The sequence below is a fragment of the Chelonia mydas genome, chromosome 3 (genome assembly GCF_015237465.2).
Source record: "Chelonia mydas isolate rCheMyd1 chromosome 3, rCheMyd1.pri.v2, whole genome shotgun sequence".
Lineage (NCBI taxonomy): Eukaryota > Metazoa > Chordata > Testudines > Cheloniidae > Chelonia > Chelonia mydas.
This window is the reverse complement of record NC_057851.1, coordinates 179,693,853-179,943,314: the sequence shown is the minus strand read 5'-3', so window position 1 is coordinate 179,943,314 and position 249,462 is coordinate 179,693,853. Positions and strand designations below refer to the sequence as shown.

Genomic DNA, 249,462 nt, shown 5'->3' with positions numbered 1-249,462 from the left:
AGCTCTACAGATGGTTTGCTGCTGGTCAGGTTCACGCAGAATGAGCATGAATGCTGCTGGAGTGTATTCAAGAGATGAAACAAACCATTCACCACCTCTTGTCAGCCCTCCTTTATTTACCCCCATCCTGTGAGAAGTTAAATGATTTTAAAAACAATATTTCAAGTCCTTTCCGCTGTGCTCCCTCAGTGGGTGTTAGTCTGCTAGTCCCAATGTCCCAGTGAGTCTGCTCTGCCACAGATGGTGCTTTCTGTCAATCAGTCAAAGGAAGCACGGTATGTGGCAGAGAGCTGAATCAGTGACACAGCTGGACTCATGAAAGGGTCACACAGCTGTAGGAGCAGAGAACTTAAAAAAAAAAAAAAAAAAGTGGCTCTTCCCCTCCCATGACCCCTTCACACAGGCCTTGTCAGACATTAGCCAGCTAAGGGGGTAGGGAGTTTCATGGACCACATGGAATTTGAGAGAAGAGTCATAGGTTGGGGACTAGATTTTGGAATCCAGTAGATAGCAACACAATAAGTGGGACACGTCTGTGATAACAGGAACTCAGTAGGCATTCAACATGGGGTTGTGGCTTGATCTAGGACTGGGATTGCAGAAAGACAGCAGCAAGGGGTGAGGGATCAGAATAGATCTCCTAATCCAAGTACTGGGGCCAACTGAAGTCAATTAAATTATTTCTATTGACTACAGTGGTTTTTAGATTAAGTCGCAAATGGGAATTCCACATTTCTGCTGGCATTAAATGCCAGATCTGCTTGGACAGCTTCTGCAAATGACATGGGCTACTACCTCTAATAACGCCACTTCGAAGACAGAACTCCACACAGATGAATTAAGGATCTCTCTCTGTCTCATGGTGCTGCTGGTGCAGACTCAAGACTACTATGCATTTGATTTTATGATAAAGGCTGTGATAACAGGTAGAGGTCTAGAGTTGTGTTTTCTTTTAATGTAATTTAGATCCTGGGAAAAAAAACAGCAAAAAAGGCCAAAATTCAATCACATTCATATCTCTGTGCATATGGAAGATAAGCATCCCAAATAATGATTCATATAGTCAGATTGGAATCAAATGGTCCGCTTTCTTTCTGTTCATGTTTAATAGTTCTACTGAAAGGCATGTATCCATTTACACAAATCCCATTTCTTTAAAATGCAACCACCATTATAAATGATTACATTAAACATTCAGTTGAAAGATTTAAAAACAAAACCCACAACTTGTTACACACAGCCCATAGCATTAATACAGTATACTTTCTTCATTTGTCTCCTTGTTAACGAGCATAAGCTGAGTCTTAGTGTTACAAGATGCTTAGAAAATACAGGTATGAACACTTGTTGGGTTAATCACATCCAAACAGAAGATAGTAATTTCTTTAATTACAGTACAATTAATCAAACATAGAAAACTCAAGAAGAATTGGCTGGTTCCTATGGATTAGGCTGCAGGAGTCCCAACAAATTTTAGCAATTTAGCCTGTAATTTGCAGTAATGCATTTCAGCTTGAACTCCAGAACAAAAACCAAAGCTGTATAGCAGATGGTGAGGTTAATGTACTTTTATTTAATACAGCTGAAGTTTACTGGGAACAAAATATTAAACACTAAAGTAAACTTATCAAATGAAATCTTTTTATGAACTTACTATAATCCATTTAAACCTGCTGCAAAACCACACAGCTGTAAAGTCTCTTAAAAGCCCTGTGGTTTTGACTTTTATTCACCAAAGCAAGTTAGCTTGTGTAAACCATACTTTTTCTTCATTTTAGTTTTTTTAGGCATGGATCATTTTTGATTCTGGAATATTAATGCAATGACTAAGCAGTAATGTGCACTCTTTACAGAGCAACTGAGTTATGTTTCTTGATTTGTTTTTCATCATTTTTTAAATTAATTTGTGACTTGTCATTAACATTAAGGTAAAAGATTCATCCAATTGATTTTACTAGTTAGCTTTTGTAAAATGCATCAGATTTAAAGACATCTCTAAAAGAATTTTTAAAAAAATCCTATGGTGCCGATTGAATACTGAGATTTGCATGAAGGAGGAGGAGGAGAATAGAAGTTAGGCATGAATGGAAACCAAGTCTTTCTAATGAAGAAAGGATATTAAAATTTACCAATGACACATAGAATAATTATTAAGTTTGAGGGGCTTTGTAGTGGGAGTGTTAATATATCACAACAAATAAAAATAATATCCTTCCATTAATCTGACATATGGTCTGCTTAATTCTTCTGGTAGCTCTGTAATTTACATCCAGCACTTAAATAGAAGTGGAGACGACACTTACTGCTACCAGGCTGATGAAGGGAAACTGGACTCTAACCAAAATCTATACATACAGGAGTGAAAAAAAGTAAGAATTGAGGAAGTTTCTTCCTTCAAATAAGTAGTTGGTGGTGAGGTAAAAGAACTCCTTAGTCACAGCCTTAATCAGAAGGGAAGTGGCTGTTAGAGAGAAATACATTTAAGTACAAATCCTGTGGTATCCTATATTAGACAAGTACACTCAAATAGGGATTTACTTGTGGGTTCTCTGTTAAGCTATATTATAGAGTACTCTACCTTGACTTTCCATGGTGTCAGGTGTTCTCTTGACAAATCTCGGACACAGTCCAATGGCTGATTCTCACCTTGAATTTTCTAAGTACCTCCTGACCTTAGGTGCACTTTTCAGCTAATTCATTTATTTCTTGCTTTGAAGAGTGTTACAGAATAGAGAGAAGAAAAGAAAAATGGTTTATGCTATCCCTAGACACAAGAGTTGATGTATTTGCCTTATGCATTTCCTTGATGCTCTCTTCACAGGACCTTCCTGTTATGGAGGGAAAGTATCTCCACAGTCCAGAATGTGAGATTATTTGTATCATCATAGGTCCATGACTGGAATTTCCAAACATAGATCCTCATAATGCTTGGTGCTATACAAACACAGAACAAACAGAAGGTCCCTGCCCCAAGGAGCTTACCAAGCCTGTGCATTTCAATAATATAAAAGAGCTGTTGGTTTAAAGATGGAAACATACCGTTTTGACACTACCATTCAGCATGAGAAAGACAATAGTTGCACTGCAAGTTCCTTCAGTGTCTTATCCCAGCATATCTGTTCTGTCAGTGCCCTCACATGGTATACCAAGTCCACCACCATAGGCATCAAGACCCTGCCATCCTTCTTGGATCTCTGGTTCCATTGGTGGCATGACACCATATTCACCGTTTATATCTACAGATATTGAATCCTAGCCTTGCCTGGACATCAGCTGAGCACTGCCTACACACATGCCATGCTATCCACCATAGCAGCAGACAAGCCTTTGCCATCACATATGCATTGCTTTATCATATGCTAAATGCAACCGACTACTCCTGATAGAGAGATGTGGTGCATCATTCCAGAACTGAGTGATAGATCATTCTGGAAGGAAGATGAAAACTTACTGTATGTCTACACTGCAGGTGGCAGGGTTCTTCCCAGCATGGGTATACAAACATATACTAGCTCTGCTAGAGCTAACATGCTAAAAATAACAGCGTAGCTGGGGGGAGCATGGGCAGCAACTCAGGCTATCTGCCTGAGTACAATCCTGCCTGGAGCCCCTGCATAAATACTAGGGCAGCTAACCCTCCCGATGAAGTGAAGACATGCCCTTCCTGTTTGTGCTTTAGAGCTGTTCAGACAGATTCTGCAATTTATTCTCAATGGAGATGAGGAGACCAAGATGAGTAAATGGAAGTTATTCCCAATAGGAAAGGGATTAGGAAAATCGTCACCTGGTTTTTGAATTTGTCTCAATCTGAAGTTTAACAACACAGAACATTGTTCAAATAATCCGCACCAAAAATCCCAAACATAGACGGTTTCCCCACATCCAGTGCATATAGTCCTTACAACTCACTCTTCCTAGCTGGAACCCACACCTACCTATCTGCTGGGAGCCCTTCCACACTGCTCTCCAGTGTCTTCCACTACACTTAGGCTCTTTGTGAGCCATATTCTGGCCAGCCAGCCACAGTACAACTCCTCTGTTCCCATGGGGGAACCCCCACAGCCTCTGGTAGGAAATCATTCTTACCAAGGGAGCATTCCTCACTCCTGGGTCCAACTGTCTAGCTGGAAGAAGTGAGCAGGTAAATCTCAGCTGCTCCCCTACTTTCAGCCCTTAGCTCCATCTTAGGGACACCAAACAGCTCCTGCTCCTGCTCCTGCTCCTGCTCCTGCTCCTGCTCCTGCTCCTGCTCCTGCTCCTGCTCCTGCTCCTGCTCCTGCTCCTGCTCCTGCTCCTGCTCCTGCTCCTGCTCCTGCTCCTGCTCCCTGGCTCCAGGAAGCAACACAGCAAACCCCTCTTATTGCTTTCCTTGCCATCAGCCGTCTTCTTGGAAATCACCTGCTACTTCCTTCCACAGTCCCCAGACTCCTAATAGCTCTCACCTGCCCCTTCTGACTGTCCCACACTGCTCTGATTCACTCCCAGCCCCTAGGTGCTGCCCTGCTCTCTTCATTGGCTAAAATGAGAGCACCTGTTCTGACACAGGGCCTCCTTCATGCATTGGGCCCAGCTACACTGTAATCTGTGCATAGCAGTGTATTGGAATGGGAAAGGAGAACACAGACCTACTACTGCATGCTTTCCTTGCGTCTTATTCCAACGTGCTGTGATGTATGCATTGTCAGTGTTTTGTACAGCCTTGTTTTAGTCCAGTAATCAAATACTTTGTTTCTAACAATATATGCACTTCAGCAAGCTGGAATCTGTTAGTTACCGTGTTCCTATTGGCTAGAAGGGGCTAGCAACAGTAAAAGATGATACGTTGTTTTATTCAGGTTCCGATGTCATGCCTCTCATCATAACCAAGTGCATGGATATGTTACTGTTATAGACTGCACCTCTCTTCAATTAGTCTGGTTTTAGCTACTGATGAAAACATTCAGCTGACAGAAATGTGCTGGTTCCTAAGCTGGTGAGACTGGTCATTTGAGCTTTTATCACTATTTGGCAACCTTTCTTTGTTTAGAAAAAGGTGAAGGCCACTTTGTGCCTTGCTCTTGGGTGGGTGCTCCAGGGGAAAGAATAGTTTAAAGAGAGTGGGGAGAAGGCAGGGCCATGTCTATTCTCTACCCCCTGCACTTTGAAGAGCTAGTCAGCTGCAGAAAATACAGCATGCTATAGCAAAAACTCTCATCCTTAAATCGCCAACACTCTCCATCTTCCCCCTCCACCATCTCCCCACATCTAAGTTCCATCTCTAAACCTTCTGGCTCCCTCCAGGCCCTTTTGCATCTATTCTCCCTTTTCTGCTTACCCACTGGTGCTCCCTCTCCATCCAATTTTTAAAAGATTACATTTTCAATAGGTGCCTTGTGATACTAGCAGTATCTATGGTGTAAGCCCCACAACTTGAGTACTATTGTTCATGTAGGAGTCTCTTCCAGTGTACTAGCTTGAGATACTGCATAGCTTGCCAAGTGTGTTGTCTTCTTGCTCCCTCTTCCCCCAACCTCATATTCCTTAGGGCTAATCAGTATTGTGCATCATATTAGATTTTATAATGTTTCTTCACTCACCTGTGTTGTTGGTTATATGTTCATTTACATTCTGTTTTCATCTGTAAAATGTGTACTTCCTTTTATCAGTTTCCTTGCTGCACCATAAGTTTGACCACAGTCATCTTTTTGACTTTTCCCATCCATTTAGCAGTTATCATCCAGGTTACACAGTAAGTCTACTCAGTAGAAATGCTGGTATCTTGATGAATATCTGTTGGTTAAGCAAACCTCTACATGCTACTATTGGAGTCAGCTCATACCCACTGACTTTTTTATTTCAAACACCTCTATACATTTTCAGCACTGACTCCTGTAGTATAGCTTGTTGCAAACAAAGAAGAAAACAGTACCAGAGAATCAAACTTCAGCATTATGACATACAGTGTCGATGAAAAGAGTTATACTCTGGGTAAACAATTTAACACCATGCTGTTTCAATGAAAACCAACATCAGGAAAAATACCGTGCAACTTTTTACCCACTCTCTAGGAAGAAGCATTGATGACAGGAACAGAAAAAGCTAAAATTCCTTATGTGTTTGCTATCCTTGAAGAATCAGTAACAGCTATAGAAAAACTACAGAAGATGCTCTTTGTAGAAATGTTGTAGAGGGAAGGGGGAGGGCTGTGCATATGCACGTCCGTACACACACACGCACACAAATTTTCCTCATTATAGAATAATTCTCATAACCTTTTTAGAACAGCTCTACAGATGAAGCCAAGAGGAAAACTCAGAAAATGTATATTCAGTTCCTGGCTCTGCCACAGACTTCCTGTGGCCCTTAGACAAGGCAGTTAATCCTTCTGTACCCCAGTTCCCCATCAGTAAAATGGAAATAATGAAACTTTACCTCCCAGGCAGTACTGGAGTGGTCCTGGCACATTTGGGAATGGCATTCTGGGCCTTCTTGGGGAGCGGGGGAGAGGGGGGAGCTGGAACAGCATCCTGTACTTTTGACAGGGTCACAAAGAAAGGGGGATCTAGGCTCCCTCCTGCCCAGCTCTGAGCAGAGACCCAGCAGCCACAGCCTACCCCCCGGCCATGCCAAAGACAGCAACGCAGGGCGGCCCCGTGGCTAGAGACCACTGCCCCCACCAGAGGTAACACCCCTCCCTGAAGTGGGGAACCTTTACTAGAGTTCTGGCACTGTGGGATAGGAAAGGAGAGAAGGTGGCTTCAGGCCAGATGTTGAGGCTTTCTACACACAGCAGGGGCACTGGGCTCCAAGGCTTCCCCCTAAATTCTTCAGGCTCCTTCCTGCAGTGGCTTTGGGGACCTGGGTTCAGAATGTCCTAGTGCTTCCTTCTCTGCTGCAGGGGGAGATAGTTTCCAGACCTGCGAACCCCCAGCACCCCATTCCCTGTGGAAAGCCCCAGCATCCAGGCTGTAGCCCCCACCCCTTCACTGCTGCCCACACAGAGCATGGGGAAGTGCCAGGGTCACCCCTTACAGCCTGGCACTCTGGCAGGGACTCCCCCATTGGGCAGAGATGCAAGAGCCTGTTACCTCCTGTGTGGGTGGCAGATCCCTGCCTCCAGGGCCACTCTGTGCTGTTGTCTGGAACATGGCTGGGACGGAAGGCGGCAGCTGCTGAGTCTCTGCTCAGAGCTGACCAAGGGAGAGGCCTGGGACCTCTGCCCTCCGTTCGTTGTACCCCTGTCCCTTTCTCCCCTATGGTCAGTGCTGCTGTCACCCATTCTTGCCCCCCAGGTCGGCGGATGGGGAGGGATGTCCTTTACCACTGCACTGGGCGAAGGGTCCTGATAGAGGCCCCAGTGAGCATGATGTACAGGGGCCTCAAATTTCTCTCACCAGGCCTGCTGGCAGAGGTATAGTTCCACACACACTGGGTCCACTGGACCCATATCAACAAGGCTTCAGCAGAGAAGTGAGTTCCAGCACTTCTTTTTTAGGACTTGAGCACTGTTCCCAGGGGTGTTATGAGGATAAATCCATTATTGTCTTTGAGGCACTCAGATACTCTGGGAGCACTGGGGACTGAGAGTTGAAATCTGGCTTTTAAATAGTCCTCACTGGGGAGAACTGTTTTTGCTTGTTCTAGAGAAATCTGGTTTTTAGTTGACCAAGTTATGCTCCATGACATTGCATACAGCTTGTGCAGTAGATTTTTTTCACTAAGCAAGTAAGGCAAGGAGCTAAGGAAATATTTGCTGCAGGTGTATGCATGGCTAGCTTAGCTGTATACTGAAAAGTCTACTCATACATAATGCTCAAATAAATTTGTTAGTCTCTGAGGTGCCACAAGTACTCCTTTTCTTTTTACTCATACATAGTGAGAGTTCATAAGGCATTTGAAAGGTGCTCAATCTCACCTCTATGCTTTTATGACTCCATTTTGCTGAAGCTCCTGTCAAAGAAACTACAACAAAAGGGAGGAAGATGGGTTCTTGTGGCCCTTTTAAGGAGCTGAGGGGGGCATTCCTGCACACTTGCTAAATTGCACAGGCAGAGGTCCTGCTCTGATACAGCTTTGGAGCTGTACAGCAACTAATGTTTGCAAGAGAGTGGTTCTCTCCTGCTCACGTCCTAAAGTGCACAGAACAGGAGCTCTCTTCTCGTGAGCCAGGGCCTTGTGGTAATCTCTAGCTAAATAGTTTGAGATGATGGAATTTACATATGTGCTATTTTTTATTTGAAACATAGCATATGATCATGTAATTAAAGATTATATTAAAATGCATATGCACAGAGGATAGGAGCTGATGTACAACTCTGATGTTTTCAGTGTCATTTTGCTGTATGAAAGCAAGAGAATGAAGAATTAGTATAAAAAAAATCATCTCCCATTCTTTTAAATTACCAGGAATGCATCTGCATGCAGAATCTTTGGTTCTTAACCGTTCATCCAGCTGACCTTCCAATGTCATAAATAGAGAATTATAATATCATTATCATCTCCACTGCAACTAAATGACTTTACAAAAGGTGATGGCTTCAGGTCAAGAGTAAACCGTGGGAGCCGATGAACCCATCAGGAACAAACTTTCTATATACATGCAAATGCCTCTACTATTCAGAATATAAGACAACTACAGAAAAAATATTATTAGTTAGCCGAATTGTCCACAAACAGAATGTATCTTTAAAGTGTTTTCCACTTGGCACCAGTGCAGTTTTAGATATTTCAACAACAATAAAGGCGTCACCTGGAAAATATAAGGTCACACTCAGATTCATAGAAGCGCTCTTCTGGTTATTATATTGAAAACCAAATAAATATCATAGTATGATGAGACTCAAGCTGCAGACAGCTTTTCAAATTAAAAAACTTTAAACCCTGTCTCAAGGAATCTTCCTTTTCTCAGGAGCCTCTAAGCTCCCTCCCTGCTGTCATAGTTCCGCTGCATTTTTCTTTATACCATCTGATATTACAAGACACTTGCTTTCATCAAGGTGGCTACTTTATCAAGACTTGCTTGACCAGTGTGCCTGCTGAAGTGGGACATCTCTCAAGGAGCCAGTTTATTCTAATGATAGTGAACAGAAATTAATTCTGCTTAATCGGGGAAGAATACATTCTGCTTAATGGGGACACATCCAACCAGTGCCAAGTGGATAAGTGGCGCTTACCAAGGTGTGAAATTCTGAACTCCCATCTTTTCATACAAAAATTATCAAATAAAGATAGAGGAAAAAAAAAACAAAAATCAAATAAACATGATGGATTCATGCAATAGCATTAAGATCAGGATATTTTTTAATTTTAGTTTTGGGGGACTAATTTTTAAAAAGTGTCTTCTCTCAGAGTTGCCCTGGTTAAGTGGATTCTGTTATATTTATGTTGCTCTACACACTAGTTATTAACTGGATCCTTTTACTTTATTTGCTGTCAAACTGCCATCACAGTAGCACTCTTGTCTGTATGTGTGTTGCAGCAGTCTGTGCTATTCGCTACACATTAAATTGTAGCCGTACAAGCTGCCCTGAATAAGGGGTGGCATGTAGCTGTAACTGGTCCAGGAGTAACGATTTGTGTCCTGGTTTCCCCTTTCCTCCAAAGGTAACAGTGTTTTTCAGGGTGTAAGGAATCCTTGGCCAGCAGCAGTTTACTTCACCCCCCCATGCCAGCTCTGACCTATTAGCTGCCACTATTAAATGTAGGAAATGGAGTAAAGACTCCACCCATTCCTGCCCCTCTGGGGAGAGTGGGGAGTAGCAGCCCCATGGTGTTAACAGTGATGCAGGTATCCCACACAAGGGATTAAGGGAATGTCTTATCCCCCCTGCCCCCACCCGCAATATCCTAGTGCAGGTATGTAAGGCAAGTAAGGCCATGTCTACACTACAAAAATATGTCGACCTAACTTATGTCAGCATATGCCCATTACAGTTATTAAATCACTTGTGTGTATGCACACTTGGCTCCTTGTGTTGTGTTGTGTTGGTCCTCACTAGGAGCGCTTGCATCAATTGTATTGTCATTGTGGAATGTCTCCTGAAAGCCAGTAACAATCGATGTAAGCAAGCATGGTCGACACTGACACTGTCAACCTAACTACATCGATCGTGACTCTATGCCGCTTGGGGAGGTGGTGTTACTACATCAGCATAGAGAGGCACTAATGTCGGCAAGAACAAATGTAAATGAAGACACTTCCACAGCTAGTTTGATGCAAGGCAGCTTCATCGACCTAACCGTGTAGTGTAGACCAGATCTAACAATCATACTTGCTCTTTAAGCCATGAGTTCCCTAGTAGGTGCTGAATGAGTGGGATGTAGTTAGATGGAATTAATGGAATTGATGGAATGTAATTAGAATTTGCCTCTACTCTTTGGAGTTTACCGGGTGCTGTTGCTCTTCCTTGGTTTTATTGAATATAGAATCCTGAGCCTCTGGAACTTCACTTGAAGGAGAGAGGTTATGAGTGAAAACATAGTCTGTTCTTGTATGGGCAACTGGGCTGAGATGAGGTCAGACCAAATTTCTCCTCACCTAGCAGCAGAATGGACTCTTAAATCCAAACAAAAAGCTCATCCCTGAACAATCAATCCCTTTATGAAGGCTTGGGAAAACAGCTTTTACTTATTTTTTAATTCAGATCTTGGTTATGCATCCTATGAGTCTTAACACTGTTAGGATTAAGTTATTTGCCAGACCTATGGCTCTCTCAAATGGCATCCACTAGAAAGTCTATGATTAGCACAGAACAGGCCAGTTCCTGCCTGGTCATTTTCAATACTCTTTTAGACTATATTATTTCCAGATACATCTTTTAGGCAAAGAAGGAGAACCCTGTAAACAGAAGAGTTACTGAGAATGCTCATCTCACCTCTTCAAACTACAGTCCTACTCCTTTTATAATGCACTCTCCATCTTTCTGCTGGAGGGATCAGAATGGAAGGCAGTTCTTTCTCAGGGGATATAAAATTCCTTTGAATATCCAGCTACATGAGAATCAATTTTAAGCACTTAGCCTTTTTCCTATGGCAATATTCACAGCTTGTTATTTTTTGGGTAAAGCATACTTACCATTGCTTTAACGTACCCCACACATTCACTATTCTCTCTGCCAGCTCACAGGCAGTAGGATATGGCCTCTCTCTCTCTCTTTAAAAAAAAAAGAGGGCCTGGGTACAGTTTTCTTTTAGTGAGGACAAGGCTAAATGTAATTAGGTGGTTTTTCTCCTCTTCATTAAAAAAAGCCCCTTAAGGAAGTGTCTTCTCACTCTGAATCTGTCTCTGAGGAGACAGAGGGGAGAGGTCACATTTCTCCTAAGGAGAGTTGTGCTTTTATTTCATCGGTATACAAGAGAGTGCTGCTCTGTAGACCATTTATGTGGCCTCATGGGGAAAGAGGAACTTATCCCTTGGTTTAAGTGACAGACAGGCTCCTTTGAAGATATTCCTTTGGCCTCCAGGAGGGTTTTGTTAAAAGCTAATTTGGGGTTTCAGGTTTCTCATCAGTATTTACTTCCTTTCTCCCTGAAGACTTCCCTTTTTCAGATTTGCTGCTCACTGGTGGGCAGCCTGCCATTTTGGAAGCTGGAGAAGGTGCACCTTGATCTCTTGGTTTAAGCGACTCTTTACATTTCAGGTTGAGGAAGCCAAGTCAAAGTTCCTCTGACAGAGCTGACTGAAGGCCTAGAGGTAGTGCAGAAGAAACATTTCCTTTTTCGTCAGCCATTTTGTCACCAATCAACAGAAAACATAATTGCTCCTGGGGAGAGTGCTGGTGGTACATCCGCACAGAGAAGAGTCACAACTTACACTGGAGCTTTATGCGAAGATTGCAGCTGTGACACGACAAGTGGGAGAGTCTCTGCTTCTGATTGACCATCTAGCTCCAGTCCACACACCTGGAAAGGAGAAGCCCTTTAGTCCACATAGCGGAAGCACTAGGAGCAGAGGTTTACCAGCCCAGATACCGTAAGTTTTCAAGACTGCCCAGTTGAATCTGAACATTGTCCTTGATTGTTCATTTCAAAATAATTATGTCAAAAATTGCACATGCATTTATTGCAGATGAGAATCTTGTATTCATGAAGAGAACTGTACATGCAAATAGACACTTACACATGGCGTTGCATAATTTGAGCATGCAAATATGAGATTCACAGGTACAATAGAAGGGTGTACACATTTGGCAAAAATAGCTTAAGTACTCACATTTAGAAAAATTGTCCCTTGGTCAAAATTGGCTCTCAGATACACATGTATAACAATTCTTGAAAGTAGATTCTGGATTTACACCAATATTGTAGAATTGTAGGACTGGACAGGACCTTGAAAGGTCATCTAGTCTAGTCCCCTGCACTCGTGGCAGGACTAAGTATAACTGAGATCCGAATCTGGAACAAAGGAAATTGTTCTTATGTATATTCTGGAGACAGAACTGAGCCCTTAGTATCTTGTTTTCTCTGTTGACTTTAACAGAGTTTGTCTTTTTCAAGGCTTGTGAGTGGGAGTGGACAATGTCCAGAAACATTTAAAATATACAAACACATTTGCTGCCAGGTGTTTATCTGGACTGAAACCTGTTGAAATAAAAAGCTTCGCTCCTCAAACTAGCTGAAGCTCTGAAGTGCCACCAAATGTTGGCAAGACGCAAAGCATGTTTCGCACACAGGTTGCAGCCACTCATTTCTCATCCAGTAACTCTCACTGAAGTGGTTTGAAAGAGATATGACCAGATCAAACCTTGTGTTCCCAGAATGAATCAGGAACGCTTAGCTGCTACTTCTCATAATATATTTGTCTGTGTTTTCAACATGGATAACATACTCTGATCAAATATTGTACACTTCTTTGAAGGACAACATAACAGCCCTATACCAGAGCAACTGTAATGTCACTGTAAATATTGACCTGGTCACTCTGAGCATCTCAAATAAAGACTCCAAACAATTATGTTTGGTTAAATATTAGGAAACAATTTTATCCAACAAGTTAAAATTCTCAGCAGTAAATCGCACCCAGTGTTGTCCCATTTTCCTTCAACATAACAGCCTTCCAAGATCAAAATAAGGTCACTCCATGCTCCCTAGTCAAATACACTTCAGCTTCACCAGATGAAATTTCCAGCTAATCCCTTTTACTGTGGTAAGAAGTGGGCTCCAGTGAGAGGGTGCTTGAAATGTGTGTGTGAGATAGTAAAACTAGTCTTCATGTTTTAACACATACCACAAAACACTTACCGCCCATTCATGTTAGGGTAAAAGGCCAGCACAAAGCACTAAACCATAACTGGCTCCCACAATTATAACTGACTGCTCCATAAAGTGGAAATCAAGACAGCATGAAAACTATGGCTCAACAAATGTGAATGTCACAGAAGGCACTACCATAATATGTTATCACCTGAATACAATGCCATAAAAAAACCATACGACACCTACCACGTGCTCTAGGGAAAGTGAAAGACACAAACTGCATGGCCAGCCTGCTGTCAGGGAAAATTCCTAATTGATTGCAAAATGGACTGTCAGCAATAACTCTGGGTACACTGTAAAGTACTAATTCAACTATTTACAGCATTGCCCAGGGAACAGTTGTACCATCTCTTACCGTTACCAGCTGACTAATGAGCAGAAAAAGGAGACAGGGCAAGCTTGATTTTGCACCAACAGGGAGCAGGAATGTGCTGCCAAGGCCAACAGAAATGTATATTCAATATTGGCTATGCCTATATATGCAGCACATATGGGATAAAATCCATTCACCCAGGAGGGCCTACTCAATCTCTGGTGAATTGCAGAAGTAAACCTTTACCCTTCTGGAGAGTACAGTGGGAGAGGAGTGAAGCATTGTGCTAGCTCCAATGGAACATCCAAAAAGGCAACAGGCAGGCTACAAGCACAGAAATCCATGTAACTCCCATCCCTTCCCATATGCCTGTCTAAGCCAATCAGCAGCCCAGAGATAATTCATCTTTGGTGCTAATCTTCTAGGGATATGCCAAAGCATGATCAGCATTCAGGCAGTGATATATATTATAATGGTTCCATAGATGTTGCTGTGGATAGAAATTACCAGAGGATAGTTTATATTGTCAATGGAGTGTCTGAGATGATGTACATATGGGAGGGAAGCGAAGCATTGTGCTAGCTCCAAGCAGGCTATATGGTATTGGGTGAGGCTCAAGGGAGAGGCCAATGGAGCTGAGACTAAATAGAGCCAGTGGCCTAAAACTTGCCATTAGGGTATATCTGTGCAACAACCACTATAAAGCATATAGGTTACAGCAGTGGCTGCATTAGGGTTCCTTTCCTGAGGGCTGTTGCGTGAATTCCAGGGTTCACTTAATCCCCCCACAAAGCCCAGTCACTGAGGCTGTGTGGTGAGAGAGCTGAATTCCATGTATGGTGCACAGACCACAGTGAGCAAAGAGGTGTGTGTTTGCCTTCTTTGACCTGTTCTTAACTTGAGAGGAAAGCTTACCATTATTTTAGTACAATTACTGTAACCACGTTTCAGAAGTGATATTATGCTTACACTATTATTTTTTCCAATGGATTAAAAAACATCTCCAGCGACCAAAAGGAAGTAAAAGGATTGTTTATAAATAAAGAGAAATAGCCACTCAGCACATCCAGGGTAATGTAAAGAGTTTAGATGGTCTGTATTGAGCTTAATGACTTTTTCTGCCAACAATGTCCGATGACATGATTTGCGCTAAATATACCATTCCGCAAAATCCTATTTAGGCAAAAGTTCATCTTCCAATGAAAGCATGTATTCAAGAAAACTAGATGACAACCAATTTTTCATGTTTCATTGTCCTTGCCTTTGAACTTCTAGGTGATGTTTTTTATAGCATCACCTAACAAAAGAAACAGGTCAAAGACAATTCAAGAAGTTCAGGAACTAACAATAGTTGATCCACTAAGTAACAGCAATCACAGTGTAATTCAGTTCAACTTCCTCAGGGCAGGGAATATACCAAAAAAATAGCTACAAATTGCTTTGTTAAAGTCAAGAGAGGAAACAAAACTCTAAACTTTATAAATCTGAATTTAAAAAGGAAGCAGCAGCAGTTAGTAAAACAGGACATATAAATTCAAAAGTGAAGAAATTAAAATCCTAAGACTCAGCACAGAGGCTACTTAAGCACTTTGTGATACAGCCACTGAAGGTATGCATCCCCCTAAACAAAAAAGGAAATAGGAAGGAGGCAAGGGAAAATCTATTATGATTAAATGGTACAGTTAAATTGGTTATTCAAGCCCAACATCTTCAGAAAATGGAAATTCAATCCTACTCAAACGATTAGAAATAGGCATAGTTCATGGCAGGTGAAATTTAAGATGGAAATTAGGAAGTGGAAATTTGAAGAGCAAATAGCCAAAGATATGACAACAAATACATTCTCAGGTAAAATTGTAGCCCCACTGAAGTCAATGGGAGTTTGGCCATTGATTTAAATGGACCCAGGATTTCACCCTATAAGTATATCAGCAGTAGGAAAAAGAAAAGGAGTACTTGTGGCACCTTAGAGACTAACCAATTTATCTGAGCATAACCTTTCGTGAGCTACAGCTCACTTCATCGGATGCATACTGTGGAAAGTGTAGAAGATCTTTTTATATACACACAAAACATGAAAAAATACCTCCTCCCACCCCACTCTCCTGCTGCTAATAGCTTATCTAAAGTGATCACTCTCCTTACAATGTGTATGATAATCAAGTTGGGCCATTTCCAGCACAAATCCAGGTTTTCTCACACACACGCCCCCCCCCACACACACAAACCCACTCTCCTGCTGGTAATAGCTTATCTAAAGTGACCACTCTCCTTACAATGTGTATGATAATCAAGGTGGGCCATTTCCAGCACAAATCCACGGTTTAACAAGAACGTCTGAGGAGGGGGGGGGTAGGAAAAAACAAGGGGAAATAGGTTACCTTGCATAATGATTTAGCCACTCCCAGCCTCTATTCAATCCTAAATTAATTGTATCCAATTTGCAAATGAATTCCAATTCAACAGTTTCTCGCTGGAGTCTGGATTTGAAGTTTTTTTGTTGTAATATCACAACTTTCATGTCTGTAATCGCGTGACCAGAGAGATTGAAGTGTTCTCCGACTGGTTTATGAATGTTATAATTCTTGACATCTGATTTGTGTCCATTTATTCTTTTACGTAGAGACTGTCCAGTTTGACCAATGTACATGGCAGAGGGGCATTGCTGGCACATGATGGCATATATCACATTGGTGGATGTGCAGGTGAACGAGCCTCTGATAGTGTGGCTGATGTTATTAGGCCCTGTGATGGTGTCCCCTGAATAGATATGTGGGCACAGTTGGCAACGGGCTTTGTTGCAAGGATAAGTTCCTGGGTTAGTGGTTCTGTTGTGTGGTATGTGGTTGCTGGTGAGTATTTGCTTCAGGTTGGGGGGCTGTCTGTAGGCAAGGACCTGCCTGTCTCCCAAGATTTGTGAGAGTGTTGGGTCATCCTTCAGGATAGGTTGTAGATCCTTAATAATGCGTTGGAGGGGTTTTAGTTGGGGGCTGAAGGTGATGGCTAGTGGCGTTCTGCTATTTTCTTTGTTAGGCCTGTCCTGTAGTAGGAGACTTCTGGGAACTCTTCTGGCTCTATCAATCTGTTTCTTCACTTCCGCAGGTGGGTATTGTAGTTGTAAGTATGCTTGATAGAGCTCTTGTAGGTGTTTGTTTGCAGTAGGAAAGTTTGAGTAAATTGTTGGGTCTGGAAAACCATTATGGAGTAAAGGGAAAAATTAAAGAAGCTAAGGACATTTCAGATACGCTAAATTTATTTCTTTTCATCAGTTTTCACCATAGGGGATGTTGAGAAGATACCTGCTCTTTACAGGTAAAAATAATGAGGCTGTGTCACAGACAGTGGTGTCAAAAGAAGAAGTGCTGGAACACACTGATAAATTAAAAACCAAGAAGTCACTGGGCCTGGCACATATACTGACTATAGTTCTGAAGGGACTTAGAAATGAAAAGCGGAGTTGCTAACAAAAGTATACACTATTTCACGTGTCATGATTATTCAAAAAAACTGGAAGGTAATAAATTTTGTAGATCATTTTTAAAAAGGCACTGGCATGCTCCTGGGAATTACAGTCCAGTCAGCCTTACTTTTGTACATAGGCGCTGACTCTGTGGCTGTTCCTGGGCTGAAGCACCCACAGAAGCCAGCTCCCCCCCCACCCCCCCACCCCCCCCCAGCAGCTGCCATCCACTGCGATCAGCTGTTTTGCAATGTGCAGGAGGTGCTGGGAGGGGGATGGGTAGGGGAGGAGAGGGGATGGGATGGGACAAACTTGGGGGAGGGGTGGAACTGGGCAGGAAGAGGCGGGGCAGGGGTGGAGCGAAGGCAGGAAGAGGTGGAGTGTGATTGGGGGCTTGGGAGAAGGGGTGGGGTGGGGCCAGGGGCAGAGCAGGGGCAAGAAGAGGCGAGGCAGGGGTGGGGGTTTGGGGGAAGGGGTCAGGTGGGGGTGAGGCCAGGGGCAAAGCGGGGGTTGAGCACCCCCACGGCCCAGAGGAAGCCAGTGCCTGTGCTTTTGTACTTTGTAAACTCGTTGAAATTATTAAAAATAGAATTACATGATAGAGAGGTTGTGTAAAAGAAAAACATGCCTCTCAATTCCCAAATTCTTTGAGTGTGCTAGTATTAAAAACGTATCAAAGAAAACTGGTTGATATAAATTATTTGAATGTTCAAAAAGTCTTTGATAAAGACACAAACAAGAGGCTGTTAAGGAAATTAAGCAGTCCTGAAATGAGACTAAAAGGTGCTCTGTTTGGGCTGAAATTTTCCATCCTGAGTGTCTGACTCAGGTTGTACTCTTTTTTTTAATTTAAATAAGATTACAGGGAAAGACTGCAGGGAAAGGAAAACTGAAATTGGATGAGGCGCATGGTCGGGGGGGGGGTCTGGGACTAGTGGTGGGTGGGGAAGACTGTGTTTGGATGAAGAATCCAGGTTGGGAAGATGGGGATGACTGGACAAGGATACTGCAACTGGGATAAGGAATCCAGGTTTTCAGGGTGTGGAAAATATGGGACTGGTTGGGCAAGAAGGTTGATGAAGAGTGTCTCTGGGTGGAGACTGAGACTGACTAACCTAAAGAGATTGGGACCAGGCTTGGAACAAGGAGCTGGGAGTAGGGGAGGAATGGACAGGACTGGGACAGGTTGAGGGGAACAGGGTAGAACGGTGTGTGCCCAATAGAACACACTCCCCTCCAGAGCCTGGAATGGAACCTAAGAATCCTGAGTCTTCAATATTCCTCCGCTGTCACTGAATACCTAGGCAGCAGTGACCATGAGATGGTTGAGTTCGGGATCGTGAAAAAAGGAAGAAAGAATAGCAAAATACGGACCCTGGACTTCAGAAAAGCAGACTTAGACTCCCTTAGGGAACTGATGGGCAGGATCCCCTGGGAGGCTAATATGAGGGGGCAAGGAGTTCAGGAGAGCTGGCTGTATTTTAAAGAAGCTTTATTGAGGGCATAGGAACAAATCACCCTGAAGTGCAGAAAGTATAGCAAATATGGCAGGCAACCAGCTTGGCTTAACAGTGAAATCTTCGATGAGCTTAAACGCAAAAAGGAAGCTTTCAAGAAATGGAAATTTGGACAGATGACTAGGGAGGAGTATAAAAATATTGCTAGAGCACGCAGGGGTGTAATCAGGAAGGACAATACACAATTGGAGTTGCAGCTAGCAAGGGATGTGAAGGGTAACAAGAAGGGTTTCTACAGGTGTGTTAGCAACAAGAAAGTGATCAGGGAAAGTGTGGGACACTTACTAAATGGGGGAGGCAACATAGTGACAGATGATGTGAAAAAAGTTGAAGTACTCAATGCTTTTTTTAACCACGGTCTTCACAGACAAGGTCAGCTCCCAGACTGCTGCACTGGGCAACACAGCATGAGGAGTAGATGAGCAGCCCCAGTGGTGAAAGAACAGGTTAAGGACTATTTAGAAAAGCTGGACATGTACAAGTCCATGGGTCCAGATCACTGTTCCCTCTAAGCTGTGCACGTGTGTATGTGCACGCAGATCTTAAACCCCGCACACATGGGGAAACACCGTGCGCACTCCAGTTTCAGCAGCGGCTTTTTTTTTTTTTTGGTGCTTTGGCGGCGTCACAGAAGAAACTTTTTGCGCAGATGGCCTGTTAAAAATGAGAGGGAACATTGATCCAGATCTAATGCATCCAAGGGTGTTAAGGGAGTTAGCAGATGTGATTGCAGAGCCATTGGCCATTATCTTTGAAAATTCATGGTGATTGTGGGAGGTCCCGGACGACTGGAAAAAGGCAAAAAAAGTGCCCATATTTTAAAAAGGGAAAAAAGAGAACCTGGGGAACTACAGACTGGTCAGCTTCACTTCAGTCCCCAGCAAAATCATGGAGCAGGTCCTCAAGGAATCCATTTTGAAGAACTTGGAGGAGAGGAAGGTGATCAGGAACAGCCAACATGGATTCACCAAGGGCAAGTGTCATAAATATAAAGGGAAGAGTAAACATTTAAAATCCCTCCTGGCCAGAGGAAAAATCCTTTCACCTGTAAAGGGTTAAGAAGCTAAGATAACCTCGCTGGCACCTGACCAAAATGACCAATGAGGAGACAAGATACTTTCAAAAGCTGGGAGGAGGGAGAAAAACAAAGGGTCTGTGTCTGTCTGTGTGATGCTTTTGCCGGGGATAGAACAGGAATGGAGTCATAGAACTTAGTAAGTAATCTAGCTAGATATGCTTTAGATTATGATTTCTTTAAATGGCTGAGAAATTAAGCTGTGCTGAATAGAATGGATATTCCTGTCTGTGTGTCTTTTTGTAACTTAAGGTTTTGCCTAGAGGGATTCTCTATGTTTTGAATCTAATTACCCTGTAAGGTATTTACCATCCTGATTTTACAGAGGTGATTCTTTTTTACTTTTTACTTCGATTAAAATCCTTCTTTTCAGAAACTGAATGCTTTTTCATTGTTCTTAAGATCCAAGGGTTTGGGTCTGTGGTCACCCATGCAAATTGGTGAGGATTTTTACCAAACCTTCCCCAGGAAGTGGGATGCAAGGGTTGGGAGGATTTGGGGGGGAAAGATATTTCCCAACAACGCTTTCCTAATAAATAAATCCAGATAAACGTTTGGTGGTGGCAGTGGAAGTCCAAGGGCAAAGGGTAAAATAATTTGTACCTTGGGGAAGTTTTAACCTAAGCTGGTAAAAGTAAGCTTAGGAGGTTTTCATGCAGGTCCCCACATCTGTACCCTTGAGTTCAGAGTGGGGAAGGAACCTTGACAGCAATTCATGCCTGACCAATCTGATTGCCTTCTACATGAGATAACTGGCCCCGTGGATATGGGGAAAGCAGTGGATGTGACATATTTTGACTTTAGCAAAGCTTTTGATACAGTCTCCCACAGTATTCTTGCTAGCAAGTTAAAAACGTATGGATTGGATAAATGGACTATAAGGTGGATAGAAAGCTGGCTAGATTGTCAGGCTCAACACGTAGTGATCAACGGCTCAATGGTATCAAGCAGAGTGCCCCAGGGGTCAGGCCTGGGGCCGGTTTTGTTCAACATCTTTATTAATTATCTGGATGATGGGATTAATTGCACCCTCATCAAGTTCGCAGATGACACAAAGCTGGGGAGAGAGGTAGATATGCTGGAGGGTAGGGATAGGGTCCAGAGTGACCTAGACAAATTGGAGGATTGGGCCCAAAGAAATCTGATTAGGTTCAAAAAGGACAAGTGCAGAGTTCTGCACTTAGGAAGGAAGAATCCCATGGACCCCTACAGGCTGGAGACCAACTGGCTAAGAAGCATTTCTGCAGAAAAGGACCTGGGGATTACAGTGGACGAGAAGCTGGATATGAGTCAACAGTGTGCCCTTGTTGCCAAAAAGGCCAATGGCATATTGGGCTGTATTAGTAGGAGCATTGCCAGCAAGTCGAGGGACGTGATTATTCCCCTCTATTCGGCACTGGTGAGGCGACACCTGGAGTATTGTGTCCAGTTTTGGTCCCTCCACTACAGAAGGGATGTGGACAAATTGGAGAGAGTCCAGTGGAGGGCAACGAAAATTATTAGGGGACTGGGGCACATGACTTAGGAGGAGAGACTGAGGGAACTGGGCTTATTTAGTCTGCAGAAGAGAAGAGTGAGGGGGGATTTGATAGCAGCTTTCAACTACCTGACCGAGGGTTCCAAAGAAGATGGAGCTCAGCTGTTCTCAGTGGTGGCAGATGACAGAACAAGCAGCAATGGTCTCAAGTTGCAGTGGGGTGGGGGGCTCTAGATTGGATATTAGGAAACACTATTTCACTAGGAGAGTGGTGAAGCACTGGAATGGGTTACCTAGGGAGGTGGTGGAATCTCCATCCTTAGAGGTTTTTAAGGCCCGGTTTGACAAAGCCTTGGCTGGGATGATTTAGTTGGTGTTGGTCCTGCTTTGAGCAGGGGGTTGGACTAGATGACCTCCTGAGGTCTCTTCCAACCCTAATCTTCTATGATCTGTGAAACCCACTGGCAAAACATGTGTTTCATCTCCCTCTGCTGGCTGGCCCCCACAGAGGATTACAGCTATCATAGAGGATTTAAACATTTTATTAAAGTTAATGTTTAAAGTCAAGTTTACACAAATTAAGAGGGAAGGTACTGTACATCTGCAGTCAGGCTTGAGTTACAAGTATCGGTTATAAGGGTTACAGGCTACAAGTATCGGTTACAAGGTTCACAAGATACATACATAGCACATAACCAGCATAGACCAAGATTGGGGTGCAGAAGTTTTTAAAACATCAGTGGATAAGTGATCTCGGGTATGCCACCCATATAATGTATTTAGAGTCCAAGTCAGTATTGGTGTAGTGAATAAGTAGATGGATGGGGTGCATCCCTTGGTTCATCAGGGAAGGAAGGAAGTGGGTTATTTCCCTGACCGGCGTTCTCGATTACTCAACCTGGTACTGATGGTGTCTCATGATGTGCTCCGTGTGTATGTCTCTGGACCACCTGATGGTGTCAGACACCATGAGCTGTCTCATGAGCCAGGCGTAGCGCCGACTGACTCCGCACGTTCTCAGCACCAGCTCGCTGTGAGGATCCCATGTGCCCAAGGCTCCCACAATCAGGGCGTGGATCTGAACCTCGTAGTCCTGGGCTCTCAGCGTGTCGGCCAGTGGGGTGTATTTCAACATCTTACGAGCTCAGGCTTCATGGAAGGCCGGTGATCTGTTTTCAAATGGTACCGTGACGTCCACCATGAGGACCTTCTTTTCTGCGTCAGTCACGACGATGTCGGTCGCAGTTGGCTGTCTGTTCCGGGGATGGTGGAGTCGACAGTGATCTTCCCCAGGGACAGCAGGATGGCTTTCACCAGCCGATTCTGGATGGTGTTGTGGTGGTACCACCAGGCTCCAGAATGTTGCTGGCATCCACACAAGACGTGGGGCAGGGTCTCGTTTGAGTAGCTGCACTTCCTGCAGCGCTTGTCCCAGTTGTCATGGCGGATGGTTCCGTTGAGGGGAACGCAGTTGAGTTGGGCCCAGTGGATGAACCTCCAGTCGGTGAACCTGGTGAAGCTGCCCCCGGAGAGGAAGTGGTTGCTGACGTCCCATTTGCTGAACACCTTGAACACCTTGCCCTGGTCCGGCTTCCGCTTGAAGTTCTCGGCATAGTGGCAGTGGATGGCATCTTTCAGTGTCCTATCCAGCAGCATTCTGGTGGTTGGGGTGATGAAGTTGCGGTCTGAGGTCTTTATGTGCAGCACCAGTATTCCCAGCTCCTGGCGCTCCACACACCACTTCCAGCGGCAGCCGATCCTCTTTTCTAGGCGTCTCAAGGTGTTGCAGGCACAGGACCAGAGGGAGGACACGTCCGTCTCCCCACCGAACTCAGCTTCCAGAGAGCCACGGAGGTAAGTGGTGACGTCCTGTTTGGAGGGGGGCCCTGGCAATGCGTTTCCTGACCACATCTCGTACGGCTTCATCCGCGATGCTCCTTACTGTCGGGTCCTGGCATGTCAGGAGGAGGAAGGCGTGGGCCCCCCTCCAAGGCACCTTGGCGCCGCTCTGCCTGTATTTAGAGCAGGGTTTGAATTGTGTGCAGTAAATAAGACCTAGGGCCACACACTGAGCAATGAGGATAAAACAAAATACTGAATATCTGCTCATTCAGTGATCACTGTCCATCCAGTACTGAAGAAGGGAGGGAGTTCTGTGGGAAAAAATGTGGGCTCACATAATTAAAGAACTGTATCCTCATGCATACACATAATGGGGCTAAATTAAGGTCACACAGGTAACTTTATTTCTGGCATACCAAAACACTTCAGTGCTTGACTTTTGCAACCTTAACATTCTTATAATGTAGTTTTCTGTGTTTAATAAATATACTGATTAGATACACAAATGGTGTGATCATAGATTAGAAAACTGGCTAATACACAGAAAACAAAATGTAAAGATACACAGTAATTTTTCATCATCATAAATTGTTAACAATGGGATGTCCCAAGGCTCTGTGCTAGGACTAGTGTTTTTTAATTTATTTCATAATAAACTGGAAACTGAGTGAACAATGATGTGGGAAGACTTTCAAATAACACAGAATCACTTAGAACAGTCAAAACTAGAGAAAACTGTGAGGAAATTCAGAGGAACAGAACAGAGCTGAGCAAATGGGCAACATGATGACAACTGCACATTCACTTTGGAAGTGAATTAAGATGAACTGAATTACGACCAATTTAATTCTGAATGGGAGTGTCCACACAGGGGTTTAATGCAGTTTAATTAATCCACTTTACTCTCACACCTCCTTAGTGTCCCCATGTAGACAAGCCCTAATATATACCGAATGGAACAATTTGAAAAAGAGAGAGAGAGAGAGAAAGAGAGAGAGAGAGAGAGAGAGAGAGAGAGATTGCTAGATTTAACTCTAACCATTCAGGAAAAAGACTGGGTGTCGTGGTATGTTCATTGCACATCTCTCAATGCACAGTTTTGGTCAAAAAAAGCAAATGAAATGCACAGCTTAGCTCTAAATCACCTTTCTGCTTCTCTCCCTGTCCCACAATGGTGGAGCTGGTCTGGAACTAAACGAACCCTGCACATAAATTACTGCAGCCATGGGACTGCTCATGCCACCTGGAATGGTCCCCTAAGAACTGTTTACCAGCACATGTTCACCACCTCCAGTCCAAAACGCCAAGGGCCCACTCTGAAATGTCCCCTATGGAGGGTTGGGGGGAAGGGGAACATCTTTATGCCACTGGGACTCACCTACGTCAGTGGAAAATGAGGTAGATTTGGTTGTAGGTTTTTAACCACTGGATGAAACAGAAAACTTTTCCACTCTAGCTACCTGAAGGTAGGGCAATCACTTCCAACTCAGTCTCTGGTGAAATGGTTCATGTTATCAATCTAGTAAGTAAAATCTTTAGAGATGGTGCTTTAAAAATGATATGGGCCAGTGAGTAAGTATGAAGAGGGAAGATTCTAGCCATAAATAGCCAGCCGAAAATTTCCCTTATGGATGGGAGTCCTTGTGGCACCTTAGAGACTAATGAATTTATTTGGGTATAAGCTTTCGTGGGAAATAACCCACTTCATCAGATGCATGGAGTGGAAAATACAGTAAGCAGGAATAAATATACAGCACATGAAAAGATGGGAGTGGCCTTACCAAGTGGGGGGTCAATGCTAACGAGGCCAATTCAGTTAGGATGGATGTGGCCCATTCTCAACAGTTGACAAGAAGGGGTGAATATCAACAGAGGGAAAAATACTTTTTGTAGTGCTAATGAGACCAATTCAATCAATCAAAGTGGATGTGGCCCATTCCCAGCAGTTGACAAGAAGGTGTTCCTGCTTATTGTGTTTTCCACTCCATGCATCTGATGAAGTGGGTTATACCCCACAAAAGCTTATGCCCAAATAAATGTGTTCATCTCTAAGGTGCCACAAGGACTCCTCATTGCTTTTACTGATACAGAACAACACAACTACCCCTCTGAAACACAGGGCATGCGGGGAGAGGAAACAGGCAGAGCCCTGCTATGCCAATCTGCATAACGTATCAGGTAGTCCATATTCGGGGCATGACTGGTAGAGAATAAGTGAGATCTAGTAAGCTCCTTGATGCATTTCCCCTGCCTGAACTAAGAAGGACTTCAGTACAGAGAGGAATTGAGCTCAGTGCCTTTCTACCCATGGTTTAAGTCTTTGATTTTCCTATATGCACAAAAGGCCTTGATCCTGCATACCTTTTGCACATGGTTCATTTTACACTGAATGGAAGTAGTCACAAGCTATAAAGTTAAGTGTGTGCATAAATCTTTGCAGGGTTAGGGCTTTAGCAAATCATACCCAAAGCATCATAATAAAATGTTACAAAAACATACAAATAATAACATGTATGTTGCAAAGTCATAGAAATTAGAGATGAAAAAGACCAAGTCATCTTTTCCACTGCCCCACCAGTGCAGGATTGGTATTTTGTCCAGTCTACTTTTAAATTGCTGAAGTGATTATAGTTTCACCATTTCCCTTGAGAGACCAGTCCACACTATAATACATCTCATTATCAGGGAGTTTCCCTGTTATTCAGCCTAAATTTTCTCTGTCTCAATTTCATTTTATTATTCCTTGTTCTGCCCTCTTGTACCATCCTAAATAACTTCTTTTCCACCTCGGTATTTAACACTCTCCTGATATTTATAGATGGCTGTCAGTCAAACAACAAAATTTTGTAAAACTTACTATGACAAATTTTGAGCATTGACTACATACATGGAAAATAGAGTAAAATGATGATTTTGTGTATAAATAATCCAATTGTTTATAATTAGCTGTTTTGCATTCCTATATTAAAATATGGCTATATCTTTTAATCAATTGGATATAATCACTATATACAATGCTTGGAGGATGAAAAATATGCTTTTTAAAAAATACATTGTATAATTTATTCTCATCTACAGTTTCTTGAAGGCAAGACACATAAGTTGAAACAGTTAAATCCAACTGGCTGTATGATCCATACAGCTGTGATTTCCCTCAGCTCCTAAATAAAATATTAGGGTGTGTTTCTATTGTTTGTTAGCTGTCATCGGTCCATCTTTCAGCTGACTAAGGTTAAAGGGTATGTAGATTAATGGGCCAACTGTTTGGTAATTGTCACAGTCAGTTACTTGGTAACCCACAGAACAGCATTCTCTGGAGGTAGATTCTTGGTTGCTAAGCGATAAATTCAGGTGAAATAACCCTTTCCTACATTTTATTGTAACTATAGGCTCCAATTGTACAGCTCAAGGAAATTTTTTCATGTGGGGCTAGGAATTTATGATTTTTACAAAATAATTTATCTGGGATCTACACTGCTCTCACCTGCAAAATTCAGTACAGGTTAAATGAAGTAGCACTACGCGACACTCTTGCTCAAATTATTCAAAATCTGCAGTAGACCTCCTGCAGCATGTTTCAGTGTGCAGCTTGACTAATTTGCCTGGTATAGAAGAAGTAAATACACAAGTGGCTGGGGAAAGCAGAGAAAGGAAGGGGCCCTGCTACAAAAAAGACTCTGTGCTCTTATTTTCTTCTCTACCATTTTTTTTAAAGTCTAGAGAAAATTGGTCTAGATTAGAGCTGTCCCAGATGCCTGTGTGACTAATGCTTACTCAGCTAATCACTAAGAGCTTACTGACCTTGACAGCATTATAGGGGTCATACTTCCACAAATATGAACTGTTCTTGAGCAATTTTTCCAATATATTTGGCAAAAGAAGGAACTCCTGAAATATAACCTCATCTCCAATACCAACTCCTTCTGTGGCCTTGAACAAGTCATTTAATTTCTGTGCCTCAGTTTCTTCACCTATAAAATGGGGATACTAACACCACTTCTGTACACCACAGGCATGTCATGAGAATTAATTAACTCATATTTATACAGCTCTTTGAAGAGGAAAAACACTACATAAGTGTCAAGCGAAGGAGAATCACAACTACCTGATACCACACTACCTGCAATACAGTCATGCTTCTGGGGATTTCAAATCAAGGTGGGTGAGAAAGACAGCCGGAGGGCTTCTCCAAGACTGATGGAACTAGAGCTAAAATGCGTCAAACACTTTTGCTCTTATACCGTGCTGAGTCCTGTTAAGCTGGGAGCCCTAGTTAAGCTGGATGGCTGTCTATAATGGGGGGAAATGGACAAGCACACTTTGAAGTCTGCACTCAGGGGAGTCTGTTGGGCCAGCTCCTCCCAATCACTTGAACCTTCTGTTTCTCAAAGGTTTTGAGCTCCTTGGGATAATCAGGGTACTTAGCCTATATTATTAAGAAGCAGTTATGCCTCTCTGTTATTTCAATCTATTTGCTCAGCAAATGTGTCATTAGTGGTTATCACAGGAAAATCCCTTTCATCATCATAATTTATCATTCCCATTTCTATCATAAAGGGCAAAGCTTTACCCTCATCAAAGTGCAGGGCCAGATTAATGCAGGGCTTTAGGGGCTGCAGCCCAGGGCCTCAGACTATGGGGGGCCCCGCAAAAAGTGGTCACCAACCTGTCGATCATGATTGATGGGTCAGTCCTGGAGCATCTGCCAGTCGATCGTGATCTCTGGGCTGCTAAAAGTCCAGCAGCACAGCAGGGCTCAGGCAGGCTGCCTGCATGCCGTGGCCCCATGCCACTCCCGGAAGTGGCCAGCTGCTGGCATGTCTCTCCGTGCCCCTGGCAGTGTGGGGAGGAGGCTCTGTGCGCAACCCCACCCGCAGCACTGTCCTCGCAACCGGCCAATGGGAGCTGCAGGGGCAGTGCTTGTGGGAGCAGGCAGCGCACTGAGACATGCTGTCCTTCTCCCCCTAGAGGCGCACAGAGACATGCCAGCAGCCAGATGCTTCCGGGAGCAGCGGGGGGCCACAGCATGCAGGCTGCTTGAGCACTGCTGTGCCGCCAACCGGTAGCTGCCTGGGGTAAGAGCCTCCCAGCCAGAGCCTACACCTTGCACCCCATCCCATACCCCAATCCCCTGCAAAAGGCAAGTTTAGTAGAGCGTTAATAGTCTCACCACCCAAGTGATGTGATGCTTCTGCTGGCACACTAGCCAATTCCCCTTCCTAGCAATCTTTGGCTTGCTAGGGGAAAATCCTGTCATCTGTTTGTATCTGCCAATAAACCTGCATAGCAATGAGCAGGATTCCCCCTACAATACCTTAGTATAATGATGGCACATTGGCATATTCTGAACTCACATCTTCCACATTCCATTTTGGTAAAAGTAACTGGTAACACTACTGTAATTTTCCAACCTTAGTTCTATTGGGGAAGGATTGAGATTGCTCTGTAGTCATTTTGGTGTGAAGAAATCCAAGATGGTACCCAGTCCCATCCCACAAGTGGCCTCAACAACCCAAGAGACGGAAGCATCAAGCTGTCAAGGGCTTCTGACTTCCAATATAAGGAAGGATTTGTAGAGGCAGTTTTGCCATTATTTGCCACTTATGGTCTGTCTCTCTGTCGGTGATTATCAGTTAAAGTGAACTTAACATACTAGGACTTGCACTGTTCCTTGTTTGATGAAAAGGAGCATCCTTGTGCCCATACTGGAAAATCTTTCTCTCAGTACTTCATCCAGTGTTAGCAGGCAAAGTCCACCTGGGGACTGATGTGAGCTTTTTATGTGTGCTGGCTATATGTCATACTGACCACAGCATCTCCCAGTCCAACAGGAGATGTGCAGGAAACACTATGCATGATCTGAAGCATGAAAGCTAAAACAGAGTCTTTAAGTAGGTAACTGCTTTCACAAGGAGAAGGAAGGACAGCCCTAACTTGAGTTACTGCAAAAATTGTGGCCTAATTTAATGGGGTCTGACCTTTATGTATATAGTAAAATGCACTGGGAAAAGTTATTACATTCTTCAGCCAGTCGGTTGGCACATCATCATCTGTAATAACTTTCTGGTGAACCAAGAGAAACCTGTGACAGCTTAAATCTAATATGCATGCCTCCCTCATTCTTATTCCTTTTAAACTGTATATTTTACATACATCTAATTAAAACAGCTAAACAGGAGTGAGGAGGGAAACCAGCAAAGTAAAATACTGGCTTCTATGCAATCTGACTCTGATTCAACACCTACTGAAGTCAATAGACAACTTCCAATGGATTTCAGTGGGCTTTGGATCAGGCCCCCTCTGAGAAAAAAGCTTATGCCACGATAACCTGTAATATTAGATAGAACTCTTCATAATCAGATTTCATATATAATCTTGCCAGTCTCCAAAAGGGCTTTTTTGAGGAAGCAAGGTGCCATCTTTGCGAGCCATTTCGGTCAGTTTAGGATGTGGGGAGTGCGAACAGATTACAGAGAGTCATATCAATCATAGGTCAGCAAATCTGTTTCAAAATGCTACGAAGTCATGTCTCAACAATTAAGTGCAATGTTCTATTTTTATGTGATGCAGACAGGAAACAAATCTCTATTTTCCCACAGCACATTATCACACTGCGCCTGGGACTCTCTGTGCCCTTAAAATGTCATTCCCTCTCAATACATGTTTTTGGTCCATTTGTTAATGTTTTGGAAATAGTTCTGAGTTTAATTAAACCTTCTATCTGGAGTTAGCCGTGGCCAATTAAGTGGTGCCTTCCCCTGAACAATTAGGCTGTTTCTATGTGCATATTCTCCTGCTGTTTAGCCACTGAGCCCATCTAAAGCAGTAGTGACTAAACAAGCCATGACTTTTGGAGGTACAGGCAAATGCAGAGTAGCAACACAGAAGGGAGAGATTTTTAAGTGACAGAAACCTCAAAATTGCACCATCCTGCCTTGCCATTTTTGTACCTCAACAAGAACCCAGCAACAAATTTTGCATTTTCAGTCTCACAAAAACCATGGGTTCTCCAGCAATGAGGCAACAGAAAAAATCAATACTTGCCATGTACCATGTAACCAATAGAATAAGGGCAATGATTTATGGATGGATGGATGCAGACTGAATCAGCTGGGGCCTCAAACAGAGAGAGAGAGAGAGAGAGAGAGAGAGAGGTGTGGGGGTGAGCTGGACTGCAGTGATTATTCCTACAGTATGGCCAGATTTTTTTTTCTGCAGCAATAATCCCCTCTGTAGCACTGCAGGACATAGGGGAAAGACTAGCAATGTGTGGAATATATGATGGATCAGCTTTTCTCTCTTTGCCTCAGAATAATGATGCTATGTTACTATTAAGGTACAGTTAAAAAAAGAAGAATGATATATAGTCTGCAGTCCTTCAACCTTCCAGCTACCTCCACCCTAATAAAGACTAGTCCAGTGGGTAAACAAGAAATAGTTTAAAGAGAGTCAAATTATCAACAGGATAAAAATGTACCATCACTGCTTCATTACAAGAAAAAGCAGGAAGGGATCACTGAAGAGAACTACTGTATACAACAGGAGTTTCTGCTGAGAATATAGTTTTGTAAATTGGATTCCCAGGGATACAGCATTATAAGGTATTTAATGACTATGGTAACTTTTAGGATATCTAATATTATTGTTGATTTAAGAAACAAAATCATCCAAGATAAAGATTCACTAATATGTTGTTATGATCTAGGGCACAAATAAACAAACACTTATCCAAACTACATTCAGTGCTTTATTTGTGTGTTACTATTAAAGCATTTCTTCTATCTGGGATTTTAAACTGAGTAATTTGCTACACATTGGCATACTATTTTATAAAATGCCTTCCAGTGCCAAAATGCATTCTCTATACTTCGTGTAATCGGTAGAGTCTACCCTAAACATGTGTTTGTAATGTTATGGTATGGTATTCAGACTATCTAGATTTCTGAGAAATGAAAGCTCACGCAGTACTTTCGACATTGTAGTTTGCCATGAAGTAAGCTTGTGACATTAATATTTCTGCCACAACCATCACTGATAACCAAGTTATGTCTCTTTTGCCTGCATAACATCTACAGAACATTTAAATCCAGGTATTTTTAATCCTTTTTTAACCACAGGCACAATATTAGTATGATAAATACTAGAGAACAATAGGAGGCCACTATTTAAGTGCACCAGTAAGGCAATGTTTGATCAATCAAGCTTTTCATAATTGTAGTGTATTTTAGTTCTTCACATTTTTATATATGGCTAAGAATTTATCATGTCAAAATAGTACAGAAATTATAACCATTCTTAGTATCTACTATCTGTGTAATAACATACTAGTGATATTAATGATTAGCTGCTAAACTGTCATTTTTGCTGTTTTAAGGTGAAAATATCAATTAACTTATTGACAAAACCACTATTAAAATGTGATTTAAGAAAAAATATGTTTTAAACTTTAGAAGAATTTGGTTGGATCTTACAATTGAATTAAAACAAATCTGTTCCAGTATTTTGCTTTGTTTTTTGAGTTGATGTTACCTAACTTGCCTTTTCTGTACATATATATACCATGCCAGTGATATGGTTACTAGCTATATATTAAAATCATACCACAGTGCATAATTTATGTTTAATTTAATTAAGCTTAGTATGGGAGGCAGCAATGCACTTTAGAAAGTGAAAATAATTACATTTTAAAATAAAGTAAGAATACACAGATAATTAACGTCCCAATCCGAAAATGTTTAGCAGCATCCGATAATAAATAATATCAAACAATGGTTCTGATGAAGATCTGTTGACCATATATCTTTATAAACTCCCAAACTTTAAACTTTAATGCAATCAAATATTTTTATTACATAGACCTTAGAGTTATACTATGCTCAAGTGGGGGAAAAAATGTAACTTATACATATTAATTCAATAAAGCCAGAAACTCAGGCTATAGGTAAAGATGAAGACATTTAAAATCACCTTCTAATCTATAAAAAATGACGATGCATAGATTATTGCTCAGGCTCCTCAAAGATTACTACAGGTAATGAATAATCTTACCTTTGAGTAACAAATTGTAATAATTCCCCTCTGTTTTTGTCTCCTTTAATATACACAGCAACAGAAACTTCACAACTCATGCTGATAATCATTCTTCACTTTTGTTCTGAGCTCCAGCCAGACAGCTATGGACCTGAACCATTTGCAGATGGAAAGGGATTAACATGAAGGATTTGGCATTAACCCAGAGATAAAAAGTGAAAAGGCGGTTATGTCAAGTAAATGGAACAGGTAAAAGATTTCCCTAGCACCAAGAACAGGTAGGTTATACAAGCAAGCAATGATTTATAGCTACTGACATGAAAATTAATGTTGAAAATTAATGTGAGCACATTGCCTTGATTCTGGGCCTAAATTCTCCTTGTTTTTAAACAAAGTGCTGCTCAGAAAACAGGCCTCTATAGCAATACATAGTCCATCTTAAGTTTACTTTATAAAAACAAATGGCACTATGTGTAATCGGTAGGACAATGACTATAACTGAATAAAACCCAATGTGTGTTCAGAAGTTTTGAATGGCAATTAAATTTTGAAAACTTAACACAGTTGCAATTTAAAAAGGTTTAAATAAGGACACTGACTACATGGTCACATTTTACTATATATTAAATTAGTGAAATGTTCTGAGTGAGAATCCTTTTGGTTCACAAATAAAAGTTTGCTTCTATCGAGCACAGCATGCCTCCTTTTCATTTTAATGAATTACATCCATTACCATTTGCACATATTGTTAAGATGCAGGTTATTTTCAGGCTGGAAATCTACAGCTGTTGTATTTGGAGTTAAGACATATAAACGTTTACTGAAAGATTAGCAAAGTAAAAAGAATTCATGTAACAGAATTACAAAAGGAGTAAAAAAAGGCCTTCATTTGTTGCTTACTGTACTTCATATCCTCATATATTTTAAGCTCACAATGGAGAAAATATAAATGTAGGACCCAATCCTGTTGCCACTGATCTCAATGGCAATACTACCATTAATGTCAATGAAAATAGGATCATGTCATCAAAATCAGTTCAGTATTGAGCAGTTGACAGCTTTCCAGCATTTTTAGTAGTGTGTACTTTGGAAATGAAGAAAGGAAGGAAGAATAATGTTTATGCATGATTTTTTATATAAAACTAAATTGGTATTTTGGATTATTTTTGGTATCAGCAAGAATCTTACAAATATTATTGTTTATTAATTTATTTAATAATTTCTTAGCTGATCCATATTTATAACACAGTCACTAATTTCAGTTAAGAGTGATGGAATATGTTACAATTGTTCAGTTATACATACATATACAAACACAGAGATAATACTAAATATATTTTCTTACATTAAAAAACTAGGTTTAATACAAATATTAAAAATAATATATTATTAACATTAAAAACAACAACTAATACTAATTTTCTTTAAATGACATACATTCATTTAGTATCATACAGTATGAGGAATATTACAGAAAGCTAGAACTGTAGTTTTTATTTTAAACACCTACCATATTTTTAGCATTGTACAAATAGTTAAATAATCATCGTAATTTTTGTTTTAACAGAATGTCTGATTCAGGCAGGGCCTGATCCCAGAATGTGCTGAGCTGTTCCTGCGAGGTGCTCTGCACTGTCAGCTCCCATTGAATCTAATGGGAACTGGGGGAGCTGAGTAGCACAAGATCAGGCCCAAGACAAACATACGTAAACCAGTGCATTTAACAGAAGTGTATTTTATTTAATGTTACATATGAGTATTTAAAAAAAAAAGAAAAACAAAAGAAAGTATTTGTACTACCCAATGTTGAAAGTCCCAAATATACAAATATTACCTACATTTTCCAAATAATCCCAGTGTGCTCTGAGCAAAGACCACAGTGTGAACAATATTAAAAGATAAATGGCACTTCTAACTTGCCATATAACAAAAGCAAAATACATGTACACCATTATACTTCCTGGCCAATTGGATAGTCAGTGCCAATCATTCATAGTTACTGTAATTCTAGTTATTCTGTGTTTCCATTTTCCATGTTTAAATGGTGCAAGCTATAACTGATTCTTTTATTTTGCGCAAACCATCCCAGCTCTGTCAACAGCCCTCAAATGTTTAAAGAGGCAAACCCTCCCTCCTTCTTTTATTCCTGCTGAATTTTCTGACCCCAGATTTTATGATAGAACTGTTTAATCCATGAACGTTTCTCTATGGGAGTCACTCTATAAAACACTATTAATTGTAATAGATTTTTGTTTCTTCTTCCAACAATATTTCCATGGCAACATTTTCACATTCTATTGTTCGGGGTGTTCTTCATTCACAGAGCAGGTTAACCACAGGGCAGTAAGGGCAGACTGTTGGTCAGCCTTTATTTTCTCTGGTCCTTCAACAAAGGTTAGTTGAGGTCATCAGAAGCCAAAGGGTAATTACTTTTCCTCAACAGGGTTAAAGTCACACAGATTGCTATTGGGACAACTGTATGGATGACCTTCAGCTTTTTATGTTCAATCTTCTTTTCTTTTAGCAGAGCAAATGGTAATAAGCATCATGGATAGAGTAAAAGCCAGAAGATCTATATGCAATGTAGATAGCCAGCACACTTTTTAGTTATTCTACCATCTATTAGCTTAATCTACCAAAAAAAAAATCAATTGAGTGAACCCAATCCACAAAAGGTTGCATATCCCTTAAATAGAAAAGCCATCATCAGTTGCAGAAAATTGCATCTATTCTGTGGTTTCCCTATTAAATTAATCTGATATTCATAATTGCCCCAACTTCAATAATTTTCCTGAAGAGATTTTCATTAAAGCCAGAAAGTAAGTAGAGAGTCCCCAACCCCCATCCCCTTAACTTCTATACCTTGCTAGGACCAAATTAATCATTGATGTAATTCCACTAACTTCAAAGCAATGAATCTGGTTCAGTGTGTTTAATTAGGAGAAGTGTTTGGTACTTTAAACCTATCAGGTCCTGCAACCACTCTCAACTGCCCCTGGTCTAAATACAAGGCCTGGAGGTAAAGAAAGGTTTTGGGAGGAAGAAAAAGGATGGGTTGTGACTGAGGGAAAAGCCAGGAAGAAGATAAGTTAAATGACTGTGAACAGAAAGAATTTGGACTCTGATAGTGGAAGCTGAGGTGAGAAATAGGGGAAACACTTTTCTGATGTCACCAGGCTCCCTTGTGCCATATCTGACTCTCAATCCACATGCACAGATGGAAGGTAATAGATGGCATATGTATATAAAACAATCTGTAAAGAAAGTTCTCACTCATGAAAATTCCCACTGTCTAAGGCTTAATCCTGGGGAAGGAGCAAAAAGCCCATGTAAAAGGGCTTTTCTCTGTGAGGAAAATCTCTGGGGCAGCATGACAGCGACCCTAGTCACTATCAGCCAGACTGCCTGCCCAGTCACAATCCCACTTCCATCATCGGTGGTGCTGTGAAGATCTGTGTGTCACAGGGATGATATTAGGTTTGCCAATTTTGATTGGACGAAACCTCCAGGAATACATCACATGACATAACCTTTAATTAAAGATTAATCTTTAATTCCTGGAGACTCCAGGACAATCCTGGAAGGTTGGCAACCCTAGGTGATCGCCTTTGCTGCTGCTCCTTTGTGTAGCTGACTGATTCTGGTCCTCGCACAGGCGTGCAGAATGCCTCCAGTGTAGAGGGGATTCAACCCCTCCTGCTCAATAATTCAGCAGTCACTTTCAGTTGCTAAAGCAAATGACACTGGATTTTCCCTTCATAATGTACATTATTTTTCAAATAATAAAAGTGGGATGGAAAATAAATCATCTCCCTTATCTTAGGTTTGGCCTCAAATGTTCCAATTCCAGCTTGAAGATCAGTATTGGAAAAACAAATTAAATAATAATAAATAATACTATGACAAAGGTCAAATGATGGACATTAAAATATCAATTATAAATCAGGAAAGTGCAATTCAGCTACTTGACTGATGTGTTGCTTAGTACAACAAATCCCCAAACTCAGCAAAAATTATAAATACTTACAGTGCTGATAAACATACCATATCTTCCATTTGCCAATCAATTGAAATAGGGCTAAATTGAGGAATAATGTATCATTTATATTTGGATCTATAGTACAGTATGTAAATGGAGTACTCACTGTACTACTTTCACATCAAAGAGGTGGCAGACAAATAGCCAATCATAAAACAGAATTATCAGACTTTAACCTTGTATTACTGTTTACCCATCTGCTGTACACACATGATATTGGTAGTATTCCAATTGATACTTTTGTCTCTGTAGTTTTATTAGGAGCAGGTTTTTCTCTGTTCACCTGGACATCAGGAGACACAGATTCCCAGCTTAAAACTCCTTTTTGCAATGATTGTGCCAGCAGCCACTGCAGCTGATGGGACTAATATTAATTTCCAAATAAAAACTGTGTTAAAGTTGAGCTAAGGTTCAGTACAGATCAGTAAATTGAGGGTAAAAACTTGACAGGGATGTTGTAATTATTCCACAAACAAGCATTAAAGCCCATGAAAATTCAGAGTTTAGGTTACACAACAGAAGGCACAGTTAAGGCACTCAAGCAGCCTTAAATCTGCCATGTAGTGAGACCATGCAATAACCATATAACTATGATTAGTGCACAATAGTGTTTGTACTCTCAAAATAGATTAAACTGATGATTAAAGACACTAGACTTTTTTCATTTTTTTCCTCATCATGTCACTAGAAGACAGAGCACCCTTCAGCAGCAGACAGAGCATAATAGTTTCCACCAGCACCAGACTTCCACATTTCCTCCAATGGCCCCCCCATACACACGCAATTTTTTTCCTCAATCCTGTCCCTTACATTCCCCTCTGCAGACACTCCTGTTTCCTGCTATGCTTTCTGGGTCCACCATATTCATAGAGGACAGTTTGGTGAGGGACAATGGACTTTTCCTCTTCTTTGGCTCTCCTCTGGGTGGAAGTTACAGGCTGCCACTTCTTGCTATGTCCCTCCATTTTCGGGGACCTTTTCCCTCCATTAATATCCCAGTACCCCATTTTTCTCCCCATCTTCCCAAGTTCCCCATGTCTCTGTATCCCCAATTCCTCTATCACTCAAGTGAGTTGAGGCAGCTGTTACCTGTTCCTTGCATCCCTCTGGAGACTTCAGCACAGAATAGCTGAGGTAGGAAAATAGAGATGAGTAAGAAATATACAGGGGTCCTGGGCCACTCTCAACAGTGGACCCTAGTGACAGAAGGCCTTTTTATTCATTAAGAGTTTGGACATTGGCAAGGAAATAAAAACACCCATGACTGGATTTAAAAATCTAGGGCAGTCCCAGACAAATTCAGAGAGCTATGCTTGATTAATATATTTCCTTTAGATACTAAGGAAGAGAGCCATGCATTTTTGCCCATAGCAGTCCAGAGAGCCAATAACCATTCATTCATATTTTACCATTGATTTGCTAGTTTTACTCAGTGAACTTTCATATGAGCAAAGGCAGGTTTTTACACTTTATCCATAGAATAATCTCTAAACAATACCAAGTGCAATACTTGTGACACAAGGACCTTTCTTTGTTTAAAACATGAATTTCTGGTAATTAAAACTACAAAATTGAAGGATTTTTCCCATTTAAAATCTGCTATAAGATATTTTGCAAAATATAAATATCCACAATCACATTTTAATGACTATTTGGATAAATTTTCTGTGTAAGAAAAGTGAGGGCTAATAGTTCAGATTGGAGTCCGACATAATATAGGAACATTTGTTTTGCATCAAAATCCTCATCTATGTTTCTCAGCATTGTAATACGATGAATGAAGGGTCTGAAAGCAGCTTCTCTTATAATCTTCCAGTGTGCCAAAAATAATAGCATTCTCCAAAAAAAGTGCATTTCCCAACCCTACCTGTCATCCACATTTGTGTTACATATCTCCAAAATTAGGTGAGCTTTGGTAATAAATAGATAATAATAATTGGACTCCCCAAAATGCCAAAACTATTTCCTTGTGTTTTACCATCTTAACATGTTTTCAAGACGAATTGATTTGAGCTTCAGAATCAGAAATAATTTAAGGGTTCATGCTCCATCAGCTAACAGAGACCTCTCAAGCTGAAAAAGCTTTGCAAAAGTATGGAAATATTTTCCACAAAATTGATATCAAAAAGTCCTCCATTATGTTCTGGAGGAAGAAAGGAGATTCACTAGCAGGATGCCAGCCAGTGTGTATACACCTGTGGCACAAGAGCAATGAAAGTAGCAATGGTAGACAATACCTCCCAGTTTAGCTCTCACTCAGAATCCCTTCCCTATGTTATATATGCAGCCAAAGCATTACTGAATGTGACTTGTGCAGGCTACTCTCCGCACATAAAGTTACCAAATGAAAGCTTATTAAAATAATACTAGGCATGAGTGGCAATACATAGACCAGGGGTGGCCAGCCTGAGCCTGAGAGGGAGCCAAAATTTACCAATGTACTTTGCCAAAGAGCCACAGTAATAAGTCAGCAGCCCCCCATCAGCTCCCCCACCCCGCTCCCAGCGCCTCCCATCAACCAGCAGCCCTGCCGCAGCCCTTCCCCCTCCCTCCCGATCAGCTGTTTCGTGACATGCAGGAGACTCTGTTGGGGAGGAGTAAGGGCACTGCAGGCTCTGGGAGGGCATGGGAAGGGATGGAGTGGGGGCAGAGCCTGTGGCAGAGCCAGGAGTTGAGCAGTGAGCACCCCCTGGCACACTGGAAAGTTGGTGCCTGTAGCTCCAGCCCCAGAGTCAGTATATATATATATATATAATATACAGTATATAATATACAAGGAGCTACATATTAACTTCTGAAGAGCCATGTTATGCTATACAAAGCACATGGGATCTTTATAGGGAAGAAGGCCGCACGCCGCATTTATTGAGAATACAACAGTTAGCATATGCTTTTCAATCTCTCTCTCTCTCACACACACAGAGTCCTGCCAGTTGATGTTTATAGTTACCAGTCCAGAGTCTGGATCAATCTAGTGGCCAGCCAGATTGGTTGCAGAGGGGAGCAGGGCTCTGTCAGTTGTGATCCGATGCTCCTGGAGTGTGGCAAGACGAACCCAAAGTCCCATGGCCAAGCACCCTGTTCTTATAGTCTCTTTTCTCTGTTGAAGTCTATGGATTTTGCTGTGTCAGTCTGTGATCGATTACTCCTTAAGTGGTATATCTTTTGTCGTTAACATTCCAAAAAACACCTCTGAGAGGGTCATCCTGTCCTGGTTTCGATTTAATCAATTGTCTTTAGGGGTGCCAGCTTCCACCTCAGGGTTGTCAATCTGCCCTTCCTCAATCATGGATGCACGTTGATGGTTCTTTGGCATCAACAAATCTTGATAAGTGTCTTCGCTCCTCCTTTCTTGACCATCTGGTTAACGATCGCCGTCACACCTTATGTTTTCCTGATGCATACATTCCTCATTCACAAAAGCAGTCTTTTTACAGAGACCTTTGAGAATACAAACAGTGTCAGTTTATTTTGAATCTCCTGAACATAGACACAATACAAGATCCTGTTTTTTACCTACTAAACCTTAAAGCAAAGAAATAAAGAGGGCCCAATTTGTAATGCATATGGGAAAACAGAATCTCATCGTCCCAGAGGGTCATTTCTTTTTGATATTTAAAAAGGGTGGCTAGCAGGATGAAATTAAATCATGTATTAGTACCTTTATTCTTATAGTACAATTATAAAATCCTGCTCCTACAGCCGCATGTGGCTCCGGAGCCACAGGTTGGCCACCCCTGACATACACTAATCACTGGCTATTTGCTCTTCAGATTCCCGGTTGATATTCCTAATTTCCATTTTACCTGCCACAAACTATGGTCCTTTCTACTGGTTTCTCATGAGCTGGATATCCATTTTCTGAAGGATACTTTGTCTTGAATAACCTCTTGCCATTTAACTATACTGGCTTTTTATTGACTTCCTCTTTCTTTTTCTGTCTAACGGTATGGTTTCTTCAGTGTTGATATGCTTAAACTGTTTCCGTGTTACTTGTAAGGATTTTAAATTTAGTATCTTTCTTACTAGCTTCCCCATTTTTTGTTATTTTTTAAATCCTGCGTTCTAAAATTCAGTGTCACAGTGCTAATTTTTGGTATGATATGACCCCCAAGATATTAAACTTAATTATAATGTAGTCACTTGTTTACTTAGAGGCTGAGCTGTGGATATGTCTTGAACCAACTACTATGTTAGTGTTACTAAAGAGTAAATTGAGAAAAGCATTTTGTTTTACGTGCTCTAGAAGTGGCTTCTAAAACACTAAAAAGCAACCCTTTAAGGTGACAAGAGATTACTATTTTAAATTTAGTTCCAATATGACATTAGAGCAATAAATATGCAGGTGGTAGAAGTAATTTATTATTGTTTTATTAGCCTCAGTTGTTTCTTTGATCTCTCTCCACACTGTACACTCATTAGGCCAGGAATATTATAGATGGATAGATAGATAGATAGATAGATAGATAGATAGATAGATAGATAGATAGATAGATAGATAGATAGATAATGCTACAATAAATATATGTTAGCTGTATTGTATGACTGGGACATATTTAACTTGGGCCCTGAAGAGGCAAGATTAAGAGAATAGAAAGCAAAATAAAAATATTGTCTGGTTTTATTTCCTGGATTTTATTTATTTATAAATATATATAGTATACATAGCAATATCTGAAGATGGACCAACTTATTATATACTATCACATATATGATAGTATATAATAAGTTGTATAAGTATATGTATATACTAGTGGTGTGTGTGTGTGTATACACACACACACACAGACATTAGTATATACATAGGGCATGGAGGTATGCACCCGTAATCCCAGCTACTTGGGAGGCTGAGGCTCAGGGGTTCTGGGCTGCAGTGCTCTACGCCGATTGGGTGTCCAATGCCATTGACAATTTGGCCAGTGGGTGATTGAAGGACTGTCTATAACAACACAAATGACGTGTTGTGATCGGCACTCTCTCTGTGAAGGCTGATGGACCGATCGATCAAGGTCCATACATATAATACATATACTATTCACAGATACCCAGATATAGAAATAGCTAGAAAGTCTGTTTGAAACACCTCCAAAAAAAGTATCAGGAAGAGTTAGAGTTCCCCAAAGCAGAAATGGAAAAGTAAATGTGCTCTTTCAAGCTTACCAGGAGACTTCTCTGGGATATGCTTGTATGCAGAAAAATGCACAAGAAGTTGTGCTGTGAAGAAATTGGAAGGCAAAGAAAAGAAGCTGAAAATTTGACAATTGGGCTCGTTCTACCAGAAAAAACACACCACCCATATTAAACAATAGGTTTAGAACTAAGAAATCTGCCTAGTTAGCAAAATAAGCTGACAAGAGCGTGTTATACCAAAGCTTTCCCATCCTCACTAATTCTCCATCAAATACTGAGTCTAGTTCAAATCCTAATCTTCCAAGCCCTGTGTGACATTGGCTACTGCTATCCATTTGGAAGGCCTTTTTGTCTATTATTGAAAGGATGTAGAATACTGAATTTTCTGTGGGATAGGAAGAGAATGACTTTGCCTTGTCCTACCATTCATCTGACCAGAATGTAGCTCACAGAGGTCTAGAATACCTGTCTGATTTATACAGAAACATTAGCTACACTACTCATTTATCATTCCCAATTCATTCTTTCAAGGTCTATGCCATAAACATGAGACATATAATGTCATAGACATGATAACTTTCTCTTATAACATGTAATGAAAAAAGCCATCAGTGTTACCCTAATAAGTAGTCTTTGTTGATTAGCTCCTTAAGGGTGTATAATTATATGTACACTATAGAGGTATGTGTGAGTGTGTGTATCCTAATATTACAAAGTATGTAAAGGAGTGTAGTGTACCAGTACGTGGCCATCTGCTCACCCAGTTGCAATACATTCCTGCCTCACTCAGTCTGACCCTCAACATCATGATTTTCTGTCTGCTTTTTAAATCATGGCTAATTAGGGGATTCACTATCCCTTATGATATCTGACTTCCATGCAATTCCTAATTAGTGAATATGAAGTGTTCTATTAACTAAATGAATTGTTATATTTTGATTAATGTGTTAAATGGTAATATTAGATGCCAACATTTTTCCTTCAAATTATTTATTTTTCAGAAAAGCAATATTGTACCCAGGGTAGCATATTTTAATTGTGTCCTTTAACTTAATCCCAAACTCTTGTACTGCTTTAATTTTGTGTTGTCAGAGTCACTAATATGAAGAGATCAGTGTGGAAATTGAAGCAGGCTGGAAATTACATGCAGTGAATATTGTCCATAAATATTCCTCAGGATAAGACGCTTAACTTCAAAGATCTGTTCATAATGTTATAGACTTAGGTACTGCTGAAGATTATGATACAGATGTAGCCTGGTCAAATAATGAAACTATAAACTTTCCACATTTATGATGCTTACTGATAATCACACCACTGATAGTATTTAACAATTTACTACAGGTTCTTTCCCAAATTTGGTTACATAGAAGTTTCTTCTATGAATACTTCTTCTGAGGTTATCTTCTTGGGCCTCTGAACCTTTTAGATAAAATCCAACCTTTAGCATGACTACTTCCATAAGGCCTACAAGGCCTTGCACTAATAAAGGAGGCCTTTAATCATAGCAAAGCCAAATAACCTGATTTGTGTTCCCCAACTTGCCCTATTACATGTTTCAGCGTAATAAGCAACACACTTTTCAGTATCACTCTACTTATAACAAGCTAAAATAATACACAAGACAAGATCGTAGGTCAATACAGGCTTGGTACATCATAATCTACAACTCTAAAACTGCTAGCAAAGTTTTAACTTACATTGCAGTGTTTGAGAGGAAAATTCTCTCTTCAGTCTGCACAGCAGATCATTATTGCATATTCTGCACTGCAATGGGAGTTATACAAGCAGAACATACAACATAGATCATCACTAAAGATAAGAGATCTGCAGAGCAGGTGAGCTAGAGATAGGAGAATTTGCCCTGTTTAAGACTAACTTTTGAAAACAAGTCTATAATGGGGCAATCAACCCCTTATAGCTATGAATGTGGAGGCTGGTTTCCATTGCTCCAGGGGAAGCATGGTTTTGTATGGTTTCGACAGGTTCCCTCCCCCAGGGGCCACTTGGAACTGGGGTACCACTGAGCCAGCCTGACCCACCATTCTGGGTTCCCTTTACACTGTGCTGCTATGCATCCTGTCATGCCCTTCCCCAGGCTTCAGACTGCACTTTACGGGCACACATACAGGTAGGGACATACCCAGCTGCAGCTATACACACAGATGCTGAGATTAGCTCTGCACGGGAAGGCTCAGTTAAGGAACTGCCCAGTTAGTCAAGTGCACACCCCCCTCTGGAATGTAAACTCAAAATTATACAGTCTTGCGCTGCACAGAGAACTGTACAGAGTAAGCCTCATGAAATTCACCCCTCCCTCAATGTGGAAAGGAATATACACAACTTTCTGCCCCAAGTTATGATTTCCACACACACTGGTTTTAGACAAAATAAAAACAAGTTTATTAACTACAAAAGATAGACTTCAAGTAATAATAAGGGATAGCAAACAGAACAAATCAGATTACCTAGCAAATAAAACAAACTTGGACCAAATAAAAAAACATGCAATCTAAGTTTACTATAGTAAAGAAATTGGATATGTGTAACAAATTCTCACCCTAAATGTTGTTTTAGGCAGATTGCAGAGATTCTTGAAGGCAAGCTTCACTGGTTTTCAGCTTAAAACTCCAGGTATTCCTTTCACAGGCAAGACAATCCTCTAGCCTGGATTCAGCCCTTCTCCCCTAGTTCAGCCTTTTTGTTCTCAGGTGTTTCTAGCAGTCTTCTTTCCTGGGCGGGGAGTCAGTGAAGAACGAACCACAATGATGTCACTCCCCTGCCTTAAATAGTTTTTGCATATGGCGGGAATCCTTTGTCTCCCAGCTTGATTCCCATGCCCAGTCAGTGGAAAAACACTAGTATTATCAAGGAGTCCAGTACCAGGTGACTTGGTCATATGTCCCTGTAGGGCCACCCCAGCCATGACTCAGAGGCTGTTTGCAGCATTCCTAGGAAGGCTCCTTGGTGGGAGATTAGCATCTTTTTAAGATCTATTGTTCTCCCTAATGGCCCTTCCCAACCAGCCTGACTGCATTCTGTCTAGTGGGCATTCCCCAAGTGTAAACACATTTGTAATAGATGCATAGACAATATTTCTGACTTCAGATACAAAAATAATACATGCATACAAATAGGATAATCCTATTCAATAAATCATAACCTTTTCAATGATATGTCACGTGACCAATCTTGTGCAAAATACATCATAGTTATGCCATAATCATATTATAACAATGTCTCTATGAATATGGGGGCGTCGTGTCAAAATGGTCACACAAGGAACATGCACTCCTTGAGCGGCATGGATTCAGCATCCACCATGACCTGTACAACATCCAAATATCTATCTAAGACAAGCTATGAATCTCTAAAAGCTCAGACCTCTTCTGTGGAACTAGTCACGAATAATGTTGAAAATCTTACATCTTGTGATCTCATGATCACAGTCAGCACACTCACATTTGAGTGCTAGGTAGTGTAATCTGCAATGGAAATGGGTCAGTGTCTCACCTGGTTTCTTTGTGATTTGCCTGAAGACCAGTGCATCATAGACCAAATTCTTTTCTTAGAGATAAATGGTTATTAAGGACATTAACGGCTTATTCAAGGGGATCTTCATTTCTGCATGGTATTTTGTTGCGCTGTGAATCATAAATATCATTTACTTCCTGCTTTATCCAGCATAGAAGAAGTGCAATTCATTTTTGGACTTTCCATTTTGAATGCATCCAACAGATTTTTGAATATGTTTGTTCCCTTCTGCCATTATAAAACAACGGAAGCATCCTCCTGGAGATTCAATGCAGAGAATTCAAGAAATGAAAATGTTAGGCTGTTTTAAATTTTTTTATGTCTTTATATATTTTCTTTCCAGCTTTTAGCTCACATATTGCTACCTTCTTCCTGTGCAAATTCATATAACTTTATTACTGCACATTGTGTGAGCTGCACCCCTTGAACTGCTTCCAGTGTCTTCTACTGCTAGAATCTGTACACAGTTGCACATGATAAAGATGTCTGACAAAAATTTCCTGTTAGCTTCTTTTGTCCACAGTACTGCATTTCCAGCTCTACAGTTGCAGGCCTCAAGCAAACAATTTTCCTTCAGTTTTACAAGTGGAACTAAAACAGCTCTCACATTTCCTCCATGCAGGCTGAGGCATTGTTCGCTCTGTTATGACACTCTCTGACTGGAGATTTGTTGTGCCTCTTGGTGCTGGATTTTTTTTTTCCTCTATTTTCTCTTTTCTGATTTCTCCCCCCCCCCCCCCCCCCCCCCCCCCCCCCCCCCCCCCCGCAGTAAAGATGGAAGGTTCAGCCATATCATTGCCAGTTGTACTAGCTGGCATTAAATCCAAGAACACACACAGGTACAGGTTTAGTATTTTCTATTGGCCCAGCTGTAATAGCTAACAAATAGTGCAGTCTCACAGCTCATGCACGGAACTCCACTATCAGCAGTGATGGAGAGTTGGGGGACCTCAGATTACACTAGCACAGTGGCCAGACTGAGCAGGAATGTCTACAGTGCTATTTTTAGCCCCATAACACAAGCACCGTAAGCCCAAATCAGTTGACCCGGGCTCTAGGACCCGCTGCTGCGAGGTATATTTTGCAGTGTAGACGTACCCTTGTGGATATCTCTTCAGTGTTTCTGATCCATACAAGGGGGTTTAGTACTTGGAGACCTTATGCACCAATACTTCACTTTTATGTGAGAAACTAATTATAAGGAGCCCATAATTGCCCCTAGATTCTCAAGGACTATTGCAGAGGTACCATCAATAGACGAAGTCCAAGTAGCTTTAGTACACTAGAGGAAGCAGGGACTGCAGAAAGATAATCAGCAGCAGCACTAGGCTAAGCATTGACACATACTTGAAAAGGCGATGTTCTCTTTCTGGCCACCATCCTAGCAGGGCATTCTCGGTTACCTGTTGCATTCAAACTGCACTATTAAGATGATTGAAAATAACACATATGCTTTATTTGTGTAATTAGATTAACCCACACACTCCCAACTTTTTTTTAAAACCCCTCCTAAAATGTACTGGTGGCTTGGGCTACAGTTACTACTCTCCTTTCTGAACCTTCCCTCTCTCTTTCCAGTCCTGTTTTGTCTCTGTTCTGAATTTTCCTTTCGTGTCTTGTTTTTTTTTCTCTTCTGTGTGTTTCCAACCCCCAACCACCCACTGTTTGATTTTTTTATTCCCCTCACCTGATTTTGCCCTTTTTACTTTCCTCCATCCCCTCTCACTAGAAGTCTCACTATAAGGCTCAGAGTGAAGGACATCCACTGATGTCACCTTCTCTTCACACTAATCTATCCTTAAAACTTGTTTCTTCTGCAAAGTCTATCAGGGCTGGTACAAAAATCCCAAAGGACAGTGTATATGACTGTTATGCGTTGAGAGATTAACGACCCTTGTATCCCTGACCCAGGTCAGGTAACTGGAGTCAGGCAATACAGCTGAGTGGAATCAATATATTTAATATTAAAAAGTTCTTGATACTTTGTGCTTCAGGATTCAGCATTCCTGGTGTTAATAATTTACAATAAGAAGGAGTGGTCTGTACATCTGAGGCACAAATCAGGGCCTAAAATAAGTAACCAAGCATGGTTGAGAGCTAATCCTTAAGGTGATTTTGTGTGTCTGTGGTTTTACTGAGTATTTTAACTGGGTTTTTTAAAAAATTAATTTGCAGGTTCCTAGCCTATCGTGTAGTTGAGATAGGGTGTGGCTATAAAAGCAAAGGGGAAACTACTACATAGCAGGAAGGGCAGGACATTTCCCCTTCCATCTTGCTGGTGTGTGTTACCAGCCCTTTTAGTTGCTTTTTTTCCTGTTTTGAAATCTTCTGACTGTTTATGAAGAAGCCAGCCCTAAGGAAAGGGGACTGAACTGCACTTTGGGGCTTTATTTTATCTTCCCTGCCCCATGCTGCTTGGTGTTCCCTTCTCCCAACCTGTGAGAATGATGTCTCTTCTCTTCTCTCTCCCCCAGCTGAAAACTTCTTTCTAGTTCCTGAGGGGTGACAGGAAAGCTCATGCGCTACAAGACTATTGCCAGCCAGGATAAGATTTCACAGGTCTGCAAAGGACAGAGGGTCTGGACAAAAACATATAATCAGTATTGTAATGAACGTCCTCACTCATATTGGGTACTTGTCTGCCACTCCAGCAGAGTTATAGTCCAGTGGAAGGGACTATATTAATGTGTTCAACCTCCATCCTGTGGAGGGCTGCATAATGCCAGGTGATATGGAAAAGGAAATAACAGCCAGAAGTCAGAGGGGAGCAGGCTCAAGAGGGATCCAGCTAGATCATTAGCTGGGCAAGGCTGGGACTGCTAGGGGAGAGCTGGGAAGGGAAGCAGCCTGCTGCTAGCAGTTGTCGTAGCAGCAGGATACTGGGCAGCATCCTGAAAGCAGAAGGCATGGGATAACAGCACGTGGGTAGCAGGAGAGTACAGAGAGCCCCAATGAGACCTGGTTCCAGTTACAGCCCTGTACTGGGGGCTGGGCTAGGAACCATGGAGTGATTTTTTGTTGTTGTTACTGTTGACGTCCTTATGCTTTTGGTGTTCACACATTTTCCTTTTGCTAACCCTGTCAAAGTGATCACTCCATGCATAACCTCTCAGTCCTCGTCCTCAAAGGAAATGTGTACAACACCTTCAAAAGATGAGCCTGGGAACTTAAATTCATAACTCTGCAAGACACCAAAAATCATGGACTTAATAAAAATGCTGGATTTATAGCTCATTACAACAATCTGTAACTCACTAACCCTCCTTTGTTCTATAACTGTAGATGTGTTAAATGGCCACTTCACCAGGAATGGTCTCTTGCAACACGTGTTAACTCCTGCCACATGTGTTAACAAAATACTTTTGTATTTAGCTCTGATACTCCAAGTACCTTTCCCACACCTGAAGAAGAGCTCTGTGTAAATTAAAAGCTTGTCTCTTTCACCAACAGAAGTTGGTCCAATAACCCACCTTGTCTCTCTAATGTCCAAGGGCAAACACAGCTACAACAACACTGCAAAAAATAATCCCCCTTTTACTTATTTGAAATATGTGTTAACGGAGACCCAGCAAGAGCCTCTTGCTCAGAGCACCTGCAGCACTTGCCTCGGAGCTCATAATACACAGAGAATTTACCAGTCACCTAGATAGGAGAGGTGTGCACAGCACTCAGAGTGATTCCCTGCAGCAGAGGGGGTGGGTTACACGCTGTCCACTGACATTATTATTACTTATCTGTATTACGGTAATGCTTAGAGATCTCAACCAGGATTGAGACTCCACTGTGTGGGCTGCTATACACATAGTAAGAGACAATCCCTTCCCTGAAGAAGTTAATCAAGATACTAATAACTTAAAAATAATACAGGAATTTTTTAAAACAATCCTTATTTAGAATAAGAGTTTGTCAACATTTTTGCCAAAAAATCCCTTTTTTCTAAAATATTTTTGCAGAAAATTCAGTTTTTCAGAATTTTCAGAATTTTTGTTTTTCACTAATTCCCATTGACTGTCAATGGGAATTTGGCTCCAAAATGCTTAAACCCTTTTTGAAAATGAAACTTAGTCTCCTAAAACAGTTAGGAATTGCAATGCTGAGCACAGCAACACCTAAATACCTTTAAAAATCAGGGCCCTAATCTACAGTTTGAAATATAGAACAAAAAATTAATAATGCATACAAAGTCAAAGTATGACACACTAGAGTTACCCTGTCTCTCAGGCTATTAATCAAGCTCTTTTCAGAAACACTGAATCTACTTTTTTTTTTAAGCTGCAAATAAATACATTTGAAACACTAAATTGTAGAAGATGTTTCACTGCATACTTTAAACAACTCAGGACAGCATTCACTAAATCTTTTGACAGTCTATAGCCTCCAGACCCAAAAACAAAAGAAAGGATGTGGTTAACAGTTCCCCCAAAATCAGGGAGTTCCAGTACTAATGTTTCATTGTAAATCACTTAAATTGTTGGTCTTGTTGCAAAGTCTTACCTGTTTCATAACGGATGCTATGAAATTTCTCAGTTTTGTCCAAATTTTACATTGAATTATTTGATTCCCATTAACTCAAAACTCAGAATGGAACAGAGATGAACCAAACTCTCTGGAAAGATTTGCAGATATTCTTGTAAACCTAAACCAATTTATTTTGCATAATTCTCTTTATAAGATTATAATTGGACTCTAGAAATGAGATATGTTTCAATAAAATAGGGGAACTTATACTTTTGATCTTTTATTTTGATGACTTTCAGTATTTTTGTATTACTAGTAGCAGCATAAGCTATATTCTTATAAACACAGGACTAATATGCTTCAGTCGTTATCTACTGATTCAGTAACACTTAAATTGATCTCAGATTGTTTCAAGCAACCGTCCCACACCCAAAACACCACATGAACCACAGAACCTAGATCAATAGTTTTTCAAGTGAAATAATTGTTTGCCTTTGTAAGACCGTATTACTTCTAGAATGAAGAACTGTTTGATTGACCTCCAGGAAAGCAGCAGATGTGAATAAGCCAGTCACCTCAGGCCTTATCATTTAAAGAGAGGCCTTGAAAATTACAGAAAAGTACACCAAGCATGTGCTGGTTAGCTGTGGGAAACAAACAGCTGGAGAAGCTGCAAAGTGCTTTGATAAAACAGAACAACCTCCTAATTTGTGGTCAAAATAGATTCTTCCAATTAGCCACCCATCCACCAACATATTTTACTTTTTAAAAAATATTCAATTAATAAAGACAATAACGAAATGGTATTGCAGTGACTGCAGTTATTTTCAGATGACTAGTCTGATTTAGTTTGTTGCCTGATTTTGTGAAATCCCACACAGAAATATCACTGAAGATCATGAAATTACAGTTTTGAATCTGCCTTAAACATCTTTGTTCACATTATCTTTACTACTATGTAATTTTAACATTGTTTTGCATTATTTGTATATTTCTATACTCTTACATATTGGATAGGAGGTATAGGTAGATACTCAGCCAATATAAATTGGTGTAGCTCCATAAACTTCAATGGAAGTATGAAGAGTTACACCAGCTGAGGATCGGGCCCTATTTATCTAGCATGAGATTCTATGAGGTAGAGCCAAGAGGGAAGTAGAGTTGAGGTAGCTTTAAACCCTCCCAATCCTGGCTGTTCTGAGAGATGGACAAGCCCCCTGTGTAACTTAGCCCTAGGGGCCTGTGTAAGTTAAATCTTGCAGTCTTGCTCAAGCATTCTCTGGAATCTGCACAGTGCTGTGGCTCCACCCATCCTAACCCCAACCCTGCACCTGGCTTACCCCCTCACTGAAGTTTATGAAGGCATCCTCGTGAGGCAGCCTTATGACTGTTTTCTGCAGTTACTGCACCAGGGGAATCCTTCCCTGCCTAGCAAAAGACCATTTAAAGGGTATAAAGGGGCCAGAATGCCAAGGTCTTCAAGCATCCAAGAAACAGAATGACCAAAGGTTTTAAAGAGAAAATTAGAACGCTGTTCCCAATATTTTCACTTGTGGGGCTCCAGACAAAAGGTACTTATCATGGGGATATGTTGGAGGGGTTGGGCAGCTGAGCTTCTAACATTTTATGCTGTTGTGTTTTTTTGATTTGTTGGGGGGGGGTTTTGTTCAATTTTTCCCGCAAGGAGTCATAAAATAAGCAATGTAAATATATTCATTTGAACACAAATCCTGACACTATTGCCACCAATAATAGAACTCCTGTTGCCTTCCTTGTGACCAGTATATGACCATAATTTCCAAAAAGAAAAGAACAAGGTAAAATCACCTATGGGAACTTATTTGTGATTTTTTTCCCCTTTGTAGATTTTAAATATTGTAACTAAATTGTTGCCCTGTGAGTCAAAATATATCAAAACAAATCAGTGGGGCCTGATTTTTCACTTACCTCTGTGCAAAGCAAGTGCAAAGTGGATGTAGAACAACTCCATTCTGGTTTGGAAGCACACCCACTTTCACACAGTTGTAAATGACTACACAATAGAGACTCACACACATATTTAAAGATGAAAAAGATTTGTTTCGTTTTCTAGTCCATTTCCCTGCCAGTTAAAGACTTTTCCCCACATTTTTCCCTTCTTAACTTCATCACATCTAGTTATTCTGTATTAATCTCCCTCCCTAATGTTAAATATTGCTTTTTTTATATACCATTCCTTTAATTGTCTGAGAGGGCCATACCATGTTCCTCTCTAACATGCTTACAAGCACTGCAGTTAGATGCACATATTAAAGACATGCCCTTTTTATTGGGGTCAGGTTTATGCAAGATCTTCTTACAAAAGATAACCAAAAGAAGGGGACAGCTTATAGTGTCCTAAGTGTCAGGTGTGGAACACAGAAATTCCCTGGAACCATGAGCTCAAAATCCCAGCAGAATCAACTAAGCTGTTCCACTTATGGAGGTAAATAACTGTGTTTTGTGCGTTTTATTGTGCGGTAGTATTTCAATGAGACCACAGAAACCCTGCCTACTCTGAGGCCCTAATCCAGCAAAGCTCTTGACTACTTGCTGAACTTAAAGCAGGTCCTGGGGAGCCAATGTATTATTATTATTTATTTTTTGTATTGTGGTAGCACATAGGTGCCCCCGTCATGGATCAGGACCCCATTGAGTGAGGTGCTGTAAAAAAACAGAACAGACCTTCTTATATAAGCACATGCATAAGTGCTTTGCTGAATATACATCAGGAATCTCATAATACTTTTAGGACGAGTTACAAAGCAGATAGATTTGTCCCAGTATTAGCCAAATTTTCTCTTCTTCCAACTGTTACACAGGATGCTGTATTGGCATCTGGCTTCTGTACAAATATTGTTTAGGCAATGCAAGTACTGTATTTGGGTATCTCAAGGGTAGACTTGGGTACCAAGTAACAAAACATCCACTTATAAATTACACCTGTAAACCAATGCTTCTTTTAAAAAACTGGGGAAGTAGTGCATAGCCAGCACATTTCCTGTGGGGGAACAGGCCTAAATTTCTGTAGTTTTGTCACAAGATCTGCCCTCCCTTGTATGCCTGTTTTGTTTACTACATTGTAAATAACTAAAATGATCACATGGCATCTCTGTATGTTTTTGTAAGGAAGCCTTAGTTAGTTCTTCATGGGTATTAGACCTGACCTGAGGCTTTTGGTCTTTTATGTGTGCAATTAACTGCAAAAACCTTGTCATAAACATTTTAAAAGGTCAAAGCGATTGCAACAATTTTGCTAAAGAGCTAAATGGTCACATAAAACATTGAATTGTTAATTCCCAGGCGACAAAAAGCTGCATACATCTGATCAATAAGAAGACATGCAGAAAGAATTCTGGGATAAAGGGCGGGTCAACCTTGAAGTGTTAATAACTTGCTGATATTATTTTGTTCTGGCACATCACATGTTGTAGCAGGTAACAGAGCTGATAAGAGCAAATTAACATTCATAGTCTTATAGTAGTGAGACTGGACACCTAAAATAATTGAAACAACGTTTTAAATGATTTAGAGATATTAATAACAGCAAAAACAGTGAGTTTGAAACGGAAAGGTAAGAACAATATCTTACTGTTATTCCTGTTTGTATTAGCCACTTGCTGGAGATCTCTCTCTCTCTCTCTCTCTCATTTTGTTGTAGTTCCTATGTTTTTTCTTAAAATGCAACTGTTGAAAAAAATGCTTCTTCAGTCAGTTACAAGTATTTCAACTTTTAATTGCAATATGTGTCTACTTTACACACACATATTCAATTATTCACATACATGGGAACAGATCCTCAGCTGGTGTGAATTGTCATAGCTGTTATTATAGAGCTGTGACAACTTACACCAACTGAGGACCTGCCCCAGGAAGTAAATTTATATTTGTGGAAGGCGAACTATGTACATTTGCTAAACTTTAAAAAACTATTACAGCTTCATTGCCATTTATGCTTAGAATAAGAGGATCTCTGAACATTTTTTCAATCAAGTCTTGATTTAAGTAAATAATACTGAGAACACTGTTTTCAGCCTTTTAGACTAATGAAAAGAGTATTTTGTAAGTAGACCTGCTCTGTAAATTATTTCTCCTTTTTTATTAAGGAAATCATATTGTAATCTTATTCACTGTCCACTATAAATCAATGACGTACAAGAGAAAATAAATTGGGTCAGCTTCAGCATACCAGAGTTGAAACAGGGACTCATATCCTTAACAGATCTTGTTTAAATTTTTTTAATTCTAACTATCAAATGTAATACTGGACGGACTACATCCAAATGTTATAGACTTGCAAACTGGTCAGTGGAGACTTTTGTATGTAAAAATCCACTTATCCAATTCAAGACTTTTAAAACAATGAGACAGTTGAAATTTCTTTTCAAACTGTTGGAAATTCCACTTCCAACCAATTCATGAAGTTCCAGGGAGATAGTTGGTAAATGCCCACGTTACATGATTGAATGACTGGGTTCAGAAATCAGCCATTAGTTACTGATAAGTCCTAATGGGCTCTTCTTTTCAATTTCTTGAAAAAAAATATTAAATTGACCAGGTGGAAAGAGACCACCTGCAGAACTTTGGTCAGACAACAGCTTCTTTTGAAGATACCTCCAGAAAAGATTGGAAGGCAGTAAGATAAAGAGAATGAAAATTATTTTATTATTTAATTGAGAAGGCATCTGAGAAATAAATGGACTTTTCCCAAAGTGGAACACAGAATTTAAGAAAAAAATTAAAAGCCAGTCAGAAATCAATAAATACTGACATCCAATGAATAATATCTCCCAATATATATAGGGAGTACAGAAGTCTAAGGAACTCAAGCTGTTCCAAGTCATTGTGTAATCATACATTAATGAAATCAGTGGCATAAAATATAGACAATGATGTGTATATTGATTGCTATAGACACTTGAAATCAAATGAACATTTGAAAGGTCAGTAATCTTACTTTCACCAAATCGAATGCTAGTCATTTGCTGAAAGTCATATCTCAGTGTAAAGTACTCCAGTGATATGTAAATTTAACCATGCCATATCTCTATCAATAACTTTATGTCATCTGGTATGAAAAATGTAGAGAAATTGCATAATCCCATAAAACATGCTGAAATAAATGACGTTTTAAAAGTAACATGGAAAGATACCGCATAGCACAAGTCTATTTTGCAGGCTACATAAATGCCACAAAACTGCATTTTACTCTGGCAACAAATTTTTAAAGGTTCTGTAGCCACTCACTAAATGTGTTTACAAATTAAGATATGTTCTTTATTTCCAGGATACCCTGGAAGCATGTATTAAGATTTATGCAGACTGCGATCTAAAGGATTGTTCCATGTTTTTGTTTTTTCAAAAAACTAAAAATTTGATTTAAAAAGTCATCTTTGTAATAGACTTTTTAAATATTACAAATATAAAGATAACTTAGATTATCTTCCCTAGAGAAAAGGATATTTTTACTGTGTCTTTCAAAAATATTACACATAGTACACAATATAAGATGTCCATTTCACCTCATTGAATCAACAGGAACTTTGCCTTTGACTTTAATAGTTGCAGCATCATACCATACGGTAGATGAGCTTTCATATCCTTGGGTATTTAAGATTTAAAGATAATTCAAAGAGTCTTGAAACATTCTTATATAATGATAATAAATAATAATCAAAACAGCATAGGACTATACCCCACACCAGAAAGGAACTCCGGCTACAGTACAGTGATTCCAAATGAAATAATGTTTAAAATATAAAATAATAAAACTATGTAATAAAACTTCAAAAATGACAACTAGTAGGGTCAGAGTAAATACATTGTGGTGTATTTCTCTCTCCTTCTATTTGTTCAGTTCATATGTTCTATAGCTTACGTTATATTGTTTCAAAATGGTTGACCTTATTTCTTTTGGAAACAGAAGCAATGGATTTAAAATAGTTAAGGCTTATGGCGTCCAACTGCAGCTGCATGTTGCAAAACTCCAAATATCCTAATGTTGCAAGAGGAATTATTTTTTATTATAGTATTGTGTAAAATCACAGTTACATATGGAACAAATCGAAACATACCAAAAATATTTAAAAAATATATATTCTTTGAGCATTTAGGAATTAGAGGTTTTTAATCCTTTTTTCCACTTTTAAATTTTAATAAAAGTAGCAACTCTAATTTAATAATAACCTGTAGGTCTAAAGGACAACATGGGGGGAAAAGTCCATAGATTCTTTAGATCCAGTTTGCAAGTGTACATTATATTCCTAATGTTATCTCTGATGCCACTAAATGTAGGTGCTAAGGCATGTATTTTATCCTACTGTAGTTAAACCTACAGAATGAGCACAAGTAGTCAGAAAACTTTGCAGCTCTCAGTCCATGGATAATGGATTAATTTTCTCCTGAAAAGAAAAGTTCAGTAGCTATAGACAGTGAGCAAGTGGCATTGACATTCTACACATTTTGAATAGCAGGATGCAAAGGGAAATCTACTCTCAATCCCGCTAGTTTTTTGTGCATCTGTGCTGAGTCCCTGGTCCTCTACAGCTAGGGTGATCAGATAGCAAGTGTAAAAAAATCAGGACAGGGAGTGGGGTGTGATAGGTGCCTATATAAGAAAAAGCCCCAAATATCAGGACTGTCCCTATAAAGTCAGGAAATCTGGTCACCCTATCTACAGCACCAGTCTTCCCCTACAACATGGCTACAGGTTTCAGAGTAGCAGCCGTGTTAGTCTGTATCCGCAAAAAGAAAAGGAGTACTTGTGGCAACTTAGCGACGAACAAATTTATTTGAGCATAAGCTTTCGTGAGCTATGAAGTGAGCTGTAGCTCACGAAAGCTTATGCTCAAATAAATTTGTTAGTCTCTAAGGTGCCACAAGCACTCCTTTTCTTTTAACATGGCTACAGTAACCCTGTAGTCGTTAGCTCCCCTATTGCACAGCTCTCCCCATTACCATTATCTCCAGGCCTGTGCATTACCTCCACCCATTTCCTGAAGGTGACAAAATGTGAGGAGTAGAAGTTAACGCTACAAGGTGTCACATTAACATCTACTGGGATCTGTGCTGGTGGGGCACATGATGCCTAGAGTGCCTGCATCCTGATCCACCATGTGTTCCAGCTGTCTATGAAATGCAGCAGAACCCAAAACCATGTGGTGTTTCTGGGGGCTCATTGGGAGTGGAGAGAATGCCAAGTGGCCTCCACTTGCACCTTTCTGCAAATTCCTGTTCCTTTCCACCAGTGTTTCTTCTCCTTTGCTGTCCTCTGCACCACGGAGTGGAGGCATGTGTGTCCCTAGTTATCTCTGCTATCTTATTTCTGGTTTCAGAGTAGCAGCCATGTTAGTCTGTATCCGCAAAAAGAAAAGGAGGACTTGTGGCACCTTTTTGTTAGTCTCTAAGGTGCCACAAGTACTCCTTTTCTTTTTATCTTATTTCTGTTATTGCAGACGCTCCCAAATTCTGGTCCATGGACTTCTGGTAGCCTGCAGAGTTCTTGCTAGTGGGCCCACAGCAAACTGGCTAGTCACAAGATGCTAGAAATAAAAACAAGATCTAGCTCTAAACTGCATTAAAAGGCAGCTAAAATGATATTTGGTAAGCTCTCTGGGCTAGGGACTATCTTTTTCTTCTGTTTGTATAACGCCTAGCACAATGGAGTCTTGATGTGTGACTGGGGCTTCTGGGCACTCCTGCAATACAAATAATAAATGACAATAATATTGCATGCCTTTCCTAATATCACTTTTCATGCGAGCATTAGCTCTTGTCACAGAGATGTTAAGTGATTGTGGAGGGGAGAGAGTCTACATGACAATCTCTCAGTCAAGCTGTGTTTAACACTTGAAAAGAGTCCTCGGCCCTGTAGTATATTGGAAACTACACAGAACACTTACAGTTTGAAGACACATTGCATTTCACATATTATATACAAAAAATCTTTAAGAGTAGCAGCATATATAATGAACACAAAGAAAATGTAGTCTACGGCTAAATCCTGGCCTCCCATTCTAACTGCTTTGCAATGTTTGAGTTGCACAACCCAGTTGGAAAACAAGTTTAATCAGCTAATTGAGAAATTTCCAGCACAGGGTATCCCCAGGTTAAATAAAGAGGGCCAGGATAGGCCACATATAGACTGAGAGAGAAGGCATGTTGGAGGAGTACCTGGGGAAGAGGTTGCAGCCAGACCATTACTGTGCCCTGGCTGGTGAAACAGCCCTTTGAGGACTGTTATCATACAGTACAATTTACAGTAGCCCAAAAGCTGCTCTAAGGTGCACTTTGCAAAAGATTGGGGAGGAGGTGTAAAGCCATCTTTCCCCTCCCTCCCAGCTGCAGCTGAACTCCATTTAACCACAGCTGAGGATTTAGAATTACATGTCTGAGCTCTAATTTTGGGGTCTTAGTGATATTTTGTTGCATCACAACAAACACTTAGATGAGTAGGTTCTTCTCCATAACCTTCACAGAGTACATGAAAACCTGTAGCATTTTGATGTTGTTGCCCTTAAGTTTGCCATATGTTTATGCTGTTCCATAACATTATAGGTTTATTATGAATATTGTGCTCAAAACCACAAAAAACAAATTTACATTTTGGATTAATTAATTTTTCCAGTAAACAAAAACGGTGTTTGCACAATTTAAGAGTCTAGTTCTGCAATTCACTGAGCAGCCCGCCCCATCCCGCAACTGAGTTCACTGGGACTAGATAAGCCTCAGCACATCAGAGGTGTTCTGACCACACAGGATTGGGCCCTTTGGAACCAGCAAACAAGAACCTGAAAACATGTTCTATTTTAAAATCATGCTTCCCTGCACTTGGTTGGGTGTTTGACAAAAGACCGTGTTAAATCAGCAATATCAGCTGAGGTTCAGCATATAACATAGGTTTTCCATGTTTTAATGCCATTCTCATATATGTGCAACAGTTTTAAATTATTATTTTAATTTTAATTTAAAAATCTGTTTACTCCAAATCTCTCAAGGTAGGCAGAGGCCTTTGTAGGTTGCTTTCTCATGTGTGTCTCTTATTGAATGCTGAACACTTCTCCTTATCTTCATGAAAAGGAATTGTTGTTTTATTAAACTAAAAATAAGTAAATGAGGAACATATTTATTTTCATCAAATACATAGATAGCCAGGTCTGACAGTCCTACCATCTTAAGTTTTTCAGTGTATTTACACTGAAGTTTCTAAAAACTAAATATCAGCTACAAATATATTATAGTAGCTTAACTAGAAAATTTCTCCACATTCAGATAAGTGGGGGTTTTTTTTCTGATATAAATGGTATGCATGCTGCAGAAAAGTGTAATTAATTCCTACCTAACCACTTTTATTAATCATATAAAAAGAATCTGATTTTGACCTCATAATTGTGGCCATATTAAGAGCTGGAGAGACAACTGCTGTGAAAGTGAACATCTACATATTAGTTAAGCAACTCCCAGTCTTTCTTGTTCCATTACAAGGCTCCTGTAAGTCTCCTGGGGCCCCACTGGCAGCAGTTACAAACAACCCAACCCAGCAGGAATGTGCAAGGAACGGGTGCTCTGTGGCTGTATTGCATTCAGAGAAACGAGAATAAGCAGGTACTGCTGTTGCACATCATCTCTGAAATAGCCCCTACCTGAAGATGTTTAATTTCTCTCTTACAGATATGTTTTTAAAAGGTGGATGCTATTAGACGTCATAGCATGCAAACAGTTAATCTACTAGTTAAGTCTCTTTATCTTTCCATGAGAATTTTGGTATAAAGCATCTAAGCCCTACTTTTATAATTGAGTATGAAAAATGGTGTAGAATATATTGCATTAAATCAGAGATGTTCGTGGCACAAGGAAATACATAAAAGCAAGCCACTGAATAGTGTAATAATCCTCTTAATCAATGTGGCAGCACATAATAATATTATGGGAAGGGGGTAAGCATTCAGTCGAGTGCTAAAACTAAACTAGTACAGTATTTAATTACTGGGAAATTAGGGTTTTTCTATTACAAAGCTTCATAGAAAAATCCCAATTACTGGAAATAAAGCAACAACATATATACAATATTATAAAAATCCCTTACCCTCCTCTTCTCACCTAATCTGTCTCCCTCTCCCCCTTCCCTTCAATGTTCCGTCTCCATTCACTTTTCTTTCCATTTAGCCTATCCCCTCCTAACTAAACCATGGCTTCACCCTCATCCCCAAGAAAGAAAGAAATCTTGGAACTAACATGACGTTTGCCACCATTGCATGGTTTACTCTGCTTGTGTATGACATGCCTTCCTCCACCCTATGTCTCTCTTGTCTGTTTAGATTATAAACTGTTTGGGGTGGAGATTTGTCTTCTGCTCTGTATTTGTAAAGCCCCTAGCACAGTGGGGCCCTTCCTCAGTTGGTCCTTAGGCACTACCATAATAAACATGATTATTATGAATAGTAATAATAAGGAAGTTTTAAAAATACTGTTTGAAACACTATGATGGCATCCTCCTAACATCACCTAGGATGAGACAGGTAATGACATATTGCTACTCATTGTAGTTCAAGCCTTGTAGGTCCATGCACATACTGTGAAAATAATTATTTTGTTAGTAATGAACTGGGCTTACACAAATTTGGGACTTTTCAAATGACAATGGCTAGGTTGCACTAGTGCTTCTGAAAGGTAATATTTTCAGTGAATTTTCCATCAAGAAGAGACAAGGAGAAGAAGAATTACATTTGGATCCCTAGGTCCTGATTCTGATCTCACAAACACCAGTGTAAATCAGAACGAACGCCTCTCTAGTAAATGATGCTGCACAAGTTTAAAACTGGTGTGAGATCAGAATCAGAGAAACAGTGTGTGTTTTCCAGAGCAGAATATATGCTGTATTTTAAGATGGAGTTTGATAAATTTGTGAATGGGGATATAAAGTGGGGTTGCCTGCAATAGCAGAGGACTGAACTCAATGACCCAGGATGTCCCTTCCAGTCCTTGTGTATTGCACATAGCCAATGACATCACATTACTGGAATTTCAGACTGAAAATGCAAAACCGTTGTTACTGAAGAGAATGTAAAATTATAAAATGTAAAATTTTATCACTAGTTCACCTCCCAGTTACACAGGCACAAATCAGAAGCAACTCAACAGAAATAAGTGGAATTAAACCAATGCTAAACTGGGGACAGGTCTACACTACTGCTTAAGTTGATTTAACATACATTGCTTAGGGGTGTGAAACCCTCTTCCTCGCAAGCAACTCAAGTTTTGTGTGTCTCCCACCGACATAGCTTATGCTTCTTGCCGAGGTGGAGTAATTATGTCAATGGGAGAGCGCTTTCCTGTTGGCATAGCGCGTCTTCAGCAGATGCGCGACAGCACCAATGTAGCGCTGTAGTGTAGACTTGCCCTGGGATAATTGAGAAAAGAATTAGGCCCATTCATATCAGAAAAGATATTTAGACACCTATTTTCAAAACCCAGGACTGTAGACAAAAACATGTGCAATGATGCACCTACTTTCCATGCCCAATTATTGTGATTGCAGATATAAATTGAGAATGGCACATGCAAATGACCCGTTACACATAAGGGCCAGATTCTGAGCTGTGATACATCCCATTTGTGGAGACAGTAAGCAGCCAGAAAGCAGCTAGATCTCCCTAATTGGAATTCTTCTAGTGTAAGAGAGTCTTCAGCTGACATAGAGCCGAGATATCTGGATTTTATACCCTCCACCCCCTGTATATTTCTCTAAAATACAGCAGAGCTGGTACAGACCCAACTCCAAAATCAAGGCACTCAACCCTCCCCCCCACACACACACCCCGCTCTGGAAATCTGGCCTTGAAGTAGCAATTTGTGCATGCAACATGTATAAACTCTCATTTACCCATGCAACCATGTTGATTTCATATGCAAAGTAAATGGACATTATTACATGTGGTCCTAAGCACTAGGAAATCAGGAACTTAATATTTTGCTTCATTTACATAACTGCTTTAATGTGAAAATCTAATAATGTTTAGGGCTGTGAACAATTTCTGTAACTAAAACCCTAGCTCCCCTGGCTTGACGTACCATTACAACCCTGTTTGACCAAAATGGGCTGCAAACCGTTCAGTAAGCCAAATTTGGGCAAAACCTGTGCCAATTTAAGATGGTGAGTGGAAAAAAACTAATGAGATATAAAAATGTCTGTTTGGCAATGATTTAACAAGAGACCTGGGTGCCATTTCATCTCAGTTATTATTAAATCTTAATTTATTAAGATTATTAAACTCTTGTTAAATTTTAATCTGTAGGACATTCAGAATAAATTGCAAGTATGTTTCTTTGAAAAAGGGCTGAAATGCATATATTATTATGTACCATTTGCAAAACTGTGGATGCAAAACAGATTATATTATTGTAATTTAGCATCTCAAAATGAACTCTTTAGTTTTAGTTTCTGATTTTGACTTACAAAGAAATTGAAAAGTGTGGATTTTTTTTTTAATTCCCTAATTAAGGATCCACAGAATACAGTATCTTCCTGCCCAATGCCTTCAGAGTATGTTGAGAGTCATCAGATTGCTCTGGCAACATTTAATAGTGAATCTCTAACTTCAAATTTAAGTGTAGTAAAGAAACTTTCATTCAGTAACCCACTTAGTAGACTGAAGTTAAGGCATACATAGAAAAAACACACTAAAGCTTTGACAGATGGTACTCAGCGTTTGACTCCTGCTGAGCTCAGCAGGACCTATGGTTTAGAAGGTTAGGACTGTCAAAAAGACTCTGCTTATCAAGTGAATAACAAAGTATAAACTGCCAGTCTGTTTCCTATAGAAAACTTAGATTTTGCATGTCATTCTTAGCTATCATTCTGATGCTTCAAAAACTTCTAAGAATCAGGTTTTCACATCCAGCAGACATATGCTAACCATTTAAGAAACAAGCTGGGAACAGCAGTCACAGGAACAGAAGGAAATAACGGTAGGCCTGACTCTAGGAAGTTTTGCTCTCATGCTAGTGTTGGTGGCAAGATTTGGGGATTTCAGAAAGGAGTCAAATCCAAAGGGAAGAACTCTATTCTTTGCAATAACTAGAATTTAAGTCCTTTGTCTACATTAATTTACTGTTGGTTACAATATCTGGGTTTGGGGATTTCTTTGGCAAAATAAGCAGTAAGAGGGTGTGAGGAAGGTTTGATCATAAAGCAGCATTTACCATTTTTGTTTGCTTTTTAAGTAACTTTTGTATTAATATTACTTAGCATTTCTCCAAGTATAAGTACCTCCAGACATTAAAATTGTCACACTGAATAACCTGATGACAAGCAATACTGAGATCAGGAGCAATGCAGATTTTTTACAGCTCATGCCCAGGTTTACTGGTAAGTCTGAACCTCTAACTTTGTCTGTTTCTTGCTAGTAAATATAATATTACTGTACTGGTATACTAAGCTAGAGTGGGTCATTGATAGCATTGTAAATGTACATGGTACTTTATTGTAGAAAAACAGGTCAAACAATTTATTAACCTGATACATGGTTTTGATCATAGGGTAAGATGGAATTGAATTGCTACCAGCTGCTCTTCAACAGTTAGGGTTAATGATATAGTGTTATACAGTTATTATAAAATTGTATTAGTGTCATTAACACTCAAGCCTGTGCCTTTGACTTGTTTACAGATTATAATTAATTCAGTATGGATTCTTTACTAGGCCTTTGTCTCAGTGTTATATTATGAAAGACAATATAATTTATACCAAATATTTTAAAAAAAAATCTAATCCCAATTTACTATGAAGCAATGTCACAGACATCTGCTAGTTGGATTATATAATCATGGCTAATTCAGTTACTCTACTGCCTGACCATTAGACAGCAGGAAAAACAAAACAGTCAAAAATTCTCAGACTGGTGTTAATACTTTCCATGGGCATCATCATGGCTTATTAGGTGCCTATGATTCAGAGAATGACAATTACTGTGAATACTTGGATGGCTTTGCACCAAAATGATATTTCTGATTAATGTAGCATATCGTACCTTTGTCATTATGTTCTGGTGTTGTAGAGCATTTGATTCTGTTTGGCTTATTAAGCACACATTTAAAATATAAAAAGTACAAACTCCTCCCAAATGCAAAAATGTTTTCTATTTTTAATTTTAAAGGTGAAAATTATGGTTCAAAATGTTGCTAATTTTATTTAAAAGAAAGAACGTCTCAGAATTTGAGATGACTCTAGCTTTTCATCCTGTTGCTTTCCATCCTACTCTACCCAATTGCAGTTTGGTTTCTTTTTCTTTATTTCAAATACCTGCCTAATTCATTATTTAGAGTGGATAGGGGGAAAATGTGCCTGCCCAAATATTGTTCACAGCTTTGAAGAAACTTTAGAAACTTATGTCTGATGAGTCTGTGAAATATAGTTGTTTTTTCCCCCGAATGAGAAACAGCCCATGGGGGCTGTGTGATTTGTCCCTGCAGCTGGGAGTCCCATCCCATTATTCAGCAGGTACCTTAAGACCAACACAGATCTCAGGGAAAACCACAATAAGCAGGAGTACAGATGCTTTTTGCTCTGATCTGTCACCCAACCCTCAACTGGCACAGCTCCCGACAGGAAACATACCAGACTGCTCTGTGCTCCACGTGGATTGGGCAAGGGGACAAGAGTAGAGAGAGAAACCCAGAGACATCTAGTCAGCCCTCACACCCATCCAAATCTAGAGCTACTGTTGGGGGAAGTGGACATGTCAGAATGGAACATGGGGTCCTAATTCTTTTATTTGGCAACAGGCCACGAACATGAAAGAAGTTACTATGGTGTGCAAGATCTTTGAGCATATGTAAGTGTGCACTTATGAGTAGTACCTCAGCAATCCCTTTAACCTGGTGGATAATTATAGGGATTAGTGATGACTGATTCTCATCTTAACTCAGTCCTGAGCTTTCCACTATGAACCATGAGCATTCATAAATAGTGACCTAAATACAGCATATTATCTGTGGTAATTTTGTGATGTGGAATACTATTGAACAGGCACTAACAACTAAAACAAGCAAGGTCACTTTACACAAATAAATACATTAAACTTGTCAGGAAAGAACTTGGACATAGTAAGCATCGTATCACCACTATTATAATTTAGTGGCTAGCCCTTATTTTATTTGGTAGTGCAAGTATATGTGAATGCCTGGGTTTTTCTGAACACATCCCACACATCTTGAAAATCAGTGTTTTAACACTTGGTCAAAAACCAGCTGTCTGCCTTAGAAAATACATGGTCTTCAGAGTTGAATTCAATGAAATGATTTACAATTTTCAGAGATGCATGAATGTGCTCCATTCATTTTCTTCTGATTACATGATTCAGTCAACTATGGCTTTAACCATCCTTCATTATCATACATTTACTTAAAAATCTTTGAGACTGACTGGACCCAGATTTGCCAAAGTTCTGCTTGTATTCGATAACTAAATATCTAACTTAGATATTTCTAAGGCATGTGTCACCATGGAATCTAAGCTCCAAGTTAGGTATGTGGTTTCTGAAGAAGAGAAAACTGGCTGTAGGAGGAGTGTAGGAGCATCCATCAGTTCAGTATAAAACACTGTTTGTCAAAAAAAACTCACAAATGAGTTATTAATCATGCCACACCACTATTCTGAGGACTAACTGCTATTCGCCACATGAGGGTTAGTTCTATTAATCTCAGTGGAGTTATTTGTATTAGTTTGGCAAGCAGGATTTGGCCCTTTGTCTATAACACCCTAAATAGGATATGCTCTATGTTATTACTAATTAACGTTTTTGGAATAGATCATAAATCCGTCTCTCAGGAACACTGTGTTGAATTATTGCTTTGATATTAAGAGATGCAATCACATGTATGTGCTTGAGCCAAATATTCTGAAATTATGTCATCACAGGAAAAGATGGTGGTCAGATTCTTGCATTTTTCAGAGATATAACTACAGACCCCACATTCAGTACAAGATTTACTGTACCTCTGTAGTTTAATCAGCATTTAAGGTCTAGTATAATCAGAGTAAACATTCTAAAAGCTTTTGCAAGTTCTATGAAGCAGGCAGGAGAGGGAGCTGTCTCTTCATTCCATTATATTTTGAAACAATCTTCCTGAGCAGATTAAAATGCAACAAAACTCTTATTCTATGTCAAATGTCATTTTTTTATTCTTTTGTACTTGGATGGTTTTATCACTTAAAACTGGAGTTTGTGACATCAACACGTACATGTATACCACAGAATAGCTTTTGGTGAAAGCAACTAAAACACATTTTACAAAAGGCTTTCATTAGTGATATAGGAAACAGTATGCGGATGCAACTCACCCTTACAAAATTCTGGTTGCCCATTACTGATATAAATACAATGCATACATATACTTCCAGTTACAAAGTATATATCCATATACATGCACATGCGCGCACGCACACACACACACACACACACTTATTTGCTGAGTAATTTTTTTTCATCAATCATCATCATAGTAAAGGGTCGTTGAAGTAGATTTTTATGACTGCCTTAAAAAGATACAAGAATAAACTAGATAGGCTCGGGTAGTTAAATTTATTTTTAAGATCACCAAATCACTAATTAAAAGAAGACAGTGGGAGCAAGAACCTCAGCTGTAATAATTTTAAAACATTACAAAAGAAAGTAGTTGTAATTAGAGAGAAAAAATATCACATTTTCATCTATGTTCAGTTGAAATCTTCCCAATAGAATATGATCTTCATTCACATTCTGAAAACAAAAAACTCTGACTGCAGACATGATTGCATCAACATCTGGAGAGAATGCTAAAAATCAAACTGTGGGGTACATCTGTCTCCTAAATGATATATAATAAGATTTACTTAATCCGGTTGAAAGAAAAAAGATGTTTTTGTCCCTCAATTTGTAGCAACATCTGAAAGTTCATGAGGTTATGACCCCCCTTTAAGAAAGCATCTTCCACCACCTGCAAATACCCTAGGAAAGCAGTTTGAAACAATAAAACACGTGCTAGTTAACCGTTACCAGGGAAACAGTTATGGTTCACCAATAGGAGGTCTACAGCCCCACAGTGGCTTTGTCTAAAGGAGACATGTGCCAGCTGTTACTGAATAATCGCTGTTGTAGATCATCATGAAATAACTGACAAGCTAGCCCCTACGTAAGTTTATATTTTCTTCATCACAGCAGATAAATACAAGTAAAACAACATAAAATCAGGCATTTTAAAATGTAAACTGAAAGATAAGTAATAATAGTAAAAGTACTAATGTCTTGTTCTTAGATGCAAATACAGATCTGTAACTCTAGTCTGTTCTTTTTCCATTTAGGACCCATTAATTTGCCCATGGAACTAGGTAGTTAACCTCAAGTCACTCAGTGGTGAGTTGTCACTTGGTGCCTAGTTCTAAATATAGATTTCATTTGGCTATACTGTTTCTTATACAGAGAGATCAAATAAATAGATTTGAGGTGTTTTCATCTGTTTTTGCCTTTTTTTTTTTTTTATAAAACTGAGGCTGAATATATTCACTGAATAATTTCAGCCACTAATTTTTGGTCTATAGACTTTTCATGAGCAGTTCATTGTGAGTTTCTTAATAATGGAAATTCAAACTTTACCTGTGTTAGATGGTTTTGCTTGGACATATAGGTCAGATGGCATTCTTTCCAGTTCATAATTGTCTAAATTATGAACTAGAACCCTTAGACACAGGTTTCCAATGTGAGCTGAAAATTCACTTTCTATAAATATTCTCAAATACTTCCTTACAGTTCACCATTTCCATGAACATTGCTGTCAGTAATATCTTTCACAATGTTTGTGTGTGGAAACTGAGCACAGACGGGGCACAGACCCAGGCAAAACAAATGCAATTTTGTTCAGTTGAGCTAACTATGCATAAAAATAATATTGAGGCATTCACCCAGCCCCACTCTATCTCAAATTCCCAGTTCCCTTTTTATCTGATATAAGTGTTGTCTTGTGATTACTGTTTGGAATCAGCATACATTTCAAAAACTTTAAAATCCATGTGTAATCTCCTCTATGTTGTTACCATTGGCTATTATTTTTCAAACACCCACACTGTACAAGATGAGCTACAGACTCTGCCTCAAAGAATACACAATCTAAACTCAACAAAACACAAAAAAGTGAGGGTCATAAAACAGACAAGAACAGGAGAGGAAGGACAAGTGTAACAATAATAAGGATGATACTGTGATTCAATAAGGGCCTGATCCAAATCTCCTTGAAGTAAATGGAAAGATTCCCATTGAATTCAGTAGGCTTTGGTTTAAGACTTAAGACATGAGCACATCTTGATGCTTGCTTTTTTCTTTCTTTCACCTCTTCCCTTTACTTCTGAAAGGTTTTACAGCAGAAATTAAGTTTAGGAAGGATGCAATTATGGCACACTGGTGGCTTGATAAGCATGTTTTGAAAGGAATGTGTGGGGGAGGGGTGGGAGAAGGAAAGGGGAAAGTCAAAGATGATTTCCAGGTGATTGACCTAGGTGACAGGGAGGAAGATGTTGTCAACCATAGTAGAGAACAGAAGAAGCGTAGAGGGCTGGGAGGACAGATAATGATCTCAGTTTTAGCCATGTTGAAGTTGACATGAGATGAGACATCCAACATGAAATGTCTGAGAGACAGTGAGATTAAGCCACATAGATCAGAAATGCAGAAGTATATCTGATGTAAACAAACACTCTTTTTTTATTCAATATGGAAGTCTTGTCTTCCCTGTAGGATTCTAGAGAGTTACATTTGTTTTTGTGGCAACAGAACCTACTTCAAGATCCTGTTAAAAATCCAGTTTTGAAAACCAGAGAAATTATGAGGTGATCTATTAGAATGGAAGCATTTCTGTTGCATCTTCAGCCTGGATACAAGTCATAGACTGGGAAATCTCTGCACGCAAATGTGATGTACTAATAGCAATCTCACAATTACCTGTAGAGTTTCTGCAATCTGGCATCTTCATGCACAGTAACTATAAGCATTCAGTTCTTCATTTACTGCACCTCTGGTGAGTTGACCTGAACTCAAGCCAAATTGCCAAAATGGTAGCATACAGTTAACTGAGCAAACTTTTTGATAATACATTTTATTTTATGAGTCACAGATAGCCAATAGCTCTCCCATCAACTCCTGTACTCCACCTGAATGAGACGCACAAGGGGAGTTGACAGGAGAGCATCTCTAGTTGACATTGTGTAGCGTGTCCCCTGCGGTAAGTAGATCTAAATGAGTTGAATTCAGCTACATTATTCACATAGCTGAAGTTGCATAACTTAGATTAATCTCTTCCCCCCGCCATAGCGTAGACAAGGTCTAAGATACATGTGGAAACACAGGGACTTTTATTGTGTCAGATAGAAAAAGTTATGTGGATATAATCAATGAAGATTGAAAATGTATTTTTTATAGTTGTATAACAATGGGCAAAATTACTACAAGTTATATTTGAACTATGAGAACCTCATTAAGAAGCCACACCTATTGCTGGGTGAGTCTGATTACTAATTACTTCGTGCATCCCCTGGATGAGTTCATCTTTTTAAATATGATGATGATTCCAAGAGAAGATGTTTGGATTATGAGTCTTTTAAAATTCATCTAGAGGAAAGTGAGAGGGATAGTAATTTGCTTTGATAAAGAATGTTCTTTCCTAGGGCAGATTAGAAGATGAACTCACTGTTTATGAATGGAAAAATAACTTTGTTTACTCCTGACCTACATGACTATATATAGCTGTAGCTCATTTCCTTTACATGGTAGTCAGTAAATTCATGGTTGGTATCAAGTGTTTGTTATTTTAGAAGACTGAGGGAAGTGAGGACTTTTAAGTAGTAATGAGCAGCATTTTTGCTGGAATTTACTGGTACTTACCTCGCACACAGCTTTGAATACATCTTCAGGAAAGCCTGAAGTATGCATTACTGGCATACAAGGAATCCTGCAGGAGTGGCAGGAAACTATTTCCAGAAATTAAATTGTGCTGTTAGCAGTTTGTGGGGAATTTACATTTCAACATGCAGGTGAAATACCTCAGTGGTTATTTTTAATTGAGTTTATTTTCAAATTTATTGTAGATTAAAACAGATATTTGTTTTTATTTACTATCTTGGGGCCCAGGTTTAATGGCTATTGGGCCAGATTCACATGTTGTAGCAGAACCCAACAGCTGGGGATGCAATAGCACAAGCTACCTGCAATTCTCACTCAACTGACTGGGCGCAGCTAGAACTGGCTAGTACAGCTCCTAAAGCAGATGGGGCAAGTTCGAGATGTGGCCAAGCTGGTCTGGGTATGCAAAGATTCAGTTCCTGTCTTGGGCAGCCTCTGATGAAGGGGCTCCCTGGTTAGAATGTAAAGGTGTTTTCTCCTGACTGAAGCTCTGGGAGAGGGTAGAGGCAGTAGCAATGCAGCAAAAGTTGGAGTTGGGGGATACAGGGCACATCCTTGTACTCACAGATCAGGCCCATCATGTTTGTGCCAGTGTGATGGGATATACAAACCCCCACACTGAACAACAAGAGGTTAAGGGATCATTTTGGGCTCAGTCAGCCCCGCCTCGCCACATCTGCAGCAAATGCTCCATCTTCTGGAGGAACTAAAAGCCAGGGAATTAGCTCATTTGGGTGGCAGAGCTGGAGGCGAGCAGACCTGCAGTCCACAGCTCCAGCAGAGGAGAGTGAAACCAAACCAAATCGCTCTGACACTGCTGCCAAAGGGCCCTCCCTGAGGGAAGGGAGAACCCATCCCAGAGACAACCAGATAGGGAAGTATCCTGTGTCCTTGGACATTGGTAACTCCCTCATACTTCTTTTGGTTTGGGTTTCCCCACCAGGCAAAGGCCTTGGACTGAACTGACCCCAGGGGGGAGATGAGAGGAAGAAGCCCAGAGAGGACAGCCTTAAGCAGCCTTGGCTGACAAATTACTGGTAGCCCAAAGGGTCAGAGCCCGGTGTAGTGGGAGGGCCTGGGCTCCCATCCCCACAACTCCCTTGGCAGTCTGAGGCTGTAACCATGACCACGCTTCCCAACCAGACCCAGAGTGAGGACCATTACAGCCCATTATGTTCTTATAGAGGCTTTTCTAAAAAGTGACAAAAAGTGCAAAGCAATAAAGCCTGTGTTATTACTTTGTGTGGTTTCTAAAAAAAAGTGATCTCCCACCTCCCATATTTTAAATTCATCTTTAATTATTCAGTCATCCATACCTGGAGATATACCAATGTGGTGCCATACATTTCTGAAAATGTTTTTGATTAATATCTTTCAACCTATCTTCCCATCTAGCTTCATAAAGAAATGAATCAAACAAATCAAATCCTAAGGAAGAAATCAAAGTTTCATTCCCACTAAGAATTGATTGCAAAGCAATGCTAGAATCATTCTGGGTCAGTCTAGGATTTGACTGACTTGCTTTTTTTAAAAAATGAATTCCTTGCTTGTTACTTGTTAAGACAAGCCTTTGGATTAGCTCATATGTGTGAACTTTCTAAAGTATGATTCTGAATTTTTCTTTTACATGTTATTGTATTTCCAGGATTCACTAGACTGTTCCATTTTTATTATTTCAGAAAAGTTGTGTCATATTGGCTAAAATATTGTTTTAACAAAAATAGGTTTTTCTGAAGGTGTCATGATTTTGTCATAAAAAAAACTGGAATAAGTAGCCCAGCGATAAGCTCCTTTTAAACTGTATGGGTAAAATTCTGGCCCCACTGAAGTGAATGCAAGTTTTTCCATTGTCTTCAAAGGGGCCAGAATTTCACCCTATACCTTTTACATCCTCAGACTAATTGTTTACTCTCATCTCTTCCCTCTTTTACTCACCTGTATTTGCAAATAAAGCATAAGAATCTATCACCAAACATCACCTGGGTGTATAACACACAAGTGTGTGGTGCTGGCTTGTCCCCAGCCCATGCCACAACCAGTCGTGTGCCAGGCAGTTTGATTTTCTTAACACAGGCAAAAAACCACAAAAAACAGTTCAGCCCACCCTGGGCTGCAGCCCTCTGGGGATTTCTCGTCTTTCTCTCAGTCCCTCCTGTTTTGGGGATGATTGCAGCATTCTTCCTTGCTCTGTTAGCTCACCACCTCCTCCCAGGTCTTTCTTCCCCTAACAGATTCCCGCTACCGCCACCACCACCACCACCACCTTCCCTCAGGGGACTGTGACAACTTCTCCTAAGGAACTCCCTGCTGCTCTTTCCTTATTGACAGCTTCCTTACTGATGGGGAACACCTGTCTACTCCTCAGCTGCACTTATTTAATGAAGAGGACTGACTGGCATGAGGCCTCCGGCCCTTAAAGGACTAGACCAGCCAGTTACATCAAGCATATGGAACAGGAAAATATTCATATCAAGAAACTGTGAAAAGTTGAAAATTAAAGAATCCAAACTAATATGACCCTCTTTCTCCAAATAATAGTAATAATAAATAATCTGCTTCAACACAGAGCTTCCATTGCTAGTGGCACCACTGATAAGAACAAATTAAATTTTTACACAATTCTTTTGTTGCACTTGCTCTGACAGAGCACTGTAGCAACTGCTACCTGTTAATACAGATCATCTTTCCTTCACAGCTGCCAGTGTTTCAAATAGTGATCTAAGGGCATCCATTATTTAATTCATTTTTTAAATGTCAGGTTCTTCTCTTATTTTTAGCACCATGTAGACTGGGAGTGCGAGAGATTAAGCCAGATGAAAAAAAAAATCTCATTGTACTAGTAGCATTAGTCTTAATCTAAAACTTTTTACAGATGACTTAAGTGCTGTCTTTTGAAGGCAGAAGTATTCTACAGGTGATGCAAAGGGATCAAAATTTCTCCTGGGAGCCACTGGAGAGCATGTGCCAGAGCGGTTGCTCTGGCAGCCAGCTCTCCCACAAGATTAAGTCTGGCCTGAGATATTGTGGAGGTGGTTAAGGGGCCCCAAATTTTAGCTGAGCCTGGTTCCACATAGTATTAATCCAACTCTGAGTGTAAATAAAGGGTCATACTATAAAGGAACTTTTCATAAGCCATTTTCACTAGAGTTACAATACACACAAAAATCAAAGCTTGATCTCTCAACTAGAAATTCTAAACCCACTTTCACTCACCCTTATGCTCACAATGTAATCTTATTACACTCAAAAAAACAACATTAAGGTTGCAAAGTTAAGCACTGAAATATTAGTCAATATGAGAATTAAGGTTGTGCATGGGCAACCTTAATTCAGCCGCCTTGTGCATATGCATTATGGTACAATCTTTAACTGAATGGTCTCATACTTTACAGAAGATTAACATTCTTTTAAGGCAGGATTTAAGAGGTGGCTCAATTCAGTTTAGATACCTCTAAAACTTAAATCAGCATCTTGCTCAAACATCACCTAGAAGGGGCTTAGATTAGGGAACAGAGAAGATAACCAAGTTTAACTTTAGGAAGGCTTCTAACCCAGTGGTTCTCAAACTTTTGTACTGGTGACCCCTTTCACATAGCAAGCCTCTGAGTGCAACCCCCCTGATAAATATATAAAAAAGTGTTTTTATTTTAACACCATTATAAATGCTCGAGGCAAAGTGGGGTTTGGGGTGGAGGTTGACACCTTGTGACCCCTGAGGTAATAACCTCGCAACCCCTGAGGGGTCCCGACCCTGAGTTCGAGAACCCCTGTTCTAACCTAGTTATACACCTGCAATGTTGACCACTTTTATTTATGGAGACTGTGACTCAACATCCTTCTTGCACCATCTCATAGCCTTTGCCTAATAATCCTCTTATTTATAAATGGCCCTTTCTAAGCTTCCTGTTTCTCCTTTTGACCCCATCTTTGTAACAGAAGTCCTGTAAACACACACTTGATGGACAGTTTGAATCAAAATACCGGTAGTAATTAAAAGTCCATGTTCAGTGTGTCACCATCTGTGACTGTATTTTAAAGAGTACATCGAAAACATGTTTGTACGATACATATACACACAAATGAATGCTGGCAGGCCAGCTACACTCCATTGGTGGTCAAGTGATGAAAGCAAGATGACTGGTATTCAGGACACCTGGTTTTAACCCTCGTTTCACACTGGAAAAACATGTTCATATGATACAAAAGCTACACCTGGGACTCTCAAATCTTAGTCTACTACATTAATCACTAGCCTGGGGAATATATTTAGGACTCTGTACAAGCTGATGACTTCCTTTGTTGATGACTGCCACTGAAACCAAGTCTACACTACAAACTTACATTGGTATAAATATGTTGCTCAGGGGTGTGGAAAATCCACACCCCTGAGCAACACAATTATACTGACCTAACCCCCGGCGTTGACAGCACTATGCCAATGGCAGAGCTTCTCCCCCTAACATAGTTACTGCCTCTCAGACCAATTAATCCTTCACTGAAGCACTGTAGCAGCACAGCTGAACCATTACAGCTTTTTAAGTGTAGACCTGCCCTGAGTGCTGATGACCTATAACTGGCTACCCACCAAGCCTGCCTCTGCTTTGTTCTAGAGGACCTGATTTTCTGAGCTGCTCTCCTGCCAGCATGCTTCAAGTCTGCTCTATATTAGTTACAGCACACAAAACTGTGTGCAATATGCCTACCAGTTTTATTAGGCAAGGTAAGGAAAGCAGTTTAACCCTGCCAGAACATCTAATCCAAGGAGGTGTTCTGTTGTTGCCACTCACTGAAAGAGAGCTCACAAGCAGAGTTCCCTCTTGTGATGGGTTGGATCACAGAAACCCCCTGGGAGCTGCTACCTGATGTGCCAAGACTACTTCTGCTCCTGCTTTCCTGCCCAGTCAGATTAGGACTTCAGCGCCCTGCCTGGTTGAGCAAGACCCACTAGCCTGCTGCAAACCCAGACCCAGGTCTGAACCATGTCCCCTAACAGCTGTAGGTTTAGCTAAAAGCAATTTACAGAAGTGTTCCTGTCCTTGACACTCAGATGCCCAACTCCCAATGGGGTCCAAAGCCTGCATAAATCCATTTCACACTGTTTAAAGCTTATACAGGGTAAACTCATAAATTGTTCACCCTCTATAACACTGATAGAGTGATATGCATAGCTGTTCCCCCCCCCAGTATTAATACATACTCTGGGTTAAGTAAAAAGTGATTTTATTAAGTATAGAAAGTAGGATTTAAGTGGTTCCAAGTAGTAACGGACAGAACAAAGTGAATTACCAAGCAAAATAAAATAAAACCCATAAATCTATGTTTAATAAAACTGAATACAGACAAAAATTTACCAATCCCAATAAACTTCCTTTTTCACACTAATCTCCTTCTAGTCCAGGTCCAGCAATCACTCACACCTCCTATAGTTACTGTCTTTTGTTCCAGTTTCTTTCAGGTATCCTTAGGGGTGGAGAGGCAATCTCCTTAGCCAGCTGAAGACAAAATGGAGGGGGTCTCCTATGGGCTTAAATAGACTTTCTCTTGTGGGTGGAGACCCCCTCCTCTCTCCTATGCAAAGTCCAGCTCCTAGATGGAGTTCTGGAGTCACCTGGGCAAGTCACATGTCCATGCATGACTCACAGTTTTTACAGGCAGAAGCCATTGCCCACATGGTATCTTGAATATCTTGAAAGTCTCCAGGAAGACTTCTTATGTGGATTGGAGCATTCCAAGGTGTATTGTTCCTTAAGTGCTTCTTGATTAGGCACATACCTTTGCGAATTCCTTTCTCCAGAAACTGACCAAATGCTCTACTACATCCGATGAAGTGAGCTGTAGCTCACTAAAGCTGATGCTCAAATAAATTGGTTAGTCTCTAAGGTGCCACAAGTACTCCTTTTCTTTTTGCAAATACAGACTAACACGGCTGTTACTCTGAAACCTGCTCTACTAAGGTTATTTAGAAATCAAGCTAGTACATGGCCAATATTCATAACTTCAAATACAAAAATGATTCATGCATACAAATAGGATTAATAGATTCAGTAGGTCATAACCTTTACATAGTTATGTTACATGGCATATGTAGCATATAACATATTCCAGTTATGTCATATATATTCATAAGCATGTTTCCGATAAAGCCTTATGGGGGGCACCGTCACACCTCTAAGCTGTGTGGCTGCACAACATCCATCAAGCGCCACACACTTAATTATTACAGACGCGCACATCCTCAGCGAGGGTGACTTGCAGTGGCACTGGAACACTTTTAATAGTGGGGGTGCTGAAAGCCAGCATCCGTACCCTCCCCTCCACAGAGCAGGGGCTGGGAGCAGGGATGTGCCTCCAGGAGGGGGGACCCAGGCAGGGGTAAGCTGCCCGAGGCTGGGGCCACAGCTGAGGGTGGGCATGGGGCCAGGAGCGGAGTCCCAGGCATGTGGCCGGCAGTGGAGCCCCAGGCACAGGGCTAGCAGCAGAGTCCCGGGTGCAGCGGCAGCACCTGGGATCCCAGCTGCGGGGCTGGAAGCGGAGCCCCGGCGCGGGGCCCCGGCTGTGGGGCTGGCAGCCGAGACCCCGAGTGCAGGGCCAGGGGCAGAGCCCAGGTGCAGGGCTGGCAGCCGTTGGCCCTTCCACCTTCCTCTTTTGCCCCACCTGGACCCGCTGCCCCCCACCTTCCCTTCTGTACCTGCTGCCCCTACCTTCCCCCTACCTTCTATATCCACTGCCCCTACCTGTGCCCTCTGCCCCCCACCTTCCCCTCTGTAACCATTGCCCCCTCCTGGACCCTCTGCTCCCCTCCACTGTCCTCTCTGTAATCACTGCCCCTACTTGTAGCTTCCCTGCTGCCCCCCCTTCCTCACCATAACTGCTGCCTCCACCTGGACCCTCTGCTCCCCCTTCTCCTTTGCTTCCCCAATCTCCTTTTTATATGGACTGCCCTCCATACCTTCCTTTCTTCCCCCCACCTTCAGCTCTACACCCACTATCCCCATCTGTACTTTCCCCGCTGCCCCCCTCTACCTTCCTATCTATACTCACTGCTCCAACCTGTACCTTCCTCACTGTCCTCCTCCTTCCTCTCTGACTGCCCATACTTTTCTCTTTGTACCCTCTTCCCCCTCCACTCCTTCGGGCTCCCAGTGTCTTCCTTTCTGCCCCCACTTCATTCCCTTCTGTCCCCCCACCTGTTTCCTCCACTTGCTCCCCAATACCTTCCATTCTGCTCCTACTTGTCCCCCAAAGATTTCACCCTCTTTGACCATATCTTTTTCTCTCCCACCTGTCCGCCCAACTTTTCTCTCCATGTAATCTACTGTCGGCTCCTCTCCTTAGATGAATGTTTCCTCTAATTTTTTTCATACATGTGCAGAATAAATATTTTAATATTCTTTCTTCTTCTTCAATACCTCTGGTAACTTTTTAAAAATATATATTACATCTAGGTTTTTTGTTTCTACTGGTGGCGCACATCCGCACATTTCCTCGATATTTTGCTTCCGCCAACAGTATACAACAAAATGGCGGAATGCTGGTGAAACATGAAGTGATTCATCTTGCTTTAACATGATCTTGTACAAGTTTCAGCCAAAAGTAAGTCATCACTTCCAGAAAATATGCTCATATTTTACTTGTCCCTTCAGGTAACTTTTCTGTGGCCTTGATTCAGATGCCCATCTATCAACACACAATTTTTTTCTTATAACCAAAACAAACATCTCCAGTACATCTCCACCATATACCCATTTGTATATGCCTACATAATTCCCTTATTTTATTTCATAAAATATATATCTCTAACTACATTCTCCAGATTGGTTACTAGCTTTATAATGACCATCAAATACAAGTGCAGATTGAGCCTAGTTCTGCAGTCTGTCACGCTGCTCTTACCATGGTGTAAATCCACTGACTTCAACAGGGTGACACTAGCCTAAGGCTACTGTTATGCAGTGGAGAACCAGGGCAATGATTTCTAGTTTGCTTAAATAAATCTTTTCCACATCCAACAGTGTAATAGTTCCCTTGAATTTATATTTTATTGTATTCCTTATTACACATGAGAAACTAAATAAAGCACTAACTGAACCAGAAAGGCCAACTCTGAGTTACACTTTAACAGTTTTATATGTAGATCAGTGTGTGGCGAATCTCACTGAACTGGGTTTAAGTTCAGCAAAAGGGAGTTGCTTGATAACATTTTACTGAGAAAGGACACAGAGAAACCCTAAATGTTTTAATGACCGATCTTCACAATACCAGGTGTGGTATATGGATTGGTGCCATTTTTCCTATCTAAGGCATTTGGGGAAGGAACTTAGTTGCCATGATTCCATTTGCAGGCCTAACCTGGATGGCTGTGAATTGACTTAATCTCAGCTGGCAACTGTGAGCAATTTATAAATTCTCTCACAGTGGTATCTGGGATTATGCTAAACACAGCAATTTCTTTCCTCTGCTGGATCAATAGACCTGCGCTGCCACCTAATTTACAGCACCAAGAGTTTCTGTTGCATTAAAAAAAAAACACACACGCATACATAAGATTAGTGTTTAACCCTCTTGTCTCTTTCCTATCATGAAATACATACTCCGGACTCCAGACTCCTACTACTGATAACTATAAAGCAGGGAATGATGTGAGTTACAGCTTCATGGAAAGGCAAGACAAGCTATCAGTTAGTTATCGCTCTTCCTAAAGTACAATCAATTTTCCATATCATGAGAAAATAACAGATGGTAACAATGTCTCCTGGAAATGGCTGGTTTGGCATAAACACCAAACTTTATGTAGGAGAGCGCTGCTCTTGATCCCATTTCACCAGATGGTATAAGCCTCTATCCAGGATTTCATCACATTTCAGATCCCTGGATTGTCACAAGTGTCTAGTATACCATCATAAGCCACCATCTACCTTAAATGGTGCAAGTGGTAACTTCTGTGTTAACCTAAGCAATTGCAACCAGCTTTTGCAATGTAAACAAGGTGTGATTCTTGAACCCTGTTTTAAGTAGGGGAAGGCAAATCTTCACGAACTAGGATAAAATGCCAATAATCTCCCATTCCTAGAAACAAGGCTACCATAGCTATGTCCTCATTTATGGCACCAGCAGGTGATGTATTGCTTGGAAATTAGATGTGCAAGGTCTTGCCACTTGCCTTTATATACCACAAGTTAAACATCTCAAATAAACATCATGAGCAGCTCTTCTCTGGCTTTAAAATGACTGTGATGCTGGAGAAGCCATTAGAAAAATACAAAGTAAAATGACATCCTCAGTCTCAATACTGGTTCCATCAATAAAACGTCAGCAAGGTATGCTACAAACCCAAGCATCTTAGGCAGGATGGATGTCATAGTTCACTAGAAGTAGCTGGATATCAGATAATCAAGGGAGCAGCCTATTATGCTGCAGCACACCTTCACTGGACATTGGAGGGAGGGCTAGCTCAGTGGTTTGAGCGTTGGCCTGCTAAAGGGTTGTGAGTTCAACCCTTGAGGGGGCTATTTAGGGATCTGGGGCAAAAATTGGGAATTGGTCCTGCTTTGAGCAGGTGGTTGGACTAGATGACCTCCTAAGGTCCCTTCCAACCCTGATATTCTATGGTAAAACAAAGGTTCTCAACCTCTACCTGCTATACCCCCTCCAACATCTCTGTGTAGATAATTTTTTTTAAAAAAAAGAGCCATCAAACCAAAATGCCAATTCCTTAGCCATCACTGGCATTTTGTGATTTACAGCTTGCAGCATTAGTGTCTTAGAGCCTAGTCCAAAGCCCAACGAAGTCAATGGAAAGACTCCCATTGAAGTTAATGGCTTTTAGATCAGAACTATTCATACAAAAGTGATAAGAATATTATAAATACCCAGTACATATATGAGAGTTAGGTTCAAGTTCCAATATTCATCTGGGTTTTATGGATGTGGACTCCAAGTACAATATCAGTAGAGATGTTTTCCATACTTCATTTATTTGTCCAGAAGGGATTTACATTCTGCCAGAACCTAGTCATGTAGCATTCATGTATTATCCGCAACAGCAACTGGAAAAGGCACTATGACAAGGGTAGGCTGAGCTTGATGCTTAAAAGTTGGTGCTAAGTTGAGAATAAAGAATAGAAAGCCTTTTTAGCCTTATAAAATCTAAGAGGAAATCATTCCAAGATGAAAGTATGTTGCCTGAAACAGCCTTGGTTCTGTGATATTTATTCCCATCTAAATAATTACTGCAGAAGGATGATAAGAGAAGCACTTGTGTAGTGATGGCAAGTACAAAAACAGTACGTCCCTGGTATGTTTAGGGACTTGAATATATCCCTCACCAATCATCAGGTTCACTTGGAACAGTTTGTTTTTGCCTGGAAAATGTTGCATAAATCCCCTAATTATAAACACCTTCCTCCCATCCCTAGTATTCACAATAAAAAGAATTACTAAACCATCTTGGGATACACAAAGGCTGCAAAATACATTAACACCAAGACCTAACGAACTAATTGGCATTTGTGTCAGATAAGCTGTAGCAAAGTTTGAGTGAAGGTGAATACTGGATGTAGTTTTATATGTTGCTCAGACACTGACACCAGCCTTGCAAATGGTACCATGGGATTTCTAATGACCACAGTGGGCTCATAACTTCAGTTTTGTGTCCAGAGCTGGGCCTATAGATGGGTATTCCATGAATAGCTGGGATGAAAAGCTGTGGTCTGAACATTATTTCTCCAAGTTATTTGGCTAATACTTACAAATAATACATCTACTTGGGGAAATCAGGAAGAATACACACATGATTTGTAGCCCAAATCTTACACTGCATATGGTTTAACCAGCTCTATTTTCAACATGGTGTTCACCTGAAGACTTCAGTTGTAATTAAAAATGCTAGTGTTAAATATATTTCAGATCGGATTCATGGTGAGGATTGTTTCTTACTATCTGAGCTTTCTGAAGCCTGGGCTGGACATAATGGGGTTGGTGCCAGAGGAAGCAGTTAAGCACCAGCCACTCTTTAGAACTCCCGGGAGCTAGTAGGCCCCCAGCACAGGCTAGAACAGCCATAATTCACAGCTCCACTAAAGCCTCTATGGGTCCTTGCATTAGTGCAGAATAGCTAGGGCAGTAGTCTGCCCTGGCCAAACTCCAGTCTACTCCCTCCTTCTTCCAGTCTATCTTCCCGCAACCTAGAACGATCACTGCACCAGGGCTGCGGCAGAAGCAACACATTGCTGGCAGGCCCCCTGCACAAGGGGCTATTCCTCAGGGAGAATGCACTGCCTAGCTGGCACAAAGGGGCCAGAGGAAAGACTAGAGACCAATGGGTGCATACCACTGTCAAAATGCATCAGCCAGAACAGTTAGAGACCCTATACTGACACATTCTGAATAGTGGGCAATAAAAACTTTAACAGTAACATTGCCTGTCAATCCACAGCCCCTTGTCTTTCCTTGCTCGATTGATATTTTCTGTGGGATGGGAAATCCCTGAACCACTGGTGCTTTTTGCAATAAATTGCAGGACATAGCCCCAGAATAATTTGTTGGTTCACTACCAAAGCACAGCAACAGAGACACTGGCTTAAATAGTGTGTTATCTATATTCTGACACTTTCTGAATTATTTCATTCTAGATGTGTTCACTCAAAATAAGAGCACCTAATTCTTTAATTCAACTGCAAAGTGAAGTATTCCCTCGCTGCACTCTTTTGATCAGTGATGGATATGGAAGCAGCACTTGCTGAGGAACTGAAGGTGTAGGTCACAATGGCCACTCTCTGCTTATGCTGTACATGTTACTGGCCCCAGTATAGTGCACCAAGGCAACAGATGAATGCAGCATATTTTTATGCACTGGAAACCTATAGGTAGGCTATAGATTATTCATTTTAGATTATATAGATTACAGATTATAGATTATAGATTATTATAGATTATTCATTTTAGCAGTGGTGCTCTTGATAGATCCAAAAATGTGTGAGGAGCAGGCATGAGCAGGTAACACTAGGTCTACAGTTCTCATTGCCAAGATGCTGCATACAAAAAGTCCATACACACTGGCATGAGGTTACTATTTCTCATGGCTTTCACAATTTGAACACTCATTGAATTTGCAGACTTGCCCTGCTGAAAACCTACATCATTTCCTGCCTTATGGTTACAGCATTTTAAAGAAGCAGAACACTTGCCGACTAATATACATATCTTAAACTATTCTATCCACACACAATGGTCTGGAATAAAGCAAGCTTTGCAGTTGCATAAGACTTGCTGGGAATGCTCATTAGAGTGACTACTGGTAATTCTGCAATAATGCATCTGATGAAGTGAGCTGTAGCTCAATAAATTGGTTAGTCTCTAAGGTGCCACAAGTACTCCTTTTCTTTTTGGTAATTCTGAGATAACCCATCTATTCCGTCCAAAGAAAATGTGCCTTTTTCCTTAAAAATTGGAAGGTGCAGTAAGTAGTTTTCCAGGCTTATTAATGTATTGCTTTAGTGAGGGTGAGTGTTTAAAGTTTGAAAGTGAAAACAAAATGGTAACTGAGGACATTGTGTTTGAAAAATATAGGATACAACCAAAATCATTACAGAGTTTTTGATGTTGCAGATACTGCATCAGGAACTGATTGGATAATAATCAGCCACCATCAGTTCCTAATGCATTGCCTTCAGCATCTATACAAGCATCTGTGCATTTCCAACATTAGGAAAAAATAGCTATAATACTGTAACAACTGTTTGTTTTTCAGCTTTTTACCCATTTCATAACCTGACTGCTCTCCCCTAAGAATACAATATAACCTTTAAAGTGAATTCCGTAGGACTGAATGTTGTTTAGTGGGATGCCTGTCTGTCACTGCATTAGCACGATACTGGAAACAGTGGGAAATTGATGCTCTTTTGTTTGTCATCTTCATGCCCAAGGTGGATTCCTCAACAATAAATTCCTATTCACAAAAGATTTGTGAGAACAAAGAACCCTTGGACAGCAAAAACACATTATCCACAACTCTGGATATGAGTGGAAACCAGACTGCTCTGAACCTAATTACAATGTAATATAGTGATTTGACATTTCTTTGAGTCATTAGTATTATTCAATCCTGAAGATCAAAAACTGTAAATACTACTTCCTACAGTAGTTGTATTCCTATTAGTGCTCACTAATGTCCAGAGATAAGTCTGGCTGCAAAAACTGGATTGGGATGTGGATCATGAAGTCATACCCATCCCACAAAGTTCAGGGACCTTTGGATCCGGGGTTTCCACTCATTACATAGGTGGGGAATAGCCACAGAACTGGATCTAAATTCAGATTCTGAAACCAACCAAAATTTGAGGGTGATGGGATCCAGGGTTTTGGTTCAACTTCAGGCCAATCCCTTCTAATGGTCAAAATATACAATATTTATTCAGCAACACTGGCCAAGCAAAAAATGTTATAAACATGCAGCAATAATATGCACAGATACTGGCCAATTTCTGAGAGGAAATCCATGGAAAGGCAGTGGTTGTAAAAAAGCTGGTCTCTAAAGGATTTTCCCCTCGTGTGTTGGTGAGTATCCACATCCAAACTAAACAACAACAACAACACTCTGTTTGTAGCCTGATAACAGCGCGGCTCCTATCGATGTCATGCTGCCAGGAGGTAAGTCTGATCTGAGAAGCAATGTGGATGGTTGAACCCTCCCATGGGATTGGGGGTCCCCTTCTCTGCAGAACCCCAGATTCCTGGTGTTGAGAGGTTACATTCCCTGCCTCTCACATGCTGCTACTATTCCTGAGGGGACCTTTTGAAGGAACCTCATGTCATGGAGTTTCCTGGCTGGTCTATTCCGCTCACAGTGTATTTCCACCAAAATTTAGCACCAAGATATTAAAAACTTATTTTCACTTTGGGAAAATCTTTCAAAACTTTCCACATTTAAAACTTGTCACTTGTCTTGTTAATTTTTCCAACCCTATTTGCTGTTTTGAAAACATTTGTGTTAGAGTGGAAATCATTATTATTATTTTGTCATCTATTCAATGCCAAAAACGTGTTTTGGATTTTTTCCATCAGTGGAAGAAAGGAGCCTTTCCCTTTTATTTAATGAAATAATTTTTTATAAAAATTATGGGAAACTTTAATGGACTGTAGCGGGGTGGTCACCTGCTCTGGTCTTACACTGCAGTCCGCCCCAGTGTGCGGGGGCTCAATGGTGACTGGCAGAAGCCAAAGACTGAGGTGAGGTGGGGATAATGGGTGGGGGTTCCCCGGGGAGGGGAGACCCAGAGACTGTGGGGGTACTGCCAGGGGACAGCACCCTGGGTAAAAGGGGCACCAGGGTCCGGGAAGGACAAGGGGGGCCAGCGGCATGCGGGACACCGGCCTACAGAGGGCGCTCTGGAGTCTGGAAGAGCTAATTCCCTGAGAGACCAGCAGGAGGCGCCGCAAGGGTGAGTCGCCGCACCGTGACATTGTGGTGGAGAATGTGGGCATAGGCGCTCTGCCCCTATACAAGGGGCAAGGGCAAGGATGGTGGGACTATTGCCCAGAGAATGAGAGGGATGCCCAGGGGATGATGGATCCCGGTTATACGGGGGTCTTCTACGGGGAGACCCCAGGTGTTATCCCTGGGTGGTCCCTGGTGTCAGCACCCTGGTGGAAGGGGGCTGATGACCTGCAGGGGTGCCAGGAGACCCAGAAAGAAATATGGGAGGTTCATTGGGCCCTCCATGAACAGGTGGGCCAGCTGGCGAGGGAGCAGCGGGCCCTGGTGAGACTCCTCCAGAGGGAGTTTTGGAGGAGCTGCCGACAGCAGGACGAGAAGCGGAGCACCAAGGCCAGGAGGCCAGTGGAAGGGCGCAGGGATTGTTACGCCTGTGGACAGATGGGACATTTAATACAGGACTGTCCCCACAGGGGTGGGGGCGGGGTACCGCAGCCCCAGCAGGGACGAGGAGCGGTCCCAAGGACAGTCGGCCTGGTGAAGGAACCCCGGCAGCTGCTGACCTGTTGGGCCTGTGGACGATCAGGCCACGTGTGGTGGACATGCCCAGGCCCAACGCAGAAGGCCCATGTCAGTCCCGGCAACGGGACGGAACCCCAAATGGACCAGGAGAAGCCCCAGGCAGATGGAGGCAGGGTGACTGCTGGAGCTGCCGGGTGCTGGGTCATATTAGGAGGCTCTGTCCCCTCAGGGGAACTGAGCAGTGGCCAGAGGAGGTGCCTGTGGGCCCGGAAGGGCCGGAACTGGAGAAGGCGGTAGTGACTGGGACTCCAGGGACGCAGCAGGAGGCTGAGACCCAGACCGTCGTTAAGCCAGTCACTGAAGGGGAAACCCAGACTGGGTGGGGCCAGCAAGAGTCTGGGGCCCAGGTGGTCCAGGAACAAGCCACCAAGTGGACCCAGACCCTTCAAGGGGGGGGGGGGGGGGGTCCTGGGAGATGCCGACCTATGGGCGCGGCTGGAGGCCGCGGAGCTGGCCTGTCGGAAGGCAGAGGCCCAGTTCTGGGAGGTGGCCTGAAGCTGGGAGGCCACTGAGAGGAAATTTGCGAGCCTGGAGGGGTGACCCTGGAGGTCCAACTTTGGGGAGCCCAGGCCAAGAGGCCCCCCTCCCCCAACCTGTGGGTGTTTTGAGGGGGCGTGTAGTGGGGTGGTCACCCACTCCGGCCTTAAAGGGCTTAAAACAGCCCAGGAGAGGGCTGTGGCTGGGAGCAAGCAGTTCCCAGGCTGATTGGGGGAAGCAGGTTCAGCTGTGGCCATGCCCGAATCAGGGCTCAGCTGGCACTTATAAGAGGGCAGTGGGCCAGGAGCAGACAGTTTTCTTTAGCTGTGGAAGGAGATGGGCCTGGCTGCTGGGGAGTGTACCTGAGGTGAAGCAGGGCTGGGGGAAGACTTAGGGAGCTCTAGCCTGGAAACCCCCCAGGCTGCAGGCCTAATGTAAGGCCGGATAGGTACTGGAGTTGCAGGGGGCAGCCCATAGGTAGGCAGAGACAGCAGGTCTTAAATCCCCCTTGCCTGTGATGATTGGCTTATACACTGCAGTCTGCCCCAGTGTGTAGGGGCTCAATGGTGACTGGCAGTAGCCAAAGACTGAGGTGAGGTAGGGATAGTGGGTGGGGGTTCACAGGGGAGGGGAGACCCAGAGATGGGGGGGTACTGCCAGGGGGCAGCACCCTGGGTAAAAGGGGCACCTGGATCTGGGAGGGACATGGGGGTCTAGTGGCAAATGGGACACTGGCCTGCAGAGGGTGCTCCGGAGGCTGGAAAAGCTAATTCCCTGAGACCAGCAGGAGGTGTCGCAGGGGTGAGTTGCCACACTGTGACATGGACACTGAACTTAAGTCACAATTCTGCTTGAGGCCCTAAGTCCTGCAATTGCCTGTGCAGGTTCACCCCTGCATACACACCTAACAGAATGAGAGCTTAAATTTTTGATAGCAAAGCAATGAGAGAAAAATGTAACTTTTTACTGTTGATGTGTGCATGACAGCATTTTGTGTGTAGTCAGTTTCACTCTTTCCCCTGTATATTTAGCTAGTTTCCTCTGTTTTTTTGTGGGTCATTCATGCAATAACAAAGGAGAACTGATTAGATTCCAGATTTGAGCTTCCTTAAAATTCTGGCATGTTTGGATCAGCTTTGGCCGGTTACAGAGATGAGGTCATCTGAGCAGTTCAAATCTGGATATACTGTAAACTTCAGAGTTGGGAACTTCACCAGGAGTAAGACAGGGAGATCTGTGCTCTTGGTTTGGGCCCAATCAGCTGCCAAGGAAATGGCATGGTGTCATAGGTAAGTGTCATTTTTCCAAATGCCTTGCAGCTGAGACAGAAATACTGTGAGTAAGTGGGTGTAAAGACTGAAGGGAGTTGATATTGACCTCACATTTTAATATAATTCTAGATTGTTTCAGGGCCTCCCATCTAATGTTCTTCCTTTATGCCTGTTTCTAGGAAAAAAGAGCCCCCAACCTGCATATGATACTTTAGGGGAGGCAGCACTTGCTGCAGAAGAGAGAAGTCATGGTGACTGCTGCTGTCATGGCAAACAGTACCAGCCAAAGAATATCTTCAGCTGAAAGACATCAGCCTGTCTGAGTGGGGGGTGGGGGAAGCCCCCCTAACTTCTCTGTAAACATACAAGCTGGCTGTGGGAGGAAGGAAGGAGAGCACAGTTGAGGTGCTCAGTGGACTCAGTTAAAGTGAAACCAGCCCACTGAGCTCCTCAGTGAAGACCACACAATCTGATGGGTTTGGGTGGGTGTAAATCTGGGCCTTCTTTTGAATCAAAGCAGAACAGTATTTAAAGTGAAAGAACCAGTCTTTGAACATGGAGCTTCCCCTGAAAATGCAGGGCAGAAAGGGCACGAAGCTCTTGCCTCTGGTTTCTGTCCCCCTTAGGCAGCTAAGGGTTTGCTTGGCTCCTGTGCTTCCTCCCTGCTGAAAGCTTAGGCCAAATCCAGAGGTCCCCATTGAAGTCAATGGGGACTGTGCTCCGCTAAGGAGTGCGGAATGAGGTCCTTTATTTTTCCACTTTTGGTTTTCACTCTCTTGGTTCCACACCATAAAATTGACCAGGACAAGTTCTAGTCCATAGTGATCATTTATTTTTTGTAAGTGCCAACAGGAAGCCCTGCACTATGCAAGACACAATGAAGACCGCCCTTACAGCGGGGGTCAACATGTGAGCAAGGAATCCACCCATCCCTTCCTCTGCACTCTCTGGGCCAACCCCCACACCCAACATTTGCCTGAGAAGACACAAATACAGAAGACATCCTGCACAAATACAGGATGTAGATCTATTTGCCAGTAAGGAAGCCCTAGGTCAGTTTATAGCGAAGGGTTTGAGCTGAGAAGGAAAAATTACTGATTCATCCCTGATTAAATATCAGGGACTTAAATCCCCTACTCTGCTCCTACAGTCCTGGGTAGGCAAGAAACTGCAGTCTGTAATTTCCCAGGGCTTTACACACATGCAAAATATTTACTAACAAGGCACGTACTCCTTTACCAAAGGTTAGTGAAGCATCCTTTGTAGCCCAGATCCACTTGGTGTGAAAGAGTCCTTAAGAGGAAGGCTGTTGACATCACTGTGCATGGTCATACATAGCAAGTAAACAATCAGATGTGGCCCCTTAAGGTCCCCTCTGGACAGTTATGGCTGGGAAGAACAATTAACTCAACCATACAGTTTTTTTTCTTGCAATGAACCTTATTTTGACTCCCAAATACACTGCCAGGCCACCCACTCACCTTGTGTAGATCTATGTGAGGAAAAGACCCCCTACAGATAGGTCTCTTCTCCTCTGTACCAAAATGGGGCTCACAACTCTAGGACACTGTTCTTTACGTCACCTTTTCCTGGATCCTGTGTGAGGGAGGAAGGGAGACAGTCAGGGCAGCCAGGGGTTGAGAAGGAGAAAATGTGTATTGTCTCCCCTTCAGCTCCCTGGAAGTGACACAAAAAGGCTAATTCACATCCAGGTTGTAATAACTTTTCTGCCAAGCCCCCCACCCCCTCCAGGAGTGCTCAGAGTCACTGTGGTGTCACATAAACATCCTCCCAGCAGAGTTAGATAACATGGTGCTTATAACCCTGACTAGCTTAAGGAGCGCTGTCCATACTAGCTTTCCCACCATTGCTGCTACCAGTGAAGGTGAACCAGTGGTGGTGTTGTGTAGGATATTTTGATGCATTGTTGACACCTCCATAGAGCAGGCAAGAATGGATTCCCAGCCACACATCTCAAGCGGCATGTCATTTTCTGAGAGCAGGGAACAGCGAGTAGAAGCTCCAAAGCAAGAATAAAGAGTAAATATTTTAAAGCAAGCAACAGCAAAACATACATACACACAAGAAAAGAAACAGTAGTAGGGAAAGAGTCAGAAAAGAAGAAAATGGGACCGAATGAACAGAACAGGAGCAGGAAAATGAGACTGTCAGAGATGGTGCCAGGGACCAGTAGGGAAACAGACTATTCCAAAAGGGGATCCACCAAGCAAAGATGGCAATCCCTCATTTATTAACCCAAAGATGTCCCCTAGAGAATGTCACAAATCTGCTTTATTTCTGCCTCTGAGTATCTTAGCTAGTTGAAAGATATATTAAATCACAGGCAGCCTCCCCACTGACTGCATATCTGAGAATGTTTGCATGCAATGTTTATTCCATTGAGTGTATGAAATAAGTTACACCCAAGAAATTTGCTCCTGAGATGCCCATTTCAGACAGTTGGATATGAGTAACTAGCACGTAGGTCTACGACCTCCCCAGTTTTAGTCAATCCACCACCCACTTGGGCCATCTCCAAGCCCACAGACAGAGATGACCCACATAGCTGTCCTAACACCCTTTTGGATGACAGTACAATCCTGAGGGAGCAACAATTTGCTACATAGCCACAGTTAACCCCCACACAGAAAGATTAATGCACTTTTTGATGATTCACATGCACAGATCTAAAAGCAGACTCAAGCCCTTTGTTCATTATTTTGAAATGAAACATCAGCTAGCATTTTTATGTATGCCTGTCAAGGCAAAATCCTGGATGGAATTCTCTTGCTTATCTACAATTAATTTTAGCTATATCCTTTAAAGAGAATCAATTTATATTAAAAGAAATAAACAGAATACTATAATCCCAAACCTAGAACTTTCAGTCAGATTCCATGTCCTGAGCCCTCTGTTACATCTAGGTATTGTAGAAGTGGGGGTCTTCTAAATGACAAATGGTTTTAATGCCATAATCCCCAGTCACTCTAGCCAATTAAGGATGGATTTTTATAGCCTTAACTGCAGATCTGTTTGCTTTTGTGTGTTCTAGTTGAACCTTCAAGAACACATAGCTTTGAAGTTTAATTATCCCCCTAATCATTGCAACCATTATAGCTGAGAAATATACAAGATTCCTAATAAGCTTGTAAAGTAGGAGTTAACTTTAATCAAAAAAGTGAAAACATGGGGAAAGTTTTATTCATCAATAGCTTTGACAAAATTAACTTTAGTGTCAAGCACATCAAGTCCAATTTTCAATACACAAGAGATCAGCCCTCTCACTGCTTCCAGCAAATTCCATGCAATCTCTAATTGTGAAAGAGAGAGAGAAAGTTGCCAACCAGAAAAGAAGATTCACAACTGCCAACTGACTTTACTATTAATTTAATGGGAAAAACATGTGCAAAGTAGCCACCCAGGAGAAGACTGCCCACAGCATTTGGAGGAAAGAGTTACCTCAGAAAAGACAGCCACAGAAGACATAATTGGCACACAACTGAACTAATCTAATGGACACAGAAAGAGAGAGACTATTGACACAAAAAAATGCTCTGACAAAAAAGATATATTACAACATTCTCTGTACCAGAGAAAGAGAAAGATTAACACCCCATGTTAATTAACACCCTATGTCAGCCAATAGAGGACAGATCTTTTGTTGGAAAGCATTGCCAGGATTTTTCATATCCCTGATCATTTTCTTTGCCCTTCCCCACAATCCTCCTTACCCCCACAGCAACCTCCTTACCCCGACAGCAACACTATTGTTTGAAAAAGAACCCAGGGAATGAGAATGAACATACAGAACCAGCTGGTTAGCAGACAGTGACTAAGACCTTGTCTACACTACAGACTTTGATCAATGCAAGTTGTGTTGGCAGAAAGCCACCACAGTTAGTATGTCCCTGGTGCATACTTTCCTCCTTGCATCAGTGCTGCATGTACTCACATGCAGTGCTTATATCAAGGCACAGTGCGGTGCATCATGGATAGGTGTCCCAATGTGCAACCTGCCTCCATGCAGCACATTGTCTTTTGGGAAGTTTTGGCAATACATGGTGGGGCGGAAATGAATCATGAGGAGAGGAGTGGGAGCAAGAGGTCAACTTCTCAGTGTGCAACTGTCTCTATCCCATAATGTCATCTATATCCCATAATTTTCACATCTTTTTTTAAAAAATCCCACAAACTTGTGTATCCCTTCTCCCTGTGCACCATCTCTGACAGAAGCATAGAACCTGCACAGCTCTGAACTATTTTCATGAGCATTGCAAACTCAGGATGCACAATCCTCTGGTATTTGCAGAGCCACAAGAAGAACCAAATCAGTGGGGAACATGATGATTTTTTGGAGGACAGATTGCTGCAGGACATAGCGAGAACCAATTCAAGGTTGTTGGTGGCGTTCATGGAGCAGCTGCAGATGGTGAAGTGCCACTTGTGGGCCCAAGAAAAGAACACTGATTGGTGGAGTCACATCATAATGCAGGCTTGGGATGATAAGCAGCAGCTGCAGAACTTCCAGATGTGCAAGGCCACATTCCTGAATCTGTGTGCTGAGTTTGCTCCAGCTCTCCAGCACAGGAACACCAATGTGAGAGCTTCCCTGACAGTGGAGAAGTGAGCAGTGATCACACTGTGGAAACTTGCAATGCCAGATAGCTACTGGTCAGTGGAAAATCATTTTGGAGTTGGAAAAGCCACAGTGGAGGCCACTGCCTTGTAAGTATGCAGGGCCATTAATTGTTTCCTGCTACAGAGGACTGTGACTCTCTCTATTTGTGCTGGACATAGTGGATAGGTTTGCAGCAATGGGGTTCCTGCACCGTGGTGGAGCAATAGACAGCATGCATGTCTCCAATTTTGCACCAGACCACCTTGTCACAGAGTACATCAACAAGAAGAGCTACTTTTCTGGAGTTATGCAAACCTTGGTGGATCACCAGGACACTTCACCAACATCAGCATCAACTGGTCAGGGAAGGTGAATGACTCTCATATCTTTAAGAAAACAGGACTGTTCAGAAATTTACAAGCAGGGACTTTCTTTCCCAACCAGCAAATTGAAATGCCAATAGTGATCCTGGGGGACCCAGCCTACCCCTTGCTCCCCGGCTCATGAAGCCGTGTACCTCAACAGTACCAAGGAAAGATTCAACTACCAGGTCAGCAGGTGCAGAATGACAGTTGAATGTGCTTTTGGTAGGTTGAGGGGCACTGGCATTGTTTACTCACAAGATTGGACCTCAGTGAGAAAAATATCCCATTGGTTATAGCTACCTGCTGTGTCCTGTGTAATATCTGTGAAGCAAATGGGGAAAAGTTGCCACTAGGGTGGAGGTGGAGTGTCTGTCTGCTGAGTTTCAATAGACTGACACAAGCGCTATTAGAAGAGCTCAATGCGGAGGATACAGCTCAGGGAAGCTTTGAAAGAGCACTTTAACAGTGAGCCACAGTAATGCATTATGGTGTACTGAGGTCTACCTGGCCCTGGTGTTTTGAGGCCTGTTTAGAACTGTGTAGTGCTTGGTGTACATCTATGAATATAACATGGTCAATTCACCTATTAATTTTGCAGTGCATGCTGCACATTTATGATTACGCTGTGTTTGTTGCTGATCCTATGAGCTGTGTCATAGTGTAGAGTAACAAGTAAATAGGTGTTTTCAGAACTGCTAGGCACTCTGCAGCATATGTGGTAAACCAATAAAGAGGAATTATTTTCCAAATAGAATTTTATTCAGTAACAAAGCAAGTGCAAACAAAAATCTGTTCTCTTTATAAGCAAATCCATTAAAAACTTAATACATTAATGGAACAGAACTTATCAAGTGGAAAGAACATTCATTCCCTTTTACCTACAGGTGGCGTTCACAGGTCAGTGTATATGAAGTGGTGGTTGCCCTTAATGTCCACTGTGGACTAGTAGGGGTAGGCATGCAGCCCCTGATACCATGTGGAATGTTGGGGGTGGAATGTAGGGAGGTGCTGTAATGGAGTTCTCCATGGACTGCAAAAGGAGGTGAGCCCAGGATTGTTGAACCTGTAGGTCCACAAGAGTCTACAGCATCTGTGTTTGCTGCCAGAGAAGCCCCATTATGTCCTGGTACATCCCCATCTCCTTTTTCTGCTGGGACTTTCTTGTGCCCACTATTTTCTTTGCCAGCCTGTCTGCAATGTTCACCCTCCAGGGCTTTTGCTCACAGCCTGATGCAGCACTGGCTTGCAGGATTTTACGGAGCATGTCACCCTGAGTCCTCTTATTTCTCCTCCTTATTTGGCTCAGACATTTCACAGGTGTGGAGGTGAACTCCTCAAGGCCACAACAGCAGCAGCTGCAGATAAAACATACAGAGGCATTATTGTCAATATAGTCACAATGGAAAGCAAAAGTCAAGATGCTGAACTCCCTTCCCTGGTGCCCATAAAGTTTTCAACAAGACAGGATTATTGATACTTCTGCTTCAGAGTGCTTGAGCACAGTGCCATGAATAGGAGCAACCATGCGGAGCTGGCCCACCAGGGGTGAGGGAAATAAGGAGGGAATTGCTCAATTGCATGAAACTATGATCATATGGAAATGGCAATGAATACTGGCTCCATTTTCCACAGGCAGTGGTGATTTTAGCTGATCTCTCACTGCTGAGGGTAACAGAGACACAGCAGCTGCTGGCATCTTGAAGCTGCCTGGGCCCATGTGCTACTAGCCCAGTGGTTCTCAAACTTTTGTATTGGTAACCCCTTTGACAAACCAAGTGTGTCACCCCTTACAAATGAAAAAAAAAACATTTTTTTTATATTTAACACTATGTTGTAAATGCTGGAGGCAAAGCGGGGCTTGGGGGTGGAGGCTTACAGCTCACGACCACCCACGTAATAACCTCACAACCCCCTGAGGGGTCACAACCCCCAGTTTGAGAACCTAGACTATGTACTGCAACGGTGTCTGCCTACGTTATCGCTAACTGGCATGGGAAAGTGTCCTATCACTGAGGAAGAACTAAGACTGCTATGCCTAGAAACCTTCTCAAGAGTCATAGAATCAATCATAGAATATCAGGGTTGGAAGGGACCTCAGGAGGTCATCTAGTCCAACCCCCTGCGCAAAGCAGGACCAATCCCCAACTAAATCATCCCATCCAGGGCTTTGTCAAGCCTGACCTTAAAAATATCTAAGGAAGGAGAGACCACCTCCTCCCTAGGTAACGCATTCCAGTGTTTCACCACCCTCCTAGTGAAAAAGTTTTTTTCTAATATCCAACCTAAACCTCCCTCACTGCAACTTGAGACCATTACTCCTTGTTCTGTCATCAGCTACCACTGAGAACAGTCTAGATCCATCCTCTTTGGAACCCCCCTTCAGGTAGTTGAAAGCAGCTATCAAATCCCCCCTCATTCTTCTCTTCCACAAACTAAACAATCCCAGTTCCCTCAGCCTCTCCTCATAAGTCATGAGTTCCAGTCCCCTAATCATTTTTCTTGCCCTCCACTGGACTCTTTCCAATTTTTCCACATCCTTCTTGTAGTGTGGGGCCCAAAACTGAACATAGTACTCCAGATGAGGCCTCACCAAGGTCGAATAGAGGGGAATGATCGCGTCCCTCGATCTGCTGGCAATGCCCCCACATATACATCCCAAAATGCCATTGGCCTTCTTGGCAACAAGGGCACACTGTTGACTCATATCCAGCTTCTCGTCCACTGTAACCCCTAGGTCCTTTTCTGCAGAACTGCTGCCGAGGCATTCGGTCCCTAGTCTGTAGCGGTGCATGGGATTCTCCTGTCCTAAGTGCAGGACTCTGCACTTGTCCTTCTTGAACCTCATCAGATTTCTTTTGGAGCAATCCTCTAATTTGTCTAGGGCCCTCTGTATCCTATCCCTACCCTCCAGCGTATCTACCTCTCCTCCCAGTTTAGTGTCATCTGAAAACTTGCTGAGGGTGCAATCCACACCATCCTCCAGATCATTTATGAAGATATTGAACAAAACGGGCCCCAGGACCGACCCTTGGGGCACTCCACTTGATACCGCCTGCCAACTAGACTTGGAGCCATTGATCACTAACTAGACATGGAGCCATTGATCACTAGGGACCTCAAGGGACATCACTGTATACATAAACTATTCCACATGGCCCCCCTTGCCAAACTCTACAAGGGAATGAAAAGCAGGTGAGAATGCTACCTCTTTGTTGTAACACTATTTCTTCTAGTATGAGCAAATTAATGAAAACTCGATCGCTGTATTCTGTTAAATTGGGGCACTATCAGTACATCATTGTTATGGAAATACAATTTACATTTTTACCTGAGGTTCCTTCCCCTGCCTCGGGCTCGCCCATGCTTGACTGCTGGGATTGACTGGACTGCAGTGGAGTCTCAAACAGGTGCTGGCTCATGGCATAGGTGGACCCTCCCAAGTCACATGTCCCCCATCCACATCCTCTCTCTCTTCCACCTCCTCATTATTCATGTGAGGTGGCTTGGGCTTGGGCTTCTTGGAGGTATCCACGGTGGTTGTTGAGGTGACCATGGGTCTCCATCAAGCATGGCATGCAGCTCTTTGTAAAAGCAGCATGCCTGCGGCTCAGCGCCAGATTGACGATTGGCCTTTTTGGCCTTCTGATATGCCTGACTCAGTTCCTTCACTTTTACGTGGCACTGCTGCTAGTCCCTGTAATATCCCTCCTCCTGCATTCCACATGCAATCTGCTCGTAGATGTCCATGTTTCTACAGTTGGTCCATAGCTGTGCTTGCACAGCCTCTTCTCCCCACAGGCCCAGGAGATCCAATACCTCCTGTCTACTCCAACCCAGAGTACAGCTAGAGCATGTATCCAGCATGGTCAGCTGGGCAGTTGCACACAACAATGGAGAGCTGCTAGATGTACTTGCCAAGCTGGACAATCAGGAATAGTCATTTCAAAAATTCTCAGGGCTTTAAAGAGAAGAGTGGCCCTTTGGTCTCTGTGATCTCTGGGCAGTGGAGTTCACAATTGTGACCAGAGGGGTCAGTGTCAGACATTGTGGGACAGCTGCTGGAGGACTGTTAGGGTCAGCATAAGCAACACAATGGGTACACTTGCACTGCATTGACCACAGTATATCAACCATGGCTCTCTGCAAGTGGGGAGGTAGTGTTACTGCATCTGTGTAATGGGGCACTTACATCAGTGGGAGACAAATTTACGTATAGACAAATACACAACTAGGTCGATGGTAAGTGGTTTATGTTGACCTAACTTGGTAGTGTAGGCCAGACCTAAGTCAAAAGCTGAAGAAACAACATCTTTCTTCTCCTTGTGCTTCTAAGCAAGGCTGACAACATCATTCCCAACCTCTCTTTTTTAACCTCTGCTTTTTATCAGAGATAGTCACAATTTTATGTAATATTGTATTTGTATGTGTATACACCCATGAGTATATGTAACACAAACATGCACACACACAAGAACATAAATGTGTTACTGCAACATTTTCTAAAACAAAAAATACACTTTGTAGTATAACACAAAGCAACATATTTAGGCTCTTGTCCTGCAACTGGATTTCCACAAGTTGCCTCTTTTACCCGCACAGATTCAGATGCAAGATCAGAGCCTTAAGAAGCAAACAGGAGGAAAATGTTTATAGATAGATAGATAGATAGATGTATGTATATATTATACATACATGCACAGACACATAATGCAACTTAGTTACTGTTAGTTAAAGTTGCTGCTAAAAACAAATCTTTTGCATTTCCTGACTTTTTTTATTCTAATTGTGCGAGCCTTGTCAGCTTCAGTGGGGCTGTGCAAGGGGTGTAGTAATCTATCCACACACTATGGGTTGGAGGCTGGAGCCTTGATCTACATACCAACACAAGGGAGCAATGGGGAAATAATACCCCCCCTCACACCTCAGTGTTAGCTAATCCCCTCAAACCCAGAGCTAGGGAGATGCAAAGAGTGAATTTTATCTCTGAAGGGCATCTCATAGTCACAATACTTTGCAGGGATACTTCTGAGTCATGCAGCTTACGCGCCACCCCTTGCTCAAGGCTCTATCTGGTGGCAACAGGCTAGCCCACTGGTATTACCTATACACCATTCTGTACAGTATCTATACAGCTAGACCATTGTTTCCTGAACTGTGAAGCTAGCCTAAGTTAGTACATGATTACTGACACACACACGCAGAGCTCTCCAAGCTTTTGCTGATTTCTAAGTAGAAATGAGTCCACAAGAAGGGAAGATTTGTTTATTAAAAGCTTTATGTAAGTGGCCTGTAACTACATTTTTTTTTATTGTTCTCCTTACAACCCTCAGTAATAAATGGTGCACTTACAAATAAATATAGCTAAAATGGGACATAAATTTTCTTCAGGGAATAGCGGGGGAGAATAACTCATCCCCAGCATTTTAAAAGGTATATGCATCAGAGGAGGTCCTGAATGATTTTTGGAACTTCAGAAGACTGATGGCAAAAGGTTTGAGAAACCATGGCTGAGGCAAGTCTTTATCAGATATAAAACAGGATCCCTTTTTTAATTAATTTCCTTATTCTTCTTAGAACTATCTCCTACTCCTAAGTGCCTGTTCTTTTCATTCCTGTCATTTTCTGTGCTATTTTGGTAGATATACTGTAGTTAGACCTGCTATATATGCTCATTTTGTATTATGTATATTATATATGAACAGGAATACAAAGCTATATTAAAAGAATGCTAAGGTTGAGAAGTCAAGCTTTCAAAAGTCAGGAAATGTGTTAATTGAACTTGTATGCACTTCTGATAAAAAAGAATTTTTTTGTGTTTTGTTTCTTCTCTATTGTGCTCTCATGGGACATGGAGGGAAAAGAAGGCAGTGATAGGATTTCAGGAGCAGTTTCTGATCTCAGACCCCACTGTAACATTTAAACTAGGCTGCTCGTGGGAGAGGGTCAGTATCTTTTGCCACTCAGTTGCGTGGGATTCTTCAGTGTCAGGTGTGATAGTGAAACTGAGATTTATGTTCTTTTTTTAAATATCGCAAGTTATATGAGGGTGTTTCCTGAATTTCTAAGATCTGTAAGACAAAACACTAGGGTAAGACAGAGAGAAAGTTTCACTATATGTCCAATTTTTACCCACTTCTAACTTTCTAAAACTAAAATAAAATCTTTCCATCTGAAATCTGGCATATGTGGTCTCTTGGCAGAGGAGAGTTTAGTGGGGAAACCTGACAAGGCTTTTTGACATATATGAGTTTGCGGGGGAGGAGAAGAAGTTTCAGAACAGTTTTTCAGCATTCTTTGGAACATCATCTCTCAAACTTGTTCTAGAAACTCCAGTGACAGATAGTTCTTAGGATTTTATTTTATTGTTTTATTGAAGGATGGGTGGGTAATTTTGGAGTTATTCACTGTGAATATTCAAATCTTCGAGAACTTCATGAGATCCCTGTGGAGTTTATAAACTTCTTAACTGAACTTGTGGTGTTTATAAACTCTACAAACTCCACTATGCCTGCAAACTCCATTACCTAGAGATGTCCCCAAACTACAAAATTTGGATCCAGACCCCCAAAATTCAAGGGGTGTTGGGATTCAAACCTTAATTCCACCTGTCAGAGGGGGTGGGACAGTAATGAAATTTAAACATAGATCCATTTTTGGATTTTGCACCTTAACCCCTACAAAGCTTCTGTGTGTTTGAAATTGGGATATTGGTTTAAGCCCATTGCTACACAAATAGATTGGTTCAAAACTTGTAGAAGGTTTGCAGATACAACTAGCCAAGGTATGGGAGCCAAATAGCTTGGATTGAAATACTGTAGTAATTTACTGCAACAAAATATTCAAAATCCACATTCATTCCAGAGTTGATAAAGCATGTAAAATTAATCTGCCCTTTATGTAGTCTGCAAGATTACTACTACAGAGTTTACAAGGTCTATAGGTACAGCCTGTCCTAGAGAAACTTTGCAGGACCAGCCTGTGGGCTTTCTGAATTCTCTGCCTACTGACACAGAGTTTACAAAGTTTAGTCACATAATCCAGAAGCATTCCCTACAGAATTTAACAAACTGAATGCTGTAATCCTTTCTGACCACGACAGATTTCTCTTGACAGGGCTAAAACCTCAGGCCTTGCAATGCTCTGTCTGTGCCTGAAAGCCTTGAAAGAACCAGAAGGCAACACCTATAATGTAAGTTATAATACTACATTAGTCTTTTGTTTCACTACTCAGGTTTAGACATTCTTCAGGAAAGTAGAGGGAAATAATGATATTTGTGAGCAACTCCATTTAGGGCTCATGGAACTTCTTAGAATCACAGGCCAGCTGGCAGATTTGTCATCTAAATCCTTCTGTTCAGGACTCAGAGTTCACAATCCCCTCCAGTGGAGAGTTGGACTTCATAATTTCCAGTTTTCCTTCATTTCAGAATTTACAGGGTTTTCCAACTCCGCCAGCAAATGGGTTGAATTTATAATCTTCATTTATGATTAATTTCCATGAAATATACAAGAACTTTTAACAATGTAGCTGGATGCACATTATTCCTCAATTTCAGGGCTCACATAGTGTAGTATCTTCTCCAGTAAACCAACAAACTTTGCATTTGCTGAAAATATTTAATCTCGAGGCTCACACAGGTTACAAACTCTGCTGGAAAACCAGGACCATTTGTAATTCATGAGTCCTTGTGCTAGAAGATCTTGTAATTGTCACAAACCATAAGCTGTTTGTCTCAAAGTCTTTTATCAGCTTCACAGTTGGAGCTTGTAAATTCCATGAAGAAACAGCATGGGCTCATAGAACTCACAAACATCACTAGTTCAACTAGTGTAGCTGGGAGAGCTTTTAATTTTTGTGAATCCAATGTCTAGCATTCTTGGAACTTCTACTCTGCTGATAGAACAGTCACTTCTCATGACTTCCATGAAGCTAGGATCAAGGAACTTACAAGCTCCCCAGGGCAGGAACTTGTAAATTCAGTTAGACAAATACCTAGTGTTCATGGAAATTTGCCAAGTCCTTTGAAAAACTAATCACAGTTCATGACATTTAAAGCTTTTAACTGCTGGAACTATAGTGAGGTCCACTGCATAGTTTACAGTGCTGGGAATTTCATGCAAGTTGTATTCTTGGCTGGGTTTGTGAAGGAGAATATAAATTTCCCTAGAGATTTCAAACATTGCAATTTCTACCAGGTGTCTGAAGCATACTATAAACCCTGCTGGTGGATCTCATCCAAGTTAATCTCCACAAGTAGCCTGAAAATTATTGTAACCTACTCCAGGTATCTCACACAAGGTACAAAGGCACCAAGGCAGCCAGAACCTGATTAGGGTAGGGAATGGTTCCAGCCTCAGAGCAGCTCCCAAAGCTTTGATAAAAGGTAAACCTGATCCTTAGTTCAAGACCTTATTGCCCACAACAGACTGATTTGACCCTTCTCCCTGATTACCTCAATGAGAGATGCAGAACCCATCCTCTCCACCATTAACAGTAAAAGGGGCTGATGCCTTGGAGACTCTGGAACAAAGGGGAAAGAACAAACCAAAAGACATCCCCCTCCCAGAAGATATCTCAAGTCAAAGTGGGAGCTTGGCATCCAACATGGAGGGATGGGTTGGGGCCAGTTTTGGACAGAAGGTCCTGTCTGTTTGCCAGATCATAAAGAAGGCCCTGTATTAGTTCAAGCTCATCCCTTTCTTTGTCTATTGGTCTCTGGAAAACCCAACTTGGTCTCTGGAAAACCCAACCCAGTATAGGCAAAACACTCCTGGGGTGATACCTCTCTAGATTTGCTTAGGCTCATTGTTTCCCCTTAATTACCCACCACTGTTTTTAATTTTTGTGGGAGCTGTGGTAACCTCCCCCATGGAATAGAACACAGTCATCCCTAAACCATTTAATACACAGCATGGCCCCAAAGATTTTGCATGAGATTGCAATATCTGTCACAGTTACCATCTGATGGCTGTTCAGTGGCATTTGTGAAATAATCTGGCGATCTCATTCCAGTTGTGCATCCACATAAAAAAAAAAACACCATTCACTATTAACTGACACCTGGTTAGCAGTCTCAGGATTAGCCATGGATCACACAGCCATAGAAACTGAACACATAATATTGGGCCAGATTGTCCACTCCTGCATTAAAAGTCATGGGACAGGGATTTTGGGAAGGAAATCTCCATGAGAAAAGGTTTGCCCTTCTTGAGGAGAAGAGTGTGGAGATCCTTCGGAGGCCAGGGGCATTTGGGCAGAGGCCCATGACTCCACATAGGCCATGTCCCCCAGTGGTCTACCGCTGGCTCCCTGGCAGGGCAGCTCCACTACAGGCATGTTTCCCTTAGTCCTGGGAGTCCCTAAGACAGCCTTGAGCTTTATTGCCATTACTGTCTGGGTATGTATGGTTCACAAGGCATGGGGACGATGTGTGTCCCCACTTGTCCACCCACCTCTCCCACGGTCCACACAACTGCTTCCCCCTCCCTCAGTGTGGAACCCCAATTCCTAGAAGTACTTCTATAGGTTTTAGGGAGGGAAGTGGCAGAGGCCACCTGGAAGCCTGTATTTCTGCTCCATATGTTCAATGGGTAACAGGGGACTTCTGTATCCGGGGATGTTAGCCCTTTGTCTTCTGCAACCACTACATTCACTAAGAAAAAAAATGAGATGAGTGTAAAATATAAAAGAATGCTCTCAAAAGAGGGAATCACCCAGTAATTCTGTACAAAAGAAAACCTGATTAAATAAGTAGAATGAAGAGTGCTGATCAATTTACCTCACTAGATAGAGGTTTGCCCTTTTTATTTTAATATTTTGAGGATTTTACACAGGCAATAAAGAGTGATATTTATTGTGTTTTAATCTATATCCTTTATTTCCTGTTTTATTTTGCCCACAAGTTTTAAAATCAGCACTAATATTACAAGATAAAATATCTTGTAAAAATACATAATAGAAATGGAAAATATTTTTTCCAAAAGATTCTCCCCCTGCCTCCCTGCACACGCGCGCACACACACACACACACACACCTTGTCATAGTGCTGGAACTAGGGATTCTGGGGGTGTTGTCACACCCCCTGGCTTGAAGTGGTTTACATCATATACAGGGTTCACAGTTTGTTTCAATGGCCCTACTATACAAATTGTTCCAGCACCCCTGCACCTTGTCATCTCAAAAATACACTGAACAATTCAGCCACTCCCAAATTCCCTCCTGTGGTACCCTTAGTGATCCTGAAATATTTTTTTATTCCCAGAACCTGAACCTTAAGACAAATCTTTGGACTCAGGGCTCCTGGCACTGCCAAGTTGGGAAGGATTCAGATTTTTTTTCAGAATCATTCATCCTACCCAGTCTTCTGTTTAATCAAACTCTGCAACAAATATCACATTTAGCACAAGACATGCATGTAACGTAGCAGCTTCAGAAAATATCAAGCCAACCCAGGAAAACTCCAACTTTACCAAGTAGCCTCACCAGAGCTTTCCCTAACACTGTATGAAATGATAGTTTTCATTAGGATCATAGAAACTGAACATACATAAGTGAGCTGTAGCTCACAAAAGCTTATATTTGTTAGTCTCTAAGGTGCCACAAGTACTCCTTTTCTTTTTACGGATACAGACTAACACGGCTGCTACTCTGAAACCTGTAACATTATAGTGTTACCCTTTTTGATCTGACTAGTTAGTCAAAGTTCAGAGCCCGGGGGATGTCCCCGTTGCAAGTAGAAATTGACAATGGAGTCTGTTTTTTCTTTGATGCAGTTTTGTTTATTTACAAGGTGTCATAAATCTAAAGGGAAGGGTAAACACTTTTAAAATCCCTCCTGGCCAGAGAAAAAACCCTTTCACCTGTAAAGGGTTAAGAAGCTAGGATAACTTCACTGGCACCTGACCAAAATGACCAATGAGGAGACAAGATACTTTCAAATCTGGAGGGGGGAGAAACAAAGGTTCTCTCTGTCTGTGTGATGCTTTTGCCGGGGACAGAACAGGAATGGAGTCTTAGAACTTAGTAAGTAATCTAGCTAGATATGCATTAGCTTCTGTTTTGTTTAAATGGCTGAGAAAATAAACCGTGCTGAATGGAATGTATATTCCAGTTTTTGTGTCTTTTTGTAACTTAAGGTTTTGCCTAGAGGGATTCTCTATGTTTTGAATCTGATTACCTTGAAAGGTATTTACCATTCTGATTTTACAGAGGTGATTTTTTTACTTTTTCTTCAATTAAAATTCTTCTTTTAAGGACCTGATTGATTTTTCCTTGTTCTTAAGATCCAAGGGTTTGGGTCTGTGTTCAATGAGGATTTTTATCAAGCCTTCCCCAGGAAAGGGGGTGTAGGGTTTGGGGAGGATTTGAGGGGGAAAGACATTTCCAAGCGGGCTCTTTCCCTGTTATATATTTGTTAGACGCTTGGTGGTGGCGGCAGCAATAAAGTCCAAGGGCAAAAGGTAAAATAGTTTGTACCTTGGGGAAGTTTTAATTTAAGCTGGTAAAAATAAGCTTAGGGGGTTTTCATGCAGGTCCCCACATCTGTACCCTAGAGTTCAGAGTGGGGAAGGAACCTTGACACGAGGAATGTACAAAGTCCTGCTTTTCTGAACCCTGGAGGGACCAAAACCAAAAGGAGCAGTGTCTTAGCTAACAGGCCCATGCTTTGGTCAGCTAGCACCACCAACTCAGACCTCTCCCCAGGCTTCTCTAAGGTCACACCATCCTGACAGGCTGCTGCTTGGCTTTCTTGCTCTGGCGCTGAGTCTCTCTCTCATTCTGTGTGTCCTGCTTTCCCTCTATCTCTCTCTGACACACATGCATGCATCCTAACCCAAACAATACTCAGTCAAACCGTCTGCCCACTCAGTCCAAAACTCCTGGGTGGTTTTGAAACCCCTTTTTGTCTTAGGTGTGGGATTTGTGATTAACTTTTCCTGACAATTACATTAAATGAAGGGTGTGTTTACACCCAGTCTCAGAGAGTTTTGTGATCCATGCAGAAACCAGTACCTCTCAGCATAACAGGAGGATGAGTCAATGGCTTTGAAAAAGTAATGAATGAAACCTCACAAAGCAAGTTTCCTATAATGTTTTATATAGGGTAGCTAATTTATATCTCCCCAAATCATTGAGACTGATTCTCTTCTTATTTACACCAAGATTACACTGGTAAATTTACTTAAATGGTGTCATTGTTGATTTACATGAAGTGAGAGGAAAATGAGGCCCAATGTACGCATTATGTTATTCTAGGTATCCACTACCCATAAGATACAGTCTTCCTTTGTCCTTTCTAGTTGAACCCATCAGTTCTGGCTCATGTCATTCATGAATGTTTCTTTATCCATCACCTAGAATATTTTTTAGAGAATCACAAAAATGAGAGATGAAAAGGACCTAATAGTAATCTAGACAAGGAGTGCCCAACCTATGGCCCGTGGGCTGTAAAGAGCCCACCAGAGCATTTCATAAGGCTCACAGCCTGCTTCAACACAATATACTAATGGCTAATTCATTAGCATTTTGTCATGTTTACATCATTTTAGTTTACACAAGGGTATAAATAGACACTATTGTACATAGGTTGTTTCTATCTACATATGAAACAAGCTGAACTTAAAATATAAATCAATGCAGATGATCTTAAATCTTATTAAAATATGTAGAATCTGTTTGGCCCGCACAAGATTGTGTTTAGGTTTATGTGGCCCTCCTGTATAATAAGGTTGGGCACCACTGATCTAGACTATTTCTCTGTCAAGAAAGGCTTGCTCCATACAACATAGCAGAGGCCAAACTAAATAAAACAAAGCAGTCAATCTGAACATTTCCAAACTTCAAAGCTGGCCCCATGTCTAAAATGGACTGAACCAAAACCCCAGATCCAAACAGCTGCAAGTTTTGGAGCATTTTGAATCTGGATCCATAGATTCAAGCTTTGACCCAGCTTGGACAACCTCTAGCTAACAGTTCATAGTAAGGAAGGTGCCTTGGTATCCAGGTAAAACTTCGTTCCTTAATTTTATCCTGTTTTTTTCATTCTGGAGAGTGACTCATAGAAAATGTTCCTGTTAACCGTGCTTTGTTTCTAGTGAATGGCTGTAGAACTCTTCTGTTTATCATGTCATGAGAATTGTGTAATAAAACATCCCCCTAGAATAATTTGCCTGTGCTCTGTGTTTAATGTGTCCACTTTTGGATTGTCAGTTTGAGGTTTCAACTACTATTTAAGTCATCTTAAAGTTACTATACATTTTAATTGGCCTTACAGTAAATTTGCTACTTTCCAAACAGCATTCTGGGATACTAAGGCAGACAATACCTCCTTTTTGCCACTAGGAGGCGGCGGTCACATTTCTATATCCTTTTTGATAACTCAAAGCAGAATATTTGATGTAATCCCTAACTAATGGATCTGCAACGTACATTTTAAAGTCAGTATTCCAAAATGCCCTTCATTGTTTAATAGAAAACTGCAGTGGTTGCCACTAAAAGTCTATAGTTACTATGGCATGCTCTCTGGGACACTAGTAACGTCCCTATACAAAAAATTGGAAAGTAAGTATGGTGTGTTTTACTTTTTAATGGCAACCACTGAACAAGGAAAATCACTATTTTTCAAGGATTGTCTTTAGTTTTATTAATCATGCATCTTCCTGCTCTTCCTCATTCTTATGACATTTTTGCTGTTTGTTAAGGAAGATCTCTTAAATGACCTGATGACGACTTACCAAAGGCTTTTAAAAATCAGCATGCCTTAAATATGCACTTACATTTAAAACCATAGATCTATTTTAGCCAGTGTTCACAAGAAAGGAACTGGCTGGTTAAAACTTCTGCTGTTGCTGTTTTTGCTATCAAGTCCCATGACATTTGAGTATATCTTCTCCAGCATCGGACAATGCCCTCAATCAATATTTTCATTTAGGTTTGTTTGTTTGTGTATTTTCTTCTCTAAGGCTCTACCATGCTGAGCCAACTGATGATTGCTGTCAATCAGCTTGCAAGAACTCTCCCACACGTTGAGTGCAGTCCCACTGACATCATAGTCAGCTGCATTCTTTATATAAGCATAGGGGTATGGCAGGCTCCCCAGCAGTTTAGGGTGTTACAGCAAAGTCAGAGTTCCACTGGGCTCTGAGAATAGAACTTTGAGGACATAAATCAAAAGTACATCCTTCAAGGGAGCCACTTTAAGTAATCTCTGGAGGGGTTCTGTCTTCACATCAATAGATATTCTATTTTTTTTCACTGACCAGATAGATAACATACTGTATTAGTGCATCTGTAGTTCCCTTTGAGAAATTCCTCCTAAGTTTGATTCTTTAGTTCTTTGTTTTTTTTCTTAAAGAACAGTCTTTTTGTCAGAGACCAGAGTGATCATAGCAGTGATCCAAAGCACACTAACATCATTACAACTAACTCAGTGCTGTGCTAGAGGGGCCACTTCGAACTCCCAGGAGCCAGTCATTCATGTTATGCCACCAAACTGAAGGGAAGTTTGGGATGATTTCCCTGCCTCTTACAGAGACCCCAATTCCTCACCCCTGCTCCTCCATAGTGCACCCTCTGCCCCCTGGGTTTCTCAAAGAGAAAAGGAGAAAATCTTGTAGGAGAACCTTGTTAAAATATTATCAGCACATCAATGATAATAACACTATGCTGTACAAGTTCCTTCATCTGCTACAACCCCTTACAAGTCACACTGTTCATACTTTATCTGGATATCTTCCAGTGACTAATGGAAAAACACAATGACACAAAAGTTTATTTTAAAAGACATCAATCAGGTCACTTCCAGATTAGCCCAGATTGAATTTTCCTCATATTTTGTGAAGGTCTTCAGTGGATTCTGTGAAGCATTCCACCATTTGCTGCAAAAAAAGCAAAATCTACTGTATAGAGTTTGCATATGCAAAAGCCTGAATGCCTCATTGTAGAAAATACCAACGTACAATAACACATCTTTTTGCTATTCACAAGAGAACCACTGAGTATTGCAAAACTTGATAATTACTGATTCATGTCAGATTTAGGAAAAACATCATCTTAAGTAATCAGGTCAGGGCACTGCTGTTGACCACAGTGTTGGCAAGAGAAGCAGTTTCTTTCCTCATGTCTTTCATTAATGTTTAACATGTCGTAGAATTTAGCGTTTAGCACTTCATTGGTCCAGTCCAATAAACAATTGATAGCTTGAAACTTCCAAATTACCTGTGAGTAAACATCTATATTTGGTATTAGTGATAAATTTAATCACAACATTCAAAGACTCTTGAATTAGAATGATTGCAATGATTGAGGATATCTAATAGTTCTGGGATGAGCTGCTTTTAGAAAATTACTATTGGGAAATTTATAAAATTTGTAACCCTTCAAATGCTCTGTAACACAAGATGCACTGTGTCACATATTAACTAGCGATAAATATTTCGTTCAGGTTTTTAAGATGTTCATATGGCAAATAAAACTACATTCCAGTGAAGGAAATGTGTGTTTGATCTTCATTTTTTTCTGGAAAAGTCAGCAGCTTTCTTCTAGTGAAAGTTATTCCAAATAAATCCAGTTTATACTCTTCCATGTCCACATGATTTTCTTTGACTGCCTTACTGCCTTTGCATAACAATTTCTTAATGTCAATTAAAGAAGATTCTCCTGACTCTGAGATAAATCTTGTGGTATCTACCCAGCTAGAAGAGTCAGACACTAAGGCCTTGTCTACACTACGGGGGGGTAAATCGACCACAGTTATGCAACTCCAGCTATGTGAATAATGTACCTGGAGTCAACGTACCTTAGGTCAACTTACTGCCATGTCTACACCATGCTGGGTCGACGAGAGACACTCTCCCGCTGACTTACCTTACACTTCTCATTCCAGTAGAGTACCGGAGTTGACGGGAGAGCAATCTGCGGTCGATTTAGAGGGTGTGACCCGCTAAATCGACCCTCGGTGCATCGATTGCAGCAGCATTGATCCCCAGTAAATGTAGACATGCCCTAAGAATGATCTCCTGAAGTTGAAGTTGGGGCAGTTGTTGATTTGCCCCACATAATTAATTGTTGTTTTTACCAGGGAGGTAATAATGCACTAGTCGTAACCGTAATGTCTGCATTATTCTATTCAAATGTGTCTTATGCCACAAATAAAGTGTGTTTAATTAATTAAATTCAACCTTAGGGATAACTTTTAAGAACCACAAAACCACTATGCACTAGAACTAGAGCTGTACAAATAACTTGGGGGGGAGGTGTTGGTTTGTTTTTTATTTGCTGGCCAAACCAAAAACTTGGGGGGGAGGAATTAATTTTGGGTCAACCCAAGACATCAATTTTTTGAATAACCAAAAAAAGTTAAAAAAAAAAACAGTTTTGGGTCAAACGAAACCTTATGTTTCATTTTCAAGGGGGGATACCTTTTAAAAAAATAAAGCAAAATTCAAAACAAAAAGTTATGAATCAAAAATCCAATATGTTTCATTTCTAAAATGTTGAAACAAAACATTTTGATATTTTCACATTTTGTTTGTTTGTTTTGATTGGAACAAATTAACAAATGTGACATGAATTCATGAAATGCTTCAATTGACCCAAATCTGCATTTTTTGGAGAAAAAAGATTTGTCCATGGGCACTAACATTTACCTAAGCCAGGAGAAATAATATGTTCTTGTATGTAAAATGATATGATATTTACATACATAGGTTTTAACACAAATGCTATGGCACTGTGTTTATAATTTCCATCACTGTTAGCTCTATAGGAATATTTTAAAATTACTCAGCCCTTGTCAGAGGGTTCACTCACCATTAACAGCGCCTCCTCCTGGCCATCCTGTGTATTAGCTCTACCAAGCATTGTGCCCTCCAGTAACTGCAGCCTCCTTTTAGTGACTCGGCCCTCCAGCTTGGTCACCATATGCGTTTCCCCCTTCTGGGGTAGGTGTAACATAGTCTTTCCAGGACTCCCAGGCAGTCTGCTATCCTCCGCCTGGACTGTGCCACTTCCCCAGTGGCTGGTAGAGGAACCCGAGTCCACCCACTACTCCAGGTTCCAGCTTAAGATCCCTCTGGTCAGCAGCCAAGGCCTGAATTGGCCTACTTTCCTCTGAGGCTCCTCCTGGCTTCCTCTCCTCTCTGGGTTCACCAGCCTCCCAACTCCCTCCTCTCAGGGACTGACTGCAGCCTACTTCCCTCCAGCTCCTTCTGTTGCCAGCTTCCTGGCTTATAAAAGCCCTGAGTCTTCCTGCCCAGCTGAGCATCCTCTAATTAAATCCCTGCTCCCTGTCTCCTTCTCCAGGTGCAGCCTGGGTAGTTAATTTGTCATTTTAACCCTTCTAGGCCTTGTGTGGGTGGACACCCCATCACAGGTCCATTTCCCTCCCCTAAACTAAGGATTGCCAACTGTCTAATCACAGAAACCCAAACACCCTTGCCCCGCCCCTGCCCCAAGCCCCCATCCCACCCCTTCTCTGAGGCCCCTCCCCCTGCTCACTCCGTCCCCCTCTCTCCATCACTCATTCTCCCCTACTCTCACTCACTTTCACTGGTCTGAGATAGGGGATTGATGTGTGGGAGGGGTTGGGGAGTGGGTCTGAGAGGTTCGGAGTGTGGGAGGGGGCTCTGGGCTGGGGCGGGGGTTGGGGTGCTGGAGGGGGTGCAGACTCTGGGAAGGAGTTTGGGTGAAGGAGGGGGCTCAGGGCTGAGGTAGGGGTTTGGGGTGCAGGAGGGGGTGAGGAGTGTGGGCGGCACTTACCTCGGGCCGCTCCCGGAATCGACCGGCATGTCCCTCAGGCTTCTAGGCTCAGGTGCAGCCAGACAGCTCTGCATGCTGTCCCTGCCTGCAGGCACTGCCCCCACAGCTCCCATTGGCCATGGTTCCAGCATTCAAGGTGGAGCCAGCATATAGAGACCCCCCTGGCCACCCCTGTGCCTAGGAGCCAGAGGGACATGCCGGTTGCTTCCAGGAGCCGTGCAGAGCCAGGACAGGTAAAGAGCCTGCCTTAGCCCTGCTGTGCCATTGGACTTTTAGTGGCCTATTAAAATCTCCCAGGTTGTTTTCAATAGCCTCCGGGAGATCGAGGCCAATTCTGGGAGACTCCCAGCCAATCCAGGAGGGTTGGCAACCTTACCTAAACTGTAGTCTCAGAGGGATAGATTTATGTATTTTCTTGTTAAAATTTCTAATAGTTAAAGAAAAAGAAAACAAGATTTGTGGCTTCAATAGCCCAAACACAGGATGTGGTCTCACTGAGGTGAGCAGGGCTGTGTTTATATGTTAACAGACATGTTCAACCACACAGACCACTTCTCTAGTCTGCCTGCTGACCCAGGTTCTAACATAGGAATATGAGGTTCAGGAAGTGTAGTCCTTTGGTACCTGTGAGGGAATATATTGCCAGCTGAGTTGTTTTGAAGAGGAGTCCAATACCCATCAAGGTTGTGGCCATCATTCCAGGTAGAGGGATTGGATAAACCTTTGCTGTCAGGAAAACATTTCCCTTACAGGAGTGAGTGGTAAGCACATGCCAGAAGGCTGTTCCTGAGATGGAGGAATAAGACTCTGAAGTCCTGCACTCAACACCATCCCAAAGACAGCTTCTGCCAGGGGAGAGGCCTATGGAGCAACCCTGTTGAAAGGTACATGAGAAGGTTTAGGGGAGCTTATCTGGATACAGGAGGAAGAGAAACCCTGGGGAGAGAGAAAAAGAGATGAGTGGGCAAGAATGGGGAGAAACACAAGGAAAAAAGACAGAAAATAATAAACAGGTAATAGATTATAATAAAATGGAGTAAGAACTGTTTCCAGCATGAAAGAGAGATTGGAATGCCTACTATAGTAATGTGTCCCTGGGCAGTGTTTTGAAAGCTTTCTAGTGGTCTGTCTAATTACAGTACTGTTCACTGCAGGAGACACCTTCCGGATTACACTATCCAGAATCCTTCACAGGAAACTGGGCATGTCTGTGAAAAATAAAGCATATGGGATTGTTAGCAGCGAGCCTGCGTTTTTCCTTTCAATAAATACATAAAAACGGCTACACCCACAGATACTGAAAACAAAAGCAAGATATGCAAAGAGAAAAAGCAAGAAAGAAGTGCTGGAAATAGGGAAGGGAACGGAAAAATTAAGAATCAGGCAACTCTGGGGAAATAATTGTATTTATTTTTATTTATGTGCCCAAATGTTGCTATATATGATAACAGGGCCTCATGCTGTAACACCTATGTATCCCCATTCTTGCTGAAGAATTGGTCTATGTCTGGTCTAAGGAGGGCCAGAGAGGAATATCCATTTAGCTTTGGGCCAGCGTTAGGCTCTGAATCCATGTCTATGTGGCTGCAGTAGCCCTACTGCCCTGTGCAATCGATATGAAAGGGCTGCAACTTCTCTTGCTCTTCTATGCCAAAAGGCTCATGTTACAGTCATTATGGGGGCTATGCAGCAGACCCATACCCTGGCCCTAGATTGGGAAGGAGGTATTTTCACCTTCCCCACACAGAGTCCAGTCACTTGGGCTTTTTATGGGTGGAGCTGAATTTCACCCTGTTGGAACAAAACTGATGAGTTAAAGAACAAACTCTGTCTAAAGCAAGTGAGGATAATGCTGCATTTGGAAGGTGAATAGCAAGGCAAGATTCAAAAAAATTCTTTCCACAATAGGTTGTGGAAGAACTGAGAATGGAATATTTAAATACCTTCTAAAATGTTGCATGATGACTGATACCCCTTGGAAAAACCATTCAGGTATAGTCCTGTGTAGGGTGACCAGATGTCCCGATTTTATAGGGACAGTCCCGATTTTGGGGGCTTTTTGTTACATAGGCACCTATTACCCCCGACCCCATCCCAATTTTTCACATTTGCTATCTGGTCACCCAAGTCCTGTGATGTGATCCTGTGATAGTTATACAGCTCCTTAAGGGACAAATTCTGTAATTTTGACTCATATTTAGTAGTACCTCAATTGGTGACTAGTCACATTGATTTCACTAGAACTATTTGAGGCATAAGTACTACTCAACATATGTAAGAATAGCTGAAGCTGGCTCTAGATGAGGACTCAAATTTGAACATGAGCACATTTGCCCCTAATCAGCAGTCCATCCCTATTCAGCAAAGCCCATAGGGTTTGAGCACATAGAATCATAGAGTATCAGGGTTGGAAGGGACCTCAGGAGGTCATCTAGTCCAACCCCCTGCTCAAAGCAGGACCAATCTCCAGCTAAATCATCCCAGCCAGGGCTTTGTCAAGCCTGACCTTAAAAACTTCTAAGGAAGGAGATTCCACCACCTCCCTAGGTAATGCATTCCAGTATTTCACCACCCTCCTAGTGAAAAAGTTTTTCCTAATATCAAACCTAAATCTCCCCCACTGCAACTTGAGACCATTACTCCTTCTTCTGTCATCTGCTACCACTGACAACAGGCTAGATCCATCCTCTTTGGAACCCCCTTTCAGGTAGTTGAAAGCAGCTATCAAATCCCCCCTCATTCTTCTCTTCCGCAGACTAAACAATCCCAGTTCCCTCAGCCTCTCCTCATAAGTCATGTGTTTCCAGTCCCCTAATCATTTTTGTTGCCCTCCGCTGGACGTTTTCCAATTTTTCCACATCCTTCTTGTAGTGTGGGGCCCAAAACTGAACACAGTACTCCAGATGAGGCCTCACCAATGTCGAATAGAGGGGAATGATCACGTCCCTCGATCTGCTGGCAATGCCCCTACTTATACATCCCAAAATACCATTGGCCTTCTTGGCAACAAGGGCACACTGTTGACTCATATCCAGCTTCTCGTCCACTGTAACCCCTAGGTCCTTTTCTGCAGAACTGCTGCCGAGGCATTCAGTCCCTAGTCTGTAGTGGTGCATGGGATTCTTCCATCCTAAGTGCAGGACTCTGCACTTGTCCTTCTTGAACCTCATCAGATTTCTTTTGGAGCAATCCTCTAATTTGTCTAGGGCCCTCTGTATCCTATCCCTACCCTCCAGTGTATCTACCTCTCCTCCCAGTTTAGTGTCATCTGAAAACTTGCTGAGGGTGCAATTCACACCATCCTCCAGATCATTTATGAAGATATTGAACAAAACCGGCCCCAGGACCGACCCTTGGGGCACTCCACTTGATATCGGCTGCCAACTAGACATGGAGCCATTGATCACTACCCGTTGAGCCCGACAATCTAGCCAACTTTCTATCCACCTTATAGTCCATTCATCCAGCCCATACTTCTTTAACTTACTGGCAAGAATACTGTAGGAGACCGTGCCAAAAGCTTTGCTAAAGACAGGAACAACACGTCCACTGCTTTCCCCTTATCCACAGAGCCAGTTATCTCGTCATAGAAGGCAATTAGATTAGTCAGGCATGACTTGCCCTTGGTGAATCCATGCTGACTGTTCCTGATCACTTTCCTCTCCTCTAAGTGCTTCAGAATTGATTCCTTGAGGACCTGCTCCATGATTTTTCCAGGGACTGAGGTGAGGCTGACTGGCCTATAGTTCCCAGGATCCTCCTTCTTCCCTTTTTTAAAGATGGGCACTACATTAGCCTTTTTCCAGTCATCCGGGACTTCCCCCGATCACCATGAGTTTTCAAAGATAATGGCCAATGGCTCTGCAATCACATCCGCCAACTCCTTTAGCACTCTCAGATGCAGCGCATCCGGCCCCATGGACTTGTGCTCGTCCAGCTTTTCTAAATAGTCCCGAACCACTTCTTTCTCCACAGAGGGCTGATCACCTCCTCCCCATGCGGTGCTGCCCAGTGCAATAGTCTGGGAGCTGACCTTGTTTGTGAAGACAGAGGCAAAAAAAGCATTGAGTACATTAGCTTTTTCCACATCCTCTGTCACTAGGTTGCCTCCCTCATTCAGTAAGGGCCCCACACTTTCCTTGATTTTCTTCTTGTTGCCAACATACCTGAAGAAACCCTTCTTGTTACTCTTAACATCTCTTGCTAGCTGCAACTCCAGGTGTGATTTGGCCTTCCTGATTTCACTCCTGCATACTCGAGCAATATTTTTATACTCTTCCCTGGTCATTTGTCCAATCTTCCACTTCTTGTAAGCTTCTTTTTTGTGTTTAAGATCAGCAAGGATTTCACAGTTAAGCCAAGCTGGTCGCATGCTTAACTTTAAGCCTGTGTGTAAGTCCCATTGACTTCAGCACATGATTAAATGCTTTGCTGAATAGGGATTTAAGCTTAAATGTGCTTAAATGTTTTGATGAACTGGGGCCATAAACCTGAGTGTATGTTTCAGATATATGAATCCAGGTCCCCAGATTGTCTGGAATTAATAAAAACAAAATAATAAATTTGAGCTGACTTTTTTGAACAGCAAAAAAATAGTTTGTAATCTGTTAGGTTAGAGTCAGTGCAAAAGTTTGAGCCACTTCACACTGTAATCAAATGGGCTGTACCCCTAGCTCCACATTAGATTCAGACTCCTGTGCTTGATGACAGCTGTGGTTTTCTGGGGAAAGGAAGAATAATGGCTACATTTACTTCACAGCACCTTGCTGTCACCTAAGCCATACAACTGCATTGGTGCAAGTTTCACAAACTGGTGTTTTTCCTACCAACCAGCAGAAAAAAAGCTGAGACAGTGAAAGGATTGTCTGCAGCACAGCTCCATACCTCATGAGGTCACTAATCATTTTAATAACCTGAGATGGATCAGTCTCATGCTAGAAAGCTGCATACGTTTTTCTGTCTTTACAGTTTTGGTGATATCAATGTATAATGCAAGTTGGCAAAGAAAGAACTAAATGGATTTATATGCAGCAGAAGGATAAGTGGCATGATTTAAAGGTTATGCCTAGAAAATGCGCATCTGGAGTGTTTTGCGTCTTTTTATAACAACTGTTTGCATGCTTTATCCCTCTTAGAGAAACGTTTATTTCAAAACTCATCATTTTATGTAGTTCTGTTTCCTAATATTTAGGTATTGCCATCTCAAAACCACTGCTACAAGTGGCACTAATTGCCATCTTTGTTGGCCGTCTCAGTAGAGAGGCCAGATTGGTCATGGAGATTAAACTACCCTTTCACCTGTAGAAGAGTTCCTGAAGACTAGGGTTAGGATCAGGTAGGGTGACCAGATAGCAAGTGTGAAAAATCGGGACCCGGTGGGGGATAATAGGCGCCTATATAAGACAAAGCCCCAAATATCAGCACTATCCCTATAAAATCGGGACATCTGGTCACCCTAGTATCAGGACACATTAACAGGGCAGCAATGGGTACTTAACACCACCAATGTAGCTGCTTGGTAAAAAAATAGAGGACTTTTGTCTACAGATGTGGCTCTAAATTCTCTCTCTCACACACACGCATGTGCACACAAAACCTAGTATGTCGTATTTCCAGAGCGAATCAGGACAACATGAGAATAATCCTTGTCAAGGTCAGGAATCTTAGCACTTTCCTAAAAATATTATTTATAAATTATTCTACTAAATTATAGTATAACTCAACAGTCAGCTATTCACTTTGGGCAAATCCTCAGCACCAGTAATGCCACTGGGATATATGTCGGGGAAAGCAGGGGAAGAATCCTTCCCCAAAGGCAGCAGAGCTCTGACTCCAGACTGGAGAAGACTCTGGTCTCAGGACTGGAGTAACCTCTGTGGCCTTTGTGCCCTACTCTTTACTGTGCACAGGCTGGTGGATCATTCAGCAGCAGGTCCACCTGCCCTACCCTCAAAATCCACTATGTGTAAGGGGACTGTTGTCCCCTTAGTAAAACTCAGTGGGGGTGTTTTGGTTGGCTAGCTCCCAGGACCAAAAGAAAGGGGAACGATCGATGGGAAATCAGGACCCTAAGACTGACAGTCCCCAGGAACAATGGGGAGAGGCCAATGCTCCAGGTCAGCCTGATTGACAGGGCGGGCAGGCTAATCAGGGAGTCAGGAGGCCAGGGCGGTCCAGTCCTCTGTGTGACCTGGAATTGCCTGGGTCAGACAGAGTGGGGCCGAGCTAAGGAGAAAGCAGGGGCCCAAGCTGAGCTGGGGAGTAGAGCCGTGCCAGCCAGAGGGGCCAGAGAAGCAGCCCAGGAAGCAGGTCAGTGCTGGGAGCAGAGTCACAGAGCAGACCTGTCCTGGGAGGAGAGCAGCAGCCACAGAGCCAGAGGGGCCAGAGAATCAGCCGAGGGAGCTGGAGGCAGAGCAGCAGCAGCAGCCGTGCTGAGGCAGAGTGGAGCTGGAGCTGACGCAGAGTGGTGGAGCTGGAGCTGGAGCTGGAGCAGTCCAGAGCTGGGTGTGGTGAGCAGCTGTGGAGAGCAAGGGGCACCCTGGGCAGCGGGCCCAGCACAGGAAGATGCCCCCAGCCAAGATGCCTGGCAGGCCAGACTTGGAGGGGGATCGTAACCTCGACGGGGTGGGGGCGATGCTGGGAAGAAGGGTCCTGCCACCTAGAGCCTGAGAGTGTGTGGCCACCACCAGAGCAAGTGTCTGACCCGCAGCATCCCTGCAGCACAGAGAGGGCCTGAGAAAGAGGTCTGGGACTTGTGAGGAACAGACTGAACTTCTCTTACATTCCAGAGATGCTGGTTGTGATGTCCCCGTGCCACAGAGCGGGATTATGTGTTTTCCTTTAACCGTTCCTGTTTTTTCATTTTTTTTAATTGATTGCTGTTTAATAAATTGTATTTACTTTGAACTGTATGTAATGATCAGTGGGTCAGGGAAGCATCCAGTGCAGAGAGAGCACCCTGGAGTGGGGACATCCTAGCCCCTGCCCTAAGTAACCACGACAAGGTTGGGGGGTCGAGTCCCAAGGAATTCTGGGCCCAGCCTTGTTTGGGTTATGAGGACTTTGCCACACAGGAGAGTGGAAGGGGAGCCCTTGAGGTCAGGCAGGCCTCTGGGTAAAGGAAGTGGGAGCGAGGGCTCAGATCCTTTCACTAGCCCACTTCACCAGGGTAGTGTATAAGCCAGGAAAGTTCCCCACAATAGTGGGACCATTCCCCCACTTACATATGTACATTCACCCAGGAAGCTCTCAGACTCACGTAGCCCATTTTACACATTAGTGCCAATGTGTATGGGGTTCCCTGCACCTGGGGAGGACGCGGAGGAGAATTTGACCCTCAGTCCCATAGAAAGAAGAACCAAGGAAAACCATTATACTACCAAGCAATCTAGCAATTAACATTCTTAATTTCCAAGATGACGTGTTTCAAACTGAGTGCACACAGACTTCAGTCAAGAGCTCAAGTAATGAGCTCTTTCCCCCCAAAATTTCATAATTTCCTATCAGACAATTAATAACTGAGCCACTAGTTGCTGACAAAAAGTTGAGCTTTACATTTGAAGAGAGAACAGCCAATCCTAATCAGTAATGCCTCTCTGGCTCTCGTGTTCTCCTTCAGAGGTTGAATTTATATGATGAGGCGTATTCTTTCTTACAGATATGTCTTTAAACAATGATTGATTAATGCAACCCGAGATGGCCAGGGCCTCAAAATCTGACATGTCAGATTACTCCTTCTAGAGGTCAAATTTCCTGCTGAATATAGTTCACAAATTTAAAATGCCATAAAATAAGATACATTTTGGGAAATGGGGGGCAAAAAGGAGTTGGAAAAATAAATATTCTTTACACAAAAAAGGTTAAAAGGGTTCCTTAAGCAATAAAAAGTTGCAGAGCCGAGCGGAACAGTTGTAAATAAAACACATTCCTCCTTTTGGACCACAACATGCAATTCTTCCGAATGCCCTTTCTGACTTTCTGTTATTTCCTTATAAATCCGGAGAAAGGGGCATAGCTTTGGGATTTGGACTGCATGGAGGATTTGATGACCCATTTATAACCTGTTCTATCCAAAAGGGTTTATATTTTCAGAGGCAAATGACTCTCCTTTATTTATATGAATTGTGTTCATGTACACCAGACAAACTGTTCTACCAGCTTTATGGTGACTTAGAGGAGAAGAAGGCACAACTCCAGCATACAAAACACTCCCTGGCTGACATAAGAAATGGTGAATTTATCAGTGAGGGAAGAACTAACCCTCATGTTAAGTCCTCTTTGAGTATGCTCCGTATGGTCACCTGAAATCATTGGGATTTACCAGATTGCCTTACAAGCAGGGTGGAATCCCTAATGTGCTGTTCTGCAGCCACGAAAAAGGGACATTTTAATATTTTAATCTCCTGAACTGTATTTACGATCTGCAGCTGTGGGGCCAAAGAGGCCCACAGTCCAGCACACACTGAGTCTATTATTGGCAGAGCAGAGCTCTGGGTCTTTTGGAGTGACATCAGCAATTTAACTCAACTATGCTAGGCTGCTCATGGCTGGGGGTTGTTTGTGTTTCTTTGAAGCAATCGGTTTATTTTGGGCCTTTATCTTTTTTGGTATAGCAATAATTTTTTTAAAGTTTTAATGGACCTTAACATGTGCTAACTATTTTCTGGGGTGACCGAACAAGAACTGATCTCTGTATGGCTTCAGGCTTTCATGAAAAGAGCTATTAAATGTTTAAGAAGAATGCCTACATTGAACATAATGAAAAGTTCTAATTCAGCTATAAAAAAGGAATATATATTATACATCAAATGTTATTTACTATTAAAGTACATAGCTTGAAGCAAAGATACTCTACAGGTTTCCTTAGAGTTAAAACTTAGCAAAACATAAAGAATTTTTTGCCTTTTTAAAATTTTGTTCTGTCTTGCACATCACAGTTCTCCAGTGTCATCTTCTACATCAATGTATTTACTAGCATCTGGTAAAACTAAGGAGTACTAGAAAAACAGAACGTTTAGGTTCCTTATGCTAGCAACAGCATCTTATTTGGCAAAGCCTGTTTCAAAAATCAAATTTCTTCAATTTCAAGTATCAATACCATGGGTTTCTTCAAATTTTATCTTCTTATAAAGGAACATCCACTTATCTGATTTTTAAAATCAACCATTGTCTGTTTTATTATTATTTAATAAGGGTGTATTCTTAAAAGCACTCAATGTTGGCCTCTCTTTGCTTACCCTTGGCAACCAGAATTAGGCTAATGCTGAGTGCTTTTGAAGAGCTCATCCTAAATGTTTTTGGAAAGCAGAAGAGCACAATATAGAACATTGCATAAAAACATTAGCAAACAATGCAATAAATAAAACCAACAGACAAATAAATTAAAAAAGAAAGTTGGTTTTAACGATCCAAGTCTGAAAATGCTCAAATGAATCTGCAGTTTAATGATAGATTTCCACCATAAGGAAACAACATAGGAAAAGGCCTGGTATTCACAACTGGGAATATGGGGAAATGAGAGACACGTCAAAAAAAGGAAGGAGATTCCAAGCAAGTGTATAAACAGAAATTAAGTAATTTTAAATAAGGCAACACACCAGAATGGGCTTGATCCTGCTTTCACTGAAATCAATGGCAAAACTCCCATTGCAGTCTCTCTAGGTATTTTCATGGTTCCTATCCTCATAGACTGAGATTTTCAAATAAGCCAAACCATCCAAATTCCACTGATTTTGAATGGGACTTGGACATTTATCTCTGTGAGACACCTTTGAAAATCCCAGATATCTGAGCACTCCCAAATATTTATTAATTTATTCTCACCACACCCTTATGAAGCAGGGATGTATTAGCCGCCACATTTTACACATTGGGAATGCAGGCAGAGAGAGATTAAATGACTTGCCCAAGGTCACATGGGAAGTCAGTGTTAGAGCTGGGAATTGAATCCAAATCTCCTGCGTCCTTCTGGTATTTCTATTTCCTGGACAGAACCAGGCATTGCATAAGAACATAAGAAACATAATATTAAAACAAAACAATATAATAAATTCAAGTAGACTTTATTCAACATCCAAAAATAGTTTGTATTCTGTTAGGTTAGAGTTGTGTGTAAAAATTTGAGCCACTTCACACTGTAATCAAACAGGTTGTACCCTTAGCTCCGCATTAGATTCAAATTCCTGTGCTTGCTGACACCTGTGGTTTTCTGGGGGAAAGGACAGGAAGAATAATGGCTACATTTACTTCACAGTACCTTGCTGTCACCTAAGCCATACAACTGCATTGGTGCAGTTTTCACAAAGTGGTGTTTTTTTCTACCAGCTACCAAAAAGAAAGCTGAGACAGTGGAAGGAAAAAAGGAATGCAGTAGGCAGTGATAATAGAAAGACCTTCTCAGGAAAAGATAATGAATGAATGGACCAGAAATACCAATATAAATAAAAGTTTTTAAAATACAGAAAAACTGTGAGAATTACAGAGAGACTGATTAAGGAGAAAGAAATATCAGAACAAAAGCAATTTAATTTAGGGCCTGAGAACCTGCCAGTCCTTACTCCTATGTGTAGTCCCTACTAACATGACTGCTATGTGTACTCATATGAGTTAGGATTGTTTATGTGAGTAAGGGTGTGTAAGGTCAGGTCCCAAAGTTTTATCCTTTTCAAATGCTGAGAATGCATCTGTAACCCATATCCTCTCTTTCCTCAGAGGCATAAGTAAGCCTGGAATCAGCTTCTTGATATCAATCAGGACCAAGCTATGGTATGGAAAATACAAGCTATACAAGACACAGGCATAGGTGTACTGCACTGGCAGTGGGGGACGGAGGTGAGAAAAGGGAGGAAAGGTGGATATGTCCCATCTACTACCAAACCTTCATTTTGTATGCTGTTTACGTGCCCTCCCACCAGCTTTATGACTAATTCCTGCAAGCCCTCCAACACCGTAATTCTTTATGGTTGCACAAATGGACCCAGGCAGAAAGGAAGGCTTATACAGAGGACAGCTAATTTCTGAACTCTCTCTCTCACTCACACACACACACACTCCTGTTGATTGGAGGAGTTCTCCATGGGGGCCCAATCCTGCATTACCATAGCATTCAAAACTCCCACGGGAGCTTTGGGTGCACAAGGACCTTATCCTAAGTAACATTCACATAGAAGAACAAAACGCATGGCTGATGCATCACTTTTGACTTTTAAAGAAGGCCAACATCACTATACTTTATTAACTGGAAAGCATCACTAGTCTTTCACATGCTAAGGTAGCCAGAGGCAAAGCAGGTATCAGCCCAGTAAAATGGGATACCTCAACTCCCATTTAGTTCATATCTTTAGCAAACAGTTAAATTAAAAACCTGCATCTGGCCCGTGCCAGCTGACCGGGCTCATGCTAAGGGGCTGTTTAATTGTAATGTAGATGTTCAGGCTCGGACTGGAGGCCAGGCTTTAGTACTCTGCAAGAGATGGGAGGGTCCCAGAGTCTGGGCTTCAGCCCGAGCCTGAACTTCCACACCACAGTTAAACAGCCCCTTAGCCCGAGCCCCGTGATCCCAAGTCAGCTGGCACCGGCCAGCTGGCACCGGTTTTTAATTGCAGTGTAGACATACCCTGTGGGTAAAATCCTGGCCCCACTGAAGTCAATGGGAATTTTTCCTTTGTCTGTTTTGTCTAGTTAGATTGCAAGGTTCATCAGGCAAGGACTGTTTCTTACTGTGGGTTTGTGCAGTGCCTAGTACAGTGCCTGATTTTGACCTCTAGTAACTACTGTAACACAAATGAATAAATATCAACAACAGTAAAAATATGCAATGCATTTCAACGTGAGGCCAAAAGGAGAAAGAGAGAATATCTCTATGTTCCCCACTATCAACTTCCTGATCCTCACTGACTTATTTATAATCCTGGCATCAATGACCAGAAATTTTCTAGAAAAATTCTTCCATTTTACCATTCCCTGGCTTTCTACTGAAATCAAGAGTGATTTGCCATTAAAATTCTTCTTTTTTAAATTTGATTTACAATAAAGCAAGCAATCTGTAATCCTCACATTGTATGCAATACACTCACAATTCCTCTCTTCAAGAGAAACTTGTAATCTCTTACCTGAAATAAAAGTTCAACATTTGTCATGTTTAATCAGCAATAAATTCAGAAATGTAATTCCCCAGAATATATCCTTCATCAACATGCTGTAAATTCCAAGTAGAAATGTGGAAAATGTTTAATATTTCCATTTACTACTGCAAACAAGCAGCATGCCATCTTATCAAATAATTTATGTTCTAAAATTCCTGTGAATCCAACATGAAAATAAAACCTCCATTCCAGCACTTAGTATAGACAACTCTATTGTTACATGATACATGACCAGGAAAAGAAATCCTCCTAAATGGACTGCTAAGCCAGTGTGCTCTGCAGGCATGGATTCGAATCCTATACTCTTCAAAAGTTGTTTTGCAGGGGGAGGGATAGCTCAGTGGTTTGAGCATTGGCCTGCTAAACCCAGGGTTGTGAGTTCAATCCTTGAGGGGGCCATTTAGGGATCTGGGGCAAAAATTGGGGATTGGTCCTGCTTTGAGCAGTGGGTTGGACTAGGTGACCTCCTGAGGTCCTCTAACGCTGATATTCTATGACACTGAGAGCCCCCCTGAGCTAATAGTACCGATTACTTACATTCATTGTGTGCTTCATTTTTTGTTCAGATGACCTACATTTGGCTCAGAAAAGGGGAACAGGGAGTGGGAGACAGAGGAGATTAAAACACTATCCTGTTTTTCGTATTCTTGGACCAATCTCTCTAGGGTCAGTCTCAGGGCTACTCTACATTATGCCCGGCTGCCTATTGCCCCAAGGGGTAATTTCAGCAGCCAGGACTAGCTGTAGTACACATTCCTTCTTCAGCCATTCCCACCTCCTACCTGCCAGGCTTGTGAGGGAGGGTGGCATAGAGCTATTAGCAACATGTACATTGAAAAAAAAATAAATTACTCCTCCCCCTTCCCAAAACAAAATATCAAAACAAAATATGTACTGCACACACCATTCTCCCCCTGGGGACAGAATAAGAGAAAGAACTAACTATACACAATAAATGTTAGTCATGTTGCTTAATGCACTACTGGAAGGCATTCAAATAGTACAGCTGTGAGGGCAGTGTAAGCACCTATAGAGAACAGAACAGAATTATGCTAGTTCTACACCACCCATGGATCGCACCATGCCAGGGGAACTCTCCAGTGGCTAGATTCGCCTAATTTAATGCCCTTTGAATCAGGAGAGCAGCATAGAGGGGCCATATCACAATGGAGAATCAGGCTCCTTAGATCTATAAGTGACAGGCCTGAGCTTCAGAGTCCAGAATTGAGCCTCAAAGTTTGAGGGTTTGTTCAGATTCATCTCTGATATAATCCAGCATGATTCTGTTAGATGTCTGTATGCCTTTCACTCCCTTTGATTTAGTTCAATCCCACATGTTGTCAGTGAGATATAATCATAGAATAGAATCATAGAATATCAGGGTTGGAAGGGACCTCAGGAGGTCATCTAGTCCAACCCGCTGCTCAAAGCAGGACCAATCCCCAACTAAATCATCCCAGCCAGGGCTTTGTCAAGCCTGATCTTAAAAACCTCTAAGGAAGGAGATTCTACCACCTCCCTAGGTAACCCATTCCAGTGCTTCACCACCCTCCTAGTGAAAAAAATTTTCCTAATAGCCAACCTAAACCTCCTCCACTGCAACTTGAGACCATTACTCCTTCTTCTGTCATCTGCTACCACTGACAACAGGCTAGATCCATCCTCTTTGGAACCACCTTTCAGATAGTTGAAAGCAGCTATCAAATCCCCCCTCATTATTCTCTTCTGCAGACTAAATAATCCCAGTTCCCTCAGCCTCTCCTCATAAATCGTGTGCTCCAACCCCGTAATCATTTTTGTTGCCCTCTGCTGGACTCTTTCCAATTTTTCCACACCCTTCCTGTAGTGTGAAGCCCCAAACTGGACACAGTACTCCAGATGAGGCTTCACCAATGCTGAATAGAGAGGAACGATCACGTCCCTCGATCTGCTGGCGATGCTCCTAATTATACAGCCCAAAATGCCATTAGCCTTCTTGGCAACAAGAGCACACTGTGCTTCAAATCCAGCTTCTCATCCACCATAACCCTTGGTCCTTTTCTGCGGAACTGCTGCCTAGCCACTCAGTCCCTAGACTGTAGCGGTGCATGGGATTCTTCCATCCTAAGTGCAGGACTCTGCACTTGTCCTTCTTGAACCTCATCAGATTTCTTTTGGCCCAATCCTCTAATTTGTCTACGTTCCTCTGTATCCTATCCCTACCCTCCAGCGTATCTACCACTCCTCCCAGTTTAGTGTCATCTGCAAACTTGCTGAGAGTGCAGTCCACACCATCCTCCAGATCATTAATGAAGATATTGAACAAAACTGGCCCCAGGACCGACCCTTGGGGCACTCCACTTGATACCGGCTGCCAACTAGACATGGAGCGATTGATCACTACCCAAAAAGAAAAGGTGTACTTGTGGCACCTTAGAGACTAACCAATTTATTTGAGCATAAGCTTTCGTGAGCTACAGCTCACTTCATCGGATGCATACTGTGGAAAATACAGAAGATGTTTGTTTTTATACATACAAATCATGAAAAAATGGGTGTTTATCACTACAAAAGGCTTTCTCTCCCCCCACCCCACTCTCCTGCTGGTGATACCCGTTGAGCCCGATGATCTAGCCAGTTTTCTATCCACCTTATAGTCCATTCATCCAGCCCATACTTCTTTAACTTGCTGGCAAGAATACTGTGGGAGACCGTATCAAAAGCTTTGCTAAAGTCAAGGAATAACATGTCATAGAATCATAGAATCATAGGATATCAGGGTTGGAAGGGACCTCAGGAGGTCATCTAGTCCAACCCCTTGCTCAAAGCAGGGCCAATCACCAACTAAATCATCCCAGCCAGGGCATTGTCAAGCCTGACCTTAAAAATATCTAAGGAAGGAGATTCCACCACCTCCCTAGGTAACCCATTCCAGTGTTTCACCACCCTCCTAGTGAAAAAGTTTTTCCTAATAGCCAACCTAAACTTCCCTCACTGCAACTTGAGACCATTACTCCTTGTTCTGTCATCTGCTACCACTGACAACAGGCTAGATACATCCTCTTTGGAACCCCCTTTCAGGTAGTTGAAAGCAGCTATCAAATCCCCCCTCATTCTTCTCTTCCGCAGACTAAACAATCCCAGTTCCCTCAGCCTCTCCTCATAAGTCATGTGTTCCAGTCCCCTAATCATTTTTGTTGCCCTCCGCTGGACTCTTTCCAATCTTTCCACATCCTTCTTGTAGTGTGGGGCCCAAAATTGGACACAGTACTCCAGGTGAGGCCTCACCAATGTCAAATAGAGAGGAACGATCATGTCCCTCAATCTGCTGGCAATGCCCCAACATATACATCCCAAAATGCCATTGGCCTCATTGTGGATGAGGGCAAAATGTTCTGAAAAGGCTCATTGCCATTGTGAGAATGCTTGCTGCCCAAAACCTAGCACTGCGTGGCACTTCAGATCAGCTGTATGTGCCAAACAATGGAAACTTCCTTAGAATTGTGGAGCTGATGGCTGAGTTTGATGTTGTACTCCAGGAGCATCTAAGAAGAGTCACCACTCAAGAAATGCACATACACCACTACCTTGAAAAAACAATTCAAAATGAGATCATACAGTTACTGGCAACAAAAGTCAAACAGAAGATTGTGGCAGATCTGAAGTCAGCAAGATATTACTCTGTTATTCTGAACTGCACACCTTGACATCAGCCATACGGAACAAATTACTTTAACGGTGTGTTTTGTAACAACAGAACCTAGTGAAAATGTCCCTGCAATGGTGACTGTCAGAGAGCATTTTCTAAAATTTATTGACATTGATGGTACTGCGGGAGCTGGTATGACAAATGTGCTTCTTAAAAAGATGGAAGATACAGGAATTGTGATGGCTGACATGAGAGGTCAGGGATACAATAATGGTGCCATCATGAGAGGAAAGAACAGAGGAGTGCATACACGGATCCTAGAGTTAAACCCTCGAGCTTTTTTTGTCCCATGCGGTTCTCATTCATTGAACTTGGTGGTCAGTGATGCAGCATCAGCTTCTAGTGAGGCTGCTGAATTTTTTAATGTAATTCAAAGCATCTATGTATTTTTCTCTGCATCAACTCATTGATGGCAAATTTTGAAGCAACATCTAGGAATATCCTCTCTGACACTGAAACCACTGAGTGCCACACGATCGGAAAGTCGAGTGGAGGCGATAATGCCTATCAAACACCAAATTGGGAAGATAGGTGATGCCATAGTTGCCATTATGGAGGATAATGCTATGACAGGAACTGTTCGTGGGAGAACAGTGGCAGAGGGAAATGGAATCACCAGAAACATAGATAACTTCAAATTTCTGTGTGGCTTAGTGTTGTGGCATGACATACTCTTTGAAATAAATGTTGTAAGCAAGAGATATATCTGGAGCAATGGAATAACTGGACAAAGCAAAGTCATACCTACAGTCTTACCAGTCAGATGAGGGATTTCAAAACGTTCTGAAGAGTGCACAGAAGTTGGCAGAGAAACTACACACTGAAGCTATTTTCCCACCCATTCAAGAATACAAGAGTCACCGAAGAAGAAGACATTTTGATTACGAGGCATGGTATAATCCCATAAAAGACCCCAAACAACAATTCAAAGTTGAATTCTTTAACCAGGTGCTAGATTGGGCAATACAATCAATTGAAGAACGTTTCATGCAGCTCAAGGAACACAGCAGTATATTTGGGATGTTGTATGATATTCCAAAACTCCTCACTATACCTGAAGAAGACCTACACCAGCAATGCAGGGCACTAGAGACAGTGTTGACACATGATGACATGCACAATATTGATGCGAGTGATTTAGGTGTTGAACTGAAAACCTTTCAAGATACATTTCAGCAGGATCAACTCCAAAGGGTGTTCTGGAATACATGTGCGCAAATAAGATGACCACCCTCTTTCCAAATGCTTTTGTTGCTCTGCACATACTTCTAACACTTCCTGTAACAGTTGCCAGTGGAGAACGCAGCTTCTCCAAGCTGAAGTTTATAAAAACACATCTACGCTCCACAATGACACAGGAGAAGCTGATCGGCCTTGCAACCATCTCAATAGAGCATGAGCTGGCCCAGACTGTGGACCTTCAGGAAGCAGTTCAAATGTTTGCAACCAAGAAGGCACAGAAAGCACCATTTTGATTATTCAAACAGATAAAAATGCCAGAGTTTACTATGCAGACAAGAAAAGTTACATTTGCTGTTAAGGCATTTGAAAGTTAAGTGTTACTTAAAATTTTTGAACAAGGCATTTTAAGTTGTTTGTTCTCCTTTATTGGGGTAGGCAGCAGAGCAGTACCATGAGAGAAGTAGAACAGGAAGAAGGCAGAATTGAGACCTTTAAAAGTTTTGGCCCAAGCGAGAGGGTATGGGGGCGTCATTTGAGCTCCCCGCCTCAGGTACCAAAACGTTGTGGGCCGGCCCTGCCCATACAGGCCCTGATGAGGTGTGAACTGCCTCTCAGCTCTTGGAGAGTTTTTGCCTGAGCTTATTTTAAACCATGAGAATACATTTTCAGCCTCATAACTATATACTTGAAATTATAACCTATAACATTACTATAACAATTACTGTAACAATTACTATAACATCACTATAACAACAATGCTCAGTGCATCATGAGCCTTCCAAAGACACCCAACATGACAAACTTTGCATTGGATACCACACAATCATTTTATAAAGATGAACATGGGGGTGTAGGGTGTTCTCCCAAGGTACAGAGCGTCACACCAACACGCTTACTCAGCCCTCTCAAATACTTCTTCAAATTGTCAAGGGTCTGGATCCTGCTGTCCTTTAAAGCCCCACTAAAGTCAGTGGAAACCTCCAGACTACAGGACTATGGTATGGACCTATTATCTCTATTTTTAAAAGATATTATTGTTATTAATATAAAAGGGGAAATAATATTTCTTCGGATACTGTGGAGGTGTATTTCAGTGAATGTATAGCACTGTCTACAGGCTGGTACAGGGTACATACTCTGCCAGTGTTCCTCAATCCCACACTGCAATGTTTTTGTTGTTCTCTGTTCAGGCTTTTCCAGAGCAGGGACTATCTGAGATAGTTTTGTGATACAGATAACATTTTCATTAAGTGCTAGGTTAAGCCAAACTGTTTTTTTTTTCTTTTTGACTTAATCTAGGTTTGAATCCAGATCTCCTGAGATGAAAGACTTACACATTCAAAATTCATTGACCCCCTGCTTTTATCACATCCGTATCCTATATATTATTATTTTGCATCCATCGGATTACTGGGAAGACTTTTTTTGAGGCAAGGATGAAATTGTTTTCTCCTAATGTCTATGCTGCTGGATATAAGCACTGGCTAGTACATTTCCAAAGCACTGTGTAGGGTGTTAGCCACATGAATCCAATTGACATGAGTCCAATCCAGCAGTCATGCAGTTAAAACCTATGCAACACTTTGAACTTTTGTTTCTAGGAGCTTTATATATACTTTGAGGAAAAGAAACGGCTTTTATCAAATGATAGCTTGTTAAATTGCCAGTTTCATGACGATATGTGCCAAATGCCCTTAAAAACTTGATTTGAACATACTTTTCTTATACCACACTTTGTTGCTACTGCTATGCTGTAATTATCAATAAACTGTATGAACTGCAAATCCTGAATTTTTAGAAGGAGCCTCACTCACCTGTAATCATAGAAACTGCAGTGAAGAAAGAAACAAGACAATATACTGTGCTTCTAAAGCCACTTTGGAAGATGCTAACATGGCTCTTCCTAAAGCAAGTGAGAAGAGACTTAAATTTGGTTCACTGAATAAGAATGAGTGCAGTATATGGAGGTCAAACAAAGAGTTAATGTTTGGAATAGGCAAGGCATGTTTTAAAACAGGGGAGTTAGTAGATTACTTAAAGAGTCATGCTCTTGACCAGCTGCAGCAGAGTATTTGTTCCCTACCAGGCCGTGCAAATTTCTGAAGGCCTCTACAAGCTCACCTGGAAAGACCAGCCTACCACGGAAGGTCAAAAAATCCCAGCCTTCTCTGATCTGTGTTAGGGATTCATAAGATACTGCAGAGGAGATGAGAGCTCTTGTTAGTGAAGTGCATGCGTCCACAACTCCCTATGGACTCAGCGGTGGCTAGGGAGCCATGCAGAGCTGCACTACCCCAGCAGGAGGCTCAGGTGGCTTTATGCAACAGGCAGGCACAACCCCTGCAGGAGCACATCTGTTGAGCTATCCATTGGCCCGTACCATCCATATGTAGAGGGGAGTCCTTTTGCATGCGTATCTCCTCCTCCTACATCAACAGGATGCTCAACCACTTCCTCCACATTCCCCCACCCTCCAAGCTCCACAGAGAATTCTCACTGGCTGCATGAGGGGAGGAGGTGAAAAGCAGGACAGATGGGAGAAGAAATGTCTGAGACAGGGATGATGCCCATTGTTTCCACTTCTGCATTATGGGGATTCCCCCTAAACAATAATACAGCCCAGGACAGTATTATCTTTTCCATATATGTAGCCCCAAGCATAGGTGCTGGAATTAGGGTTTGGAGGGTGTGTTTCCATCATATACAGGGTTTACACTTTGGTTCAATGGCTCTCAGCACCCCCACCATACACATTGTTCCAGCATCCCTGCCTCTAAGGGCAGCCTGGAGGATCCCAGGGAGCAGAGCACCACTAGATTTGAATGGTCCTTGAGTTCAGAGAAGCAGTTGGATTACCAGTGTGCCAGCCCCTGCACAGAGATAAGGAGGAGGAGGAGAGAGAGAGATAAAAAGAGTGCACAGAATCCTGTGTGTTGAACCTATTCCTCTCTCCTCTCATGGGAACCACACAGCCTATGAGAGTTTCTATATATCTGCGGAGACCCCCTAAGAGACTTCCTACTGTCTAAAGGCAAAGCAGCAAGGCATTCATATGTACAGGTGCCCCATGCCTGAAGGCCTCTGAAGGCCTAACACCTCACACACCAGATATCATAAACTAATGATTCCTGAGCTTACCTGGGCACTAAAGGAGTCTTTTGAGCCTCCCCATTAATAGTCTTCTGTTGATACCAAAGAGAGAAAGGGCCTCCCTGTCTTAACTACTGTAACATCTTCCTCTCTGGCCTTGACCACTGCAACCTTGCTCCCCTCAAGTCTGTTCAAAGTGCTGCTGCTAAAATCATCTTCCGGGCTCATCACTTGGACTATACCATTCCCCTATTTGAGTCCTCCCACTGTCTCTCCCTTCAGCTCTGCATCAACCACAAGTTTTCTAGATAGGAGTTTCAAAAGCACCTCAGTGACTTTGGAGAACAAGTTCCATTGACTTTCAGAGGGACTTGTGCTCCTAAATTCTTTGGGCCCTTTTGATAATCCCCCCTTTACTTTACCTTTAAGGCCCTTTACAACTTAGCTCTGCTTTACTCATCTGATCTAGTAATGCATTGCAACATCAACCCCTGCCTTCATTCCAATGTTCCCGGCCTTTACCACCCACCAGTCAGCTTCATCCATAAACACCTCTGTGCTTTTTCCCATCTGCCTCTTATGAATGATAAAATCCATATAAACTTCTCCCTTATCCTCCTTCAAATCCCCCTGTAAGACTCACCTCTGTCGTGATGCCTTCTGATCATGGCTGGCAGGTGCTGAGCTGTGAGCATCCTTCTTCACTCTCCTTCCCTTTCTCACGTCCTAACTCTTACTGACTTCTCCATTTCTCACCCTACCAGTACCCCAATTAAACATATTAAAACACAAAACAAAACCACCAACAAAATGTCACTCTGCCAGTTCTTCACCATATACATTGACTTTGTAACATTATATCCCCAAACCCTGCGCTCTTCTGTTCTAAACAGGTTCTTTATGCTGAGCTCATCACCACATTATCTGAGCACCTTCCAGTTGTGCATTAAGCAATGTGATTATATATCTGTCCTATTTGTGCAGTGGAATGTTTTGTTTGGGAATTTTTATATTTATATATAAAAATACATCTACACACCTTCCTTTGGGTTTATGTTAGAGAAGGCAAGGTCAAAGAAAGGCACCTTGCACTTAAAGCTGAGAATGGTGAGGTGTGTGATGAACCTTAGTTCCTGTGGGAGTACATTCCACAGTCTTGGACTGGCCCCCAAGAAAGCCCCCTATCCTCCATCTCTTTTATCTTTGTACAGCAAAAGCCCTCACTGCACTTATATCTTTGTACAGCACTCTTCACAACTGGACTCCAGTCACAATTAGGGCCTTTGAGTCTTTATCATAATACAAACATTTACAACTACTACTAATAATAATCATGCTCTTCTGGCAGGCTATCCAGCTGGAGGTCTGATATGTTGTTTCACTTTCTTCTTGTTTACTGATTCATGATTGTTTTTTACCCAATTCACCCATGCTTTTTCAAATTCAAAATGGATTGGCTGTAAGAAAAACTACTCAATGGTTGAAGAGTCTTAAACTGGATTAAGTTTTCAAAAGTGAACTAATTTATTTTGTTTAAATATACTTTTGCTTGTTTCCAAATCATTTTCCAAAAAGAATTGCACAATGCCCCATGAAAACAAGGGATGGACATTGTAATAATTCTTAAACACATTTTACATTAGAAAAAGTCTCATGAGAAGATTTGAATACATCTGTCTTTTTAGGATTTTTTTTTAACACTCTAAAAGCTCGGCCCCAATCCTGCAAATACTTAAACTCGTGCTTAACTCTACACATGAGTAGTCCCAATGGGACACCTCAGGTGCATAAAGTTAAGTATATGTACAAGCACTTATCTACAAACAAAAGTTGTACCATTTTAACTACCCCAGTATATTGAAAGCAGTACAATCCCCTAGAGTTGAAAAAATTATACCAATGTAAGGGTTCTTTAGATTGGTGCACTATTCCTGTATTGGAAGGGGAATAAGCTGTACTGGGGAGTATAAGGCACTTTTATCCCAGTTTAACTGCATCCACACTAGGGACTGTATGAATATACATATTTGGTTTAAAAAATAATAATAATAGCCCTAACTAAAATAGTTATACCAGTATTAAACTGTGTTTGTGGGATAGAGGCCCTTGTCCCTATTTCAATTCTATAAAATATAATGTGATATAAAGCCCCATCCTGCAAGGCTCTGAACACCTCTTGTAATGTACTGAACACGCTCGAGCCCCATTAAATTCAGGCATAGTGCATATTAGTGTACATGTAGCCCCAGTGAGTTCACTGATGTAGCCCCAATGAGTCCAATGAGTTCACAGTAGTAAGCTCTATCCCTGGTATAAGAATCTGCAAAGTCAGGCCCTAGATTTCCTAGTTATATTTCATGACATTGAATGCCTGCACTGATGAAGCTGTGAATGCAGGGAAGGGTTTATTTTTTCTTATTTCTAAATGTTCCTGTTACTTGCTTTCATCTATACCAACTCCGTCATACATATATAGCAATGTCCACTGACACATAGAACCCTGCTTGTCACCATCCTGTGGTTTCACCTTAAGCTTAAGCATGAAACATGCAGTGTTAGGACTCAGATGTGTTGAGGGGCTACACCTTCTGTGATACCAAAAACTATTGTGATGGTTGCAAGGCATCTCATTCTCTCTCTCTCTCATCTCATCTCTATCAAGCATTCTTACAACTACAATACCCACCTGCGGAAGTGAAGAAACAGATTGATAGAGCCAGAAGAGTTCCCAGAAGTCACCTACTAAAGGACAGGCGTAACAAAGAAAATAACAGAACGCCACTAGCCGTCACCTTCAGCCCCCAACTAAAACCCCTCCAATGCATTATTAAGGATCTACAACCTATCCTGAAGGACGACCCAACACTCTCACAAATCTTGGGAGACAGGCCAGTCCTTGCCTACTGACAGCCCCCCAACCTGAAGCAAATACTCACCAGCAACCACATACCACACAACAGGACCACTAACCCAGGAACCTATCCTTGCAACAAAGCCCGTTGCCAACTGTGCCCACATATCTATTCAGGGGACACCATCACAGGGCCTAATAACATCAGCCACACTAATAGAGGCTCGTTCACCTGCACATCCACCAATGTGATATATGCCATCATGTGCCAGCAATGCCCCTCTGCCATGTACATTGGTCAAACTGGACAGTCTCTACATAAAAGAATAAATGGACACAAATCAGATGTCAAGAATTATAACATTCATAAACCAGTCGGAGAACACTTCAATCTCTCTGGTCACGCGATTATAGACATGAAAGTTGCGATATTACAACAAAAAAACTTCAGAACCAGACTCCAGCGAGAGACTGTTGAATTGGAATTCATTTGCAAATTGGATACAATTAACTTAGGCTTAAATAGAGACTGGGAGTGGCTAAGTCATTATGCAAGGTAACCTATTTCCCCTTGTTTTTTCCTACCCTTCCCCCCCCCCCTCCCCGACGTTCTTGTTAAACCCTGGATTTGTGCTGGAAATGGCCCAACTTGATTATCATACACATTGTAAGGAGAGTGATCACTTTAGATAAGCTATTACCAGCAGGAGAGTGGGGTGGGGGGAGAGAAAACCTTTTGTAGTGGTAAACACCCATTTTTTCATGCTTTGTGTGTATAAAAAGATCTTCTGTACTTTCCACAGTATGCATCCGATGAAGTGAGCTGTAGCTCACGAAAGCTTATGCTCAAATAAATTGGTTAGTCTCTAAGGTGCCACAAGTACTCCTTTTCTTTTTGCGAATACAGACTAAACGGCTGTTACTCTGAAACCTCTCATTCTAATGTTGTCTTCATTCACAGCTATCCAAAAAATCTCCTTTCCATGTCTGGCCTCAACCCAATGGTGTATTTTAAAAAACAAGGCTGAGGAAAATCTCTTCATCTCTTTTTTCTTATTTGTTCAGAAATGCAAATATAATTTTTCCATTAATTTGGACCCCAATGTTGCAGTGGGTTCAGCATGGATGGATCCTGGTGGTTGGGCAGTTCCCTTGAAGCCAGTTACAAAGATCCACCCATGCTGAACTCATGGCAGGATCAGGTCCAAGCCCAGAAAACCTCACATAGTAGTTCCATTGGCCTCAGTGGGTGGTTAAGGTATTCACACAGGAAACAAAAATTGCCATGATCCATCAAGTCCAATACCATGTCTCTGACAGTGGTCAACACCAGATGCTTCAAAGGAGAGTGCAAGCAACTTTAAACAAATGTAGTTTAATCTGCCCCCCACATTATGTCTCCTCCTAATCCCTAATAATTAGACTTTATCTTAAACCCTGAATTATAAGGTTTACTACATCTTCCAAAATGCACATTAGCATTCACTATAGCAATGCTGGTTGTTACTGTTAGCCATATCAATATCCAATCCGGTGTTAAATCTTGCTGAGTTTTTGACCTCAACAGCATCCTGTGGCAATGAGTTCCACAGTTCAATTACACATTGTGTGGAAAAAAAAGTATCTTGACTGGTTTGAATTTGTCACCTCTCAATTCATTAAACACCCTCTTGTTCTTGTGTTCTGAGACAGAGAGAATGGAAACTCTTGATCTACCTTCTCTAGATCATTCATAGTGATATATACTTTTATCATGTTCCCTTTGATTCATCTCCTTTCTAAAGTAAATAACCTTAAACTTTTCGGCCTTCATATGAGTTTTCCCAAGCCCTTCATCATTCTCATCACACTATTCTTCATTCCCTCTAATTCTGCATTTATTTCTGTTAACTAGGATAACCAGTACAGCACACCGTATTCCAGGTGAGGCTGCACCATTTATTTATATAATGGCATTATAATGTTTTCCATATTAATCTCCATCCTAGACACAATGCACCCTGTGTCCTTTTGACCACAGCAGCTAATGCAGATGTGCCTGACTTCCAGTGACAAACTCTCTGGGGCAAGGACCTGCCTTTTATAGCCCCCAACTCCGGGAAGCACTTACGTTTGTGAGGAACTTTACACCCAGTGGTCTGACTCCTGAAGGCACTCCGGCACATGCTCAACTTGAACAGCAAGAGCAGTCCCACTGCAACCAAATTGGCCCACTGAGTGCTGAAGTCTCTGGCTCTTCACATTTTGCCTGGAAGGGGACAGCCCGCCCCCCGGAGCTACCGAAATAACGACGCGTTCACATTATTCTCGCTTAGCCTCGGAACAGCCCCGTGCAGTCTGGTGCAAGGGGCGCAGGGGCAGCGGCTGGGGTTTCTTAACAAAGGTGACACGCTTCCCTGTGGATGGCACCGCTGGGCATGGGGAGACCGCTCCCTAACCCCCTGTCTGTCTCTCCTCCCCCGCAGCGTGCGCCCTAGCCGAAGGGGTTAACTCACTGAGCACGGGGCCGGGAGGGGGCGTTCAATAGACACCACCGGAGCGGGCCCTTGTCACTGAATGCCAGGCCGGCGGGGGGAGCAGGAGCGCCAGGCAGCCTTGCGAGCGCTACCCCGGCGGCGCGCGGAGAGGACGGGCTGGGAGCCGAGCGCGGGGCCAACCTGCTGCGGAAACTCGCTCTCCTCCCCGGCGGCGCTTGCCAGGCTAGCCCAGCTCCTAGGTGCCCTCAGAGGAGCCCTGCTCTGCGCTCAGGTAAGGCGCCGCCTGAGCAGCCCACGCGGGAGACGAGGAGCTGGGGGCGCACTGCGCACGGCTCGCCGGGGGCTGGTGGGGTGAGTGCGTGCGTGGGGCACAGTCCTGCGGGGGCTGCTGGTGAATTGCTCTGTGGGCGCCAGAGGCCGGGCAGACCGGGAGAGGGGATGGGATCTCAGGGCAGAACACGACTCTCGCGGGTTCGGGGCGCTGGGTTTCCCCGCTCCCCCTCTTCCGTGCGCAGGGGATGGGGGACTGCTTCAGTCTACCTGCTTTGCTTGGAAGCTGTCCGACGTTGGCAACGTTAATCAGAGCATGGGGGGAAGGTTGAGCAGAGAACTTTTCTGAGTTAATTGAAATACGAAGTAACCCGAACTGAAGTTGGCTAGATGGGTTTATTTTTAAAATCCTTCTGAGAATGGAATACATTGGAACTTCCCACGCTTAGTTTATAAACTGGTTCTGCCAGGGGCTTGGGGAAAAGTTGAATCCTGCCAGATTTTGGCCCCAGGCACATCATGGCACAACAGTGTCACCAACGCTGGATCTGGCACCTGGATCCTGCCGGATCTCCCATTTTTTGACCCAAATCTGAACACCCAGAGAACATGTTTAGCTGCTCCTAGCTACCTTAAAAACCCTGACCCTGTTGCATCCCAGTGCAGCAGCACCACAAAAGCATTTTTGTGGCCACAATATGTTGGTAAACATAAATGAATTCCTTGCAATGAAGGGTCAAATACAGTTGGGTGCTAATAGTGTGATTGGGAAGTTCATGGCCAAAACTCAGCCAGCTTTAGTCACTGGATACATGTTTTTGCAGCACTGTTGCACTATGATACATTGGGATCCGGATGATTGTGGTGGACTAAGAGAAACTGCATACATTTAGATGGTAAACTGGGGGGAGTAGGCAGCCAGCAGTTAGCCAGATCCAGCAGAGTACATATGCCAAATTAGAGTTGTTGGTAGCTTCCTTGTACCTGCGTGAGTGAAGGTCCAGATTGTTTTGGTAGAATAATGGAAGGTGGTACAGTTTCTGGGTTTGTGGAAAAATTGGGCAAGACCCAGCAGCATCCAGATTTCAGATCAGAGTTTTTGTGGGACTGTTGCATTCGGATACATCAGGTCTGGATTTTTAAGTTGCAGTCAGAACAGCTAAACCTGTTATCTGTTTAGATGATGCAGTTTGGGGGACTAGGGCCAAAAATTGTCAGGATGCAGGTGCTAGGTCTGTCATTTTGCAGTGCTGTTTCATCAGGGTCTGAGATTTTTTGGTGCGGTAGATAGGGCTACACTTAGTCTCTATTTTGATAATACAATATGGGGGTTGTTTACAAAAACTGGCAGGATCCAGGTAAATCCCATTTTTATCTTTTTTCCCTGGTTCTTTTACCTGTTAGATCTCTCTCACAGATATTTCTGGTGGGACATGAAGTCATTTGAAAATTAATTTTAAAACCAAATCAGATAATTGCAAGAATGTTGGTACTTGGGCTATGTTATTTTAGAGAACAGACGCTTGAGTGTGATGCAGTGTTAATTGTTACATTATTTTAATGTCTGTTACTTCAGCTGGGGAAAGATAAAACTGATTAAGACATTGCTAAATCTCAGCCACTTCCTCATAATCTAACAAGGGCTCCATCTTGCCTTCCTTATTCTTCAGTGGAAGTCTTACCCTAGTAAGGAGTGTGGGATATGGCCCCATAGCTGGTTATTCTTAGCTTTTTAACAGTAAAAGGTGCTAAACATTGGGTTTCTTTCTTTCTTTCTTTCAAGATTCATGATGTTGACAGTTATGTTCTTGGCTGCTTTCACTCTTACTACAATAAATTCACAGGAAACTGAAGAAACTATAACATACACGGTAAGGTTTAATAGACTTTGAGATATTTATTGCTTAGCAGGGATTCTTTTCTAAATAACCCTCAACAGAGAAACCATAGTTCTTTGCCAATATAGAATGTTCAGTTCAAAGTTCTTTGACTTTGTATTTTAATTTTAGACTAAGGTGCTTCTCAAGTGAAACCAAGTTTCAGACTTTGAACTTGTTGGTGATACCTTCTGTTTTGAAAGGTTTATTTAGGTACTGAATTAGAGGAACTGAACAAAATTATAAGATGAGGCTTTTTCCCTACCTTTCAGAAAGATTTGAACCCTCCGGAAGCATTTTTGTTTTGTTTTATGGATGCAAAAAATAGACTGGAAAATCATAAATGTACAAAGTAAATGTTATCCATAACAGAAAAGGGTATGACATATTGTTATATGCAATTCCAAGTTCTGTGAAGTAAGATGCCCAAGCATCTTCAAAATTACAGAAATACTGTATATGACTTATTTAAAACAAATGTATTAAATTAATTATAAATATATGAAACATCATATATGTCAGCTACTAGTCAAAATGTGTTGCTCCATTTCTTCTAGGAGATTTCAAGGTGTTTTAACAAAATATAAGTACTTTGTAACTGTAGTCTTAAAATTCAATGCTGTGTGTAAATTATGACATTTTCTAGCTGGTAAATCGTCAGTGTCAAGAATAGTTTTGAACAATTATTTGTGTGGCTATGACCAGCTGCTAATAAAATATTGGAAATATGTTCTACTCACACCCTAAAATGGATGTGATAAGAATAGAGGGGCAGGGCTGTCTCCTTTATGTAAGTTACTTTTTCATCTATGTTTGCTCATTTACTTTTGTAATGAATATCACTGGCAGAGTAATGTTTACATTGGCTTGGATCATGAAAAAAAAAAAATTTCATATTTGACCCCTATTACAAACACAGGCCCTGATCCTGAAACTTATTTTATGTAGGTGGACTGCTTTTCCTGCACCTAGCCCCACTGAAATCAGTGGGATTCCACACAAGCAAAGAAGGCTGTCCTTGTGGGACAAATTGTAGGATTTTGGCCAGAGGGCCTGATATGCAATTGTTGCTCACATAAGTAGTCTCACTGAAGTCAGGGGACTGCTCACTGGAGTAAGTGCTGCAGAATCGGTCTATATGTTATAATTACTTATGTTACAGCAAAAAGCAATTTATAAAATGTTTTAACATAGGGCCTTAAAAGTGAGATTATGCCTAGTACACAGGCTCATTTTCCATTTTTTATTATGTATTCCCTAAAAAAAAAAATCTAGCATTCTTCCAGTAACTTGCCTAGTTTCGTTTAGACCTACCATAAAATTTTCAAAAGCCTCTAAGTGATGTAGGCTGCTAAGTGCTATTTTCCAAAGTGGCTTTAGAACTTAGAAGCCCAAACCTCATAGAATGTCAGTGGAACTTAGGCTTTAAGTGCCTAACTCACTTTTAAAAACAGGATTTAGTTGCTTTTGAAAATTGTACCCCTATTACACTAATATTTTTGATACATGTACTATATGCATTTAGGGCCAAATCTTGGTTCCACTGAAGTAAATGGCAAAATTCCCATTGACTTTGATGGGAGCAGATTTGGCTCATTAGTATTAAGTGCACATTACTTCTGTTGTGCATTAGCAGGAATTGGGTGATTCAGTAAATACATGAATTTGCTTGTTTTCCTTTGGGCTTGGGTTTTCATAGCTACAGTAACTTTTGTGGTGTCAACTCAGCATGCAGTCATTCCTTTAGAGAGCTAGAATTATATTACAATTAGCTGTCCTCTTACCCCCTCCTAACACTAGAGGCTTTTCCCTCCAGCTCACTGCTACATTTGGCAGATCACTGATGTCACCTGTGAATAAACAAAATGTTGTTGTTTCTACTGCTGATTCAATCTCTATTAGTAACAAGTTTCTCAGAACAACTTCAGCATAATACATTGAGCAATATGGATATCAACACTCTGGGTCAAATTTATCCCTGATGTAGCTCCACTAAAGCCAAGGAGATACAGCAAGAACTAATTTGGCTCACTGTGACTAGCTGATTTATTGAGTCAACTCCTTTTCTGCAACACTATGAGAAATAATATATCAAGCAGGACAGACAACACGTACTATATCTTAGTTTATCTATTGATGTTTTACATCTGTATTCTTGTGCACTTCAACAGCACTATGGTGCTCAGTCAGTTTCCACTAATTGTCATTTGAGATGATAATTAAGCCTCTCAAAAATTAGATCTTGTGTTCTAGAAAATGAATACTTTGGGGCAGAGAGAAGGTGAAGATGCCCTTCTAAAAAGTCTTTCTCACTTTTGTAGTCCATACTGATGTGAATAGATACATGGATTTCATGTTTTGTCTCATTTGAACCCTGCAAAGTCTTACTCACATGAGTAGTCCCAGTGTTGCAACTCACAATTTTATCATGAGTCTCACAATACCTGCTGTTTTTCCTAAAGCCCAAGCTCCTGGATTCATATGATTATGTGAGAATCTCAACTTTCTTCTTTAAAAAAAGAAAGTAAGTTTCTAGCCCTCCTGGCTGTAGAGAAAAGCTTAAGAATGTAAACCTTAATGGCTTAAAATCAAGAAGGCAAATAAAAAAGAGCCCACAATTTATTATTTTTTAAAATCTCATGATTTGGGGCATGACTCATTATTTTTAAGATGGCAATACTCTAGTGACATTGACATCCACAGGACTACTCATGTGAATAAGGCTTGGCAGGATCAAGGTCTAGAACTGGAGTGTCATCTACACCAGTGCTTTTCAAGCTATCTGATGTGGGGAACCAGCAATTTTTGTTTCCAATGTGCGCGCAGACTGGCAGCCGATGGCTTGCAGACCAGCACCAGTCCACGGACCACCACTTTGAGTAGCGCTGATCTACACTTTATGAGTCAAAGAACTTAGGGTCTGGTCCTGCGAGATCTTGAGAGCCTTCTGCAATTATTGACTTCCCTGGGAACAGAGGATGCTCATCTCTCTGGAGGCACTGAGCGCCTTAAAAGATCAGGCCCTAAATTTGTCAATTTAGAATAGACATTAGGCCAACATTTAGGAAAGGATTATTCATTTCCTGTTATAAACTACTTCTTAGTTTTGTTACACAGTAGTATTGCACTGAGATCTATTTTCCTGATATTATGAAAAATATATAACCACCCTGGTTATTGTTTGTTCAGAACACAATTTTCTGTAGCAACAACAAATGCATGAAGTATTTAAAAATATTAATTCATCAGTCATTTTTCTGCATCTCTTTTCTACATAGCAATGTACAGATGGCTATGAATGGGATCCTGTCAGGCAACGGTGCAAAGGTATAGTAAATCTTTATAAGTGAAAGACTTATTAATGGTATTTTTAGTCCTTTCTCTTGAGTTATCTTCTACATCCATGTTTTGATGTTTTGGACAATACACGTGTACTTGCATGCCTTGTTACATTGCTTGTGTTAATGTCTGTTAAGGTCCCATTTTAAAACATGACTTGTGTTGTTGCTAACCACAGATATTGATGAATGTGAAATTGTCCCAGATGCATGCAAAGGTGGGATGAAATGTGTTAACCACTATGGAGGATACCTCTGTCTACCTAGAACAGCTCAAATTATTGTAAATAATGGACGAGAAGACACAGCTGCTGAATCCACTGGTGGACGAAACAATGTCATTCGACGGACCCCTGCTGATCCACATCGACCACCTCCAAATCCAACTCACCGAATACAGTGTGCAACTGGGTATGAGCAAAGCGAGCAAAATGTATGCCAAGGTAAGCAACTGCCTTCTGTTAAGCTTTTCAATCATGCTCAAAGTGAATGACAGAAAATCATACGTATGCAGAATGACAGCAGGGGAGTTTTGTCCTTGCCAGCAATTCCATTGCTGCATCCTAGTATAGTACACATATATAAATGACAAATTTTAAAGAACATCCTAAGGAAATATATTTCACTGTCATAGCTCAAGGTAACAATATTTGTGATTTCCTGCAGCTTTACCAACTCTGGTCCTGCTTCTGCTCCCACTGATGTGAATGAGCAGAATCAGTCCTACTGTTTATACATCTTCGTGTAAAACTTAGATAAGCAAATTCAGTTGTATTAAGCATTTGGGGTTACATTAAATGTGTCGGAGATACACTGCATTGAAGAAAGTAGGAAACATAGTACCTGAAAAGTAAGGGGTATTCGTCCAGTTTCAGAGATAACCTTAAACTATATATTTTCTCTAATTAAAATTTGAATGCATGAAAGATTAATTGCACTATGAACTTTACCTTAGACTCAAACTATGATATAGAATGTTTAGATCACATATATTTAGATCACATTTGCATACAGTCTCTATTTGAAAGACTAGGAAACAAAGAGCTGAACAACTTGTGCTCTGATTTTAGAGGAGTAGATCTGCTGAGAGTCTGCCAGCTTACTTCCAATATGAAGGTTATCTAGCCTGTGAAACTATGGCAATGAACAAAATCCATATGAGTGCACATACACCATGCACAGTGCCACAATTCTCAGAGTATTAGCAATGTTAATGTTAATTCAAGAGTCAGACTTGCAACACTATTCTAAACTGAGATGGCTTCTCATTTGTTATTTGTTTAAATAGTTTACTTGAACATCTGTTATTTTTAGAAAGTATACGTTACGTTTATGAAAGAAAAGATGTTGGGCTAAATTCTGCCCTTGATTCATAAGCATGGTTTTCAAGCAAGTCAATAGGAAACTTGTGGAGAACTCAAAGTGCCCACTGAAACTTGGCCTGTTCATTTTTTCCATCCTCTGGCTTCAAAATCAATGTAATCATATAAAATAGTAGTAAAGTGGCTATAATCAGGGCAAGCTGTGTTACACAGCTGTAGTTCCTTTCTTCTTAGTATTCATTTATACAGTACCAACATCATTTACTTACTAATAAGCAGAAGCGTAGTTATTGTAATGGAAACTGGTTTTAGTTAGTACCATAAATCAGTATTTCAACAATCATGCTTCATCTGCCTGACCAGTGTATTTTATGTCTTTAATTTCAGAATTATGGTACATGCCACTGAACTTAATGTGACATTTGTTAACATTCATTTTGTTGAATTTCAATAAGTTATTTCAATTTAATGGATTATTTAATATATTTTATATATTATAGTATTCATAAGTAACTCTAAAATGTTTTAAATAGAAGTGTGTTTCCTGCTACATTCTTTTTAGGTTTACAATTATTTAAGGTGCCAGTAGGGAAGTGCTTAATTTTATGTAGTATTAATGCCTTACTGTGTTCTGAATATTTTGAATTTTGAACTGAATTTATAAAATTCATGGTATAATGAAGGATTAATTTCCTAGGGTTGAACAAAACATTCTAATTTCTTATACCAGCATTTTTTGAGAGGAAGGGTGCTTGTGGTATTAAAGCTTCTTTGGCTTCCAGAAAGCTTTTCAATTAAAGATAAAATCAGTTTTGTAAAGGCTTTGGTTAACTATAACAATAATTAACTAACTGTGGCTAAAATCTTAACTTTGGCTAATCATGCTGGAGAAGCAGAATGTATGAACTAAGGATGAAATCTTAGCTCCATTAAAGTCAGTGGATGAATGAATGAATGAATCCCAGTTGCAAAATGGTTAATAGTCACTATGTTTGAAAGAAAGGTTAAGAGGTTTTGGAGGATTTAAAGTACACACACAACTTGGATACTTTCATGCATTGCAATGCTGAAAAGATCTTATAAATGATATTGTTGATCACCAGTGGCCCCACTGAAGATTTACTTGTTGTTAAAAATTCTTATTTCATATGACAATCACAGGAAGGGGAATCTGACTTCCGTACATACAGGGCTTGTCTACATGGCATAGAAAAGTGCTCTACGGGGCAGGACATTAACTTGAATGCAGTACCTTTTAGAGCACACCAGCAGGGTCTACATGGGGAAGTTAGAGAACAACCCATTAGAGCTTTCTACAAAAAGGACCCTTGTAGCGTGCTTTGCCACACTGTGTAGATAAGCCCACAGTCACACTTCAGGATGTTTTATTGTTTAATTAATAAAAAAAATAGTCCAACTCCTTCTAATTGTTTGCAGATGTATGACATTTTCCTTCCAGTCCAACAACAATAAATAATATTTTACAACCAATGTGAAAGTTTGGGGACCTCTGTTTAAAACAATAGCATGCTCTGAGGAGCTGTATTACTGACATCATGTTGGAGTAAGAAGGGCCTTCTGTTTTAATACAAATGTCCACTCCCTTTTTAAACATTGCATAGCTATGGTATGATCATCCAAATACATTCACTTTGGTCTATAAATTTGGAATAAATGAGTATCTAAAGATTAATCACATTTGCATTCAATTTACTTCAATTTTCAACAAATCTTAGTCAACGGGTAAAGTTTAAAGATACACAATGGGCCCAGATTCTGTTTCTACTGACATGAAAGGCAAAAGTTTCATTGACTTCAAGCTCTTCCTACAATAATGCTGCGACTAATGTGACTTGCAAAAAAGAGAAATTTAGCTATTCATCTGTAATATTTCAGCCATTTTTGTTATTTAAAAGAAAAGACATGAAAATTATTAAGATATTTCACTTTGATTAGTATCTACTGTCCATATATGGTATAGTAAGTACTTCTCAGGTGGTTTTTGCAACATACAATCTACCATATTTATCCAAAAACCAAATCTCTATTCATAATGCATCCTACATCAGATACATAATACAAAATTGAAAAATAGTATGAATATATACTTATATGATAGGAAAGATTAGTCTTTTGCCTTAAGTCATATATTGCAAAGCAAAGACCTTTATATAAAATGCATACAGTAAAATTAGGTGTCTGATTTAAATTCAAAAACTCAGAAAATTCAGTTTAAAAATAATCAATTAGGTTTAAAATATGCCCTTAATTTGCTCCATTTTATCTGATTCATATAGACAACTTCCACTGACAAAACTGAGTTCACATTACTTCTAAAACAGCTCTCCCTGTTGCATTCAAATTGTTACTGAATTCCTGAGCTAAGTAGACAAACCTTTATTTAGCATGCTGACTGGTTTCTAAACTGCTCAGCTCTTCTCACACTGGTAAATGTGAGGGTTAGTGGGAGAACATCACCCAAAGAGGGAAGAAGCAGCAAGATTACTGAACAGAAATAGCAGAGGAAATAAATTTTTAAATAAACTTTGAGTTAACTAACGGCCACCGACATTTATTTATGATACGGGGGGAGAAACACATTAAAGTTTTCCCATTGATGTCAATGGGAGTTTTGCCATTAACTTTAGTAGGGCCAGGATTTCACCTCTACTGTATACAAGGAGTATACATATTTTACTTTTACTATATTGTTCAGATCACTGAGGACCTAATCTCATTGAATTCAATGGCAAAACTCCCAATGACTTTGATGGTGCAGGATCTGGCCTATACATAACTACTAGTTTTGGCTGGAATAGCGTGATGATCAAAATGTACCTTCACGCACAAATACACTGCTATGTTTGAGAAGGAAAAAATACATTTTGTACCATCCTATCATGAAAGCTCCACAAGCAGCTCAGTAAACAAACTATTATTTTGCTCTCCAACCTGCCTGTAACCTTTGGTATTATGTACAAAATGTGTTTTTGTAGTAGTGTGGAACAAGCCCTGATTATATGAAAGAGTACCGTGTGTGTTCAAAATACTTATATTTCATCACTAAAAGTATCCTCTATAGCATGCAAGTATTTTATGTGTTCCATCATTATTTGCAGCCTAGTATACAATTGGTCTTGTAAAAGGTGCATTTGAGTTTGTGCATTTTGTTTTTTTCTAAACTGATACAGTTAGCTTCTATTTTCTGCATAGCCTCTTTTTGTGTTTTTTCTGGTAACAGCCTACATAATTATCTACCACATTCAATCCAGGATTTTACCTAGAGAAGTAGAATTAGTGCTAATTAATGTCACAATCCCTGGGCCAATTTGTTTGTTGTTTTTTCCACACAGAGATTAGTTTACATTATGGACATTAATTACACATTATGGTCTTGACTCAGCAAAGCACTTAACCAGTTGCTTAGCTTTGGCTTCAGTGGAACTTAAGCATGTGTTTACTGAATTAGGGCCGATGTTAAGACACCTTTGTGATGCTTTGGTGTTCAAGCCAGACCAGTAAGGGGTTGTGTCACTGCCTGTGCTACTGTGGCTTACAGCCCTAACACCAACAGCCAGCATATAAACATGCAGGTCACACCCTGGCTTCCACCCCCCAGTTACTCTTTGCAGGGTGACCCCAACGCCCACATAGTCCCAAATTTCCCCAAACCATCTGCCCTGTAGTGTCCAGCCCTCTTGCTGAACACTTACGGATGTTATTAGGTTCGCTGCTTCTTTAAAGAGACAGTGCCCAGCAGCTTATTACCTTAACTGGAGTTAACAAACACTCCATTTTAATCAAAGTATTGGATTGTTTTCTAGTAAAAGTAAAACAAGTTTATTAAACAAAAAGTCATTGGTTTAAGTGATACCAAGTATAAGGAATAAAGGTAGAAAGGGTTACAAGCAAACAAAAATAAAAATATGCTTCTAAGTCTCTAAAACCTAATTTAACAAACTAGAATCTCTTTTTTCAAAGTGTATCTCACCAAGTGTCTTCTCCAGAATCTCTGGTCAGGACCCTTCCCAGAGCTCAAAGTGGTCAGTCCCTTGTCTTCTCAGGTGAAGGGGTTCTGTCCCCCTCTCTCTATAGTGGTAAATTTTCAAAATGTATTCTTCTGAAGGGTATCGCCAGATAAAGTTCTGTTTCCCTCCTGGTTGTAGACACCATGTTGTCTGGTGTAGACGCTATGCTGGTTCCTCCCCTTCTGGTGCTTTTTCCAATGCAAATGATGTCTTCCTGCAACCTCCAATACAAATGAGTATCACATAGACTTTGGTCATACTTGGTTTGAGGTGTTGGCCTCTTTCTTCTGTCTGGGGAAAAACAGTTTATCAAAGTCCCTGACACTCCTGGTTTAAACACACACATTTTAGTCACATGTTTCCAACACCGCTATAAAGTTCTTTGTGGGTTTGCCATACATACGTGACACAAGAATATTAATGATCAGTGAGTTACTAGTTTTCTAATGGTATATTACATGCCACTTTTGAGGTAAATATCATGGCAACCGTGTGCCAGCTGGCAATGGGGTGGATCTAGGAGTCATAAACTTCTTGTTCCCCTTAGCCCATCCTCTGGGGTCGGGTCATCCTGCAAGCATCTTGCTATCTTTGTCTGTCCAAGGCAGACCTAAGGTCCATCCATTGCTTCCTAGGCTTTCTTCAGGGTCTCTTTCCTGCCAACATCTCCTTCCATACTGTCTTCACCAGGCCCTCTTCATTCATCCTCAGTATGTGTCTGAACCAGCGAAATCACACTTCCTGGATTTTGTCAGTCACGGAATAACTTTGACTTCTATCCTAATGCTTTCATTTCAAAACCTGTCTCTTTGTGTAACTTGCATTGTGAGAAGATATCTTGAACACCTGTAGGCCATCTCTCTACCAGCCATGCTTTTACACCATACAGCATGGTGGGGTGCACCATTGTATTATACGGTTGGGCTTTCAGTCTCAGTGTCATACACAACACCTGAGGTGTTATTCAGCACTATTCCAGCACTCCCCAGTCTGGACTGTCTCACATTCAAGCTCACTATCTTCCATAAACCAGCCACCAGAGTACTTGAACAGATCAGTTTGGTGTAGACATGCTCCATTAATCTCTACATCCAGTTTCCCTGTGGCACTTCTGCTGACCCACATTACCTCACTCTTAGTCATGTTCATCCCATGCCTGTTTAGCTGGCCATACCACTGGTATAATTTTTCCTATATTAAGAAGCCATTTATGAAATATTTTATTATTTATTAAAGGGGCACTATCAAGCAGTTAAAGATTAACATTTGACCACTGTTACATGAATAAAGCATTCATACTGACCTCTTAATTGGAAAAGTTGACAACCTTAACTGTAATGCTGTTGTTGTTCTAGTAAGAGTTATTACACTTTTCTGCTGACATCAGTAAAAGACTATACTTGCTCACTTACATGGTGAAAAGGTAATAAAAATTGTTGTAATACCCTTTTATTGACATCAGTGAACAGGAATGGCCTTTTAATGACAGTAGTGATTTAGCATTTCTAAAGCATGTTCAAAGCATCTTTGGAGAATCCTCCTCCCTTTGCTGTGAAATTAATATACCATCATGGTATAATCTTCTACCCTCCAGCAAGGAACTACAATAACTCCTTCATAGAGCCAAAACAAATATTTTTATTTGGTTCACTTCAAATGGTTCCTTTTTGCCTCCATTTCTATAAAAGCTCTACATGCGGAACTCCCAATTGACTAAAGTGAGTTCCAGCTGACGGAGGGCTTGCAGATTTAGACCACTGATTATTTTGAAATACTAAACAAATTATACTTTTTCATATTTATAGATACAGGGTAACATTTTCAAAAGTGCTTAAGATACTTAAGATACTAAATTCCATTTTCAGAAGTGACTTGAGTGCATGGAAGCCTAAGTCTCACTGGAAGCCAAAGCCATGTCAGTATGGGCCAATCTTCCAGCTGTAATTGGCCTGTCACAACAGCCTCTTGTAAGGATTACTTCTGCTAAGGGCAGGAATAATCTTGCAAGAAATGAGGTAACTTGAGAAATGGGGCCAAGAGGCCCATATTTTAAAAAGAACTGACTATGGTCAAGCTCAGTTCTAAAGTCCTTCCAACCAACAAAGACCTTTTTTGGTAAAGAAAAAAACTTCTTTTAGAAAAAAGGCCTGGTTATTGATTTTAGAGACACAGTACAAAGTAAAGTCCCTTCATAAATGCCTTCAGTTCCTCAAACTGCTTATTCAGTCAAATTCATGATTAAAAATAAGCAAAACAAAAGTACAGGAATTCGTAGCAATCCATTAGGGAGAGGAAAAGTAGTTTTCCCCTAGCAGCAGATTTCCTAAGAGGCTGTGTGCCTTCATTATATTTGACAGTTGAAAATCAGATGTATGGAAAACCTGCAAATCAGGAACTGTGCAGACCTGAGAGAATCCACAGAAGGGTGCAACATTTTTGCCCCACTTGGACACATCTTCCCCCTTCCCACCAAGTACACATACATGACATAGGTGGCCTGAATTTGGGGCAGCAATATACAGCCCACACATAGGATGAATAGTCATGAAGTTATTGTTGTCAAGAAGAGCTTAAGTGGCTGTCGTATAGTCACTCTGAGATCATCTATTATATATTTTCTTTCCCTATTAACCAGAAAATCATTGCTTTGGAAAGAAAACAAAGAAAAATATTTGCCATAATTTGGTAATAAATGTCAACCTGAGCAAACACCTTACATGCTTAAGAGTCATGCTGTACCTTTTAGTTTATATTTTAACCTAACTAAAAATACAGTAGGGATTTTCAAATTATGGAGTTAAAAAATAATTAAGTATACCTGTAGTTATTATAAAATAGCTTTTGTACTCATTCACAGTTTTGTGTTTTGTTGCCATGTTGTTGATCTCAACTCATGTTAAAGGTGGTTCTGTTGTAAGTATAGTGGGGAAGTGTTTAATTTTTGTTATGTATGATTATATGGTAAAATGTGTACATTTGAAGCTGAAAAAAGATACTAAAAAAATGTGTTACAGATTTATCTTGTAAAGTTATAGTGCCAACAAAAGAAAAGATTCTTGAGACATACAAGAGAATTAGGCCTTCCCTGGCATAATGCATTCCAAGGAGCTTTTAATTAAGCATTTTTTAGTACTAAAAGTTCACTAGAGCTGTTTTTATTGCTGTTTTGAATAAGTAACCTTACCCCATAGGAAATGTCATCATATTCAGCAAACTACCAGTACTTGGAAATATGGTCTGATAACTAAGTTTTGTGGCTGGAAATTAGCTGTTTGGCATTCTCTTCTTTTACATTTATTTTTCCTCATTTTCAAATCTATATAGGGTTTTTGGAAGGGACGTCCAGTATTTGTTTGCCCAAGTATGACAGTGTGGCCATAGACTGCCCTCAGTATACACCGAAAATTCTCATTAATAATGGGAATTAAATGTGGGAGTAAGAAAAGTGTGTGCCCCTTAGACAAGAAATGTTAAAACAGTTGCTTTGCATTTCAGGGCTTCCCAAAGTTATCTGTATTACAACAGAAGGCTCCCTGAATGAGTGAAATTCAGCCTGTACAGTGATACCATCTGAGCCTTTTGCACTACTTAAGACACATATAATGCAGGTCTCCAGTGCAAAGGACCTTGCAGGGGCCTTCTTTAGTAGGTGAATTTCATGTCTAATTCATGACGTGGTAATATATGATTTTAGCATGTCTGACACTACACTTGATGGTGTTATCCAGTGACTGAACAGATGCTGTTTGCAGTATCCTGAATACAGACTGAGCTTATTCAAGGTTTTTTGTGTGGGTGATGTGCATGCCTGGGTCAGAGGAGAATTCCTGTTAAAACTAGTTAACTGTTAATGTGTTCAGTCAAGTTTCAATGGATAGTAGCAGCAGTGAGGAGTATCTTGAAGTGAAGGTTGTAAGCTTGGATGATCTCAGGAATGTGCACTGTAGTCTGTAACCAAAGTCTTTAATCTGCGTTTTCAAAAGTAGTCAACAAGTGACCACCCATACATTTATTGAAGGCCACCTCCTCAAAAACAGGAACTGAACTGTTTATTATATTTGAATAAACAAATTAGTCCTTCATACACAGTGATACAATTCATTTTTTAAATTAATTAACATATTTCTTTTGCCTATCAGCAGCTATAAATCAGATTCATACAAAAAAGCTCAATAAGATTGATGGAAACACTATTGCAGAACAACTGGTGTTAATATAAAGAGCATTTTAGCCCCATTTGCAGGTTCCAGTCCAATAGTTCAAAACTAGAAGACTTACAGAAGTCTAAAAAAATTGGAGGGGAGAAATGGAAGGCACAATGCCAAAAAACCAAGCGGCAGAATGAATAGCTAATTGCTGCAGATTCCATACCACTAACAATTAACATGCAGTAGAGTCATTAGTGAGTCAATCTCATATTGGTCTATACTGACAGCAGTAGCATAACCTTAGAATGGAAAAGTTGATAGTTTTTTTTAAACTAATCTTTTTTTTTAGATGTTCTCAAATAAGCCAATATTTAATAAAGGACACATGGAGAGAAAAGAAGACAGAGTGAGTGGACGCTATTAAGTGGGGTTTTCAATTGAGATAAAATAGCTCAAGCAAGCTAACTTGATGGGAAAAGGCACTTTTTCCCTAGTCTAAACAAGTCTTTGGGGGCAATTTGAACCTCTGGATGCTAAGAAGAAGCAATCAGAATGGAATATATTGATAGAAAGTAAATTATAGTTCATACGCTAGATTTTTTTCTGCAACTCCTTTGATATGGTATCTTCCTGTGTTTAACTGCCTGAAAACAGTAAATAGGATGATAAAGCTACCATATCTTGGCACATTTTATCCTCCACATTTTTAAAAAATTGATAAGCATTTATTTTCACCAAGTGTCTTAAAATACAGTGTGGCAAATTGCCAGCACTACTATGATGGGTCTTGCGCTTTGTCTTCTTGTGGGGGGGTTCAGGGCACCGTTTCTTGCCCCTGAACTGGGGGGTATTAACTGCCCCACTAGTGTCCTGGAGGAGGGGAGTGGAGAGGGAGGGACCCGGGCCCGCCCTGTACTCCGGGTCCCAGCCCAGGGGCCCTAGGGATAGCAGTAAACTGCTTGAACTAGCGGTTCCTTCCCCTGGACTACTTCCCTCTCCTGCCCTTCAGCTTGCGGGGCTTCCTGCCCTCCCTCTGCACAAACCAGGTGTCCCTTTACCTAGGGTCTTGGTCTTCTTAGCCTACCGCAGCACTTATCCAAACTCTCCTCTGCTTCCCTCCAAACTGCTCTCTGCTCCAACACCAAACCACTCTGCTTCAACTCCTCCTCTTATCTGATTGAAGCAGGGGGGGTTTATCAGGTGACTGGCTTCAGGTGCTTTAATTAATCTATAGCAAACTTTCTTCCCTCTACAGGGAACAAGGCTCCCTTCTGACACTCTCCTGTTGCCCTCTGGCCATGCTGTATCACATATCTTCCCCCCATCGCCCCACCCCCGCTCAACACCATGGGGTTGGGCTACTTGGGACGAGAGGCAGTGCTGTCGTGATAGGTCATCAGCATTGCCATGTTGGCTTCCGGGCCTATGCTGTACCCGGAAATGGAAGAGCTGCAGGGATAGGAACCATCTAGTCATGCTTGTGTTCTTCTCCTTGTTTCTGTGCATCCACTGGAGAGGGGCGTGGTCTGTCACGAGGGTAAACCGCCTCCCCCTAGGTAGTTACAGAGAGTCTCCATAGCCCATTTTACTACCAGACATTCCTTTTCAACGACGGCGTACTTTTGTTCCCTGGGGAGGAGTTTCAGGCTGAGGTACGAGATTGGGTGTTCCTCCTCCCCTACCATCTGCGAAAGGATGGCTCCTAGCCCTACCTCCAAGGCATCTGTTTGTCGGACGAATTCCTTCTCGAAGTCTGGGGCTATGAGTACTGGATGGCAGCAAAGGGCTGTCCTTAAATCTGCAAATGCTCCTTCTGCCGCATCAGTCCACTTTATTATCTCGGGGCCTCGAGCCTTTATCAAATCCGTCAATGGCCCTGCTCTTGTGGCTAAATGAGGGATGAATCTCTGGTAGTATCCTGCTATCACTTGACATGCTCTGACCTGCTTTTTGCGGACTGGTCGAGGCCAACCTTGTATCGCCTCCACTTTGTTCCATTGGGGTTTCACCAAACCCCTCCCAACTACATACCCGAGGTATCTGGCCTCAGCTAGTCCTATCACGCACTTGAGAGGGTTGGCAGTGAGGATGGCCTTCCGCAGGGCATCTAGCACCGCTTCTACTTTTCCTAGGTGCATTTCCCAGTCAGGGCTATGGATGACTTATGTCATCTAGATAGGCGGCAGCATACTTGGCATGGGGTGGCAGCAATTTGTCCATAAGTCATTGGAATATTGCAGGGGGCCATGGAGTCCAAAAGGGAGGACAGTGTATTGGAACAGGCCATCGGATGTAGAGAAGGCAGTCTTTTCCTTGGCATTCTCGGCCAGGGGAATTTGCCAATATCCTTTGGTCAGGTCCAGAGTGGTTAGGTATCGGGCCTTGCCTAACTGATCAACTAGCTCGTCAATGCGTGGTATCAGATAGGCATCAAATTGGGATACTTCATTCAACTTCCGGAAGTCATTGCACAACCTCAGAGTGCTGTCAGGCTTGGGGACTCGGACGATAGGCCTGGACCACTGGCTGTGGGATTCTTAAATAACCCAAGTTCCAGCATCTTCTTCACTTCTGTCCTAATTTCTTCCCTTTTAGCTTCCAGTATTCGGTACGGTCTTATCATCACCCTTACTCCGGGACTGGTGACAATATGATGTTGGACCAGTGTCGTACGGCCCAGCTGTGTACAGAACACGTCCTGGTTCCATTGGATCATATCAATGACTTCTGTTCATTGTTCTGGAGTTAACTCAGGAGATATCTTCACCTGCCCCTGTGGGTCATCTGTCTGGGATGGAGCTCCCCGAATGACCAGGCACGTCTCTCGGTCACACCAGGGCTTCAGTAGGTTGATGTGGTAGATTTGCTCCGGCCTTCGGTGGTCTGGGGTTGTCTGACCTTATAGTCCACCTCCCCAATGGCTTCAACTATCTCATATGGTCCATGCCAGCTGGTTAGGAGTTTGCTTTCTGCTATCAGCACTAGCACCATTACCCATTCCCCCGGCTGAAATCTCCATACTTTCGCCCGACGGTTGTAATATGGGCCTCTTGTGCTTTTTCCAAATGTTCTCATACTATAGGGGTTACTCAAGTTATTCACTCTCTCATCTGTGTCACATGCTCAATGACATTCTTTCTTGGGTTGGGTTGTTCTTCCCAATCTTCCTTGGCAATATCTAACATTTCGCGCGGGTGGCATCCGTATAGTAGTTCAAAGGGAGAGAAACCAGTGGACACCTGCGGGACTTCCCATATAGCAAACGTTAGATATGGTAGAAGGGTATCCCAGTCTTTTCCGTCCTGTGCTACCACCTTCCGGATCATACTTTTAAGGGTACGGTTAAACCGCTCGACCAGTCCATCTGTTTGTGGATGGTAGACTGAGGTCCGTATGGGCCTGGGTCCCTCCCTCTCCACTCACCTCCTCTAGGACACTAGTGGGGCAGTTAATACCCCAGTTCAGGGGCAAGAAACAGTGCCCTGAACCCCCCACCCCCAAGAAGAGAAAGCACGAGACCCATCATAGTAGTGCCGGCAGTTTGCCACACATGGTGTCAGCGGTGGTATCTATGAGCTGAGACTTAAACCAGGGTTAGCCAAAACCCTCCCATCCCTAAGATGGACAACATGGTCAAGGCCCTAATACAAGCTACCGCAGCCCAGCAGGAGGCTACCCGGATCCAAGCAAGCACCCAACAGGAGGTGACTCGGATGCAGCAGGAGACTAATCGTCTGTTGATGAGTCAGGCTGCCCAGGACCGAGCCCTGCTGCAAGAGCTGGTGAACCAGATGAAGGCCCTTAGGGAGCTGAACCACAACTGCGATGGGACCCGGACCGTACAGGACAGCCACTGCCTACAGAAAATGACATGGGAGGATGATGTGGAGGCATACCTCCTGGCTTTTGAAAGAGCAGCCCTGAGGGAGGCTGGCCTTTAGACCAGTGGTTTGGTATCCTCGCCCCGTTCCTGTGTGGGGAGGCCCAGAAGGTCTATTACAATATGGCCGCGGAGACTGCAGCAAATTACCCACAGCTGAAGGCAGAGATCCTGGCCAGATCTGGAGTAACAACAGCATTGCAAGCCCACAGGTTCCATGAGTGACAGTACACAGAGGACAAGACACCCCGATCGCAATTGTTTGAACTGATCCACCTGACCCGGAAATGGCTGCACCCTGAGGCCCTCAGCTCTGAGAAGATGATGGAGCTCCTGGTACTGGACCGGTATATGAGGGGGCTACCAATAGGCCTCAGGGCTTGGGTTGGCCAGAATGACCCCTCCACCTAGGATGAGTTGGTCTCCCTTGTGGAAAGACAGCTGGCAGCCCGCGAACTGTTCCAGACCCCAGGGGGTGAGACACGGCAAACTAGGAAGCCAGTCCCAAACCCAAGGCCCCGGACTGTCGAGAACTCCAGGAGAACCATAACTGGGAGGAAAGACACCAAGGAATGGCCCGAGGCCAAGAAGGGACCTGGGGGTTTGGAAAGAGACGGCTGGGGGGGCTGGCCAAATAGCCCCAGGCAGAGGGCGGCAACCAGAATACGGGGAGGTGTTATGAGTGTGGGGAATTGGGGCATACATCAGCCCAGTGCCCCAACAGGGAAGAGCCTATACAATGTAATCTGTGGGATCACGAGGAGCAATGTAGCCTAATCAGCCTAGTAGGGGTCACAATGACCTCGCATGGGTATACAAGATCAGTAAAAATGAATGGTATTCAGATCATAGCATTAGTAGATTCTGGGAGTGCTGTCACGCTGGTCTCGGGGAAGTTGGTGGGGCAAGACCAACTAACCCAGGCCAAAAACACAGGGGTAACGTGCGTACATAGTACCATAAATTTCTACCCCACAATCCCGGTACAGATTGAGATCCAGGGGAATACTCCCAGGGTGACTGCAGGCAGGTCCCCAGGCTCCCCTACCCTGTCTTAATTGGTAGGGACGTCCCCAGGTTTAAGAGCTTACTCCCCGCAATAGAACCAGGGGAGGGTAGCAACCCCCGGGCTGAGATGGAGGCACCTACAGATAGCTTCACCGCAATGTTTGCCGAATTTGCCCCAGAGTTATTCTCATCCCCTGGAAAACCCCGAAAGTCTAGGTGGGAAAGGAGGGCAGATAAAAGATTAGGGACCAGAATTCTAGCAGAGAACCAGAAAACCTCCCTTGTTGGTAGGAGAACCTGTTCAGGAGGCCAGGAGATAATTCAGGCCAGTGAGGACTGGGAGGCGGTTCCTAGCCCAAATAGGGGCAACACAGGGGGCGGAGTAGAAACAGGCCCCCTGGAATTAGGTCAGATCGGTACTGCACATGAGAATTTCGGGCATGTCAAGGTTCCTTCCCCACTCTGAACTCTAGGGTACAGATGTGGGGACCTGCATGAAAGACCCTCTAAGCTTATTCTTACCAGCTTCGGTTAAAAACTTCCCCAAGGTACAAACTTTGCCTTATCCTTGAACCGTATGCTGCAACCACCAAGCGTTTTAAACAAAGAACAGGGAAAGAGACCACTTGGAGATGTCTTCCCCCAAAATATCCCTCCAAGCCCTACACCCCCTTTCCTGGGGAAGGCTTGATAATAATCCTCACCAATTGGTACAGGTGAACACAGACCCAAACCCTTAGCTCTTAAGAACAATGAAAAATCAATCAGGTTCTTAAAAGAAGAGTTTTAATTAAAGAAAAGGTAAAAGAATCACCTCTGTAAAATCAGGATGATAAATACCTTACAGGGTACTCAGATTCAAAACATAGAGAATCCCTCTAGGCAAAAACCTTAAGTTACAAAAAGACACAAAAACAGGAATATACATTCTATCCAGCACAGCTTATTTTACCAGCCATTAAACAAAAGGAAATCTAACGCATGTTCTAGCTAGATTACTTAGTATCTTAACAGGAGTTGTAAGGTTGCATTCCTGATCTGTTCCCAGCAAAAGCATCACACAGACAGACAGAGCCCTTTGTTCCCCTACCCATCCAGATTTGAAAGTATTTTGTCCCCTCGTTGGTCATTTTGGGTCAGGTGTCAGCAAGGTTACCTTAGCTTCTTAACCCTTTACAGGTGAAAGGGTTTTGCCTCTGGCCAGGAGGGATTTTATAGCACTGTATACAGAAAGGTGGTTACCCTTCCCTTTGTATTTATGACAGGGCAGGACCAAGCCAATGACCCGCTATATGTGAATGTGAGGGAGGAGGTAGTGGAAATAAATAGCGTACCTGTGGAAGGAAAGACCAAAGGCCCAAGGCCATATTATGTGCTCAAACGTGATCTGTTGTACAGGATAGCGCAAATATGAGGGGAAGAAGTAGAGCAACTCTTAGTCCCATGGAAACACACAAGGGAAGTACTAGAGTTAGCTCACAGTCATCTATTTAGGGGACATCTAGGAGTAGACAAGACGCTGGATAGAGTCCGAAGAAGGTTTTATTAGCCAGGAATATGTGCAGAGGTCCAGCGCTATTGTGCCTCCTGCCCTAAATACCAGTTGCATAGCCCCCGACCTCACTTGTGGGCCCATAAGTACCTTTGCCTATTATTGAAGTCCCTTTCGAGAGGATAGCCATGGACATAGTGAGCCCACTGGAAAGATCGGCACAGGGCCACCGAAACGTACTAGTCATCCTTGACTATGCCGTGCGGTATCCAGAAGCCATTCCTTTAAGAAACCCCACATCCAAGGCAATAGCAAAAGAACTACTCCAGGTTTTTGCCAGAGTGGGCATCCCTAAGGAGATCCTGACAGACCAAGGAACCCCTTTCATGTCAAAATTAATGAAAGACTTATGTACCTGTCATAAATATAAAGGGAAGGGTAAACACCTTTAAAATCCCTCCTGGCCAGAGGAAAAACCCTTTCACCTGTAAGGGGTTAAGAAGCTAGGATAACCTCGCTGGCACCTGACCAAAATGACCAATGAGGAGACAAGATACTTTCAAAAGCTGGGGGGAGGGAGAAACAAAGCCTCTCTCTCTCTGTCTGTGTGATGCCTTTGCCGGGGACAGAACAGGAATGGAATCTTAGAACTTAGTAAGTAATCTAGCTAGATATGCGCTAGATTCGGATTTCTTTAAATGGCTGAGAAAATAAGCTGTGCTGAACGGAATGGATATTCCTGTTTTTGTGTCTTTTTGTAACTTAAGGTTTTGCCTAGAGGGATTCTCTATGTTTGAATCTAATTACCCTGTAAGGTATTTACCATCCTGATTTTACAGAGGTGATTCTTTTTACTTTTTCTTCTATTAAAATTCTTCTTTTAAGAAACTGAATGTTTTTTTATTGTTCTTAAGATCCAAGGGTTTGGGTCTGGGGTCACCTATGTAAATTGGTGAGGATTTTTATCAAACCTTCCCCAGGAAAGGGGGTGTAAGATTTGGGAGGATTTTGGGGGGAAAGACATTTTCAAACAGACTCGTTCCCAGTGATCAGTGTTAGACGTTTGGTGGTGGCAGCGAAAGTCCAAGGGCAAAAGGTAAAATAGTTTGTACCTTGGGGAAGTTTTAACCTAAGCTGGTAAAAGTAAGCTTAGGAGGTTTTCAAGCAGGTCCCCACATCTGTACCCTAGAGTTCAGAGTGGGGAAGGAACCTTGACAGTACCCTACTCTGCATCCAAGCCAAACTGCTCTCTGCTCCAACACCAATCCACTCTGTTTCAACTCCTCCAAACTGCTCTTTGCTCCAACGCCAATCCACTCTGTTTCAACTCTTCCTCTTGTCTGATTGAAGCAGGGGGAGGTTATCAGGTGACTGGCTTCAGGTGCTCTAATTGGCTTCAGGTGCTTTAATTAATCTACAGCAAACTTTCTTCCCTCTACAGGGAATAAGGCTCCCTTCTAACACTCTCCTGTTGCTCTCTGGCCATGCTGTATCACAAAAGCAATCTATTGCAACTTACTTAATACACCACTGCTTTGAAACATTTGATTATTTAGGACCTGCATTGCTAGGTTTTTATTTGTACTTCCATTATATTTTACCCATATTTCTGGCTTCTTCCCAATACTGAAAAACTGGTCTGAGCAACTTTATCAAGTGCAAGTTCTCAGTGAGGATTTGTCAAAGGTATAGGTGAGCCACCTTAAATAACAAATAGGCTTAACCCTCTGCTGTGTTGTCACATTTGGAGGGTGTCAGAATTGCAAACAATGATCTTGCAATTGACCTTGTTGAGACCTGTATATAGTTACAAAAGGAAGAGACAAACAACAATGTAGATCATCCAGTGCTTCTGAAGATACCAGTTCTTGTATTCTTAATCTCTTCAGTAATTTTCTGGAGTAAAGAAAATCGAGAAGAGAAAATGTGTCACTGTCCCTTTTTCTCAAAGGGTGAAGAGCCCAAAGCATTGATTCACTTTTCTAAGGGGTCAAGGAGACCTCATTCCTATCTTTTCCCCTGAGATAAGGGCATATGTTTAGTGATACATTTAGTGATGTAGCCTACATAATTCTTGGGCCCAGATCTTGCCCAGCCCTCACTGGGTTGATTTGAAGACTCAGACACAGATTTTCTGCCCCACCTCATACCCTTTGCACCACTCATGCAGCACAAGTAGAGACTGACTGCAAAATCTCTGGTGAGGATCTCCCCAGTAGTTGTGGGGCCAGCTCCTACACCTCCCTCTCCAGAGCCCCTAGTGTGGAGGCCCTGGTGGGAGTGCGAAGGAAGAGTGGCCACAGCATGATGCACTCCAGCAATCCCATGCTGGCAGGTGGTCCCTTAGAGGCCATTGTCCACTGGTGTATGTTAGAACAGCCACCAGACTTCTCAGATCTACGCCTAGTATGGGGCAGCAAATTTGGAAGTTAGAAGCATCTCCCTGATGTCTCCCATCTCTTCTGCAAAGGCTAGATGCAGCAGTGAATCTGGTCCTCCATCTTCAAGAGTATTGTCTTCCAGTGCTTTAGCAATTCAGCTGCAATCCAAAGGATCCTGAAAAGGCGTTTATAAATTTGGTCCATGTACTGAACAGATTTTTTTTTAAATGTCAACTGTAACCATCAAATATCAGAAGTACAGTGAAAGCTATGTTATCTGGCACTTTACCAACTGGAAAGCTCTAGAAACTGGCATTTCTGATATCCATTAAAAGTCCAGTTGGCGCAGGGCTGGCAGGCTCCCTACCTGGGTCTGCGTGGCTTCCCAGAAGCAACGATGTGTCCGTGCTGCTCCTAAGCAGAGGAATGGCCACGGGGGCTCCGTGCACTGCCCCCGCCCCACCCCACACGCTGGCTCTGCAGCTCCGATTGGCCAGGAACCAGAGCCGCCTGGCCAGGTCTCCACCTAGGAGCAGCAGGGACACATCACCACTTGCGGGGAACTGCCCGAGGTGAGCACCACCCAGATCCAGCACCCATGCCCCAACCCTTTGCCCCAAGCCCCCTCCCGCACCCAAACTCCCTCCCATCATTAAGTATAAGTCTTACTTAACTGGAATTTTTGACTTACTGGTACCCCACATTCCCCCAACATGCCAGATAACAAAGCTTACACTGTACTAATGTTGTACATCAATTGAAGGCTACAAAACTGTGTGTCTAGCTTAATAGAAAACATCTTTATGGAAAGGTTGCTTCAGTCTATATTTCAGTATAACCATCCCCCAAATGGTATTCATTTGGAATTTCACTATTCACCAGTCAAAAGATTACTTTCCTTAATACATATTGATTTATTTAGATTAATAAGGCTCCAGGCACGTTTCTTTTAATTAAAAGGATAGGCCATGTAATATATAAAGCCAAAACCAGAAACTAACAAACCAGAGAAACCCCTCCAGTCACCACTTCCTTACCCTGCTTCTGCCTTCCGCACCCTTGTTGTCACTGCAAGGGAGTTTTTATAGCCCAGTTCAGGGAGAAGCAGGACCAGGATATGCTAAGACTGCTCCAGATGGAGATGCTAAGACTGCTCCAGTACACTTGCATAAGTTTCTCATCTGTTGAACAGCTCATCTGGAATACTATGTGCAGCACTGGTCACCCCATCTCAGAACAGATATTGCAGAATTAGAGACAGTTCAGAGAAGGGCAAAGAGAACGATCAAGAGCCTGAGACACTCTCAGATGAAGAGAGATTGAAAAGATTGGAATTGTCTACCTCAGACAGGAGATGAATAAGAGGGGATGTGTTAAAAGTATCTAAAATAATGAATACTCTAAAGAAAATAGATTGGGGACTTCTGTTCTCCTTGTCTCATAACACAAGAACAAGGGGACATTCAATTTTTAAAGTGCTTTTACATAAATGCTAGAAGTCTAAATAATAATAAGGGTGAATTAGAGTGCCTCATGTTAAAGGAGGATATTGATATAATATATATAAAGGAGGATATTGATATAATAGGCATATATAATAGGATATATAATAGGCATATATAATAGGATATTGATATAATAGGCTTACAGAAACCTGGTGGAGTGAGGACAATCAATGGGACACAATCATTCCGGGGTACAAAATATATCGGAAGGACAGAACAAGTCATGTGGGGGGAGGAGTGACACTATATGTGAAAGAAAATGTAGAATCAAATGAAATAAAAATCTTAAATTAATCCACATGTTCCATAGAATCTCTATGGATAGTAATTCCATGCTCTAATAAGAATATAACAGTAGAGATCTAGTATCGACCACCTGACCAGGACAGTGATAGTGACGATGAAATGCTAAGGAAGATTAGAGAGGCTATCAAAATAAAAAACTCAATAATAGTGGGGGGTTTCAATTATCCCCATATTGACTGGGTACGTCACCTCAGGATGAAATGCAGAGACAAAATTTCTCAATACTTTAAATGACTGCTTCTTGGAGCAGCTGGTACAGGAACCCAGAAGAGGAGACGCAACTCTCGATCTAGTCCTGAGTGGAGTGCAGGATCTGGTGCAAGAAGTAACTATAACAGGACCGCTTGGAAATAGTGACCATAATATAATAACATTTAACATTCCTGTAGTGGGAAGAACACCTCAGCAGCCCAACGCTGTGGCATTTAATTTCAGAAAGGGGACCTATGCAAAAATGAGGAGGTTAGTTAAACAGAAATTAAAAGGTACAGTGACTAGAATGAAATCCCTGCAAGCTGCATGGACACTTTTCAAAGACACCATAATAGAGGCTCAAGTTAAATGTATTAAATTAAATTAAAATTTAAATTAAAAAACACAGTAAAAGAACTAAAAGAGCGCCACCGTGGCTTAACAACCATGTAAAAGAAGCAGTGAGAGATAAAAAGGCATCTTTTAAAAAGTGGCAGTCAAATCCTAGTGAGGTAAATAGAAAGGAGCATAAACACTGCCAAATTAAATGTAAAAATGTAATAAAAAAAGCTAAAAAGGAGTTTGAAGAACAGCTAGCCAAAAACTCAAAAGGTAATAACAAAATGTTTTTTAAGTACATCAGAAGCAGTAAGCCTGCTAAACAACCAGTGGGGCCCCCGGACGATCAAGATACAAAAGGAGCACTTAAAGACGATAAAGTTATCGCAGAAAAACTAAATGAATACTTTGCTTCAGTCTTCACGGCTGAGGATGTTAGGGAGATTCCCAAACCTGAGCCGTCTTTTGTAGGTGACAAATCTGAGGAATTGTCACAGATTGAAGTGTCACTAGAGGAGGTTTTGGAATTAATTAAGAAACATAACAGTAACAAGTCACCGGGATCAGATGGCATTCACCCAAGAGTTCTGAAGGAACTCAAATGTGAAATTGCAGAACTATTAACTATAGTTTGTAACCTGTCCTTTAAATCAGCTATTGTACCCAGTGACTGGAAGATAGCTAATGTAACGCCAATATTTAAGAAGGGCTCTAGAGGTGATCCTGGCAATTACAGACTGGTAAGTCTAATGTCAGTACTGGCAAATTAGTTGAAACAATAGTAAAGAATAGAATTGTCAGACACATAGAACAACATAAAATTGTTGTGCAAAAGTCAACATGGTTTCTGTAAAGGGAGATCATGTCTTACTAATCCATTAGGGTTCTTTGAGGGGGTCAACAAACAGGTGGACAAGGGGGATCCAGTGGACATAGTGTACTTAGATTTCCAAAAAGCCTTTGACAAGGTCCCTCACCAAAGCCTCTTACGTAAATTAAGTTGTCATGGGATAAGAGGGAAGATCCTTTCACGGATTGAGAACTGGTTAAAAGAGAGGGAACAAAGGGTAGGAATAAATGGTAAATTTTCAGAATGGAGAGGGGTAACTAGTGGTGTTCCCCAAGGGTCAGTCCTAGGACCAATCCTATTCAACCTACTCATAAATGATCTGGAGAAAGGGGTAAACAGGCTGTGCTGCCCAGTGCAATAGTCTGGGAGCTGACCTTATTTGTGAAGACAGAGGCAAAAAAAGCATTGAGTACCTTAGCTTTTTCCACATCCTCTGTCACTAGGTTGCCTCCCTCATTCAGTAAGGGGCCCACACTTTCCTTGACTTTCTTCTTGTTGCTAACATACCTGAAGAAACCCTTCTTGTTACTCGTAACATCTCTTGCTAGCTGCAACTCCAAGTGTGATTTGGCCTTCCTGATTTCACTCCTGCATGCCTGAGCAATATTTTTATTCGCCTCCCTGGTCATTTGTCCAATCTTCCACTTCTTGTTAGCTTCTTTTTTGTGTTTAAGATCAGCAAGGATTTCACTGTTAAGCCAAGCTGGTCGCCTGCCATATTTACTGTTCTTTCTACACATCAGGATGGTTTGTTCCTGTAACCTCAATAAGGATTCTTTAAAATATAGCCAGCTCTCCTGGACTCCCTTCTCTCTCATGTTATTCTCCCAGGGGATCCTGCCCATCAGTTCCCTGAGGGAGTCAAAGTCTGCTTTTCTGAAGTCCAGGGTCCATATTCTGCTGCTCTCCTTTCTTCCTTGTGTCAGGATCCTGAACTCTACCATCTCATGGTCACTGCCAGGTTCCCATCCACTTTTGCTTCCCCTACTAATTCTTCCTGGTTTGTGAGCAGCAGGTCAAGAAGAGCTCTTCCCCTAGTTTGTTCCTCCAGCACTTGCACCAGGAAATTGTCCCCTACACTTTCCAAAAACTTCTTGGATTGTCAGTGCACTGCTGTATTGCCCAGCAGATATCAGGGTGATTGAAGTCTCCCATGAGAACCAGGGCCTGCGATCTAGTAACTTCCGTTAGTTGCCGGAAGAAAGCCTCGTCCACCTCATCCCCCTGGTCTGGTGGTCTACAGTAGACTCCCACCACGACATCACCTTTGTTGCTCACACTTCTAAACTTAATCCAGAGACTCTCAGGTTTTTCTGCAGTTTCATACTGGAGCTCTGAGCAGTCATACTGCTCTCTTACATACAATGCCACTCCCCCACCTTTTCTGCCCTGCCTGTCCTCCCTGAACAGTTTATATCCATCCATGACAGTACTCCAGTCATGTGAGTTATCCCACCAAGTCTCTGTTATTCCAATCACATCATAATTCCTTGACTGTGCCAGGACTTCCAGTTCTCCCTGCTTGTTTCCCAGGCTTCTTGCATTTGCATATAGGCACTTAAGATAACTCACTGATCATCCCGCTTTCTCAGTATGAGGCAGGAGCCCTCCCCTCTTGCGCTCTCCTGCTCGTGCTTCCTCCAGGTATCCCACTTCCCCACTTACCTCAGGGCTTTGGTCTCCTTCCCCCGGTGAACCTAGTTTAAAGCCCTCCTCACTAGGTTAGCCAGCCTGCTTGCAAAGATGCTCTTCCCTCTCTTCATTAGGTGGAGCCCGTCTCTGCCTAGCACTCCTCCTTCTTGGAACACCATCCCATGGTCAAAGAATCCAAAGCCTTCTCTCCAATACCACCTGCATAGCCATTCATTGACTTCCACGATTCGACAGTCTCTACCCGGGCCTTTTCCTTCCACAGGGAGGATGGACGAGAACACCACTTGCACCTCAAACTCCTTTATCCTTCTTCCCAGAGCCACATAATCTGCAGTGATCCTCTCCACCTCTCTGTGCACTGGATCTCAGATCAGTAAACCTAGTGAAGAACTGGTTTGTGTATTCATATGGGAGTCCTATCCCCATTCTGCCACATGAACAAAGACCAGGATTCGATTTTCAGCTTCACTGTCAGCAAACCAGTATATTTTTGTCATAAAACTAATATGCCATGAAGAAATCAGGGAAAAGAGAGTAAAATACAGACATTTTTCTGTAACATTGTTACGCTTATGTACAAATAATCACATATAAATCAGTACATTAGCTACCTAGTAGAATGTAATGTGTTTCCGTATCAATAAACAGAAATCAGATAGGAATATCAGAATGCTTTCAGCAAAAGAGCCAGAGTCCTAATGTAAGGAAATATGCACAATACTGAAATATGTTAGTTTAGTCATTTATATATTTAATGCCTGGAATTCAGCTCTCAGACTAAAACTATAATTTTTTGTTCTGCAGTAGCACCTACAGACACTAATGAGGGTTCCATTGTTCTAGGCAACGTACACATATAGAATGAACAGATGGCCCCTGCCTTACAATCTAAGACCCTGATGCTGCAAGCGCTTACACATGTGAAAATGAATAATCAAGTGCTTTACACATGTTTAACATTACACATGGGGACTAAAGTGATTTCTTCCTCAATTGCTTTTCTTTGGATTTGATTCTTTAAAGTTTTAATGAATATCTCTTGTATCCAGTGTAGCCAAAACATGGTCTCAGCAACTGATGGTTCTCAGAAGCTGCGTGGGCCTCTTGGGTTCCATATGCATTCCTCATCTGTGACCACATGGTGCCAGATGGGCCATTGCATATTGACCCCACCCTGAGGAAGAGGCAAACTCATGACAGTTTTGAACAGTAGGCTGAGAGAAAAAAAAATTAAAGAGACCAATGGGACAATCTGGGGTTTTCCCAGACTGAGTACTCCATTCTGGGGGTTCAGCCAGGCAGAAAAATATATCTTCATTGCCTGAAAATAAGACAAATGGCAATGGAGAGGAGGTTTTATCCATAACGTTCCAAGCTGAATAGCCATGGGCGCGGGATCTATCACAGGCTGACCTATTCAGAATACTGCAGAAACTTACGTAACACACCAAACAAAAACACACTCCTGCTCCATGCAGAACCTCCTTTACTCTACAACTTCAGATTCAAGACGGTATTAATATCCCCAGGAGATACAAGGATGTAGATGCAGAGACTGATGGCCCTTAGAATCTTAAGTGAAAATAGGCAGTTTTGCCCATGCCTCTGTCACTGTGTTTTCAGAGCATGTTAAGAGTAAACTAGGATTGTTAACACATTTTTAAATGTTCCAGTTCCATCTGCAGTATTTCCTGCATAGGCTTTATAGTTTATATTAAAAATAATTTACCAAAGAAGTCTAAGAAAATAGTAATGCATGATTTTGATTCTAAGATATACAGATAATCTATGATTGAAAATTACTACATGGCTTGTATAAGTGAGCCTATCAGCATTTATATTAATTTGAAAAAGAAAATCTCTCTGTTCAGTTCTTGAGATTAAGTCTGCTTTTTGTCCCATCAACTAGGGTTGGCAGCTCTTGTTCTTCATCTCCAAGCATTCTTGGAAAAATGTGTTTTCCAAGCTGACATCACCCTTCTTTATTTCCCCCTGCAGCATCTTGAACCAGGGGGATGCTAGCTCATGTACTCTTTGGTCATCATATAGAATATCAGGGTTAGAAGGGACCTCAGGAGATCATCTAGTCCAACCCCCTGCTCAAAGCAGGACCAAACCCCAATTTTTGCCCCAAATGGCCCCCTCAAGGATTGAACTCACAACCCTAGGTTTAGCAGGCCAATGCTCAAACCACTGAGCTATCCCTCCCCACCACATATTATCTCACATGACCCACTCATCTCAGTTGGAACACCTTCAGCTTTTCTGTGATGCGGGCCACTTGCATCAAAGCTTATATGGTTTCTTTGTGCAGTTCTTGTCTGACCCAGCATCCACCTGAGCATTCTCCTTTCGGTAGTGTGAAGTAGCTGCTCTTCTCTCTTCCTCATTGGCCAGCATGCGAACCCTTACATTATGGCTGGCCTAATCATGATCTTATACACACTGCTCTTTAGTTTACTTGGCATATTCTTATCACAGAGAATTCCTGTCACCTCCCTCCATTTACACCAAAGCACTTTTCATGAAGCCTATAATATCCACATCATGGTGGTACACTGAAGTATTTAGATTGTTATACAGACTTTAATTCTATACCATCTATCTTTACTGGCTGCTTCTAATCCCTCTTAAAATATCAGAGATCATGGGTCTTGAACACAGGTCCGCAGGGTTTTTAAGAGGTAGTAAGTTCCGAACGATCACCCAGTGATCTGCTAACAGTTGCCAGAACTAAAAGCTCAACTCTGACAGAGGACTTTAGTCCTGGGATCTGACTGGCAGAATTCTGGGGGTCTTGACTGGTTCCCTGCTTCTATTAAACCAAGTACAGGAACAGGAAGCAGTCCATGCAACTGGGTTTCTCCGGCTTAGGACTATCTCCCCTGCACTGCCTGCTCCTACTGCCTGACTCTGATCTCCTGTTAACCTGATCCTGCCTGCCTCCTGACACCTGACTCTCAGTCTGTCCTCTGGCATATTTCAGAGTCTAATACCTGATGCAGCTATGATCTATACCTGATGATATATGATGATCTATACCTGATGCAGCCTGGCTCCCAGAAGACCTCTTGGTCAGACTGTCCACATCCTGGTCATGACACAACAAAGCATTGCTCCTGTTCCGTCTTTTCACAGATGATTTGTAAGCCATTTTCTCATAGCTTACAATGTAAGCCATAGTTCCATGTCCCTTTCCAGTTTGGATTTATCTTCACATCACCACATAGTGTCATCAGCGAAAAGCATGCTCCATGGAGTCTTTCCTCTAATCTCCTGCCTCAAGGTGTCCATCACAATCAGATAGGAATGGGCTTAAGGCTGATCCTTGATGAATACTTACTGTCACAATGAATGACTCACTGTAGCTGCAGCTACAATACTGTTTTGCTACCCTTGTAAATGTCCATGATAGTCTGAATAGACATCTCTGGCAGATGGTATGATCACAGACACCACAATAACAGTTCTCTAGGAACCCTGTCATAAGCCTTCTTTAAATCAAGAAACACTAAGTGCAGTTCCTTGCATTTCCCCCTGTACTTCTCCTAAAATATTCAGGCTGCAAACAGTGCATCCATTGTTGACCTTCTTGGCATAAATCCGAATTGGTTGTCACTTACTTGATGCTCCAGTTCCTCCTAGTCTTTTCTTGATAATTCTTCCCAGCCATTTCATCATGTGACTCATTAACTTGATGGGTTGTTAATTACTACATTCTTGCACATCTCCTTTATGCTTGAAGATAGGGACCAATGTACTCAGGCATTTTTCCAGGGCAGAGAACTCAGTTTTAAAAGTTTGTCATCATCACCGCTCCCTCATGGCCTAATGCTTTAAATGCCTCCATGAGTACACTCACTGCCTTCCCCGTGTTTCATCATCTTTAGCACCATCTTTACCTCCACGATGGAGATGGGCCTTGAGACTGTTGCTTGCTCATACTCCCTCCATGGTTTCTGTGCATTCTCTTCACAGGGCAGTATTTCCTAAAACCACTGCCACCTGCTAGTGATTTCATTGTCTTCAACCAGCACTCTTCCGTTTTCATCTTTGACACACTTCACAGCTCCCAAGTCCTCTGTGCTTCTGTGCTTAATCTTTTCCCTTTCCTTCATTAGCAGTCCTGCATATAAGACCCTTAGCTTAACACTATTTTTACTATTTAGCATAATGGCAAGCAAATTGTTTCTTTTAAGATTTTTATTGGCCTCTATTTCACAGCTGTCCTAATCTTCTTTAGTTTAGTGCTTAGTTTGCATAAGGATTAGATTTATGACTCAGTCTTCATACATTTATTATTGCAGAAATCTCACTAGTATCAAATATTGCTTACAGAACACTGTATTTCTGTAAGAAATCTGGAACTTGTACTTTAGCCAAGTACATAAAAGATACTCTATATATTCTGTTACTATTAACAGATGAGGACATGTATACCATTCATTATTCAGTTACAATAATAGACAAAAGAAGCTGCTGAATAGGAAAAGACCATTTGGACCAATAAGTCTAAATTTCTCTGTCTCCCCAACACTATTATGTCACTACATTTTACTCCCCTGTTTCTCTCGATAATTTAAATCAGTGGGAGTTAGGTATCTAGGCACTTTTGAAAATCCCTCAGGCACCTATCTGCATCTTTAGGCACCTAAAAATACCTTTAAAAACAGGTCCCATTGTGAACTTTACCTGGATTGTGTTCAGTCAGGTTCGCAAAATAACCATCTCCCTACTACTCCACACCCATTTTTAGAAGTGAAATCTAGTCACGACATGAAACATTCGGATAAGTTCCTTACACTACCATTTGCTAGCCAGGATCAGAACTAGAAATGACAGAACACTGCAAGGACAGTTCCTCTGGCATTACTCCTGGCAGGGAATGCAAGTGAGTATCAGAAAGCTTACAAGAGAGTTGTTTTCTTTATCTTTTCAGACTAATTTTTCAGACTCAAGAGACCTGATTCTCCACTGCCTGGCACCTTGTGCAGAAACTTACACATGTTCAGAATAGGAGTGAAGTCTTAAGATTTTAACTACAGGAGTCAGTGACTACACAAGGTGAAAATGAGTGGAGATTCAGGCCCAGGAGGTTCAGATAAGCATCCAAAACAGCCTCAAACCCTACACTTTTTGCCATATGCCCATTACCAGATTGTTGCTTATTTTTACCCCAAAGAGTCTTCAACTTTTCTCTTATAGTATTTGTTTACTTCCTACCCATTTGTTACATTGTAGCCTCTTTTTTCATTTCCGTCCCCTCCCCCATTTAAAAAAATGAAACCATTCTACATGTGGTCTTCTTAGAAGTCACTTAAATATGGACTTGGACCTGAAAGACACTGAGCATTTTCCACTCCCACTGAAATCCATGGGACTAGAAGACACTCGGGACGTCTCAGGATAGGGCCTTAGCTTCCGCTGTTCTGAAGTATATTTGAAACCTAGAAATTAGGGCTGTCGATTAATCACAGTTTACTCACATGATTAACTCAAAACAATTAATCATGATTAAAAAATTAATCATGATTAATCTCAGTTTTAATTGCACTATTAAACAATAGAATACCAACTGAAATGTATTAAATATTTTGACTGTTTTTCTACATTTTTAAATATATTGATTTTAATTACAACACAGAATACAAAGCGTACAGTGTTTACTTATATTATTTTTATTACAAATATTTGCACAGTAAAAATGCTAAACAAAAGAAACAGTATTTTTCAATTCTCCTCATACAAGTACTGTAGTGCAATCTCTTTATCATGAAAGTGCAACTTACAAAAGTAGATTTTTTTTTGTTATAACTCAAAAACAAAACAATGTAAAACTTTAGAGCCTACAAGTCCATTTAGTCCTACTTCTTGTTCAGCCAATCGCTAAGACAAACAAGCTTATTTACATTTACGGGAGATAATGCTGCCTGCTTCTTATTTACAATGTCACCTGAAAGTGAGGACAGGCATTCACATGGCACTTTTGCAGCCAGCATAGCAAGATATTTACGTGCCAGATGCACTAAAGATTCATATTCTCCTTCATGCTTCAGCCACCATTCCAGAGGACATGCCTCTATGCTGATTGCGCTTGTTAAAAAAATAATACATTGATTAAATTTTTGACTGAACTCCTTGCGGGAGAACAGTATGTCTTCTGCTCTGTTTTACCCGCATTCTGCCATATATTTCATGTTATGGCAGTCTCGGATGATGACCCAGCACATGTTATTCATTTTAAGAACACTTTCACTGCAGATTTGACAAAATGCAAAGAAGATACCAATGTGAGATTTCTAAAAATAGCTACACCACTCAACCCAAGGTTTAAGAATCTGAAGTGCCTTCCAAAATCTGAGAGGGATGAGGTGTGGAGCATGCTTTCACAAGTCTTAAAAGAGCAACACTCCAGTGCGGAAACTACAGAACCCAAACCACCAAAAAACCTTCTGCTAGTGGCATCTGACTCAGATGATGAAAATGAACATGCGTCAGTCCATTCTGCTTTGGTTTTTATCGAGCAGAACCCGTCATCAGCATGGACTCATGTCCTCTGTAATGGTGATTGAAGCATGAAGGGACATATGAATCTTTATTGCATCTGGCACGTAAATGCTACAACAATGGCATGTGAATGCCTGTTCTCACTTTCAGATGACATTGTAAACAAGAATCAGGCAGCATTATCTCCTGCAAATGTAAACAAACTTGTTTGTCTGAGAGATTGGCTGAACAAGAAGTAGGACTGAGTGGACTTGCAGACTCTAAAGTTTTACATTGTGTTATTTTATAATGAAGTTTTTTTGTACATAATAGTTCAACTTTCGTGATAAAGAAAGTACTACAGTACTTGTATTAGGTGAATTGAAAAATACTATTTCTTTTGTTTTTTACAATGCAAATATTTGTTATCAAAAATAAATATAAAGTGCACTTTGTGCACTTTGTATTCCGTGTTGTAATTGAAAGCAATATATTTGAGAAGTAGAAAACGTCCAAAAATAATAAATATTGTTTAACAGCACGATTAATTGCGATTAATTATTTTAATCACATGATTAATCACAATTAATTTTTTAATTGCTCGACAGCCCTACCAGAAATCCATTCAGAAGTTCTTATTAAAGACTAGCTCATCTGTTGCTTCCTTTGGTACTTTCTCGTGAGGGTTTCAAAGCAAATAAAGATATTTATTGTAGATTCTAGATCAGAGGTGGGCAAAATACGGCCTGTGGGCCACATCTGGCCTGCAGGACCGTCCTGCCCGGCCCCTGAGCTCCCAGCTGGGCAGGACGGTCCCAGCCCCTCCCCCGCTGTCCCCCCTCCCCTGCAGCCACGCCGCCACACAGGCAGCACAGCTTGCGCCCCCCCCCCCCCACCTCCCAGGCTTTCCAATAAGCCTGTCCTGCCGCTCTGAGCAGCATGGTAAGGGGGCAGGGGGAGGGAGGGGTTGGATAAGGGGCAGGAGGTCCCGGGGGGCAGTCAGGGGACAGGGGGTGGTTGGATGGGGTGGATGTTCGGGGAGGGGGGCGGTCAGGAGACAGGGAGCAGTGGGGGTTGGATGGGGGTGGGGTCCTGGGGGGGGGCAGTTAGGGACGGGGGTCCCGGGATGGGGCGGTCAGGGGACAAGGAGTGGGGGGTGGTGATGGGTCAGGAGTCCCTGGGGGTGTGTCAGGGGCGGGGGTGTGGATAGGGGTTGGGGCAGTCAGGGGACAAGGAGCGGGGGGGGGGGTTGGATGGGTCGGAGGTTCTGAGGGGGGCAGTCAGGAGGCGGGAAGTGGGAGGGGGCGGATAGGGGTCGGGGGCTGTTTGCGGAGGCACAGCCTTCCCTACCCAGCCCTCCATACCGTTTTGCAGCCCCAACGTGGCCCTCGGGCCAAAAAGTTTGCGCACCCCGTTCTAGATGCTCTCATCAATTGGGCTCTTTGATAAGATTAGGTCTAGATAGGCTCTATCCATGTAGGATGTTCAACAAATTGATGGAACTCAATCTTGCAATTGTTTTCTCACCTGTGTTTTGCAGTTATTGACTGAGCTAACATCTGAGTAATTAAAACAGTCCTATAAGCAATGTTCCAGCCTTCTTACAACTGTAGAAACAATTCCCAATCCACTTTCTTTAACTGCCATTGATATCTGATATGACCTGGAAGAAGAGTATAGAGCTCAAAAGCGTGTCTCTTTCACAAGCAGAAGTTGGTCCAATAAAAGATATTACCGCGGCCATCTTGTCTCAGTGATATCTACAATTCAAGAAGAGCCAACACTCACCTGACTAGTTTATTGTTTTTGCTGTTTCATTTTTACAGGCTCAACATTGTACCTAACCTGTATTTACTTTCCTTATCTCTTTTGGTAAACTTTTTAAAATTCCATAGGAAAGGTTTTCCATTTCCATATTCCTGCAGTGTTTGAAATTCAAGTACTGCAGCATTTGGTTCAATCATGAGAATCTGAAAGTCAAATTGATAACAAAACATGAAAATGACTAGTCTGTTTTTGTTGTCCTTCCAGATAGAGATTTAGAAAGCAAAGAGCACAGTGAGGAGCAGTGTTCTCTCTAATTTTTCCCATGCATGTGTGGAATTTTGTTATGTGCACCAATATGGAGGCAATGTGTAACATCACCTCCATATTCGTGCACATAACAAAATTCATATGGTGGGGGTGGGGCTGAGGGGTTCGGCGTGTGGGAGAGGGCTAAGGGCTGCGGCAGAGGGTTGGAGTGTGGGGGTGAAGGCTCCGGCTGGGGGAGTGGGCTTTGGGGTGGGGCTGGGGATGAAGGGCTCAGGGCTGGGGCAGAGGGTTGGGGATGGGGGTAAGGGCTCTGGCTAGGAGTGTGGGCTCTGGGGAGGGGCTGCATATGAGGAGTTTGGGGTGCAGTCTACGATGGGGGGAGAGGACTCCCCACAGCCCTCTCTCACTGCAGCAGTACCGGGGCTGGGGGGGGAGGGAAAGAGGCGCCTCTCCCCCGGCCGTGGCAGGTCCGGGGCTGGGCTGGGTGGGGTTTCTCTCCCGCATCCACGGCAGAGCCAGGACTGGGTTGGGGGAGGGGCACCTCTTCCCGCCATGGCAGATCCAGGTAGGGTTGCCAACTTTCTAATCACACAAACCGAACACCCTAGCCCCACCCCTTCACTGAGGCCATGTCCCCTGCCCTACCCCTTCCCCGAGGCCCTGCCCCCACTCACTACATTCCCCCTCCCTTGGTGGCTTGTTCTCTCCCATCCCTCACTCACTTTCACTGCGCTGGGGCAGGGAGTTGGGGTGTGGGAGGGGGTGAGGGCTCTAACTGGGGGTGTGGGCTCCAGGGTGGGGCCAGAAATTAGGGGTTCAGGGTGTGTGGGGGGGCTCCAGACTGAGGCAGAGGGTTGGGGTGCGGGAGGGGGTGAAGGCTCCGGCTGAGGGTGCAAGCTCTGGGGTGGGGTTTGGAGTGCAGGAGGGGGCTCAGGGCTGGGGCAGGGTGTTGGGGCTCAGGATTGGGGTGTGGGCTTACCTCTGGTGGCTCCCAGTCAGCGGCGCAGAGGTGGGGGGCTAAGGCAGGCTTCCTGCTTTTCCTGACTCTGTGCTGTGCCCTGGAAGTGACCAGCAGCAGGTCCGGCTCCTAGGCAGAGGTGCAGCAGGTGGCTCTGTGCACTGCTCTCACCCTCAGGCACCACCCCCGCAGCTCCCATTGGCTGCGGGTTCCCAGCCAATGGGAGTGTGGAGCTGGTGCTCGGGGTGGTGGCAGTGTGCAGAGCCCAGTGGCCCCCCTCCTAGGAGCGGGTCCTGCTGGACACTTCTGGGGCGCAGCACGGTGCCAGGACAGGTAGGGACTAGCGTGCCTTAGCCCCACAGCACCACCTACTGGACTTTTAACAATTCGGTCGGCAGTGCTGACTGGAGCCTCCAGGGTCCCATTTTGACTGGAACACCCGGTCACCCTAGGTCCGGGGCTAGGGGAGAGGCATCTCTCCTCACCACAGCCCTGAGCGCCTGCATGGTGCTTAATAGGCTGCTGTGTGGCCGTGCAGCTTAGAGAGAATTTAGGTGATGAGTAAATCTGATTATTCATGAGTTAGTAATAATAATAGGCATTATTAGTTTAAAATATATGATTTTTAACTTGTCTTTTTATGCAGTTCTGCTATTATTCTGTTATTTGTAAATAAAGTTGATATACTTCTAGCAGTTTTACAGAAGATACTTGGATTTCCTTTCCTCTGTTAGTTATTTATAAAGCATCAATCACTACTGTTTAGACATCTTTCCCTGCTCTTCATTTTAATTATTTCCTGTTCTTTTTTGGATATGTTAATTGGACATAAGCAATCGCTCCTCTTAATTGTTCTCTTCTCCCATCACTTACTGGAAAAATCCTTTTGACATTTTTTGCCATCGACCATTGGAATCAGCATGATAGAGGCTCTTCAGCTGGACTGAACAGCTGCAGCTGTGGCCAGTCACTCACCTCGGGTCTAATCCATTTGGAAAGCATTTGAAAAAAACTTCAGTGACTCTGACAGTCTTTTCCAATCATTTTGTAAACCTAAAATTGGGTGAAAAATCCCTCCTCCTTATTGAACACATTTTTACATGAGAAAAAAATTTAAACTGGCCAGCACTGGCCTGTATCCAGCAGAACACAGCCTCCTTGTGCCTACCCTTTTCAGAGGGGCTAGTTCATCTCAGTGGCTTGCAGGTGGTGATCAGGTTAGGTATTAAACATTCATTTCTGACTGTCTCCAAGAATTAGTGGCTGTGGCTTCTATGGCAATTGGATGAAGAAGCAATTATGCTGGGGGATGTACTGAGCATGCTTAGCTGATCCCTCAAAAGTGCTAAGTTGTAGGCAGGTTCATCCCTGGCTAAGTATATGCAGTTAGCCAGAGAAGAATTTTTAGTGGGTTGTGTTATGGCCTAGAAATGTTGTTTCTGGAAGATGAGGGCGTACCAGACCAAACATCATGCCCAACCCCAGAAAAAAGTTCAATGGGGGAAAGGGGCATCACCACTAGCTATACTCCTTGTTGATGTGGGCAGATCATCCCTGTCCACCACCATCCCCTGGAATCGGGAGTGGGAAAAGCATCCCTTGCCACACAATTAAAAAAACTTGCCCAGTAGATCAGCCAGGATCTGCCTTTTTTCCTGTTTGTACAAGGGAGTTTATTAATAATTCCTGTGGGGGTCTCAGGAGCTACCAGTACTAGTGACCCCCTCTAGTACTTAGAGGGTTAATTCCTAACTATTCCCTGCAGTACTACACATTTAATTTTAGTATGCTTTCTCAAATACCTACATTTTCTGTCACAACAATAAATATTTTCAAAAACAACAATTTTCTCTCAGTCACTTATAAACTACTATTTCTGGGATTTCATTAACTTGTGCAGAGTGGAATAGACTGTCAGAGAAACTTCCCATCCTTTCTTGGCCATCTTGCAGGGCTCACTTTCCCACAGAACTGCATTTTGCCAAAATATGTTCTCTTTCAGTTCTCACTTACCTGAGTCCCATGGGTATCAAGATCTTTTTGAGACTAGCACAATGATGTATCTATTTTAGTTTATGTTTGTTGACAGCTAATTTATTTTACCATGCACCCACGTGAACAACATTATAGATCCTGGACTTTTTTACAGAATTTCTTTGGCTACAAGCTCTCTGTGGATTTCACTTGCCAGAAGTGATATCAAGCAGAAGTCTCTCCCTCAGCCTCTAATGTAAACTGAAATATACCTTAGAATTAGAAAATACAGCTAATGACAGTAATGCCGCTGGGCATACGGACACTTCTGGGCTATGAGAAAAATTCAGTTAGATATGATTAATAAATATAATTAATAGGATGCCATAAGCACTTTACAAACAGAGGAAGACAAATTCCCTGCCCTGCAGTATTTTGAAGGGCAGAACCAGGGAGAATAATATACAGAGAAAAATAAGAGGAAAAGGAAAGTGGGAGGTCAGAGGTGAAGGAAACAAACAAGGAGAAAATTTTGATTTGTCATAGTTGGAAATACAGTTTTAAAGCTCTTTAGACAATTTACCTACGGTGGACTTAAATGAAATGTTAACTAGATTTAGATTTAGTGCAATGTCACCTATGTGCCTCGTGACCTGTTGAATAACTTCACAAGTAATTTGGCAAAACTCAGAGTAAAACATTCAGGATTTTTAAAAGAAGCCAGTTTATCCTGTTAAAACTCAGTCCAACTGAAGTCAACAGAAGACTCTCATTGACTTCAGCTAAAGCTGAACCAAGCTCAGATCGACCAAGTCTCCTTTGTAAAATCTCTCATTAGTGACAGGTTTCTCATTCAAGAGATATGATGATCTGCTTAGATGATAAGACAGTAATTTATACAGACACTTCTTGGGGTTTTCGCTTATAGAAGCTTCAGATCCTAAATCCTACCATGTTTACATTTGTGTTTTATTATGTTTGGAGGAATTATATGAGAAATATAAAATTACAAAGCTCTAGTATAGCTTAACCAATCCATTATTGCTCTGCTCCAATTGACAAGTGTATAAAACTTCAGAAGCACCTTATTTAGTATGTTTAAACATTTTGCAAACAAATGTACTATTTACCATGCTACCCACTGTTCTCTACTGTGGAAGGGGGGGCAAAGAAGTCCCCCAAATATGAGCTGAAAAGTCACAATACCAGGGAATCATCAGCACATTGCACCTTCTTCCTAGCCCTTCTGAGGGAGCCTGCCAAAATAACTCCATGTTAAAACTCCGCAAGTGTTGATCCTTGAACTTGTGGTTGGTACAGAGATGGAGCTATACTGCAGGTGCTTTCCATGGCAGGCTACCTTGGGGATCCAGCAGATTTCCCAAAGGGCACATGGTGTGCCCAGCTTTCTTTCCTGATCCTCAAAGGTTGTGGGGTTTTCTGAAGAGCAGGGCTTCAATGCTGTGTTTTGTGGTCTCACCACTAAGGCCTGGTCTACACTTAAAATTTACATCAATTTGGCTATGTTGCTCAAGGGTATGAAAAAATCACATCTCAGAGTGCCGTAGTTAAGCCAACTGAACCCCTGGTGCGGACGCAGCTACGTCAACACAATAATTCTTCCATCAAGCTAATTAGTAGTGCTTGGGGAGGAGGATTACATAAATTGACAGAAAAACCCCTTCCGTCGCTGTCTGAAGCATCTACACTGTGCTGCTACAGTGGCATAGCTGCTGCGTTGCACTTGAGCTTTGGTAGAACCCATAGAGTAGACATGGCCTAAGCTTAAAAGCCCTCCTCCCCCTTGAAAATCCCACTCCCTCCCAGTTTTCTGAGTACTTTTTCTCTTCCTGAAGAAAAACCAAAGGAAGGAGAACATTTAGCACTTACTTAGATTCTAAATGTATTTACATGCTTCTTTAAATGCTATGTAAATACAGGGAAGTAAAACAAGGATCTTATGAAACAAAATCCTTCGAGCTTAAAAGCAAATATAGAACACAGAAATAGGCTTAATAGCAAAGAGAGAATTGCCGTTGCTACTGGCAAGTCAGTGAGAGATTACGTGACCTGACTTGAAGTCACAACCTAAATGTGTAGCACCATCTACTGCATCTCATCCCTTCAGTCCAGTAATGTTGCATTTTTATCTTTAATAAACTGCAATTTTTACTGGTATTTACCCTTTCTATTTTATTCTGCTTATTTTCTAAAAAATATCAAAGCCACTCTTTTTACTTTAAACTTGGAACAGGTTAATAAAGATTCCCTAAAATCAAGAGTATCATTAATTGAGAGGCTAAATCAAACAACTAGGAGCGAGGAGAACGTGGATTTATCCACAGCTCTGCCACATATTGTAACCTTGAGCAAATCATTTAGCCTCTAATTTTCACGTGTCTACTAATTTTGAGTGCCTCCATTTTTATTTCCAATTTGAGACACACAGGGCCTGATGTTTATAGGTGCTAGGCACCCACAATTCAGCTGAAGCCAAGGGGATCTGTGGGGGCTTTGCACCATGCTGGAAGATCAACGCATCTTGACTATTTCAGCCCACGGGTAGGGGAGTGAATTTCAAAGCAGGGGGACCCTTACAGAGAACACCTGGTCAGCAGTTCTCTTTCACATATACCAAGGGAGCTCTAGCCCTAGTGACACTGGTAGAGAGGCAGTAGGGTGACCAGACAGCAAATGTGAAAAATCAGGATGGGGGTGAGGGTGGGGGTAATAGGAGCCTATATAAGAAAAAGACCCCAAAATCGGTACTGTCCCTATAAAATTGGGACATCTGGTCACCCTAAGAGGAAGTGTCATAGGAAGGATAGTCCTAGGCCATTTAGGGCTTTTACAGGTCAAAGTCAACATCTTAAACTCCACCAGAAGCCAACAAACAGCCAGTGAAGATCATGAAGCATTGGTGTCATATGCTCACAGCATGACATTTAACAAAGCGACTGCATTCTGCCCTGTCTTCAGTCTCCAAGTGGTATAAGAGGTAGCCCTTGTAGGGCATATTGTAGTAATCTATTAATTAATGTAGTAATGCCATCAAGGTGGCAAAGGTCTGGATCCTGGAAGCAGCATGTTCAATATTTGAGAGAAAAGGATGCAACCTCCTGGCCAGACAATGGCAGAAGAAAAACTGTCATGATCACTACAGCAATTTGATCTTCTAAAACCATCAGGGAGTTAAACCAGAGCCCAAGCCTGTGAAAAGAGCCGGTCGAATTTTTTTAATTCGAAATATTTTTAGATGGAATATGGCTTTTTCATTAAAATAGAAATTTCTGTGGGAAATATGAATTTTCAGAGATTTTTTTCTGGTTTTCATCAAAAAAACAAAGTCCCAAATTTTTTCAGTTACCAAACAGTAAAAAGTGTGGCTAAAATCCAGAAAATTTCAGTTTCTAGCCAAACTTTTTGGTTTTCAGTTGTCAGAAACAAGAAAAAAAATCAATCTGTTTTTGGATTTTCATCTAAATTTTTCATAGGAATAGAAAACATTTCCTAACTGGCTCTAGTTATAAACTTTAGTAACAAATGTAGAGTGAACACCATGTCAAAGGTGTTCCTATCTAATTTCAGCCACGCCTTCCCCTTGCTCCCCCACCCCAACCCACCATACTCACTTTCATCTTATCTAGCTTGTTCTCATCCATGTACCAGTCTTGCACAGCCACTGGGAGACACCCTCACCTGCACTCTCCAAGACAGACAAGATGGAGATATAAAGCTGTATGTTATCAACACTTCAGCCCAAACCCCCTAACTAACACTCCTGACAGCCTCATATACACAGTGAATAGGAGTATGATGTTCACATTTTGACAAGTACCTATAAACCTTTCAGACAAAATGTGAACATCCAAAGCATCAGCCAGGCCATTATTATGGCATATCTTATATGGGAAGCCATACTAGATTATCATAACAGTCCCTGCTGGCCTTAAAATCTATGGAAGTATTTAATAAAGCAAATTTTTGATAAACTTTTTATCTATTAGGGCCTCTTAGAGCTTAGTTATAATCCATTTTTCTTGCTAAAGAACAAGGACATTAAATGAAAAAAACTTTGTTAATGAACATTCAAGTTGCACAATTCACATTTAAAAAAATCAGGAAATGCAGATATATGGTTCCTGTGGCAACACTACTTTGTCAATATAGGAGTATATAATATTCCTCTTGTTCTTGTTAAATGATACCTTATAATGTTGCATGCCTGTGGCATGGCTGAAACAACATTGCTATAGAAACTTTAACTTACGCGTTTCCTAACATATTACTTGAACTCTGCAACCGGATCATTGTCTTTTGTCCCCCATCCCCAGAAAGTCTGGGCTCTGGACCAAATCTACTGACATTTTTCCTTATAAAAAGAATAATTTCCATAATTTGGTGCTATAAATTAGTCATTTAAAACTGGCAGAGAGCAGAAGAATTAGACTGTATTCATCCCATCTTAACTGCTAGATAAGTTCATAAATGGGACAGTGTTTTCCAAATAATCCATTTTAGAAGTAAATATTTCTTACAAAACAGCATACCTCTGTACACACAGAAGCACATTAAAGTATTACACAAGCATGTAGAAAAAATTCATGGCTAGCTGAAAGGCATTTTTTGACGCTGGAACAGCATCAGGAATCTGCTTATTTACATAGGGAGTTGTAGAGATTTAGAATGTTGGTACTGCCAACAGATAGGATGATTAGTGCTCAAAAAAATATCATCTTTTAGATAAGGCTTCTACTTCTGATAGTTGCTACTGAACTCAACTTGAACTTAAATGTTCCCAGGGAGTTATAGGTACAGATTCTAAAAGAGCTCATTCACCAAAGGGAATTAATTTGGGGGAAGAAAATACACACAGATACTCTGGTGTATGTTTCTGATAATTTTAAATGGTTTCTCACATGAGTTATCTTTTAAAAAAATTATTAAGCGATTATGCACTGTGGGGATCTTCCTGCCAAATCTTAAGAACATGAGTAACTTTATTCACATGAGTTGTCCTTATAGCAGTACATACCTATAACATCTCAATTTAGTAAAAGGAAAGAAATTCACTGACTGTTAAGTTATGCCTTGCCTGAGACATCACTGCTAGAAAAATTAGGTCACTATAATTCAGAGTAGGCTCAGATTTTAAATTATTTTCTCTCAACACATCTACTCCCTGTTGTGTTAACTATTATTCTTTTGTAACTACTTTTAATAATCAACATATGAGTAAGGGGTTCTGCCAATAAAAGTATGATTAGACCCCAGCCAAACAACATCTCTTATTAGGAACCATGGTCAGGGACAAATACAAATGCAGATACCTCCCCTCCACCACATGGTACATAATGGGAAACGTAGTCCAAGCCCAGCCCATGGAGGAGAATGGAAACATGAGGCACCAGCATTTCCTAATCAAAATATGTCAGTTTTCAACCAAATTATTTTAGGTTTTGATTTTTTTGCCAAAAATTTGAAGTTCTCTGTAGGAAAACAGCCTGTTTTCTGACCATTGCTACTGAATGTGCAGTTAATTAGCTTCTAGCATATACATTAAGGTATGATTTGTGACTTTTAGTACTACATGGGACCACTTCTTACATTCATTGCAAAAAGATATGTAAACTAATAAAGGGATTACTGTGTAGGAACACTGAAAACTAATTTTTAAACCATTGTTTTTGTCTTTTGGGATTGTTGATTGTTGAACAGAATAATTGATAGTTATCTATAGTGTAATTAGATGCAGGGGCTAGGAAAGAAAGGATGGACTTGTAGGAGATCTAAGTTCTATTCCCAGCTTTGCCATAGACGTGCTGTGTGACCTATAGCAAGTCAGTTGATCTCTCTGCCACAGTTCACCATCTATGAAATGAGGATAATAATACTCTTTGTCTATCTTGTCTATTTATATTCTAATTTCTTTAGGGCAGGGACTATTTTTTCCTATACGTTTGTACAGTAGCACAGTGGGGTCCCAATCTAGACTGGGTCCTCTAGGTGCAACTGTAATACAAATAATAATACATTCACAAGAATTTTAAATGCTTGATGTTTTATATGCATGTAATATTTTCTTAACAGAATGTTGTAATATAATATCCATTTCTGTTATTCTCCATGAGAATAACATCTATATGCTTTTCAGTACCACTCTTTCATCCAGTTTGGGAAATGTTCCCAAATCCCATCCTTTTCTTTCCATTCCTATCAGTAAAACTTTTTTATCTAATTATTTTATCTTACATTAACTAATTGAACCCTTTTCTTCAGGCTCCCTCTTTCCTCATTCACCCGCTCCAGTCTATCCAAAATAGTCACTCTGTGTCCAAGCCCTGCTCCTCTCCAAGAATGGCTCTCGCTCCTTCTTCATGAGTTTCAGTATCCTTGTCCTCATTTTCCTCTAACTACAAATGCGTTCATGCCTATATTGGCTCTTATATTACTCCTCTTCCTCCATAAAACACACTTTTCCTTGAAGCCTCTCAATCATTTTCCACTCAACAAAGTGTTATTTTTATTTAAAAATCTCTTTGCACTGCCCTGTTATTCCCACAGCTTCTTACTACCCAATGCTAAATGCATTGTTTTCTTTGTCTACTTTAAGTTCTGATTGAAGAAAGTATCCCTATTGAGCCAGAGAGCCTAATCATATGCTTAAAGTTAAGCTCATCCATCAGCACCCTTCCTGAGCAAAGATACCTTCCTGAATGGAAGTGTGTGCTTAAGTCTTTTGGACTTAAAGTTTGAATAGGGATGGACTTAAACACATGCTTAAATATTTTTCTGAATTAGGGACATAAATTGTGAAGATTAGATTGTAAACTCCTTGGGGCAGGGACCATAGTTTTGTTCTGTGTTTGTATAGTGCAGTGGTGTCCAAACTTTTTCTGTCACACACAACCTTACCAGCAATGGAATCTGTCCCCACCCCCGCTCCATTACTGCACAGTTGGCTCAGCTAGGGTTGCCAACTTTCTAATTGCAGAAAACCAAACACCCTTGCCCCACTCCTTCCCCGAGGTCCTGCCCCTGTCCCACTCCTTCTCCAAGGCCCCACCTCCCACTCACTCCATCCCCCCCTCCCTTCATCACTCTCTCTCCCCCACCCTCATTCACTCGCTCATTTTCAATGGACTGGGGCAGGAGGTTGGGGTGCGAGAGGGGGTGAGGGCTCTGGCTGGGGGTGTGTTCTCTGGGGGGGAAGGGATGAGGCGTTTGGGGTGCAACAGGGGGCTCTGGGCTAGGGGTTGGGGCCAAGGGGTTTGGAGTGTGGAAGGGGGTACAGCCTCTGGGCTGGGGGTGTGCGCTCTGGGGTGGGACCAGAAATTAGGGGTTCAGGGTGCAGGAGGGGGATCAGGGCTCAGGCAGAGGGTTGGGGTGCAGGGGGGATGCGGGCTTGGGATGCGGGCTCTGGGATGGGGACAGGGATGAGGGGTTTGGAGTGCAGGAGGGGGCTCAGGGCTGGGGATGCAGGCTCCAGGAGGGAGTTTTGCTGCAGGAGAGGGTTCTGAGCTGGAGAAGGAGGTTGGGGCGTGGGAGGGGATGCAGGCTCCAGACAGCAGTGACCTCAAGCGGCTCCCAAGAAGTGTCCGGCATGTCCCTCCAGCTCCTAGGCAGCGGTGTGGCCAGGGGGTTCAATGGGAGCTGCAGAGCTGGCACTCAGGGCAGTGTCTGAGGGTGGGGGCAGTGCATGGAGTCCTCCTGGCTGCCCCTCTGCCTAGGAGCTAGCGGGACATGCCGGATGCTTCCTGGGATCCATGAGGATCCGGGCATGGAACCGGCCTGCCCCAACCAGACTTTTAGTGGCCCAATCAGCTGTGCAGACCGGAACCGCCAGGGTCTCTTTTCAACCGGGTATTCTGGTCAAAAACCAGATGCCTGGCAACCCTAGGCTCAGCAGAGGAGTTTGAACTGCAGACAGAGTTGCGGGCAGACCTGGGGATGGGGGAGGAGCTGGGGCTAGAGGCCAAACTGGCCTTGGGGTGGAGAGGGAATGAAAGCAGAGCAGGGGGCAGGGCAGGATGGGGCTGCGGCTGGGAACAGGGCTGTGGCTGGGTCCTGAGCTGGGCTGGGAGCGGAGTGGAGCTGCAGCTGGGGATGAATCTGGCCTGGGTGGCACTCTCTCCCCACCCTTCTTGGGGGCTGGCCCTGGCCCTGCCGTGCACGCCCTCCCTCCGAATGTTGCACCCCACAGTTTGGGGACCACTGGTATAGTGCCTAGTCCTGGTCCATGACAAGGGATCCCAGGCACTATGATAAAATAAATAATAATACAGGTGAAATTTTTCAAAACTTGAGTACCTCAAGTCCAGCATCTAAGAAGAGTTATTTAATTTTGAAAAATGCCAAGCACCTACAGGTCTCTTTGAAGTCAATATAGAATGAGTGGAAGTCAGTGAGAGATTACTATCTCTGAATAAAATCAAATTACTATTATGTAGGTGCCTATTTTTAAGCATCTGGGTTTGAAATTGTTGGCCTTGCAGGAGGAGGTGTCTGTTTTTTGTTCTGTAGAGCACTGAGCACACTGTATTGTGTTTGACAGAGAGCAATAATAGAAAGCACTGCCTGGGGGTGGAGAGGGAGAGGATGGTTTTCCCTGAGCTCCCTATTTCAGAGGGCCCCCAAAACAAGTGGCATAGCAGCCCTGTGTGCTAGGTTGCAATGCCACTCACTGAAATTTGGCCTGTCAGCCCCTCTCTCATGACTAAACTGGGGTGGCACTGTGACCTTCTTTACCAGGTTGTCCTGCAGGGAACCAGGCCCTGCCCTGCAGGACAGGAGTTGAGCCTCCACTGTGCGTGAGTGTGATGTGGGATCACTCTCCAAACTTCCCCGTCTTCACCGGGGCTCCCATCAGTGGTAGTTTTTTGGAAGGGGGGTTTTCAGTTTCAGATTTTGCTCTGGGCCCCCAAAAACCTCTGTGGGGCCCTGGTAATAGCGAAGTTATAGTATAACAAATGGAAAATTATCAATTACTGGTGCCACACAAACATTTGTACTAACAAGATGTTAATGCTTCAAATGAGAAACTTTCTTTTAAAGTATAATAATGAATAGAACCCTGGGAAATTGTAATGCTTTTTATGTCAGACGCTGCTAAATTGGTAGTGTTTAATTTATTTACATGAAAATAAAAAAGATGTTTGCAGAATTGATAGCCTACAATCACGAGGGATCTAGAGTCTGTCTTTCTAGCATGCTCTTTTCACATTTTTCACCCATGCAGTTGGGATGCCGTGCAGCTGGGGAAGGCATGAGGGCCAAAATACCAAACAGTAAACAGAGATTATGTATGTAATTTCTTCAGCAGCCTAGATGCTGAATTTTATTTTAAAAGACTTTAAAAGTAGGCCTCAAGTTCCCCCAAAGCTATATCGTTTCACTCCTTAAAGCATTCCAGGGATTGTTTCAGACATTTTGGACTGTTGTAGCAAACAGTTCATTTGGCATTTTCTTGTCATCATAGCCTAACAGCTGGCCATCCATTGACCTGTTTTAGCTACAAGACAAGTAGATCACTCCTAGGTGGGTGACTGGGACAGCTGATAGCCAGAAGGTTGAAACAAAAGAAGCCTCCCTTCGACTTTCCAGTCTGCTGCAGAATGGATTTTTCACCCACTCAGGTCTTTAAGGTGGAGGATTTGTTGAAGGATCTAAATTGGTCAGAGGTAGGACTTTTGTTATGATGATAATGAGCCATTATTATTATTATAGAAAAACTTTATTATCTATTTTATCAATTTCAATTATGATGCAACATCTAGAGCTAAAGAAATTGAAACCAACAATTCCTGTGGTATATTCCAAAATTTTATTACAGCTACCTCAAGGGATAGATTCCCATAGCATATCTTTGATTAGTGGGGAGAAGAAAGAGGGCCTACATTATTATCTGCTGGTGAAGGTACAGTACACTCAGTACATTTATCCAAACAGCCCAGGGGTTCTCAGGACAAATTATTCAGTGGCCTCAGAGTGTGGCCACCAACTCTTGTTGGTGGCTGCTCTCGCACTTTTTCCTAAAATATTTAATTAGCTTTAGGAAAAACAAATAAATATGCAAATCTACACATCCAAATCATTGTAATTTATTTATTGCTAGCTAGTAAGTCTGTTGTGAAAAGTGGTATTAACAAACATACAAGTATCACTTTTCACAGCAGACCTACTCAGCCCCAGAAAGCCTGGGGACAAATTAAGTTGTGGATGGGGGGTCGGGTGGAGGCAGCGGGGACCAGGGGAGATGGGGGTGGGTGGGTGACTTGGGGAGGCAGCAGGGGGCTGGAAACTGAAGCCCAGTGGACGAGGTCCAGGGATGGATCCCGAAGCCCCACGGACGGAGCCTGGTGCCTGCTGCCGCACAGCCGGAGCCCAGGGCTGGAGACTGAAGCCCCACGGCCAGAGCCTGCCATCCGACCACCCGAGTGCTGAAGCCCAAAGCCTGAACCCCACCACCCCTGGCAAAGTGGGGAACTCACCTGCTGCTTGCTCCTCCAGTGTTGTGCCCTTGATATCTCCAGAATGGGGCAGTGTCCAACCCCTGTTTACAGCCCCAGCAGCCAACACCAAGGTGGTGCATTCAGGAGCACCAGGGAGGGGCCACTGCTTCTCCCCCCCATCACAGCCCAGGAGGCTGTGACTGCAAGAAAAGCCCCCGGTGGCCACATGCAGTCAAGATGGCTGCATTTGAGAAATGCTGGCTTAGGGGACAGCCATTTATCTGAATACCTGGTTATCTCAAAGTTTCAGAAGTGCTATTTTGAGCTACAGTTTCACTGATGCAAGCTGCTGTTGCAGCTGAAATGGAATTAGGTCTCAGTAACTACAGATAACCACTCAGAACCACTATATAAATACAAACTCATTGATTAGCTCTAACAGGCGCTAAGCTGCTAATTGAGAAGTTATTAGTGGGTGGTTAACTAACACAGTACTACATGGGAGACACACTGTGGATTCAGATAACTAGGAATTTTGGATAATTGGAATTATACTGTATATTACATTGCCATAGTATACAGCTGGAGAAGATTTATCGCTGAAAAGTGATGCTTCCCAGTGTATTTTTTTAAATGTCATTATTTACAGCAGTGGTTCTCAACCAAAGATGCATGTACCCCCGGGGCTATGCAGAGGTTTTCCCGGGGGTACATCAACTCATCTATATATTTGCCTAGTTTTACAACAGGCTACATAAAAAGCACTCGTGAAGTCAGTACAAACTAAATTTCATACAGACAACAACTTGTTTATGCTGCTTTATATACTATACACTGAAATGTAAGTACAATATTTATATTCCAAATGATTTGATTTATAATTATACGGTAAAAATGAGAAAGTAAGCAATTTTTCAGTAATAGTGTGTTGTGACACTTTTGTATTTTTATGCCTGATTGTGTAAGAATGTAGTTTTTAAATAAGGTGAAACTTGGAGGTACGCAAGACAAATGAGATTCCTAAAAAGGGTACAGTAGTCCGGAAAGGTTGAGAGCCATTGGTTCACAGCATGTGCAGTTTTTCATACAGACCAAATTGTTCTGTACACTGATAAACTACCATTTATTTCAGTTTAAAATACCATTCTGAGCTAGTTGCCAAAAAGGCAACTTCTGAAGTAACTGTTTCCTGTGGGATTCTTTATGCTTTTTTCCCCAAATAATACATAGATTTTCATTTTAAAAGTATACTATGCAGACTTTCCTTTGTGGGGAGATTGTGCAGTGATAGTGTTGTGAAAAGCCCAGCAAAAATGTAATGTGATTCTCCAACATCCTAGTTAAAAAACACAAAAAACATTCACACTTTTACTTCCCAATATTGCAGGTTGTAACAGTAGTATTTTGTCCAGTCAAGCCTAGTAAAAGAAGATGCTTACGAGGTTTCCAAGGAGAGAAATAAACAAAAACTAAATGAACAGGGAACTTGGAATTTAAAACGATGTCATTAAGAAAAAATACATACTTCAGATAATTCTGGAAACTATTAGAAGATATTCATAATAAATAACTAGTTGGTTTTCTTTCATGCAAGGGTGACAGCTTTACATCAAACACTGGATAGCTTTTCCATTAACTTAACTAAACAAAACATCATGTCTCAAGGAAATGGTCATCTTTTTTCATAACTGTGTGTTTTAGTTAGAGAATGAGAACTAGAAGCTTAATTTTCAGATGTGAAATTGGGTTTGTATGCTGTTACTTCATATTAAAAAATACTTTGAAACACTGGTGAAAACAATGGTAAGCTGAATTTATGGAAATGTTTCATATTAGTTTTGAAAATGACATGCCAGATGTAGGGGAAAACTCTTTCATCTGCAATAATAGAATTTTTTTATCCACCCTTGTTGTTTTTGAATATAGTCCAATTGTATTGGTCATCATGGGTGGGTAATCCTTATTTGTCCTTTTTAGTTCGTGCCTGCCTAAACTGTTAGTTCTCTACTATAAGATCATAAGGCGGTAACAGCAGGAAATACTCCACTAAATGTAAAAATAAGCTATTACAGTGTAAATCAGTCAGATTACTATTTTGACAGCTAGTATTAACATACCAGTCAGTGAGGCTTTCTGCAGCTTACTGATATATTGCATTCAACTGTTAGATTACAACATAAAAGTAAATATATCTCAATTTACAATCCCACTAGAACCAGGAAAGCCAAAAATACAGCCCTTTAAGTAAATGTAGATCAATTTTACAATGTGGAATGTTTGTCTTGTTGAATAATGATGAAGATAATAGTTAATTTTACATTCTTGCATTAGGGGAAACTCTACTCTTCCCTCTGAGAGGCTTTTTCTTTTTTAATGTAACAACCATGTGCTTATTTTAAGAACAGGACCTTAAATTTTTGCATTATCTTAATAAAAAGAACCTCAAATTGAAAACACTCATATGAAAAGCCTTTATGGAACAACTTTTATGCCCCTATATTGGATTAATATATTGGTTGCCTACATACATATGGTCAACTGCTTAAATGTTCTATTATTTCAGGGATATTTTGCAGGTAGGATTCTTTGTAAGTGGTTAAGAATTCTGACCAGCTCTAAAGTACTCAGTCACATGCTTGATATTCAGCACATGCTTAAATACTTTGCTGAATCACAGACTTGTGTTGCTAGAGATCTGCTGAAGTATAAAACACCACGCTAAGTGTAAAATGCTATTACATAGCAATAAAATCTTCTAAATAACCTAATATGGTATTACTAATATGGACAGCTGTCGACAATTCACAGTAAGACAGTTAGATCCCATCCCTGTCATACTTTGAAGAGCTACCATGGGACACAGCTATAACATGTTGGTGTCTACTATGGTTACAATATCATTCCACTCTTACTGTACTTCCAAGGTTTTAGCACAATCTGTGCTTCAGCACACTTACATTTTAATAATATGGTTGAATCACTGTTTGGTCTGGTCTGCACTGTAAGACCAAATTATGTTTTAACCTGTGTTTGGCACTGCTTTGTTGTAACTGGGGTCCACAATACGTTAGCTGGTAGTGGGTCAACCTAGGGTTAAATAATCACAGTTTGTCCATGTTTGGAACTAATTGGTGTTTTAAAATGATTATTTAACACATTAACTAACACCTATTTTCCCAATCTAGACACGTGGAGAGTATAGTAGATCCCAGGACTGATTAATTCCAGGATTTGTCTCAACTTCAATTTAAAGGTTTGTTGTTTGAAGGTGTTTAGCTAACAAGTTCTAACTACTACAAGTGTAGTGCAGCCAGTGCTAAGCTTGTAGAATTGAAGCCCAGGAACAAGTAGCTTTGAATTCAACATGATCAGCTTTGCATTTGTTAAAAGTATATAATACCCTTGTCTACTGGAGAGTTTTAGAACATATTAGCTAAAACCTTCTAAACAACACAACTTTAAATCCCACTCAAGACAAATCCCCAAGTAAAGTAAGAAAAGGAATATTGTTTCAAACTTACATTTTAGAAATGATGTTAGGTAGGTTAGAAAATATAAACCTCAATGGAGTTGTAGAGGCAGAATATGCACTGAGGCACCAATTCAAGAAAATGTTCCTATTTAGGACATCCTTGAACATCTGTCCATGAATTTAAGCAAATGATTAAGTATTTTCCTTAATCAGGGCCTAGGGGAGGAGTGAAGCATGTAGCACACGTGCAGTTGTATAGGGCTTGCATTAGTCTTGTATCAGGTCATATAAAAATAGTATCTGAATCAAAAGCACTTTACCTTATCTACTCTTCTAACAAAGAAAGATGGTACCACGGATGCAGGCAGAGGGAAGCAGAAAGGAAGTCATGCATTGGTTGACAGCTTCATTCACTGCTTTCCTTTCAGCTGCCTACCACTCCCAAACAAACATGTGGTAGATGTTTCAGTGCTGAAAACTATGGCTCACTTCTTTATTTAGTTAATCTGCGAGTTAAATCAATTCAATTTGGACATACGAAAGACAATGCATAATTGTGACAAAGTACTCTAGATCAACCTTAACTGTTACAGCTCACTCCTTTGTTTAACAAATGGACACTTTTGCTATGTCTTCCTCTTCATAAATTCATTGTAGTGGGTAGTTTTCTGTACTATATGCTCACTTTATTGGAGACTATATATAGGAATCTCATCTGATGGTTATGGTTCACCTCTACTGTGCTTGTCATCCTGAAAGGGTTACTTGTACTCTGCTAGGAATGTCTGTAGCACTGAGAAACAATTACGAGGGCCCTCCTTAGCTGTGCCCAGAAAATTTGAGAGTTCATATATTTATGCATGCAAAAAAATTGCATCTCTGCATGAAAATCAGATGAAAACCTGTGTTTCCATTTGCTCACAATTACTTGAGGTGTGTGCACAAATACAGGTTTTGGCTCACACAAATACAGGTGTCTTGCCCATGTAAACAGATGTTTGTGCAAACTGCTCTTAAATATCTGAAAACTACCATTGCTAGGGCTGTCAGCCTGACATACACATAACATAAAAAGCAAAAAAAAATAGCAAGGGAATTTATTAACTTATGCTGAATGAACTAAAGCAGCACTGAAATATTAATAGGCTCCATCATTCCAGAACTGATAGGCAACTAGAACTATTAACCCTTTGGGTGTCTATTTATCGGATGTTATATAACAGTTTTCCCATTGGTGCTTGCCTTGGAGAATTCAGTCTCCCATCACCAATGAGTTAAAAGTTGTCTGGGCACCATGCCCAGATGAATAACATCCCAAATGTTGAAGGAAATAGCAAGGGAAATAGAAAAGCTTTTGACAGAATTTTTTGATAGCTTGCTAAGGCTGGGGAGGGAACCAGAGAGTTTGGAAAGTTACTAATGTTGTTCTTGTGTGTAAGAAAGGATCAAGGGAAGATCCAGGAAGCTACCTAGCAGTGAGCTTGGCTTCAGTTGTAAGAATGATATGAGACATTTAAGTAAGGGATAGAATACTTAATTTGGTAAAATACAGTGAGCATAAATTAATGGAAGGATTATGGCTATTGTATTTCCTTACGTTCTTTGAATACTCTTCCCTAAACTGTTAGGCAATGCAAATATAATTTGCCAGTATTTCAAAGTGATACTATACATTCCAAAGCCAGTAAACATTCAGAAAGGCTAGAAGAGCACACTGTGATAATCTAATCTGACCTCCTCAATAACACAGGCCATAGACTTTCCCTGAATTAATTCCCATTTGAACTAGAGCATTTCTTTTAGAAAAATATCCAGTCTTGGTTTAAAAAATACCAGTGAATCCACCACAATCTTTGGTAAAGTGCACCATATTTTGAATCTGAATTTGTCAAGCATCAACTTCCAACCACTGGGTATTATTTTACCTTTGTCTTTTAGATTGACAAGCCCTCTATGATCATATTTCTGTTTCCCATATAAGTTCTTATAAACCGTTTCCCATATAGGTTCTTATAAACTGTGCTCAAGTCACCCCTTAACCTTCTTTGTCAAGCTGAATCGATTGAGCTCCTTGAGTTTATCACTATAAATAGGCTTGGAAAGATTCAAGTTTTTTATTCAGTAAATGTCATTAAATGTCAATTCACCATGCACATATAAACCAACAAAAATATTTTCATTGATAATAATTGAAGGTTACAGATAGGCAAAGGAAGAAAAATTCAGAACTTATTAGAGTTCAGAATACTTCTGGGTATTTATTTTGTATATTTTGCCATGTGATACTGAATGCCCTTCGCTCCCCCCCAAAAAAATTTTTTCACAGTTGTGCAAAATTATAAGTCAATAAAAATAAAAAAAACTGACTAAAAATAAACATTGATATTATCCATCAAAATTGTTTAAAAAAATATCTAATTCTGCCAAGCCTAACTAAAAGGCATGTTTTCCAATGCTTTAATCATTCTCTTGGCCCTTCTCAGAATCCTCTCCAATTTACCACCATCCTTCTTGAATTGTGGACACCAGAACTGGACACAGTATTCCACTTGCAGTCATACTAATTCCAAATACAGAGGTGATATAACCTCTCTACTCCTACTCGATATTCCCCTGTTCATTCGTACAAGGATTGCATTAGCCCTTTTGGCCACACCATCACACTGGAAGCTCACATTCAGCTAATTACCCACCATCACTCTTTTTCAGAGTCACTGCTTCCCAGGATAGAGTCCCCCATCCTGCAAGTAAGGCCTACATTCTGTGTTCCTAGATGTATAACTTTACATTTGGCAATATTAAAATGCATATTGTTTGCTTATGCCCAGCTTTGCTTACACTCTGCTCTGGATCAGGGACATGTCTCCTTCATTATTTACCACCACCTCCCATCTGTGTCATGTGCAAACTATATTAATAATGGACTGTCCTAAATGTAGCATATATCTGGGTTGATAGTGGATATTGTTCTCTAGCCATGGCCTCAATACTTGGTAGTGGTTAAAAGAGAAAAAGGAGCTTTGATTGGTTAGATAAAGGTGCAAAGTAGCTATGAACTGAATTCATTTTTCCACAGAAGTGTAAAGTACTGGTGAAATACACACTGAAATACTGTGTGCAGTTCTGATTCCAAGTTATAGGAAGAAAGCTGCAGAGATTAAAAAGTTGCATAAATGAGCAAGCAGCATGAGTCAGGGGCTTGGGAGGAATGAGTCACAGCATGGAAAGAATAGAGCCAGGCTTGTAATTCAGAAAGAGAGAGACTAAGAGAGGATTTTGTGGATTACAGATACGAAATTTACAGGATAGATATAGTAGGGATTTTGAAAAACTAACTATCTCTACAGCAAGGAGCTATGGATTAGATTTAGGGGGAACTATAGCTAAGATTATAGCTAAAAGCAGGTCAGGCAAAATTTCTGTACACAACTAGCAGCTGAAATATGGAGCAGGCTGCCAAAGTCAGCAATGGAAGGACATAATTGTGTAAATCACTTCAAGAGGGAGCGTGGGTACATTTTTGGAAAGTGAGGGAATCAGTGGGTCTAGCTATTAGCGAAGCTTGTGGAATTAAAACTATGAAACACAAGCTGATTTATATTTCGCAAGAATGCAAGGGGCAAGCTCTGCTGCCCTTAATGGTTCTCACACTATTTTTGCAGCATCCTACAAATTTCAAACAGTAGCAATGCAAATCAGTGAGCACTTTCTGAATCTATAGATATTTACATATATGAAAGCCTTCCACAATAGATTTTTAAATGTCTTGGAGATTATTGCAAAAGGCAGTATTTGTATTATGATGAATGATTGGGGTCTGGTGGCAATACCATAGTATACCATCATAAACATTTCTGAAAGAGATATTGAAATGCATTTTTACTCAGAGCCCATTACCCTAAATTTTAATGTAGTTAATTTCAGTTACTTTTTTCCCCACCATCATTTTGACCCATAACATCTAACTAAGAACTTTATATACCATTAATCTTTTGTAGCATCTGGGTACATTCTACCTGAATAGAGAAAGCCATGACACCTGATCCCACTCTGGGAATGGGAATGGGATTTGATTGAGTGCAAGTCTGTGGAAAAAATGGTATGTGCACACGCACAAGTGGGCTGAATTAAAGTTGAACACATTGCATTTCCTAACTTCTGAGTGTTTGACTTTGCAACCTTAACATTCTTTTAAGGTAGTTTTTTGTAATAATTACAAACAGTACATGGTAAACAAACTACTCAATTCCAATGCAAGTTACAGTAAAATAAAAACTACCAAACACTTATAACTATGTAAAGCAAGTACAAAAAAATCTAGCAACACAACTTAGTTCTCATGCAACCCTCTTAAATTGTTTAAGGCATTGCAAATAAAGAAAGTGGCTTAACTCAAAATGAATTTTAAAATAAATAAGTGTATCTCTATTGCTAGAGAAAATACAGCTATTCAAAAGAAATTGTGTAGGGTTAGTGTACGTGTTGAGGGTGGGGGGAATTGGGTTTAAAACAAGATAAAAAATGGAGGCCCAAAATGTTGAGTTGTGACATGATAAAAAGCTTACTGGCTCTATTTGGGATAGACTAGATAGCCCTGAAGAACTGAGAGTCTCCTTGGAACACATTTTTATATAGGAGGGGAAAATACACAAGGAGTCCCTATCACAAAAAAAGATGAAAATTTAAATAAAGGCATATATTAGACACTGCCATGCGCTTCATGATGGCTGACATTAACCACTGTGCTTTCAGTAACAGCTCCTAGATATTTATGCTTGAGGACTGGAGACAGAGTAATCTCAGTGGAGGGTCCCTTACTATGAAGCTTACTTCCTCTAGCAATTTGTCAGCATTTATTATCCTTCCGAGAATGATGCAGAGCTCAGCTATTCAGCCAAGCATTTGCTGGATGTGTTTTGGCTATGATATTGTCTTATATGTTCTCACTTTTCTGCTATCACTTCTGGTGAGCGAGTGGCTAGTTGCCACAAAGTTAGTATCGCTGCCCAAACTTCTGTTTGTTTTTGTGAGTGATTTGCAATGATGAGACTGCAATAGGTTCCTTAAGTTATAAAATACTAAATACAATGTGTACTCTGCATGCTTCCACTATCAAACATGATACAAGACATTTAACAATTTGGCACAGGCATGCAGTTGTTGATTTATATACACCGTCATCAGCTACAATGATAGGTGAGATTAGAAAATATAAAGGAATAAAGAAAGGATATTGGCAAAGTACAAGACAGTGTTAACTATGGGTTACTGATCTAATCTGAAGTGGCTATCAGAGTATAGATATAGATATATATGCTTAGCATACGGAAAGGGAATAGAAAAATACAGTCCCCAGTCACTAAGAAAGTGGTAGGGGTCGGGGCACCAGAACACAGGGGGCCAAGGGACCATGGCCCTCCCAGTTTTTAAAGTAAACGAGCCTGGTCAGTCCACTCTTCGCCACGGGCCCAGCCCCTTGCCCCTTCTCTTCCCCCTGAGGCCTTGCCCCCTGACCAGGCCGGAAGCTGGAGCCCGGCCCAGGTAAGAGCGGCCCTGGGTCCAGGAGCCCGGGCAGCTGTGGGGAGCCGTGGACCCTCCACCTGCCGAGGGTGGGGGGCCCAAGAGCAGCTCCCCATGTCCCCACCTCTCAGACTCCCCACCCAGGGCAGGTGGAGGGTTCACAGCACCCCACAGCTGCTCAGGCGGCTCTTACCATGGCCCGGCTGTGGCTCTTCAGCCCCTGAGGCCCCATCCCTCGGCCAGAAGCAGGAGCCAGGTCAGTATAAGAGTCACGCGGAAAGCTGTGGGAAGCCGCGGACACTCCACTTGCCCTGGGCCGGGGACCTGGGGGTGGGGACATGGGCCAAGGGCTGCTCTCTGGACCTTCTTGCCCGCCCCTGCTCCCTGACCCGGTTCCAGGGGACTTCTGGGGAAGAAGAGGAGGGGCAGGGCCACAGAACGGGTGGGGCCTTGTGGCCTCCCTACTTCTAGGAAGAATCTGTCACCCCTGATGGGGATAGATTTAGGCATTTCCCAAGATAAATTTATATAAGATAGCAGCTATTTCTGAAACACTCAAGAAAACAAACATTAGTATGATGATGACACTGAGGGGGTTGGTTTTTTTTTTGGGGGGGGGGGGTTGCAGAGGGAGTAGAGAGATGCCCAAGAATGAGGTCATAAAAGTACATTCTTTTCTATTCTAATCAGGTTCTTATACCATACTCATCATCATAGTATATGAGCACCTTCCAGTAGTGCACTAAATAATGTGACTAACATCCATCATGTGTTTGTTCTCTCATCACCTTCCCAAAGAGAGAAGTGTGTGTGCAGTTGGGTGTTTTGTTTTGGAAAATACAGTTTATTTATACACACAAATGTACACTCGCATTACTATATGTCTATGTTAGAGAAGGCAAGGTCAAAGAAACATGCCTTGCACTTAGAGCAGAAGGTTTCTGATGATCCTTATTTCCTGCGGGAGTTCATTCCACAGCCATGGGCCAACCCCCGAGAAAATCCTGTCTTCTGCAAACTGCATTCCCTCAGTGGTAACAAATAAGCTCCAGTCATAGGTGTCCGCTTTAGATAGAGGCCAAAAGGCATGGATTCCCCATAGCCTCATTGCTATTCATATTCTGCTGGGGAGGGTTTGTCCTGAAAGATCAAGGGGAACAAAGAGGTGTGATCCGGGGAATAGCATGTGTAAACTGCTATTTTTTAGCATGCTAACTCAATTAAAGCATATATACATCTACCTGAGCTAGAAGTTGCTCCTCTAACCCTAAGCTTCAGTGCAGACATACACAATGAGTGAGCTGGTACTAAATGAGATACGTGGTTCATTTAATGTGAAGAAGCAGAAGTGAAATAAAAATTACTGGAAACATGACTGATTTGTCAGATTTAATGACACTCTCGGATCAGACACTCTTGTTTCTGTGTTTGATTCTGAGCTGGATTTCTATACCATTTATCCTAATAAAAGTTTTCCATTTAAAGAAAAATAGTGATCAGAGAAGATTGATGGTAAAAAACAGTGTGAGTGAAATAGTCTGGGAACAGAAAACTCTTAGCTTATATTAGATATATATAGAATTGAGGTGTATGATCTATTGCCATCACCAACCAAACGACAGATGGCAGTAGGAGGATCCTTGTACCATATACAAAGGAACAACCCACATCATCAGATTGACACAAGGCCCTATATTTGAGGGCTATTATCACTTAAATGAATTATTGATAGCTCTGTCAAGTTGTCTTTAGTTAAGAGCTTAGGAAATGCACATATCAAGTTTAATCATAGAGGGTAAAAAGCCAATGGAGAAGTCCACACAATGGTGTTTGCAATAGCAATGGACTAAAAAATTACCTTGTAACAGAGTCCTTGGTGATTCCTCCCTCAGAAAGTGGGGGAACCTGACCACATCCATTTATCTACATGGGATGGTCACAATATAGGCCCACTTCCCTATTTACAAGGGGAGCTCTTCCCTTTGTAGTTAGTTGGTTAGTTAGTTCCCATTACACCTCTGGTGTTTAGGGCAGCGATGAAGCTCCTCCACACCTGTCTGTTTCTGGCAAGTCTTTCAATGGTTCCCAACTGTGCCCCAGGTTTTTCAGCTGAGCTTCCACAGCTCTTCTCCATGTTGTTTTCGGGCAGCCTCATTTTCACTTGCCTTCAGGTGTCCATCTTATTGCTATTCTGGTGATGGAATCAGTTTCCATCTGAATCACATGCCTAATCCATCTCCAACGCCTCCTGGCAATGATGGTGCTCATATCTTCTTGGCTGCACTGTGTGAATAGGTCTTGGTTTGAAATTACTCTAGGCCAAAAGATATGGAGGATTTTTCTGAGGCAGGTTGTGTGGAATGAAGACTTTTTGGACATGTCATACTTTGTCATTCCCCAGCATTCCACACAATAAAATAGTGTTGAAAGTACTCAGCTCTGATAAATCTTGAGCTTGGTTTTGGTGTTGTATTCTGGTGATTTCCAGACTGTATTTAAGCTCCTGAAGGTGTTCCTGGCTTTATTGATTCTGTTCCGGATGTCCTGGCTTGTTCCACTGTCCTTGCTGATGGTGCTGCCCAAGTATGTGAATGTTTCTGCACTGGTGAGAACATGATCCTCTATCCGCACTGGTGATGGTGAGGCAATATTAAAGGTTATGATATTTATCTTATTGCGGTTGATTTTCAGTCCAATTTGCTGGCTGAATGTGTTGAGTCAGGTTGTTTATTCTTGTATATGATGTTGGGTATGTGATAGGAGAGTGAGATCATCTGCAAAGTCCAGGTCTTCAAGGGATGAGAAGGGTGTCCATCTAATGCCTCTTCGCATGTCTTCAGTTATACGTAGCATTACCCAGTCAATGGGAATGCTGAAGAGGATCGCAAACATGACACACCCCTGACATACTCCTGTTTCTGGTGTCTGTGCCTTGTCGTGGCAGGACAGCATGCATGCTCCAAAGATCCCCAGAGTCTGTGTCGGTGGGGGCTTTCTGCTCCTGGCACATTCAGTCATGCCGGCTTGGTCTGCGAGGGAGGGGCCAGACAATACAGACACTCTGGTCCTACAGGTTGGGGGTTAGGCACAGGGCTAACAACCCTGTCTCATAAAAAAACAAAATATGTTACAGAGACAGTAGCGGAGAAATCGACCATTACTGTGTGTGATGGCTTCAGGAGTCTGCCCTGTATGGTCCTCCTTAAATCTCTCCAGCTGAGGGATCAAAATGAAAGTCACAAACCCCATGCATTCAGGGATACTCCCTCCCTGTAGTACCTGAAAAAAGGGTTGGGGAGGAACTGGCTAGTCTATAGTGCTGCCAATGATCCAGCTCCAGTGTAATGGGTTTGGGGAAATCGCTCTGACTGGGTCTGTCTGTCTTACCTTAAGAGTCCACTGTATTCTAGGCAGGAAACCTTCACCCAGACCCTGAGGAAGAGTTCCCTGTACAGCTTCAGGAATCACTCCTGCAGTCTGCTGTTTAGGGCTCTCCTCTCTCCTCCCACTCCTGCCCCTACCCCTGCCTGCTTTTTCCTTCCTTTTAAAGGCCTCCTCCCTATCATGCATAATTGAAAAGGCCAGAAGAGTGGGGCTAGCCCTGCTGCCAGGACCTTTCTGGCCCCTTACTTGTCCATGTGGGCCTATACACCCCAGCACAGATCTACTTGTTAGAGCTGAAGCTAAGTTTTCCAGCAAAGGTAGCCACTACTTACAAGGCTAGTCTACTTCACAATCCGATAAAGCAAGCATTCATGACAAACCTAACTCTCCATTAGTGAGATAGTGTTAAAGTGGCCCAGTCATTTAAAAACTGAACTCTGAGAAAGCAACAATAGCACAGGATGTGATGGAGTATGTGTAAAAGCCTTTAACAAAAGTGAGTTGTACCAAGTTTCTCATGAAAGACTGATGAGTTCATAAAGAAGAAATAAAATTAACATTTATTTACACTATCTTATTGCAGAATGCTTTACTGTTACTGAGAAGCCTCTGTCCCTCTGGCAAGGCTGTTTGTCCAGACCATTGCTTGCTCTGGAGCAGTGACACTTCTACCCATTTACTTATAATCAGAGATTAAATGTGCCTCGTTCCAGGAATATTATCAAAAAGGTGAAAGTATAAACAGCTTTCCTCCATTTTTATGCAAAGACTAGGAGTCTCATACAAAGCACATTGAAGTCAATGCAAAGAGTCATATTGACTTCACTGCACTTTGGATCAAGCCCTTAATGGCCTGTCTGCTCTGTGACAGCCTGGGCAGCCTGGTCTAGTGCGTGAAAAACCTGCTCTGCATCTGAGCACGAGCTTCTCAACTGTCAGTCCAGGACAGTGGAGCCAGCTACTTCTGTATTAGTATACTGACTTCAGAACTGGTAACATGCAGAAATGAAAAAGACAGCACAAGAGTTAGACCTTTATTTGAGCTGTCAGATAGAGAGGAAGTATTCAGCAAATATTTGGACATTTGAGAAAAGGGCAAATACTGAGAATTAATTCAAACTGCTGATAGTTTATTTTTTATTGAATTTTGTGGTCAAAATTATTTTCATTTGATATGTCTGTGAGGGAGGGGCCAGACAATAATCCATCCATAAAGAATCCATCACTTTTTCCAAGGCATCACCCAGAATCTTCCACAGGTGATGTTCTAAGATCCCCAGTGCCTGTACAAATAGAGAGTATCAGAGGAGTAGCCATGTTAGTCTGGATCTGTAAAAGTAGCAAAGAGTCCTGTGGCACTTTATAGACTAACAGACGTTTTGGAGCATAAGCTTTCATGGATGATAGTCTATAAGGTGCCACAGGACTCTTTGCCACTTTTACAAAGAGAGAGTTCAGCTGAGATTTGTAAACTAGAGATCATGAGTTATAAGGAAGTTGTTTATTCAGCCTACAGCCACCAGTTTGTGTAGAATGCCAGCATTACAAAGTCATAGAATATCAGGGTTGGAAGGGACCTCAGGAGGTCATCTAGTCCAACCCCCTGCTCAAAGCAGGACCAATCCCCCATTTTTGCCCCAGATCCCAAAATGGCCCCCTCAAGGATTGAGCTCACAATCCTGGATTTAGCAGGCCAATGCTCGAACCACTGAGCTATCCCTCTCCCTCCAGTTCTTTCACTGTTCTATGTCAGGTTACAATAAGAAACTCTAAGAAACAAGTTGGCTGATCAACGATAAAGCAAATTGTAATTTAGTTTTATACAATCCTTATCAACACACACAGTGTAATTACAACTAAGTATACCAAGATATTATGAAGAAAACAAATCAGAATATCAGAAAAACACAAGAGTTACTCTTTTGTATACTTTTATATATCTGCATGCAGTCTGATTTAGAAACTGCATTGAATCATACATGTAATTACATACACAAAAGACTACATTAAAAGAACATTGTTAAGATTGCAAAGTCAAGCATTTAAAAGTTAGAAAATGCCAGAATTCAGTTGCCTGTGCAAACTTTATTCAGCCCCCTTGTGTGTGAGAGAGTACTATTATTTCTGCTTTAAAGATTGGGAACTGAGGCACACAAAATAAGGTCAAAACCATCCACTAATTCTGGGTGCCCAATTTGAAATTCCTACAACCTGATTTGTCAGAGTACTGAACATTATATAGCATTTATATGTTCAAACCACAGCTTCCATTGGCTTCAATTGCAGCTGTGAGTGCTCAGAACTTCTCAAGTCACGGTCTGAAGTCAGGCAATCAGAAAATGAGGAAAATAATTAGTGGCCACCCACATGTGAAAAGTTTGGTTTAAGTGATTTGAGTAGCATCATGTAGGTTCTCTCTGCCAGAAGCAGGGGTAGAATCAATGTCTCTAGGGTAGGGATTCTCAAACTTCATTGCACCACAACCCCTTTTTGACAACAAAAATTACTACACGACCCCAGGAGAGAGGACTGAGCCCTGAGGCCGCCCAAGCCCCGCCTTGGGTGGGGGAAAGGAGGTGGTCAAAGCTGAAGCCTGAGCTCCACCACAGTGGGCGGGGGCTCCAAAGCCAAAGTCCAAGGACTTCAGCCTTGGGCAGAGGGCCTGTAGCCTGAGTCCCATCACCCAGGGCTGAAGCCAAAACTCAAGCCCCACCACCAGGGCTGAAGCAGTGGGGGGCTCGGACTTTGTCTTCGGCCCCAGGTCCCAGCAAGTCTAATGCCAGCCCTGGCGACCCCATTAAAATGGGGTTGTGTCCCACTTTGGGGTCCTGACCCACAGTTTGAGAACTGCTGCTCTAGGGCAGCATTCAGCTGCCTTAACCATGAGACCCTCCTTTCTCTTCATGCAATACCCTGCCTCATTTGCTACACATTTTCCATCCCTGTTCCTCCTGATCTATGCACACCCCATCCCTGGCCCCACCAAGTCAAAGGACCTCATCGTCAGCCTAGAACTAGCCAAGATGGCCATCCATCACTCCAAGAGGAGGAAGCTGGGCACAACCGTGAATGTGGGGCCTATTTACTGTACCTTGTCTGCTCACGTCTCCAGGCAGAGTTCCTCTGGGCAGCATCCACAGATTCCTTGGACACTTTAGAGAAGCAGTGGGCACTGTCCAGGGTTCCCTGCTTGGGGTTCTCCTCTGGATCCCTCATTTTTAAACTCTCACCTCACACCCACTCCTGTTTTTTTCATTCGTTGTCTCAATAACTCATTTGGAGCCTGGGCTTTGTGGTCCCTTCTCCTTATCTGAAGGGCAAGCCTTTACTTATGGGCAGGCCTAGACCCACCTGCCCCAGTGGTACAAATAGTATACACTTTCCAGCTTCTGCAAGAAATGAGGCAGGGATTCTACATATAACAGCCTTCTTTGGACACTAACCTGATCATCCCCAGAGCAGATCCATCCTCTGTACGGAATTTGGCCAGGGTTCTGTGAAAAAATAGAATAATAGAATCATAGGACTGGAAGGGACCTCGAGAGGTCATCTAGTCCAGTCCCCTGCACTCATGGCAGGACTAAGTATTATCTAGACCATCCCTGACAGGTGTTTGTCTAACCTGCTCTTTAAAATCTCCAATGATGGAGATTCCACAACCTCCCTAGGCAATTTATTCCAGCACTTAACCACCCTGACAGTTAGGAAGTTTTTCCTAAAGTCCAACCTAAACCACCCTTGCTTCAATTTAAGACCATTGCTTCTTCTCCTATCCTCAGAGGTTAATGAGAATAATTTTTCCCCTCCTCCTTGTAAAAACCTTTTATGTACTTGAAAACTGTTATCATGTCCCCTCTCAGTCTTCTCTTCTCCAGACTAAACAAACCCAATTTTTTCAATCTTCCCTCATAGGTCATGTTTTATAGACCTTTAATCATTTTTGTTACTGTTCTCTGGACTTTTTCCAATTTGTCCACATCTTTCCTGAAATGTGGCACCCAAAACTGGACACAATACTCCAGTTGAGGCCATATCAGTAGGGCCACACCAAATTTGTGGCCATGAAAAATGTGTCACAGACCGTGAAATCTGGTCTTTTGTGTGCTTTTACCCTATACTATACAGATTTAATGGGGGAGACCAGCGCTTCTTAAATTGGGGTTCCTGACCCAAAAGGCAATTGCAGGTGGGTCACAAGGTTATTTTAGGGGGGTTGCAGTATTGCCACCCTTAGTTCTCTGCTGCCTTCAGAGCTGGGCAGCTGGAGAGTGGTGGCCGTTGGCTGGGCACCCAGCTCTGCAGGCAGCACCATACCATGCCACCCTTTACTTCTGCACTGATGCCTTCAGAGCTGGGCTGCCAGACAGTGGCAGCTGCTGACTGAGGGCCCAGCTCTATAGGCAGCAGCACAGAAGTCAGGGTGACAATACCATACCATGCCATCCTGACTTCTGCACTGCTGCTGGTGGTGGCTCTGCCTTCAGAGCTGAACTCACAGCCAGAAGCCACCGCTCTCCAGCTGCCCAGATCTGAAGGCAGCGCCGCTGCCAGCAGCAATGCAGAAGTAAGGGTAGCAGTACCGCAATGCCCCCTACAATAACCTTGTGACCCACCTGCATCTCCCTTTTGGGTTTTGTTCATAACGGTTTTGTTCAATATCTTCATTAATGATCTGGAGGATGGTGTGGATTGCACCCTCAGCAAGTTTGCAGATGACACTAAACTGGGAGGAGTGGTAGATATGCTGGAGGGTAGGGATAGGATACAGAGGGACCTAGACAAATTAGAGGATTGGGCCAAAAGAAATCTGATGAGGTTCAACAAGGACAAGTGCAGAGTCCTGCACTTAGGACGGAAGAATCCCATGCACTGCTACAGACTAGGGACCGAGTGGCTAGACAGCAGTTCTGCAGAAAAGGACCTAGTGGTTACAGTGGACGAGAAGCTGGATATGAGTCAACAGTGTGCCCTTGTTGCCAAGAAGGCCAGTGGTATTTTGGGATGTATATGTAGGGGCATTGCCAGCAGATCGAGGGACGTGATCATTCCCCTCTATTCGGCATTGGTGAGGCCTCATCTGGAGTACTGTGTCAAGTTTGGGGCCCCACAGTACAAGAATGATGTGGAAAAATTGGAAAGAGTCCAGCGGAGGGCAACAAAAATGATTAGGGGGCTGGAGCACATGACTTATGAGGAGAGGCTGAGGGGACTGGAATTATTTAGTCTGCAGAAGAAAAGAATGAGGGGGGATTTGATAGCTGCTTTGAACTACGTGAAAGGGGGTTCCAAAGAGGATGGATCTAGACTGTTCTCAGTGGTAGCAGATGACAGAACAAGGAGTAATGGTCTCAAGTTGCAATGGGGGAGGTTTAGGTTGGCTATTAGGAAAAACTTTTTCACTAGGAGGGTGGTGAAGCACTGGAATGGGTTACCTAGGGAGGTGGTGGAATCTCCTTCCTTAGAAGTTTTTAAGGTCAGGCTTGACAAAGCCCTGACTGGGATGATTTAGTTGGGGATTAGTCCTGCTTTGAGCAGGGGGTTGGACTAGATGACCTCCTGAGATACCTTCCAACCCTGATATTCTATGATTCTATGATATTCTATTCTATGAACCTTGCGACCCTCCCACAACTCCTTTTTGGGTCAGGACCCCTACAATTACAACACTGTATAATTTCAGATTTAAATAGCTGATATCATGAAGTTTATTATTTTTAAAATCATATGACCATGAAATTGACCAAAATGGACCTTGAATTTGGTAGGGCCCTAATTATCAGAGCAGAGTAGAGTGGAAAAATTACTTCTCCTGTCTGATCTCAATACTCCTGCTAATACATCCCAGAATGATATTTGCTTCTTTTTTTTTTTTTTTTGCAACAGTGTTACACTGTTGACTCATATTTAGCTTGTGATCCATTTTGATCCCTTTCTGCAGCACTCTTGCCAAGGCAGTCATTTCCCATTTTGTATGTGTGCAACTGATTGTTCCATCCTAAGTGGAGTCCTTTGCATTTGTCCTTATTGAATTTCATCCTATTTACTGCAGACCATTTCTCCAGATTGTCCAGATCATTTTGAATTTTAATCCTAACTTCCAAAGCACTTTGCACCCTCCTAACTTGGTATCAACCCCAAACTTCATAAGTATGCTCTTGATGCCATTATCTAAACCACTATAATAATGTGTATGTAGAAGGAGGGCAGATTCAGGTGTACGAACAACCTTAATTCTGTCATTTCCTAGCTTTAAGTGTTTTAACTTTGCAAACTTAATAATGTTCTCTTGATGTCATTTTGTGTGTGTAATTTCCTAACTTAAAAAAAAATTCATTGTGTGGCCTTATAGTGACATTCACCTGGTTCATCAGCAGGGTTGGAATCTTTAGATATGCTACACAGACCTCTGCCACTTGAGCTAACAAGTAACTGATAGTAGTAGTTTGTTTAGTCCTGTACATAGACCAGCACTACAGAAGGATGAGACATTTTGCCAATGGATTTGTGATGGGGGACACTCACCGCTCGTGAGTGCCTCCTCTCAGTTGGGTGTGAACCTGCACTCTCTCTCTTTCTGCTCCCGGCACCCCCTGTCAGCTGTTAACCTCGTCAGGTGGGTCTTCAGTGGCCCAGCCCTCCAGCCAGTTCACACACTGTCGATATATGAAGAAACAAGCATGTCCCTTCCGGGGTAACAAAAGTACAACAGGGCCCATCACTATGCCCTTGGTACCTGCAGCACTGTCTCTGGGCTCAGTTCTCAGCACCTTCTGAGCTAGCTTTAAGTCTGTCCCTGCCCTGGTATGGAACAATGCCCCCAGGGCTTTCTCCCTGAAGACTCTTCGCCTTTAGGGTCCTGTGATGTACCCAGCTCTCCAGCCAGGTCACTCCTTCACTTCAGTTGCCTTCCCAGGGTAACAAAGTTCAACAAATGGTTAGCCCACTGCCAGGTCTTCAGCCCCATCCTAGAGCCCTTTAAACTCCAGCCCTGCGCTTGGGCTTCTAAATGAAACTTGTCTCCTTCTCAGAACAAAAAGAGGTCACCAGAATTTTTTTTAACATGCACAGAACAACATATTTTTCACTAGTCTCATTCTTGGAAACAGTTGAAGCATTATAGCTGAAATTTTCCAAAATATGCAACCTACAAAAGATATCCAGCAGTGACAGTTTCATCCCAAATAGTTAATATTTGGCAAAGTTGTAAGCAATTGAAAACAGGTCTTATAATGGGGAGCATCCAGCAACATTAATAAGTGGTGCTACCAGCCCCACATAGAATAAATTCCTATGGAGAAAAAAATTAATACTGGAAATATTTTAAGACACAATCAGTCAGACTTAAGAACAGTTAGAAATCTTTGTTTTGTGACCCAAAGGAATAAGACAGTTGTGATGCTCTGTACCTCGGCGAAACACCCAGCACCCCCATGTTCATCCTTGTAAAATGATTGTGTGGTATCCAGTGCAAAGTTTGTCATGTCAGGTGTCTTTGGAAGGCTCATGGTGCACTGAGCATTGTTGTTCAAGTAATGTTATAGGTTATAATTTCATCTACGTAGTTATGAGGCTGAAAATGTATCCTCATGGCGTAAAATAAGCCCAGTGAAAAACTCTCCAAAAGCAGAGAGGCAGTTCAAACCTCATCAGGGCAGGTATGGGACAAACCCAGCCCAGCCTCACAGGAACAAAGGATGCTGGCCTAGGCAGCAACAAAAGGATTTGTTGGACTCTTGAGTGAGTCACCCCCCCCCCTTTCTTTGGCCAGTTTGGGACCGCGATGAGGTAATGCTCATCTGATTCTGAAGGCAGGAGGGCAAAGCCAAGAGGGAAGAAAGAATATTATAAAAGGGAGAGACTTTGCCATGCTCTTCCTCTCTTTTCCACCTACATCTACAGACACCACACCAAATGACTGAAGCGCTGATCAAAGGGGAGAGCCTGGCTGAAGAGCAACCAGCCAGCCTGTGGTGAGAAGCATCTAAGTTTGTAAGGGCACTGAAAGTGTTACGATCAGCTTAGAATGCATTTTGCTTTTATTTCATTTGACCAAACCTGACTTGTTATGCTTTGATTCATAGTCACTTAACATTTATCTTTGTAGTAATAAATCTGTTTGTTTATTCTACCTGAAGCAGTGCATTTGGTTTGAAGCATGTCAGAGACTTCCCTTAGGATAACAAGCCTGGTACATATTAATTTTTTTGTTAAATTGACAAACTCATATAAGCTTGCAGCATCCAGTGGGCAAAACTGGGCACTGCAAGATGGAGGTTCCTAGGGTTGTGTCTGAGATCGGAGGTATTGGCTAGTGTCATTCAGTTGCACAATCCAAGGAGCAGCTTACCAGAGGCTGTGCGTGAACAGCCCATGAGTGGGGGTTCTCATAGCAGAGCAGGGTAAGGCTGGCTCCCAGAGTCAAGGATTGGAGTGACCTAGCAGATCACCAGTCCAGATAACACCAGAGGGGAATGTCACAACAGTGTTGTGTGTTCTGTAAATAGAATAAACCCTGGCATAAAAATCTTTTGAATGGATTTGAAACTTGCTATCTTCATTTAAAGCATGGTTTGGAGATGGGTAAAAATTTTTAAATTTGAACCAAAGTTTCTGACTAATGAAGTGTTTGCTTTTTTATGAAGATATAGATGAATGTGCAACAGGAACCCATAACTGCAGGGCAGATCAAGTATGCGTCAATTTAAGAGGGTCTTTCAGCTGCCAGTGTCCCTCAGGTTACCAGAAACGAGGGGAACAGTGTGTTGGTAAGTTCTGAACTAGCATAAGCAATGTTCATTGGCTATCAAGGTTCATTTTCAAACTTTATGTGGAATTATAAAGTAACTCCACATAGTTTAGAAACAGCCTGCCAACGGGGTGGGCAAAGGGGGCAATTGCCCAGGGGCCAGGGTAATTTAAAAGGGCCAGGGGGACCCATTATCCACCACTGTAGCTCAAGGCTCAGAGGTGACACCGGGGGCGGGGGGCAGGAAGGGTCGGCCACCCACTCTCCCCAGACACCTGCTCAGGGCACTTGACCCAGCAGCCAGCCTTGGCTGGGGAGAGAAAGGGGTGGGGCCAGAGCCGGAAGGGAAAAGGAGGAGACAGAGCCTCTCCTCTTCTGGCCACGCTGCCTGGTGCAGCGCAGCAGCTGCCCTGGGGTTCAGCTTCTCTAGTGACAGTGGCCGAGCGAGCCAGAACTCTCCCTGGCATGCTCAGAGTCAGCTCCCATCCCCAGAAGCTAGGCCTGGGCAAGGCAGGGAGCGGCAACAGCGGCAGCCCTCTCCCTGCCCAGGCTCAGCTCCTGGGGACAGGAGCTGACTCTGAGCATGCCAGGGAGGGCAGGGGACTCCGGCTCACTTGGCCACTATCATCAGAAGCAGAGCCTGAGGGGAGTGGCCTACTGCTGCCGCAGCCAGGCACTCTCCCAGGCAGCTGCTGTGCTGCACCTTGCAGCATTCGGGAATGGCTCCAGAGCCTGGTGGCCAGAAGAGCAGCTGAACAGCAGGGCTGGCACAGCAGGAGGACAGAGCCCCCCCACTCAGGTAATGTGGGCTGGGGAGAGCGTGGGGGGCCCAGGCTGGGCTTAGGGTGGGGAGGAGTAACGTGGGAGGGGTCTTGTGGGGGTGTCACACATCCTCCCCTTAGCTGGTGCCCCACTTTGAGTCCCTCCCACTAGTCATCTCTCTCAGGGCTCCTAGGCACACGTAGGATGGTCCCAGCAGCGGCGAAGGCAGCCAGGTGGGCGCGTAGAAGCCATGGCCATGCCAGAAGAGCGTGCCCAGCAGCACAGCTGGCAGCAGCTTGCTGGGCACCAGCCAGCGCAGGCGGCATCACCACCTAAATGTCAGGCGGACGCATCCGCGCAGGCTGGGGGTCCATTGACTGTTCTGCCCTGGGGCCCAGAATTGCTGTCAGAGGGCCTGTTTAGAAAGATAATGGATGAAAAGTAAATAGTTTCTAAAGGATGTAGCTGCAAACTATTTTAAGCATTTTCAATACTTTTAATTGAATTTAGCTGTTACTATATTTATTACTTGTATGGGGGTAGTGCCCGATTGCCCTCGGCACAATCATGAGCCAAGTGCAACTCCCATTAATATCAGTGGGAGTCTTTCCATTGACTTTAGTAAGAGTTAGATCCAGCATTACAGGCCTAGGCACTGTGTGGACACACAAGACAACACAGTCCCTGCCTTGAAGAGCTTATACTCAGTGGAAATTTTGGGTCCAGATGTCTTATCTTTGTGACATATCAGCCACTGTTCTGAATCCCTGAGAGCCAAGAGCAGGGGCTGTAAACTCTGAACTACTCACATAATAATAAGCCCTAATTCATGAAGGAACTGGATTCAAATCTTGACTTCACTGGAAGTTTTGCCTTCACAAGGGCCACAAGATTAGGCCATACATTTGTCACATGTAAGAAAAGTGTGAAATAGTAGAATAAAAGGCATATCATTAGCTGATGTCTAATAGTACCTCTGCAATATACACTGGATCAGACAAGGTGATGGCATAGGTGCTGGAACTAGGGTGCTGGGGATGCTGTCACACCCCCTGGCTTGAAGTCAATGGAAAGATTCTCAATGACTTATATTTGCCAGTTTTCTGTGCAGGACCAGGATGGGTAGTTTGGCATATAGATAGGGGAATCATTTTGACAAGTTGTTGATTCTTATAAAAAAAGTTATGCTTTCACTAGAAGGTATATTCCCATTGTACAGTAACTCCTTTTCATTTCAACAGAATTAGGGTTCAGCTTGTACATAAAGGTCTAATGTAACATTGAAAGTAAAGAACCATCATGATAAATTACTAAAAGTCAAAGTTTTATATGTATGTTTAAATTAAAATATACATACGCTCTCTAGAAGGGAAAGTTTCCCTTCTCCTACTTCCCTCTGTGTGACTTAGGTCAGAGTATAAAACAGCGCAAAAACAATGCTACAGTTAAGTACTGTCAGCACTTCATAATAAAAACACTCCTAAGTGAGCCAGAAAAAATCATTTGGGGCAAAACCTTGATAAAGTCTCTTATCCTGGGAGGAAATTATCCTTTAAAGTTTGAACAAAATTGTTCCAGACTTTTTCTGGCTTGAAGACAGAAAAAGACCCTTTTCTAACTTTAATTTATTTTTAATTTACTCAAAAAATGTGTCTGGTTGAGGTTTTTTTTTATTATTTGATTTAAGGGTTTGATTTTTTTATAAAGTTTGTTCAGATGCAACAACGATATTATTTTCTGAAACATGGAGACTGCAGATACAAGGAAACTTTTTTTGGCAACATTCTTTCAAACAGAAAATTTGGTTCTCTGATTGAATCCTGCCTAGCTAAGGTTTCCCATAGTCTTTCATAGAATCATGCGCACAAATGGTATAGCCAAGTCCTTCACACTAAACTCACACTGACTTAGGGTCTGAGCTTGCAAATATATACACACAGAGGAGTAACTTTAAGCACAAGCATAGTCTTATGGAACTCAAAAGATTCAATGGGACTACTGTTTCTCTGAAATACAAGAGCTGTAGTGAGCACCCCCTGTAGTTAAGATTGCCAAACCCTGTCCAATCGAAGCCCTGTTTCCCATCACTCATAACTGTCTAAAATTCTCAGCTTTTGGACATGAGACTACTAAGTTTTTGAAAAAAGGGGTAAAGTCATTTTTGAATATTAAAGTGAAAAAATGAACACTTTCCCCATTGTAAAAAAATACATCTTTAAAAACATATCTACAACAGAAACAGCTGGGGGTAGGAAACTCTAAATTTGGCATGAAAATGAAAACTGCCTTTCACTGTGTTCCAGTGAAAACTGGGATTTATTTGACTGAGTGCTGAGCCTTTTAGAGATCACATTCTCTACATGCATAGGACTTTGCATGGATTTCTTTTGCTAAGCTAAAGAAGATTCTCCCGTGCATGCATGGCCAACTTAGCTATTAGTCATAGAAACTGTTCTGCAGATGCACGAGCTGAGGCAGGGGCCCATCAGTGCCTGTGGCTTGACCCATGCATAGCTTGCAACGTGCCAAGAGGTCAAGGTAGGGCTGTTGAACACTTTATACAGTTTGTAGGTGGAATACCCGCTCGGCTGCACTTTAGGAATGCTGAAACTGGGAAAGGCAGCATACTCCACCCCAGAGTTATGGCCAGTCTGCAGGGAAAGTTAATACTGCCTGAGATAGCATTGGCTTCAATCATGCAATCTTATTTCCTCCACAGAGTCAGAGAGCACAGCCAGGGGCCGGCAGTCAGTGGCTATAGGGAACTGCTGTGCTGTCTTGCCTAGGAAGAGATGGTGGGGAGTGAGGGGAGTCTTCTGAGTAGCTGGCCAAGTCCTGTGGGGGGATGGAGCCCACATTCCCCTGAAATCCCAGCTCTCCGCTTCTTTCCCTGCTCACTTCAGACCCCTGTCTCTCCCATGGACTGGGGACAGAGAGAGTGCTTGGATTCTGAATTGCTAATGGAGCTACAGAGGTTTAGCAATAAGTTGCTGCTATGTGTACTTTTGTACAGGAAAGGATCATGAGAGCCACTCTGCTCATCCACTTTATGTCTGGTCAAGATCTGGTCAGGAAGCATGTTCTAAGTTTACAGAACAAATACAGAGATCAATACTACAGTAAGGGTGTAATTTAAACACTGAATAAAGGATAATGTTTATGTGTATTGACATCATTGGCTGAGCAAACACACTCAGTGTAAAGCTGATTTTAACGAAACTTAAGACATGAAGACAAGAGAAAGAACACAATGCTGCTCCCATTGAAGTAAAGGAGGGAACTTAAGTTGGAGCAGAATTGAGTTGCAAATTAGCTTCTCTCTTTTCATTTAATCAGATCACTTTACACTATTTATTTGGGCACAAGATGGCAACAGTGAACTTTTGTTATTACATTTGAGCTAACATTTTTACTGTTTTGCTCTTGTTATGGTAACAGACATAGATGAATGCAATCTCCCTCCATACTGCCACCATAGATGTGTGAACACTCCAGGTTCCTATTACTGCCAGTGCAACTCTGGGTTCCAGTTAGCAGCCAACAATCACACTTGTGTAGGTAAGCACTTCTCTGTATATCCATATGAACCAGCCCATGTGGTTACAAAAGACAACTACTGACTCATTGCTAGCTTTCATCAGCTCAAGTCACCGGACAGAATACTTTAAAGTATGTCATGCTTTCCTAGGCTTACAGACTCTTGGAACTAATCAAAGTAATAATCTTGAGGAACACAGAATCCTTGGACACAAAAATGGAGACTCACTTTGAAAATGGATTATTTTGTTGGCAGACTGGTTTCTGTGGGCCATGAGTTTGGCAATCTGGTCATCAGGGTACTGAATTCATTATTAAATCTTGGGCCTGACTCTCCTCTCAGTTACGCTGGTTTTACACTAGTGCTCCATTGACTTTAATGGAGTTACTTCTGATTTACAGCAGCTTGAGATCAGAATCAGGCAGAACTGGAAACTGGGGAAAGAAATGCCAAGTTCTTACAGCTAAGGTTAATTCGCTGCAGCACATGATAAAAGAAAACACGACTTGGCATTTCAAATATGAATCCTTGGGAAATAGTATTAAAAATTAAAATGAGTGATTTGGGGCATGCTGAGGACTAGTGTGATTGTAAATAAAATGCTAAAGGGATCCTTGCAACAATTGGGAAAAGGCAAAAAGTGTTCATATTTTAAAAAGGGACCAGTCAGCCTCACTTCAGTCCCCGGCAAAATCATGGAGCAGGTCCTCAAGGAATCCATTTTGAAGCACTTGGAGGAGAGGAAGGTGATCAGGAACAGTCAACATGGATTCACCAAGGGCAAGTCTCATAGGTCTCATAGAATATCAGGGTTGGAAGGGACCTCAGGAGGTCATCTAGTCCAACCCCCTGCTCAAAGCAGGACCAATCCCCAATCAAATCATCCCAGCCAAGGCTTTGTCAAGCCTGACCTTAAAAACTTCCAAGGAAGGAGATTCTACCACCTCCCTAGGTAACGCATTCCAGTGTTTCACCACCCTCTTAGTGAAAAAGTTTTTCCTAATATCCAACCTAAACCTCCCCCACTGCAACTTGAGACCATTACTCCTTGTCCTGTCCTCTTCTACCACTGAGAATAGTCTAGAACCATCCTCTCTGGAACCACCTCTCAGGTAGTTGAAAGCAGCTATCAAATCCCCCCTGATTCTTCTCTTCCGCAGACTAAACAATCCCAGTTCCCTCAGCCTCTCCTCATAAGTCATGTGTTCCAGACCCCTAATCATTTTTGTTGCCCTTCGCTGGACTCTCTCCAATTTATCCACGTCCTTCTTGTAGTGTGGGGCCCAAAACTGGACACAGTACTCCAGATGAGGCCTCACCAATGTCGAATAGAGGGGAACAATCACGTCCCTCGATCTGCTCGCTATGCCCCTACTTATACATCCTAAAATGCCATTGGCCTTCTTGGCAACAAGGGCACACTGCTGACTCATATCCAGCTTATCATCCACTGTAACCCCTAGGTCCTTTTAGGCAGAACTGCTGCCTAGCCATTCGGTCCCTAGTCTGTAGCTGTGCATTGGGTTCTTCCGTCCTAAGTCATGCCTGACCAACCAGATTGCCTTCTATTATGAGATAACTGGCTCTGTGGATATGGGGAAAGCAGTGGATGTGATATATCTTGACTTTAGCAAAGCTTTTGATATGGTCTCCCAAAGTATTCTTGCTAGCAAGTTAAAAAAGTATGGATTGGATGAATGGACTATAGGGTGGATAGAAAGCTGACTAGATTGTCGGGCTCAATGGGTAGTGATCAATGACTTCATGTCTAGTTGGCAGCTAGTATCAAGCAGAGTGCCCCAGGAGTTGGTCCTAGGGCCGGTTTTATTCAAGATCTTTATTAATGATCTGGATGATGGGATTAATTGCACCCTCAGCAAGTTTGCAGATGACACTAAATTGTGGGGAGAGGTAGATATGATGGAGGGTAGGGATAGGGTCCAGAGTGACCGAGACAAATTGGAGGATTGGGCCAAAAGAAATCTGATGAGGTTCAACAAGGACAAGTGCAGAGTTCTGCACTCGGAAGGAAGAATCCCATACACCACTACCGGCTGGGGATCAACTGGCTAAACAGCAGTTCTTCAGAAAAGGACCTGGGGATTACAGTGGATGAGAAGCTGGATATGAGTCAGCAGTGTGCCCTTGTTACCAAGAAGGCCAACGGTATATTGGGCTGTATTAGTAGGAGCATTGCCAGCAAATCAAGGGAAGTGATTATTTCCCTCTATTCGACACTGGTGAGGCTACACCTGGAGTATTGTGTCCAGTTTTGGTCCCCCCACTACAAAAGGGATGTGGATAAATTGGAGAGAGTCCAGCAGAAGACAACGAAAATGATTAGAGGGCTTTGGGCACATGACTTACGAGGAGAAGCTGAGGGAACTGGGGTTATTTAGTCTGCAGAAGAGAAGAGTGAGGGGGGATTTGATAGCAGCCTTCAATTACCTACAGGGGGGTTCCAAAAGATGGAGGTCGGCTGTTCTCAGTGGCGGCAGATGACAGAACAAGAAGCAATCGTTTCAAGTTTCAGTGGGGGAGGTCTCGATTGGATATTAGGAAACACTATTTCACTAGGAGGGTGGTGAAGCACTGGAATGGGTTACCTACGGAGGTGGTGGAATCTCCATCCTTAGAGTATTTTAAGGCCCAGCCTGATAAAGCCTTGGCTGGGATGATTTTGTTGGTGTTGGTCCTGCTTTGAGCAGGGGATTGGACTAGATGACCTCCTGAGGTCTCTTCCAACCCTAATATTTTATGATTCTATGAGCCAATAGACCGTTACTGAGTTTGATGGAATCTACAGGATTTTTTATTGGAAGACTTAGAGTTAAGAAGAAGAAAGGAGGACATTCGGCTGCAAGCAGATTTGCCTAATGAGGTGCAAGATACTAAAAGAAATAGTCATGTTGAATGTAACTTTTTGGTAGAGGGCTGTTATTTCGAAAGTGAAGTAGATAAAAAATGTGATTTTCCAGGAGCCAAGAACAGATTTATTTCCATATGTGGCAAAAACTACTCAGTCACACCAATGAAGATACATGCAGTCTATGAAAGAATTTATGAAGAAGGGAACTAATGTTTCCATTTCATCCACTGCTATTGTGTGGGTTCAAATTAATAAGTAAGTGGGCGGGGGGAGATCTGTTTTGACTGAATATGACTAAGCTAAATAGTTATATGATACATAAAGCTAAATCCTCCCCCACTTTGAGGTTGAAATGACCATCAGGGGAAAACAGATCTTCAGGCCCCAAGAGAGGATGTTGCAGAAGTCCTGGCCCCACTGAAATCTGTGGAGTGTTTGCCGTTGACATGAGTGGAGCTGAGATTTTACTCAGGGTATGATGATTTGGGAAGGGAATTGGCCATTGAAACGTATGGATGTTGTGACTGGCAGGGAACAAGCCCACCAATCACTGGGCTTCTCCAGGGGTTTCACAGCTGCCACCACTGCTCCAAAGCATTGCCATGCGATATGCCATATACATACATAGACCTTCTCCATGGTGTTGAAATGCCACAGAAGGCAAGCTACTTCTACTTTTACAGTGGTTTAGTTATAATTTCAGATTGTCTTGAGGTGGTATACATCACACAGAGCTGCTATTCCCCCTGGCTGCTTCCTATCCCCTCGCTCCACTCCACTATTGCTGAGTGGAACACGTCCACAGTGCAATGGGAGAGGCAGCTTCCTGGGGTGGCTGTGAAAAGGAAGACACCCTCCACACACTTTCCCATGCCCAGATCCCTTCACAGGTACTGAACCATTCAATTCTCTCCAAGCTGTGTGAGCAGAGGGGAACCCATAGCTTACAAGGAATATTTCTTCAGGTATTTGTATTACTATAGCACCAAGAAATGTGAAAGATCCTTTACAGCACATCCTTCTCCTGTTACCAGCCTCGAAGCTCAACATGTTTCATCTCAAAAGGAAACTTTACAAATGGCTGATTGCAATTTTTGCTATATTATGTGGCGAACTGTTGTTTGCAATGGGTATCTCTGTTAACTGTAATATTCGTATGACACCTCAGAAATCCAGAGTGGATACATTCGTGTAACAACTTTTGTATCTCTTGAGAGTGGATAAACTTTAGAGAAGCATATACATAAATTTGTTTTTTCTGTCTTTTTGTTTAGTGTTTCTGATAACATTGTTCTCACAAATGTCACTGCACTTTTATCAAAAACTATTTAACAGAAAAAATGCTTCACAGACATTCCTCCCTATCCACTTTTTAAACATATATGGGCTAAATGTTTTACTCCCCAGTTGAATTTTTGATGAATGGTTGATTTTAATAGACATTTTGATAGAGAAGTGAATTTTGTCAGTTATATTAGTTATATCTGCACCTGAATATTTCTGACATTGTTTATATATTAAAACTGTAAAAGTTCAATAATGGTTGCATCTGACAAAACACATTAGGATGTGAATGAAAAGTATTTTCTCTTGTATTCGTCTTCTGTGTACACTAAAAAAATCTATATTCAAGTTGGTACACATAAATAAATTAGTCAACTGTGTATGGAAAATAAGTGTTAAAGACTCCAGAGAGGGGTATTGCAGGTTCCTGTGCATAACTTTCCATTGAAAATGCCCCCTTTTTCAGATTGCAGTATCCTCACACATGTTCTTAAGATGGGCACATCATGGAAAGAATCTAGCATCAAAAAAATGCCTTCCCCCAATATGGTCTATGCCTTAGAGCTCTGCAAAACTCTCTACTGGTCTAAATGGCTCATGTTATAATTGTAATGGAATTTAAAAGAACAGATTTTAAGAGTAATAAATATCTCAGATAAAATCTTAACCACTGCATGCTGAGAGGTCTTATCAGTATGTGTTCCTTATATCAATTATTTATAGACTTGGCATTTCATACCTGGAAAAAAAGATGCTGGAATGTGGAGTTTAATAGCTGTACTAAACATTTTTGGAAGAGTTCATTACATGTTAGAATAACTCTCATTCCTGGAAAAATATTCCAGTTTTTCTACAAGGAATGAAGAGCACAGATCTGACACTGTTCCAGCAACTGCAAAATCTTTATTGATATATTCTTCTCACTTTTGCAAAGTGGTGGACCCAATCTAAGGACTAATAATTTGATCATCTTAATTATCAGATACAAAGAACAAGATGTGCATGAAGATATGTTACCTTTCCTTTCAGATATAAACGAATGTGATGCCAACAACCCATGTGCACAACAATGCTACAATATACTTGGTTCTTTTATCTGTCAGTGTAATCCGGGATTTGAGTTAAGCAGTGACAGAATCAACTGTGAAGGTAAACTACGCTTTATACATAATGTCATAATAGAAAGATGATAGTACATGATAACTGCCATTTTCCTGATTCTGCATTTTTTCTGAGAAGTTATTCTGTGAATTAAGAGGTATGGGGTGGTTCTAGTCAGACTGAGGTCTGGCATCCCTATTAGTGGCCATAAAATTTGCAGCCATAAAATTTGACATATTTTTGCACCTGCCAGAATGAATTGCAGGCACAAGTGTGAGTAGTTGTACCTATATTCAGGTAGGTAGAGATGCTGCTACTCAGATGTGTACTCACAATTCAGTTGCAAACACAAAATTGCATACACACATTTTTCAGGCAACACCTGGGTTGGGGGACACACTTCTGAAAACTTACTCCTGAAACTAACTTGAATGGTGTTTGATCTAATACAGATGATCATGACAAACTAGAAATGAAGGCAAACCTAAACAAGGATAACTTTGTGTGGTGTAAAATTGCTCTAAACAAATCCTCTTACATTTGTCATTCTAAAGAAGAGACAGTTGTGCCTTTGAGTTGCTTTTATGCAAGTGGATGTCCAAACAGCATACATCTCCTGACGATTATACAATCAGCACTTAATTTTCTCTGTCCGAGCCCCACTGGATCATAGGGAGCAGGAGCAAGCCTTAGACATGATGTCTCCAAAGAGCTCCCAGTTCAAGAGTAAAAGACTAAGCTCAGGTCTCCAATATGATAAAACACATTATGCTAATGTCAAGACACCCCCTAATTCTACTGATTCATCTATTTTTTCAGAAATATCACATAAGTTGTTAAATAAAATTAAATTCCATCCTAAATTGCTTTTACTGACAGCTAATCAGTTAGGGAAAGCTACGGAAGCCAGAAGAGAATAGGATGCAGCCAATACTATTTGAAGGGAGAAAATGATCCTTATCCTCTTCTCAAGAGCAGTTCACACTGACTACACTGGGAGTTGCATACATATGTCAGGGCAAAATATTTTCCCTGAACTAATAACCAAAGTGGTCAATGCTTTGATCAAGGTTTGGGGGGGGGAACCACCCACATTTTGGAACACTAAAAAATGACTTTCTAAAATTATTTTCCCAAACCTGTTCTGAACACTTTGTCATTTAATCTCTGTTTCCTAGAGTATATTTCTTAAAAATCTGATCTTTAGAGAGAGTTACATATACCCAGTAGAATTAGCTTTTTTGGTGACAACTTTAAGTTGCTTAAGCGTAGCGCATTCATTTCAGATTATGGAGAACTTCCTTCTTTCAGACTGGATATATTTTACTTCTGTTAAAGCTAATGTGTAGTAATTGTAAATTAATATATTAATACTTTCTGTGAGAAGACAGGTTTTTAAGACAATAAGACTATGACGTGATTGGAATAACAGAGACTTGGTGGGATAACTCACATGACTGGAGTACAGTCATGGATGGTTATAAACTGTTCAGGAAGGACAGGCAGGGCAGAAAAGGTGGGGGAGTGGCACTGTATGTAAGGGAGCAGTATGACTGCTCAGAGCTCCGGTACGAAACTGTGGAAAAACCTGAGTGTCTCTGGATTAAGTTTAGAAGTGTGTGCAACAAGAGTGATGTAGTGGTGGGAGTCTGCTATAGACCACCGGACCAGGGGGATGAGGTGGATGAGGCTTTCTTCCGGCAACTCGCGGAAGCTACTAGATCGCATGCCCTGATTCTCATGGGTGACTTTAATTTTCCTGACATCTGCTGGGAGAGCAATACAGCGGTGCATAGACAATCCAGGAAGTTTTTGGAAAGCGCAGGGGACAATTTCCTGGCGCAAGTGCTAGGGGAGCCAACTAGGGGGGGCGCTTTTCTTGACCTGCTGCTCACAAACCGGGTAGAATTAGTGGGGGAAGCAAAAGTGGATGGGAATCTGGGAGGCAGTGACCATGAGTTGGTTGAGTTCAGGATCCTGACGCAGGGAAGAAAGGTAAGCAGCAGGATACGGACCCTGGACTTCAGGAAAACAGACTTCGACTCCCTCAGGGAACAGATGGCCAGGATCCCCTGGGGGACTAACATGAAGGGGAAGGGAGTCCAGGAGAGCTGGCTGTATTTCAAGGAATCCCTGTTGAGGTTACAGGGACAAACCATCCCAATGAGTCGAAAGAATAGTAAATATGGCAGGCGACCAGCTTGGCTTAATGGTGAAATCCTAGCAGATCTTAAACATAAAAAAGAAGCTTACAAGAAGTGGAAGGTTGGACATATGACCAGGGAAGAGTATAAAAATATTGCTCGGGCATGTAGGAAAGATATCAGGAGGGCCAAATCGCACCTGGAGCTGCAGCTAGCAAGAGATGTCAAGAGTAACAAGAAGGGTTTCTTCAGGTAAGTTGGCAACAAGAAGAAAGTCAAGGAAAGTGTGGGCCCCTTACTGAATGAGGGAGGCAACCTAGTGACAGAGGATGTGGAAAAAGCTAATGTACTCAATGCTTTTTTTGCCTCTGTTTTCACTAACAAGGTCAGCTCCCAGACTGCTGCGCTGGGCATCACAAAATGGGGAAGAGATGGCCAGCCCTCTGTGGAGATAGAGGTGGTTAGGGACTATTTAGAAAAGCTGGACGTGCACAAGTCCATGGGGCCGGACGAGTTGCATCCGAGAGTGCTGAAGGAATTGGCGGCTGTGATTGCAGAGCCCTTGGCCATTATCTTTGAAAACTCGTGGCGAACGGGGGAAGTCCCGGATGACTGGAAAAAGGCTAATGTAGTGCCAATCTTTAAAAAAGGGAAGGAGGAGGATCCTGGGAACTACAGGCCAGTCAGCCTCACCTCAGTCCCTGGAAAAATCATGGAGCAGGTCCTCAAAGAATCAATCCTGAAGCACTTACATGAGAGGAAAGTGATCAGGAACAGTCAGCATGGATTCACCAAGGGAAGGTCATGCCTGACTAATCTAATTGCCTTTTATGATGAGATTACTGGTTCTGTGGATGAAGGGAAAGCAGTGGATGTATTGTTTCTTGACTTTAGCAAAGCTTTTGACACGGTCTCCCACAGTATTCTTGTCAGCAAATTAAGGACGTATGGGCTGGATGAATGCACTATAAGGTGGGTAGAAAGCTGGCTAGATTGTCGGGCTCAACGGGTAGTGATCAATGGCTCCATGTCTAGTTGGCAGCCGGTGTCAAGTGGAGTGCCCCAGGGGTCGGTCCTGGGGCCGGTTTTGTTCAATATCTTCATAAATGATCTGGAGGATGGTGTGGATTGCACTCTCAGCAAATTTGCGGATGATACTAAACTGGGAGGAGTGGTAGATACGCTGGAGGGGAGGGATAGGATACAGAAGGACCTAGACAAATTGGAGGTTTGGGCCAAAAGAAATCTGATGAGGTTCAATAAGGATAAGTGCAGGGTCCTACACTTAGGATGGAAGAATCCAATGCACCGCTACAGACTAGGGACCGAATGGCTAGGCAGCAGTTCTGCGGAAAAGGACCTAGGGGTGACAGTGGACGAGAAGCTGGATATGAGTCAGCAGTGTGCCCTTGTTGCCAAGAAGGCCAATGGCATTTTGGGATGTATAAGTAGGGGCATAGCGAGCAGATCGAGGGACGTGATCGTTCCCCTCTATTCGACACTGGTGAGGCCTCATCTGGAGTACTGTGTCCAGTTTTGGGCCCCACACTACAAGAAGGATGTGGATAAATTGGAGAGAGTCCAGCGAAGGGCAACAAAAATGATTAGGGGTCTAGAGCACATGACTTATGAGGAGAGGCTGAGGGAGCTGGGATTGTTTAGTCTGCAGAAGAGAAGAATGAGGGGGGATTTGACAGCTGCTTTCAACTACCTGAAAGGGGGTTCCAAAGAGGATGGCTCTAGACTGTTCTCAATGGTAGCAGACGACAGAACGAGGAGTAATGGTCTCAAGTTGCAATGGGGGAGGTTTAGATTGGATATTAGGAAAAACTTTTTCACTAAGAGGGTGGTGAAACACTGGAATGCATTACCTAGGGAGGTGGTAGAATCTCCTTCCTTAGAGGTTTTTAAGGTCAGGCTTGACAAAGCCCTGGCTGGGATGATTTAACTGGGAATTGGTCCTGCTTCGAGCAGGGGGTTGGACTAGATGACCTTCTGGGGTCCCTTCCAACCCTGATATTCTATGATTCTATGATTCTAAGTTCAAGCTATTTTGCTGTTCTCCAGATATTGATGAATGCAGAACTTCAAGTTACATATGCCAGTATCAGTGTGTCAATGAGCCTGGGAAATTTTCATGCATCTGCCCTGAGGGATACCAGGTGGTAGGAGCTAGAACATGTCAAGGTAAGTGAACTGATTTTAACATTTTAAAGTACTGCAATAGTGTATGTGTGTATCTTTTGTAACAGGATTACCCATATACTAGAGTAAGAAAGGGTACAACATTGCTTGACAATTGCCACATAATTTACATGAGTTACATTTTTTTAAAAATTCTGATCTCTCTCTTGGAATTTTTATGATTTCAGAACAAAATTTTCAAACAAGGGTGTGTAGTAAATTTAGACCCCTACATCCATAGTTAGGCACTTAAACAAGCAGCCTGATACAGAGAGAGATGAGTACCTCTGAGAATCAAGCCAGTTGTTCAGGTATTGTGACGGGACAAGACCAGATGGCTATAGAAAAGTAGTGGGAGATAGATATATTAGCTCCCAGCTAAACAAATCCCTGGTACCAGGATAAGCGAAATGGCAGCTGCTCCAGGTCAATTAAGACACCTGGGGCCAATTAAGAACTTTCCAGAAGGCAGGGAGAACGCTAGGTTGACTGGGACACCTGAAGCCAATCAGGGGCTGGCTGAAACTAGTTAAAAGCCTCCCAGTCAGTCAGGTGGGTGTGCATGTCAGGAGCTGTGGAAGGAAGTTGTGCTATTGGAGAGGCTGAGTAGTACACACCATATCAGACACAAGGAAGGAGGCCCTGAGGTAAGGGTGAAGTGGAGCTTGAGGAAGTGAGGGCTGCTGTGGGGGAAGTAGCCCAGGGAATTGTACATGTCATGTTTCTAAAAGGTCAGCTACCATAGCTGATACTATTAGGGTCCCTGGGCTGGAGCTTGGCGTAGAGGGTGGGCCCGGGCTCCCCCCGGCTTTGCCCCCAATTAATCACTGAGACTGGGAGACAACAGAGACTGTGCAAGGAAGGATAGCTTCTCCTCACCTCCCTCGCTGGCTTATGATGAAAATGGCTCAATAGACTGTGACCCTTGTCTCTACAGAGAGAAGGGTTACATAGAGCCTCTGAGGCTAGCAAAATCTGCCAGGAAACGCGGGACCCACGGAGGCAAGGACAGAGCTTTTCACAACTGGTGTCAGGAGTGGGATTTCGTTCACAGCGTGGTGGAAGAAAGAGGTTTTTTTAAAAAAAAAGTGCACTGGGGTTTTGGATTGTTGGTTTGTTTGTTTGCTTTGTACGACAGTGGAGGAGGTGGTAAGAGCTCTGGTACAAGCCATGGCAGCCCAACAGGAGGCCACCCGGGTTCAGGCAATGGCACAGCAGGAGTCTATGCAGCTACAGCAGGAAACCAATCAATTATTGATGAGCCAGGTGCCCCAAGATCGTGCCCTCTTGAGAGAGGTGGTGGACTAGCTGAAGATCCTCACCACCCAGGCCCGGGGGTCTGACAGGACGCGAACCCTGAGGGCCACTGGTTGTCTGCCAAAGATGACGTCAAGAGATGACATAGAGGCATATCTCCTCTCATTCAAAAGGACTGCTCAGCGTGAGGCGTGGCCCCAGGAGCAGTGGGCCAGCATTCTCACCCCTTTTTTTGTGTGGAGAGGCCCAGAAGACCTACTTTGACTTGCCTCCCGCGGATGCCACTGACTATACCCATCTGAAGGCAGAGATCCTAGCACGATCGGGGTAACGGCAGCGGTGAGGGCCCAGAGGTTCCATGAGTGGAAATACCAGGAGAACAAACCCCCGAGGTCCCAGCTATTCGACCTCATATACCTCGCATGGAAGTGATTACAGCCCGAGGTGTGCAGGCTGGAGGAGATTTTGGAGACCCTGGTCATAGACCATTACATGGGGGGACTGCCGCCAGATCTCCGCAAATGGGTAGGCCAGAACAATCCGTCCACGTACGATGAGATGATCACACTGGTAGAAAGACGGATGACAGCCAGGGAACTGACCCGACTACCCAAGGAAGGCCCCTTTCGAAGCAAGCACCCGACCCCAACCCTGGAAGGTTGGGCAGCCAAACCCCCGGGGAGTCCTAGGTGGAAGAAGGGGGGGGCGAAAACCAGCAGGGACCCCAGAAGGAAGGGATTGGCCTGAGCCGGGGGAACCCCGGAACTAAATCCGAACCCCCGGGATAGGGGAATGATTAAAGGCAATTATAGATGTTATGCATGTGGGGAGTGGGGACACATAGCAGCACAGTGTCCCAGCACCAAGGAGCCTATGCAATGTAACTTGGGGGATTGGGAGGTCCCATGCTCCCTTATCCACCTCGCGGGGGGTTGCATTAGCCCCACATAATTACACCAGGCCAGTGAGGATAAATGGAGCAGACTACAGTGCTTGTGGACTCTGGGAGTGCTATCACCCTCATATCGGGTAAGCTGGTAAAAAGTAGTCAGCTGCTACAAGCTAAACACGTAGCAGTGACGTGTGTGCATGGGGCCATGAGCCATTACCCCACCATCCCAGTGGAGATAGAGGTTCAGGGAAACCCCATTGAGGTGACCGTGGGCATAGTTCCTAAACTCCCATATCCTATAGTCATTGGGAGGAACTATCCAGGATTTGATAATTTACTCCCCCCGGAGAGGCTGGAGGGAGGTGGGGACCCTGAGGACAGCGACTCGTCACCGGGGGAATGTCAACCCCCGATGTTCGCTGAGATTTCTCAGGATCTGTTCTCAGCCCCCCGAAAGACCCGGAAGACAAATAAAGAGAGGAAGGCCGCGAAGGCCTTGGGAACCCGGATCCTGACCCAGGGCCAGGAGACCTCCCTAGTAGGCAGATGGACGCGAGCAGCCAACAGAGAAACTTCCACCACAGAAGGTGAGCCAGAGGCTGCCCCCGCCATGATGGCGGCAAGCCGTTGGAAGAAGCAGAAGCCGGCCCCTGGGAGCTTGGGCAGGTTAGTCCCGGGAGAGAGATTTTTGGGCAGGACCAGGTGGAGGACCCCAGATATGATAACGCCAGGAAAGAGGTGGCAGAGATCGATGGGATACCCGTGGATGGGAAGGTCCAGGGTCCCGGACCTTACTTTATAGCGAAGAAAGATCTCCTATACCGCGTGGTGCAAATGCAGGAGCAAGAGATACAACAACTTCTGGTGCCACAAAAACATCAAAAAGCCTTATTGAGTCTCGCCCACAGTCACCTGTTTGGAGGACACCTAGGGGTAGAGAAAACCCAGGCACAGATCCTGCGGAGGTTCTTCTGGCCAGGAGTACATGAAGATGTCCGGCGATACTGCACCTCTTGTCCGGAGTGTCAGTTACATAGCCCTTGCCCACACTTGCAGGCTCCTTTGATACCTCTTCCAATAATAGAGGTTCCTTTCGAACGGATAGCCGTGGATCTGGTAGGGCCCCTAGAGAAGACAGCTCGGGGCCACCAACATGTGCTTGTTGTACTGGACTATGCAACCCGGGTACCCGGAAGCTATTCCCCTACGCAACACAGCTTCCAAGACCATAGCTAAGGAGCTAGTACAGATCTTTGTCCGGGTTGGGCTACCCAAGGAGATATTGACTGATCAAGGGGCACCTTCCATGTCCAAGTTGATGAAAGATCTCTGTTCATTGCTCCACGTACAAGCCCTACGGACCTCTGTATACCACCCGCAAACAGATGACCTTGTGGAAAGGTTCAATAGGACCCTCAAGGCCATGATCAGGAAAGTGGTGAGCCGGGATGGGAAAGATTGGGATACCCTATTGCCTTATCTCATGTTCGCCATCCGGGAGGTTCCACAAGCCTCCACGGGTTTCTCTCCATTCGAACTACCATATGGGCGCTACCCTTGGGGCATATTGGATATAGCCAGAGAGGCCTGGGAAGAGGAGTCAAATCCCGGAAGGAATATAGTTGAGCATGTACTGCAGATGAGAGATCAGAAAGCCCAAGTTACGCCCGTTGTACAGGAACACTTGGAGAGAGCACAGGAGACCCAACAAACCCATTATAATCACCAAGCGAAGCTTCGACGGTTCCAACCAGGGGATCGGGTAATGGTACTGGTGCCCACGGCAGAAAGTAAACTGTTGGCCCAGTGGCAGGGACCCTATGAAGTAATCGAAGCTGTGGGAGAGGTGAACTATCAGGTGCGGCAGCCAGGCCGCCACAAATCGGAGCAAATTTACCACATCAATCTTCTAAAACCTTGGCACAATTGAGAGGCATGCTTAGTCATGCAGGAGACCCTTCCCCAGGAGGATAACTTACACGAGCAAGTAAGGATATCATCCAACTTGACACCGATCCAAAAGATCGAGGCAGCCGACATGATTAATCGCAACCGAGATGCATTCTCTACAAAACCAGGACGGACGACTGAGACCTATCACCATATCCGCACGATCCCCGGAGCCAAGGTAACATTGAGACCCTACCGAATCCCAGCAGCCAAAAGAGAAGAAATCAAGGCTGAAGTAAAGAAAATGTTAGAATTAGGGGTTATTGAAGAATCTTACAGTCCGTGGCCCAGTCCAATTGTTCTAGTGCCTAAACCTGATGGTGCCATGAGATTCTGTAATGACTTTCGCCAACTGAATGAAATATCCCAGTTTGATGCATACCCCATACCACGCATCGACGAACTGGTTGATCGACTGGGTAGTGCCTGATTCTTGACTACACTGGATCTGACAAAAGGGTACTGGCAGATTCCTCTGACCAAAGAAGTTAAAGAAAAGACAGCAGTCTCCACCCTGGATGGTTATTCCAGTACACCGTCCTCCCTTTTGGGCTACATGGGGCCCCAGCCACATTCCAGCACCTCATGGATAAGCTGCTGTGCCCCCATACTAGTTATGCAGCTGCATACCTGGATGATGTCATCATCCAGATGCCAGACTGGGGAACCCACTTGGAGAAAGTTGAGGCAGTACTGCGCACCTTAAGGCGGGATGGCCTCACTGCTAATCCCGCTAAATGTGCCATAGGGCTAGCAGAGGCTAGGTATCTCGGATATATTGTGGGAAGGGGCATAGTGAAGCCCCAAACGAATAAGCTAGAGGCAATTCAAAACTGGCCCCAGCCGACCCGAAAGAAGCAGGTCCGTGCGTTCCTAGGCGTGGTAGGTTACTACCGATGTTTTATTCCCCACTTCGCCACTAGGGCAAGTCCCCTAATGGACCTGGTGAAGGCCCGAGGTCCAGACATGGTAAAGTGGACCGACGCAGCAGAGGGGGCATTCACAGACCTTCGGACGGCCCTCTGTAATGACCCCGTACTCATAGCCCCGGACTTTAACAGGGAATTTATTTTACAAACAGACGCTTCCGAGGTGGGGTTGGGGGCAGTTCTGTCACAAATGGTGGGAGAAGAGTAACACCCGATCCTCTGCCTAAGCAGAAAGCTTCTCCCAAGAGAACATGAATATGTAGTAGTCGAGAGAGAATGCCTTGCTGTCAAATGGGCTATGGAGACACTGCATTATTACCTCTTAGGCTGGCGATTTACTCTTGTGACGGACCATGCACCCCTCCAGTGGATGGAGTGGAATAAGGAAAAGAATGCAAGGGTCACCAGGTGGTTCTTATCCCTCCAACCATTCCAGTTCCGCACAGGCACAGGGCTGGATGCCACCATGGCAAAGCTGATGGTCTGTCACGAGCATGCTGCCTGGCGTCCCAAGTTGCCCAATTCTATGGTGTTGAGCAGAGGGGGGCGATATGTGACGGGGCAAGGCCAGATGGTTATAGAAAAGTAGTGGGAGATAGATATATTAGCTCCCGGCTAAACAAATCCCTGGTACCAGGATAAGTGAAATGGCCGCTGCTCCAGGTCAATTAAGACACCTGGGGCCAATTAAGAACTTTCCAGAAGGCAGGGAGAATGCTAGGTTGACTGGGACACCTGAAGCCAATCAGAGGCTGGCTGAAACTAGTTAAAAGCCTCCTAGTCAGTCAGGTGGGTGGGCAGGTCAGGAGCTGTGGAAGGAAGTTGTGCTATTGGAGAGGCTGAGTAGTACACACCATATCAGACACAAGGAAGGAGGCCCTGAGGTAAGGGTGAAGTGGAGCTTGAGGAAGTGAGGGCTGCTGTGGGGGAAGTAGCCCAGGGAATTGTACATGTCATGTTTCTAAAAGGTCAGCTACCATAGCTGATACTATTAGGGTCCCTGGGCTGGAGCTTGGAGTAGAGGGTGGGCCCGGGCTCCCCCCCGGCTTTGCCCCCGATTAATCACTGAGACTGGGAGACAACAGAGACTGTGCAAGGAAGGATAGCTTCTCCTCACCTCCCTCGCTGGCTTATGATGAAAATGGCTCAATAGACTGTGACCCTTGTCTCTAGAGAGAAGGGTTACGTAGAGGGTCACAGTGAGCCTCTGAGGCTAGTGAAATCCACCAGGAAACGTGGGACCCACGGAGGCAAGGACAGAGCTTTGTCTCAGTATCTAAATATGGATTTACATCAACTGTTTCATTTTACATAGACTCCTAAGTCTCATCACACCACAAGTGAAAGACAACTGTACTTTCCAATAACAGAAAAAAGGTGTGACAATTTTTCAAAAGCATATTGACTGTATGGTATATTTATAAAACAAATGTACTCATATCAACATTCAAATCAGTTTTCTTTCCCTTCCTCTACTACAGGCCAGATGGGGCTTATGTTAAATACAAGAAGTGATCTCTCACCTCGGCAAGTAGTCTGTATTGTCAAATCAAACAAACAGCACAGTATACTAATTACAAGAGCTGTACTTTATATAAGCCATAAAATTGTTGAAGCAGTCTTGATTTTTAGAATTTAATAATTTTGCAAATTATTCTCAATAAAGAACAAGGAAATAACACCTATGGATTCTGTCACTATTTTGGAGGTTCCGCAGTAACTCCATAACTGAAGTTGTAACTAAGCTTCCGTTCTAAATCTGAATATAACAATTCTTATCTACAAGCTGCCCTCCACCATAAATTTCTCATGCATACTGTCGTCTTAGACTAAGTTGGTTTTGTTTGTTTTTAACTAGAGCTTAAGTTGACAAAATAACTTTTCAGTTTTGTAAGAGTGGGGTTTTTTTAGAAACTCATCTCCTTTAAGAGATTTGGTCTAGAAACTTCAAACATTTCATTCAGTTCTTCTCAAGGATAATGAGTGGTTTTGAGTATTTTGAGGATGGATTGGTGATTAATTTTAGAGGGTTATTTGTTATTATTATTTGGTGTTTTGAAAACTTTGGTATGTCTTGGCAGAAATTATAGATTCAGCTAACCCTTCAGACTTGTGTGATCTCATTTTTGCCACTTTTTAAAAGAAGTCTTGAACATTAATACTGACTACATGAGCAGAAAGTGCACTAGTCATTATTTCCTTAACATCCCCACCTCCTCATAGCCCAGCGTTCCCCTTACCTGCACTTTTTCTGCTCCAGACACTCTCAGCTGCACTCACAGCTGTTCTCCCCTAACTGCAAGCACTCATAGCTCCAGTCAGGAGGGTCAGAGAGTGGTGAAATCTTCACAAACCCACTCACTCCCCTCAAATCCTTGCTCTTTGACATAGCAGCTCCTTCAGCACCACTCTTAGAAGATTCTCCCTGCTTCTCCCAACTCCTCTCTGGTGAGATAGAGCAGGTACTGCTGTGCTTTGCCTTCTGGGACAGGACTTTCACCTTCTGCAAGAGGTGAAAGTATAAGAGGCAGGTGAACACACCCAACCCCATCAGAAAGGTAGAATCTCCATTCCTGTCCCTGATTATTTGAAGCCTTGTGGCATATTTACTTCCCTACCAGTCATGCAAGACAAAGATGACTTGATGTTTAGAATAGGCGGCAATCTACAGATAAATGGGGTTGGCATGGCATACACTGAATGCAAAACATCACAGGAGCCCAGCACAGGGCAGCTGGGCTCCAACGACATTTAGAGAATAAGCTCTGGGCTTGTAGGTATGGGTACAGTGGGGCAGAAAGGCTGGGAGAGAAGAAACGGCAGGCACAGCAAACTGGCAGAACCACTAGAAGGCATATGGGTAGGGGCAGGAGACTAGAAAGTCAAGAAGATAGGTGAGGCTCACTGAGCCAGTTGTGGCCCTGGATTGGTAAAGGGAATGTCAAAACCCCAGTTCACCCCCTGTAAGTCACCCTGTCAGTGCTGGAGCACAGGAACCGTCTCTTCCCCAGAATTAATCTACTACCTTCCTTACTGTCAGTCTACAGAATGTAAGTGCTCTACCAGCTTCAGGTTCAAGAAACCTATGAAAGGAAGGTGGCGGGAGGGAAACCCTGGGTCAGATTTGCACCCATCTGTATTTTAAACGCTTTCTAAAAAACCAAAGGGTATTCTCAGACAAAAAAACTTTAAGAGTTAAAGATGAAAAATATATCAGTTAAATAAAACCTAATTGACAGAATGTTCTATGTATATAAAAATTAAAATAAGCCTTTGAAAGCCAGGCAATGCATAAATGAGGCCCCACAAACTAAGCCTGATCCTCTTCCTTTATTGTTGCCCACCCTTTACCTGTCCACCAGAAATCTTCTAACCACAAATATCTCAACAAACTCTTAATACATCAGTACATTTGTACTCTATAGTATAATTTAATATATTTCTTTAGTCTATTGCAGTGATTCTCAAACTTTTTTTTGCACGGACCACTTGAAAATTGCTGAGGGTCTCGGCGGACCACTTAATGATCTTTCCAAATGTTGCTTGTACTATTACCTAACTATTGTAAAGGGCTTTGGATAAAAGCACTATATAAAAAAGAACTTAACTTTTTTTGTTCTACAAATAAAAGCACACAACTCATATTTTAATATCAGTAGTCTTACCTTTCTAATGCAATGAATGTGCCCTCTCTCCCCTGCTGTGGCAGCCCCCGAGCTGGGGCTGGGAAGGAGTGGGGTCTCTCCCTCTCTCCCCTGCCGTGGCAGCCCCTGAGCTGGGGCTGGGAAGGAGGGCCCTCTCTCCCCAGCAGCCTCAGTCCTGGAGCAGGGGAAAGTCATCACTTTCTCCGGCCGCCACAGCCCTACACATCCCAAATTACCCCCACTCTCTCTTCTCATCCCACTGCCTGCTCTCACCTACCTCTTATTCCCCTCCCCCCCACCATCTCACCTTACAAGTGCATCTTCTCCAGGGTGGGACCTAATTAGCGGATCCAGACCTGCTTGTCTCCACTAACTAGGTGGGTGGCCCTTCTTTCTCTCGTGTGCAGCTGCCCAGGCACACACCTTAGAGGGAACTATCCACGGACCACCTGAATGGAGCTCGCAGACCACTGGTGATCCACAGACCACAGTTTAAGAACCTCTGGTCTACTGGATGTGTTCAGTCAATTTAAACCAAGAGTCAACTCGATAAATACATTCAGTTTCTGCATAGAAGAATCCTACTTCAGAAGGCCTTAGAAGAGAGGTGGGGAGCAGAGGTGTTGGGTTTCCTCAGTGCAGAAGCAGGAGGCATTTTGTTTGTTTTTAAACTAAAACACTCCCTATAGGTTTTTTCATACCAACTTTGCATTCCATCTACATTTACTTAGACTGGAAATTGATATGGTTCCTTCCTTCCTATCTAGATATAAATGAATGTGAGACTGCTAATGAATGCAGAGAGGATGAAATGTGCTGGAATTATCATGGTGGATTTCGTTGTTACCCAAGAAATCCTTGTCAAGAACCTTATGTCCTGACATCTGAGAAGTAAGAAAAACCACACATAGTTTGTAGGATTATCCTTAATAGGCAGCATTGCTAATTACAACTGAAAGAGCATCTTGCTAATTTGCACATGAATGAAGTTTGATCCATTTTTGTTTGTTTTTCAGTCGCTGTGTTTGCCCAGTTTCCAATGCCATTTGTCGAGAGCTGCCATACTCTATTGTGTACAAATACATGAGCATCCGTTCAGACAGAACTGTGCCCTCTGATATCTTCCAAATTCAGGCAACCACTATTTATCCCAATACTATAAACACTTTCCGGATTAAGTCCGGAAATGAAAATGGAGAGTTCTACCTGCGAGTAAGTATTGTAGGGAGGCAGACCAGTGCAAGGGTGCAAAGAGAATTGGGAGATGTGTTGGTACAGCCAAGTGCTACAGTGCTTTGGCTGTTTTTCATAGCCATAAAAACAATTCTGCTCTGTAAAAAATGGTATTTTGGCATCCTATATTTATTGTCTCTCTATAATTTCCCTATTAAATGTGCTCACTTTACAAGTAAAAAGATGTTCTCTTCTATTAGTCCTGCAAACTCAATCTCTGATCTGAGAATCAAGTTGGGTTCTTTTCATCCAGTGCATCATCACTGATAATAAGATTCAGCAAAACAGATTAAGACCTCAGTTATTCCCATGTAAACCCATTGTCTTCAAATTATGTTCCCTTTTATAAGAGGAAGTATTCACTATAATCACCTGGAAAATAAATACAGAGGCAAGTCCTTGATGAAAAAGGAGAGCTATAAAGACTGCTGTGGTCTTCTGAGCTGTAGATGCCCAAATGACCATATGACAACCAAATGGCTAGGAGAAGAATTCTTTGGTACCAGAAAATGAACTATTAGACTGCTGGTTTGGGGAAACTGAGATGTGATTTAGTGACAGTCTATCCTTGGGGCTGAAAGATGCCCTCAGTGTAACGGGTCAAAGCTGATGTTCAATTATGACTCTTATAAGGCAGAGCCATGCTGAGATTGGCAAGGAGGAGGTTCTGCTCTGGGCACAGCATGGTGTCTGTAGGCATTAAGTCCCTGAAAGGGGGAATGAGGGGAGGGCTTCCCCCTTTTGCTTCAGCTGCTTAAATATACCCACCATAGATATCCTAGCATGCAGAGAGGGGTTGCTATCCCTGCCAGAGGTCCAGATGGCACCCCTCTACATCTTGCATTCCCAAGGTCAGCACCCAGGTTATGGCTGTCCTGCATTTGGAGGGGAGAGTTATGAAAGGATTCCTTATGCCTCACTCTGTTCTCCAGTGTATCTGTACTATAGTGGTCACCATTGGCTCTTAGCTTTTAATATATTTTATTTGTATGACATTTCTTTTCTCTATTGTAAAAAGTAAAAATGGCCATAGTCTGGGATCTAATGCTCTAACCTCAGACCAGAGCTGGATTAAGACATTTGCACTATAAATCCATGCCTATGGCCCCAGCTCCTTCAGTCATATGATGAGATCAGAATCTCAGCTTTCATTAAAATATACATATTATGATGGAGTGGTAGCAACGCCGCAGCTAAGGTTGCAGCAAAGGTTTCATTTTGATGGGGTTTGAAGACCTTTATTTTTCAGGAGGATTATAAAAGTTTCAGGAAACAAACCACAGAAATTAGAATTCACTGTGTCAGTTGACCATTTTGTGATGGTTCTCTGTAGACTGGGCTGATGCAAATGGAATAATAAGATGTCAAAAACAACTACTTTTATAAATGTTTGAAAGAGATCTCACCTTTCTTTGGTTCCTTTTGGAAAATTATTTGTAAGCTCCTGAAATCCAATTTTTGCCTCACATATTACCTTACATCTGCTATGTACAATCATCAAACAATCCGGTTTAATATTGTCATGGTTATTTTAGAATGTTAAAATAATGCTTGAGTTATGCATCTGATGATGTCAGAGATAAACCATTTTACAGTGAAGCAGTGTCTGGAGGTAACTAAAGAATGATTTCAGATTTGCCTGAATGAAACAGTTTTATCTTTGCTATTTTTTTTTTTCAGCAAACAAGTGCAATAAGTGCAATGCTTGTACTGGTGAAATCGCTATCAGGACCAAGAGAACATATTGTCGATCTGGAGATGCTGACGGTCAACAGTTTGAACTATCGTACAAGTTCAGTGCTAAGATTAACAATAATAGTGGGACCTTACGCATTTTAGTTATTAACCCTTCACAGGCACCTAAAGCAGCCAAAGAATATTATCTTAAAGAAAGCACTTACTATTTTATTTATAGATTTTGCTTTTTTAAAAAAGATTTATTTAGTAAATCAATATCTATTATTCACACAATATACCTGTAATTCAAAATTAATACATGTGTTCCATATTATAATGTGGATATTGTCACTTTCTGTATAAAGACTAAAGTCTTGCCTTAATTACTGTACTTGGATTAGACAGCTACATATTACACTTTTGTACAAGAAATATATGCTTACAGTATTTTGTAAAACTTCACTTTTCCTAGCCAAGTAGGTCATACAATTAAAAGGTGATCTCCTGTGTTGTTTATAATAGATTTTAAGTTCTAGCACAGTTACACTGAATCTCAAAAAGATAATATAGCATTAATGAAATACAAAATAAAAGCTTTCTGATAGGTTAAAATGTATTTCTTCTTTTTAATTGCCTTGTAAGAAAGGATAAAGGTCAATAAAAAATTATCTCTTTAGACACTTATGCACTATCAAGTTGGTTTTTTAATCTGGTTTGGCATAAATATTTTGCATTAGATGTTTCTTAAGGACCTGATAAATGTAAAGACTTTTAAAATATACCATACAGTAACATGTCATCTTTCCAAGAAAAATGGGATATGATAGAAAAACTTCAACAGTAAGTGAAACTCTCAAAGGAAAATCATCAAACTGAGAAATATTTCTGTATGAATATCAGTACTTGTTTATCAGAATGGTACTACTAGTTTTTGTGTAGAGGGATATTGCATTTCTAGACAGAATTTAAATGCTACTCTTCCAGAAATACAAAATTGTATACCTAGAATTCAGCACATTTGCTTGATTATGTTTTATGCCATATTTTCAAGCAATTGGTCCTAATTCTGTTTTCTATAACTTGGATTTTTGTTTCTCATGTACAGTGTTCATAGTAATTCAAGAATTAATACATTTTCCTTGTAATATGTAAGACCTTCTCTTATTTCTGGTTTAAAATGTAATAGTTTATACTTTGGTGTACAAAGTTTTTTAATAAATAAATCTCTCTCCTACAGTGAGTTATTTAGTCTTTTAAGATATTTTATACTGAATAACTGTAAATTGGCCAGATCCTCAGCTGGTGTGAATCAGCATAGATCCATTGACTTCCATAGTGGTATTTCAATTTACATGCGATTGGCCCAGAAAGTCTTGACCCATGTATTATTTCAATTCATAGAAAACTGAAAGGGGACTATTTTTTGTCATGAACAAGAGTAAAAAGCAAGCTTCCTAACTGCGGTGCAATGTTTTGTATAGATTAAAATATTATGCAAAAGTTGCAACACACTAACACCCAGGGCTAGTTAAATCAAAAAGTCAGAATTACCACAGTATTTCATCTGTAAAATGATTAACAGTAACAGGATGGTATGTGTGCAGCACAGGCTAAAGAATAAGGGGGACATATTCAAGAAAAGGGCAGAATATCAGCTGGGATAACATATTTGTCTGGGGGGCCCCAAAGCTTTGGGATGGGATACCTAATACATACTGAGTTAGATTCTCCCATCCAGCGGAGCTGCACGTGGTGCAAGACCAGAGTTTAAGGTGACTGAAGCAACCTTTACACTCCACCAATCCTGGGGCTGAAAGAGAGCAAGTCTGTTCGCCATCATAAATTAAACAGTCTCAGGATTGCTCTAATTTATGCCCAGCTGCCCACAGTTCCAATGGGCCATTCTGGCAGCCAGAATATACATATAGGTTGCCCTCTTTCACCCATTTCCTCACTGACACTCACTGACAGAAAGCATAGGCTCATTATGGCAAAATTATACCAGTCAGACAGTCCCCTAGGCTGAAGGAGTACTCTAATGCACAGGTAAGCACAGAGCCAAGAAGCCATATTGGACCCTAGGATTGAAACCATTATATCTAGCTCATGTAAATTCCACAAAGCTGTGTATAGTCTGTTAATTAACGTATGGATCCAGAATCCCTTGTGGATGTCACCAATCCACCTGTTGTCTGCATGATGGATTTTTATTTGGGTCTCTGGATTAACAGAAAGAGTCAAAAGTCCATGTAGGTAAATAGATCCCTAATGATTATGCGTCTAATAAGATTCATGTTTATTGACGGTACTGTATGAAATATACTGCACTCATTTTCACATGCTATTTTCACATATAAACATGAAAATAAATGGTGCAGAAGACTATAACCTCCTACTTTTGGCCTAACCATACCCCATCTGGTAGATCTCCAAGTCTCAGCATACTCATATATTTGGCTTAATACACTGCAAGGCAAGATGGAACAACTTTTTGGCACAAAGCATACTCTTAGCCATCACACACGCTGACTATGATTCACATGTATTATATGAGTCCTCCATGTGGTTGGCCTTTTGGTATGTAAAACCAGATAAGAATTTTACTGAGGCTAAAATACAGCTCACTAGTGTGGAGTAGGCTGCTTGCAGCATACCTGTATAGCTTGAGTAATCAGATATGCACAAGCAATTCTCTCTAGGTCTAGGTTCTCTCTTACAAAGCTATAGTAATACCTAAAATGCATTTCAGTGAAAAATCCAATGCAAATTTCCTTTTTTTCCTTCGTGAGCACAGTGCTAAAATGCTTCATGTCTTCTCAGAAATATTGATATTTTCTGTCAAACAGAACTTTAAGTAAACAAGACATAAGGAAATAGAAACCAAGTTCATTCACTTATCCTAGACCACCTGAATGTAATGCAATGGGATTATTTTGTTTGGAAGACTCAAAATAAGAGTTTATTGTTGAATCCTGTTTCCATGACTGCAAGCAGTTGCTTATGTTTTGAATGGCTATACATGTTGCTAACTTTATAATTCTCCTATTAAAATATAGAGCAGCTGCTGCTCTGGTCATATGCTAGGCACATGGAGCCCACCAGGGACAAAGCCCACTGTTAACATGTAGAATTATTTTTAACACGCTCACATTTCTAACACAAATCCTCATCTCAGCAAAATGGCAAGTGTCCATACTTTCCAGCTGGGGGAACACCTGCATAATAGAAACTTCAACTGTGTTACATCTGGTATTTAAACCAATTTTATTTCATCTGGCTAGCAGAATAACTTATCAGCACTAGTGAACAGAAACAGGGCAAAAAGTTAACTGCCTTTTATATTTAGGTAAAGACAGATGTCTAGTTAAGCTGTTTATACTGCATGCATTTCTGTATACGTTAGGAAAAGACAGACCTGTTTAATAAAATGGAGTTGGCATATAGTTGCAAGAGGAAATTTAAGAGCAGAATACAACAGTTCCGTTGTTTTCATCTTTGCATGGAAGAAAAATGAGAACCTGTTTTATACTGGACATGTGTATGTAATGAATAACTTTTAAAAGCAAATTAGCAGTCACAAAAGTGCTCCTTTCCTTAAAACTTCCTATTAATTATCTGAAAATGCATCTCTGTTTGGCAAGAAGAGCCTTTTCCCTATGGTTTTAAACATATAATGGTCTCTGAAAATCAAGCAATAGGCTTACTCTGGCTCATACCAATACGTCCAAAAATGTAAAAATCGTATTTTAATTTATCCCTACTGTCTAGATGCTGTAGGTGAGATAACCCTCCTGTAGGTACCCACAGACCGGTGAGCTCTGTAGATCAAAATAGTGGATTTAGACTTCCCATTTTGTTTATAAATGTGTTTATCTTGTGTCGACTGCTTCCTCTTCACATCCTTTTGGTAAGCCATTGGGGTAACCTAACATTCTGAGCCTGCACTTGATTGCTGTGAGTATCCATAACTCCTCCTGTCTTCAGTGCTCAACACCTCTCATTGCTTCCAGAATCAAGCCCTTTGATAGTAGATTCAGTTCATGGAAGTGTTACTGTAGTATATCATTTTTCATTGTTTAACTGCTGGGTTAGCAGGAAAGTACAATGTTCTCCATGAAGTTGTGTGTGTTACTGACTGAAAGCAAAAGCCCTAGACCCTAATCCTAAACCTGCTCTAGAATGTTTCACTAAAGATGAATGTTTATAAACTGATTATTATTACATACCTTTAATAATAAACAACAGGTTAGAAATTTAGGGCTGCTCTATACGTAGGGTTTATACTGCTTTAACTAAGAACCTGACATAAAGTGGTACAACCTCCTATCATGGATACAGTTATACTAGTATAAAGGTGCTTACCGTTGGTATAGTATATTTCTGTGATGATTCATACCTATTAATAACACCAATAATTAAAACCTGTTTAATTAGTACTGTAAGGCTCTCAGATCACTGGACACAGGTTGTAAGAGAAGTGAAGAGTACATATTCTTAGCTTTATTTTTGTCATTCAGAGTTTATACAGAGTAGCATTTTGGAAAACACCCTCTGCCAACTGGTCTATATAATGTGTGCCTGCTTGCAACCCTAAGACTGCCAGTTATTAACTGCAATGATCCAAAGATACTGGGACAAATTTGTAAATCAGCCTCAAGCACTCTCAATTTCTGTGCATCCAGTCACAGCAGCAATCAGCTGCATGTGCAAAGGAAATGTACAAAACAGAGATGGGCTGGAAATTTCGCCCATTATTACGTTTACCCTAATTTATCTGTGAGCTAGTAAGAGATTGATCCTGGCCTCAGATATGCAGACATATATTACCACATATAGTCTCTTTTGAGATCAACTGCACTTGAGCAGCTGAGTATACATGAAAGGAAGGGTCTCAACTCATCATTCTAGAAATTTAACAGATAAATACAGTTGGCATCTACAAAGCTGGCTGTCCTTGCAGAACTGACTGACTTTTGCTGTTTAGTCTTGGGATCTTCTCCCTCAACTGCTAGCACACACCAATAATATAAATCAGAAACCATCCTGGGGACTCTCTCCATTATATTAGCTCTGTACACTTCCAGCATACTTGCTTGTGCCCAGGAATCTGTCCCTCACACAGAGGTTAACTTGTTCACCCAAGTTATAGTAAACCTAGAGGTTTGAAGTTGAACTGTTAGATGGGAATGTGCCATCTACTCTGGAATTAGAAAAGGAAAAAACACAACAGAAGCTAAGTATAGTGGCAGAGTAATGCAGGGAGCAGCAGCCTGTTACAAACTGTTCATTTTAGATTGCAGTTTTTTGCCTCTGGCCAATTTCAAGGAACAGCCCACAGAAAGACATGCTAAGAAGAGCTAGTAAGGACCAGACAATTCAAAGAATGGTGCTCCTGGGTAATACAGGCAGTGTCTGTACCAGTCCCATATCACACATTAATACACCCTGAAACTAGAGATGGCAGGGAATCTAAACTGGGGCGGGGGGGTCCAAGTATGTAGCTTAGTCTCTCTCCATATTAACTCTGGGAAAATTTAAATTCAGATCTGTAGTTTGAAACACCATGCTGAAAGGCACCCAGATTCTGGGTTTTGGTTTATCTCCTTATCTAAACAAAGTCCAGATCTGGTTGAATAAGGATCCTTATCCTAAATCTAATCCTGCAAGATGCATTTTCAGTGGGCCCTAGGAGCCTTTCAGAATCAGGCCCTTAAGCCATAGCAGACTGACAAGCACAACTAAAAGAACAAAGCCAATACTAAAAAGGTGTTAGCTAATACACAGCAACTTGTTGAGGGCTGATTCATTGAAAGGATCACAAAATGACTAAAATGTCTATTGAACCATCACATTTTACATCTGTGTACAAAAGATTAATATATTAATCAGGACCTCCTGCTTTTCAGCTGCCCAAACTTGTTAGAGAAAACCAAACAAAACAGTAAGCACTGAAAACCAAAATATTTTAATTAGAGAAATACCACTGGAGTGTATTATGGGAATTGTTCAATTTCCTCATGTTCCCATTCTCTTCAATGGGCTAGGGTTCCAAACCAGTTCTGTATCTCCCAGGATGCACCTCATCCCCTTACCTGTATAGGAGATCAAGTTGTATTATGGGAGACGTAGTCTGACCATTTAACACCTAATTAGTCATAAGTGCAAACTAAAATCCTAGTTTTGAATACACTTGCATTTTGAAGGGGATAGAAATGTGAACATGGATATGGATCTAACTTTCATAGCTGGTCCCATTTCTATAATGAGTAAAACCAAAAATCCTGGACTCATACAACCCTCCTCCTGAACTGTGGGGTGTCTGAAAGCCCAATCTGTATTTTGCAACTCAGACCCCATCCTACCCTAATCCTTAATGAGGCTATTTTGTTTCATGAGCTGTTTAAAAGAACTGGCAAAGGTAGATAGTGGAAAACATGAAGCAACATGCTGAGCAGTCATTGTGAGGCAAGCTATTCTCTGCTTAAAACCAAGTCATGAGGATCAAAATAGTAACATGAAACCTTAATGGGATAGGAAGAATTCTGCATTTGCTCTGGTATGCTGAAAGGGGAAGCCCTAAATTATACAGTGAACATCTTTAATCAAGCACTAACATTTCACAGAATTCAGGCTAGGCTATCAAAGTGGGGTTTGTTTGTTTTAAGAACATATTATGTAAATGCCACAACAGGTCCCTTTCCTTCTCTTTTAATAAATGCACAGCAGAGCTCAGTGTCTCTCCAAACTGACCCGTGTACCATTTCTTCACTGATGCAAATAAATGCTATCTGATTGGAACTGTAGTGAAACCTTTTACAAAAGAATACACTGTTTTAGGGGACAGCCCAGATTACCTCCAAATGTATTGGGTACAATTCTGCTTCCCATTTTTATTTGAAGGGTATTTCTAACAAGCAGTTAGTGTCAATCCCTTAATGCAGGCTTTGCTGTATTATTATTCACAGCATACCTATGCTAAATTTTGTTCTTGGTTCTATCACAAACAAGCAGTTTAATTATTCATGATTATCTTATTTCACTCAGTTTAAGGCTTCTTAAAATTTATTTTGGGGAGTGGCAAATACTAAAATGCATAATTGGAAAATTACCAGACAGGAGTAAATGGTGTACAAGGACTATTCACATACAGATGCGAACATAAGTTGGAAAACAGGCAACACATATTTTTATAGGAATCAAAGGACAACAGTGTTTCCGGCTTTGAGATAAATACACTGTATTAGATTCAGTAAAGAATAACAAACAGTGCCAACATAGCAAGATAATATATGTATTTTTAATTATTGTAAGTGAGGAAGTTTTTTCGATGCAGGACATTCCATGCTTTATTAAACAAGACACTCCTAGAAGAAACATGGGGATTATGCCATTGGGCAGCAATAGAACGTCTCCTAACTAACAAAAGAAAACAGAGGAAGGAATCAATTTTCCTAGTAGGAACTTCATTAACCACCAAGGCTGATTTGTGATACAAATTCTATTGTCTCCACTTTATGTAAATTCCTACTCCTATTTTCACTAAGATTTTTTATTTTTGCTACAACAGTCACCAGAGGACTTGAGTTTGTGAAATTACTTCTATAGCTTAATTAACACCATCAAGCACCTGCTTCTATTTTGGCTGAGTTTTGGCTGACTGTTTTGGTAGGTACGTGAGAATCTGGTAGAATATGCTGTTCAGGCACAATACAGACTTTCTTGCACACTCAAACCTCCCTGACTTTTGGTGGGAGGAAGCTGAGGGAAGAAAGAATTTAAGAGCAAACATGTAGGGAGGACTTGTCCCTGGAAAGTAAATATTCACTTGTCTACCTCTACAGGAGTTTTTTTTTATTTTTTATTTCAGAACTCACTGCACTGCGTAAAATCAGACCAGTTTATGGGAGGGAGGGGCTAATGAGCATTAGGAGAAATACTGTTACTTTGGATCCAAGAAGAATTGTGTGAAATGTATATATAAAGTAGAAAAGACTAACTTGGCCTTTTCTCATATTACACAGAAAGTTTCTTTAACAATCCACTTTTGCTAATTCAGTTTTGTTCCTTTACCTCACAAATAAAACTCTCCTAAAAGATATCACATTGTTCAGAAAAGAAATGAAGACTCAAAACTGTTAGTGTTCATGTTCACATCAAATAAAATTGATATTAATATTCCAAGCAAATACATTCACCTGCAAGGCACCTACATAATTAGAATACAATTTCTAAAATGGCAATTTATAGGCATAGCCTTTGCTATCATAAAAATAGCCGTTAAGTAACTATTCAACTTGTAATAATTTGATGCTTGTTACTAAGTCCAAAAAGTCATTAAAACAAGATTCTTTAAAAATGTAAATCTAGTAATGTTGTCTGTTTTTTTATTTCCTGTGCTCCTTTCGCTGGAGGGGTGTGACATGGTAGAAGATTAACAGCTATAACAAAAAATTCTTTGTAAAATCTCCTGTTGCTGGCCTAACTGCCAACATTTTCATCTAGTATGCAATTCCACATAATATTCTTGGCATTTATTAGCAATGCGATATACAAGGGAAACCCAATTTGTACTGTATTTTATATGTTTGGGGATTATTCTAGATGAAATGCACTAGATTATAGACATGTAAAAGATTTTAATTATTTGCTTCCAATGCCCTTGTACTTAAGTGGTACTTTAAAAGAACCCCACAAATCTAATTATGACCCTGATTATGACCCCATTTGCTTCAATGGGATTATTCATGTGGCATAAAGTTATATAAACACTCAAGTTCTTTGCTGTGTCAGGGCCCAGTGAGCATTCAGGGCTTGCGTGCAAAGGTTAGCCATATACTTAGGCTGCCTTTGGAACCCTCCCTCAAATTGAGGAAGGACTGGTTCAAGACCACTTCGCCAGCTGCTGCTGATGATATAAGTCTGACTCAGTCTCAAGTTCGGGTAGCTTCTGTACCGTGCAAAAGTTTGTGTCTTCTGCAACTCAGAGCTCAGGACCAGAGGATTGTGATTTGTTTCTATTGCATTAGAACTGTAAATGAAGTTTCAAATTTACAATCACTAATTATAAGTATCTTGTGCCAACTCACCCACAGTCACTATGTATGGCATACTGGAAACTCCGTAATAGATTCTTCAAGATATTCAGTCACAGGTATTAAGCTGCTCTGAGGAATATAGTGGATGAGGATAGAGTATTTGCAATCCAATGTTATGGCAGCTCTAAACTGCCTCTTGCCGATAGGACTCCAGATTAATCCTAATATTATTCATTGCAGATTTTTCCTGCCTTTGAAGTTCAATTCCTCTATCCCAGCTCACTGGATACTGCTAAACCATCCCTGCCAGGCATAATTTTTACCCCAGAGGTATAAAGATAATTCAGAGAGCTTTTTCCCCCATTTGGAATACACCACATATGCTGTGATGAAGTTGGAGATTTTTGTAGTGTTTTACATTAATAGTGTGTGCGATCCTCAGTTTCCCTGCGTGCTGCATGTTTAACAAGGTGGTGGGAGAGGGTTTGTTTTTGCAGAGGACCAGGTGTGACCTCGCCTAGCAGCTGGGACCCCCAGACAACGGCCTGGAGATGGGGAACCCTAACAACTGGTGACCTGGTGACTAAGAGGCCCACCCCAGCGTGGCAGTCAGCCGGTTCTGGCCCATGGGAGGACAAAGGGCTGAAGAGAAAGGACCCTGGTGACCTGACCAACCAGTTCCAGCCAGAGTGGAACAAAGGATGGAAGAAAGAGGGCCCCAGAGACCTTTTTACCTGGGATGAAAGACAAAGGACAGGGGAGGAGCTGTTGAGGCCTGTGATATAGGATGCCTCGGCTGAAAGGAGGGGGTCTCTGGGCTGAGAGGAGAGAGCAGCCAGAGCCCACCTGGAGGCTGGAGAGACCTAGATGTACTGTTCTGAGGGTTGCTAGGCCTGAGGCCCTGAGAGTTTCCTGTGCTGTGTTCAGACACTCAATAAACTCTTAGCCTCCTGTTTTACAGAGGCTCCTCCTGTTTTATGCTGGCTAAGAGTCACCTCGGTCTGGAGATCAGGGTGGCATTATTCCCTTTGGGTGTGGAGGCCCCAGGGGTCCAGAGCGAGTGGACTCCCTGAGGGGGCCCATGGCGAGAGACAGGAGTGCTAAGGGCTCAGAGAAGTGCAGTTCCAGGAGATGACGGGACTTACAGCTTAAACCCCGAGAGAGAGTGGACCCCGAGAGGGGCTGTCGCACTGAAGGGGGTTCCTCCCAGGGATGGTACAGAGCTGGGAGAGAACACGAGTCCTGTGAGTCTGTGACATATGCATGCATTTTTTAAAAATTCCCAACTAAGGTTAGCCCCAGTTAGTCAACCACCACCAGGGGGATTCCCAACCAGCACCATTCTCCTCCACATTGTCTAACTAACTCATCATCCTCGTGGAAGGCCCTCCTTAAACTCTTCTGTCAGGATCCCTACAAAAAACTTGACAATGGTTTCACTGCTAGTGTGCTGAAACCACAGCCCAGCATGCTGACCAATATTGTCTCATTATTTCTTTGCACGCTCCTGTCTATATCAATCTGTTATCCCTTGTCATATACTTACATTGTAAGGTCTACAGGGCAGGTCTTTTTGTTCTGTGCTTGTACAGCACCTATCAAAGTGAGGTCCCGGTCCATTACTAGGGTTCCTAGGCACTATGATAATACAAAGAATAATAATACCACCACCCTGCTAGATTTGTGAGATGTTTAGAAAATATCAACTAGGCAGCTCATACCTACCAGTCTAGCCATCAAAATAAAGGATTGTTTGTTGTCAAAATGTGATATTCCACATTCTTACGGGATTCTTGAGGTAGCCCTGAATCAGCCTGCAATCTGGGGGATCTCTATCACTATCTCTATCACTCCTAAAGGCAGGAGGTGGAAAGAGCTCCTTGAGATTGTCTACAATCCCAGCAAGATTTTTAAATCTGCATTGCCTAATTCCTTGAACCAACCCAGGAGGCTTCCTTGAAGTAGAGTCCTCAGCTCTGTTGACTTGTGTTTTAAAAGGTAATATCAATTCCACTGACATTGGTTTGTTTTGATGTTGTAAATTGGTCTCCATAGATATGGCTGAAATCATGCCCTAAAGCACTGGTGCTGAAGCCAATAACCATGTATTCATTAGTCTGTACAAACATTAAAAAGATTTTAAGGTGTTAATGCCTACCCACCTATTTTAACAGTGAAAGGCACTGAGGAAGAGATTAACATGAGGTACAACAACAGGGCTATAGTAGGCACCAGGAGATCCCCTATGGTACAGAAAAGTAACAGCTGAGCACGTGTGTCCTACTAAATGACAATCAGGGGAGGAATGTTGTCATAGCTGTATGATCCCAGAGACAAGCTTTAAAACTACACAGAGTTCTTCTTCAAGTCTGGGAAAAGAAGAGCTCTGTGTGGCTTGAAAGGGTGTCTCTCTCACCAACAGAACTGCATCCAATAAAAGATATTACCTCACCACCTTGTCTCCCTAATCAGGGGAGGATATCTACAGTACTATACCTAGTCTGCAGTTCAGGTGACTTTCAGGGTGTTTAAGCTCACACTGTAGATGTTTGGTTGATCTGGGTGGATCACAGATTTCCTCAAATAAAAATTGAAGCAAGAAAAGTGCAGCTGGCCTGGCACTATTGATAAGGAACTAACCTACCTACAGGTTTTTAAAAGTAGATTTCTGCAACAGGCTATGGCAGCTCTCTTGATGACTATATAAATCATGGGCTACTGTAACACCTGCAAAAAAATTCAGGTCAGCATGCTTGTATATAATGTAACATTTGTATCTGTCACAAGCTTTTTAATATCTCAGGGAGGTATGTCTGGAGCCAAAATTAGAACTGGTTCTTCTATGGTGTTTCAGTTCTGCAGGACTGACCCCCTAGATCTTTTTAAATCTTCAAGAAGTAAACAAAAAATAAATCAGGATCCAATTCTCTTCTGACTTGCACTGTTGCAAGTCATCAATGTAAAACCACGGTGAGAATAGAACCAGGCCCAATAATGCCAAAATATTCAGGTTCAGCTATCAAGATGCTTGGCTTGGGCAGACTGGCATGCAAAGTCCCTGTGGAAACACATGGGAATGGCACACGATGCTTCTTGAGATGCATACCACCACTTTTATCATCAACTCACTTCAAGTTCCAAAGGCTAGTAGCAATTTAAGACATTGAATGAAATTAACATTTTTGCATGTGAATCAGAGAGGTACCCTCTGTCACTACATCATGCACAGAAACCATTTGATTTCAGGGTACCACATGGCACAGCAATCGCAACACAATCTATTCTTGATTATGTCTTTTATGATGTGCTGAAAGAGCTGCTGCATCCATATCCATTGCCAAAGGCGTAAAGAAAAAAAAGAAAGAAAAGGACAAAGTGCAACTCAGACTTGAATAAGGGGTGAGATTATCCCATTCTGCTCAGTGTCAATAGGAGGTATGACATGAAGACATTACCCAATTCAAAAGAAAAGCAAGTTTGCTCTTAACACACATGATAAAATGTTCAAGAACAATTTGTCCTAGTGAAGCTATTATTCCTGTAAAACTGCCAAGGTCAGTTTCTGCTTGGTTTATACATGATGTAAATTTCACTCACATGAGTTGCCTTGGGGCAACTTAAACTTGAATATCTGATATTTCAAACCCATTCAGTGCTTTACATTTAGAAATCATCATAACATGCTCTTTGTGGCTAGTCTCCTTTTTCCATGTCTCCCTTGAAACTGTTCACCAGGCTTTCCTAGGACTTTGAAATGAAATATCCAAGATTATACAGATTAATGGCATTTCCTAGAAGAGCAAGCTGAGCAACTTGACATGACAAGTCGGGCTTCGCAAGAGCGTAAGTTCTTTGAGAAGAATATAGGGATAGGGTGACCATATGTCCCATTTTGGCTGGGACAGTCCCTTTTTTAAGCCCTGTCCCAGCTGTCCCAACTTTTTTGGCAAAAGTGGGCATTTGTCTCATTTGCTGTCGCCTACTTGATCAGTTGGCAAAAGCAAATGGGACAAATGCCCACTGTCGTCAAAAAAGTGGGGTGCGGGGAGGGAGAGCAGCGATGCCAGCCCGTGCGAAGGGGGGAAGAGAGGCAGGGGTCCGGCAGGCGGAAGGCAGGGCTCGAGCCAGCAGCCAGCCCCAGCCTTTGGGAAATATGGTCACCCTATCTAGTATGTGTGTTGCTGCTCGCCCGAGCCCTGCCTGCCCCCAATGTGGGAAGCAGGGCTTGGGCAAGTGGCTTGGGCCAGCACCATAAGGGGGGCCTCGGGTGAGCGGCTCGGGCCAGCCTGCATGGGGAGCCTCAGGTGAGCAACTTGGACCAGCCCCGCGCAGTGTCCTATTTTCCCTTTGGAAAATGTAGTCACCCTATAGAGGAACCTATTTATTTAAATGTACTACCATATTGCATGAAAGTTCCATCTGTGTGGTATTTCCTCCCAGTCATGAAGCTTGCATACCGTGCTTGAACCTATTAAGTCCTGCTAGTTTATTACAAAGATGAACAACACTGGTAATGACCTAGAAACAAATAAATGAATATATTTATCATCTGAGATAGCTCTATAGATTAAAAAGCAGGTCTATAGATAGGTGTGTGGGTGTGAGAGAGATAGAGAATTTAAAAGTTTCTTAAATTCCTTATTTGTTTACTTATCTAATTGCATCTGAACAATTTGAATCCAGCACAGGCCTGTTGAGATGCCAGATCTTGTTCGCAAGCATGTTCCATCAAAGTCAGGTACACAGTTCAAGTTATATGCTATGCAAATCTAAACTGGCTAATATAGTTATCTAACTTTTTGCAGAATTAAATAACATAAAAGATAAAGATCTTAGTTTTCAATCTTCACTTGTGACACTCAAAAAACAACCATTTTGCTAATATATTACTAGTTGGACAAGTTATGAATAAAATTAATTGATAAACGTAGCTAACTAGAAACTAATATAATTCATTAAAATTATTGAACTTTTTGCACCAAAGGTGAAATTCAATTAAAGTTGTGCCATGGGCTGTGATGGGGCCAGGATTTAAGCCAGGTTTTCCAACTTCATTATGCATGACTACATACATACATTTATGTGAACCTTATGTATGCAGCTACCTGATGTGTGTGCATTGAAATAAGGTACTTGTGTGCACAGTCAAAGTGACAATTAAAATTCAGTGCACATTATATTGCAAAATTCAGTATCTTGCTTTACTTTTCAAAAAAATTACATGACACTATTCAATCAAAAATCTAACTATATAACAAGGTTACAAACAAGGCAAAAAAAAAAGAAAAAATAAATGAAATATATAAAATAAATGGAAAAACCTGTCCTCCTGAGGGTTGAGCATTGTTCTCATTAGTGATGGGTGAACTCATTTTGCCTGATTTCAAACCCACTCAAACATTCAAATATTCAGTCTCAACTTGAATGTTGTTGGTTCTGCATCCTTCTTAAGAAAGGCTATTAAAACAAACCACAAGAGAGAATGAGAGAGGCAAAAATTATGAAGAAAAAATAGATTTGATGTAAATTATGTCCAGGTTATCCATTCATGCCTCTCTAAATTTTGGAGGCATGGGGAAGGATGGTCTCTATCTCTAATAGTACAGGTTTCCCTTTAGAAAAACATTTTTAATTGAATCTAAACTTGGGGTAGACAGTATATTTACCAGATAGCTTAGTTACCGCAAATTAATTTTGTAAACCCTAAGATAAGCTTTGAGACTCACAAAACATCAGTCTCTGAAAGGACCACCTTAGCTCTGATGCAACACCTGAAATTCCTCTATAGTCACAAAGCATAGGTCCCTGGTTTTGTTTTAACTCAAACATAGTTGTGTAATCGATCACACAGCAAAATATTCACAAGGCAATTTGTGGAGTGATTTGTGATACATTGTCTTATTTTTAACCTAACCAGAATGTTCTTTACAAAACATAAAAATAATTGAACGTTCAAATTCTCTTCCAAAATCCTCAGTAATGCATAACCACCTATCTGAGTTCATAAATTAAGTCTACATGTTGTAGTACAGGATAAACTAATTTTCATGCATTAAATGTGTTAATGTAAACTCATAAAATAATGTACTTGAAGCAACAGTGAATTTCAATATGACACAACACTTGAGAGTTCTGCATAATTAAATTAATTAAATAAATTAACTATACTAGACAAACCACAATAGAATCTCATTCAGGTGTTCAGGATTAATCTTCTCATATGACTAATTTTATTCTCAGTCACATGACTCAAACCAAACTCTCCTCCAGTCTACATAAGAGTATGTTGCATTCTGCACATCTCTTCCAACTAATGTGTTATGAACAAGACACTTACTGTCACTTAACAAGTTCCCTGAATATTTATTTGATCTGAGCCTATGTTTTAAATGACAAAACTGAATGTAAAAGACTTATTTTCATTAGTACTTATAGACAAATCTGCTTTGTGTATTACCTCACACTAAATTGTTTTTTTAATTTTGCACATGCCGAATGTACACAGATAAAGATTTTCACAAGCAGGTAATCTGCAGCAAGACTCTCTCTCTCTTGGCATAGCTACAGCAGCACAAAGGAGCCATTAAAGAAGTTCATCCAACCTCCTGAAAAGTCCACCTGTGTAGGTCTGGAATCTCCACATGCAGTAGAACCATACCTCCCTCCACTTCCACGCAGGCTGGGAGGTAAACTCTGCAGATGAACTTCTGAACTCTGGGGGGCTGCACTGACCTAGGACAGAAACTGCGTGGGGGGGGGGGGGCTATTGGGTTGCTGGACTTAAGACCCTGAGAAGAAAAGGACACTGCCAAATTTACTTGGGGGTGGGTCTTTTGCTCATCGTTGGTGTTATGAATCCTGTTTGTGGTGTTTCCCCAACATAATGCTGCATTGTTTCCCTCCTTTATTAAAAGGCTTTTGCTACACTCAGACTCTGTGCTTGTGAGAGGGGAAGTATTGCCTCTTAGAGGCACACAGGGGGGTGGTATGTAATTGTCCCAGGTCACTGGGTGGGGGCTCGATCCAGTTTTGAATTGTGTTATTGAAATGGAACCCCTAGATATTGAACCCAGCCCTTGTTGCTGCCAACTCTGACAGGCAGAAGGGTTATATACATATAAAATATTATAGGCCAGGATGAAACCCACTGACAGTTTATCTTTTTTTTCCCGCCAAATATAATATGCCAAATATATTTCCTGATGCCCTTTTGCCGAGTGGTAACAGATCTGGGAGCTTTATATGTCTTTTACCCCTTTGGATCAGAAATCAGTGATACAGAACCAGGTTATTTCCTTAGTGTGATTTATTTACTAGGGGTTCCACACTTTGTGTGTGTGTGCGTGTGTGCAGCAAAAGCAACACACACACACACACACTCTGTGTACCCCCTGCCCTCCCTTTCTCCATGCCAGGTGCTGTGTGTATCCCCCATCTTCCCCAAGCCAGAATACCCCATTCTCCCCCCATGCCAGAGGCTCTGTACCCCCCATTTCAAATTTCACTCATGCCCCCTTCCCTTTCATACCAGACCTCTGTATATGTCCTAGTCCCCCTTTTCCCCAAATACCAGTGTCCCACCATTTTCCTCCCCAGCAGGCGTTTGGTGTGCCCCCCATGGCAGGAGCTCTGTAAGAAATCCATTCCCCTCACCCTTTTTATTCTCCTTTCTTCCTCTTTCAGGGTGTCAACATTTTTAAAATTATAGTAGGAGGATGGGCAGAGCTAAGATGAGGGGTATTGTTATGCTGGAATGTTTTAATAGTTGCCATTAGCCAGCAATTACAGAGATGGTTGAAGTGACTAACTCTGATAAACAGTTTCTGTGGGCTTTCTTCACGTACAGTGCTACAGTAGCTGTAGCACGTTAGTGAAGACACTACTACGGCTATGGGAAAAGCTCTCCCATCAGCATAAGCGCCGACTCTGCAGGTGCTCTGGGGCTGAAGCACCCACAGGGAAGATATGGTGGGTGCTGAGCATCCACCGACAGCTCCACTATCAGCACTTCTCCCTCCCCCCCCAGCGCCGCCCGCCCCCTGGTGGTCTCCACGGATCAGCACTTCCCCTTCTCCCTCCACAATCAGCTGTTTCGTGGCATGCAGGAGGCTTGGGTGGAGGAGGGAGGATGTAGCATGTTCCAGGTAGGGGGTTGGAAGAGGCAAGGTGGGGGTCGACTGGGGGTGAGAAGAGGTGGGGAGGGGTGTGGCCTTGAGGGAAGGGGTGGATTGGGGCAGAGCCAGGGGTCAAGCACCCCCCTGCACAATGGAAAGTTGATGCCTGTGCCCGTTAGGATAGTTAATCCACCTCCCTGAGAGGCATTAGCTATGTCGATGGGAGAAGCTCTCCTTTCGACATAGCATTATCTACAAGGGGCTAGGTCAGTATAACTGCATTACTCAGGGGTGCAGCTTTTTCACACTCCCTGAGTGATGTAGTTATACTAATATAGATCTGTAGTGTAGACCTGGCCTATGTGTCTCCCCATTTTCCCCTTTTGCTTTTCCAATTTTCATCAGAATCAATGGGATGGTAGCCATTGATGCCTAGAACATTCCCTGAAATTTTGGAAGGGATCAGAAATGGTGTTTAAAAATTGTCACATTTCATACAAACAGAGGAATGCCATCAAGTTGAATATCGGGCTTTGCAAGGTCAGCCAATGTACACACATCCTGATCCCTTGAATACTGGTAGTCACAAACTGCACACAGACATCTCCCTGTCACAAAAACCTCAGCTACCACAGCACTACCCTGCCTTAAGAAGCAGCTGTCTTAAGTCTCTGCCTCACTTTTGGACTCTTACTCACATCTTAATGCGTAACTAATAGTTCCCTCTTCCTGCTTCAGCCTCTGAGATTTTCACCTGGGGAAACTCCATCGTGCTCATGGCTTTTCACCTGGGACCGTATGGCCCGAAAAGATGAGCTTTGGGCTTAACCCTTCTAAGTGAAGCCACCTTGCAATACAAAGGTACCTCAGAGGTTTAACCTTCAGCCAAAGAAAAGTACTGTAACCTACACAATCTCCTCAAAGGAGAACTGGATTATTACATCAGTGACCCCTCAGCATACAAGCCATGAGCACCTTTCACCATAATGCTGTGTTCGACTTAATCAGTAGTACGTTGTGTGAGCATGGAGAACTGGGAAATAGTTGTATTATTTTTTTATAAATACCATATGCCCCTCTGCTGCAGTTCATAGCTAGATCAAAAGGATTTGTTAAAAGAAACCAGGCAGGAAAGGTAAAACAATGGCCTAGATCAGAATCATAGAATATCAGGGTTGGATATCAGCATTCCCTCAAACAATAGTCAGGGCACGGCTACCCTAGAGAGGTGCGCCGCTGTAAACTCTCTA

The 249,462-nt window shown here is 42.1% G+C and overlaps 1 protein-coding gene across 3 annotated transcripts; it reads left to right on the top strand.

The window, feature by feature from the left end:
* Positions 1–133,765: 133,765 nt before the first annotated feature.
* On the top strand, positions 133,766–232,303 carry EFEMP1 (EGF containing fibulin extracellular matrix protein 1). 3 transcript variants are annotated; one of them, XM_043543873.1, is made up of 11 exons: positions 133,766–133,891; positions 136,039–136,126; positions 139,411–139,459; positions 139,650–139,913; positions 205,496–205,618; positions 209,800–209,919; positions 215,082–215,201; positions 219,365–219,484; positions 228,921–229,044; positions 229,170–229,365; positions 231,067–232,303. In XM_043543873.1, the coding sequence occupies exons 2-11, from the start codon at positions 136,043–136,045 to the stop codon at positions 231,223–231,225; spliced, it is 1,359 nt and encodes a 452-aa protein (XP_043399808.1). In that variant the 5' UTR covers positions 133,766–133,891; positions 136,039–136,042; the 3' UTR covers positions 231,226–232,303. The 3 variants fall into 3 exon arrangements, with proteins under 3 accessions (XP_043399808.1, XP_027688010.2, XP_037751892.1); XM_027832209.3 differs by lacking the exon at positions 133,766–133,891 and adding an exon at positions 134,000–134,336; XM_037895964.2 differs by lacking the exon at positions 133,766–133,891 and adding an exon at positions 134,116–134,256.
* The last annotated feature ends 17,159 nt before the right edge of the window (positions 232,304–249,462 follow it).

What these genes read in the sequence shown, in the direction of transcription:
- EFEMP1 (XM_027832209.3), top strand. Translation starts at nt 134,065, where the DNA reads ATGCCAGGCCGGCGGGGGGAGCAGGAGCGCCAGGCAGCCTTGCGAGCG. An exon ending in AAGAAACTATAACATACACG is followed by an intron (nt 136,127 to 139,410) that starts GTAAGGTTTAAT and finishes TTTTCTACATAG; the next exon opens with CAATGTACAGATGGCTATGA. An exon ending in AGGAGCTAGAACATGTCAAG is followed by an intron (nt 219,485 to 228,920) that starts GTAAGTGAACTG and finishes CTTCCTATCTAG; the next exon opens with ATATAAATGAATGTGAGACT.